General features: G+C 36.3%; 3 protein-coding genes across 5 annotated transcripts; all 3 read left to right on the plus strand.

Annotated features, from left to right (window-relative positions):
- Nucleotides 1-24,235: 24,235 nt before the first annotated feature.
- Nucleotides 24,236-149,992, plus strand: LOC149805769 (uncharacterized). 2 transcript variants are annotated; one of them, XM_089950454.1, is made up of 19 exons: nucleotides 24,236-24,589; nucleotides 32,915-33,049; nucleotides 36,929-37,069; nucleotides 39,434-39,529; nucleotides 65,019-65,039; nucleotides 68,093-68,196; nucleotides 70,224-70,254; nucleotides 85,854-85,927; nucleotides 93,425-93,521; nucleotides 97,745-97,864; nucleotides 109,285-109,404; nucleotides 112,675-112,794; nucleotides 120,128-120,196; nucleotides 122,002-122,112; nucleotides 130,131-130,247; nucleotides 135,511-135,630; nucleotides 138,639-138,758; nucleotides 141,408-141,527; nucleotides 148,178-149,992. In XM_089950454.1, the coding sequence occupies exons 2-19, from the start codon at nucleotides 32,929-32,931 to the stop codon at nucleotides 148,324-148,326; spliced, it is 1,851 nt and encodes a 616-aa protein (XP_089806580.1). In that variant the 5' UTR covers nucleotides 24,236-24,589; nucleotides 32,915-32,928; the 3' UTR covers nucleotides 148,327-149,992. The 2 variants fall into 2 exon arrangements, with proteins under 2 accessions (XP_089806580.1, XP_089806579.1); XM_089950453.1 differs by having other exon boundaries at nucleotides 24,236-24,508.
- Nucleotides 149,993-166,171: 16,179 nt separating this feature from the next.
- On the plus strand, nucleotides 166,172-196,265 carry LOC149805770 (uncharacterized). Its single transcript, XM_089950455.1, has 5 exons — nucleotides 166,172-166,377; nucleotides 175,254-175,335; nucleotides 184,614-184,774; nucleotides 186,626-186,742; nucleotides 195,179-196,265. Exons 1-5 carry the CDS (start codon nucleotides 166,174-166,176, stop codon nucleotides 195,365-195,367), a joined length of 753 nt encoding a protein of 250 aa, XP_089806581.1. The 5' UTR covers nucleotides 166,172-166,173; the 3' UTR covers nucleotides 195,368-196,265.
- Nucleotides 196,266-224,756: 28,491 nt separating this feature from the next.
- LOC149805771 (kelch domain-containing protein 2-like) lies at nucleotides 224,757-273,389 on the plus strand. 2 transcript variants are annotated; one of them, XM_089950456.1, is made up of 11 exons: nucleotides 224,757-224,981; nucleotides 228,031-228,104; nucleotides 229,767-229,988; nucleotides 230,985-231,026; nucleotides 240,302-240,392; nucleotides 252,065-252,148; nucleotides 254,461-254,600; nucleotides 261,003-261,115; nucleotides 264,119-264,276; nucleotides 268,275-268,327; nucleotides 271,648-273,389. In XM_089950456.1, exons 1-11 carry the CDS (start codon nucleotides 224,862-224,864, stop codon nucleotides 271,817-271,819), a joined length of 1,269 nt encoding a protein of 422 aa, XP_089806582.1. In that variant the 5' UTR covers nucleotides 224,757-224,861; the 3' UTR covers nucleotides 271,820-273,389. The 2 variants fall into 2 exon arrangements, with proteins under 2 accessions (XP_089806582.1, XP_089806583.1); XM_089950457.1 differs by lacking the exon at nucleotides 230,985-231,026 and having other exon boundaries at nucleotides 224,759-224,981.
- The last annotated feature ends 14,969 nt before the right edge of the window (nucleotides 273,390-288,358 follow it).

Below are 288,358 nucleotides of genomic sequence, written 5' to 3' on the forward strand. Positions count from 1 at the left end.
GTGCCTACAACGTTGCAGATCTCATTAAAACAATAAAATATCTTCTCACCACTGGCAGCAGCGAATTTCTTCAGATAATTTTGAGCTCATTCCAAACTATAACACACTACAATCAAGAATAACACTAAAACATAACCCGTTCATCGATATCAGTAGCCAAGACACAGTCGGATCTTTAATCGGATTTAATAAACAACAGTATGGATCTGCAACAGTTGCAATAATATCATACGATAGTGAATAAGTTGTCAATGTAACATAAATGAATATATTTCGATAAACTGCTTGACTGCAGCTGGATCGTATTCAGCACGACGTAGCCAAGGACAAACTATTTATAATTTTTTTCCAGATGTCCAACCAGGATCGCGAATGCAAGTAAATCTAACACAGATAATCTACGACCCTGTTAGTTTTGACAATCAAATATCCTCCATCATGATGACGCTGACTGATCAATCAGGTCGACAGATTGATCTCAGCAACGAAATTGTAGCATATTATCTGTACTTGAGGTCCATCAACTAGTTGATGAAGCTAGCTGATCACAGTGAACTAATTCATCACAATTAGTTAACTAATCACAGTCAATTTTATCGGACAGTTTTGTATAACAAAATGAAACACCGAAAATTTATCACAAAAAAATCGTAGGAGGTTTGTTTGGAAAAATATTCTCTAAAATAATTGAATATGTACCTGGAACTGCAAGTAAAACCTATTGCGTTGGACGCATCAAAAGCATTTGCCACATCAACCTCATTTGCAGCAGGTACAGCTGTCGGACAGATGATTGCTGATAAAATTAAGGGCGAAACACCGAGTGCACGTATAGCAAGCGATAGCGATGCAAAAATAAGCAATTTCTAAAATATCAATAAACCAGAACCACTGCGGCGATGATAAAAAGACACAAAAACTGCTATCTCCGCCCGGCGAAGAAATTATTAGAAAATTGTAACTAAAACTAGGCCTCGGAGTGCTAGCACTCGACCAGATATTGTGGAGTTCTAGTGGGTTGCTTTACAACCTCAAACCGCAGCGCGGATTACGAATATGTCTAACAATTACAAATAAAAAAACGTCTATCAAAATTACCTTGACCTGACTGACAAAATACCAACAGATAACTCAACAACACAATTTTAATACGTTGAGTATCTTGACGAAAACTCAAACGAACCTAATAAATCAGGCATACGAACATTTACTACAAGAGATGAGGTTGTGTTTCTGCTACCACATAAAGCCGTACTTGAAGTACGAGGAAGTATAAAAACAGTAGTGGGTGCAGATGTAGATGCTGGTACACAAGTGACACTCATGAATAACGGTTTGAGTTTGTTTAGAAGCACTAGCTATCACCTAGCTAATCAAACCGTAGCAAATATTTATTTGCACCTGCCAATCGCAAGTACTATTCTTAATGTGGTGTCGTTCAGCGTCGACTACTCGAAATCTGTTGTAACAAATATGATTTAGTTTAAATATACTGAACTTGGAACAGCTGCAGTAACTGATTTACTGACAGTTACCACGGCATCAATTGCTGGTGCTGACGACGATGAGACTCGTACTAATATTAACGCATTTTTAGGTCCGCTTCATACTCAATACGGGACAGCACCATCAGCTGATAATGCAGTGGGTAACGTTAGAAACGCGTTAATAGTTCTTTGTAATACGATTGGAATTACTTCACAGGTTGGTGCAGCTGACACAGCTGCAATGCTAGCAAAAGCTCAATCTATCGTTCCAATGATTAGAGCTCAACCTTACAACGAAGGTTACGTTTAACGACAAACATTTACAAATAACTCAAATTAAATAACGATGATGCTTCCGCTTAGCACAAAAATCAGATTTCATAGAGACTACATTAAGGTATTTGGTGGTATAAAACATACACTAATACTTGAACGAGCTGATCCAAGCGATTGTCTGACGAGAACTGCTGAAGCTGCTGATTATCAATTTATCATTTTACGATTAGCGTTGTAGATGCCACGTGTCATTTCGTCGATAGACAAATCATTAGAACTTGTGACGATGTTAAAAGCATTCACAAAATAATGTATTTTATGCAGAACAAAGTTTATCAAATCGCAATACCAAATTCGATCAATAACACATGGCGGATAACAGCAGCATCAAGCTGGCAGTTACCAGGGCTCGTATTTGTTGTGTTTCAACGACAGAAAAGACGTGGAAATCAGCTTCAAAACAATTCTGCATTTGATAGTCCAGACGTAAGACGAATATTTGTCAGAATAAATTCTTAACAGTGTCCAGAACGAGCGATCGAATGCATCCTTGCAGCTAATGTTGCAACAATAGCTGACAGAGATGGATATCGAGCTTACGTGTATTATGGAGGCTATGCAAAACTATCAGGATGCTGGCAGTGGAAGAGTTTAGAACAATTTATCTGATATTCCACTTTGACGTCAGTAAGAATAGCGACCGAGCTATTGGATCAAATTTAGATGGTGAGGTTATATGGACACTTGGGCAGAATCCAGGAGCTGTTAATGCGCTAATTCTGTCTGTTCGATTCTTAACGAAATATTCTACCTTGGTATGAATGCATGTCCAAATTTAAATACGAGCTTAATAATTTTATCAGATAAGCCTAGGAATGTGATTGCAAGGTGTTCTGCATTTGAAATACTCTGCACGTTTACAGCAGACGTGTTTTTATCTTCTAGCAAATGGTGGAATGTATTGATCCCCTAACAGGCAGCGTTCCATCTTCGCTTGCCAAGGTTCTGATAACCCTATCTACACCTTGGCGGATCGAACATCTATATTATTGATTTGTCCTAGCGACATCTATTGGATTTCACGTGTTGCCTCCCTAAGTATATAGTGCATCCTAAACAATAGCTTGGTGCAATGTACATCCACCGAAAACGGTGTTTGCGATTGACCTAAAAAGGATACTTTTGTTCGTTTAACATTGAAAGTATGACTATGTACCAGAGGGAAGTCATTACAAATGTATTTGGGTGAATGATATTTGTGCAAACACGGACCAACACTGGAAAATTGCTTATTTATCAGTTGATTTAAGTTGTATGCTCTCCTTGTCTCGATCACGTAGGAAAAGTGTTCAAATTTGAGCAACTTAGTTTGGATCGGATGCGGTGGCTTGCCGTTCTGCCAGCAAAGCTAATGTTAACACAGAGGCATATCAATAAAATGCGACTGCGTAAGCCATTTATCTTAAATTTATCAGCATCGCAAGTTACTGCAATGACTCGAAATAAAGAAATAAGCGGAGGATTTCTAGGACCTGCACAAAGAATTATTGCAAAAGCAGTACTACTAAAATTACTGCCAGTACTCGGTACATTAGGGAGAGCTGCTGCGTCAGGGGCGATGTCCGATGCAACGAATAAGCTGTTTCCGGTGATGGTATCAAACGGTTAGTGATCTAACGATTTTATCTAACGATTATAAATAAAAAGTGTCACGCAAACGGAAAGCAGCAACGAAACGTAAAACAACTAAAAAAAAGAGAACCTCAAAGACGAACCGCTCTGCATTCCAAGGTGGATTCATAGGTCCGCTCCAAGCAGGAATAGCGGGAAGTCTACTCCCCAATCTGCTGAAGATAGGACGTGGGAGAGAACTAATGCTAGATGGTATCAGACGCTGAAAGCCTCCCTATTGAGCAACTTTGAGATTTTAGATAAACTTAAATACATCAGGGATTTCAAGGAGTATTTTCAAAGACGAGTTATCATCACAACCCAAAATTCAAGACGTTTCACCCACAGATACAACAAGCTAATATTCAGAATTTCAATGATCTGGCATGCATTGGGTAGAACTTTATAAAAACAATTATTTTGATTCGTTTGGGCTGCCAACAAGTGATGTTATCAAATGGTGCGTGCTATCGTCCAAGTAAAAAAAAAATAAACTACTCTTCTAATCAACTTCAGCTTGTGGATATTGTCGTGTTATGTTCATCACACAAATGGCGAAGTCCGATAGAGGACCAGGTGATTTTCTGAAATTTATATTTCCATTTACACCTAAACCAAGCTTGGAAAACGACGAAATTGCAATTTTATCTAACAAGCAAATATAAAAATGACTACGTATTGCATGAAGTGCAGAAGTAAACCATACAATACAGGCGAAACCACGGAAACTACTAGCAATAACAGATTAAGGCTGAAACGTATCTGTGCTGTATGTGGCAAAAAAGAGAGTATTATCTTAAACGTGGCTAATTATTACAGATCAGGGAGTGCCAAAAAGTCCTAATACTATTTTAGTCGATGATTAAATTATAACCAAAATGCCAAGGAAATAGTGTGAATGTAAAGCTGACTACGATCTCTGTATAGACCAAAATAAAATAATAACTTACTATCAGTGTTGTTATCGGCGAGCTGTAATCGGATCCAGCCTATATATTTACAAGTTAACTGGCAAATTACCAAATCCTAGCCATGGATGGACACTGCCTCACCATTGTTATACGGGGCCTTGGAATCCGCTCGATAAACAACTTGATGAAAATGACAATCCAATCCCGGGAGAGCAACCGTACAATCAGTCGATGCAATCGCAATGCGTCATGCCATATGTTACCTAAAATGATAGATCTAGTTGCGACCGTATTATGAGCTAAAAATACGAAACCTAGCGGATACAGAGAGCGAATTCATCGTAAGCTGGTCGAAGGTATCATTGGAGCAAAATAAAAAATTGGGATTGGTAAGGCACATGCATCTCAGCCCTTGCTTGGTAAAAATGTACTTTACAACAATTTAGTGCAGAGCGCTCTAGCACAAGAACTTCACAAACCTAAACAAGTTTCCTCGATGAAAGGTTATCGCAAATTCAGTTGATGACATGTGAGCAATATATCTAGCTGATACGTGAAAAATTTCAAAGTACAATGACAACAAGAGGCACCTGATGAACGTAGTTGATATTTGTGAGAAAATACTCGTTTAGTGTGCCTGTCACAGATAAAACAGGACAAGCTATAACTAACGCGATGCGAAAAATTATAATCAGTACAGAAATAAATCATAATAATGTATGGACCAATCATGGAGCGGAGTTTTTATAATAAGATATTCGATCGGTTACTCAAACAAAATAACATCAGCAAATACATCACCGGAAATGAAGGAAAACGTGTCATCGTTGAGAGATTTAATCGCACGAGAATATAAAAGATCTATAGCTAAAAACACTAACAGACACGTTGATTAACTGGCAATGGTTGAGTTGGATGACAATAACACTAAATATAAAACACTTGGAATGTCGCCCAACGAATCTATTAATAATTCAGTGTTAGTAAACGAGAAAATGTACCGAAGACACAAATTTAAAGTTGGTGATAGAGTTAGAATTTCACTAGTGAAAAATACTTTTTAAAAGGATTCATCCAGACACGTCTGAGGAAGTATTCGTTGTGGATAAAATTTTAACAACAATACCTGTGACGTATAAGCTGAATGATTCAGCAGGAGAAGAAATTATCGGAAGTTTCTACGAACAGGAACTGCAGCAGACAGAGCAGGATATATTCATAATTGAGCGAGTAATAACAAGAAAAGGTAAGAGAAGTTTGGTCAAATGGGGAGGTTACGGTGACAGTTTTAATAGCTGGGTACCAACTAGTGAAATCAAAACTCTTTAATAATAATAATAATAATAATAATAATGATAATAATGAGGACTTTGTATAGCGCCTAATCTTTAGAAGCACTAAGCGCTTTACAACATTAGACAACACCTATAAGATAAAAAAACATATAATGATACGATTACAAAAACAAACACCATGAAATTAGAAAACATAAAAAAACATGCTGAGAATATTTAAGGTAGGAAACATTAGGTCTTTAAGTTTGTTCTTGCAGTCGAAATAAGTGAGTTTTGAGAGCACTCTTGAATGGGATCACTGTGTCTTTTTGTCTGGGTTCAGTGGGCAATTCATTCCACGTTGCTGGGCCTTGGTATGCAAACGAACGGTGTCCATATGACTTTGCTTTCATAGTGGGAATAATGAGTATACGATTGTCGGAAGAGGAGCGTAAGTATCTTGCTGGTGTGTACACATGGGTGAGGTCGGAAAGGTATGTTGGACTAGAGTCCATCAGTGAAACATAGCACAGAGAACAAATTTTGTGTTTGATTCTGGATCGAACGGATAGCCAGTGTAGGTACAGAACAGCGGGGAGGTGTACTCTGATCGTTGGTACTCTAAGTATGATCCGATCAGCTGTGTTTTGAACTTTTTGAAGTTTCTGGAGCAGATATTGAGATGAACCAGACAGAACTGAGTTAAACCAGGCTCTATAAATCTTTTCGCATTTCAAAAGGACAGACTTACATTTCACTGTTCTGCACAATGGTATCATATGTTTTCTTCGCGTTGTTGATAGTGTGCATTCTCCCATCAGGTTAAATATCTTAACAAACAGAAAATCAAATTTTATGTTGCTTTGGCGACCATGAACTTCATGCTGTCCGCGATTCATAAACGGCTTTAACAACTCCCAGAATATCTGATGTTCAGTAAAATTAAGCTTTAGCGATGCGATATTTTAAATTATACCGCGAATTTACTGAGAAATAAACTTGTTCGTCTTGAGTTATTACACCTGGTTCATCAGTAAATTTATCCTCGACGACAGGAAACAGATACATTTCTAGGTCAAACTCTAAGTGTATAACACTGATTCTTGATGTGATTTATGTTTGAATTTGCATTTTGCAGTATCACGATCGATATCAAAGCAAATATCTGATAATCTTTTCGCGCACAACAAATTTGTTTGGGAGATCTTATACATAAGACTTTTATCTAATTTACTGTAATACAATGTCAAATGAAATAAGAAGCATCGTTTGAGGTAAAATCTGAAATATGAACCTGTTATTCGACGCTGTCCAGCTGTTTATGAACAATAAAAAAGAAAACAGAACAAAATTATGCGAATTTTATCTTTAAATACGATCCTTACTCGACGTTTAGCGTGTTACTGAGAAATTCGGAGGTATGAGAGCTTGAGAAATACCTAAATATATTTGTTCGATATGACTGAGACACCGTCATCAAATGGGCCCACTGTTGTCTGACAAAGAAAGATCTAAAAAAAATATTCTGAAAATTGATCTGCGAATGAACTGCTAGCAGTGGAGTGCATGGGGTGCTCTGCACCCTGCACTTTAATTTCATGCTGATTATTAAGATAATATGGTAACGTTATAGCACAAATACTTTATTATATCTTAATCGTCATGCTGTGGTCGATACGGCTAGATCCTAGTAAAATAAAGGTAGGAAACTTTAAACACAAATATTGATTTCTATCAGGCAGCGACGTGACATAGATATTAAACAGCAAGTGATTCATAACGAAAGACGATTTTTTCTAAAGTTATTTTTGAACAGGCAGATTTTCGTGTTTCATCAGCAACATATTTTACTGAACTTGGATTAATGCTAAAATGTCTTCCTGCTGTAGTCGGTAAGGTCACAGGAGTTGATAATTATAAAGCTGCGTTAAATGGGTTTTTATTTATGCAGGGATGATGCCAATAAAATCAAATTGTCATAAAATTGAGACTGATGTAATTACAAAATCTGGTATTTGTAATTTTCAAGATAAAAGATACTGCTCTGATGGGATCAGTACATTTGCGTTAGGATATAAAATGTCTGATTGTGTTGATTTTAGCAAGATGGATTTTTAGATTGGTTATTACAGTAAATTTTTTGTGAATAATAGGTATAGTAAAATTTTGTGTGAATGTTAGGCATACTAAATTTTTTTATGTGAAATATAAATATAAATTCTTAACGATTTCAAGTAAAAACCGCAGTAGATGTGTATAAAGGGATGGTATCTCAGCCATCCCTATTTTGTATGATGACGATGATGATTCAATGACAGGTCCTCACGTCGATATGCCAAGATGTTGATAGTGTTATTGGAACCTTGGCTAGCGAATATGAGGTTTCTTGAACAATCTTTATTAGATGTAAAAGTTGGTTCGATATAGGTCGCTAAGACATGTATTAATCGCAGGGAGCCTTAAAACATTTGTTTCTTTATACTTCATCGTTGCGCGTCGTTTAGGAGAAAGATAATTATCATTTTTACTCGTCGCCAGGGTCTTTTTTGGACAAAGAGAGCATAGAGGGCCAACTCAGCACCTCGCGGCCCAACACATTTGTCACCCATGGCCAGACATTATTCATTCCATGATATTTCCTATATGAATATAAATACTCGTCAAATAAAGCTTGTCAGGAAGAGTATTATTAATATGTAGCATGAAGCTGCGCTCTCAATGATGGGGACTTACCAGGACAAGGACTGGGAGGTTATACAGGATGAGGATTGGAGGGGCTGGTTCACTTGCCACCGTGGGCTTTCCATGTTCTACATTGGAGTAGAGGTGGGGCGGTCGGTATCCTCGCATGGAGTACGGTAGTTGTATGGGGCACTCTGGAGACAATGTCAATGGGACATTAACATTTTCCCATAAGTTACATTATGGGACACCCTGGATTCAATAGGATTCTAGCATTCGATGGGCTAGTCTTGAAGTAAGGTAAATTTAATACAGGGCTGTCTGGTCAGGTGAGACGGGGAATTTAACATAGTTTTTATCTTGTCCCAGACTGCCCTAGAAATTTAGGACCAGACGGGGTTGTTTGGGGACAGAGGAAAATGTAATGTTATAATTTTTATCTACATTCCAAAGAAACCCCCTCCTATCCTAGTAACCGCTTTTTGATTACTATCCATATACAAACTCCTACTATCCTAACAACCGCTTTTTGATTACTATCAACACACACACACACACACACACACACACACACACACAAGAATACTATCCAGCAACTGATTTTTGATTGTTATTCATGCACACACCCGTACTATCCGTCAACCGCGTTTTAGTTACTATACAAACGCACACAACTACCATCAGATGAAAAGGGCAGAATTGTATACATACGCACTTTTACCCAAACATATTGTCTCACATTGGCAGGCAGTGTTTATAGGCGCACTGCTATACAAACACAAGAAAAGGGGTAAGGAGTTTAAACTTTAGTCAACATAGGTATACACAAAACATGCACAAACATAAAACTTGGCAAATGATTAGGATCTCTCTTTTCTAGAAATATGTGTGGGCCTGAAAAGGGTTGCTGATTCTTCCACTCCTTTCCTTTAGTGGTTACAGCTTCCGGGTCTGGCACGGCAGGCCACACATTGTTTATGGCGAGCTGTTTTTGTGAAGACCACCAGCTTAAGAGGGAAGTTCTTTGGCCTCCTTGTCCTCATCAGGAATCCAGTGTTATAACCCCTCAAATGCATATTCTCCTGCATGTTCATCCACTTTACACTGGTGAGCTGAAATTACCGCTCCCTCTTTAGTTTCTCAATTTTCTTTTTTTGTCTTTCGTTGTTTTCAGATAGGGTCAAGTAGTTAACAACATGACAAAAATGTAATTTACAGCGATATATTAGGTAACCCAATCCTACAGCAATCTTAAGACACGAATATTTATTTACATGATCAGGCTATGATGGTGAGGGGAATTTACAAAAAGGGGGTGGGGATGAACGTGTTCTGCCGAAGAGTGAGTTTCATCTTCTAAACATTGATTCTGGAGGAAGTTTGGTATGTAATAAAAAGAAAATTTTCTTTTCCTACGTTAATAACGGTTATATTTCATCTTGTGGTACCAAAAACTAAATGTTTTAACTGCCACACGTTAACATAAAATATCATGCTTTTGGTTTCATCCACCCAGGAAATATATTTAGTATAGTACTAAAAAGCATTTACTAGTATATCCAATGAAAACTACTTGGATTGTAGCGTTACAGAAAGTTCCAGGATACAAATTACACAAATGTCATGGCGATTATGAAAATTACCGGGCGATTATTCCGAATGTGTACGCGCCAAGCAAAAAATGCTAGAAAGCGTTTAGGAATCTTACCCACTCTACAACGCTCCGGCATCTCCGGAGTTAAAGCAGATATTGTTCTTGGTATACAGTTGACTATGCCGCTTAACCGCAAGTCCTCATACAAAAATGGGATTTTATAAAACGAAACCCTGGGATTCATGTTGGTCACTTATGTTCTTGAACCGTGAAGACACCTATGCTATCAATTATAAAATTAACAAAGGCTTTGAAAAGATTCATGACATGTTGGAAAACAACACCAACGCAAGACCGTGATGGACTCTTGATAGATGTGTTCATTTTCAACTGCAAACTTAACCAATCATGCCATTCCGAGGGTCTAGTTATACACCAGCGCCAAAGTATGTCCCTCCGATCCAATTCATTCGTGAAGAAAGGATAAGAAAGTAAGAGACAGAAACGTGATCTATCGCCTCGTACCATTGCTGAAGTTTTGGCACAAATTCATGTCAGTGATTTTGAAGAGGACATGAGTGAACCAGAATCCAAACCCAGAGAGTCTACACCTAGTCAAAGTTCACCAGTCAACCCTGAAAAGTACTATCACATTCTAGAGACGGAAAAGCGCTCCTCTAGAAGATTTAGAACCACGGCTTACACTTACAGGGTGAAGTTTAAAGATTTCAAGGCCGACGTACCCTTAGAGAAAGCAGAAAGTTTCATCACGGAGATGTGGGATTATTTGCTCACCACACTCAAGCGACAATGTCAACCCAAAGAATACGATCGCTTGAGACTTTGCATACAACACGACGGTTTGAAATCCCCTGTTTGGATCGAGTTTAGCAGTCCCACAGAATTGACCCCTTCCAAAGTCATGGACAAGATTCAACACGTGCAACAATCCAATGACCAGTTTGACATCACCGATGGAAAAGCAACACTGTTCATGACCCACGTCTCTCCTCCTCAAGGGACTGGACAACTCAAAAAGGTGTTATTGGTGAACTGCCTTCGCAGCATTAAGCGTAACCTCGTTCAAATTCATAATTCTCAAGACCAGATGTGTTTAGCCAGGGCTATCGTGGAGGGACGAACCTATGCCAACAAGAACGACACGGTAGAATGGAAAAGAGCCTGGAAAATTATTCGACAATCGGGCCGAGCCAAACAACGAAATGAGGCAGAACTCCTGTTACAACAAGCCGGTCTGTCCAAAGACACACCCTGTGGCATTCCTGAGATGCAAAAATTGCAAGATGTCCTAGCTCCACGATACACTTTGAAAGTGCACCCTCAAGAAGTGCGAGGACCTCTGTTGTTTCGAGGCCAAGATTTTAAAGATGGAAAATACATACATCTCTATCATCACGATGAACATTTCGATACCATTACCAGTATTACCGCATTCCTGGGATATGGTTATGACTGTGAGAAATGTGACTATGGCTATAACAATGGAGAGCAACACAAGCATTGTGGATCGAAATGCTCAGGATGTTTGGCCTCTCAACCCTGTCTGGACGAAGGACAAGAAAGAGTGCATTGTCCTACTTGTCTGCGCACGTTTGTCAGCCCTGCCTGTTATCAACAACATCTGAAAACACACGGTTCAGAGCAGAAATGTACTTGTCAACTCCTGAGATTGTGCCCCACGTGTGGACAAGGCATATGTACCAATACTGCCAAGGAACACGTATGTCGAGGAAAGAAAAAATGTCACATTTGTCACCATATTGTGGACTTGGAACACCAATGCTACATGCAAAAATACCAACACCAACAAGAAAAAGATGATGGTCACAAGACGAAGAAAGGCAATTTCATCTTTTTCGATTTCGAATGCATGCAAGAGACCGGCATTCACATTCCTTATTTCTGCGTGGCTCATCGAGCGTGTGAGAAGTGCTTTCAAGAACCTATCTTCAGTTATTGCCCTCACTGCAGCAAGATTCCTGGAAGACGTGAAAAAAATCTTTCGGGGACCGAACAAGCTAGCCGATTTCGCCCGATGGGTCTTAGACCCCATCGACAAGACGTGGAGCCAAGAGGACATCGAACGTTACCGAGATTGTCATCGTCATGCCACGGTGATGGCTCACAATTTCTCGGGATACGATGGACAGCTTCTTCTCAGATACTATACGGAACATGGTACCGAGCGTCCCAAAGTCACTTTGAACGGAGCCAAAATCATTTTCATGCAAGTGGGACAAGTACAGTTTAAAGATTCGAAAAGCTATTTGGCCATGCCTTTGAGTCGAATGCCTAAAACGTTTGGAATGACAGAAATGGCTAAAGGGTACTTTCCACACTTTTTCAATTCGGAAGCCAATCAACATGCCGTTCTACCCCATTTACCTGAGGCTCACTATTACGACCCCGACAACATGTGTACCGAAAAACGAGAAGCTTTCTACGCTTGGTATCAGGCTCACGCCTCAGACCCTTTTGACTTTCAGAAAGAAATGCTAAAGTATTGTCGTTCCGACGTGGACATTTTACGGCGTTGCTGTGGAAAAATTCGAGAACTGTTCATGGAACACGGAAGGGTCGATCCTTTGAAAGAAGCATGCACCATTACCAAAGCATGTTCCTTAGTCTACTGACAACGATTCATGCCTGAAAACACCGTAGCTGTCATCAGTCCTCAAACAACCAACTATGTCAAACGTCAATACTCGGTCAAAGCCCTACGCTGGTTACATTACTTGTGCGACAAGGAAGACAAATGGATTCAGCATGCCCGCAACGGAGGGGGCGAAAAGACCATCGGAACGTTTTCGGTAGATGGTTGGGACTTAGAAAACCCCAAGATTGTGTACGAGTTTAACGGTTGCTTATTTCACGGATGTCGCGTCTGCTACCCTGTTCGTAGCACTAAAAATCTTTTTACATCGAACTATGGAAGTCTTATACCAGGACACTTGTCAGCGTCGCTTGAAGTTAGAACAGCAGGGATACCAAGTGGTGGAAATGTGGGAACACGAGTACGATCACCGTTTGAAAATCGATCCCGAGTTTAAACGCATCGTGGAAAGTTACCAGTTCATGGACCCCCTGAACCCGAGGGATAGTTTGTACGGAGGAAGAACCAATTCCACCTGTTTGCTGTACCAAGCCGACGAAGAGAAAGGAGAAGAAATCAAATACTTGGACGTGTGTTCGCTGTATCCCTACGTGTGCAAATATTGTCGCTTTCCTGCAGGGCACCCGCGATTGCTAACGGAACACATCGACCTGAAAAACATTCGACAATACAAAGGTCTGATCAAGTGCAAAGTCTTGCCTCCCACGGACTTGTACCATCCCGTGTTACCTCACCATTGCCAAGGCAGACTGATGTTTCCCTTGCGCCGTACTTGTGCCGAAACGTGCAACCAAGATCAGCCTTGTCAGCATACCCAGGAAAAACGTGCCTTGACGGGGACGTGGGTTAGCGTGGAATTGTTCAAAGCTCTGGACACGGGATACGAACTGTTAGAAGTGTACGAAATTTGTCACTTTCCCAAGACACAACAATACCACAAGGGTGACCAAACTCAGAAAAGCATTTTCGCAGACTATGTGGATGCTTTTTTGAAACTGAAACAAGAAGCCAGTGGCTATCCTTCCTGGTGTCACACTCCCGAAGACCAAAAGAAATTCAAAGAGAAATACTGGGCACAAGTATGCATTACTTTAGATCACATCAAGAAAAACGAAGGCAGGCGATCGTTTGCCAAAGTGTTGTTAAATTGCTTGTGGGGCAAAATGGCACAACGAGCGTGTTTACCCAAGACGGAATATTTGACAGAACCTTCTCGCCACTTTCAGATGATTCACGACAAAACCAAATACATCAAACACGTGGACGTCGTTCGTGAGGATTTCATCTTAGTCAATTACGAAGAAGATCTAGACTTTGTAGAAGCCGACGAAATTGGAAATGTCATCATTGCGGCTTACGTGAACGCTCATGCTCGCTTAAAATTGTACGAAGCTTTAGAACTGTTAGGGAACGTGTCCTGTACTTTGACACGGACAGTTGTATCTACATCGAGCGCACGGGTCAACTTCACCCTGACATCGAAGGAGACCGTTTAGGAGCCTGGACAGACGAGCACCTCGACGAGAAAATTTTAAGTTTCGCGAGTGGCGGTCCTAAAAATTACGGCTGCGAATACCGGGACAAACAAGGAGAAGTGCACACGGAGTGTAAACTGAAAGGATTGACTCTGAATTATCGTACCAGTCGAGTGGTGAACTTTGGGGTATTGAAAGAAGCCTTACAGTCTAGAGAAGATGAAAACTTTAAAGTGACTACCTACCAGCCAGACAAGATTGTACGTTTACCCACTCACCAAATTGTCAGTCGTCCCTTGGAAAGAGTCTATTAAGTGCTTCTTCCTAATCACTTTACTTTGCCTTATGGACATGTTGGTATAAAACATTGGTTGTAAGAGGATAGCCACTCACCAGAAGAATGACTTCGCCACAGCAAGAATCGAGTGAGAAACCCAATGAGAACTCCAAGTTTAAACCCTACCATTTTCCGGTCTTCTTGCCTGACTACTGTGATTGTGCCCGTCGATTGGAAACGTTTCAAAAATGGCCCACGGATAGGGAAGGATTAACTACTTCGAATGTTTTAGGTAGAACAGGATTTGTCTACTTGGGACCTGAGACTGGATTGGGATACGAAGTACAGTGTTTCAGTTGTGGCCTGAAGTTACGAATGGATCTATGCATCTATAAAGATGCAGCTATTCTGGAACATACTCGATGGTCTCCGCATTGTCCTTACCTTTCTATGGCCTTTCCACCCATTACACTACGGTACAATTATGACGGCACCTTAGAGACGGTACCTTCCAAAACAAGACATAAGAAAGGAACGATGTACAAGCTTGAGACTTCATTGCGACTAATATAAAAAGGAACCATAGGCAAGATCGATATTTCATTGTGACTACCAAGACCAAGCGAACAAGATGAATACTTTCAGAGAAACACAAAACAAGTTCAGACAGGCACAATTCAAGTTTGGGGCCTCTGAAGTGGAATGCGATTGTGAGCCTTGCGATGTGAGCGATGCTGTACGCTGTGACCTTAGCGATGCCGTAAAGCATTATGGGAACTTTGTTTTCACTACCCCTATCATGGAAAGTGATGTTGTACATGTCAAACCTGATGGATGCATAAGCGATGCCACTCGTCCTCTTGGACACTTTACTGGGTTTCATTTTAAATGTGGATGTCAACCTTCACGTCTACCACCCTACGGATGTCATCCAGCCCTGAGCAAACTCCTATCGATGTCACCCTGCCCTCATCGAAACGAACCTGTGAAAGACGAATATTCTTTCCCTGTGCGTTTTTCTGAATACTGCAACTTTGAAAATCGTTTTCAATCGTTTAAAGGAAAATGGCCTAAGTATCTGGGAGGAGCAACCCCCGAAGAATTAGCCAGAGCCGGATTTTTCTACTTGGGCGAAAGGGATAAAGTCAAGTGCTTCAGTTGCGGTGTGTCACTTCACCACTGGGAACATACTCGATGGTCTCCCAGTTGTCACTATTTACCTTTAGTAGGACAATATCAGTAATCCCTGAATGGATGCTTTACAAGAGAACATTCGTGCTTTGCCTGTGGAATTGAGAGGACACATTTACCGAGAAGTGGTCAAAATATAAGTCACACGTAAAGAACAGTTGCATCCGTTACGTCACCGATTTTTAAATCACTGGTACCTGAATGCTATAAAAGGACTGATTCATGCGAAAGTGTTTCATTGCTTAGACCTTCATCAACTACCCCATGGTTTTAAAACGGATTGGTTTGTTATTGATGATTCTATTTCTTACAATGTAAACTTACTGCATCGAATTCCAGAGGAAGAGTTAACGAATTACCAAAATCTTTTACAGAATGTCAACTTAGTGAAAGAAGAAACTTCTGAACGAACTGTGATGTGCAAATTAGTGACTAAACGATTTAGATTCGACACTGAAGTAAAACCATGTCTGTGCAAACAGTATATTTCTTGTGTCAGACAAAAGAGGATTTAGTGTGACCTATTCATGGATAATTTACAAGAGAATATTCGTGGTTTGCCTATGGAATTGAGAGAACGCATTTACCGAGAACTGGTCGAAATACAAGTCAAACGTAAAGAACAATTACATCCATTTCGTCACCGGTGGTTAAACCACTGGTACCTGAATGCTATAAGAGGACTGATTGAGTTGAAAATGTTCCAATGGAAAGATATTGTTGAACTGGACAAGGACAGTAAGACTTTGGTGTCTACTCATCCTACTACTTACATGTTAACTATTCTACAACGAGTACCTGAGGAAGAGTTAGTGGATTACCATAATCTTTTACCTGATCGAATTTTGTCTCTAGATGAAAATTATCTGCGATGTGTAGTGGGTGAACTGAAGACTAGAACAGCTACTGGAGTACAGTCAGATTTGTACAGAAAATTCAATTATTACCTCCGACAAAAGAGGGTATAAAAACAGGTTGCCATGCCAAGGCTTTTATCACATGTGATTGAACAGATTCTGTGGAAGGAACTCAATGACCATATTCAAACCGTGGATCATTACCATTAATTATTACAAGAACTGTTTCCGTTCAATTTGGGTCGACAAGTGGTGTGTGTCTTAGTGACTTGTTTTCTGGGATTTCGTTTACCAGCCGATTCCTTGTGGACTCCTTACAAACAGTACTTACCACCCGAATGACCTTAAATGTTCACGAAAGAATCATTTTGCTCAAGGCCTTGCGTTTTCATCTGGATACTTCTCGTCCTTTACGGGAAAAAAGATTCGTCAACTTTTAGCTACCGAAGACGTGTATGACGATGTGTGTGTAGCTTGTGACTTACACCCCCACTGGACAGATGTACGTGCCTGGAAAAAATGGGGTTTTGAGGCTTGGACCCAAGAAGTGGCCCAGTATGCTCGAGAGTTGTGATCCTTCCTTTCAACGTCCAAAGAGAAAAGTCACTTTTCAACCTGTGTTAGTGACAGTACCAGAAGAAGAACTCGTCACCCAGGACAGAACTGTCATGGACATTCCTGAAAGACCCTTTCGTGAGGACACTTGTGTGACCTTACCCCCCGTTGTACTGGTCAGAACATTACCCAAAACATGTTTTACAGAAACTTGTTTCTATTTCACTTTGATCGTTTTTATGTGCATTTTATCATTATACTTAAGCCTTTGGCTTTCATGTATTTTAGTCTTTCGTGTTCATTTTTAAAATATCAATAAACGTGTCCTGAAAAAAGTATAAAAACTCTTGTCTTGTCTGTTTTCGTGTCACAAGTGACATTGCTGACACTATGGCTACCTCTGCTGTCTCTACTCCCTCTTCCTCCACTTTCAAAGTCATCGACAAACACTTAGATCGTGCCAGCTGGGAGGCTTTGTATCTTCGCCATCCCTTTAACATGCTTATTGCTGGAAATAACCGTTCAGGCAAAACCGAATTTGTCAAACGTTTAATCGAACATAAACATCATTTGATTGATCGTCCACCTCAACGCATCGTGTGGTGTTACAAAGAGTGGCAATCGGCGTACAGCCTCTTGCGAGAAAGCCAAGGCGATTCCATCGTGTTTGTGGAAGACATTCCTAAAGAAGACGACGGAATCGTGTCTGACTCCTGTCAAACCCATTTGGTCATTTTCAACGACATGTTAGGAGAAGACGAAGAAGAAATTAAACTTTGGTTTACGCGCAAAGGGCATCATCGTAATGCCAGTGTCATTTACACTCAAAATTTGTTTCAACAAAATAAAGCCCATCGCACCATCAGTCTCAATGCTCATTACGTGGTCTTGTTTAAAAGCCATCGAGATAAATCGCAAGTGCAAGTCTTAGCCAAACAGTTAGGAACGCCTTGGCTCACTCAGGCTTACGACGATGCCACTCAAACTCCACAAGCCTATTTACTTGTCGATTTGAAATCTACTATCCCCGATTATTTGCGATTTCGTACCAATTTGTTTCACCACTGGTGTCAAGACGGAGGACCTGTCCTGTACACGTCTCCGTCCTCGACTTAACCCCACAAAAAATCTATAAAAACCTCGGACACTTTTCGTCTGTCTCACACAGTCTCAACATGACGTCCCTTCAGTCTCATCTTCCCGTCAAATTGATTCGTGCCTTGAATACAAAATGTTGTGTTTTAAAAAAAATGCCTTTGTCTTTTGTTTGGCTATAAGAATGTTGATTCATGCTCCTTGACTTCTTACTATCCCTCTCATGACACTCATTGAAAGTTCCGTCTCGAAAACCGTGAAGGATGTTTTCCTTCACGTCCGCGCTTTGACTTTAAAGCCGGGGTAGCCTCCAGTCTAACCATCCATTGTCGACTCATCCTCCTACGAAGATGTGCTCCAAACTAGCTAAGCTAAACGAAGCCTACGTGAATTTGCATAGGGTCAGACACAGTCTGATACCGAAGCCAGAAGAGATAGAGAATGTGAGAATGATAAAAGTCACTGAAGACCTGATAGAAGAGCTCTTAGAGAAGAAGTGAACAGGGAGAAAGAAGAATGGACAGAGAAGTACAGACTTCAGAAACAGCAGAGAGAGCAGCAACAGCAGCAGCAGCAACCTGAACCTGACAGAGGCTTTGTCGACTGTCGTATCGACACCAAAGAGTTTTTCTTCTCTTTCCGAAGAAGCAGACCTATCGTCAGAAAGTCTATCCTCAGAGGACGTCGCATTCTTAGAAACTAAAAGATTGCCATAGCAAACAAAAAAAAAACAAAACAGCCCTTTTCAGGGCTACCCCAATACTCTAGAAAAGAAATAGTAATCCATTTGCCAATGTGTGTAGGTAGAGTAGTGTGAATATAAACACTGACTCTTTTTTTACAGTGTGAGTGTAATTGTTTGTGTATATGATTGTGTGTTTGTAAGTGCTCACGTACGTTTGTGTGGATAGTAGGTTATGATGATGTTTTTTTGCTGTTTGACGTGTGGGGAGAGTAGATTTGGGGTTTGATTAGATTGTTTTGCGTATGTGGATAGTATATTATTTGTTTAATAAAATTTTTTAGAACAGTGATGGGTAGAATAAAAAAGTGAGTGAGTGTTTCTTTTAAGTCCGCGCGTTGTTTGGTCATGATCTAGGTAAGATCAGTTTTGTTTTAGGGGATGTGTTCCTTCACGTCCGCGCTTTCACTATAAATTAAAAATCGTTCGGCAGACTAGCTACCCTTGTTGATTGATCAAGAGAATGAACACCAGAAATGTAAAGCTTCTAGAACTCCAGATGCACCTGGAATATGCCAGGCGCATACTAAATGAACTGGCCGCGGAGGCCATTGTCGAAGAGGGAAGGCTGAAAGAGGAGGAGGAAAGAAGAAAAAAAGAAGAGGAGGAAAAGGAGAGAGGAAATTTCAGAATCCCAGAGACAGAAAACTGGGATTCTGAAGCCACTTATCCCGCCTCTGCTCTCCCCAAAAAAAGAGTGAAAAGAGACTGGGGAAGAAGATGTGTGTGTGGTGCCAGGCCACGAAGGTGCCAGCATTAGATAGGTGCATCTGGAGTTAAAAACAAACAGCCCTTTTCAGGGCTACCCAAACCTTTAGAAAAGAAATAGTAATCGATTTGTCAATGTGTGTATGTAGAGTAGTGTCAATATAAACACTGACTCTTTTTTTCTGTGTGTGTGTGTGTGTGTGTGTGTGTGTTTGTAAGCGCTCATGTACGTTTGTGTGGATAGTAGATTTGGGTTTCATTTTAATGCTTTGCTTGTGTGAATAGTAGATTAGGGGTTTGTTTATTGATGCTTCACGTATGTGGATAGTAGATCATATGAAATGAGAAAAGTAGGGGATGTTTTCCTTTACGTCCGCACGTTTTAAGTGATGATCTAGGTAATATAACTTTTGGGCTTTAGGGGGATGTTTTCCATCACGTCCGCGCTTTTCGTATAACAACCCACAGTATTCGTCGTTCAAACCATTCTACAGAGAATAAAAAAGAAGATGGCTTCAAACCAACTTGATAAAATGAAAACATTGCAAGACGTCATGGACAATTTGGGTATGATGGAGCAAATGTTAGTGAGGCTAAACGAGGATCACTATTCTTATAGTCCCCATCGAGTGAAGATGGAGATCAACAATTTAAGAAAAGTAAAGGACATGATCAGTGCTCTGATGAAAGAAATAAAGGAGGAGAAGGAGGATGAAGAGGAAAGGATAAGGATGAGAGAATGGAACGAAAAAATTGAAAAAGAAGAAGAAAATGAGAAGAGGAAGAAAAAAGAGGAGGAGAAGCAGAAAGAAGAGAAAAAGGAGGAAGAAAAGAAGAGAAAAAGTGTAGGACAGAAAATAAGAAGCTGGTGGAGAAATAGAAGAAATTAGAAGAAGAAGAAACCCAAAGGCCCTTTTCAGGGCCACCCACATCTCTCGGAAAGAGATCGACGTTTAATTGCCTACCCCTTTTTTATTTAATATATGTGTGTGTGTGTGTGTGTGTGTGTGTGTGTGTGTGTGTGTGTGTTCTATCCCTCTCCCCTGTTCCCTTTCCATAGACCCCTCAGGTCGGGACCTTATTAAAATAGGGTCCCGACCCTGTTCCATTTTGTCGCTCAACAGACCCACGATTTATTCCCCATGTTAATTTCCCTTGTCGCTCAACAGACCCAAAATATATTCCCATGTTAAATTTCCCTTGACGCCAAAGTGACCCATGGGTTTTCGTAATGTTAAATTTCCCATTGACGCCAAAGTGACCCAGGGTGTTTTTTAATGCTAATTCCCCTTGACGCTAAAGTGACCCCATTTACTACTGAGAAGTACAGACTTCAGAAACAGCAGAGAAAACAGAGAGAAGCAACAAGAGCAGCAGCAGCAAACTGAACCTGAAGAGGTTTTGTCGACTGTCGTATCGACACCAAAGAGTTCTTCTTCTCTTTCCGAAGAAGCAGACCTTATCCTGTGAAAAAGCCTGTCGTCAGAGGAGGCCGCAATCTTAGATCCTAAAAGATTGCCATAGCTTCAAGTTCACACAACAAAACAAAAAAAAAAAAAACAAGCCCTTTTCAGGGCTACCCCATACTCTAGAAAAGAAATAACAATCCATTGCCTATGATAAGTTAAAAAAAGAATTAAGCATTAGAGTATTTTACTCTACTAATTCCAGTGCTATGGGTACATTCTTTGTTCTGTACTCCTCATGCACGTGTTTATTGCTTTTCCCGCTCATTCACCGCTGCTGGTTTGCCGGTCCCGCTTCGTCGCTGTCCACTGCCTGAATGTGAATGAATGATTGCCATAGCTTCAAGCTCACACACACACACAAAAAAACATCCCTTTTCAAGGCTACCCCATACTCTAGAAAAGAAATAATAATCGATTGCCTATGATAAGATAGAAAAAATTAGAAGTGCGTGTATAAGCACATGAATTATTTATCTTGGTTAAAAAGTGTGTGTGTGTGTGTGTGTGTGTGTGTATAAGTATTTTCTTTAAGTGGTGAGTGAAAATTTTTAGAATAGTGATGGGTAATATAAAAAAGTGTCACTCACTCCGAGCGTTTTTAGGTCATGATCGAGGTAATATAAGTTATGTGTCTTAGGGGATGTTTTCTTCACGTCCGTGCTTTTCATATAAATACAAAACTAGTCGGCAGTCTGGCTACCCATCGTTGACCTGTTAACAGGAAGACAATGAACACAAGAATTACAAAACTTCTACTTGAACTCAGGATGCACCTGGAATACGCCAGGCGCATACTGAATGAGCTGGCAGCGGAGGCCATTGTTGAAGAAGGCAGAATGAAAGAGGAGGAGGAACAGAGAACCCATCGTATTGAATAATATATTCCACGTCAATTTGTTCTGTAAATATTTCAGGGTGACTGGTAGGAACACACATCGATGTATGCATGATGTATGATCTCCTTGAGATTCGCTCACGTTGTATAGCAACGGTGTTATATTGGTTCATCCTCCAAACTAAAACTGTCCCGTATAATTTAAAGGTTCAATACATGGGTGTTTATCCACGATCGTTACACAAGCTGAGACTATAAATAGTTACTAGGTTTACCCATTTTAATGTAAACTAATGTAACCTAATGTTCGGGGATATGTTTAGTCTCCTTTAAATTCTGGAACGATTTCGTCATTTTAGCGTTACTTTTAGTCACATCCATTTTGGCGTTGGTCTTTTCCTTGAATATAGCTATTTATAGCATTATTACAATTATGCAAATTTATGAACACCGCCAAAATAATTTCAGGTCTAGGTAAAGCTTTATATATAAATCTAGGGGCTGTAGCAGCATATGTATGTATCTGTCCCAGTTGTAATTGGCCCTCTACCATCCTTGTCCCTAGACAGGCCCTATACAACTTCCCCATTGTTCCTTTACAGTCCAAACCAATATTAAACTTTCTCCTCTTCCGCTGTAGTCCCAACCATGTTATAATTTCCCATGTTAAATAACCCTTGTCCCTATACGTTCCCAGGGTGTTTTTCCTTATATGTTCTCATTTGCTCTACGGTATCTGTGTATGTGTTGTCAGTGGCGTCACTCGTGTTGGTGTCACCCAGTGCGGTAGCTCATGGTGTCACCCCCATGGTCCTCCTTCCGTAACAGACCATACAGAATCCTTAGTAATGTCATTTTGGTGTCACCCGGTGCAGTCCGCACCCCCCGCATCCCCCTAGCGACGCCACTGCTGTGCCTGATAGTCATGTATTTAACTATCATCGGTTATCCGCTTATGAAATCCGACTAGACCGAGCAGTGTGTGCTCTGTAAAATTTGCAATTTTTCATTTTGGTGTCACCCCTCTGAGATGGTGTCACCCAGTGCGGTCCGCACCCCCCGCACCCACCCCCCCCCAGCGACGCCACTGTGTGTTGTATATGTCTATGTCTAAATCTTTCCCGGGAGTAGCGCGTATTCAGGTCAGCCCCTTGATACGTTGTTACCAATGTTCAGTACCGTGACGTCACCTAACCTGTTCCATTCCCGTTATTCCCCATGTTCATTTCCCCTTGTCGCTATATCGTCCCATGGTGATCAGAAAAGTCCTGTCGCTATATCGTCCGGCGGGGGGGGGGGGGGGGGGGCGGGGGTATTGTATTTTCCCATTGTCGCTATATCGTCCCTTATCACTACTATGGCGTCCAAAAGCACCAAAAGCGTACCCTCTGCGCCTTTTGTTTTCAGTAACAATGGAGCGGTAATCGTTTACTATCTCGTCGGCTTGGCCCCGCCGCTCTACGAAAGCCGATTGGCCATTTTCTTTAGCCAGCGTCCCTGGTAGCTCTCACAACAGATTGCAGATCAAGGGATCAAGGTCGTCTTGCGTGGCGAGTTTCTGTTTGGGACTGTATGCTTTATTCTGCATTGCGGCAATATCATGCCCGGGAGGGGGCGGGTGCCGAAACTGCGCACTGGTCTGGTGGGTCTAGCAATGCATCAAGCGAATCATCATATTTTCTTCGGGTGATTATTCCTCCTCGAAGGAGCTCATTCATGCATGCGATAGTGTACATCCTAGCTGTATGTGAATGTTTACATATTTGTAAAAAAAAAAATGCGTAAATAATGTCATGCAAAACTGCAAATTACATTTGTCGACGCTTACACAGACCATGAAGAACCTTATGAGACTGCCACCTGCTTTGCTTTCAATCCGTTACAGTTCTTACTCAGGCGCACTCGCCCACCGCATCACTGGCAGATCCATTGTTTGGTACCAACTCCAACACTGCATTTCCAGCACGAAAAGGCCGCACACCCCTCATCGTTCTGTAGAACATGCATGTCGCAGTATACACATATATGCAATGTTTTTCGCACACCTAATTGCTCAACCGTTTCACCCAAAAATGTTTATTGTTATACAAAAGCAACCATATTTCTTCTAGAGAAAAAATTGTGTATATCTTGTTTATGCAACCCGGCCTGTGTGACCCTCTGGCTGGCCCGAATCACTTCCCTTCGGTACGTACTTTTCATAGCGCCTGAATCAATTTACGGATGAATACAAGTTTTGACGACATTTGTGCGAGAAACAAGCGTACCTCCTGCCCTCCCCCCCCCCCCCAGCACTTGGGTATGCGATTAAAGGCAATAACATCCATCTTTTAATTTAAAAGAAAGATGGGATAGGTCCGAACTGAAATACACTGTGCCGCAATATGTGTACACAACTTGTATGATTTTATAATATAGGTAAGTGCATCCTGTAGTCGAATAGAAGCAAGTTGAATTGTTAGAGTTTTTCCCCCTATCCTAAGGACTCTTCACATAGGAGGTCTTCAGCACGGTGTTCAATAAAGTAAAACTTCCTTCAATGAATTCCCTTGCTCGATTTGCATGTTATTGTGTTTCATTTTCGTTGCGCTATCGACAAGGATACAGGGTATTTCCGATTGTATCTTCGTATTTAATCGGACAGCAGCTACGCATTGTCACTGGAATTAAAATGCAGAGCAGAGGGCAAGCCAATGGTTCGGATGAGGAACAAGGCGACTCCGTCAAAAGAGCCACAAGAAGTGAAGTCAGACAAAAGGAAAAAGAAAACCGAGGTTTACATTGTACTTTATAATACACAGTACATCAGATAAAGAATGACTGTTAGTCAGAAAACTGGATTATGTCCTAGCAGGGTAATAAATAACATTTTTAAAGAAATGAAATATAACGTTATATTTTTTTAAAATATGAATTGATTTCAACTGTATAATTGGCCATGATGTCGGCTTATTCAACTTACAGTTATGTTGTAACTGTTATGTTAGAGAAAATGTTCAGAAATGTCAGTAGTGAGAGGCCATACTTGCAGGGTCTTCTGTTTCTAGTTCTGGCCACTTCGTTAGTCCTACATTGTAAGATATCAACCCTGATGTTTATGTTTTGTGGTTGAGGTTTTACTGCCTAAATAACGGCGCTTGTATTGATGCAACTAAATCATATTGAGAAGTAAAATTTTCAGAAATAACTCACTTGACAGCCCATATCAGCACTTTACTACATATTAAATTCATGTTTAGCCCAACTTTACTTAATAATAATAATAATAATAATAATAATAATAATGAGGATTAGCACCTAAGCTTTAGAAGCTCTAAGTGCTTTACAACATTTACTTACTCTGATGTCTCTTTTTCTAATAAATATAAATTCTCACACAAGCAAATGGACCAGTTTTCAGGTTCAGATGGCCAGCATTTCATTTGCCTAGAATGTGATGGGAGCTGGGAATGCCGAAATTCTATTAAGTTGAATTATGTTTCCTTAACAAAATAAATAAAAATATGTTAATAATGAAGAAAGTGTTTAGATAGCTTCATTTCATTAAAGTTTCTTATCATTATTTTAACTGATACAGATTTTCAAAGGGACAAAGAAATATACTAGATACTTATTGCACTTGTAGTGGTAACATAAAATACAAAAATGAGATAATCTTATTTGCTTTGAAAATTTTGTTACTTTACTTTTACTGTTTGCACACAGAGAACTCGGTATATTGCTCTTATTAAACTTTAGTGTTCACTCATTATCTACCAGCATTTATTATACTAATTCTGTATTTTTTTCATTTTATTATTATCTTTCTTTTGAAACTTACGCTTTGTTGGATGCATCACATCATCATACATGGCAAGATTATTGTATTGTGGGTCAAGGTCATCAATCATGGGCTTCATCAGTTGTTGAAAAGAACTGAATGGTGGATAATGCAAATTTTTTTTATGAAATCTATGATTACATCATAACACAGTTGATTGCTGATTATACAATCACTTTTAGCCATTCACATGTTAACCATTGCATGGTCATATTCAACAATATTCTAGGTTTTCCCAGATCCAGTGGGGCCAGTGATTCACGTGAAAAAAAAGTTTGAAAACATGCAACTGGTTTCATCAGAACCATACTTGGGTGCTCTAGGTTTTACTGATACAGAAAAGTCAGTGATGGAAATATCTTTTATCTTTCGGAATGCCATGCTGAATACTGAATGTCACTTGTTTAACTTATTATATTGCCTTCATATTATGTGCACTGCATTGCACTGCTGCATAAAAGCACATACCACAAATCCAACATGGGTTCAGATGTGTAATGACCCTGCATTCACTGGAACTTATTTCGCAGTGTGGAGCAAAGAAGTTTACAAATGTCAAAACCTCTGGTTCTATCATTGGATCTTAAAGCTCCAGGTTTAAATAAAACTTGGTAGAGATATCAGTGCTGTATCAGTGAAGTTAACAGTATCATACAGTAAATATCCTGGTGAAAAGCTTATCCCTGGATGTAATTACTGCAGGCCTGGAATATGGTTTAATGTATGACTGGACTCCAAAAACTGACTAAAGAAGGGCCTCTGCTAGGCTTCACATTTGTCGCCAAATGCAAAAGAATTTTGAAAGTGGCACTATTTTTTTACTGACAGTGAATGTTGCTGGCGACAAATTTTTACAAAGTAAAGTTTTTAGTTTTCATTGATGTAAGTAACTCAGGCCACTTTATAGTATCTTTGGTAAGTCAGAAGATCATGTCAGTAGATGATGAATTTGATGTTCTTCGAACATGATTGCAGCTAACTGCAAACTGTCAGTCAGTTTTGAGAAGCAGTTAAATATGATTAGTAGGAAATAAGGAGTGACCGGGGGGATGAAATCTATTGTTAAACGGGTTGGCAAAAAGATTCTGCATCATTTCCACATGTTGTTAATTTAAATTTATTGCAAATTAAGTGTCCCTTGGGACTGCTTAGTGTTTTAGGGATTATTTACTTAGATAACATGTTTTTGTGGTCTGAACTTAACTGAGTAACACGGGATGCTACTACAAGGATGCCAGTCATTGAATATAAAGGGCCCAAGTCTCTTATACAGTAGAACCTGTCTTGAAAGACTACCTCTTCTGCCAAAAAAGTATGGTCTCTCAAAACAGGTGGTCTCTTATAACAGGTCATAATATTATATAATCAGTAAATCTATGTATTGAGAATAAGGTCTCTCAAGACAGGTGGTCTCACATAACAGTGGTCTTTCAAGACAGGTTTTACTGTATCAGTGAAAAATTAAAAATTTACTTTAACAAATCTGTATCAAGCACAAAGAATAGTGGCTAATCTAGCTCTGAAAAACAAAGATCTGTATACAGCTGCATCAGAGGCAGCTACCAGTTTACTTGTTGCCCCTATTTCCACTGCAAAGGGGGGGGGGTCAGTTGCCAGAATCTGTCATCAAAACAAACTTAAGAAATTCTACAGGTATATCTACTCTGAAAATTTTTATGAGAATTTCTGTTGATGTGCCCAGTGTTGATAATGTTCCTTTCAGGAAGGCATTTAAGAAATGGCCTGGGAAAAAAATGAGGCTGATATTGATAAGTGTCAGGGACATTGTTCATAAAGACTAAGCAGTACATTGTTTTAGCAGCTATAAAGAAATATTCTTATTCATTCTTGCGTTTCATATGCTATACATTTAACTTTATGTGAATATAATGGTATTGTTATATTTATTAATAATTATTCTTGTTCTTTGAAATGTAATAAAAACATGACAAAACTGTTTTATTGTCATGCTTATACAGATTACAAATAGGGCCAATATAATATTACACATATATTTAAGTCCCTGCATCATGGCATAAAATGGCTCCTATGGCTGAAAAGTGGCTCCAGATTTTAAATTTGGCAAATTTCATGGCACAAAGAAAAATATTTCCAAGGGAGGCCTTACTAAAGCCTGAAGAAGAACCTGTAAACTACATCAATGCTGCATGTTACCAACATGACATTGCTTATAAAGCGTCAGATGATATATGTAAGTGTCAGTGCACCTACATGGATCTCATCCTTGACATGAATGCGATCTTGCTATTGTTAAACGGGACATGAAGGCCAAGATTGCATTGGGAGGTGAAGCCTCTCATGGACAAATTCTCTCATTGGAGACTAAACCTTGATATAAGAAACACTGCTATGAAACTGGGCACAATATACTACAGTTCCTGATGTTATTGGTAGGGTGACATAGCCATTAACGAGCACTGCAAAAGTTACCTTGAACATTGCAAGAACATGACTTGCCAAACAAGCATTTTGGCAGATGTATTTACCCACACAATAAAATTTCCCAGGGATAGTTTGATGTGAGGACCATCAACACATTCACCAAGTTGGTATTTTGTTTCTCTCAAATGATTGGGTACATAGACACATACAAAAAATGCACTAGCCATAATAGATGATGCCTGCACATACGAGGAACCTTTGCCATTATCATCCCAAGATGCAACAACTCTCGCAGATGTGCTCAGACGTGTCTACTCATTTGGTCTGCCAACATGACTGTGGCTTCTTGAGGTGGATCCAGGTAAAGAATTTTTTGGAACTGTTGCTGTGTTGTTGTTGAGACATAATGTGCTAATGTACCTTCAGAATTGTTGGCATACATTACAACCAAGCCATTGTGGAATGATTCAAATGTAAACATGCAGAACGATTATTTGGGCATCAGTATACACACAAATTGTTACTGAATGATGAAGCCCACACCCACTCTCTGTCATAACAAAACTGCAAATACGATTAGTTTAAAGCCAGGGATGGTCCTGGCTTTTAAAGAGCTGTTGCCAAAAAAAATCGCCAACCTCAATATTTTGTCACCAATTTTCAAAAAGTGTCTCCAGAACAAGTAGTGTACATTTTTCCAAGTGTTAATTTAGTCTATTAATGTAACAGGCAATGAAAATTACAAAAGATGGGTTAGTTAATACTTTAATTACAACAAGCATTAACAAAATGTTACAGAGTGTTACATGAAGATCCGTCGCGATTTTAGGGCTGCCCACTTGTTGAATGCAGTTTCAAAGTTTCACCGTTTGTGCACATGTATGACTGTTGTTATCTGAAAAAAAAATGCATTATCAACTTTAGTTGACATTTTAACAATAATAAAACCCTATGATCGTACATTGCAATGTAAGATAAGTTACATATAATGCGACTGTCTATTGCATGCATTCAGTAATTAAATGACACCCCCCACCCCCCATGGCTAGCTTCACAAAGCTTATAGTGAATTGCTTCATAAATCCCAAGAATGATCACTGAATGCTGTATAAATTTTCTCGACAAGCAAAATAGGATCTCCATTCCCACGAATGAAACTTACACGAGTCAACAACTGGCAATATTGGACCATATATATAAGCATAAATTTACACCCAATTTAGGGATTCTTTCACTCCTGTATTTTGAGAAATAAATAATTATTTTTAATTATGCAAAACTTGTTTTTTTTGTTTTTTTCCTATTTCTTGTTGTGGAGTTTAAGTCTCTGCAGCGGTAACACGGGATTAATGGCAAAAGGAAAAGATCAATGAGTAAAATGCACAAATATTACTTACCCCGCCTGGATTCATGTTTGGTGACACTCCTTCTTCAAAATATCACAGCCAGTTGTAAATGAATTGACGATCTTTGCCTTGATACATACATCACAGAACATCTGTTTTAACTTTTTATCATATCTCAGCCACGGACTCCCAAGTTTCCAACTGTCTAGAAATTTTCTGGAACTTTTGCCCCGTTCATCATAATGTGGTGTTGCACTTGAAGCACTACATGTAGATGATACTGGACTGCAAGGTTTATCATCGGGTTCAGTGACTGTATTGTCTGATGAATTTGCACTAAATCCAAATGCTGTTAATTTTTGTAACTTAGGATGAGATGATGAACACGCAACGTTTAACTTCCGTTTGCTCATGATAATGTTGCACTGGCGACAGATATAATTGTGATTGAGATTTTTTCCATTTGCTTTGTATTTATACACAGTAGTCGGTACTTCAAAGGTTATCAGTTGTCTATGAAGGTTCAGCAAAACTATTGTATTGGTATATGAAAAAAAGAAAAAAACAACAGAAGGATTAGCCATTCAATTAATTGTATCTGTTCTATTCGCGTCTTCAGAAGTTGGTCAGTTGTAGTTATAGTTCGGTAGCATGATTGACTGTATCACAGCATACAGTACTCGGCCCAGATGTCAGCATAAGCAGATTATGATGTAACAATGCACTGTAAAGATGGGGTTGTCAATACAAACAAGGATCGTTTGTGTAACAGATTGATTCCAATGCATTGCTTAGTCAAGTTTGTGGCTTCCTTTCGTTCTCCCTTTTAATTTATCCAGTCCAAATCCATGATTGTATGTACAAGTTAAATAACCAAAAAGTCTGTCGCCAAAAAAATTGCCAGATGGGATATTTTTGTTGCCAATAAGGAAAACAAATCATAATTTGCGACATTGGTGGAGCCCAGGACGATCCCTGTTAAAGCTGACTGAAGCCTCCAACTATAAATTGATTTCAAAGCCACCTGTGTTTAACTCACTCTGAAACAATTTGGTTCAGTTCTTATATTCCCCTAAGGCATTAGTAGCAGACAGCATCATGCTACTGATGGCACTTTGGTTTATCAATATGTTTACTATCTCAGAATGAATTGACATTTTGGGGGCAACCAACATCCTACATTTGGTTCCATTTGACAAACAGATGGTGTGTCCACTGTGTAGGGCATGTGTGAGAGGAATTACAAATCATTCCCACAAGTACACATTTACCACCAAGATTTATTGTTGCAAACATCCTGGGATGTCAAGCTATGCATGCCCGTACATGTTAGTAGTGCTTCCATCAGGGAAAAATCCATCATTTAACATCCAGTGGGGCCAAACTTACCTTGGAGCAACAATACACATACACACCTGTGTTGGTATAATTTTCCAAAGTCTTGAGAATGTTTGCAGTAGCTTTGTGAATTGCATTTTTGATGGCTGCAGTTACTTCATGGTTCAGGAATAATCACTCCAAAGCCATATATTTTTAAAACATTGTTGCCTGGTGATTTGAGACCTTCTTTGGGGTTTTGTGGCATAATCAAGATAACAGTTTCTGGAGGAAGTCGTAATAGCAGATGTATGCCTATGTTTTGCTGTTCCTCTTTGTATTGTTATTCCACATTTTTGCAAAGCTTGTTTGAATCACAGTTTGCCTCACAAGTTGATTCACAATTTGCCTCACAACCAGCTTTGGTTTATGTGGGGGAAATTGTATCACAGCCAGCTGTAACTCATCTGCAAGTCTGAATAGTGCAAATACACCTGCCATCTAGTGCCTTGCACAAATTGCTTAAGTTGATTTGCATTTGGCATGCCCATATTTAAGGGAAAGCATTGTCTACTTTTTTTTAATCAATAATCCTTTTTATAAACAGCAATTGCTTTGATCCTTGACAACATCATTGACTTTTTCCTTGATGACATTATTGGCTTTTTCAGTGATTGTGCAACTTGGCTGCAATACCACATTTAAGATATGGTGAAAAATCCAGGCCAACATGTAATGTGATCGTGATTTATAATATCCACAATGACATGTTCAGTTTGAAACATTTACTTTGACATTGATTGGTTCCAAATGCCATTGAACTTCATATATATAAAAGAGGATTGTATTCTTTAACATGAAATACTCTTCATCAGTCCTCTCAACTCAGCATGTGTTGACCCTGAAACTATGCTTCTTAAGATTATACTGCACTGGATATCATTATTATTATCATTACAAATGAATGTATTAATGTGGATATGTGTAAGTGCTGCTGGTGTTTCCCTATATTATACACCAAAAGCTCCTCTCTCATTGATTTACCCATGATGGTGATCATGACAATCTTGGCTCCCTTCCCCATATGTCATCTTTATTGTCCTCACTATCTTGAATATTTAATTGCTTTCACTGTGTGTTTCACTATCTTCAAGATAATTAACAATTAAACTCAGTCACACTGGTGAGTAAGTTAATATTGGTGTCTTAAAGTTTGCTTGTGCATAATCATTAGGGCAAACAAAAAAATATTTGTGTTTCTGGTTGGCTTACCATCCTTGTTTCTCATTGCCTACCCTAGCACTTTTTTCCCCCATGGTAGAAAACAATCACGTATTTATATATATATATATATATATATATATATATATATATATATATATATATATATATATATATATATATAATGTTTAAAAAAAAGATGATTTGCCTTCCCTAATTTTAAAACCACTGCAGTAGGAAACATATTTTTTCCTTTGGCCTTAGCTATTTTATTATAATTTTCATTGCTCAAATACAATCACAAACCTATTTAATTGTCAAGATGATATGAATACATCTTTGAAATATTATATATCTTTTTTTGGGTCTCTTTGATTCATTAATATGATGCATTCAAACAAAATAGTTATTAAATCTTTTTTGTGTCAGATGTTTGGCTTCTAATGGCATTTTATATTAGCTATTTGCAAGTGTCATTTAGTGAATCACTTATGTGTTGAAGGTGTATGTAGATCTAAGTGAGTAGTGTCATAACAGGTTTTTGTACAAGGCCACACTTACCTATTACAGCCCACCAGTTTGTGAGCCTCTGATGCAGGCTTCCATGCCGGCTTGTACAGGTTTGAGAGCTGAAGCTTCAGTGTAGATGCATGCATATCCAAAAGATCCCAGGTGGGGGAAATGTCACGAGGAATATAGAAATTGTTATGGGTTGTGAAAACAAGAATTTTTCATACTGTCTCAATGCCCCATTATGACACTACTGCTCTGTCACTAGCATCACTGTATCTTGCCACAGTAGGTTATGGACAAATATATTCACTTAGTTGTTTGCTTTTGTTTTTTTTGTTTTTTTAACCATACTTTGTCCATGTTAGCCACATATTAAAAGGGCATTCTGCATGCATACTAGGTCAGTGTTAGATCTGTTACTCAGGTTCACTGCAACACCTTTCTCTCTCTCTTTCTCTCTACTTTGTCTTTCATTCAGGTTTAATAAAAGCCATATAAAATATTGTAAGTATCTAACTGTATATCAGACCTTTCTTTTTAATTTTTGTTCATATTTACAGATTTGTACCTTGAAATGAGCATAGGAGAGAAACGAAAATTGTACAAATGCAGGAAAAATTTCAACATACTGGCGGATATTCCAACTTGGAATGAGTACTACCATAAAAACAAAGCAAATTTATTGAAAAAACTTGGTAAGTTTTTTTTGTTCTACAAGCCAGATTCATAACTTTAAAGAATAATGGTAATTGCTTCATCAGTGCTTAATAAAGTGAGACCTTCATTATATATAGTACAGCTGTATTTTGCTCACCTCTTGGAAGTAGAGGTAAGTTATTAAACTACTCCAGGCATCAGCATCTGTACAGGTAAAGTACACTGATCTTGCTATAACATGATGGTTCAGGTCCATAAAATATGTCCATGTTATGTACCAAACCGTGCTATAACCATGTTACTTTTCTGACAAAAATGATGCGTGCACTAAAAAAATGGTGTGGAGGGTAATAAAAGTGGATGCAAAAGTATGTGCTTCATAAACAGTTACCATCTTAAATCAATGCATATTAATCGAGTACTTAAAACAGTTGTTAATTCTTTAATATTTATTTTTATGTATATGAAATTTGCAACATATTGTGTAAATAGTTGTTTATATGTACTCACCTGTTGAATCTGTTTTTACCCATAATATTAATCCTGTCAAAATTGTACACAAAGAAGCATAATTTCTATAATAAAAATCTTCTGCTTTGTCCAACTGAATCCATATAATTTCTTCCTAATAAATTAAAACAAATTTACGAAACCGGTGTTTTTTTCATGCAACATTCATATTTCCATGACTTGTCCAAAGTCTGACAGACAATAAAATGCTCAGAGACTTTCTAAAAAGAAACCTATTTAGGTTTCAATGGTTCATGTGCTTCAGCTGAAGAAGGTCACTAGTAATACTCTTGGGAGGAGAATTTAACAGGTATGTTTAATCTGCTTATACCCAATTTGGGAGTAAACCATTCAATTGTATAGGCTCAGAGACAATTCATGTTCATGCTAGAATCATCAAAATAGATGATTGTATGCCTATCTTTTAGTACCTTACCTTTACCACAAAAGAATGTCACTGTGACATACATTTCAGATTTTACTGGCTTTGGTTAAGTTGTGAATTTGGTTGAGCCCTTTCCAGCCTCAGGTTATTTATAAGTTGGTGTGGTGATGCATCCTGATATGTACAACACCATGATCAAATATATGTCACCCTGACCAATATTTCTTTCTGACTTTGGTTGCATTGCATGTTGTATTTAAAATTTATTTCTCAAGCTCTGTTTTAGCTAGAATCATTCAGAACAGATTATTGCATGTTTATCTATTAACACCACTGACAGATGTCACACAAACGACAAAACCATGCTACATCGCTATTGACACCAGACCAATAAAATTCTCTTAACACCCTATCAGTTGTTTTTTTCATACCTAAATGGCCTGCCAAAGTCAACTTGTGCGCCACCCTGAGTACATGTGACCTAAATTTCTGAGGAACAACTAGTTGCAAGAACTTCCCAGCATCAGGCGTATTATATTTCCTATACATGAAACCTTTATGACATAGAAATCTAGATGACCCCCTGTTCTTACAATTCTTCACGGTACTGGATAAGACTTTCTCTGCGGTTGCACCTAAAAACACATCATGTTCCTGCTCATTCAAAAATTCTTTGCGGGAGATATCAGTAATGGCTTCCAGTACTTTTAATTTATGCACAGGCTGATTATCCTTCTTCACCTGCGATCTAGTCTGCACTACTTGGATGATGGGGAATTGAAAGTCTGAAATGTTTGGGAGTCTAGAGCCCTGAAGATTACCAATCATGAGCCCATAGATAGGGTTATCTATGCACAACGCTTTGACAGTTCTGGTCACGTAAGGCATCTTGATTCCTGTCCTTGCGACAGACACTTGGTTGATTGTTTGGTCTAGCTGCATACAGGGTGATTTAAACCAAGCAATTGGTCATCCATTTCTCGACCACACTAGTACACCCTTTGTATCGTAAAATGGTGACTTCTTGTCCATTGTGGTACCACTGGCCATCGGTATCCTTGCCTCTGGGAAAATACATGTGCTGATCAGTTGGATAGCATCACAACCAATCTCTGCATGCACCCCCAGCTCGTATACTGTATCCAAGTTCCTATGCTGGGAAACAGCATATTTTTTGCCTATTGACCATCTGCCTTCAGTGGCAACCATGACTCTCTGGATTAACCCCTTTCGCTTAGGAAAATCATGGGAAATGTGACCCCACTTCTTGCAAGTGAAACATTGCTTGTCCTTGTGAGTTCCCTTGTTATCCTTACCAAGTTTTTCATGGACCCTAAGTTTTTGGTGTTTAGCATGATTCTTGCCTTTGTCTCGTGAGATGATATTCTGAGGATCCTCATGCTTAATCGAATAAATCCACCTGTGGCCATGTGATATATATATTCATGAAGGACTTTTCCCTCTAGAACAGATATGACTCCTTGCCACAAAGTTGTCAATAGCTGGTCTTGAAGCAAGAAATCAATAAGACCCTCAGATGTCTTAATGACTCTACCACATTCCACCCATCACTGAAAATAATTGCTCGTCCTACTGACAACCTGGGTGAATGTCTCGCCTCTCTTGGGTTTGTTATACTTGAACTTCTTGCAAAATCTTTGCTCAGTTAGCTTCCATCTCTAATTTCTCCCTATCTATTTCTGTCTCCTTTAACCTCTGATCCCTTTCCCAAGCCTGTTCTTCCTGAGAATTTTCTAAGGGACTCCCCCTCATAAAAAAACTGTAAATTAAATGTGAATTGATATGTAAGAAAAGAAATTTAAATAGTACAGAGATTTACAATTTAAAGTGATTTCAAGGAATGAAATAAAATGATTCCCCTAAACATCAACACTTTTCACACAAATAACAATAAATGATATGGTTCAGTGAAAATAGGATCTGCTTTACTCAGATAGTAAAATGTTGCGTTTCACACAAACAGTGAAATATATGATATGCTTTATTAAAATAGGGTGTGTGTGTGTGATTTGGATTTTTAATGTAGCTTTAACAATTTTTCAGTCATATCGCTACAATGTCTGCAGTGTGGAAGTTCATAGTGATGTCTAGCACTGGGACATCATGCCGCAGACATGTGGCACGATGTCCTACCCAGTCACATTTATCCTGACACTGGGCCAACCAGTCCTAACACTAACCTCTTAATGCTGAGTGCCTAGTGAGGCAGCTGTTAGTACCATTTTTGTAAGTCTTTGGTATGATTCGGCCAGGATCGAACCCACAACATCCCGCATCCGAGGCAGATGCTCTAACCACTAGGCCACCAGAGCAGAATCCATATTAGCCCATGCCTAAACAACACCTACAATCTGGTGCATATATTCAGACACAGCATATCACTCTGTCACTCTCCCAGTCAATCAACCATCAATCAGTCACCCACCAGTCAATCAATGGTCAAACATTCCTCCAGTCAATCAGCCAATCAACCAGACAATCAGTCAGTTCTAGAGCTCAATCAATCACTCAATCAGCTCTACAGCTGGAGATCGTGAGTTATTAAAGTAGACTGCTCACTGACAAGACTTCTCATACTGTACCATTTTGCGATGCGGTGAGGTAATTTATACACCGACTATGTAGCCCTAGATCATCTGGGCTCTTGAGGAATATCAGTTTTCCCATCATAAGCACTTCTGTCATGGAGCATAGGATGAACTAAACTCACTGTTTTGAAATAATATGCCATATACATAATTCACCCTTGGGTGACACTACACCAAAAGAATGAAACCCAAGTGCTGTACATGTATTCTAAATAAAATGATAGATTTATACCATTCCGTGACATTGTAGACACAGAAATATGGCTTGTAAACTTTTTATTGATAATAGCGCATGTCACAATCATTCGACTTTGGGGGAGTTTAATATTAAGCAAAATGTAAGATTTATTTGTTCATAATAGAAAGTGCACACAGACAAACAGAAGTATTCATACAGCCTTTCTTCTCTTTAGGAAAAAAGAAAACAAAGCCTCTGTATGAAGTGAATGACGTGATTAACCATAAAGTTTCTATTTGGAAGGGAGACATAACAACCCTGGAAATTGATGCCATAGTTAATGCTGCCAATAGCAGTCTGCTTGGAGGAGGTGGAGGTAGTATTCTTTCGATCAAGCATGGATGCATTGTATTTATAATTGCCTTAAAGAGAATCAGTGCTTGATGGAGGTTGAGGTGACAATCTTTCCATTGGCATGGATGCATTGTATCGATAATATTTATAATTGCCATAAAGAGAGTCACTGCTTGGTGGAGGTTGAGATAGTATTTATTCCATCAGGCTTGGATGCATTGTATAGATAATATTTATAATTGCCATAAAGAGAGTCACGGCTTTGTGGAGGTAGTATTCTTTCCATGGGGCATTAATACATTGTATTTTTTTGGAGGATATTTTCTTGAAAAAAGTTAATAAGAGATATATTTCATTGACTGGTGAAAATAATTAAGGTTTTTGCCAATGAAATGAAATATATGTTATTCACTCATAGCAGCAAAAATTTTTTTAATGCTAAGATGTATTGATTAGCAAAATGTAACGGTGCCCCAACTTGATTGTTACAATAAATGTTAGTCCTATGTACCTGTGTACATGGAGAATAACCAACAACTGCACACAAGCAAATGTTATTAAGAAGAACATTTAATCTTCAGCAAATTATATACAAATTCACATTGCTAACACTTCATTCAATAAACAAGTATTACATTAATCCACCACATTATTCAAACTAAAATCAAAAGAAACATGTCAAGCTGTGTGTGTTTATACAGTTTTATTATGCACTGAGTTCTAGTACTCATGCACACCAGGAACATAACATGTCTACATGGGAAGATCTTGTAATAGTTCTCTACACAGGATGTATGCTCTCACACAGGAAGCAATGCTGGTCCACATAGGACTAAATTACACAAGCCCACACAGTTTAGATATGTGCACCCACACAGGGATATGTCCAGAGAGGACTTGAGTATGCATGCCCACAGGATAGACATCTGCATCCACACAGAGCAATTAACATGTCCACTCAGGACTGAATTATGTCTCTTGTTTGTCCAGTTCAGCATTATGTAGTACAACAGAGAGATTGTCTGGGTTTACACAGGCTACATCTGTGTATCCTCATAAGTAAGACAGCAAGCCACATATGAATAAACTATTTTAACTAGATACTAATCATTGATGATTCTGAAATTAATTAATAACATTAATATAATTGATACGTGAATCATTTCTTACAATTATGTTGTGGTTCAGCATTTGACCAACAATACTAGGATATCAACAATAAAAATAGGTGACATTTGTTATATAAATGAATGACCCCAACTTACTAGAGGTATTAGTGATGCTTACAGAATTATCTTGCAATCTATTGGAGCTACAGGTGTAAAATATTCCACATGATACATGTTCTACTGTTGCAGATGCAACAGTGCCTCTTAACATTCCAACTCTCATAATTAAGACCTTTATATTTGTTATATCAATCTATTAAAATTGAAAGAAATAAAAATACAGTAAATGTGAAGGTATACTTACAGCTCATTGTTCATCTCTACATGATTCATAACTTTGTAAATGCAGTCTGTACCTCTTCTGTCCCACAGCAAGAAAACTTACTTGTACAGTTCAACTCTTTATATGCAAAGTTCTTGCTAACGCTTGTATATACAACTCTTGTATCACAACATACTACATATTTTGCACTTTGAGTAACTTAAACGTGCAAAACTAGTTGCCAGATATTAGATATAATGCATAAATTAAGTAAGGTATACAAACAGTTGCACAAATGCTTTTGAGTTTGTGAAATCAAGTGTGTACTATTTTTTTGTAGTATATGTCAGCTTGATTCATTGTCTGACAAGTTTTCTCATAAAATTGTTTCTTTCTGGGTAAATAAATTGCACATGAATTATAAACATCATATATATGAGTTAATGTTACTCTTTTTTTTCCTTTTTAGGGATTTCAGAACTTTACTGTTACTTTCATGGTATCCATTCCTTTTTACCAAATGTAATCGATATTACTAATAGTAATAAGAAATTGTATGGTCTTACTAAAGTTATTAACAAAGTACAGAACCTTGACCTTTCCGTAAGTTCTTTTTGTGTGTGTATATGTCAAGGGAGGCAAATTAGACCATATAGTAGTTAGCTCCTTGGATATTGTTCATTTTGTAATCTTTGAAATAATAGTACAAGATATTTTAAAAAGAAAATCCACAATAACTTCAAATAATGTTTCAAATGTTAAAATAAATTCTCATGTCACTTATAAAGAAAAGAAAATTTTGAATAATATTGTGAAGATCATTTGGAGCAGTATGTTTATGATACTTAAAACGACTGTCAATAATAATATCATTGGAGTTATGTTCTTCAGCACGATCTTACACCACTTCGACTGTACAAGCAATCATATTCACAGTACTCTGGTTCTAATGTAGTGGACGGTGCAATTCATGAAGCAGCTGGTAAGAAGCTTTTGGAAGAGTGTCTCACTTTGCATGGCTGTAACACAGGTGAAGCAAAGATAACTGGAGGTAAGAAGGACCCCATTCTGAAATTTGTACATTCTTTTTTCCAGATATTGAGTTTGGATATAAATAATTGTGCAGGATATTACACATAATTATCGTGAGCTTGTAAACATGTTAGCTGACCAAATAACTGGTCCTGTAATGAAATGTGTCTCAAAAGCTTTTAAGGACTTTGTGATATATATATACGTTTGAGTGTGTGTGTCTGTATGTATGTATGTATGTATGTATGTATGTATATGTATGTATGTATGTATGTATGTATGTATGTATGTATGTGTGTGTGTATGTTTGTATGTATGTATGCATGTATGTATGTATGTATATATGTAAAGGATGGAGCATTTCATGATGAAAATTATCTTTTGATGTACAGTATGTAACCCCACTATACCATGCTTCATTATAGCACAAATTCAGATATAACATGATTGTGACATGGTTGCCAAAAATTTTTATATTTGTTCATGCATGGAAAAATAAAATATATATATTTTTTTCAGAGTATAAAAACCAGTGTGTAAAAAGTTGATAATCATTTTGGGAAGAGATTGTGTATGAATTCAGATATAACATGATTGTATTGTGACTCATGAGATTTAACAATAATTATCATTAATTTCCTGGAGAAGTGAAAAGTTTTCTGCCAAAAAGAGTTGGATTTAATAATTTATTGGATTGGATTTAATAATTTAATAATTTGACAAGATGTGACACATTCTTGAAGAAAAAATTGTCGTATGATTACATCTTTCTTGATATGAAAAGTTCAGAGTTTCTGTAAATTGTTAACATTCATTTCAGATGTGTCAGGTTGATCACTACCCTTTCATCTTAGTTTAGTTCTGAATGAAGTTAGCTAATTAGAGATCTGATGTGTTAATATTATCATTATTATTGAACTATGAACAATATAAGCCAGTAAGTCATTTTCATTTTTATTCAGTACATTCTGTGTACAGTTTTTTGCTGATAGGAAAGAAAAGATTCTCATTTGAATTTATTATCAGATATTTTCGGTAATTGCTAATCATCAATGTTAATCTCACTACTAAAGGTTATTACAATTATGGGGCAATAATATATAAAACAATACCCACCACCCAATGAGAAAGCCACTAAAATGCTCATGTGTTTTTAAGGTGTTATGAATTGCCATGCAATCCATTGACCAAACTATTCTGCATTTCCTATAAAAATGACCTGATTGGTTCTTACCAATTATTCTTACTGTGGTTGTTCAAACAGTGTTAATTAGTGAGTATTTACAGCGGATAACAAGATACATAAATGAGCAGCTTGAATCGTTAGGCAGTTTTAAGTCCAGTGTTAAACAAATGCAGCTAGCTTTGCAATTTATTGTTCCCAAGTCAAACAAACAATGTGGTGGTCTATAGAAGATTCTTAATCAAGTTTATAAATTAATTTAATTGTCATTTTATAGGAAAACAATAGATTATCAATGCCTTCTCAATCAGCCATCATAATTACCTGCTGAAACAAGTTTATGGATTTATTATCATCTGTTTTGGTAATTGCCACACACATGTAAATCAACCCTCACCCCTATTATCTTAATCCTTTTCATTTTCTGGCTTTAAACCATTCACATATACACAGAAAACTGTCCTTCCAGTGTCATAACGCTGGTTGGAACAAAACCATTTAAATTATATGGGTGGAGAGATTGGCTAACATAATCTGACTTTGTACTCCCAACTGCTCTTCAGTGAAGCAAAGTCAAAGTTATAAAATAAATGTGTCGGTGAATACTGATTATTTTCTCTCTCTATCCTTTAGAAAATGACTCAATATTTTTTTAAGGAACTTACTCTGAACCCACACTTTTGAACAGTTTACTCCCAAACTGGGTTCAGGCAATTTTCAAGTACACACATCTGTTGAATTCACATCACAAGAACATTACTTGGTCATACCTTTGACCTTTCTTGGCTGAAATACATGTACTGTACTATTAAAGCCTAAATATGTTTTTTTTAAATAGAAATTTTGTGATGAATTGATCATTTTAATGTCAGTCAGAAATCAGACCCTTAGCTTGGTTCAGTACAGTACACTGTCATGTTTTGTGGACCCAAACCATTGTGTTATAATGGGGTCACAGTGAGTGTGTGTGTGTGTGTGTGTGTGTGTGCAGTAGATTGTTGTGCACATCAGAAACATAATATATTCATGTAATTGCTTGCCATTCAAACTATATTAGCTAAGAACAGTATGACAGAAACAGCATTCCCATAGTTTTTCATTTTGTTCTTGTTAGTTGAAACTTGGTAGTTTATGTTGATATAAACTAGTGTAAATAGTCAGATGAGGTCATAGAAGGCACTGAAAATCAGATTTTATGCTAACAATATGACAAGCTTGGAATTTTTTGTTTGCTTTTTGCCACATATTATAAAACAGCCACTTGTCAGTTGAGATAGTTGTGCATGTATGCAGATTTTATTTGAACTTACCTGGTCAGCTCTATTGACCATTGTCTACTGATTGCTGACCTCAGGAGTATCAATCATGTACCTTATATTGTACAGTGTGATCCCATTAAACATGATTGTCTTGGTCCACATACATTATCATGCTAAGTACCAAATCTTGCTATAACCAACTGAGTCAGCTAGTTGTAGAAAATAATGAATTAATGAACTAAATGGTGTGGAGGGGGTGGGTAATAAATTAGGGGTGCAAAACTAAGTGCTTCATAGCCACAATTACCATCTTAAATAAATGCTTATTAAATGATATATATATACACAATGTTTTGAAAACAGAGAGATTGCTTATATTTTATTTTACTTTATTCAAAGAACTACATATTGGTACATATATATGCATGTATAATGTATAGCATGAATAGCTATCAGCACCATGTACTCTCCAGCTGATCTAGTGGCATTCATGAGTGAATCCATAATAATTCCATTGAAAATATGCACACAAGTATAAAATATTAAGTAATGTTGTCACAGATTATTAGATGTCTGAATTCAATTCAGAATAATATAAAAGCAAAATAAAATAAGGAAAGATGAAGCACATTTGTGATTCAGTATGTATGCACCAGTATGTCCCATAGTCAGTAAATGGTTTCTATATCAATTTCAGTCTGATAGAACATCTGCTGTGAAACGGAATACCTTTTTTTTTTATAACTCATTTTCATCTACTCTTCCATCCTCAGATGGTCAACTCATGAGTACCTAAATCTCAAGCCAATTGTGTTTTTTTAACACTGGACTTAACCCTGTCCCAGGGTTGTCGCTGTTTTTAAAAATGTTGACAAAAAAATTACCAACCTCAATATTTTACTGCCAGTTTTTTTAAAATGTTGCCATTCTCATAATACAGTACTATCCATTTATCTCGACATCCTTGGGACTAAGGTAATATTGTCAAAATAAGTGGATGTCTAGATAAGAAAAGGGGAGACTGAAACTAAATTGAAATTTTGCATACAAGTGAAATTTTTAAGAAGTGACCTGTCATCAGTGACTAGTATTTACACAGGGAGAGAGAAGAAAAGGCAATGGAAATTTTGATTAAATGAAGACAACTAGTCTGAAATACACTTGTATATTGACAACTTAATTTGTGTAGTACACTCCACAATGTTAAATAATATACATGTATGTGGAAAAAAATCCATGAATTTGAGTATTAGATCTTATGTTAGAAAACTCATGTATCAGTCAAATCCCATTAGAAAACACAATATGTACGTGTACAAAAATGGTAGTCCTTATTTTGATCTATATCCTGTTAACAAAAGCGTTTCATGAAACAATTCACCCTGATATTCATAATCTGAGCAACTCTTTCAGAATAGTTGTTTATATGCTATATGTACATGTACTTGAATTGGCTTAGATTTTAGTATGCCAGAGACAGCTACCATCCTGAAGAGGCTACAGAGAGGATGAGGCTGTTCATAGGGAAATGAAAACATGTGAACAAATTAAAAAGTTTAACAAACATTCTTGCTAGATGTGCCATCTAGCAGCAGGGGGGGCGAATCGGACATTTTGTCCAATCGTTATTTTGCTTAATTATTACTTTCTGCAACTCAACGATCTAGTGTCGTCAGCGCCTGGTAAAAAAAAACGACGACGTCGTTGGGGGATCGTCCAAACGTCATTTGGTTTAATTAACACCTTCTGCGCGCCGATCCCCAGCGTCGTCAGCGTCCGGTAAGCACATCGACGACCGCGTCGATGTCATCGCCCCCCCTGCTGCTAAGGAGTTATTTACAATGAAAATTATTTACAACTAACCGAATATTTGGTCAAGTCCGATACGATATCGTGTGCGAGGATCATGTAAATTTATCGTTACGATTCCATGTGGGGTCGACTGAGCATGACTAAAAAAGTTTCGAAAAACATTAAAGTCCATGTCACCGCCGCACCATGTCTGCCAAATATTTCGTAGCGTGTGTGTATCAACGCCGTTGAACACAGCAAGAATATTACAGTTGTCTCTAATTACTTTTGGAATCTGAGTGTATCGTTGAGTGACATATATCACGTCAGTGTTTTTATGCCTGCCTCTGGAAAATATCCTAGCTGGGTTTTTTTGATTATCTAACATAACATCATCGTACACGACTAGATTGTTAACGTCGCCATCAATATCATCAATACCCGGTGCATCATTGATATCCGTAATAAACTCAATAACATTTTTTTTAGCGATCGCTGATGCATTCTCGTTGAAATCTTTCAACACCTCGTAGCATCGTTGATCATCCACGCTAGGAGCAACCAAATACAACTTATCCCACTTCATCCATCTCATTATTAAATTGAGTAACAATTGCGTCTTGCCGGATCCAGATGGTCCGATGATAATCATCCGGATCGAGTTTGGTAACGCTGCAACATGCTTAACTGGTTCTCTTGTTTTAGTCGCCGAAAAATCAATTATATTCATATCTCTATACATAAATTATGGATCTATATTGTGTGAAGTGTAGAGTACGTACTGGCACAAATGATATGACAACCGCTACAACAAGAAATAACAGATCGGCGCTTACTGGCAAGTGTGTACAATGCGGTACAAAGAAATTTAGATTTATTTCTATTAGACCCGGAGATGTTTTAAAAAAAAGCGAGGAGGTGACATCGCAGCCAAATTGGCAAAACTCCCCGGAACACCGTGGGCAAAGTATCCAGGAGAAAAACACCTCCCAGGATATAACTACTGTGGCCCCGGAACACGATTAGATATTAGACTCGATGATCAAAATCAGCCCAAACCCGGTGAGTATCCAATAAACGCTATCGATAAGGCGTGTCATGCTCATGATGTTGCTTACAAAAGTAGCGATCTGCAACAGCGTCATATCGCGGATGTAAAATTAATTCACGCATTAAATGCTATTCCTGATAAATCCGTCAAAGAAAAATTGGCCTCATGGTTGGTAAAATCGGCTATGAAAGGTAAATTAATGATTGGAAGCGGAGCTTCTCGCGCTGGTAATTGAAAACGATAGCGTTTATAATAACAACATGGAATCCATCTATTATTCTTCGAGAGGATACTGGAAGGGGAAGGCCGCAATTGGTAAGCTTGCAAGCGCTGCAAAGGTAACAAAGACCACTGCGGCTAATTGGTTATCCAAACAGGCTATATGGCAAATTTATTTACCACCGCCTAAACAAATCAACTTCTCTCGCTTTGATGTCGGCGTGCCTAATGAAGTTCATCAGGCTGATATACTATTTCTGCCGCATGACAACGGTTACAAATACGCGCTAACCGTAGTTGATGTTGCGAGTCGATACAAACAAGCGGAGCCGTTAAAAACAAAGTCGGCAACTGAAGTAGCCGCTGCGTTTGAAAGAATTTATCAAAGAGGTCCTCTGCGCTGGCCAAATCTATTACAAGTTGATCCCGGTAGTGAATTTCGCGGCGCTGTTTTATCAACGCTGAAACATCATAGCGTCGCGATACGACGAGGTCATACTGCGCTACATCGTGATCAGGCAATTGTTGAACGATTCAATCGGACTCTCGCTGAACGGTTATTTGGATATCAGTACGCGAAGGAATTCATCCAAGAAAAACGATCTCGTGAATGGGTTAAAAGGTTGCCAGGTGTAATTGCAGCGTTAAATAACGAGATTACCCGAGCAATCAACATGAAGCCCAGCGACGCGATTAAATACGAGTATATACCCGGAAAATCAAAAATAAATAGCGTTTCCAAGCCGATTCTCGGCAATGTCACCGTGAGATATCTATATGAACCAGGAGAGCTTGAAGGCGGTAAAAAAAGGGCTACCGATCCTATTTGGAGTGTTACCACACATAACATATCAACGATAACACGATCAACTGGTAGACCACCGATCTACAGACTGGATTCAACTGCTCCTCAGCGCGGATTTACACGCGAGCAACTACAAGTGATACCTAACGATACTCAATTACCCCCACGTGGTCTTAACTAGCGCCGTTGCGTCTATTGCACTCAAGACAGGTCAACCTCACATTGTTTTTGACATGACCGAGACTGTTATCGATCCTATCCACGGTAAATTGGCGAGTGTCTTTATCCGAATAACGCCAACTCATTATACAATTGCAACTCGCGCAGTGATTATTCTGTTGTTGTCGTAGCGAGATTATTAATTCGGCATCAATATCAAAACGCCGCTGTTTTTTTTTATCCTGTTGGCGGTAACCCGAGAGTTTTCTATCAATGACGCTTGTATCGATGGTGACCTTGTCGCCGGCTTCGTCACCGGCTCCGTCAACAACAATTCTTCGAAGCTGATTCATTCTCCGTACTCGGGACACTGCAAGATAGACTAGATTTGACCATTCGATGCGATTATCAACTATCCAAACAATTGTATCCGTGATGGTTAATCCCTGCGAGGAGTGTATTGTCGTTGCGTATCCTAGCGTCCACGGGGATTTATCAGCACGTAGCGCGTCCTCGACGACACCGATATCAACGAGCACGATATCATTCAGCACGAGAATTTGTTTTTTTGTCCCCGACGCTGTCGGGGCTGGAATTTCAACTTCAATGTTCTGCCGCCGTGTGTCCGCGGGTCTATAACATAACGGCACTGGACGCGTTGGAAACTTTTCCTTATGCAACGTAAACAACTTCCGCTGAAGTGTGTCTCTGACTATCTTTCTACTCGCTACAATTAAATCGTTTGGTCTCCATGTTTCCCAGAATTCATTCAACGGCGTTTCCGGAATTACCTCGCGGATTATTTCACACTGAACTCTATCCGGCTGTAATCTGATTAGTTTTTTAACCTCGCGCAGTTGTTCATCAAGTGCTCGGTAATCAGTATCGGTTTCTTCATAATAGTCCACAAAACCCCTTAACCAATCATGTGGACCCTCGCCGACAAATGGTGGTGGTTGGCCATGGTCGCCACACATGATTACCGCTGTATTCGCGCGCAGCAACCACTCAAGAAACATTTGTAAAGTATCTAACGAAACAGTACATATCTCATCCCAGATGATAATATCGGGAATAAATTTTTCACCCATTCGATCAGGGGTCCACTCACCGCCGCTGTATCGAAAAAAGCTGTGATAAGTAACGGCGTCAACATTTCGTTGTTTTATCTCTCGTGCTAGTCTATGGGTCGGTGTAAGCACGATTATACTTGCCTGCGTTCGAAATAATTCAATTGCCCGAGTCGTCTTTCCTGACCCGCCACAGCCGCTTAAATAAACCGTCTTGTGTCTACAAATTGGATCAGAACACGATGGTGCATTAGACCATTCTGACAATTTATCACCGCGTAAGTAGTTGTTCTCAACGGTGACATCTGCTGACGGGGAATAATCGCGTCGTATTTCATTTTTAATTCTCCATGTACCCCAACTCTCGTCCGGACTAGTAAACTCGGCTACGTTTCCCTTATACGCTACGTCAATATAAAATGAATCAACGGCTACTCTAACCGCGGTATCGGGAAATCTATTTATCATCGAGAATAAATTGATAGCGGCATAACCCAGCATAGACGCCCTCAAATGTGGATACGCCGGGCTGTCTCCATCGCTGTAGGTAACAACTGTACCCAACCTCGTTCCATTGGACAAGAAAGCTGTTTTGCAGTTCACGTATCTATTTTTTGCCACTGCGTCCTTGATTACGAAATCATATTCTGCGTCATCTATAATCAGCCGTGAGCAATATCGTTTGTAGTCGCAGTTTCTTCCACCTTGTGTGAACTTACCAATTATTCTTCTACCGAGATCTTTTGCCTCACGGTTTCGTTGGTTAAATATCCTCCTGGACCATTCGATGATATATTCCTCGTCGGCATCGATGTGTTTTCTGGATTCGTCAATTATGCTATCTAGACGCTCCGGTTCTGGTAACCAGACTTCAGTCTGCGCTCGGTATGATATAATCGCGTCACTGACAATCAACGAAACTAGCATTTTACAATCAATCATATACCGTAGCAGCGCTATTGGCAGCCACTTCTTTTTCGCCATGTGTCTACCGATCCAAATATAGCAACAGCGATGAAGTCCTGCCGCGAACTCAAATGATACTACGCGAGCGAATCCGGTTAAATCAAAATCAGGCAGTGGTCCATTAATAGCAACACGAGTCATTTCATGTCTGGGGTGTCCAAATCGTTTGAAATACTCAGCGGCGGATCCATACCCGAGAAAACTCGCTGGATAACAGGCAACCATATCAACGGAAATCATAGCGTCGCGGCTGTATTCAGTGTTCCATAGTCCACCGTGATAGTATTCCAAACAACTGGATTGTACATCCGGTAGAAATTCCTTGCGCGTTGGTCTCCACGCATTTTTCCTTGCTGCAACATGAGCCGCAACCGATGGAATCGTAAAACAATTTGTTAGCAGTTGTTCATCATGCTCCTCAAATTCTATGGCGGTTTTTTTCATCCTGTTGTGAAATGCTTCAGTGCGATATAATTCACCGTTTGGCCTTACAAACTGATCAAAGGTATCCGCATCGTTTTCAGCGCTGCGAAGTAACCACACTGATACAGGGTCGTTTTTACACAAACAAGCAATAGCATCAAATAGTTTCCTCTCCGCGAGAAAACCGTCCTTGGAGAATTGTTCTCCCAGGAATTCTTCGGGTATATACTTTACTGTTCTATTCCGTGGAAATATTGTGATCACGGGCGTCCATGTGTGTTCGTTATGATCGATAATTTTGATTGGGGCTCCCTTTGATTTGTACTTTGATTCGTGTAATACTTCACCGGTTATCGTTGTAACGGTTATTGGAAATCTCAGCGATGTTTCTAATCTCGCTATGTCGCTGATGGTCGCTCCACGCTCTTTTACGGTTAGTTCCCACTGGTTGATTTTGCTACGTCGTAAATCAGTCAATTTGTTTCCTCGACATGCATTTGTAAAATGCTCTATTATTCGTTCTGCTACACAATTTATCCCCGTTGACTGTTTCATCGGTTTCAGTTTTCCGATATCAGGTTTCTTATTTAACGGGTATATTCCATAAACAACTGCTGTTTCAGGATACGCTCGTTCATAGTATGGTCTGTCAATTCCGGTTAACAACCCCGGCTTGGAGTCGCGGCTGACAGTGACTGTTTTCTTGTCGCTGAAAACTGGTTCAAATTTATCACGTATGATCCAATCGCCTGATTCCACCCGGACAATGAATTTTACTCTGAAGAAATACCTTTTACTGTCAAGTTGTGATATTATCATTGCTGCGCGGTTGTCGTTCATGGTAGCATCAACAACACCATCAATTCGAAATGTTGACCAACTATGAGATGCACCATCACGTTTGAATTCATTGATACAATCGCGTATTTTATTCAACAGGGTTTTATCGTTTATTAACGCTTTTGGTGTGTCCTTGAGGACTCTATCGAGATTGAACTTAATATTTTTCCAGGGCTTAATTACTGCTAATCTCTCAAACTCATCCATATAATTAAAACAAGTATTTAAATGAAAGAATATAGTATAATGAATCACTGCAAATGGTTGATGATTGGGTCGACAACCCCGTGCAATAAATCATGTAGAGGTGAATTCTGCGGGTATCATTTACAAAGCGTTCGTAATGGTTCTCTTGGCCCCCTCCCGTGCTTGGTTTGTCACGTCGGTGTAAGAGGAAAATCGCAGTTGTGTATTAATTGTGGCGGAAAGCGATACAGGGAACTAAAACGCTATTATGACAAGCGAATTAAAAACGCCGTCATTGACCCCACCGCCGATTTCGTCATTAAAACCCCCCAAGACTACGTTGAAAGATTCATAATTAAACCAAATAATAAATTAGACAAGTAGTATTATTATACAAATGGACCAAGAATTTCAGCCGCATCCCCTGGTCGTCAATTACGAGGCATCTCGCGACGGCATTGTTAGAAATCGTAGACTGAAGAAGCCGGTTGGATGGAAAAATAATCAGGGGTATTTGATGTTTGGTGCCGGAAAAAAGAAGTATTATGTTCACAGGATTGTATTTGAAGCATTCAACAGATTAATCGAAAATGGGCTTGTGATTGATCATATTAATAATAATAAGACTGATAATTCTCTTACAAACTTGCAAGCTATCTCGCAAAGTCAGAATACCAAAAAAGGCCAAACCGGTAAATACCCAAAGAAAGCAAAACCCGTAAAGTCATTTGATACAACAACTCACGAGGAAAAAATATTTCAGTCGATGAATGAGGCAGGAAAATATTTTGACATTTATATCGCCTCAATACGATTTGTTGCAGAAGGAATACAGAATTCAGCGATCTCAAAAAAGACCGGGCATAGAATTCGATTTTCATATATAACAGAAATCAGCGAGTGATGAAGTCACCGGCGCCTATGGCGCTGACGAGGTCACGTCTAACGAATTATTAAACACCTTCGGAATTGATACACGGGGTTTCATTTTTCTTTTTATTTAAAAACAAGATGTTTTATAAGAATAATGAATATCGAAGACATCAATAATATATTAGCCGAGATTTCAAAATTAAAAAATCAAGGAATTGAATTATCTGATGGTCTCGACAGTGAAAAAATATTATCCGATTATGAGATTATTAACGAACAGTCGAAACGGGGGCGTTTTACCCTGGCCCGCGAGTATTTTTTTATAAAACGATTACAACATACGATTAATGAGAACCTGTACCACAATGACGCAAATGCATTCATTGGACTATTCACTGCCGTTGAAATAATACGAAAAAAACTCGGACGTGTTTATGAACGACGCCGGGAGATTTCTAGTAAGATCAAAAACATTAGAAGGATTATAGACGAAAACTCCGTGGAGCCCCCGATGGTACACTCGGCGGAAAATTAGAAAATTGCGGATCAATTTACAATAATGGTAGGTGAATCACTTACTACTCGGCTAGCCAGAGAGCGGCTAGCAGCGCTTAGAAAGTTTATATCGTTACGAGACAGAGTGAGAGAGAAACTTCAAACGCGACAACAAATGCAAACTGATTTTGCTGTTGGAAGTGAACAGTTATTTGCCCCGGTAACTAAAGCGACTAAGGATGTTACGGCGGTAACTGTACCCGTTCTTGGTGCGCTTGAAAAGATAGCGGCAGAGACAAAACAAACAAAAAGGTCTTTAGAAACACTCCCTGCAAAAATAGCGGCTGCTACAACACGGAGGCCACCACCACTCGCTATAACCGAACCACAAGAACCTTATGTTACAATGGCCGACGAGGAAGAATTAGGTGCTACTGCGAAAGAACCAGAAGAAGAAATACCCGAAGAAACACCAGAAGAAGAAATACCGGAAGAAAAAGAGGGGAATATACCCCGTATTGTACTCAAGAAGAGCACAATAGATGAAATTAGAGGCTTCAGCAACAGGGAAGAATTAATTAATTTTGCTGCCAACAATTTTGCTAAGAGCATACGAGATAAGAAGCATATCAATAGCGGTTACGAGAAAAATATAAAGTCGTTAAAGGACTGGGCAAGAATAGTGTATTTAGCGAGTAAACATAAAGATGCATTACCACATCGTAGTAAATCCGATTACGACGCATTCCACAAGGAAGTTAAGAGTATAACACCAAAAAAAGGAAAAGGATACTCTGTTGGTAAAGAATCCTACGGCGTTACCTGTCCTAATAGTGTTCTCAGTGATATATCACGGCTGGAAGTACTAATCGGAGGAAAACGAGCCGGAAATAACTCTCCGGAAATAATCAATGAGGCCGCTGATATTTGCAAGCGGTTATTTGCAGGCGGTATTATGGACATTAATGCATATCGAACGCTCATAGACGAGCTCGTGGATGATTAATTGGAAAACTGGTGTTTTTAATAAGGATGATCATACACTACAACCACGATAAACCAGTACTCGTCTACGTGGTAAACTCGCGATTGCCTGTTTACCGCGCGTACTATGGAGATGGTCTCGGTAGCACCATTGCGGGGTTATTTACAAGAATGGCTCCAAAAGTAGCGCCGTTAGCCAAACAATTAGGAATGAAGGCTATTGATGTTATTCGTGATAAGGGAATCAGCGCTATTGGAGATGTTGCCGGAAAGGCGCTTTCAGCCGCGCGGGACAAACTAATGTCGTTGGTGAAATCCAAGAGATTTTCAAAAAGAAAACAGAAACCACCGGTAATGCCATCAACGACAGTGATGCCTGCAAATGTCAGTAAAGTAATAAATAACGCCGTGGAAGAAAAACTAGAGTCGTTGGCGACGACTCAGTCGTTGGCGACTTCGCCATCCGCCGATGCGGCAACCAACGCGCTCATGAACGCGATAGCGGGGAGTGGTTTAAATTCAAAGAATTTACGACGAAAAAATCGCAATTGAAAACATCAACATGATAAATAATAGAATGTTTGCGCGAACCGCTGATCCCGCGTTTGATATGGACGCCCCAGTGCGCAGGGATGATTCTGTCCGTGATTATCAATTTTATTCTTATTATGCAGCGCAACCCGACCTACGATCGCGAATTGAACTTCAAGTCCAAGATACCAGTAAATATTTTTTGCCGTGTGAAGCGTTTATCGAAATCGAGGGAGAACTCGTGACAAATGCCGCCGATAATGCACCATACGCAGATGACCATCGTGTTCGAGTTGGCTTCGTCAACAACGGTATCATGGCGTTATTTGAGAGCGCCAGATATCTTATTGACGGGCGAGAAATTGAATCAATAGAACGCGAGGTTGATGTTGCAACGACGATAATTGGGTTAGCGAGATACTCGGATGATTATACAAGATCGGCGGGCCCATCTATGATGTTTGCGAAGGACACCACCAATAACGCTGACCATATTCAGTACATCAACGTGCTGGCGGAAAGAAATACCGCAACTGACCCACAGGCTGAAGCAGCCAATCCAGACCGCAGAGCAAGACCAGGCGCTAATTTCAATATTATAAAAAGCACCAACAATGATTACAATCTAGGATTCGCAGCACGAGTAGGAATGTTGCAAGGACCACGCCGACAGTTTTCATGCGCGATTCCACTCCATCACATATTTGGATTCTGCAGAAATGTCAGAAAAGTTGTCTATGGGGCTAAGCATACAATCGCGCTGACGCGAAGGGGCGATGATAACAATGCAATATGGCGTGCTGCTGGCGTCGCTGCCGGTAAAGTCATTTTAACTAAAATGGCATTGTGGATGCCGGTGCTGACTCCATCAGTTACCACGGAAGCACGATTGTTAGCATTTATGGAACAGGGAGGGAAATCGTTGTTGAGTTGGCTAGCGGTAACAACTGATGCTAAAGAGGATAACGTCGCCGATACGTTTACATGGCACCTGGCATCAAAACAAGGTGTTTCAGCCCCGCGTCATATATTCATAGCGCTGCAGAATAGGGAACGATTGGGCAGTCAAGAACACAGCCATATGATATTTGATCAATTAGGAGTCAGGGATGTTTCGCTGAGAATAAACGGACAACAGGAACCATCCGAGGATATACAGCTTAATTACGGCGACAACCATATCGCACGTGTGTATCATCGATTGCTGTCGTATATGGGTCGTGATCAAAACGTCGACACTGGTTTGCAAATATCACAACTTGATTTTAAAAACCTGTATCCGATTTATTATTTTTCGCTGGAACATCTTGATTTAACGAGACAATCCGTCGTTGATATACACTTCCGAGCTCGTATAGCCCCGGGTGGTGTTAATTATAGAGCGGTTGCTGTCATTCTCAGCGATAAATCAATGCTGCTAGAAGGCGTTGGTGGACGAATGAGAATCGTTGATGCGCCAGTGGAAAACATGTAATTGAAAGCACAAAACGCGTTTACAATAAATGTCGTATAGTGTCGTCAGTGTAGAGTTGACTGATGGTCAAGTCAAGAAATTACGATCAAAGTCGGCTAAACAATGCGGAACCACAATAACGCTGAAGCCGTCACAGATGGCAGGTGGTAATCATAAGATATCGTTGACGGCGCGTCAAATAAAACATTTCAATGATGCGATGAAGAATAAAAAGGGTGTTCAAATAGATTTTTCAGCCGCAGCAATTAAAAACATGGAAAGGACCGGTGGGATATTTCCACTGTTAGCTGCGATTCCAGCGTTGATTGCCGCGGCCGCACCAGCAGTGGCTAAGGCGGCGGCGTTAGGAGCCGTTGGTACCGCGGCGGGGATGGCATTGAAGAAGGCAACCGGGAAAGGCTACAAAAAAAAACGACCCGTGGCCGGAAAGGGTCTAAGACTACCGGGAACCCCGTATTCATGGTACTCGGGAAAGGGTCTAAGACTACCAGGAACCGTTTATTGACTCGGGAGTCAATGACTCCCATGTCTAATTTTGATTTAATAGGCGCCGCAAACGCGCTAGCGATAAAAAACTTCAGAGGTGTTTTTATGAGGGATCAATTACCGGCGGCCCCAAGGAATACTGAAACAGGCATAATTAACCTCGATGGGTCCTCCGGAGCGGGAACTCATTGGGTTGCGTACGCGATTGATCCGCGTGCAATCGTCTATTTTGATTCATACGGGTTAGCCCCGCCGAAAGAGTTCATGCGGTATGTCCGGGCGTGTTCAGCCCGGGCGTGTTCAGCCCAGGCGTGTTCAGCCCGGGTTTTTTATTCCACGCTGCCAACACAGCGATTAAGTGACCCACCGATATGTGGCCGTGAGGTATTGAACGTACTCGCGGCGATTTCATCATCGCGGAAACCACCTCATGTGGTTGTAAACGAATACACTAGTGGGGTTGTAGAAGCTCAACGGATTTTAGAGAATAACATTTACAATAATAATGATTGATATCTGGGGGCGACCGGTTTCGGCGCTGAAACAATCCGCGGAAACGACCGCCGCCGACATAAAAAAACTAATTGAGGATGAAATCGCTGATATGTTGTATTTCAAGACCGCCAGGGTAAATTGAAATCCGGTAATGTGTCACTGAATGACGTTTTAATACGACAGCGTGATGCCGCCGAGAACGCTATCGCGCTGTATACCAGCGACGGACGACTCAGACCAGGTAAACATATAGTGGAGATAGAGAGAATAATAGAATTAATCCGAGACGGTACTATAAGGTTGAATGAATCCGTGATCGAACTTGACGCGCATGTGAAAAAATCTGCCACCGAGGTGAAAAAATCTGTCACCGATATACAACTCACTACCGCTAGTTTTTTTGGAACCCCGACGGTAACCGAACCGAATCTTGCAACAATAAAAAATACTATTTTGGAGTTTACGACGCTGTCGGGCCAATTTACCTCGTTACGAAAAAATGTTAACAGGATCGATGACAACTTTGATAAATTCCTTGGTAAAAAAAATGCCAAACCGGATGAAATCACAATAACTATAAATGATATCACTGCGTATGGACAGGAAATAGAAACAATCAAAACTGATGTTGCAACGAACAAAAGGAGTGTAGACGCGCATGAACGGGAAATAGAAATAATCGGCGCTAATGTTGCAACGATCATAAATAATGTAGACTCGCATGGACGGAAAATAGAAACAATCAAAACTGATGTTACAACGATCATAAATAATATGGACACGCATACACAGGAAATAGAAACAATCAAAACTGATATTGAAGCGAACAAAAAAAATGTAGACGCATATTGGCGGGGAATAGGATTAATTAAAACTGATGTTGCAGCGAACAAAAAAGGCATAGACGTGCATACATATGAAATAGAAACAATCAAACTTGATGTTGCAGCGAACAAAAAAAGTATAACCGAGAATACACGGGAAATAGAAACAATCAAAACTAATGTTGCAGCGAACAAAAAAGATGTGGACACGCATATACAGGAAATAGGAACGATTAAAACTGATGTTGAAGCGATTAAAGACGGACTACCGAGAGTAGCAGAGCAATTCGAAAAAATAAAAATCCCTCATGAGAACATCATCAACACAGTATACACAATTCGGCATGGATCATTCGATTGGACTCCTACACAGAATACAGTAAATATCACCGCAACTGTTAAGGGCATTTATCGATTGACACTGGTTTCAATGATGCAGTTTAATATATTATCGTCGAGTTCATCCGGGTTTAACAATACAATATCAACAATTATAGACAAGAACGCAACTGAACAGTTTACAATTTATGCCGTTGATAGAAATCTAGCCCGGGCAAACATTACATGGTATGTGGAATTTGCAGCGAATCTAAGTAATTAAAAACACTAGCTCTTTTAAAATAAAAATGACCACCAAGGAAGTTGAATCAGAGGTATCACCGACGTCACATCAATATCGATTCGATACCGCAAAAGAATTTTCCGCGAACTTGAAAACGCTTTCCGAACAATACCGTGTAAAAATAAAAAAATACCGTCGTAAAATAACCGCCATCGACGCGGTCGTGTACTCGGTGTCGGGTATAGTAGCTGGCGCCGGTGTTATTTTATCCACGGTGACCACGATAACCCCGATCGCTGTTCCAATCGCTGTCTCCGCAATGACAACAGTTGCTGGAGTTGCCAACGCAATCACTAGGAAGATATCATCGTGTTTTCAGAAAAAACTCAACGAGTATACAGTAAAACATCAAATAGTATCCGACGCATACTCGAAATTATCCGGGTTGATCTCGTTATCGATTGATAATTTGTTCGTATCCGATGTTGAATTCTCCACGATGGTCCAGTTATATAGCTCCGCGATGTCAAAAATCGAGGATTTTCAACTGGAAGCCGAAACCACCTGGTTGTTAAAATTAGACACTAAAAACAACGAATAATAATAATGTCGCTGAACCCCGAAGGGTCTCAATTACTTCAGCGGATCGCGGAGAACACCACTCCGGTACAAACAAGTATGATATCGATAACATCAACGAAACCCGAATTCAGTGTGAACTTCCCATCACCGGTTCCAGTAAAGGAAATAGCGCTGGCAAAATTGCGAGTATATCACAGTTGGCCTAATATCCGAGCGGACGCATTTAACGGACAACAACCTAATAACTCGCTGGTTTTTGCACGGACAAATAAACCCGATGGGACCCCAAACTGGGAGGAGGTTACAATACCAACTGGGTCATACCAAATAGAGCAAATCAATAAAGAATTTCAACGCAGGATAAAATCGATCACAGGAAAGGAATCAAAAATCGCTATTACGGTTCATGAACCGACGTTATCGTCGACGATTGAAATAAGCACACCGGGGTATATGGTTGATATTTATAACAGTTCAATAAGAACCATACTAGGATGGCCTGAGAATCCACCCGCGGACACCCCCCCATCAACTATCCTCAGACACGATAACGGAGATGGTGGTAGGCATATTGCTCCATACAACGTAAATATCGCATCAGTGATAGCGATCAATCTAGTGTGTGATGTTATCGAAGGGAGTTATCAGGTGGATACCAAGCAATCAAATCAAGCTCAACAGGGGTATATCCTTTATTCGTTTTCACCAACAGCCCCTCCGGGATTTTTGATCATTGAGAGTCCGATTAATCCGGTCTATATGCGATGCCATGATCGGTTTTTAACGAGAATTAATTTCAGACTTACCGATCAGTCAAATAACCTAATTGATCTGCAAGAGGAGGAGTTAGTGATCACTCTGTTTGTAAGATCATAGCAGCAGGGGGGGCGATGACATCGACGCGGTCGTCGATGTGCTTACCGGACGCTGACGACGCTGGGGATCGGCGCGCAGAAGGTGTTAATTAAACCAAATGACGTTTGGACGATCCCCCAACGACGTCGTCGTTTTTTTTTACCAGGCGCTGACGACACTAGATCGTTGAGTTGCAGAAAGTAATAATTAAGCAAAATAACGATTGGACAAAATGTCCGATTCGCCCCCCCTGCTGCTCATCTTCATTTAACATGATGACCAGATATCTATAGAAAATATTTCAAATCTAGTTTGGGCTTTATGCCACCATTGGTAGCAATCACAAGCAAGAAATTTTTTGTTGCCAGCAGGAAACTTTCATGTGACATTAAATATGTTCCAGTCACTATTAAAAATAAAACAGGCTTTTATTATTGTGTTGCTGACTTCCTTTGATCAAACATCTTTGGCTTGCTTTGATTAAGGTGCATCTGTTATTGAAGGTGCTGCTAAAGGCCCTCTTTGAGGTAACAAACAAATGCTTGTTTTGTATTGCTGCAGCGACATCAAATAATTGTAGAATATTGACTGAGACAGATTCTTTCTTTAATTTGCTTAGTATATATACAGAACAATCTGTGCTTCAAGGGTAGTTATCTTTGTAGTTTCCGCAAAACTATTTTTCTGGTACATTTTTAAAAAAAAAAACTATTGCTGTCATGTGGTTGATTGTAGTTGTTCCCATTCCCACTTTCAGAGGTGGTTGATTGTAGCTAGTCAGGTAGAATGATTATTTGAGTTATATTACAGCACAGTACCAAGGCCAGGCATCAGCATAAGCGGATTATAATATAACAATGCATTGTTAGGGTGCTTTGTCAATATGAACAAAGGATTTGTTTATGTAACAATAGATTCCAGTGCATTTTATATCCAAGTTTGCGGCTTTCTGTCATGGTGTCTTTGAATTTCTCCACTCCAAATCCAAGACTGTATATACAAATTGTAACTGCCAAAAATGTTGTAGCCCAAAAAATCACCAGATGTATATTTTTTCACCAATTAGGTAGAAAAAAATCGCAAAATTTGCAACATTGCCAAAGCCCAGCATGGTAACTGCTGTCCAGGGGTTCTAGGGTATCTTTAGCAATGAAAGTTTTAAGTTTCCATGTACCATTATCCATTGTTCATATCCACTAATTAACACTTTGACATCTATTTGTTGAAATGCCTACAGCAAGGATAATTGTTAATCAATAAATATGTCATTTTGATAGGGAATGGACACATTATTCACAGGCAAATATTTGCAGTTGTTGTTTCTTCTGTGTTTTATAAATCATTGCCTTATAATTTTGAACAATGTTTAGCTGTGAGATGACCAGCAATCATTTATTAATTGATTTATAAATTAAAGTGAGAATCTTGAATCAATCACCACATTGTTTGGTGCTTGGTACTGTGTGCTGTTTAAGGAGCAGACATATGTCGACTGTTGTTTGAGCAACAGTTGTACACAAAATGTGTTGAAGACAAATTACAAAGAAGACTTGGTAACTTTCTTGTTCATGGATCAATGATAAGATTAACACTTATAAGCTGACATCTTTTAACAGTCAACAAAGATCACAGTGCAATGGTTGACGACTGACACATTTGAAACGAGCATTCACAAATAAAAATGTTTAGCAATATTCATATAAACAAAATATGCAATCATAAAACACTTTTATCTTCAAGAATACAACACATGTTGCCAAATTATAAAATCAAACTCGTGTTTATTTTGGCAGAAAACTTCCAAAAATTGGTGAAATTGTCATCAACTTTTGGCAGCCATGCCATAATTCTTCAGATTCATACATGATCTCATCCCAAAAATGATAATAGCTTTTTACACGTTACTTTTTATACTTTAAAAAAAATTAGTGTGTGCAAAAAAGCTATGCCATGTTATATCCGAATTTGTGCTATAACAAAGCTCACTATGGCTGGGTTATACTCTGGTAGTCGTATCGGGCAGTGGCTGTTTTGTTATGTGCCTTACAACAGAGATGTTCCCAGAGTGGACAATCGTGTAATTCCTTCAAAATTTGTATGAATTTTGTGTTCTTGGAAAACAGTAATGTGCAAGAACTCCAACAAATTTTTCAAAGTTGCGCATATAAAATTGTATTCTGCACTGCAGTTTACATATTTTATTTCTGTTACAATAAATTGAACAATCTTAAAATAATATAAATATCACTGTATCTCTTCCATTCCAAAGTCTGCAGATATACTTGAATACAAAAGGATACATAAAAATCCCACTAATTATTTATAACAGACATACAATGCTGTTGGGCATTTCTGCACATCTAAGGTTTCCATCTCCAATACTGTAGCAAAATGCATACCAAATTTGACTGATTGATGAAAATAAAATAAAGCAATGCTTACCATTTGAAAAGAGGCAATTGTCACTAGAATATTCTGTTCAAAATAATATTAATTTTGGACACAGGGGATACCACCCACATGTTTTCCTGACTTGTAATATGTCGGCCTATTCTGCGCACAGCTTTGAAAAGATGTAATGTTTATCCATCAGGCTATAGAAATGAAATAAATTACTTTGGACTGTTTCTGTCAGCAGTTCAGTCAAGTAATTAGGTCAGGTTTATAGTTAGTTTTACAAAATTCAACGTTGTTGTTGTTGTAGGGTGTAACACCATTTTTCAGCACATGATAGGTTATACATGGTGGCCAGTATTAATGGTGGAGGAAGAACCTGGGAAAACTTGAATTGGCTTAGATTTTAGTATGCCAGCTACCATCCTGAAGAGGCTACAGAGGGGATGAGGCTATTCATAAGGAAATGAAAACATGTGAACAAATTAAAAAAGTTTAACAAACATTCTTGCTAGATGTGCCATCTTCATTTAACATGATGACCAGATATCTATAGAAAATATTTCAGATCTAGGTTTTATGCCGCCATTGGTGGCAGTTGCAAGCATGAACTTTTTTGTTGCCAGCAGGAAACTTTAATATCACATTAAATATGTTCCAGTCACTATTAAAAATAAAACAGGCTTTTATTATTGTGTTGCTGACTTCTTTGATCAAACATCTTTGGCTTGCTTTGATTAAGGTGCATCTGTTATTGAAGGTGCTGCTAAAGGCCCTCTTTGAGGGAACAAACAAATGCTTGTTTGTTATTGCTGCAGCGACATCAAATAATTGTAGAATATTGACTGAGACACATTCTTTCTTTCATTTGCTTAGTATATATACAGAACAATCTGTGCTTCAAAGGTAGTTATCTTTGTAGTTTCCGCAAAACTATTTTTTCTGGTACATTAAAAAAATAAACTATTGCCGTCATCTGGTTGATTGTAGTTGTTCCCATTCCAATTTTCAGAGGTGGTTGATTGTAGCTAGTCAGGTAGAATGATTATTTGAGTTATATTACAGAACAGTACCAAGGCCAGGCATCAGCATAAGTGGATTATAATATAACAATGCATTGTTAGGGTGCTTTGTCAATATGAACAAAGGATTTGTTTATGTAACAATAGAATCCAGTGCATTTTATATCCAAGTTTGTGGCTTCCTGTCATGGTGCCTTTGAATTTTTTCACTCCAAATCCAAGACTATATACAAATTGTAACTGCCAAAAATGTTGTAGCCCAAAAAATCACCAGATGGTATATTTTTTCACCAATTAGGTAGAAAAAAATCGCAAAATTTGCAACATTGCCAAAGCCCAGCATGGTAACTGCTGTCCAGGGGTTCTAGGGTATCTTTAGCAATGAAAGTTTTATGTTTCCATGTACCATTATCCGTTGTTCATATCCACTAATTAACACTTTGACATCTATTTGTTGAAATGCCTACAGCAAAGATAATTGTTAATCAATAAATATGTCATTTTGATAGGGAATGGACACATTATTCACTGGCAAATGTTTGCAGCTGTTGTTTCTTCTGTGTTTTATAAATTATTGCCTTATAATTTTGAACAATGTTTAGCTGTGAGATGACCAGCAATCATTTATTAATTGATTTATAAATTAAAGTGAGAATCTTGAATCAACCACCACATTGTTTGGTGCTTGGTACTGTGTGCTGTTTAAGGAGCAAACATATGTCGACTGTTGTTTGAGCAACAGTTGTACGCAAAATGTATTGAAGACAAATTACAAAGAAGACTTGGTAACTTTCTTGTTCATGGATGAATGATAAGATTAACACTTATAAGCTGACATCTTTTAACAATAAACTAAGATCACAGTGCAATGGTTGATGACTGACACGTTTGAAATGAACATTCACAAATAAAAATGTTTAGCAATATTCATATAAACAAAATATGCAATCATAAAACACTTTTATCTTCAAGAATACAACACATGTTGCCAAATTATAAAATCAAACTCATGTTTATTTTGGCAGAAAACTTCCAAAAATTGGTGAAATTGTCATCAACTTTTGGCAGCCATGCCATAATTCTTCAGATTCATACATGATCTCATCCCAAAAATGATAATAGCTTTTTACACGTTACTTTTTATACTTTAAAAAAAAATTAGTGTGTGCAAAAAAGTAATGCCATGTTATATCCGAATTTGTGCTATAACAAAGCTCACTATGGCTGGGTTATACTATATAAACATTGATAACTACTGGTAGTCATATCAGGCAGTGGCTGTTTTGTTATGTGCCTTACAGCAGAGATGTTCCCAGAGTGGACAATCGTGTAATTCCTTCAAAATTTGTATGAATTTGTGTTCTTGGAAAACAGTAATGTGCAAGAACTCCAACAAATTTTTCAAAGTTGCGCATATAAAATTGTATTCTGCACTGCAGTTTACATATTTTATTTCTGTTACAATAAATTGAACAATCTTAAAATAATATAAATATCACTGTATCTCTTCCATTCCAAAGTCTGCAGATATACTTGAATACAAAAGGATACATAAAAATCCCGCTAATTATTTATAACAGACATACAATGCTGTTGGGCACTTCTGCACATCTAAGGTTTCCATCTCCAATACTGAAGCAAAATGCATACCAAATTTGACTGATTGATGAAAATAAAATAAAGCAATGCTTACCATTTGAAAAGAGGCAATTGTCACTAGAATATTCTGTTCAAAATAATATTAATTTTGGACACAGGGGATACCACCCACATGTTTTCCTGACTTGTAATATGTCGGCCTATTCTGCACACAGCTTTGAAAAGATGTAATGTTTATCCATCAGGCTATAGAAATGAAATAAATTACTTTGGACTGTTTCTGTCAGCAGTTCAGTCAAGTAATTAGGTCAGGTTTATAGTTAGTTTTACAAAATTCAACGTTGTTGTTGTTGTAGGGTGTAACGCCATTTTTCAGCACATGATAGGCTATACATGGTGGCCAGTATTAATGGTGGAGGAAGAACCCGGGAAAACCGAGAAAGAACCACCGACCCATGAGAAGCTATTGGCAAGCTTTCTCACATACCCACATTAGCTGAATCCGAGACTCGAACCCACACAGACAGAGGTGAGATGGCAGTGATCCGTAACAGAGAGCGCTCTAGACCACTTGGCCACTTGGGGCCCCTCAAAATTCAACGTAAAAATGCCAATAAATGGCAAGCGATATTAAACAAACTAAACTGATCTTGTAAAAAAGTTTGTAAAGTTCAACATTTTATATTAAAAAAAATAAGCTATTATGTGGAAGAAAAACAACAGTGAATAGAATGCAGTGTGTTTACAATGTCTTGTTGATGGGGAAAAATTACTGCAGAATTTAGAAACAGACTATACGCTGGGGAATTTCTTGAGAATTCATGTTCTAGCGGCAAGTTGACACGTTGGGTAGCATACGATTTTGTACACGTGAGACAACTTCTGGCAAAATAGGAAACATGGATTAAAATGCAATATTGTTTTAAGGTACACATTTCCATCTTTTATATAATGTATTTATTTGTTTGATTCTAAAAGATGCATAGTAAATTGGATTTTGTGGGTTACAGGTTCAAGAAGGTATGGAGTGGGTCTGGATGTTGCCATTTAGAAATCACATTTTCTTGTGCATTTTGAGTCTAAATGTGGGTATTTTCGTACACTTTATGAATATCACTTTTCTTAATTAAAGTATGATCATCCTTTCAAGTCACATTGATAAAGCCTGTTTCAATTGATAATATTGGTGCCATGTTTTTTTCGATATAGACTGGTTCTCTACATAAGTGGTTATCAAACAATATTTAATCTGTGACAAAAGGTTTAAAATTTAAGAAACCTTTATGTTGTCTTCGAGTTATAGTACATAGCCAAATGGTCACACACATCGACAGTATGAAGATCAGTAGGCGGAGGTGTACAATGGATCAGTGTCACATGACATGAGCCTCAACCTGTACTTGTTATTTTGTGCCTCACTTGTTCCTGATAGCACCAGATATTGTACTTGATTTGAATCGTGAAACTGTTTTTTTCGGAGGGGGGTAAATATTTTTTAAAACATGAATTGGTGCCCTACAGCTAATTTTATTACCCAGTAATTATGAACGGGCAGATACCTGAGTACCCAGATACCCATTGACCCCTTTATTTTTTATATTTACAGAAGTTGTGGGAAGGTAACCCTTTTGCATTGGAAGTTGGCTGTTTAAATTTTAGGATGCCAGCTCTTACACTGAATGCTTAATGAAATGATCATATGTAGGCATTAAAGGCTAATGCAGTCAAGTCCAACTTGGAAGCTGGTTACCTTGAATGTTTTATAGATAGAGTGTGAAAAGCTAGCTATGCATATGCCCCTTCAGACAGCAGACTGAGAAAGCTGGTTCTATGCACAGAACAGTATAATTCACACATTAGAGGGGACATCGTTTCAAGATTTTAAGTTTGATAGAGCTGTAACAGAGTGGAGCAGGAAGAAAGAGAGATGGATATTTAGGTGTTAGGTATCTAATAAACTATGTCCATCCCCCCCTTTTTTTTTTCTACTCCCACCTTGTTTTGGTGAAAAGTTGGGAAATCTCCCTTTATGATATAAATCCTGGGAGCATCTCTGGTTCCATTGTATAAACATTCATAACCATTGGCCATCATATCAGGCCTTGAATGGTTTTTAATAATACCTTTAGACCCTTGAAAGTATCAGCGATGGATTTGTTAGTGATATTGGTAGTAAGAATTGTCATTACTTGTTGTGTTATCAGTGACAGTGTAAATATTGAAAACAGACTTGCCATTAGTTGTTGTGTTGTCAGTGACAGTGTAATAATTGAAAAAGTCTTGTCATTACTACTGTTGTCAGTGATAGGAAATAATCAGAAATATTTAATTTCATGTGCTGCATGCAAAACAAAATGTCAATATTCTTTTCCATTTTTAGGGTACAAACTTCCAGCTAAATGTGAGTATATATATTTATTTTTAATTTTTGCATCATTGAAATCAACTTATGCAAGGTACTAATATGAATCTGCATGACTATTACTGTAATTGAAATCAACTCATGCACAATACCAATACTTATCTGCTTGACTAACACCATAATTGAAATCAACTAATAAGCAATACCAGTATGTATCGGCTTGACTAACACTGTCATTGAAATCTACTAATAAACAATACCAATATGTATTTGCTTGACTAACAGCCATTGAAATTGACTAATAACCAATACCAGTATGTATCTGCATGACTAATACTGTCATTGAAATCAAATAATGTTCTACATCACTCAATAACTTGCTCCCCCGTAACTCACAAACCCACTTATAATGTGAGGTCAGGTGTAGATCAGATTTTTATTACTAGAACAGGGCCTGAAAATAGCAGTGGTTTAAGATCTGGGATCTGCAGTTTTCCCAGTTGGACCCAAGAGATTAACATGTTAGAAATCCATTGGACCTCCCACTTTTCCTAAAAATGGAAATTAAAAGTATACCTCTTCAGTCTCAGAATTGTTCCTTAAACAAAATGTAAGATGTCAAGAAATGTATATGCAAAATGACTTATAAGTAATGTTGCTTGAAGACTAATAACACTTTTGATGTATACATGAGAGTCAGACTAGAACATAGTGTGTAGAAAAGGGTGTGAGCCAGAGCTATTTTACCTCTAAATTCAAGTACCCTTCCACATAAGTATCAAAGTCTCAAGACCTAAAGTCTAATCTCATTCAAAGGTGCTTCACCTTTTTAATTGGAAAGAGACAGTTCCAAAGTTGTCTGCTTGAAGCCTCATTCAACAAGTCTCAAGATGTCCGATATAATGGCTGGCTAAAACAATGTGTTTCATGCATATTATATGACTGATCCTATGCCATAAGGTTGAATTAGCCACTGACAACAATGCTATAACACGAACTGACCTTCAACACCTGGTTCTGCTCCAGTGAACATATCAGACAATCAGTATGAGTCATGAATTTATTTTAAATTTTGTTTCTCATCCATATGCAAATCTGAAAAGCTGCAAGAACCCCAAAATGAAGAAAAATGTACCCAAGCAAAAAAAGGAATAAGCCAAGCAAGGATGCAAAGCATGACAAACACAGTGTACACACATTTGAAGATCACTAGTAAACAAATAGGATGTAAATAAAAAGTGATTGGGATACAGGAAAAATGTTGTGTTCAACCTGGTTAAAGTTACCCAATATAGCTGACAAGTCCAGCACGTTATACCATGGTACAACAAATTTAAAGGTTGATTTGAATTCATTTGGATTTATCTAGAGTCCTGTGACTGTAAAAAAAAGATCATTTAAGACCACTGAACATTTTATTCAGATCAGTAAAGATAGGAAACTGCATTGTTTAAAAACAACTATTTTTTTTGTTGAATTTGATGTTCCTTACAAACAGCTCAGCAACTTGGACCTGTTTATATACATGTCAGACCTAGTTCCCTCAGAAGCTGACAAGTCTTGGACATGACACCCTTCAAAACTATTTTCAAACCCTGTAGCTCAGCAACTTGGACCTGTTTTTATGCATGTCAGACCTAGTTCCCTCAGAAGCTGACAGGTCTTGGACATGACACCTTTCAAAACTATTTCCAAACCCTGTAGAAAATTTTAAAAGATTGGCCCCTATGAACACGAAAAAACTTGTCAAAATAGGTAAATGAAATTTTTATATATTTCTAGTATTAGTGTCAAAAACAGTGATTTGTACCTGGAAACTTGAATCAACATCTTGAAATTCTCATGCTTCAATAAAAGAAAGTCATTATTTTCCAAGCAACATTCTTAGTACACTGTAAATAACAATATTCAATGAAATTTTGATAAATTAAAATGTCACTGATGCCTTCTGGAGGCAACACTTTGATAAATAAATACCACATAAGTTTTGTAAGGTGTAATTCATGTTTAAGGTGTATCATTGAATTCTGTTTCAGTGTAATTATCATAAATGCAATATGCAAAACATGATAAATGTCAGTCTACCATCAAGCTATGTCCACAAGTGTTTCTGTCAGAACCTGAATAGGTGGCAGCATGTTTTGATATCCGACTTGCAGAAGTAATTTCTGTATTGTTGCACCTAATTAAATGCAGACCTTACATTATTTTATCAAATCAAAAAAAGGGGAGAGAATAAAAGGAAAGTTAAAGTGCCTGCATATTATGTTTGCATCAGCTAGTGGTCATGTTTGTGTGTCAGATCAAGACATTACAATTGATTGATCAAACACTGTTATAAATATTAGTATTCAAGTAATACAGTTAAACTTCCAAAACTTAGCCTACTTATTCACAAATGTGATGAAAGATAGCAAGGCAACAAGGTGAAATGAATTCTTGTTTCACAGATATGGTTCATTATGAAGAAGTGAGTACCAGAGTTTGTAGTGAACTAAAAATTCTGGAGTTGGCACTCAGATATTTCCTCAAAGATAGAAGAAGTTATAATATTACTTGTAATGAAATCACAGCATCAACATTTTATAGAATCATTTTAAAAATTTTAGTTTCAAGATTGACAGTTGTTTTCACAAAAGGCCCCTCAGTAACTCTGAGGAAGAAATGTATACTGATATGTGTGTGTATGACAAATATTGCATTGCTTACTGTGTGTAACAGATTTATGATATGCTAGCATTATTCTGTTTCTAAAAAATAAACCAAAGGAAGTTTATATCATGATAAATTATTTAAGATCATTGCAGCATGTTCAGTACCCATCCAGGCAAGCCTGGGTTGACTGCCTTGGTGTGTTCTTGGGAAAGGCACTTGCTGCTAGCACACTATAGCCAACAAGTTTAAAGTGCAAATGAAACCAACAACATACATCATTAAGGTATACCTGATACATGCAGATGTGGTTTCCTTTTCATGTTCTATGCAGTTTATAAAATAAATATAACAATATTAGTCACTTTTCTCAATGTTACTAGCATGCAGTGGAGATAGTATCATTTTACAATAATGACCTTTGATCCAATTATTTTTAGACATCATCCACACTGTTGGCCCAATCGGTGAAAAAGAATTGTTGCTAACAAATGCCTACGAGAATAGCCTGAAGGTTATGATGGAAAATAAACTTCGATCAGTGGTGAGTACATTATGTTGAAGTTGTATCAGAGTGTTAGGTAAGCAGTGTATTTGCAGATCAGATGCCAAGCATCTTCTCCAGGACATCAGAATTCTACTAGATGACCCAAGGACTTCCCATTGATGTTCCTTTATGCCCAGCACTTTTCCAGGACATTAGAATTCTACTAGATGGCCTGAGGACTTCCCACTGATGTTCCTGTATGCCCAGCACTTGTCCAGGACATCCGAATTCTACTAGATGGCCTAAGGACTTCCCATTGATGTTCCTGTATGCCCAGCACTTGAACTGGACATTAGAATTCTACTGTTAAATTTACTAAGGACTTCCTGTTGATGTTCCTTTATGCCCAGCACTTGTCCAGCACATAAGAATTCTACTACTAAATTTTACTAAGGACATCCCATTGATGTCCCTTTATGCCCAGCACTTATCTAGGACATCAGAATTCTACTACTAAATGTACTAAGGACTTCCCATTGATGTTCCTGTATGCCCAGCACTTGTCCAGGACATTAGAATTCTACTACTAAATGTACTAAGGACTTCCCATTGATGTTCCTATATGCCCAGCACTTGTCCAGGACATCAGAATTCTACTACTAAATGTACTAAGGACTTCCCATTGATGTTCCTATATGCTCAACATCTTCAGGACATCAGAATTCTGCTACTAGATGGCCCCTTAGGACTTCCATTGATGTTCCTATATGCCCAACATCTTCTTCAGGACATCAGAATTCTACTACTAGATGGCCCCTTAGGACTTCCATTGATGTTCCTATATGCCCAACATCTTCTTCAAGACATCAGAATTCTACTACTAGATGGCCCCTTAGGACTTCCATTGATGTTCCTATATGCCCAACATGTTCTTCAGGACATCAGAATTCTACTACTAGATGGCCCCTTAGGACTTCCATTGATGTTCCTATATGCCCAACATCTTCTTCAGGACATCAGAATTCTGCTACTAGATGGCCCCTTAGGACTTCCATTGATGTTCCTATATGCCCAACATCTTCAAGACATCAGAATTCTACTACTAGATGGCCCCTTAGGACTTCCATTGATATTCCCTTATGTCCAGATAATAATGCCTGTTATTGATATTCCTATATGCCCAGATAATAATGCCTGTCATACCAGCTGTTCAGAATAAAACCCCGGAAAGAACCACCGACCCACAAGAAGCCACTGTATTGGTACAATAATGGACTTTCATAACATAGTGTACAGAGCCTGTTGTGAATGTTTCTATCCATTTTTGTTTGCTTTTTGTTTAGCCTCATACTGTGAAGGGTATTTAACAGTTGTAAGTCTTGCAAATGTTTATTTGTACACAAATGTTATATATAGACTTAAAGAAATTTTTCATATCTTGCCTTATTAATGATGATGTAATTGACACAACAATGATGTCAAATTATTTATTTACAAGTATACTTATAAAGTATAATATACCTAGCAAAGACCCTGAAGGAATAAAGTATGAATATATGACTGATTTCCTGTCTTATGTGTATTTAGTTTTTGGGGCTTGACATGTGTCCATGATTGACGATTGAGTTTTGATATGTACCTGCTAAGTGTCGTGTTTGTAAGTTATAGATAGATGTTTACTTGGGTTATAGTTCAAGTCCTAGCCTTGTTTATGACATTACGAGGTTCTAGAAATGAATCAGTTTACAGAATGACAGCTTCTGCTCAGCCACTGCCTGCAACATCATTGGGAGAGTGTAGTTGTTTTTTTTCCACAGATGATTCAGGTCCAGGGCACCATAAAGTCTGACATGACAGTTCAAAATTATTAGCATTTTTATTTAGAGCTAGTTGCTCAATGCAAAATGTTCACAGTAAAATAAAATTTCTTTGCTTATGGCATGTAATATGCTTATGTCCATATATTATACTTGAAGTACATCTTTTCATTAGATCAAAGACAATTTATATGTACAATTATGTTTTAAACTATATTGATATATGATATTGAAATATTTACTGTTTTCTTTTTTAATCATTTTTAGGCACTTCCATGCATTTCAACAGGAATATATGGTAAGTTTAAGATGGGAGGATTTGCCATATTTGTGATAATGGTGGTGGGTACCACTCCGCCAAGAGAGGAGAGTCCTGATCAGAGGTCACCTTGCTTGACAACACAGTAGTCAAGTTTTAGCTCACCTCGTCTGTGTTTACAGTATGGCAATGTACCTGTGATCTGTCAGTCAACACTTGCTTGTGAACTCTCTAGAGGCTTCATTTTTGAAGAGAATGTAATCAGGTTTGGTCTGTAAACTTTTATAATAAAGATCTTGGATGAGTTCAGCTTTGTGCTGTCAGCATCTCTGCATGTTAATGAGGCATTCTTGCAGGTGATTGGCTCAGCCTGTAAATGCTGTAGGAACTTCATATTTGAATAGATTGTGATCAAAAAGGTACATAAGTTTATCTGTTAGAGATCTTGAATGAATTTAATTATGAGCTACAACATATTAATGAGGCATTCTTTTATGTGATTGGTTGAGCTTGTGAAAACACTGTAGAGGCTTTTTCCAACAGATTGTGATCATATTTGGTTGATATGCTTTATATGCCATATATACTCATGTATAAACCCGTTTGCATATAAGCCGACTCCCCAAACTGAATAGGTATAAACACTAAAAGTTCATGACCCACATATAATCCAACTCAAAACTCCGAGACATCACAAGATGCATGTGGTAAGTTCTAAATGCATTTATTTAGGCAAACTTATATTAACAAAAATTACATGTATACTTCTGTTGGAGTTGGCATGCTTGATTATTAAAAAGAAATGGTATAATCTTGTTTGAAAAGTAATTTATTTAATTTTCTGTTTTCTTATTGTTTCTGCCTAATTCAGATTTTTTTATAACTTGATTGAATGATGACAAAAATTGAGCATCCGCTGGTAGCTGTGACACTACATATCTCTTTTGACTCAATTATTGTTTTTACATTATTGCATTAGACACTTTATATCAGTGCACCAGTAATTATGATTTTATTTTACCTTGAAATTTAACTCATTAAAATGTGATCCCAGTATGACAACACAATGAACAACAACACGTTTGATTGTTTGCAATCAGGCTATTGAGCGTATCTACATAATGGCGCCACCACCTGTGCATTGTAGGTTTGAACACACACTGAATGAAGTACATTCCGCTAAATGAAGTACATTCCTTGGAGTTGAATCATGGGCACCACTGCACTAAACTTTAATGATATCTCCAATTACAATAATGAAGTTTCAGAATTAATGCTTCAAAAATGATGCTAATATCATAAAAGCTAAGTCATGGTTTCCTTTATGTAAGCGACCTTACACCTTAACTGTCAATTCTCACACCAGGAGGGAGGAAAACAAAAAGAATTAATCCCAATTTTTGAAGTCGTTCCACCTCTATCTCCCAATTTCATAATATCCCCCCGATTTTTGCAGTGAACTCCTGATTATTACATTATGTCTTTGACTTTCATTTCTCCTAAACAAAAAAATGTCTTGCATAAATAGATATATTGTATGCAGTCTATGGAAGCCATGTTCTGTTGTATCACCTGTGCATATTGTTGTGACGAAATAGTTACTTTACTAGAAAGAATTCACTTCTTCACTAATTAGACTGTTTAAACATTATTCACGTAAATTTATGATTTTTTTTATACCTCTAAAACAATACAAAAATCAGAAAATAAACCAGAACAAAAAATAAACCACAACAATAAAATTGTTGACAATTAATTTCATTCCCAAGTATGATCACTATGAATGCTGTAACTCCATATGCTAAAGTGCCATTCCCACCAAAAATCTTACAAGAGTGAACACCTGGCATTTTATACCATATAATACGAATAATAACATCATTAAACTAAAAGAAGGAATTAAAATACATAACATGCCGCATACGTGTCCTCAAAAAACTAATTCAGAATACATATGTTTTACAGTAAACAATACTTAATACTAAATGCCTTAAGAGTTGACAGTATGGAAATAAGTTTGGATATACAATGAGGGGGAAATGGTTGCCACATGTTCAATACCATGAGGCTACCTATTTATGCACCTTTAGTTAACAAAATTGGGCATCCTTTATTTGCCAATCAATTGCTGGTGGTTGCATAACACACAGTAGTGTGGAACATGGTTTCTTTGAATTAGGACAGAGGGCCAGTCGTTTTCACAAAATAGTTGCATCGATAAGGATTAACTTTTACTTAGTCACACTGGCATTCTTGCTTGTTTATTTAAGACTAACCTTTAGCTGTTGTGCAGTTTGGCCACAGCTGACCAGAACATGAAAACAGGGTAATTTCTGGAGGAAAATAAGGCACGTCACAGGGAGAAAAGGCACATCCTTTGTGAATTTCATGCATATTGGAGTCGGAAGATCGGTCAATATTTATTGACAACAAGGCTTAAAAAATGCCACAAAAAGCCCCCCCTGATGTTAGGTTCCAGTTTCCCAATTTTTATAAATTCAGTCTCCCTACAAGGCTTTTGAAAAGTTGACAGGTTCCCTTTACACCCCATTTTACAAATCTATGGTAATTGTGCTAATATTATGGAATGAAAGACAATTATACATCAATATACTGGTATAGTTGCCGGTCAAAATTCCTTCTTAACACAATCCATTTTCATGGTCTTAATAATTAACTGGCCTATATTACTGTTGGAAAACAAAAGACAAATCTGCCAACAAAGGAGATGTGGAAACAAAGTTTTCCAAGGTGTGGAAAGTTATGTTGTCCAGCCAAAACACAAAACTAGAATAGACTGATGATCTCAGTTGATCTTTGAGAATTTTAGCCTTTATTATTACCACTCTTTGTGAACATGTAACAGTTATGCTGGTTATGTGCCTTGTACAATTAAATGTGTGTACCTTTTCATAAATATTACTTCAGTTTGTAGGATTGCTTATATCATTGAAAATTAGTAACTCATGAGCACCTGATTCAACATAAATGAAACAGTTATTAAGGACTAGCTGAAATGTTATCTGGAAGAATGCAATTTAGTCAAAACAGTGAATAAAGCAAAATGGGCATCTAATATGTTTGAGAATAAATGAGGATTTAAGTGATGCAATGCACAATTTGCACTGTGTAAGTAATGTACGTTCAGCCTGGTCTCCCGGGTGAACTCAACCGGCTAGTGAATTATGAAGTCTGTATTTACCTTTATTTAAATTTGTGTTGGAGAAATCAGAAAATATGCACATGCAAAATAATAATAAAATCAATCATAGTACTTTATAACAGTTTAATAAGTGTCGGGACACCGAAAATGATTTTTTTTTACATGCATATCAGTTATAGAACACTGAACAAATGATTTTTTCGTGTCCCAAGATTTACAGCCATTACAGTAATCAACAAAAAGACTTAAAAACTGTCAAGTTTAGACACTGCTTAGCAGGTAAGCTGACCCCCCCCCCACCTCTTCCAGGCCTTTATTTTTTCCTAAGTTATTTGGCTTATAAGTGAGTACATATTGTAATTAAGATCTTGATTGAGTTTGATTATGACTTTGAGAACAGGAATAACTTCCTGGACAGAGGCAATTTACCTAACATTTTACACGATTATAGTCCTTTCAATATGGTACCTGTTTGCCTATTTAATGAAAGTAAGGAAAGTAACCTACTGTAATTTATGTTATTTTTTGGTACTGGTATATTTTTTTGCACATCGAATTAGGTATTCTTAATCAGTCCTTTAATTTTTGGGCAGGAAATTTGAAGGAAAGATTTACAAGTGCAAAAGAGATTGAAATATTAGTTAAGTTTGTAACGAGAAAGAACATTGATAGCATGTACAGTTCAGGAATTGTTTTGTCATTCACAGTTTACAAATATTTCAGAGATACCTAACTATGATTTAGATAGGTCAAACAACCAGTACTTTTTTTGTTGCTAAGTATATGTTTGATATAATAGCATCTGAAAAGCATACTTATTTCTTAACTTCGGGTAAGTATTTAATTGAGACATCAATGAAAAGATAGCAAATATATTTGTATTGCTGCTAATATTGGCAATAAGTTATTATTTGCATTGCCTTGTTATATTTTTGCATTCTGTCATTATCATCCTGTCATTATTGATGTTATTATCGTGGATGAAACAATATTTTTGCCTTATTCATGTTTGAGACATTCTCTTTATTTACATTCACCTATTATTTTTAAAAACAAATTTATGTTGACAACAGGTAAAATAAACTTTAATTTATCTGTGTCCAGTGAACTGTATTATGCTTTTTATTTATTATTATTTAGAACTTAAAATTTCTTGCAGAATAATTGAACAGGAGATTAAGAAATTAAAAAAAAAATAATCAGTTTGTAAAAATGCTGAAAGGCATTAAGTCATCTCATTTTAAAAGGGTAATTGATTTCTCAATTGAGAATCTAAGCATATTCTTTGATTTACCGTTCTGCTGTTATCTTTGTTGGCTACAACTCAGTCACTGTCACAAAGCACCATTGCATATTGTCACCTGTTTTAAAACAAGAGTTCATAGGCAGTTTCTTGTGTTTTTTTTATTTTTTAGTGAAATACAAATTTTGTTATTCTTATTCTTCAAGCTACCCTTCTTTGCCTGTTTTTATCAGTGAGAACAAAGAAGGAGTCGTGTACATACAAGTGTCTTCCTTTTTTATTATAATGGTCATAGAGCACAAGAGCTTATGGATTTTTTTTGGCCATCATCCATCCATCTGTTGGCACAAGTTTATTATCACCACTCCTAAACTGCTTGGAGTATAGACATGAAATTTGCACACCATACACATTCATCTCATGGTCTAGTTGGTCCTAGATGAAAATGGCACTGCTCAGACAACCAATCTGACCACAACAGCAGCCATCTTGAAAATCTTGTAGCTGCTGTTTTACAAGAATGGATGGTCATATCAACATGGGGTTTTCACTAAAAGACCTCTTATGATGTTTCCTTTGTCCTAAATGGAAAGGGTGCTGATTTGACATCTAATATGGCTACCATGGCAGCTATCTTCAAAATCTTGTTTTTGCTGCTTCTCCTGAATGGAAAAGTCATATGGACCCGAGGTTTTAACTGGTAGACTTTGTATGATATTTAGGTGGTCCTGAGTGAAAATGGTGTCACTTTGATATCTGATGTGGCCATTACAGTGGTGATCTTGGAATACTTGTTATGACTTCTTCCCTGAATGGCTGGTAATATCAACATGGAGTTTTCACTAAATGGTTTCTATGATATCTTGTTGGACCTAAATGCTAATGGTGCCAATCTAAATTTCAATATGGTTGCCACAGTATTCATTTGGAAATTCTTATTATTGTTACTACTCCTGAACAGTCATATTGATATGGGTTTGTTTCACCAGAAGAGTTCTGACATTGTCTAATCAGTCCTAAGTAGCCATCTTGAAAATCCTGTTATTGCTACTTGTTCTGTATGGTTGGTTATATAAAGATGAAGTTTTCACTGCATTACTTAGTATCGTGTCTTGTTGATACCAAATAAAAATGGTGTTAACCTGATATCCAGTATGGTCTCTAGAGCAGCCATCTTAAAAATCACTATGTCTTCTGAACAGAAAGTCATATTGACATGGGGTTTTCACTATTAGACTATTTATAATGTCTGGTTGGTCCTAAATAAAAATGATGACTCTTGCCCATCCAGTATGGACTGCTGCAGCTGCCATCTTAAATATCTTGTTATTGCTACTTCTCTGGAATGGATGGTCATATCAACTTAGAGCTTTTACTAAAAGACTTCTTTTGATGTCAAATTGATCCTAAATGAAAATGATGCAAATTAACCTTCATTAGGTGGCCATATGGAAAATAGTACTAGTACTCATCCCTAATGGATGGTATATCAACGTGGGATTTTAACCACTGGACTTATTATGATACCTACTTGGTAATAAATGAAAATGGTGCAAGACGTACATTGAATATGGCTGCCATGGTGGCTGTCTTGAAATCTTGTCACTACTCTCCCTTGAATGGATGGTCATATTTGCATTTTCACTGAAAAGATTTTAATTTATCTGTTTGGAAATTGAAAATTGTGCCAAGTGACACCCAATGTCTACCACTGCAGCTAATACGAAAATCTTGTTTTCACTGAAAAATATCGAGATCGTTTTAACACTCAGCAATTAAAAGGAAGAAATATTCTTATTGAAAATTCATTTTGCCCAGAAGAGCATCAGTCCCTTCAAGGGACTCTTGTTTGTTATAGGTATCAGCTTTTAAATTTATTTACCATTCATATTTATTCTGAATGGCAAATATTCTTATTACCACCAACAGCTGATATTTTCTTTTCCTTACTGGTAGCTTCATTTCTGTACTGACAGCTTCATTTCCCTACTGGTAACTTAATTTCCTTACTGATAGGTTCATTTCCTTACTGATAGCTTCATTCCCCTACTGATAACTTCATTTCCATACTGATAGCTTAATTTCCCTACTGGAGGCTTAATTTCCTTACTGGTAGCTTACTTTCCTTACTGATAGCTTCATTTCCTTACTGTTAGCTTAATTTCCATACTGATAACTTAATTTCCTTACTGATAGCTTTATTTCCCTACTGGTAACTTCACTTCTGTACTGATAGCTTCATTTCCTTACTGTTTTGGACTCATCTGTAGACCCTCATTCAGGCATCGATTAGAATTACATGTACAGTAAATTTGGTGTCTCTGGGCATTTGTTAAGTAGCATGTATCAACTCTTCCTAGCCATTTTGTGTTTTTTTAAAATGATGTATCATTGGCTGTCATCATTCAAGCAGGAATGAACTATTTAGAGGTGTTAACTGACAGTGAAATATGACTTGGCACTGAAATGGCAACAGCCTTGTACATGAGGATGATACAGTGACAATGTAACTGCAGTTTTGTACATGAGGATGATAGTCAAAATGTAACTGAACCCTTTACATAATGATGATACAGTCACAATGTAACTGTGCAGCCTGGTACATGAGGATGATACAGTCAAAATGTATCTGCAGCCTTGTACATGAAGATGATACAATCACAATGTAACTGTGCAGCCTTGTACATGAGAATGTTACAGTCACAATGTAACTGTGCAGCCTTGTACATGAGGATGATACAGTCACAATGTAACTGTGCAGCCTTGTACCTGAGGATGTTACAGTCACAGTGTAACTGTGCAGCCTTGTACATAAAGATGATACAATCACAATGTAACTGTGCAGCCTTGTACATGAGGATGATACAGTCACAATGTAACTGTGCAGCCTTATACATGAGAATGATAAAATTACAATGTAACTGAAAAAAGAAGAGTATGATCACCTTGTACAATCTCTATCTCTCCATTGTCAACAAAGCACTGTAACAGCTCCAAAAGATACCACTCTGAATACAGTCTTACACCCAGATACATTATTATTTCATCCATATCTCTCTCTCTCTCTCTCTCTCTCACACACACACACACACACACACTTATAACAACAAAAGTCTTTGGTGTTTTTTTGTTTTTGTATTTTTGTTATTAAATTCATGAGGTTAAAGTTACAGTAATAAAAATAGTTTAGCCATCTTGATAACTAGTTTATGACCTGGATGATAGGACGAAGAATCTGTCTGCAATACAAGAGTCTGTTGACCAATCCTGATTTTTTACCATTTGCTCAGAAACATGTTATCAAAAGAAATAGTGACATGTACAAGAAAAATCAGACAACAATTGTTCCTGTTTGTTTTTTATTAGTACATTTATGTCAGAAAGTTTTGGATATCTTTTTTTTTAGTCTAGTTTCGTTATTGTTTCATACACAGTCAACATTCTGAACTAACAAATATGTTTTTAAGTATATTTTTGTGAACTTGAAGAAAGAAAAATTTAGGTACAAAAAAAATTACAGAATTACTTTATGATAAAGACTGTTGGAAATCATTGTTTTGGGGTTATCTTTGAATCCAATGAAAATTGCAAAATTAGGGATAAGCCAGTTTAGAAAGTTAACATGTAAAATGTTCACCACCTCACAGTATAGGTGAATTTCTAACTTAGGTTATCATCCCTGACAACCTGCTGCCCCATTCAGCACCCTCTCGGCAAGTTTCTTCTTCTATCTGCCTAAGTTATTAAAGATTTACAATTACAAACCTTTTTCTCTCTGCTTGATTCTGTGATGTGTTGGGAAGATATCACCTTCCATGCCTTCATAGAGGAAGATTTTTGGCTACTGCCTTCATAGTTCTGTTGTTGTTCTCATGCTTTTTTGATGTCCTGCTTTAACATTCATACATCTGTGAACATTTTAATCAAAAAGTACCAGCCTTCATAAAACAGTGACCTCATTTGGGTCATATCTTCAGCATTTTGCATTGTTATGAGAGGTAACTGCAAGACGCTAGAATCAATAGAATTTTCTTCTCACATTGAAGATTCTTGTTTGGCTTCACTTGGCCTTTTACAGAAATTCAATTGTCAGTTTTGCAAATCTAGCTCCCATCCATTGCCAGATACATTGCAAGTCTGGGCATGTCAAAGTATTCTTTGATATGTATGTTCATTAAGAGCTTCCAAGACATGGAACAACTGGTTCACAACTTTATAGGTGTCATTTCCATGCTCAATAGCTTTGCCAAGATTCAACCAGTGTGCATGACTCAGCTGTCAATCAGGGTAGCTCAGCATTCCCTTACTAATTATATTTACTTCTGGCTTGCAGTGAAAGACAGTTTCCTAGCCACATTTTTGCTCTTAAACGATTACCACAAAGTGGCCCTAACATTCCACCCTGTTTTCCAGTCTCTTTTTTTTTTAATGGAAGGAAGCCACACTCAGACCCAGCAACCTAGTGCCCTACCTTCATTATTCAGAAGGACCAGAGAAATTAGAGGAACCCCATTAAGATGCATAGATGGGGAACCACTGCTTACTGTTTGTCAACACCAGTTTTTAGAGCAACACATGTCAGGGCACAGAGAAAGAGAAAGATGGGTTTCAGACCAGTTTCTCTCCATGCCAGCTTTCTTTCAACAGAAAATGATGTTATGCATGATCATGCTGCCCTTTTCTGATATATCTATGGGAGAAAGCTTAAAGATCTCAAAATGGACTATCACCTCCAGAAGTTAGTGCAAGAAATACCATGCTGAAAGTTCAAAAGTTAGAATAGGTCTGTAATTTATTTAGGCTCTCTGAGTCAGTGCATATGTGCACCCAAGTTTAGGGTGGAAACCAATCCTCAGTGCCATCCAAGAGGAAGTTTTTGCAGACAGCACAGACCTTCAGGATGCTTACTTTAATATTCCTTTTAACAGGTCTTTAAGGAATTAATGAGGTTAACTTACAGGGACTGTGTGTACCATTTCAGGGCTTTACTATTCAGTTCAACACAGTCCCTCGCCATGGTAATATCACACTACATGACCATCTTCATGTCACTGACATCAAAGTCTTTGGGTGACATCCTCCATTAGCACAATTTAAGTAATCTTCATGCACAAATCTAGTCTTATCCCAATCTTATTGATCTTATTCATTAATCTGAGCTTAGAGTTCTAGACCTGTCTAAATCAAGTTTGTAAATGTACCAAGTAGATCATTTTTGGGTACCTACTGTCCTCTTGGAGAGTAGAATCTCAGCCCCAGGAATTGTTTGCATTGGGTCATATCAGTCATGGATTTTTTGCATATGAGACTTTGCAGATGAGTCTTCTATTTTAGCAGCAGCCAGAAGTTTGCAGTAATGATAATACTATATCAGAGTTTTGGATTAAAGGTCAGCCTTAGTATCAGCAAATGGGAATTACCTCTCTTGGCTTACTTCACATATCCCACATTGTAATAAGTGCTCAGAAATTACAGTTTGTTCAGTTCAGCCAACTGTACACATCTTCTGCCTTCATTCTTAGAAGTGGCATTCAGCCGATTCAGAATAGTCCCCTCACATCAGCCACATGGCAATGATAACCAAAGTGAATACCTTTTGATACAATGCAAGAGAAACCATCTGGAATGCTTATTTTTATTCTTGCTAACAATTCCACTTTCACCAGTTACATCTGAAGGCATTGGGGAACCAATTTCCTGAACCTGTGCCTTCTCGCTTGGGATTTGCCTTAGAAAGGTTTATTTCTTTAAATACCTTTGCATAACTGTGATCTTATTTAAACAGTAATTTTTTAACTTGCAGTGCCCATGTTTTGCATCCACTTTTGTAAAGTGATTGAAGCATTAAATAGCATTGTTTTGGATTGCCATTATTTGGCATTTGCACAAGTTTGCAAAAGATTTTACTTGTGTAATAATAATTAAAACAAAGCATCTGTCTTCCACACTTAACTAATGCTACATTGCTGTTGACCAATCTATTGATACCCAGGAAATAAGTAAATAGTTTTTCATTAGTATCAGAATATTTGTAAGCACAGATTCTGGATCAATAACAATGCTGGGGCTCACCAATTTGAACTCTTTATTTTGTAGGAAAAAATCAAGTTGCTTTTGGTAATTTTGAATCACAATTAATGAATTTTAGTTTTTGTGACCGGAGTTTAAATTAGCTGGCACCCATAGTTTTATTGCAGTGTTGACATAGTTTGCAACATTGTCAGCAAACAATAAATATAATATGTATGGTATTTCATAAAAGATTAAGATATCTGACACACAACGATATCATAATACTTGAATCATCAGCAGAGAAAGAGAAGCATTAAACTGATTTTGTCTTGTCTCGGTCTGATAAAGTCAATTAGGCCCTTGTGTATTCATCCATGTCATTTCAATTTGTCATACATTGCCTTAAAAAAATGCTAAATATTTTCAATGTACAACTTCATTGACTAAGTTCTGGTGAATGCTGTCATGTTAAACTTTATTAAAGATCTTAGAAAGTCGGTATTTAGACAGTAGAAATGTAGAAGGGACTTTCTTTTTTGTGTTGTTTTTGTACCTCTGCTTGTAGTGACAGAATATTAGCTATGGCCGAATAACCTGATCTAAATTCAGGGGGTTTATCTAACTATTGGTAATAAAAGTATATAGTGTGGGCTTCACTTCTTGTAATTATCAATAATAAAAGTATATTTTGTGGGTTTCATCTAATTACTGGTCATAAAAGTATATAGTGTGGGTTTCATGTAATTATCAGTAAAAAAAAGTGTATAGTGTGGGTTTCATGTAATTTATCAGTGTTACAAGTCTTTGTTCTTAAAATAAGTAACAGAAAAGAGTGAAGACAACAAGCTTTGTAAAATTTAACAAATAATTTATTTCCCTAGAATACTAAGTGAAAAATAAGAAATTTAAAGAACTTATGGTATTGCGAATTAAATCCCCCCAAAATAATCCAAGAATTAAAACATAAGTCCTATCATTGAAAAGTTCTAAGTGAATCTCAGTTCAAATCCCGATGAAATTGAAGATGGAAGGCAGTGACGTCTGTAATAACCTACAAAGTGCAGACATGTCAACAGTCTCTTGTTGAATCACAGAAAGTATTATTCCGGTTTTGAATTCAGTATAAATTCCAATGAATGTATTTATCCAAGAATTTTGTCAGAGCAATTTTGTATTTCCAGGGAATACAACCAATTGAATTCAGTAATTTGAAGAAAAATAAAATTCAGCCCAAACTGGTCACAACATAATATAACTTAACGTTTCAAATGTTTTAAGCTCAACTAACTATCCTTTATCAAAACATTAGTCATACAACTAACTACGACACAAAACAGATTCCCAAATGAGGGTCAAAAGTTCATTTTTCTGGAAAAAATAGAAGTTTGTTACGAATTTACACATGATACTTGTCACATAGTCCAGGTAAGACCTTGACTCAACTTAATAATTCTTACTCTGAGAATGGTAAAAAAAAATTAAAAAGTTGTTTACCAAAACTATCACTGATTTTGTAACAAGGTCAAGTCCAGTAAACAATGTTATACAATAGTGACCGCTCCAGTGGCCTGGTGGTTAGAGCATCCACCTCTGAAGCAGGTGGTCTAAGTTTGAACCCCGGCTGAGCCATACCAAAGACTTACAAAAATGGTACGAACAGCTGCCTCTCTAGGTGCTCAGCATTAAGAGGTTAGTGTTAGGACTGGTCGGACTGATGTCAGGATAATGTGACTGGGTAGGACATCATGCTACATACCTGCGGCATGATGCCCCAGTGCTAGACATCAGTATAAACTGCCACACTGCAGACTGAAAATTGTTAAAGCTACTTTAAAAACCTAATCACACACACACACACATACATTACAATAGCATGTAATGGAATAAAAAAGAAATTTAAAACTAACAAACAAACAATTTAAATTTAATATACATTACATCAGTAATAAAAGTATATAGTGTGGGCTTCATGTAATTATCAATAATAAAAGTGTATTGTGTGGGTTTCATGTAATTTGTCAGTAATAAAATGTATAGTGTGGGTTTTATGTAATTATCAGTAATAAAAGTGTATAGTGTAGGTTTCATGTAATTATCAGTAATTAAAGTATATAGTGTGGGTTTCATGTAATTATCAGTAATTAAAGTATATAATGTGGGTTTCATGTAATTATCATTAGTAAAAGTGTATTGTGTGGGTTTCATGTAATTATCAAATTTTCAGTAATAAAAATATATAGCGTGGGGTTTCATGTAATTATCTGTGATAATGTTTAGTGTGGGTTTCATGTAATTATCAGTAATAAAAGTATATACTGGTAGTATGGACTTAATGTAATTATTGGTAATAAAAATATATAGTGTTGGCTTCATCTAATTATCAGTAATAAAATTATACAGTTTGGGCTTCATTTAATTATTGGTTATGAAAATGTATAGTGTGGGCTCAAGTCTATAGTTTTTGCAATTATGAAGTCTTTCAGTTACAATTTAAACAAATATTTCATTAATTGTATTAATTAAGAGATACTTCTAATGGAATCATTCCTCACTCCATTATTATAAATTGAACAGATATTATTTTCCTTCCACATGATACGGGGAAAATACCAGAGTTCAATATATTATTAAAGATCTATGTTAAAATTGATGTAATCTGAGTGAACATCTTTAAAAAAATTTAAAATCTTATATTACCAAGTACACAAGCTTACCCAAAATATTTGTACCAGTCATGATTTGTTATACCTGTGTGTGGTATACAGAAACAAGATAATATTACTGTAGATAACTTTGCAATTCATATGCAAAATCATGTGTATGTGATATTTAATATAAATGTGAATGCATACATATATTTTAAGAGAAATAATACATCAAAAATGCTATACATGTACAGTGATTGTGGGTATTTTTCCTTCTTAAGCAGTGTTGAATTTTGACCTTGGAACTGGTCCTTTGCTCAAACATGTTATGAGCTACCAGCCATCTTGAGAGACTGCTTGGAAACTGGTCCATTGCTCAAACCTGTTCTGTGCTACCAGCCATCTTGAGAGGCTGCATTGAAACTGGTCCTTTGCTCAAACCTGTTATGGAATAGCAGCTGTCTTGAGAGACTGCTTGGAAACTGGTCCTTTGCTCAAACATGTTATGAGCTACCAGCTATCTTGAGAGACTGCTTGGAAACTAGTCCATTCCTCAGATCTGCATTGAAACTGGTCCTTTGCTCAAACCTGTTATGGAATAGCAGCTGTCTTGAGAGACTGCTTGGAAACTGGTCCTTTGCTCAAACATGTTACGAGCTACCAGCTGTCTTGAGAGACTGCTTGGAAACTAGTCCATTCCTCAGATCTGTTATGAGATGCCAGCTATCTTGAGAGACTGCTTGGAAACTAGTCCATTCCTCAGATCTGTTATGAGATGCCAGCTGTCTTGAGAGACTGCTTGGAAACTGGTCCATTGCTCAAACCTGTTATGAGATACCAGCTGTCTTGAGAGACTGCTTGGAAACTGGTCCTTTGCTCAAACCTGTTATGAGATACCAGCAGTCTTGAGAGACTGCTTGGAAACTAGTCCATTGCTCAAACCTGTTAGGAGATACCAGCTGTCTTGAGAGACTGCTTGAAAACTGGTCCATTGCTCAAACCTGTTATGAGATACCAGCTGTCTTGAGAGACTGCTTGCAAACTGGTCCTTTGCTGAAGCCTATTATGGGACTGCTTATGGCAGGCAGAAGGCATGATATCTCAGGATGTGTTTTACTATAGTAACAATGATAACAGCAGCATTGATGATGATAGTGATGAGGAAAATTCTGGCTGACTCTTGAGGAGTCCTGGATCTAGTAACAATGTCATCTCCTTAGTATGATGGGGACTGTAACAGGTATTATCCAGTCAGTGATCTGAAAATCTAAAGTTGCTTATGGTACATAGAAGAAGATACTGAATGGCAACAAGATACTGTGAAAGGGCTGATTTGATGAGATGATGTGTATATTTTAATATTAACAAAATTGAATTTTTTTTCAACAATTGTAATTTTGTCCGTTTGCATTAACAAAAATTTAGTCATTAAAAATCCCCCCTCTATTAAGTACAGATTATTGACCAAATTATATACATCCTTTGATCTTTCCTAAGCTGACTTGTAAGTCTTGTCACATGTGTGAACATAGGTGTCACTTTTTGGCAATAGCACCAGCATCCTGTTTGCATTTTCTCTCATGTGAAAGCATGGTGAGACATAGGTGTCACCTTTGTCATGAGCATTACAATTCTATTTTAAAGTTTGGTATTACAACTTTTGCCTTTTAACAGAAGAATATTGTGAATTCAATACTCCTTATGGGGGTAACAGTTTTCATCGATTTTGTGATGCTATGAACTATGATTTGAAGGACCCAAGAAATAACTTCCTTCTATGTGAACCATGTGATAGAGTCCCCAATTCATGAATCAGATCAAGACTAAAGTGTCACTTTTTGCAAGGCCATGAAAATTGATACTACTCAAATTAAGTTTAATTCACGGTAAATTATTGCATGTGTTTTTAGGTCAGACATTTTAATCTGCAGAACCTTGTCTTATAAAGCATAAAACATCTGTACTCAATGTAAGTGGAGTCTAGCTGCAAACAACATGGACCCTGATCTGAAATTACGTGATGCACTGGCAGAGAAGGCTTACATTGTTTGTTTTACTGATTACAACTAAAAATCTGCAGATTTTGATCTGTGCAGTTTGCAGTTGGACTCGAATTATGAGTATATATAGGAGTTTGATATTCATTAGGCATATGTAGCTATGATTTCTTAAGCATTATTTACTTTCAGTGTACATGTGCCTTTGCCACGTTTTCTTTGGATGCTTGATTTGGTGAATAGTTAAGAAAAACAGTCCCTATGGTCTTAAATGTTTCTATGCAAAAGTATAAATGTTTATGTCTATAAAGTAGAATTAGCCTTCACTGTATTCACTTGATTAAAATTTCCTATCATTTTTGTGCTTGGCCGAGGGTGTCAGGGGGAGAATAATTGCAAATCCTAATGGGTTACCCTCTTGAAATAAAGAATTATTTGTTATTATTATTATTATTATTGTTATTATTATTATTATTATACCCATTTTCACCTCCAGTTGGTAATTAAAAACTGTACTTAAATGCATTGCTGTTTACAGCTTCATAATGAATTTTATGTAAATCTTGTCATATTTGCAGGTTATGATAACCAAAAAGCATGCCATGTGGCCTTGAAAGTAGTCCGAAAGTTCTTGACCGAGAATGCAGATTCAGTGAGTTACCTAAATCTTTCAAGTTTGTCAGCTTTTTAATGTCCTACATGCACAAGCATGGGCAAGATATGAGAGTTATTCTCGTTGCTTCAACAGAAGGAAAGGTAGCCATTTTTTGTAGATTTTATTTTAATGATTTTATCATGCAAAAAATATTTGTTTAGATACTGTTTAAATTATGTTTAGTTTGAATACTGAAATATTAAATTTTAATACGCTGCAACTTTTATAGATGGACAGGGCATATTTTTTAATCCAGATCAATGGCTTGGTTGGTCAATTGGTTTTTAATGGCATTTTTAACTCATTATTACCTATATCATATCAAGGGAATGGGAGCATATTGCCTTCCCAATTACACACGGGGGTAGCCTACCCTGGCTGGCCTGGGTGGGTGGGTATTGAACCAGTAACCCTTGGATTACATGTCTGAAGCTCTACCACCTGAGCTACTACTTGCCAAATGTAATTGGACACCAGAAGAATTGGAACACACTAAATTATACAGAGCAATTTTTGATGATCTACAAGCTTTGGGACACTTAAATTTAAATATTTATTCAGTTATTTAAACTATGAGACACGTTCTTCAGATATCCTTTTAAATATGAAACACCAATTTTCCTTTTTTACTTGTTTTTTTCTAATCAAATGGCACGACTTTTCTCAGTTATTCCCTTATGGCTAGTAGTACAGAGTCTGGTAAACAATCAAAGAATGTTTTCTAACAGCGTATGGTAAACAATCCAAGAATGTTTTCTAACAGAATCTGCTAAACAATCCAAGAATGGTTTGCTAAGCAGGTTCTCACATTTTGGCTGGGTGTATATCTGTCATTTTCAAATATCAGATGGTTAGTAATTAGGTTACTAAATAAAAGTAGGCTTGAGATCAGCCATTAAGCAGAATTTTTCTGTATTAATTTCATTGATTTAGTTTAATGTGAGTAATAAACTAGATGTAAAGGTCTTGTAGACTACCTTAGGTTAGGGTGGGGTGCTCCCAGTATTATCTTTAATTATTACAGAAGACCTACCCTGGCTCGTTTTTGTTAGAAATTGAAGTAGTGATAGAGATGCAAAGCTTCAAGCCCCAGTCAGCGATGCCGAGAGTTAAATTACTGATTACACAAAAGGTGAAATTCAAATAAACAATAAATTTAATGCCATTCAATAACAGGTAGTCCTTCCTCAAATGAAATTCAATATTCAAAACCCTATCAATTGTCTTTCACTCAACCAAGTGACAGCCTACTTCATCATCTGACTTAGTGTGATAGATTTTCCTCCTGTCCTGTGTTTCTACTCATCTGTAGTATTTCTTGACTGGTACCCAGTACCCCTTCAGTCCAATAACCATGTCCTTCACCCTTCCACTTCCTCCACTTCCGTTCTCTCCTTGTCTCCCAGAGACTCTGGACCAACTGTACCAGGGTATTTCCCTTCTCTGTCTCCTACAGCTCCTCCGGTCCCTAAAAGCTTCCTGTCCGAACACACACAAGGACATTAGTATATTCCTCTAGCTATTTAGTCTCACACTAAACAACAATCTATCATCAGATAAGCCATTACCTTCTTTGGTCACGCATTCGTGCACATTGAAATACCCATACTTTCAGGTAATGGTATACACGGTATCAACTGCTTATCATGCATATATCAATAGATTTCATCACATCAGTATATATAGATTCTCAATCTTATTATGCAGAACAATATCACATAATCAGATGCATTTCTGTACATTACACTTCTACAAAATGTACACAGATATCCACATATCCATGCGCTGATATATCCTTACACATTATACTCCTACAAAGTATACACAAATAGTCAAATACCCCTATTAACTAATGTTGCGCACTGCAACCATTATACAAAGTTATAATTCAATTCAGCATTTGCAGATCTAGAATATCACATGAATAAATGCACGAGGCTACTACGAATTAACCAAATAGTGAATTACAGTATTAATTCTTTACATAAACGTTGCTCATATCTCAAAATATGCATGTAGATCAAACACTACAAATGAATCAAACCCTACAAATGGTAATTCTATGTACTAACAATTCTAGTAATGAAGTATACATACTGCACATAATTAAAGTACAATTACCTTGCTGTAATAGATTCCAACAATTGAGCAAATGAGTCACTGACCTGTCCGAAGCTTTTGTAATTTCCAGAATAACAATGTTTCCCGCCAATTTCGAATGACGTCTTTTGTAATTTCCAGAATAACAATGTTTCCTGCCAATTTTGAATGACGTTGGAGTAGCTTATAACTTCCTTATGTAATTCCTGCAAGATGGTTTAGCGACTACTGACATTTAGTTTCAAGACATTTGATTTAAACTTGCGATTCCAATGGTGGCCACGCCTTGCTCCATTCCGAGTGGATGTCGATTCACCCATGGTCTACTTAATTAGCAGACATTGCCCCCTCCTTGGCAGTCTGTCAAGGTTGGATCTACGACCCCCATTTGATGTTCCCTTGAGCCCAACACCGGCAATTCATGCCACTTACCTGTGAATCGCACGCATCCAAATAAGGCGCCAGTAACAAGTTCACATGGCCATGTTATATACAACTGGCTTCCCAACCGTCCTTTTGATGTCGGCTTACACTCATAATATAAGCTGGCCGGCCAGCTGTGTACACATTGCTTTGACACTCATTGTTCGCAAGGGTGACACTCGCAACATTTATGAAGCGAATAATTAGCCTCAGGGTCTAGCATATACATGTTGCAATCTGGCTATTGTTCCTTACTTATAATATGACACTTGACATTAAGTACTTATTTTCTCATAAAGTAATACCTTCTAGATGCTTGATTTAGTATAACTATACAGCATTGACAGTCTCTGAGGCTTACCATAGGAATGAGCAGTTATTTTTGCTGTGTCACAGTCTCCGAGGCTTACCATAGCAATGAGCAGTTATTTTTGCTGTGTCACAGTCTCCGAGGCTTACCATAGCAATGAGCAGTTATTTTTGCTGTGTCACAGTCTCCAAGGCTTACCATAGCAATGAGCAGTTATTTTTGCTGTGTCACAGTCTCTGAGGCTTACCATAGCAATGAGCAGTTATTTTTGCTGCGTCACAGTCTTGTTCGTCATTTCTTATTCACTTAATACATGAAAAAAAATTTTTAAAATAATGGTTTCAGCCTAACAGTAGGGCCCAAATCCATCTAAGAAGAATGATACTGTGAAAATGGTCATTTATTTGCTGTTGTAAAACTTCATTGATATCCAGTAAAGCTTTATTAGCAAAAAATTGTGCATTTACAACAGGGGTTAAACAAATCTGAAAATTAATGGTTGACCCCGGGCAGCCAGGCTTGAAAATCTGGTTGACATTAAATTACTACAGTTTTCCCTAAGAATGCTATAATTAAAACTGTTCAGTGACTTTTGATTTGTGGTATTTGTATTTTTTTTATGCATATATGTGTTCTCTGAATATGTCTGTATTCATTTGTGTGTGACTATACAAGTATGAATCAGAAGAGAAAACCCAAGTAGAAATCTGCATAAAAACAATTCCGATTTATTTCTTCACAGCATTGTGTTTTGCTATTGAAATTTGATTAGATTTAAAAAAAAATAGTTCTAAACTAAATTCTAGTAAATCCTAATAAATAAAAGTCCAACACATGCTTCCATAAGAATTGTGACCCTAAAAAAATCCACAGGAACAATACAAAATTTCTATCATACATAATGCTATTACTTTAAAATTATCCTTAGTCCTGTAAATTGGACATGTGTTACGAGTCTTATGTTTTATGATAATCAACAGGAATGACAGTCTTCAATGGCTGCAGTACATGTAACTTATAGGGCACTGATGGAAAGGGTCACACAAGTCTACCCATTTGTTTGAACTATTTGTGAATAAGATAAAAGATAATCAAAGAATTCCTTATTTTCTTTTTCACAGTGTCTTGTTTTCCATCAACTCTCTGGTAATTGGGCCACCCCTGACCAGAACTTGAGCTTATACAATTACAGTTCACATTATTGTTAATCTGATACTGTTAATCCAGTGTCTTCACTCTCAGATGTTGTAAACTGTTTTTGTGGGATTATGATTTTTGGTTTTACAGTAGTTTTGTCCCCACAAACTAATATAGTGTGCACAAGAAGATGTGATTGGTTCATTGTTTAAATTTGCCATATTCCTTTAGTTAAAATCAGCCACTAGATAAAGTGTTACTTGGTCAACAGAAGCTGAAACCTGTGGATTATTATGGTCTCATAATGATAACAATCACCCAACATTCAACTAAGGGCCAATGTTTGTCACCGAAACTATATACTATGTAACTATATATTACATTTTGAACATTATCTTTTTGGGGTTTCTTGACTGAGCTTTCACATTGTGAAAAATACTTGCCCAGTATTAATTTTTAATTGTCCCGGTCTCTTAGGCAATGGCTTAAGTAAAACTTGGGGCAAGAACAAACAAGTAACTAAGTATAAGAGCAAAAATGATTTCAGTTGGCTCCACTTAAATGCATATCGCTTAATTGCATAGATTGCTTAAGTGCGTAGCGAAAGTATGGTCCCGTTTTTCCTTCATTACTATGCATAGTAATCAATATCGGACATATGCATGAATCGTTTAATTGCATACAATTTGCTGGTCTCAACCATTGACTTTATATGTTTTTGACCCCACTTAATGGTCAGTGGTTCTTTCCGGGGATTTCCTGTGTTCTTCCTCCACCATTAATACTGGCTGCCATGTATAGCCTATCTTGTGCTGAAAAATGGCGTTAAACCCTACAACAACAACAACAACAACACCACTTAATTGCATAAATATGGTCCAGACATCTAAAGTAGAGGTCAGTGCTGTATACGTTCAGACTTCTATCCCAAAGATCGTAGAAAATTGTAGACTGGTGCCTCAGCCAACCTATGTGCTCATCAGCTAAGGCATTATTAATGCCAGTGCACTGGCTCTAGAGCTAGAAATTATTGCCAGCAGGCAGTGGCCAGATGACTACCTGATGAGTCATTAGTCACAGTAATCTCAGTGGTTAGCACAAATTCCTAGTTGGCTGGCAGCCTAGTCCTAACCCCACATCGGATCAAGTTTCTTGTACAACTCCTGAAGAAAGCAATGTAAATTCAACCCATTGAGCAAATCTAAAATGGCTAAGCGCACATGTAAGACGTTATCATTGGTGGATCGTGTGGAAGTGATAAAGAAGTTAGATCAAAAAGAAAGTCAGTCATCGATTGCACAGTTGTTTGGTGTTAACCAAAGTGCGATATCGAGAATTCAGAAAAATAAGGAAAAGATTCTTGAAGAGTGGCAGATTAAAGAAAAAACAGATGCTGATATCTGTTCAAATGTCCAGCAAGAAGAAAAGGATTCCGATCCAGAGGATGTGGAGGAGTCTACCAACAATTTGTCTGTCCTGCCACCAAACCTTGCTACTGCCATTAAAAGTCTGGAGACTATTAGAGCGTTTCTGGAAGCAAATGGGTGCAAATCGTATGACAGATTTTATAACTTGCAGACTATTGTCCACCAGCTTGGCTGCCCCAACTGTGTTCAAAAATCAAATACGGACTTTTTTAACAAGTAACTTGCAAACTTTTTGCAATGACTTTAATGTCTTTCTTTTTACGTAAACTTATTACTTTACTGGGAACTAATTTTAGTAGCAACCTGTATACTATTTTGTTCCAAAGAGCTATACACATGGTCAATAATAATTTCGGCAATAACAGTTTATAATGTTTGTCTGAATTTACATTTATTGTGGAATTAAATGTATACATAGATGTTCAATACACTGAAACACATTTATATAGCATATGACCTTTGTTTGTATGATTTTCCATTTTACAAGTACATGTACATTGTAAATATGCATGAATTCCACTTAAATGCATACTCCATTTTGTATGCATAGCTTGGGTCTGGTCCCAAGGTTATGCATATAAGCAGAGTTGACTGTATTAGCATTTGAGTCTGCCATGGCTAAGAGATGATTTTTTTGTTTCCCTTTAAATCAGTTAGCTTGCATATACATAAAGTTTTAGGTCATGACACACCATGGCAGCAGTTGCTATAACAGAAGCACTAGTTGTACCTACAGTGCTCTTTGTGAGTGTGTGCCAGTCTGGGTGGGTGTGTAATTTCCTTACAGATGGACAGCCAGTCAAAACAGAACAAGGAAAGTTTTATATTTATAATTTTTGGTCAGTAAGGATATTTATATAATTTCCTTATTAATTGAGCTTTGTTGCATATGGGTGGGGCAGAAGATTTAGGGCTTGAGTTAGTAAATTCTAGATTTCATCATTTATTTATTAGGAAAAGAGCACAAATGTTATTTTCTGTTGCAGTGCATATGAAATAATGTTATTTTACCAGTAACATTATTTAAAATTAGCCTGGCTTATTAGGTCTTGGTAGAACTAAAGACTTTTTGGGCTATGGTAAGAATTGAGGGTGTATCCTCTCACTGTTGAAGCCACCTGCTATCAAAAAGTGGGCAGCCACATGCACCTTGTTGGCCAAAAACCTGATTCCAACATGGAGATGAGTTTCTCTGCTAGTATCATAACCTTCAGCATACAACATGAAATCTTACATTCTTCACACTACTGTAAAGAATAAGGAAGAAACACAGATATCTTTATAATCTTTTACCTTACTTGTCTAAGACACAAGTTGTTTGATGGTCTGTCATCCAGCATATGTTGTGCCAGTTCATTAAGTTAACTAATTTTTCTAAAATTATTAATTTTGTATTTAACCAAACTTAGCATGTGGGTAAGTCTTGATATCCATGATATCAGGGTCAAGGTCAAACACCATGTTAAAGGCTTTTGTATTGCAGTTATCACGTGAATGTACTGACTAAAGCAATTAAGAAAATGTTTTGGTTACCGAAGTGTGATAGACTTTCTCAAGACTTTCTCAAGAATATCTTAGATGATTTCATTACTCTGCAGTTAAAAAAACAAATGGACAAATGAAATGGACTTATTGTGGATCCCCAGTAATTCCTTTGGCCAATTGAGTGTCAGTACCTTCAAAGGACTCTTGTTAAATCTTGCATGGGTAAAAATAGTATGAGACCAAATTACTATCCACTTGGGTTACTGCCATATGCACTTTAAAATAGTGAATCTAGCTCTGAGTTGATTTGCATTCGCTCTCATCTTCAGTAGCATGGTGCCTATATTTTCAAAATTAAACACAATGTGACCATATCAGGAAGAAATTTAGAATCTTGAAAATTTCACAATTTGTGTAACATTAGTGTCTTTGCTTGCTTTTTGAATTTCAGTAACATTTATATCTTCCAAGTGACAAATCTGATTTTGAGTTTTGAGCTTGATGCTAAAAGATCACTTGAAAAGTAGCCAGGCACTCTAGTGGTTTTTGTTGGATGCTAAAGATCACTAGAAAATGTTGCCAGACATATATTTTTTTTTTATCTATTTTCAGGTTGATAGAGTTATATTCTGCTTGTTCATGAAAAAAGATGTTGACTTGTATGAAGAAAATATGCAAATCTACTTCCCAGTTGAAACTACCGAGACCAGTAAGTTAGAAACTAATTGGTGTTTTAAAAAAATTTGGATTTGTGTGTGTGAGTATGATTTGGATTTTTAACTTAGCAGTTTATAGTGATGTTTAGCACTGGGTCATCATGCTGCAGACATTTTAATATTTGTCTTGATGTCACAGATATGTGTGTCAACTGTCTATCGATCTGAAGGATAAGATGCTTATAACTAAAATAATATTTTACTATAGTATTCACACACTTTTCTGTTGGTTAGTACCCCATTATGTAGTTTAAAAAGGAAAAGCATCAAGGATATAAAAAATGCACAAGACTTAGTCATTACATTCATCAATATATAATTTCTAATTCAATTGACGCCAGAGGTTCCCTAACACTGTCAGCTTAATGTCCTTACAAACCAAACAGAACATGTCAAGGTAAATAAGCAGACAGGCAGCTTGCTGTCCTTTCCTGATTTGTAGAACAGTCCATTTCCACACAAACTGCAGTGTCTAGTTTTAATATTTCTACAAAGTTGAATAAGTTCAATAAATAAAAAGAAATGATTGAGATTGTCAAAGACTATGAACAACTTCACATCATTTGCTTGAAAACATAGACACAGCCATGCAAATATGGTGACTGTGTTATTAAAGAAACTCAAGTTTAATTAGAAAAGCCAACAATTTGACAGTGTTTGGGACTCCCTGGAGACAGCCAGCTTAGAAATTATAAATTGTTCAATGAAATGTCTAAGTTTTGTCCATTTGTTTAAATATATTAGCTGCCTTTGGTTTTTAAAATCAATAACGTGTTAGAAACAAATGGGAGTGTGAATACTACAACTAGTTGCATTTATATTGTACACTTAAGTGGAAGATTTTTTAAAGTAACTATATATATATATATATATATATATATATACACGCAAACAGATTAAAATACATCTAATGCAACCACCAGCAGACTTTTAAAAAGTGTATGAGATATGTATAGATTGACTGATGGATGGCTGTTTTTGGTATAGATAAGTTGATTGGATATCATTGTATTAGATAGCCATGCATGCCAACAGATGAAGAGATGGATTAATTGGTCAAGAGAAATATTGATAAAAAGCTCAACTATTAAGTTAAATTTGTTTATTTGTAACAGCAATGAATATATTTCATACATTGTGTTTAATACTTGCTGTTGCATTGACAATTGATATTAGGGTTGATTTCTTATTGCATACAAGATTCACTAACTTGGCTCATTGCATTGACAATAGATATTTGGGTTGATTTCTGATTGCATACAAGATTCGCTAACTTGGCTTATTGCATTGACAATTGATATTTGGGTTGATTTCTGATTCCTACAAGATTCAATAACTTGTCTGTTGCATTGATAATAGACATTTCCGTTGATTTCTGATTGCATACAGGATTCACTAACTTGGCTCATTGCATTGACAATTGATATTTTGGTTGATTTCTGATTCCTACAAGATTCAATAACTTGTCTGTTGCATTGATAATAGACATTTCCGTTGATTTCTGATTGCATACAAGATTCACTAACTTGGCTCATTGAATATTAAAAGACCCAAATGAGACATTAACCATGGGCACATGTTGAATGATATGAGTGATTGCTTTCATTTACTTTTTCACAAGTGATCATGTGGTATTGTTAATTTAATAATACATTTACGATCAATCGACTGTCTTTAATGGTCAGTTTTGCAGGGTAGAAAAGCACTGACGTCTTCAAAACATATGGAAATTAAAGCTCATAGTCTATAATGGAAGGTTGGTCCTAGTTCTAGGATTGCAAAACACAGGAATAGTGAAGGAAAGAGTCAGTTCATTTAATTTTTTTTATTATAGGAGTGTGGTCATCAGGTGGGGTTTAACTATATATATGTGCAAGCTTGTTCGCTTTATTAATTCTTACCATTTGAAAATGTCTCATACTGATGGGTCTGTAAATATATGGTAGGCAAATAGCAGATGTGAGATTGAATTAAAAAATATACAGAATTGCTGCTTTTGCCCAGGATACAATTTTGAACAGAATATTTTCTATGCTAAATTTGATTAAAAATTAAATTAAATTTGGTGTACAGCAAGTGTTGCAGAAAATGCAGGACACTGTGGTGATCTTATCAGCTATTACATTTATTTGTACTGTATCAAGTAGACCTCTCACTCGATATCGTGCACAACTGTGTTGAAAAACATAGACTACACTATAAGCTAGGGTGTATTAGTTACTGAGTGACCTCAAAAAAAGGTGGTACCATCCCCACAGGATGTCACGAAAACTGGCTGGGTGATTGGGTGGGTGGGTAAATAAGCTTTTAATGGCTGAATACTTCTTTTATAATTGCATTGGGATTAATTGTCAATAAAGACCTTTTCTAATGAAGTTTTTAAAAAAATGTAAATAACCATTACTTTCAAGATAGCCAACATCTGAAAGATCATTAACAGCATTATTCCAGCTGTTTCAACAACCACCACACATATACATTTATGATGATTACAATGTAACCAAATTAAAGGATAGAACTAAAACACGAATGTCACTTGAAAAAATCTTATTTCATTGGTATTTGTTTATCAAAGTGTTGCCACCAGTAGGCAGTAGTGACAATTTCATTGATCATAATTTCATTGAATGTTGCAAAGGTTGTTTGGAAAGAAAATTTAACACATTATGTGACTTTTTATTAAAATTAGAGAATTTCATAACATTGATTCAGATTTACAGGTACTAAGCATTGTTTTCACTGATAAAACAAGCGATACATGGAGGTTTGATTTACAAATTTTGAAAGTGATTTTCTTCATGTCATGAAATGGAGGCCAATATGGGGGATATTATCTGGTTAAAATAATGGGAACTACACCTGGCCACTTGTTATACACAGGTTCACAAGTTATCCAGATGAGAGTTATCTAGGAAGTGGTGTATGAGGTAATGTTTCATGGATAGACAGTTGCTTATTGTATTTACTTAATAACTGAACATTATATTCACTTACAATGCTGTCAGGCATTTCTGTGCACCTAAGGTTTCCATCTCCAATATTGAAGCAAAGCGCTTACCGAATTCGACCGATTGATGAAAATAAAATACTGCAGTGCTTACCATTTGAAAGAGGCAATTGTCACCAGAATATTCTGTTCAAAATAATATTAATTTTGGACACACGGGATACCACCCCTGTGTTTTCATGACTTGCGATATGTCAACCTAATCTGCGCACAGCTTTGAAAAGATGTAATGTTTATGCATTGGGCTATAGAAATGAAATACATTACTTTGGACTGTTTCTGTCAGCAATTCAGTCGAGTAGTTAGGTCAGGTTTAAAGCTAGTTTTACAAAATTTAACATAACAATGCCAATAAATGGCAAGAGATATTATGCAAACTAAACCGATCTTGTAACAAAATTAGTAAAGTTCAACATTTTATAAAAAATAAGCTATTATGTGGAAGAAACAATAATGAATAGGATGTAATGTGTTTTCAATGTCTTGTTTATGGGGAAGAATTACTAAAGAATTTAGGAACAGACTATACTCCGGGGAATTTCTTGAGAATGCTGTTCTAGTGGCAAGTTGACACATTGGGTAGCGGACCAAATTGTACATGTGGGACAACTTCTTGCAAAATTGGAAACTTGAATTAAGATGCAGAATTTTTTAAGGTATACATTTCCATCTTTTATATAATGTATTTATTTGTATAATTCTAAAAGATACATATTAAATAGGATTTTCTGGGTTACAGGTTCAAGGTCATGGAGTGGGTCTTCATGTTGACATTTAGAAATCACATTTTCTTATGCATTTCGAGTGGAAATGTGGGATATTTTTACACAGTTTACGAATACCACTTTTCTTAATTAAAGTATGATTGTTCTTTCTTGATACAAAATTGATTTTGACCCAAAATAACACGTGATCCAATGTTTACAGAAATGACGTATTGTTGCATAGAATTACCCAATGCACAGAATTGGCCGACATGATGGTATATATAACCTGTGGAAAGGTGTAAAGATTGTATACCTAAATGTGCCATCACACTGTGCCCCTGCAGTTGTTTCTACTTACAAATTTGTTTCTATATTATTCATCATGATCTGCAGGCACATTATATGACAGCAGGTCAGGGTCTCTCTGCTTGACACATTTATGTATATGTTATCATGAGAGAATAAATTGGTTTTACATAATGGCACTATTGCTTTTTATCAGATAAAGAAGAGATTAGCAGTGATGTGGAGATGAAGGAAACAAAATCAGGAATTGAATCCAAACTCAAGACTAAAGGTGCTTTTGCAGGGAAAGAAAGAGTCAAAGCTTCTGAATCAGAAGGTATGATCATGTAGAAAATACTGCCAAGTCAGTGTATAAAGACCACTTAAAAGATCATTTGGAATTGGTATGAAGGTAACATTATCTTATTATGAATGGGACCTTTGAAATTTGGTCTGTATACATAGTTTCTACATACAGGTAAAAAGTGCTTTTGTCTGAAAGGGACCATTGGAACTTGCTTTTCATACACTGGTGGTCTTGATATGATATGGAGATGATCACTAGAGCAGATATGACTATATATCTTTAATCTAGTTTGGAACTTCAGGACTCATCCCAACAGGGTTTTGAGGAGATAGATTTGAATAGATCTAAGGAAACATTGTCATAAGTGAGGTGTTATGAATGAAATACTTATTGATATCTACTCAGAAAAATATATTCTTTTATTATATGTATTTGAAGGCCGGAAATGTCGATTTGCTTGAATTTTAACCTATCTTCTTTGAATACATTCCCCAATTGCATTAACATTAAGAATATAAGCCAGATACCTCCCAAATGCAGTCCTGGTAAAAGACAAACATTCATTTTTTCTGTCCTTATCATATAGGCACAGGGCAGTAACTGTTGTCTGTTTTTAAGCTTCACTTCCAATTACAAAGAATGTATGGAATAAGCTTACCATTAATTAAAGCCTTTGTGTCTGAAATTCAGGCCATCCATTAAAACTTTGGATACATTTAGGCCCATATTAATTCATAAACAGTTAGTATACATTATCTGTCTTTAGTTCACTCACTCTGTTTATAATGGAAGTTAATTAGGAGATTATTTAATGAATTATTAACACATTGCTAATATATCTATTGTGTCAGTATGTTATCATTTTAGAATCATGTCTACTAAATTGCAGTAAATTCAGGAAATACAAACAAGGGAAGACAAGCAAGATTTGTGACTGGCATGTACAAAATATACCTCCTCTCCCTGTTGCAGCATGTACAATTTGTGGTCCAAGGACACCTGTCAGCCATTCTGCAAAATCTAGCAAAATCCAAAAGAGAAGAGGGGAAAACCATGCAAGACAAGTATTGATGTACTAATTATACATCTGATTATAGAATCACTTGTGAGTCTGGTGAGGGATGTTACAGGGTATCCACCATCACCACATAAAATCAGAAGGATGCCACCTTCCACAACTTTGACATCAGCAGATTTTGGGTAGATAATGCAGATATACTGCACTTGCAGTTAGATATGCCTGCCATTGAGCAACATATGCATTTACTAGTACAGGGAAAGGCAGTGCAGTTCCTGACTTAAGGCCAAATTTTACCTCTTGTTCCATTTTTTGCAGATAATTTGTATTCAATGGAGGATTGTTCCTCTATTTGGGGGGCAGCCCAATTTGTTTAAGTCCATCTGCAAGTCTGAGCCTGGCCTTTGGGACTGTAAGCAGGCTACATGTTATCTTTTTTTGATTCATTGGATCCAGTATGAAGTACCATCTGTCTTAGTGATAGATCCAACTATTTAACCAGACATGAAGGTGGTCAATCTTAGTGTGATATTTGTTCACATAGCCAAGCTGACAGTTACACACGCAGATTGGGATTGGGACAGTAGTGGAAAATCCTTCCATCCTGCTCTGTTTCTGGCATGACCAATACTGAAGCCAACCAGGCCAGCTTCTGCATGTCCAACAGCTTTGCTGACCATTCTCCTGGCTAACCAGTCATCTGACCAGGTGTGACAAAATAATCCCAGCAGAGCCAGCTTTTTCATATTTTCAGTACCTAACAGAGGGGCATTAACAGTGGGTTTTTTATTGGAACAATGGCTTTTCATCAGTGTTACTTCAGGGTTCCAGAGTGGCTGAGTGGTCTAAAGCACTCACGATTATGGATCAATACCATCTCACCTCTGTCTGCATGGGTTCGAGTCATAGGCTCGGCTAACATGGGTACATGAGAAAGCTTGCCAGTAGCTTCTTGTGGGTCGGTGGTTCTTCCCGGGGTTTTCCAAGGTTCTTCCTCCACCAGTTATACTGGCTGCCATGTATAGCCTATCATGTGGTGAAAAAGGGCGTTAAACCCTACAACAACAACAACAACTTCAGGTTATGGTTTATCCTGAAATGGAAGCAGATGAAGACCAAGAGGAACACACAGCGTTACTTCAGGGTATTGTTTAAGAGTGTGAAGATACTTTGATCAACAACCCATTTCTGATCCAACCATGGAGAGGATGGAGTTAGTTTTAAGGCTGTCATTAAAGAGATGTACTGGGTCTTGTGGCTTTATATCAGTTAACATCGACAGTGAAGAAGAATCTTCTTCTTTCCATCTGCTTCCTTGGACAGCTAAACTCAAGGAGATAAATTACTGGTTGTCCAAACATGTCCATGACACTGGGAATGCTGAAGCCTTCTTGTTGGAAAAGGCAAGATACCAGCCACTTTCTCATCCTGCTGGTACAATACACATTCCACGACTTACAATACTGAATTCTAGGCACTGGATAACAATACCATGGCAGTTAATATGTATGCCCGACCATTTTATTAGGTGGATAAGAATGTATTTCTTGCCACATTAAAGCTGGTTCAAAACATTGTCAACACATGTTTGATGCTGGATTTGGCCTCATTAGCAGTATTCCAAGCAGTGGAAAAATCAGCCTATAAACATGCTTGGAAGTCAGTGACCCAGATTGCTCTGGTCCTTATGTTGACTGCCTCTGTCACATCTTGGATTCATAATTTGTGATAAATATTTGCATGCCACATCACTAAAAGCACATCATACCCTGGCTTTCAGAATGACTCCATTTGGCTAACCATTGCAGTTTGGGGGAAAAATTAAAGAATTTCAGAGGCAGGCAGCTCAGGAATTGCTCCTCCAAATGGCCACTCCACCTGTATCCACATTTATGAACCCACCTACCATGCTACAATGTAGAGACAACAGGTAAGCCAGGGTAAAGGAATCTTTTACACTTCAAGGGTCATTAAGATGTTGACATGCCAACAGACAACAGCTGGAACAGTCTGGGAGGTAATCTTACAGGAGAGGTAAGAAACCAAGTTTCTCTACCCCAAGCCTACTGCTTTCCAATGCTGACTTACTTCCGCTACCTCCAGTAGACAGCCTTTTAATGGGCGCCAGACTTCTGCAGTTCTGATTATGTTGGATCAACGTATTAAGCCTAACTGAGAGATGACCCAAGTCAGTTTGGAGCAACACTGAATTTTGTTATTTTGTTTATCAAACCCCGTCTTGTTTCCTTCTCTCCCCTTGTAACAGATGTGCCATCAGATTGAGATAAGGTGTACTTACCACAACAGAGTTGGCCAATTCAGGTCCTTACCTGCAATCTAAATGTCAGCCACTGAGTCTTCACCAAAATTATGGATTGCATTGTCACACTGTTCCGATGGACATCCTCTATGACACCGGTGGCATAAATGGACAGTCTTCTTCAAAAACATGTGGTAAGTGATATCCTCCTCACAGGTCGAAAAAGACCCATCTCATTTAAATCGTCTCAGTTAAATATCTGGGGAAAATATGATTGCCACCTAACCCAGTGTTTTGTCCACCTCGGTATGTAGTTTATAACTAATATCAATCTCATGTCTTCCTCATGTCCACTTTCTACAGATTGTTGAACTCGTACAGTCCGTTTACAACAGAATATGGATTTCAGTGAGCGAGTTTTTGCAGCTCCTCAGGTTACTTAGTGCAGAAGTGGATCTGATTACATTGGGTTGCCTTTAAATGTGTCCACATAGGTGACCTTGCTGTCCCACTTTTTTGAGTTGACTTGACCAGAAGGTCAGTTTCACTAAATATGATCATTCCTGTGTCAGAGGCACAGCTATGGTTATCACATGAGAAAAATTTCCCATGAGAAACCACAACTGGACATAATGATATGGTTGGGGAGACCGCTTGCTGCCTGGCTTTGAGATGGCAAATGGCAACCAGGTGAATGGTTTCTTCACATCAACCTTCTAGAAAATCTTTCAGCAATGATGGACCGACCTGTGGAAGTCAGTTCTGTTTATGACAGACAACTCTGTAATATTGACTTACCTCCTCAAACATGGGCACCAAATCACTAGTCCTGTACATGCTGATTCGGCAGTTTCTTCATAGTGTTACCAGCTTCAGACTGACATGTGAATCAGACAGATTCCCAACAGACTCAATGTTCTGTCCAGGTAGGATCAGGTTATTCATATGGAATGATCCCCTTAGTTGTTGGGTTTTCATCAGATTTGTGTGGATTGGGGGCATAGAGAGGATGATTGACCTGTTTGCCATAAGGTGGAACCACAAGCTGCCAACTTCTTTCTTACTGGTCCTGGTCCCAGAAGCTTGGGCAGTGCATGTTATGTCAGTCAGTTGGGATGGGTTATGGACCTTTGCTTACCCCCCTCCCCCCCATCTTAGTACTGAAATAAATACAGAAAATACACAGAATTGCAAGATAATTCTGATAGCCCCTCTGAAATGGGCCAATTCCTGGGTCAGTGAACTACTTGAGCTAGTGATAGACTACCTAGGAAGATTACAGCCAAGTGGAATCTTCTCAAACCACCAAGGTCAGAGGTATATCATCCCTGCCCAGAACATCTCCTCCTTCACATTTGACTCTTGTCAGGACAGCCTTTCAAGAAAAAGAATTCAGATTGATTGTGTATTTTTGCCTACATGATGTTAACAGAGAAGACGAATTTTCATCTTTTAGTCTGGCTGGATTCGGAAGATGGCAGGTTTTTATTCCAAATGTGATCAGATAAGTATTCTCAGAGAAACATAATTTGCTTTTTATCAGTATCAATGCTGTTGTTGTTGTTGTTGTTGTAGGGTTTAACGCCATTTTTCAGCACACGATAGGCTATACATGGCGGCCAGTATTAATGGTGGAGGAAGAACCCGGGAAATCCCCGGAAAGAACCACGGACCCTCGAGAAGCTACTGGCAAGCTTTCTCACATATCCACATTGGCCGAATCCGAGACTCGAACCCATGCAGACAGAGGTGAGATGGCAGTGATCCGTAACGGAGAGCGCTTTAGACCACTCGGCCACTCGGGGCCCCAGTATCAATGCAGTTACCATGGTAGTTACAGAAGCTGAATTACTACTACTATCAATGAAAAGAAGTTCAGAAATATTTTAATATTTTAGGGCAGTAACTGTGTATGAAAGTTTCTCCTACATCTAATTCTTTAAACAGTGTATTTTATTTAATTAGTTGCTATTTTCATTAAAAAACTAAAAAAAAGTAATTTATGTTAACTCATTTCATGGATATCATGTACATTGTTGGGGTGGGTGTAGCATCACAGAATGGTTGGTTCCAACAACCTTCAGTGTGTTAAACCAGAGATTTTAGTCATTGTAAGTTTACATGTTATGACTTGCATTTTTAACTCACCTGACCATAAGGCCAACTGAGTTTATGGAAAGGTCCTTCATAAACTGTCATCCCTTTGCAGTTGTTATTTACAACTTCTTGAAAGTGCATGACCAGTCCACAAATTATTTTACAGAGAGCAAGGACATATTTCTGATCCAGTTTTAATCAGATTATGTATAGATTTACGTCATCAAGATCTCAGATGAGTTTACTAATTAGGATTTAATGCATATTAATGGGGTGCTCTTGCATCTGATCAGTTTTACCCCTCAGGAAGCCATATTTTTTGTCCAATTCTGATCAAACTTGGAATATATAAAAGCCTTGTACCTTCAGGATCTTGGACAAGGTCAGTAATGATTGAGATCTTTACAGATTATGGATATGATTTTATATCTGATTGGCTGGGCTTGTTACAACTGCAAGATCTATTTTGGAAATAGTTTTGATCAGACTGAATTTATTTGGATGAGTGCAGTAACTTATTAAATAGCTTGATATCTTCAAGATGCTGGATGATTTTTATTATGAGCAAGAACCAATGAATATTGATGAAGTTATCTTGCATCTGATCAGCTGAGTGTTTTTTACCACTCTTGCGACTACTTTTTAAAATTCAACTTGGTATATAGGCCTATATGATCAAGATCTTGGTTAAATGTGATTAGGAGCAAAATACATATGCTAATGATGTGATCTTGCATCTGATTGTCTGAGCTTGTTAACACTAGAGCACCTACATTTCTGAACAGATTTTGATCAAACTTGTTAAAGAGTCTATATTATCAACATGTTGGATGAGTTTGATTATAAATTCTTATACTGTATGGTTTATATTGCTTAAACAAGAACTGCTCCAGTGGCCTAGTGGTTAGTGCGTCTGTCTTTGATGCGGGAGGTCATGGGTTCAATCCCCAGCCGAGTCATGACAAAGACATAAAAATGGTACTAACAGCTGTCTCGCTTGGCACTCAGCATTAAGAGGTTAGTGTTAGGACTGGTCAGCCTGGTGTCAGGATAATGTGACAGGGTGGGATATCATGCTTCATGTCTGCAGCATGATGCCCCAGTGCTAGACATCACTATAAACTGCCACACTGCAGGCATCGTACTGATATGACTGAAAAATTGTTAAAGCTACGTTAAAAATCCAAATCACACACATACGCATGCTTAAACAAGATCTATGTATATTAATGAAGAAATCTGTTACTTGATTGACTGAGCTTGTTACTCTTCTGGAGACTAAATTCCAATCAGATTTCACTCCAACTTGGTGGTAAATAGGTTTATGTCATTTTTGTCATAGAGAGTTTCTTTAAAAAGTGAGTTGTGTTCATAATATCTGGTGCATAATTGATTGAGCTTGTTACTTCTCAGTATGTAGAGGCTATACAGTGTGACCCTACTATAACATGGTGGTTAGTTTTCATAAAACCCGACCATGTTATAGACTGAACTGTGTTATATCCAAGTCAGTTAGCTGAAGAAAATGATGCATGTACTGAAAAAATGGCCAGAAAGGGGTGTGTGTTTATATGTATAACGAAATCGGGTGTGCTTTGATTAAATAAAGACATACTAGCTGGAATACACTTATATATTGACAGCTTACATTTGTGCAGTACAGTCCATAATCTGTTAAGAACTGTACATGCATGTGACAACCCCTGAGTTTGAGTGTAGAGCACATGTTAAAAAATTCATGTATCAGACACATCCTGTTAGAAACACAAATAACACATATAATTAATGTGGTACTGAACAATTCACTATTATATTGTCACCAGTAGCAAGTGGCCATAGTTATTTACATGCTACATGTTCGTGTACTTAAACTGGCCTAGATTTTGGTCAGCTGGAGAAAGCTATCACCTTCCCGAGGCTACCCATTGGGAAATGAAAATGTGAACAAATTAAAATGTTTAATAAACATCTTTGCGAGTTGCTCCATCTTTAATTAACTTGATGGACAGATATCTGTGGTTTCAAATGATTGAACATTTAATTTGCATTTATGTGGCCAGTGGTAGTGATTGTAAGCATAAACTTATTTCCTGCAAAAAGGAAACTTTCACAGCAGAATTGTTGTTGTTGTTGTTGTGGGGTTTAACGCCATTTTTCAGCACATGATAGGCTATACATGGTGGCCAGTATTAATGGTGGAGGAAGAACCCGGGCAAACCCCGGAAAGAACCACCGACCCTCGAGAAGCTACTGGCAAGCTTTCTCACATACCACATTTGCCGAATCCTAGACTCGAACCCACGTGGACAGAGGTGAGATGTCAGTGATCCATAACGGAGAGCGCTTTAGACCATCGGCCACTCAGGGCCCCTCACAGCAGAATAAACATGTTACAGACACATTGGAAAATGCAACAATCCATTTCTTTCATTTAAATTGGTGCTGAATTCCTGTGATGAATGGTTCTATCTTTTAATGAAGATTGTAGTTGGCTTTCTTTGATGAAGGGAGCATGTGTTATTGAAGTCACTACTAATGGATAGCTTTGGAGGACCAAACAAATGCCCATTTCTTATCGCAGTGGCAACATCAAATAATTGTAGAACTTTGATACAGATTTTTTTACATTTCATTTGCTTAGTATTTTGAAGGTAATCAGTTTTCTTTGAAGTTTCAGCAAAACTGTTTTTCCTTCATACATTAAAAAATGGAATTAGTCATCATTTGGACAATTGTAGCAGTTACTGTTCCTGCCTTCAAAGGTTGGTTGATTGTAACTAGTCCCTGTAGCATAACTGTTGGAGTGTATCATGGCATACAGGACTGAAGCCAGATGTTTTCATAAGTAGATTATGATATAACAATGCACTGTTTGTCAATATGAACAAAGAATTTGTTTATGTAACAATAGATAAATTCCAGTACATTTTCTGTCAAGTTTACCGCTTCTTTTCATGGTGCCTCTGAATTTCTCAACTCCCAACCCAAGACACAAGTTTAAACAGCCAACAATATCACACAAAAATATTGATAGATGGTATGTTTTGTTGCCAGTAAGGAAAACATATTACAATTTGCAGCATTGGTCAAGTCCAGCACGATCCCTTGAAACTTTTTACAAGTTATTTTTTTGTACTTTTAGAAAGAAATAAATCTTTTTTGTGTACGGGAAAAATACATGTTTATGAAATTTCAGGATCAATGTCATGATTATCTTATATTAGAATTCATACTTGACCTCACTCCCAAAACTCTATACATGTTATTTTTCATACTTTTAAGAAAGAAGATAAACTTTCGTGTATGAGAAAAATACATGTATATAAAATTTCAGGAGTCATACCATGATTGTGTTATATCTGAATTCATGTTTTAATGGAGCATGCTATAGTGTTGTCACTGTTCTTCTCATCCAGTTTCTGTTAAACTTGATCAATGTGTTTATATTATCAGTATCTTGGATGACTTAGTTATGAGCTAGAACAATACATATTAATTATGCCTTTATGATGAGTAAGAATTTTTATCAGGAAATAGGTGAAATGGATGAGGCAACTTAATACACTGTATCAACTTTGGGAGGTAGTTTATATAGGTTGTGTTCTTACAATACTCCATAAGCATGCTTAGTATAATGGTAAGTTGTTTAGTTCTGTAAGTCAGGTGAGTAGTATGAGACACACTTTGGCCTCTTGTTTCAAAGGATGCTAATCCATCATCACTAAAAAAGACAAAAAATCTGCAAGTAACTTCTCAAAAACCACTATGCTGGTTTTGTAGACATTTTATATTTCGGACAGTATTATCTTTGTGACATATTCAAGTCATAATAAAGTTTTTAGTAAAGATTAATATAAGATTTACCAATAAAATAAATTTTTCATTTAAAGAAATCACAGATTTACCACTATTCTACCATAAAACAAGGGCAAATTTGTGATATATGTGTTTAGGTATCAACTTCCAAACATATACATGGCTTGAAAATATATTTTCAAATGTGTTTTGGTGAACATTTTAAAATATCTCATACTTGTTGTTCTGCAGGAGTATGGTATGTGTATGTGAGAAAGAATAAAATTACAACTGTCTAAATAATTGTTGTCATTCCTTTAAAAAGAAAACCTGATAGAAAAGAAACTTTTGTTCTTATATGTGCAGTAACTTGTGTAAGTTTGTATTCTTGGTAGAATTGAAAGAATGGTTCGCTTGCGTATATTACCAGTGGTGTCATGTAAGTTTGTATTCTTGGTAGAATTGAAAGAAGGGTTCACTTGTGTATATTACCAGTGGTGTCATATGAGTTTGTATTCTTTGTAGAATTGAATAAAGGGTTTGCTTTTGTATATTACCAGTGGCGTCATTAGGTGCCAGGGTCCAGAGATTTACCCCATCAACTTTGCCACTAGCACTCACCTATATTCAGTTAATCAATAAATGTTTCAGAGGTTTAAAAAAATTTAAAACCCCTCCTAGTTTTGTTGAAAACCCTTGTACTTGTAAAATTTATGAACATTCTGTATAAACCAAGATCTGCCATCACATAGTGCCACAATTTGCTTATGATTTTAAGTGAACCTGCCATCACATAGTGCTATGCTGGTCTTTTGATTTTAAGTGAACCAAGATCTGCCATCACGTAGTGCTATGTTGTTCTTAGGATTTTAAGTGAACCTGCGATCACATAGTGCCATGATTTTCTTAGGATTTTAAGTGAACCTGCCATCACATAGTGCCATGCTGTTCTTTTGATTTTAAGTGAACCTGCCATCACATGTGGCCATGCTGTTCATATGATTTTAAGTGAACCTGCCATGACACGTGGCCATGCTGTTCTTTTGATTTTAAGTGTACCTGCCATGACATGTGGCCATGCTGTTCTTCTGATTTTAAGTGAACCTGCCATCACATGTGGTCATGCTGTTCTTTTGATTTTAAGTGAACCTGCCATCACATGTGGTCATGCTGTTCTTTTGATTTTAAGTGAACCTGCCATCACATAGTGCCATGCTGTTCTTATGATTTTAAGTGAACCTGCCATCACATGTGGCCATGCTGTTCTTTTGATTTTAAGTGAACCTGCCATGACATGTGGCCATGCTGTTCTTTTGATTTTAAGTGAACCTGCCATCACACAGTGTCATGCTGTTCTTATGATTTTAAGTGAATCAAGATCTGCCTTTACATATTACCTTGCTGTTCTTATAGTTATGATTTTAAGTGAACCACACATCTGCTGATTTGCCACTAGATCGTACAACATAAGGGCTGTGTCTGTGGTCTGGGTAGATTATACAACAGTAGATGATTTGTGTCAGTGGTGTAGGTAGATTGTACAACAGCGGATCTGTGTCTATGGTTTAGGTAGATTGTACAATAGCAGATCTGTGCCGATGCTGTAGGTAGATTCTACAGCAGCAGATTGTGTCTGTGGTGTAGGTAGATTGTACAACAGCAGATTGTGTCTATGCTATAGGTAGATTGTACAACAGCAGATTGTGTCTGTGATGTAGATAGATTTTACAACAGCAGATTGTGTCTGTGATGTAGGTAGATTTTACAACAGACTGTCTGTGGTGTAGGTAGGTTGTACAACAGCAGATTTTGTCTTTGCTGTAGTTATATTGTACAACAGCAGATCTGTGTCTGTGGTGTGTGTAGATTGTACAACAGCAGATATCTGTATGGTGTGTGTAGATTGTACAACAGCAAATCTGTGTCTATGGTAGTAGTAGTTAGATCGGCGTGTATTATAATGTGTGGGTAAATGCAGTACTAGTTGTTTTACAAAATGACTCGTACCATATATAAAAGTCATTATTGATAAAAGTATCAACGTTTTCATTCTTTTTGTTTATGACAGATTTATCAAAATCATTGCTTGACATATGATATTTAGATTTATTTTCATTTATATTGCTTGTAGCTGCTTTGATTATTTGAATTATTACAAGAAATTTATACATGAACACAGTCATGATATCATATTTGCATCATCATCCAAGCTATTATATCACAGCCTGAGGTGACCTTTATGCTTGGAAGTACTCAAATAAAAACATTTCTTTTTATCAGGTAAAGAAAAAGCCAGTAGTGATGCTGAGAATGAGAAATCCGCAGAAACAACAAAGTCTAAAGCCAAGGGTAAAGACAGTTCACTGACAAAAGAAAACACAGAATCTGTGAAAGCAGAAAGTATGATCTCATAGAAACTATATTTTGTATTGTAGTTCTAATGTTCATGAGACAATGAGTTACATTATGTAACAAGATTATAATATTAAGATTAGTCCTTATGTCACAGATGTGTATATCAGCTGTCATTGACCTGACTATTAAGGATAGTCTTTATGTCACGGGATATATTTTTCAGCTGTCCAGTTAAAAACAATATTTGAATAAGTGGTTGCATTTATCTTGTACAGTTTAGTGCACACACACACACACACACACACACTAAAAGACCTCTGATGCAACCACCAACAGACTTTTAAAAAGTGTGTGTATTTCTGGGATTCAGCATTTAGAATGTAGAGATATGTGTAGATTGATAGATGGATGTTTTTGGTGTTGGATAACATCATATTAGATAGCCATGCATGCCAACAGCTGGAGAGATAGATTAATTGGTCAAGAGAAATATTGATAAAATATCTCTACTGTAAGTTACATTTGTCTAATTGTAACAGCAATGAATATATTTCGTACATTTTGTTTTATACTTGCTGTTGCATTGACAATTGATATTGGGTTGATTTCTGATTGCATACAAGATTCACTAACTTGGCTCATTGCATATTAAAAGACCCAAATGAGACATAAACCATGGGCACATGTTGAATGATATGAGTGATTGCTTTCATTTGCTTTCTCACAAGTGATCATGTGGTATTGTTCATTTAATAATACGTTCACGATCAATTGAATGCCTTTAATGGACAGTTTTGCAGGGTAGAAAAGCACTGACATCTTCAAAACACATGGAAATTAATGCTTATAATCTATAATGGAAGGCTGGTCCTAGTTCTAGGGTTGCAAAACACAGGAACACTGAAGGAAACAGTCAGTTCATTTAATTTTTTTTTATTATAGGAGTGTGGTCATCAGGTGGGGTTTAACTGTATATATATGTGCACGTGTGTGTGTTTTATTAATTCTTATCATTTGAAAATGTCTCATACTGATAGGTCTGTAAATATATGGTATGCAAATAGCAGATGTGAGATTGAATTAAAAATTATATAGAATTATTGTTTTTGCCCAGGATACAATTTTGAACAGAATATTTTCTGTGCTAAATTTGATTAAAAATTAAATTAAATTTGGTGTACAGCAAGTGTTGCAGAAAATGCAGGACACTGTGGTGATCTTATGAGCTATTACATTTACTTGTACTGTATCAAGTAGACCTTTCACTCGACATCGTGCACAACCGTGTTGAAAAACAGACTACACTATAAGCTAGGGTGTGTTAGTTACTGAGTGACCTCAAAAAAAGGTGGTACCATCCCCACAGGATGTCAAGAAAACTGGGTGGGTGGGTAAATAAGCTTTTAATGGCTGAATACTTCTTTTATAATTGCATTGGGATTAATTGTCAATAAAGACCTTTTCTAATGAAGTTTTAAAAAAAATGTAAATAACCATTACTTTCAAGATAGCCAACCTCTGAAAGATCATTAACAGCATTATTCCAGCTGTTCCAACAAGCATCACACATATACATTTATGATGATTACACTGTAACCAAATTAAAGGATAGACTAAAACACGAATATCACTTGACAGAATCTTATTTCATTGGTATTTGTTTATCAAAGTGTTGCCACCAGTAGGCAGTAGTGACAATTTCATTGATCATAATTTCATTGAATACTGCAAAGGTTGTTTGGAAAGAAAATTTAACACATTATGTGACTTTTTATTAAAATTAGAGAATTTCATAACATTGATTCAGATTTACAGGTACTAAGCATTGTTTTCACTGATAAAACAAGCGATACATGGAGGTTTGATTTACAAATTTTGAAAGTGATTTTCTTCATGTCATGAAATGGAGGCCAATATGGGGGATATTATCTGGTTAAAATAATGGGAACTACACCTGGCCACTTGTTATACACAGGTTCACAAGCTATCCAGATGAGAGTTATCTAGGGAGTGGTGTATGAGGTAATGTTTCATGGATGGACAGTTGCTTATTGTATTTATTTAATAACTGAACACCATATTCACTTACAATGCTGTCAGGCATTTCTGTGCACCTAAGGTTTCCGTCTCCAATATTGAAGCAAAGCGCTTACCGAATTCGACCGATTGATGAAAATAAAATACTGCTGTGCTTACCATTTGAAAAGAGGCAATTGTCACCAGAATATTCTGTTCAAAATAATATTAATTTTGAACACACGGGATACCACCCCTGTGTTTTCATGACTTGCGATATGTCAGCCTAATCTGTGCACAGCTTTGAAAAGATGTAATGTTTATCCATCAGGCTAGAGAATTGAAATATATTACATTGGACTGTTTCTGTCAACAGTTCAGTCAAGTAATTAGGTCAGGTTTATAGCTAGTTTTACAAAATTTAACATAACAATGCCAATAAATGGCAAGAGATATTAAGCAAACTAAACCGATCTTGTAACAAAATTAGTAAAGTTCAACATTTTATAAAAAATAAGCTATTATGTGGAAGAGAAACAATAATGAATAGGATGTAATGTGTTTTCAACGTCTTGTTTATGGGGAAGAATTACTAAAGAATTTAGGAACAGACTATACTCCGGGGAATTTCTTGAGAATGCTGTTCTAGTGGCAAGTTGACACATTGGGTAGCGGACCAAATTGTACATGTGGGACAACTTCTTGCAAAATTGGAAACTTGAATTAAGATGCAGAATTTTTTAAGGTATACATTTCCATCTTTTATATAATGTATTTATTTGTATAATTCTAAAAGATACATATTAAATAGGATTTTCTGGGTTACAGGTTCAAGGTCATGGAGTGGGTCTTCATGTTGACATTTAGAAATCACATTTTCTTATGCATTTCAAGTGAAAATGTGGGATACTTCTATACAGTTTGCGAATACCACTTTTCTTAATTAAAGTATGATTGTTCTTTCTTGATACAAAATGGATTTTTGACCCAAAATAACACATGATCCAGTGTTTACAGAAATGACATATTGTTGCGCAGAATTACCTGATGCGCAGAATTGGCCGACATGGTGGTATATATAACCTGTGGAAAGGTGTAAAGATTGTATACCTAAATGTGCCATCACACTGTGCCCCAGCAGTTGTTTCTACTTACAGATTTGTTTCTATATTATTCATCATGATCTGCAGGCACATTATATGACAGCAGGTCAGGGTCTCTCTGCTTGACACATTTATGTATATGTTATCATGAGAGAATAAATTGGTTTTACTTAATGGCACTATTGCCTTTTATCAGATAAAGAAGAGATTAGCAGTGATGTGGAGATGAAGGAAACAAAATCAGGAATTGAATCCAAACTCAAGACTAAAGGTGCTTTTGCAGGGAAAGAAAAAGTCAAAGCTTCTGAATCAGAAGGTATGATCATGTAGAAAATACTGTCAAGTCTGTGTATAAAGACCACTTAAAGGATTATTTGGAATTGGTAACATTATCTTATTATGAATGGGACCTTTGAAATTTGGTCTGTATACATAGTTTCTACATACAGGTAAAAAGTGCTTTTGTCTGAAAGGGACCATTGGAACTTGCTTTTCATACACTGGTGGTCTTGATATGATATGGAGATGATCACTAGAGCAGATATGACTATATATTTTTAATCTAGTTTGGAACTTCAGGACTCATCCCAACAGGGTTTTGAGGAGATAGATTTGAATAGATCTAAGGAAACATTGTCATAAGTGAGGTGTTATGAATGAAATACTTACTGATATCTACTCAGAAAAATATATTCTTTTATTATATGTATTTGAAGGCTGGAAATGTCAATTTGCTTGAATTTTAACCTATCTTCTTTGAATGCATTCCCAATCACGTTAACATTAGGAATATAAGCCAGATACCTCCCAAATACAGTCCTGGTAAAAGACAAACATTCATTTTTTCTGTCCTTATCATATAGGCACAGGTCAGTAACTGTTGTCTGTTTTTAAGCTTCACTTCCAAGCACAAAGAATGTATGGAATAAGCTTACCATTAATCAAAGCCTTTATGTCTGAAATTCAGGCCATCCATTAATACTTTGGATACATTTAGGCCCATATTAATTCATAAACAGTTAGTATACATTTTCTGTCTTTAGTTCACTCACTCTGTTTATAATGGAAGTTAATTAGGAGATTATTTAATGAATTATTAACACATTGCTAATATATCTATTGTGTCAGTATGTTATCATTTTAGAATCATGTCTTCTAAACTGCAGTAAATGCAGGAAATACAAACAAGGGAAGACAAGCATGTTTTGTGACTGGCATGTACAAAATATACCTCCTCTGTACAATTTGTGGTCCAAGGACACCTGTCAGCCATTCTGCAAAATCTAGCAAAATCCAAAAGAGAAGAGGGGAAAACCATGCAAGACAAGTATTGATGTACTAATTATACATCTGATTACAGAATCACTTGTGAGTCTGGTGAGGGATGTTACAGGGTATCCACCATCACCACCTAAAATCAGAAGGATGCCACCTTCCACAACTTTGACATCAGCAGATTTTGGGCAAACAAATGCAGATATCCTGCACTTGCAGTTAGATATGCCTGCCATTGAGCAACATATGCATTTACTAGTACAGGGAAAGGCAGTGCAGTTCCTGACTTAAGGCCAAATTTTACCTCTTGTTCCATTTTTTGCAGATAATTTGTATTCAATGGAGGATTGTTCCTCTATATGGGGGGCAACCTAATTTGTGTAAGTCCCTCTGCAGGTCTGAGCCTGGCCTTTGGGACTGTAAGCAGGCTGCATGTTATCTTTTTTTGATTCACTGGACCCAGTATGAAGTACCATCTGTCTTAATGATAGATCCGACTATTTAGCCAGACATGAAGGTGGGCAGTCTTAGTGTGATATTTGTTCACATAGCCAAGCTGACAGTTACACACACAGATTGGGATTGGGACAGTAGTGGAAAATCCTTCCATCCTGCTCTGTTTCTGGCATGACCAATACTGAAGCCAACCAGGCCAGCTTCTGCATGTCCAACAACTTTGCTGACCATTCTCCCGGCTAACCTGTCATCTGACCAGGTGTGACAAAATAATCCCAGCAGAGCCAGCTTTTTCATATTTTCAGTACCAAACAGAGGGGCGTTAACAGTGGTTTTTTTAATAGGAACAATGGCTTTTCATCAGTGTTACTTCAGGGTATCCCAGAGTGGCTTAGTGGTCTAAAGCACTCATGATTATGGATCAGTGCCATCTCACATCTGTCTGCATGGGTTCGAGTCGTAGGCTCGGCTAACATGGGTTCACGAGAAAGCTTGCCAGTAGCTTCTTGTGGGTCGCTGGTTCTTCCTCCACCAGTTATACTGTTGTTGAACTCATACAGTCTGTTTACAACAGAATATGGATTTCAGTGGGAGAGTTTTTGCAACTCCTCAGATTACTTAGTGCAGAAGTGGATCTGATTACATTGGGTTGCCGTTAAATATGCCCTCATAGGTGACATTGCTGTCCCACTTTTTGAGTCCACTTGACCAGAAGGTCAGTATCACTAAGTATGGTCATTCCTGTGTCAGAGGCACAGCTATGGTTATCACATGAGAGAAATTTCCCATGAGAAACCACAACTGGACATAATGATATGGTTGGGGAGACCACATGCTGCCTGGCTTTGAGATGGGAATGTCAACCAGGTGAATGGCTTCCTCACATCAACCTTCTAGAAACCTTTCAGCAATGAAGGACAGACCTGTGGAAGTCAGTTCTGTTTATGACAGACAACTCTGTACTATTGACTTACCTCCTCAAACATGGGCACCAAATCGCTAGTCCTGTGCATGCTGGTTTGGCAGTTTCTTCATAGTGTTACCAACTTCAGACTGACATGTGAAGACAGTTTCCCAACAGACTCAATGTTCTGTCCTGGTAGGATCAGGTTATTCATACAGAATGATCCCCTTAGTTGTTGGGTTTTCATCAGATTTGTGTGGATTGGGGGCATAGAGAGGATGATCGACCTGTTTGCCACAAGGTGGAACTACATGCTGCCAACTTTTATCTTACTGATCCTGGTCCCAGAAGCTTGGGCAGTGCATGTTATGTCAGTCAGTTGCGATGGGTTATGGACCTTTGCTTACCCCCTTCCCCCGTCTTAGTACTGAAATAAATACAGAAAATACACAGAATTACAAGATTATTCTGATAACCCCTCTGAAATGGGCCAATTCCTGGGTCAGTGAACTACTTGAGCTAGTGATAGACTACCTAGGAAGATTACAGCCAAGTGGAATCTTCTCTAACCACCAAGATCAGAGGTATATCATCCCTGCCCAGAACATCTCCTCCTTCACATCTGACTCTTGTCAGGACAGTCTTTCAAGAAAAAGAATTCAGATTGATTGTGTATTTTTGCCTACGTGATGTTAACAGAGAAGACGAATTTTCATCTTTTAGTCTGGCTGGATTCAGGAGATGGCAGGTTTATATTCCAGATGTGATCAGATAAGTATTCTCAGAGAAACATAATTTGCTTTTTATCGGTATCAATGCAGTTACCATGGTAGTTACAGAAGCTGAATTACTACTACTATCAATGAAAAGAAGTTCAGAAATATTTTAATATTTTAGGGCAGTAACTGTGTATGAAAGTTTCTCCTACATCTAATTCTTTAAACAGTGTATTTTATTTAATTAGTTGCTGTTTTAATTCAAAAACTAAAAAGAGTAATTTATGTTAACTCATTTCATGGATATCATGTACATTGTTGGTGTGAGTGTAGCATCACAGAATGGTTGGTTCCAACAACCTTCAGTGTGTTAAACCAGAGATTTTAGTCATTGTAAGTTTACATGTTATGACTAGCATTTTTCACTCACCTGGCCATAAGACCAACTGAGTTTATGGAAAGGTCCTTCATAAACTGTCATCCCTTTGCAGTTGTTATTTACAGCTTCTTGAAAGTGCATGACCAGTCCACAAATTATTTTACAGAGAGCAAGGCCTTTTGAATTTTAACTCACCTGGCCAGTATGCCATTATTGTGTTGTGTTGATTGCCTGTCATCCATCAGCATTTGCTTGGTATAACAATGGTAGCCACATTTTCTGGTTTTGATCTTATTTTGGCCACACTTGGAATAGAGGTTTATATCATCAAGATCTAAGTCAGACAAGTTCAGAAAGAAATCACAGATTTACCATTATTCTACCATAAATTTGTGATATATGTGTTTAGATATCAACTTCCAAACATATACACGGCTTGAAAATATATTTTCAAATGTGTTTGGGTGAACATTTTAAAATATCTCATACTTGTTGTTCTGCATGAGTATGGTATGTGAGAAAGAATAAAATTACAACTGTCTAAACAATTGTTGTCATTCCTTAAAAAAGAAAACCTGGTAGAAAAGAAACTTTCATTATTATATGTGCAGTAACTTGTGTAAGTTTGTATCCTTGGTAGAATTGAAAGAAGGGTTCGCTTGTGTATATTACCAGTGGTGTCATGTAAGTTTGTATTCTTTGTAGAATTGAATAAAGGGTTTGCTTTTGTATATTACCAGTGGCGTCATTAGGTGCCAGGGTCCAGAGATTTACCCCAGCAACTTTGCCACTAGCACTCACCTATATTCAATTAATCAATAAATGTTTCTGAAGTTTAAAAAAAAATTAAAACCCCTCCTAATTTTGTTGAAAACCCTTGTACTTGTAAAATTTATGAACATTCTGTATAAACCAAGATCTGCCATCACATAGTGCCATGCTGTGCTTATGACTTTAAGTGAACCTGCCATCACATAGTGCCATGATTTTCTTATGATTTTGAAGTGAACCTGCCATCACATAGTGCTATGCTGTTCTTAGGATATTAAGTGAACCAAGATCTGCCATCACATAGTGCCATGATTTTCTTATGATTTTAATTGAACCTGCTATCACATACAGTAGTCCCCCTCTTATAAGGCCACCCCTAATGCAGCAGGGAAGTGGCCTTATAATGTGGATGGCCTTTCTAGAGGGGGATGACAAATGCGAATAGTAAATACATATGAAAAAAGTCACAAGTACATTTAATTTTAAATATTTAATATTTTAATTAAAAAATCACATGCATGATGTGAAATAAATGTGAAACAAACTTTGTCATCATTTGCAAAAGAATGCTATGAATAACCATTGATACAGTTTTAAAACTGTCTTCTTCATTATGTTACACTTCACTTCACGTCACTTTGTTGGTAACAGTCTAAAAAACAAACCAGTCTCATCACATTAAAAATATCCTTGCTGTCATATCCCCTGCATATATCGTTTAGTCTTTTGTTCCAATCTTCGACAACTTCATTAATAACATCAGCTGATTCGCTGCTAATGACAGAACACTTGATATTGTGTCGCACTTGAAATCTGTGCAACCATCCGTTACTTGCGGTAAAGTCGTCAGCTTCGATATGTACAATTAACATCAAGCAGATTTGACCTCACGGCCACTAGGATTCGTAATTTTGACAACTATTGTCAGTAGTAATAGCCACTGATTACCAAAGTGAACAAGCTCAACATCTTACTAAGGGAAGCCATAAAGGCTATTAAACCATTTTCCTGCTGACTTGGGTATTGTACATCGATACTGCCACTTCTCAGCTGTTACTACTGTTCGATAATTGTAATCTTAACAATTATCAGAGTGACTAAACCGGACATCTTATGATAGCACAGCAGTAAGGCTAATTGGATTACATGTACGTACCCTTTTGTATGGATTAAAATTTGAGTCTTTCTCGGTTTTTATGTAATAAATTTGGCTTCTTGTGAGGCGTAAATGATATAATATTAATCTTAGTGGTAAATGTACTTTACTCAACACTTCTTTCAGTAACGAAAACCTGACATCAGGAAACAGAAATCGGATTACTTAACACACAGTATGAATACAATACTGGTTCTGGATACATATTCAAATAAAATGTGGCCGCTTGTGAGGGGTAAATTTTATGATTTTGCACTAATATGCTGGCCACTGGTCGCGTTAGCTGGGTGGCCTTTCGTGAGGGGTACTTTTGAACACAAACTCGTCGGTGCCAACGGATTCTGGCCGTACGGAGTGGGTGGCCGCTGGTCAGGGGGGCCGTTCAAGAGGGGGATTACTGTAGTGCCATGATGTTCTTATGATTTTAAGTGAACCTGCCATCACATAGTGCCATATTTTCTTATGATTTTAAGTGAACCTGCCATCACATAGTGCCATGATTTTCTTCTGATTTTAATTGAACCTGCTATCACATAATGCCATGCTGTTCTTATGGTTTTAAGTGAACCTGCCATCACATAGTGCCATGATTTTCTTATGATTTTAAGTGAACCTGCCATCACATAGTGTCATGATTTTCTTCTGATTTTAATTGAACCTGCTATCACATAGTGCCATGCTGTTCTTATGGTTTTAAGTGAACCTGCCATCACATAGTGCCATGATTTTCTTATGATTTTAATTGAACCTGCCATCACATAGTGCCATGATTTTCTTCTGATTTTAATTGAACCTGCTATCACATAGTGCCATGCTGTTCTTATGGTTTTAAGTGAACCTGCCATCACATAGTGCCATGATTTTCTTATGATTTTAAGTGAACCTGCCATCACATAGTACTATGCTGTTCTTAGGATTTTAAGTGAACCAAGATCTGCCATCACATAGTGCCATGATTTTCTTATGATTTTAATTGAACCTGCCATCACATAGTGCCATGATTTTCTTATGATTTTAAGTGAACTTGCCATCACATAGTGCCATGCTGTTCTTATGATTTTAAGTGAACCTGCTATCACATAGTGCCATGATTTTCTTATGATTTTAAGTGAACCTGCCATCACATAGTGCCATGTTGTTCTTATGATTTTAAGTGAACCTGCCATCACATAGTGCCATGCTGTTCTTATGATTTTAATTGAACCTGCCATCAAATAGTGCCATGATGTTCTTAGGATTTTAATTGAACCTGCCATCAAATAGTGCCATGATGTTCTTAGGATTTTAAGTGAACCTGCCATCACATAGTGCCATGCTGTTCTTATGATTTTAAGTGAATCAAGATCTGCCATCACATAGTGCTATGCTGTTCTTAGGATTTTAAGTGAACCTGCCATCACATGTGGATATGCTGTTCTTTTGATTTTAAATGAACCTGCCATCAAATAGTGCCATGATGTTCTTATGATTTTAAGTCAACCTCCTATCACACAGTGTCATGCTGTTCTTTTGATTTTAAGTGAACCAAGATCTGCCTTTACATATTACCATGCTGTTCGTATAGATATGATTTTAAGTGAACCACACAGCTGCTGATTGTGTCAATGGTGTGGGTAGATTGTACAACAGCAGATCTGTGTCTATGGTAGTAGTAGTTAGATCGGTGTGTATTATAATGTGTGGGTAAATGCAGTACAATTCGTTTTACAAAATGACTTGTACCATATATAAAAGTCATTATTGATAAAAGTATCAACGTTTTCATTCTTTTTGTTTGTGACAGATTTATCAAAATCATTGCTTGATGTATATTTTGATTTATTTTCATTTATATTGCTTGTAGCAGCTTTGATTATTTGAATTTTTACAAGAAATTTATAAATGAATACAATTATGATATCATATTTGCATCATCATCTAAGTTATTATATCACAGCCTGAGGTGACCTTTATGCTTGGAAGTACTCAAATAAAAACATTTCTTTTTATCAGGTAAAGAAAAGACTAGTAGTGATGCCGATAATGAGAAATCCGCAGAAACAACAAAGTCTAAAACCAAAGGTAAAGACAGTTCCCTGACAAAAGAAAACACAGAATCTCTGAAAGCAGAAAGTATGATCACATAGGAACTATATTTTGTATTGTAGTTCTGATGTTCATGAGACAATGAGTTACATTATGTAACAAGATTATAATATTAAGATTAGTCCTTATGTCACAGATGTGTGTATCAGTTGTCATAGAGCTGAATATTAAGGATAGTCTTTATGTCATGGATATATTTTTCAGCTGTCCAGTTAAAAACAATATTTGAATAAGTGGTTGCATTTATCTTGTACAGTTTAGTGCACACACACACACACACACACACACACACACATTAAAAGACCTCTGATGCAACCATCAACAGACTTTCAAAAAGTGTGTGTATTTCTGGAATTCAGCATTTAGAATGTAGAGATATGTATAGGTTGATGGATGGATGTTTTTGGTGTTGGATAACATCATATTAGTTAGCCATGCATGCCAACAGTTGGAGAGATAGATTGGTCAAGAGAATATTGATAAAATAGCTCTACTGTAAGTTAAATTTGTCTAATCAAAACAGGAATGAATATATTTCATACATTGTGTTTAATACTTACTGTTGCATTGACAATAGACATTTGGGTTGATTTCTAATTGCATACAAGATTCGATAACTTGTCTGTTGCATTGACATTTGATATTTGGGTTGATTTCTGATTGCATACAAGATTCACTAACTTGGCTCATTGCATTGACAGTTTATATTTCGGTTGATTTCTGATTGCATACAAGATTCACTAACTTGGCTCATTGCGTTGACAATTGATATTTGGGTTGATTTCTGATTGCATACAAGATTCACTAACTTGGCTTATTGCATTGACAATAGACATTTGGGTTGATTTCTGATTGCATACAAGATTCACTAACTTGGCTCATTGCATTGACAATTGATATTTTGGTTGATTTCTGATTGCATACAAGTTTCAATAACTTGTCTGTTGCATTGACAATTGATATTTGGGTTATTTCTGATTGCATACAAGATTCACTAACTTGGCTCATTGCATTGACAGTTTATATTTGGGTTGATTTCTGATTGCATACAAGATTCAATAATTTGTCTGTTGCATTAACAGTTGCTATTTGGGTTGATTTCTGGTTGCATACAAGATTCAATAACTTGTCTGTTGCATTGACAATTGATATTTGGGTTGATTTCTGATTGCATACAAGATTCACTAACTTGGCTCATTGCATTGACAATTGATATTTGGGTTGATTTCTGATTGCGTACAAAATTCACTAGCTTGGCTCATTGCATTGACAATTGATATTTTGGTTGATTTCTGATTGCATACAAGATTCAATAACTTGTCTGTTGCATTGACAATTGATACTTGGGTTGATTTCTGATTGCATACAAGATTCATTAACTTGGCTCATTGCATATTAAAAGACCCAAATGAGACATTAACCATGGGTACATGTTGAATGATATGAGTGATTGCTTTCATATGCTTTCTCACAGGTGATCATGTGGTATTGTTAATTTAATAATATGTTCATGATCAATTGATAAAATTATATACACTGAATAGATTAGGATGCACTTGTGTCAGTGAGGTGAAATAATATTTATATACACCCAGCTGATTAGGATGCACTTGTGTCCATGGGGAGAAATAATATTTATATACTCCCAATAGATCAGGATGCACTTGTGTCAGTGAGGTGAAATAATATATATATACTCCCAATAGATTAGGATGCATTTGTGTCAAGATTAAATAGATGTTTCAAGAAATGATCATTCACGCACATATTTACTACTTCAGAATCATCTGGCAGTTCAGAAGAAAAAGCAAACACTGACCCAAATAAAGAAAAAAGTCTAAAGGTTAAACAGAAGGAAACAGGAAGATCAGGGATGAAGGCAAAAAATTTAGGTTTGTTCACAATGATAACAATTTTATCCAAAAGGTTTGGGTACCAATCTAAGAAATATGTGTTATAGCTGAAAAAAATGACCTGTCTTTTTGACACTGCATTAGAGCAGATATTTGAGCCTAGTCCACAGAGAAAAAGATTCTGGGGTATGCATGCATTGTGCATGCAGGATGCACACAAGATAATTCCTTCAGTCCATGCAAACAGAATAATTCATACCGTTTTTATTTGGCTGAAAGAATGGTTAATCCACTGAGAGGTGAAATGGACAAGTCATTCTAGTGGTCCTATTTATTGAAGGTCAGAGTTTCAGTTTAGATCAAAATTGGGCTAGTTAGGAAAAAAATAATTCTTGCATCCATGTGCCCATTTGTTCATCCATCTGTTATATTTTCATTTCTCCATCAAATACATTCCATGGTCATTACTGTTAGTAACTAAACTCTGCTACCTCTCTCGAATCCAGCCCTCCCAGGAAGATGACAATTTTGTCTTTCCTGTTTGTATAGACAAAAGGAAGAACCTTTCTAGCAGTTTAAGCTTTCACTGCATTACTGTCAACATTGCATTGATTCTTCATACCCAAGGAAATACGTTTGAAGTCTACCCATCCATCTAGAAGTGGGTACAGTATAAATTAATAATATTTTTGCTACATATTGGCATCTTTTTTTCATGTTACGAACAATAACTGTTAATGGGCATTTTTTTCCTTCATTACATTTTTTTTACTAGATTAATAAAGGAGATAAGAACAAGGTGTTTTCTTAAATACTGTATATATTTGATTCTAAGTTGACTCGACTATCAGTCCCCCCCCCACAATTTTAGGGCTACAAACAGCCAATTTCTTCTGGATGCATGGATAGATGGATAAGACAAATGAAGACAAAATCAGTGCACATACTGTTATACTATTGAGTGGAATATTTCACAAATCAACAACTTTTTTTTCTCCTAATTAAATCCACTATACTTAACATGATCCATTATACTTGACATTTTAAATCCATTTATATGATGAAACCATAAATTCAATTATAGGTTACATACTGGTGTAAAATAGTAGTTCAGAATGATCCAATTCACAATATCATGTAATATGTTAATTCCATGCATCTTACAAATAAATAGTGAAAGTTAAGTCCACATTTTTGTGATTTACTATCAAATGTCATCTGGTGCAAAGTCTGAGAATTCCTCACTTTTGAAATCCTCCATCATTATCAAGTCATTATAAATTATTATTATGTATTCATCTTGAATATCATCCACTTCATAGGTAATAAAAGGGTTGCTTCAATGATTTTGCCTGAGTAGGCAGCCTATTCAGGCTTTCTTACTGGTATGTTTATGCCATATATTTTATATAATAACATCCACCTCATAGTCTTTGAAAGCAGGGCTTCTTTCATTATCTGTATAGCTGCCATATGGGCCTATTATTCCTGATAACACAGTGTAGTGTACTACTCCAGTAACATCCACTCCTTGGGTTCATGCAGGACATGTGACTGGCGACACCTGTATAACAATGTCTGCTCTAATTCTCAATACAGATTTTGACCATGGGCAGGACAATGTGCAAACAATATAAACAGTGGAAAGGTGTTTATGAAAACAAATGTACATATCTTACATGTGTTGGTTGTCGTATGTTACGTGTTTAGGCTCAAATAAACAGTAAAAAAAGAATGAGTGAATAAAAACAAGCTTTGAAAAATTTAACAAATAATTTATTTCCCTCGAAAAACACTGTAAAAATTGAAAAACTAAGAACTTACGGTTTTAAGAATCAAATCCAAAAATAATCCAAGAATAATCCACAAATTAAATTTTAGAAGTTCTAGTAATGAAATGTTCTAATGAATTCAAGTTCGAGTCCCAATGAAAAAATCCAAAATGGAAGGTGATGAGATATACTGTAGTCAGTATAGAGCTGATGTGTATAGTCCTTCGTGAACCAAAGAAAATATTCCGGAGTTTGAATTCTGAATAAAGTTTAAATAAAGTCTTCGTCCAAGAATTCTGTATGAGCACTCAAATATTTCCAGGAAAAAGAATTATCCATTAGAATCCAAATAATCTGAATATAAATTAAATTGTAACTCCAGCTGACACAACAGACACTTTCCATTGTAAAGAAAAAACCCAGACTGACCAAATATCTCCATAAACAAAGATTATACAGTAACTTGAAACACAAAACAGATTGCCAGATGAGGGTCAACTCTCCAGACTTTTCGAGAAGTATTTACATCTTAAAGCATGTAGTCCCAGTATGACCTTGACAAAATTCAATCAATTTTTACTCTAAGAATAAGATAAAAATAAAAAGTTGTTTACTTCTCTCACTGATTTGTAAATCAAGGTCGGGCACTAGGTCAGCTTTAGGTGTTTACAACCGAAGAGTCATGGTCAGACTTTTTTCTGAAAAAATATCATGTTCCTAGTAAACAAAACTAAATTATTTTGACATGTAATAAAATTAAAAATAAAAAGATTTTAAAACTTACAGACAATTAAATCAAATATAAATTAAATCAAATATATGTAGAAGTTGCCACTCTGGGAACACGTCATATATATAAGGGCTTGTCTAAAAGTCAGTGGGCCTTAGTACTTGGAGCACGATCAAAACAGAAATTGAAAATGCAGAAGTGCACTTTTCAAGATAAGGATGCCATTAATATTCACCTCCATAAGTGAGTTCCTGTTAGATGAGTATCACAATTCATAGGGTCAAAAGAAGAGTTGCAGGAAATCCCTTTCATCAATATCTTCATTCCCAGGTCCACCTTTACAGCCTGAACCTGACAAACCATTTTTTCAGAACCTATAGGTCTGATACCACATGGGTTCAACAGTCAGTTGTCTGTACCAGCTGCATGTAAGTGAGATATGTTTTCTTTGATTGTTTTTGTGGGTCATGATTGCCACTGGATTTGCATGGGAGCCTGTCTCTTGGGTGGCATGGGTACTTAACAATGCTGCACAGCACCTGCTGGTTAGTGTGTAAAAAGCAGTAATAAATCTTGGCAGAAAGAGATGCTTGTGCTGTCCACTTCCAGCTTATTAAAGCAAAGCTAAGATTGGAGCCATTCTCTTCTAACCTCCTTTTCAATGGCCAGGTGGAAGAAAGACATAAAGAAGCCACTAAGAAAACAATTTTACAGTCTTAGAGACTATGGAGATAATTTCATGGGAAATAATCAAAAGAATAGGACACAGATACAAGCAGAATGGTTGCTTCATCCATCAGTTTTAAGTCACATATATATACCCATTGAGTCTATTTACGACAAGGTGGAATGAAAACCTCTCAATAGATTTGGACAGCTTGGATGCATGTGCTTACAAAAAGCAAGGAAACTGGAGTGTTGCCTCATCTTGATTGCTCCCTTAAGGTTTCAAACATTCATGGATAAATGACTTGATAAATTCTAGCAGTGGCAATTTCAGAATTTTTTTCCCTCATCTGCTCAAGCAGCCACAATGGCAGGCTTTTCACCATCAAGAGTTGTTGAACCTGGATATCTGGATCCTATTAAACGAGCTCTCATAAACATTCTCACAACAAGTGTTGGAGAGAATCGCTCAAGCAAGAAGGCCTTCCACATTGAAAGCATATGAGAGGAAATGAAGACTTTTCTCATATTGGTGTGGATGTGAATACAGTTATCCCATTAAGGCATAAGTACCTCAAATAACTGACTTCATATTTTGTCTCATTGAAGAGATTTGGAGCAGTCGTGATAAAGTGCTACCATTCCACAATCTATGACATGCTGCATCATCACAGAAGAGAATATATAAGACAAAACAAAGACCTCTTTGATCTTTTTTCAAAATTTGATTTCACATGCCCAAAGGTGCTGGTTATGTGGAATTTATCATGGGTAACAGGCAAAACTCCATTCACATGCCTCAATCACAATCATGACAAAAATCAGGCATACAAAAACTATACACAATCCTTAATCACAGACAAACATCAAGCACACAAAATAAATTAAATATACATAAACAGTTGAACCAAAACTAGTTCCGATTTGATGGGTCAGTGTCATTGATGGTGGCCACTGCTTTCATAGCCAAGCACCAGTTCCTGCTCTTGAGCAATCAGTCTTTCTGGGTGAAACCTCATTCTAGCCTAGGTCATTAAACTCTAGGTCATCTGGACCTGGTGAGAGCTTTGAAAAGACACCTGAAAAGAACAGAGTTGAAGCATAAAGGGAGATTATGTCTGTTGTAACCACAGAAGAGGGAAGGATGCTATTGTCTTAGAAAAGATGGTTTTTCTGTTTAGCATAAGGAGAATTAACCTGAAATTAAATTAACTTATTATGCATTTCAGCTCATGAAGTCCCAACAAGTCTTGCACTGGAGTGGAACTGTTTCCTAGCTGACATTTTACAAGCCATGGAAGGGAGGTCAGGGTACACTTTCTCTAGCTTCTACTTAGAGATCTTTCATCCCAGAGGGCTCAGTTAGACTAGGTGAAACCTATTGCAGCAGCACAATAAGAATGCAGCATGAAGATTTCTGCTAAATTTGCAGGATTTAAATTTTCCCATTTTCCAAAAAGCTACATCATGGCATCTGTAGTCTATTGTCCAGCTGAGTTCTTAATCTAGATGTCTAGGGGACTGGAGATGGTATATGTCGGATACTAGGAGTGAATGCTCCAGTATTAAATGAGGTCAAATGGGATTTGGCACAGTCCCTATATCAAGAGGAGATCTGTCTGATTGCCTCATGTGGCCAGACAACACTGAGCTTCCATAGCTGAAAAACTTGATCTGGAGGGCTAGATTTCTGATGTAGTGGTTGTAATCCTAAGGTATTATGATCAGGTAAGGATTATTGAATAGAAGAAAACTTGATTGTTCATCCCCTAAGGCTCCCACTGATTGACAATGACTTTCCATCACAACCACTGACCAGCAACCTGCCTGTAGATGCCAGACTCCATTTTCAGCAGGTTTAGATTGACCTTTTCCTACAAAATGAATGGGCAATCTAAGTCGTTTCCTAGGGTATCAGATTTTATTTATCCAGCTCCTGCCTGTTTGTATTCCTGTTCCATGACAGAGGTCCTGTCCAATCCAGAGAAGGCAGAAATTTACTTGCCAAACAAATCGTGGAGCGAGTTTGCAAGGCGCATTCTCCTGTATGCTATTGCAGGCTTTTCTAGTACCCAAAACCAAGGAAAACTCAGGCTGGTCCAACACATCAGATGGTTCAATAGTTAATTAGCCATCCAAAGTTCACAGGACAAGTTTGTGATCAGTCTAGATCTAACCGATGTATATTATTTTGTCCATTTCCACCTGGCTTCATGCAAATTCCTTTTGTTTGGGTTCCAAAGAATTGTTTATCAGTTTTGTTTGCTCCCATTTCATCTCAGCATCAGCCCATGAACATTTATGAAGATCATCAACTGCATCTTCACCCTGTTCTAATAGACCTCATCCACACTAAATGACATCCTTCAAAAACATGTAGGACAGGACCAGCCTTCTGTCTCTTTCTCAGGGGGGTTTTCTATTGAATTGAATTGAATTCTATTGATTTCACCACCTGCCAGCATTTTGTCCATCTCATTATAGAATTTTTGATCAACTTTAACTTTATTCATCTCTTACCCATGAGCACTGACCTTTATGCTTTTAAGTACTCAAATAAAAACATTTCTTTTTATCAGGTAAAGAAAAGACCAGTAGTGATGCCAATAATGAGAAATCTGCAGAAACAATAAAGTCTAAAACCAAAAAAAAAGAAAACACAGAATCTCTGAAAGCAGAAAGTATGATCACATAGAAACTATATTTTGTATTGTAGTTCTGATGTTGATGAGACAATGAGTTACATTATGTAACAAGATTATAATATTAAGATTAGTCCTTATGTCACAGATATGTGTATCAGCTGTCATAGAGCTGAATATTAAGGATAGTCTTTATGTCATGGATATATTTTTCAGCTGTCCAGTTAAAAACAATATTTGAATAAGTGGTTGTATTTATCTTTTACAGTTCAATGCACACAGACACACACACACACACACACACACACACACATTAAAAGACCTCTGATGCAACCACAAACAGACTTTTAAAAAGTGTGTATTTCTGGGATTCAGCTTTCAGCATCTAGAATGTAGAGATATGTATAGTTTGATTGATGGATGGCTGTTTTTGGTATAGATCAGTCGAATGATATCATCATATTAGATAGCCATGCATGCCAACAGCTGGAGAGATAGATTAATTGGTCAAGAGAAATATTGATAAAATAGCTCTACTGTAAGATACATTTGTCTAATTGTAACAGCAATGAATATATTTCGTACATTTTTTTAAATACTTGCTGTTGCATTGACAATAGACATTTGGGTTGACTTCTGATTCATTAACTTGGCTCATTGCATATTAAAAGACCCAAATGAGACATTAACCATGGGTACATGTTGAATGATATGAGTGATTGCTTTCATATGCTTTCTCACAGGTGATCATGTGGTATTGTTAATTTAATAATATATTCACGATCAATCGACTGTCTTTAATGGTCAGTTTTGCAGGGTAGAAAAGCACTGACATGTTCAAAACACATGGAAATTAATGCTTTTAATGTATAATGGAAGGTTGGCCCTAGTTCTTGGGTTGCAAAACACAGGAATAGTGAAGGAAAACATTTCATTTAATTTTTATTATAGGAGTGTGGTCATCAGGTGGGGTTTGACTATATATATGTGTGTGTGCTTTATTAATTCTCAACATTTGAAAATGTCTCATACTGATAGGTCTGTAAATATATGGTAGGCAAATAGCAGATGTGAGATTGAATTAAAAAATATGCAGAATTATTGCTTTTGCCCAGGATACAATTTTGAACAGAATATTTTCTATGCTTAATTTGATTAAAAATTAAATTTGGTGTACAGCAAGTGTTGCAGAAAATGCAGGACACTGTGGTGATCTTGTGAGCTATTACAATTATTTGTATCATGCACAACTGGGTAGAAAAACATTGCACTATAAGCTAGGGTGTGTTAGTTACTGAGTGACCTAAAAAGAAGGTGATGCCATCCCCACAGGATGTCAAGAAAACTGGGTGGGTGGGTAAATAAGCTTTTAATGGCTGAATACTTCTTTTATAATTGCATTGGGATTAATTGTCAATAAAGACCTTTTCTAATGAAGTTTTTAAAAAAATGTAAATAACCATTACTTTCAAGATAGACAACCTCTGGAAGATAATTAACAGCATGATTCCAGCTGTTCCAACAACCATCACACATATACATTTATGATGATTACAATGTAACTAAATTAAAGGATAGACTAAAACATGAATCTCACCTGACAAAATCTTATTTCATTGGTATTTGTTTACCAAAGTGTTGCCACCAGTAGGCAGTAGTGACATTTTCATTGATCATAATTTTGTCGAATTCTGCAAAGGTTGTTTGGAAAGAAAATTTAACAAAGAATACGGCGTTTTATTAAAAGTTGAGAATTTCATTACATTGATTTAGATTTCCAGGTACAAAACATTATTTTCACTGATAAAATGAGTGGTACATGGAGGTTTCATTTACAAATTTTGATAATGATTTTCTTCATGTTCATCAAATGGAGGCCAGTTTGGGGGATATTATCTGGTTAAAATAATGGGAACTACACCTGACCACTTGTTATACACAGGTTCACAAGTTATCCAGATGAGAGTTATCTAGGGAGTGGTGTATGAGGTAATGTTTCATGGATAGACAGTTGCTTATTGTATTTATTTAATAACAGAACACCATATTCACTTATATATAACCTTTGCAAAGGTGTAAAGATTGTATACCTAGATGTGCCATCGTGCTGTGCCCCTTCAGTTGTTTCTACTTACGATTTCCATTCTACATTATTGACCGTGACCTGCAAGCATGTCACATTTATGTATATCTTACTCATGGGTGAATAATTTGGTTTTACAAAATAACACTTTTGCCTATTGTCAGATAAAGAAGGGACCAGCAGTGATGTGGAGATGGAAACAGAATCAGAAACCATTTCCAAAATGAAGACTAAAGGAGGTTCCCCAGGGAAAGCTAACGTCAAAGCTTCTGCGTCAGAAGGTATGATCATGTAGGAAATACAGTCAAACCTGTGTATAAAGACCACTTAAAGGATCATCAGGAAGTGGTCCTTTTATACAGGTAACAATATCTTATTTATGACTGGGACCTTTGGGAATTTGGTCTGTATACATAGTTCCTACATACAGGTAAAAAGTGCTTTTGTCTGAAAGGGACCATTGGAACTTGCTTTTCATACACTGGTGGTCTTGATATGATATGGAGATGATCACTAGAGCAGATATGACTATATATTTTTAATCTAGTTTGGAACTTCAGGACTCATCCCAACAGGGTTTTGAGGAGATAGATTTGAATAGATCTAAGGAAACATTGTCATAAGTGAGGTGTTATGAATGAAATACTTATTGATATCTACTCAGAAAAATATATTCTTTTATTATATGTATTTGAAGGCTGGAAATGTCAATTTGCTTGAATTTTAACCTATCTTCTTTGAATGCATTCCCAATCACGTTAACATTAGGAATATAAGCCAGATACCTCCCAAATACAGTCCTGGTAAAAGACAAACATTCATTTTTTCTGTCCTTATCATATAGGCACAGGTCAGTAACTGTTGTCTGTTTTTAAGCTTCACTTCCAAGCACAAAGAATGTATGGAATAAGCTTACCATTAATCAAAGCCTTTATGTCTGAAATTCAGGCCATCCATTAATACTTTGGATACATTTAGGCCCATATTAATTCATAAACAGTTAGTATACATTTTCTGTCTTTAGTTCACTCACTCTGTTTATAATGGAAGTTAATTAGGAGATTATTTAATGAATTATTAACACATTGCTAATATATCTATTGTGTCAGTATGTTATCATTTTAGAATCATGTCTTCTAAACTGCAGTAAATGCAGGAAATACAAACAAGGGAAGACAAGCATGTTTTGTGACTGGCATGTACAAAATATACCTCCTCTGTGCAATTTGTGGTCCAAGGACACCTGTCAGCCATTCTGCAAAATCTAGCAAAATCCAAAAGAGAAGAGGGGAAAACCATGCAAGACAAGTACTGATGTACTAATTATATATTCGAGTACAGAATCAGTTGTGAGTTTTGTGCTACTGGGTATCCATGACCACCACCTAAAATCAGAAGGACGCTGCCTTCCACAACTTTGACATCAGCAGATTTTGGGTAAACAAATGCAGATATCCTGCACTTGCAGTTAGATATGCCTGCCATTGAGCAACATATGCATTTACTAGTACAGGGAAAGGCAGTGCAGTTCCTGACTTAAGGCCAAATTTTACCTCTTATTCCATTTTTTGCAGATAATTTGTATTCAATGGAGGATTGTTCCTCTATTTGGGGGGCAACCCCGCCTGTGTAAGTCTCCTTGCAAGTCTGAGCATGGCCTTTTGGACTGTAAGCAGACTGCATGTTATATGTTTCTGATTCATTGGATCCAGTATGAAGTACTGTCTGGATCCATACTGGCCATCCGTCCAGCCCAACCAGCCCAGTGTGGACTTCATTACAAGGATCTTAATGATAGATCCAACCATTTAGCCAGACATGATGGTGCGGAATCTTAGTGTGATATTTGTCCACATAGCCAAGTTGACAGTTACACATGCAGATCGCGATGGGGAGAGTACTGGAAAATCCTTCCATCCTGCCATTTTTCTGGACCAGTACCGAAGCCAACCACTCCGTCTTATTCATGTCCAATAAATGGGCTGACCATTCTCCCAGCTAACCAGCCACCTACCCAGGTTCGACAAAATGATCCTAGCAGAGCCAGCGTTCATATTTTCAGTACCTAACTGCAGGGCATTAGCAGTGGTTTATTTAGGAACAATGGCTTTTCATCAGTGTTACTTCAGGGTATTGTTTAAGAGTGTGAAGATACTTTGATCAACAACCCATCTCTGATCGAACCATGGAGATGATGTAGTTTTGTTTTAAGGCTGTCATCAAAGAGACATACTGGGTGTTGCTGGTTTTTGGTCAGTTGACATTGAGAATGAAGAAGAATCTCCTTCTTTCCATCTGCTTCCCTGGTCAGCTAAATTCAAAGAGATTAATTATTCGTTGTCCAAGCATATCTGTGACACAAGGAATGCTGAAGCCTTCTTGTTGGAATGGGCAAGATACCAGCCACTTTCTCATCCAGCTGGTACAATACACATTCTACTACTTGCCATCCTGAATTCCAAGCATTGGATAACAATGTTAACATGTGTGTCCCACCATTGTATAGGTAGATAAGAATGTATTTCTTACCACATCAAAGCTGGTTCAGAACATTGTTGACACATCTTTGATGCTGGATTTGGCCTCATTAGCAATTTTCCAAGCAGTGGAAAAATCAGCCCTCAACATGCCTGGAAGTCATTGACCCACTCTGATCTGGTCCTTAACAGAGCAGCTCACCATACAATGGGCATTGTGTTGACTGCCTCTGCCAATCTTGGATTCGTCATTTGTGATCCATATTTGCATGGCACATTTCTAACAGCACATCATACCCTGGCTTTAAGAATGACTCCAGTTGGCTAACCATTGTAGTTTGGGGAAAAAATTGAAGAATTTCAGAGGCAGGCAGCTCAGGAATTGCTCCTCCAACTGGCCATTCCACCTGTATCCACATTTAGGAACCCACCTACCATGCTACAATGTAGGGACCACAGGTGAGCCAGGGTAAAGGGATCTTTTACACCTCAAGGGTCATTAAGATGTCAACCTTATACCAACAGACAACAGCTGAAACAGTCTGCGAGGTAATCTTACAAGGGAGGTAAGAAACCAAGTTTCTCTACCCCAAGCATTCTGCTTTCTGATGATGATTTAACCCCTCCCCCCCCCCCAGTGGACAGCCTACCAGTGGGTGCCAGATTCCTGCTCTTCTGATCATGTTAGATGAAGCTATTCCTGCCAAACTGAGGGCTGACCCAAGTCATCTTGTAGCAACTTTGAATTTTGTTTATCCAACCCCCTCCTGTTTCCTTCTCTCACCTTGTTACAGATACGATGTTGAAAACAACAGTCACTGGGTTTCTGTTCATGGCTATTCCAGAAAAAAATCCAGCAGCAAGTAGAGGCTGATCATACAACTTAGTTGCCTCAGTGAATTCATTCATTTAGAAAAGTTCAAGATGGAGACATCAAGGTCTGTCCAACTCTCTATCGGAAGGGATGAATATATAATCAGTCTTGATCTCACAGATACCCTCATTCATGTCTCTAATCACCTGACATTGTGAAAGTTTCTTTGGTGTGCTTGCCATGACGGAGAATCTTCTCCAAAAACATATGGTAAGTGGTATCCTCCTCACAAGCAGAAAAAGATCTGTCTCATTTGAATCATCTCAGTTATCTAGTGTACTGGGAAATATCTGATTGTCACCCAACCCAGTGTTTTGTCCACCTGGGTATATAGTTTATAACTAATTTCAATCTCATGTCTTCCTCATGTCCGCTTTCTATAGATTGTTGAACTCATAGAGTCCATTTACAATAGAATATGGATTTCATTGAAAGTTTTTGAAACTCCTCAGGTTCCTTAGTGCAGCAGTGGATCTGATTACATTGGTTTGCCTTTATATGTGCCAATACAGATGACTTTGCTGACTCAGTGGCACCATTTTTTAGTCCCATTGACCAGAAGGTCAGTATCACAAAGTATGATTATTCCTGTGTCAAAGGCACAGTTACGGTTGTTGCATGAGAGAAGTTTCCCTCGAGAAACCATAACTGGACATGATGACATGTCCAGGCATTAGTACATATGGATGGAGAGACCACTTGCTGCCTGACTTTGAGAACGGCAAATGGCAACCAGGTGAATGGCTTCCTCACATCAGCCTTCTAGAAACCTTTCAGCAATGAAGGACAGACCTGTGGAAGTCAGTTCTGTTTATGACAGACAACTCTGTACTATTGACTTACCTCCTCAAACATGGGCACCAAATCGCTAGTCCTGTGCATGCTGGATGGGCAGTTTCTTCATAGCTGTTACCAACTTAAGATTGACATGTGAATCAGACATATTTCCAACAGATTCATTGCTCTGTCCTGGTAGGATCAGGTTATTCATATGGAATGATCCCCTTAGTTGTCGGGTTTTCATCAGAATTGTGTTGATTAGGATACAGACAGGATGATTAACCTGTTTGCCTGGAAGATGCTAACCTTTATCTTAACCATTCATAGTCCCAGAAGCATGGGCAGTGCATGTTATGTCAGTCAGTTGGGATGGGTTATGGGCCTTTGCTTACCCACCCCACCCCCGTCTTTGTACTGAAATTAATACATTAATTCAGGCTGTTATAATTGTGTTCTTGATAGAAATGATGATAATATGTAATTTTGAAATTACTTAATATCAGTATATGATATTTAATTGTTGTGTAGTGACAAAATAATACTTTACATAGCGTGTAGGGTAAGATGATAGAAATCAGAGAATTAGTTTGAACAGGTTATAAAGAAAGTTGACAGAGAAAAGTGTTTGAGAAATTTATTGTGTAGGTAAGAAAAAGTTGAAGGAGTAAATGGATTTTTAAGAAATGAAAAATTAAAGGTTACAAAGACAATGAATTATACATATGCAGAAGTTGTAAATCACAAGAAAAGTGTGGTTTGCCTTGCATATTGAGGGTGAAGTTTAGGGAATAAACTGTTTCACCATTTTAATACCCAATTGAATCTTCACTTGTCCTTTTATTAGATATGGTTAACAAGTAAAAGGGACTGTCTCTTCTGGTGATCTGACTGAATTATATCCTACCAGATATGCTCCTATATATCTCTTCATTGTAATAAATTCAGTAGAATTTTGAGATATCTTTGCCATTGCTTGCCTTCACCATTGTTACTGAAGTCATGGAATGTTAATCCCTTTTAAAACACATCACCCAGTTAATAGTTCCCTTGTCTATTCATTCACTCCTCCTTCATGTCTTTCATCCATTCATCCTGACCTGACAAATATTGCATGTGGTATATAGGGTAATGCTTCATGAATAGACAGTTGCTGATTGTATTTTTTTTAAACTGAAGACCATATTCATTTGTATAAAACCTGTTTGAAGGTGTAAAAATTGCATACCTAGTTGTGCCATCATAATGTGCCCCCACTTTTTCTACTGTCATGATTTCCAGTCCACAATATAGACCATAACCTGCTGGCACATTATACAACAGCAAGTCAGGGTCTCTGCTTGTAACATTTGTGTATATGTTACACATAATGAATAAATTGGTTTTACAAAATTACACTATATTGTCTTTTATCAGATAAAGAAATGACCAGCAGTGATGTGGAGATGAAGGAAATAGAATCAACAAGCAAATCCAAAATCAAAAGTAAGGTTGGTTCCCTGGGGAAAGAAAAAGTCAAAGCTTCTGAATCAGAAGGTATGATTATGTAGAAAACACAGTCAAGCCTGTGTATATAGACCACTTAAAAGATCACCAGGAAGTGGTCTTTATATACAGGTAACAATATTTTATTTATGAATGGGACCTTTGGAATTTGGTCTTTTATACATAGGCAGTCTCTATAGACAGGTTAAAGTGCTTTATGAGTGAATGGGGCCATTGGAATTTATTCTTTTATACATAGGCAGTCTCTATATACAGGTTAAAGTGCTTTATGAGTGAATGGGACCATTGGAATTTGGTCTTTTATACATAGGCAGTCTCTATAGACAGGTTAAAGTGCTTTATGAGTGAATGGGACCATTGGAATTTGGTCTTTTATACATAGGCAGTCTCTATTGACAGGTTAAAGTGCTTTATGAGTGAATGGGATCATTGGAATTTGGTCTTTTATACATAGGGAGTCTCTGTAGACAGGTTAAAGTGCTTTATGAGTGAATGGGACCATTGGAATTTGGTCTTTTATACATAAGCAGTCTCTATAGACAGGATAAAGTGCTTTATGAGTGAATGGGACCATTGGAATTTGGTCTTTGTGCACAGATGATCTTGATATGCAGAAGATCACTAGAGCAGATTTGATGTACTATTATTATACATTTATGGAATGCCAAGCCATTTTCCCATGCTATAGCTCAACATGGCCATGATCACACCCACTTAATATAGCAACCCCAGTCAAAATTACATCTCATATTTGCATTTTAATAATTGATTCTTGTAGAGACTATTCAGACCTTTTCAGAACAGTTTTAATTTTTGAAATATTTTGATTAGTTCAGAAGTTATGACTATTTGAATATTGGCAAAAATTGTCTTTTCAGTGAATTTTTGCCTTCTTTAAATGTTTGTTTAATTCATTTAAGTCGCGGACCCGACACGTTTAATAAAATAAGTATTTCCATCATAACTTTTGATCTAAAAAGATATCTCCATGAAACTTGGCAGTCTTATTGCATTTTTCCTGTAGAATTCAAATATATACAGTAAATTAAACTATGTCCACTAGATTTCAATGTAGGGAAGAAAATAAAGGGTTAAAATCTTTATTTTTCTTTTACCAGATAATTCGGATACTGGACAACATATTTCATAACAAGTCATTTAATTCAGAAGAAAACATTGGCATGCATTGTAAACAGTTCATCAAATTTTCTATGCTCTGAGAATGCCCACTGACATCCAGAATTTAGACATTCTGGAAGCATTCCAGTCGCTATGACGAATTCAGGCTTAACTTCCTGAACATCGTCTCTACTGGGCCATATAAAAACTCCCACTTTCCTACATGGTGCCATGAATTTAACTATCATATTATTATTACTGTCGACTTGATTCCTGGAATAACATTTGTATCTTTAAATAAAAAATTAACTGAAGGCAAAAAATGAAAGATTTAAAAGCAGTTATACCAATTATTCCCAGCATGTCAATTTTCGATGTTGCATTTCCCCAAAAATTGCAAAATATATAATAGTCACCATTCAAATGACTGAATTAGAAAAAAAAAGTTAAAATGCACTGCAACTCCAAGTTTTTTGGTACCATTAAGCATAATATGGTCACAGTAGACTGTGGATTGTAGTTTCAAATGAAAACTTTTCTCCAACTCTGATCAGTAAACAATATACCTTTTTCAGTACAGTAGGCTTCCCATCAATTGCGCAGTCCAAGGTGGTCGCCAGCTGGCCCAGCAGACCACATAACTTTATTGTAGTTCTGAAATTAAGGACTCATCCCAATGGAGTATAATTATGTTGGCAGTGAGACCTGAGTAGCAGGATTTGTTTTTGTGCTCATAGATCAAAATATGAAACATAAAAGTACACACACACACAGACACATTTGATTTACCACCTAATTTTGTGTTTTGCACCTTAAGGAAGAACTTAGTAGCTAGCAATTTGTTTTGAAGGAAACACTACCATAAGTGAGGTGTTGTGAATGAAATATTACTCACAAAAATATAGCTTCTTTTATTATATGTATTTGAAGGCTGGAAATGTCAATTTGCATGAATTTTAACCTTTCTTCTTTGAATACATTCCCCAATCACATTAACATAAGGAATATAAGCCAGCTACTTCCCAAATCTAGTTGTAGTAAAAGACAAAATTTCATAATTTCTGTCAGTATCATAAAGGCATGGGCAGTGACTCTTGCCCATTACCTTCACTTTCAACCACTAAATGTTGCTGTTTTTAAGTTTCACTTCCAAGTACAAACAATGTATGGAATAAGCCTCCCATTAATCGAAGCCTTTGTGTCTGAAATTCAAGCCATCAATTCAGAATTTTGATTCATTTAGACCAATATTGATTCATAAACAGTTGGTATAAAGTATATTTCACTTTGGCAGATATTTTATGAAATTTTTTCACTTTCTCTGACTTCTTGATGCATATTGACTTTGAAGTGTTGGGGCCCCGAGTGGCCGAGTGTCTAAAGCGCTCTCCATCACAGATCACTGCCATCTTTATAGAATTGGATAAAGGGTTTGCTTGTGTATATTACCTGTGGTGTCATTAGATGTTGGAGTCCAGGGATTTACCTCATCAACTTTGCCAATAGCACCTGCCTATATTCATTTAATCAATAAATGTTTTTTGGGTGGGTAGATTGTACAATGGCATATCTATGTCAATGCTGTTGGTGGTTAGATTGGTGTGTATTATAATGCATGAGTGAATGTTTTACAAAATGACTTGTATTATATATAAAGGTCATTATGAATAAAAGTATCAATGTTTTCATTCCTTTTGTTTATGACAGATTTATCAAAATCATTGCTTGATGTATGATATTTAGATTTATTTTCATTTATATTGCTTGTAGCTGCTTTGATTATTTGAATTGTTACAAGAAATTTATACATGAACACAGTTATGATATCATATTTGCATCATCATCTAAGTTATTATATAACAGCCTGAGGTGACCTTTATGCTTGGAAGTACTCAAATAAAAACATTTCTTTTTATCAGGTAAAGAAAAGACTAGTAGTGATGCTGATAATGAGAAATCTGCAGAAACAAGAAAGTCTAAAACCAAGGGTAAAGACAGTTCCCTGACAAAAGAAAACAGAGAATCTGTGAAAGCAAAAGGTATGATCACATATAAACTATATTTTGTATTGTAGTTCTGATGTTCATGAGACAGTGAGTTACATTATGTAACAAAATTATAATATTAAGATTAGTCCTTATGTCACAGATATGTGTATCAGCTGTCATTGAGCTGACTATTAAATATAGTCTTTATGTCACGGGATATATTTTTCAGCTGTCCAGTTAAAAACAATATTTGAATAAGTGGTTGTATTTATCTTTTACAGTTCAGTGCACACAGACACACACACACACACACACACACATTAAAAGACCTCTGATGCAACCATCAACAGACTTTAAAAAAGTGTGTGCATTTCTGGGATTCAGCTCTCAGCATTTAGAATGTAGAGATATGTATAGATTGATGGATGGATGTTTTTGGTATAGATAAGTTGGTGGATATCATTGTATTTGATAGCCATGCATGCCAACAGCTGGAGAGATAAGATTAATTGTTTTAATAATACGTTCATGATCAATTGACTTAATGGTCACTTTTGCAGGGTAGAAAAACAATGACATCGTCAAAACATATGGGAATTCATGCTCATAACTCATAATAGAAAGTTGATCCTAGTTCTAGAGTTGTAAAATACAGGAATACTGTAGGAAATATCCAGTTTATAATCTTTTAATTGTTGTACGTGTGGTCATTAGGTAGGTTTTTTCTGTATATATGTGCATGTTTGTGTGCATTTTTAATTCTGATTATTTGAAAATGTCTAATACTGATAGTTCTGTATGTGTGGTAAGCAAATAGCAAAGTGAGACTGAATTAGAAAATATGCAGAATTTATGCTTTTGCCTGGAAAAAATATTATGGAAAGAAGTAATATTTCTATGCTAAATTTGATTCAGAGTAAAATTTGGCATACATTGCTGTGAACACAACAAGTGCTGCAGAAAATGCAAAACTCTCTAGTGGTGGTATCAACCATTTTATATTCTGTACAAGTTACAAAGTAAAGTTTAATTGATAGACAGCTGCTTATTATGTTGCAGAAAATGCAATACTAAGTGGTGATCGTAACAGTCATTATTTGTACTGTATCAGGTAAACCTTTTGTTTGATAACTCATTCACAATGAGTTTCAAAAACATAGACCACACTGTAAGTGAAGGTGCAAGTTACTGAGGGACCTCATAAAAGGGGATGCTATCCCTTTTGGATGTCAAGAAAACTGCTCCTTTTAAAATCACATTGAGAATATGTCAACAAAGATCATTAATTTAGTTGTCTGCTTTTTTGTATAAATAACCTTTATTTTCAAGATGCCTAACCTCTGAAAGATTGATTACAACATTGCTCCCCAAGATATCAACAACTATCACATGTATACAAAACGTAGTACATCACTGCTTAATGTTGCTGTGGATTCAGAACAAAAAAAGATTCCCCATTTTCAAAAACTATGGAAATTTATTTCGCAGAACAAACACCAACATCCAAACTTTAAATGTTTTAGTGCTCTGTTAAAAAATATTGATGCCACATTTTCACTGTAAGTAATGGTGAAGCTTCACAACCATGAGAAAATCTCTGAATACCAGTTCAGAAATTTTAAGTTGACTACAAACTCTGAAATTGGCTTCTCTTTAATGAACCGTATCTGTGAAACAGATTGGTAGCCTGCTGTCTTTGATTGCATCTGTGAATGAATAATATAATTTGAGGTAGTTTAATTATATTACATGCATAAAGAATATTTATCAATATTCAATTGAGCAGTGTAAATGAGTTGAGCTGATACACGACTGTGACCAGTAAAACTTACACAGGTAGGATTTACATGCCTGTAAATTTTCTTTTATTCCACTCCCATTATTTGATTTGGTACAAAAGATGTAGTTATTGTGAGAATACAAATCAGGTCGGCTTTCTATCGAGTGCAGCAGTACAACAATGATACCAAAATACAGTCTGCACTTAATTAGGTTTTCACAAAAACACTCTCAGCTGTGATGGTAGATTGACATTTTTCAAGTTGGAATACAAGATGGCATGTTGCATTTATGATGAAACTGAATTTAAAATTAGAACTATAACATGAATTTCACTTTTTTTTCTAATGTGTTGACACCAATAGGCATTAATGACATTTTCATTCATCAAATATTTTTACATTTATATTTACAGTGTATTTCAGATGTAGTTTGGAAACAAAATTTAACAAAATATACGACTTCTTATTAAAAGTTGAGAATTTCATGAGGTTGATTCAAATGTTCAGTTACTAAAAATTGTTTTCGATGTTGAAACAGACAATACATTTAGGTTTCACTTACTAATTTTGGTCATGATTTTCTTTATGTCAACAAAAAGAGACTAATCCACATTATAAACGGGTTAGTGAGTTATCCAGAGGCAATGGTTCAGGGATAGACAGTTGCTTATTGTATTTTTTTCCATATATTTACTTATACATAACCTGTTTGAAGGCGTAAACATTGCATACCTAGATGTGCCATTTGTTTGCCTCTGCTTTTTCTTTCTAGTTAGGATTTCCAGTCTACAGTATAAACAATGACCTGCTGGCACATTATACAACAGCAAGTTAGGGTCTCTGCTTGTCACATTTGTGTATATGTTACACATGGTGAATAAAACTGGTTTTTCAAAAAGACATTATTACCTTTTATCAGATAAAGAAGAGATTAGCAGTGATGTGGAGATGAAGGAAACAAAATCAGGAATCGAATCCAAACTCAAGACTAAAGGTGCTTTTGCAGGGAAAGAAAAAGTCAAAGCTTCTGAATCAGAAGGTATGATTATGTAAAAAGTATAGTCGAACCTGTGTATAAAGACCACTTAAAGGATCATCTGGAATTGGTCTTTATGAAGAAGTGGTCTTTATACAGGTAAAATTATTTTATTTATGAATTAGACCTTTGGAATTTGGTCTTTATTCACAGTTAGTCTTTACATACAGGTAAAAATACTTTGTCTGATTGGGACAATGGAATTTGGTCTTTATGCACAGGTGGTCTTAATGTACAGGTAAAATGCTTTTTTGTGAATGGGACCATTGGAATATTGGTCTTCAAGTTAAAAATGCTTTATGTCTGAATGGGAACAATGGAATTTGGTCTTTATACACAGGTTGTCTTTATATGCAGGTAAACATGCTTTATGTGTGAATGGAACCATTGTAATTTGGTCTTTATGCACCGGCAGTCTTTATATACAAGCAAAACTACTTTATGCATGAATGTTACCTTTGGAATTTGGTCTTTATGCACAGGTGATCTCAATGTACAGGTAAAATGCTTTTTTTGTGAATGGGAACATTGGAATTTTGTTCTTCAAGATAAAAATGCTTTATGTCTGAATGGGACCAATGGAATTTGGTCCTTATACACAGGTTGTCTTTATATGCAGGTAAACATGCTTTATGTGTGAATGGAACCATTGGAATTTGGTCTTTATGTACTGGCTGTCTTTATATACAAGCAAAACTACTTTATGCATGAATGTTACCTTTGGAATTTGGTCTTTATGCACAGGTGATCTTAATGTTCAGGTAAAATGCTTTTTTTGTGAATGGGAACATTGGAATTTTGTTCTTCAAGATAAAAATGCTTTATGTCTGAATGGGACCAATGGAATTTGGTCTTTATACACAGGAAGTCTTTAAATGCAGGTCAGCATGCTTTATGTGTGAATGGAACCATTGGACTTTGGTCTTTATCGACTGGCAGTCTTTATATGCAAGCAAAACTACTTTATGCATGAATGTTACCTTTGGAATTTGGTCTTTATGCACAGTGGTCTTGATATGCAGATGATCATTAGAGCAGATTGAACCATATATCTTAGATTCAGAACTTATCCCAACCAAGTAAAATTATGTAGTGATTGAGACCTGACTATCGGGATTTGTTTTTGTCTCATAGATCAAAAGCTGAAAAACAAACGTACAGACACACATTTTACTTCTGGCTAATTTTGTGTTTTGCATCATATGGAAGAAATTAGTAACTTGAAATTTTTTAAGGAACATAGAGGGAGATACATTTTTTAGTAGATTTAAGGAAACATTGTCATAAGTGAAGTGGAATCATTGTTAGGAGTGAGAGATTTGTTTATATCTACTCATAAAAATGGAGATGTTCTTTTATTATGTTTGTTTTTAATGCTGGCAATGTCAGTTTACATGAATTTTTCCCTTTCTCTGTTAAATACATTCTCCAATCACAGTAACATTTGGAATATAAGCCCACTATCTCTGAATGCATCCCTAGCGACAAAATTTAATTTTTCTGCATGTATCATAAAGATAGGGCAGTAACTTTTGCCCATTATCTCCCTTTATCACCACAAGGTGTTGCCAATTATTAAGCTTTGCTTCCATATACAGCAATGTATAGAATAAGCCTCCCATTAATCCAAGTCATTGTGTGTCAAATTAAAGCCGTCCATTCAAAATTTAGGATTTATTTGAATATTGATTGATAAACAAGTGTCAGATATTTTATGCAATTATCTCTTCTTGTCTTTTTTTCTACATGGTACAGTATGCTATCATTGACACATGTTGACCTTCAAGTGTTTACATATACTGTCTTAAGCTCTTGCACTCTGTTTATAATGGGTGTTATTTGGTGAATTAGTTAATGAATTTCTAACACTATGACATGTTAATTTATCTATATTTTATGATTCAGAAACATGTCTTTTAAATGCAAGAAATTCAAAAAGGGAGGACATGCACAAGTTCTGCTTTGTGTGTACAAAATGTATCTGTTCTTTCCTTTGCAAGATGTGTGCAGTTTGTGGTCCAAGGACACCTGGTTGACTGTTCTGCAAAAATCAGCAAAAAGGCAAAGAGAAGAGGGGAACAGCATGCAAGACCTATACATATGTACAAAGTATACATCTGAGAACAGAATCAGTTGTAAGCCTTGTGGCTGAAGCTACAAGATTCCCCCCCCCCCCATCAAAAAGACAACATCTTCCACTATGACATCAGCAGATTTTTGTTAAAGAAATGCAGATATGTTGCAGTTGTAGTTAGATACACCAGTCTTTCAGGAACATATGCATCAATTTGTGCAGGAGATGGTGACACTATTCCTTACTTTAGGCCAAATTTTACCTCTCTATCAATCTTTCACAGATAATTTGGATACAGTGTGAGATTGTTCCCCTACCTTTAAGCAGTTCACTGTGCATCAGGCTGCCATCATAGAGATACAATGGTTGTTGCTGGTTTTATAATGCCCTCCACTCCCTACCACCATGCTTAACCATTAAGTCAACACTGATGATGAAGAATAGTCTCCATTCTGTCTGCTTTCCCAGGCAGTCAAACTCAAGGAGAATAATGATCTGCTGTCCAAATCTATCTGATGTGGGAAATGCAAAGTCTTTTTGTCAGATAGCCAGGTACCAGCCATGTTTTGTCAGGGCCTCAAGTGGCCAAGTGGTCTAAAGCGCTCTCCGTTACGGATCACTGCCATCTCACCTCTGTCTGTGTGGGTTTGAGTCTCAGATTTGGCTGATATGGGTATGTGAGAAAGCTTGCCAGTAGCTTCTCGTGGGTCGGTGGTTCTTTCCGGGGTTTTCCCGGGTTCTTCCTCCACCATTAATACTGGCCGCCATGTATAGTCTATCGTGTGCTGAAAAATGGCGTTAAACCCTACAACAACAACAACAACAACCAGCCATGTTTTCATCATGCTGGTACAGGACACATTCCCAAGTCTATCTGTTTGAACTCCTGGCATTGGATAATATTGTAATGGCAGTTAACATATCTGTCCTACCATAAGATAAGAACATATTTCTTGCCACATCAAAGCTGGTTTCAAACACTGGCACATTTTTGATGCTGGATCTGGCCTCATTAGCGATTTTCTGGCTGGCAGAAAAACTGGTCCATCAACAGTGCAGCTCATCATATGGTGGCTAATGCATTGACCCTGCCTGCCAATCTTGATTTGATATGTCGTAATGTGCATTTGCACTCCACATCACCAAAACTACATCACACTGTGGCTTTAAGAATAACTCTATTTGGTCCACCTTTGCTGTTTAGGGGCAAAATTATAGCTGTTCAGAGGCAGGCAGCTCAGGAACTTCCCCTCCAACTAGCTGCTCCACCTTTATCTTCATTTAGGAACCTGACACACCAGTCACATTGGATGGACAACAGGCGAGCCAGGAAAAAGGGCTGTATTACACTCCAATGCCAGGCACAAGGGATCTTTTGCATCCCAAGGGTCATTCAGATCTCAACCTTGTGCCAGCAGACAACAGCCAAATCAGTCTAATGAGGCAATCTTACAGGGGAGGTAAGAAACCAAGTTTCTCTACCCCTGATCCTCCAGCTTCCCAATGCTGACTTAACACTTCTACCTTCCACAGACAGTGGCACCAGACTCCTGCAGTTCTGATTATGTTTGATCAGCATATTCCCACAAAATGGACAGGTGACCCAAGTCATTTCATTGGGGCTCTGGACTTTGTGTAGTCAACAGCTGCCTTTTCTCTCTCCCCTGATTATGGATATATCATCAGATAGAGAGAAGGACCATATTTTGCAGGAGGATACACACTCATTCACTGACAAGTGGGCAGTGGAAATTGTACAAATGCAAGAATCTCTGGGATTCTATTCACGTTTGTTTGTTATCAAAAAGGCCAACAGTAAGTTGAGGCCAGTCATAGACCCGAGTTGCATGAGCAAAATTCATTCTTCTGCTAAGTTCAAGATGGAGATGGTTATCCACCTTGCCATCAGAAGGGATGAATATGCAGTCAGCCTTGGTCTCACACATGTCAACAATCATATCCTTAATTGCCTGTTGTTGCTAATCTCAATCTCTTATATTTCCCTCATGTCCACGTCTTGCAGATCATCAATCTTGTTGGGTCGTTTTCCAACAGGACATGGATTTCAGTGAGAGAGCAGGAAAGTAGGATATCACCCTTCAAAGTGGGTTATACACTTGGCAAATTTTGATCTCTCAAAGTTGCCACATGAGGATTTCAGTTTATGTAATTAGAGTGATCCCTGTTAGCATTAGAGCACAACATTTTGATCTGACACATTACAGAAGCTATTGGCTGGCATGCAGAGTGTACCTTCTAGAGTTTTTTGTCGGGGGATTTAGCTTTGCAACGACAAAATCTGTATCTGGTGAGTCCTGTGGCTGCAGCCCAGATGACCCAATTAAACCAACACAGCCTCCTAGATTTTATGCATTTGACAGTAAAATGATATCAGAAATCATCTACTTAATCTGATTGAGTAGTCACAGATCATATGACCATAGGCTGTGATGCTTTAAGCAAGAGAATGGATTATCATTCGCATGGTGAATCCAACATTTCTTCCCTGGAAGAATACCTGTGGTTTAGGTAGAATACTCAGCATTTCCTCCACGTGTTACCTATTCTCCTAATATTAATGTGGTTGGGGAATGTAAGAAGAAAGCAAATTTTATTGTAAATTATATTTCTCCAAGAATACCCAATCATGCAGGGTTCTTACAGTCTTTGAAGGTTTTTTGGGAAAAATGAGGTAACATTTTCAAGGCCTTGAAAGTTTGGGAAAATCAAGCAAATTACCCTGAGGTCTTTAAACGTCTTTGAAAATTGTTGTTAGATTCGGATGTAGTTGAGTTTTCCTGGTTTCTTTCTTTTGATGACCTGTACAGTTTCATTGCCACTGCAATAACAAATAAGCATTTAAATTTCATCATTAAACGATATTGTAGTATTTTGCATTTGTTGTTTTCTCGTATAACATAACTTGTATACAAAATGTTAGCGAAAATAGGTCTTGGAAATCTATGTTTGTGGTCTTTGAAAGTTTTGGAAAAGTCTTTGCATTTATCATTCAGAATTCTATATGAACCCTGTCACCTTACTTGAAGACCCTCCCAACCAGCCCGCTATGCATGGATCCTTTATGGAAGATCACTCAGTTTAAAACTCTCAGTGATGGCAAGGGGAGGTAATTGACAAGAGTAACTGCCATTTATCTATCTGATATAGGTAGAAAAGACGACTTTGTCTTTTAGTAGGGCTGGATTGTGGAGGCAGCAGACTTGTATTCCTGATGTTAATGTGATTGGGTAAGTATTCTTGTTGAAGTGGCTGAGTAGTCTAAAGCATGACACCATTCCAGATCACTGCCATCTTACCTCTTTCTGTGGGTTCAAGTCTCAGGCTCGGCTAATATGGGTATGTGGTTCTTCCCGTGTTTTTCCTCCAGTATTTATACTGTCTGCCTGTATAGCTTATCATGTGCTGAAAATTGCATTAAAACCCAAAACAACAACAATTATTGGAGAAACATAATTTTGCTATGAAATTTGCGTTCCCCCCATAAATGCAAGTTAAGTTTTGAGTTTTTAATGCCAGATTCATTGGTGGAGTGAAACATAATATGTTCTTCATCTAAGAATAACCAGAGTCTGCATTGTGTTACTAATACTGGCTGATTAAAGCGTCACACTTGCTTCTAATGACCTATCAGAGAAACAGGCTCACTCACTGGAAACAACATTCCTTTCAGAGGCGTTGATCTTTCTTGCATGACTGGGCAGCAAGTATGTCCCTGGCATCTATATATATATATATATATATATATATATATATACTTCTTGAAAAGTTTTTTCCCATTACATTGTATTTCTGATCAGTACAATACAAAAACTATTTAATATCATGTAATTAAAAAACAATGACTTTTTGATCATGCTCAGGCTATGTGTGAAACAAGCACAAAAGCTACTGAAGCTAACTATTGCTTTGAAGCAAAAATCAATTCATGTTTGTGTATATATATATATATATATATATATATATATATATATATATATATATATATATATATATATAATACATGATACATTGTAGTACAGCTAATCCCAACTTATGTGATAATTGCATTTGGTTTCACTGCCATAAATTTTCTTAAAAAATATGTCACTCAGTTAACTTAATACCATTCATTTTAGTCACTTATGAATCTGAATCTTTTTCTTTTAGACAAATAATGTCATTATTTTTTAGTATTCACTAAGGAAAATTATATTTTAAAAAATTCATATGAAATTGCATTCATGTAAAAACTGTCTTCAGTTTTTTTGGGGAAAATATTTTTTCTTCAAAATTCAGGAGGTACTGACTCCAATTTGGGGATGTAAGAGAAAGACCTAACATGTGATTCCTGTATAAATGGGAAAATAATATGTACACATGATCATGATGATAATAGTAATCAGAACTTATAATAATAACAGTACAGTACTATAACCAACAGCATCACAAATACTATCACTTCTGCTGCCTCTGTTATGCCACTCCATTAACCACATCCTCCACTACCACCACCATATTATTTTAGTATTAACACTTACAAATCTGCATTGAAGTAAATCTTGTACCAAATGCATTTCAGGTCATGACATGGAAACAGAATCAAATAACAAGAGTTCAGATGATGCACAAGCAGGGAGAACGAATGTTTCAAAGAATGAAAATGGTGATAAAGAGACTGATGGTAAACAATTGGAGAAATATGACCCAGTACAGACATCAAAAATGTGACATTTAAATAAATGATCTTGAGTCTGGAACAGCTTTAAAAGAGATGTTGGACTACCCTTATGACTATCATAGTGACTGTTATTATTGTTCAACTTCGTCTTTTGTGTGTATGTGTCTTTTAAAAAGATTTCATATAATTATGTAAGTTTTTGTGTGTATTTGTTTGTATAAATTAAAAGCAATGTCCCTCATGAATTCCATGGAATGATAATTGATGGTATATTGGTATTCAGAATAAGCAGACATTTTAGAGGACTGTTTAAATGCAATAGCTAGGATTTCTAGGAAAAGGCTTCTTGTGCTGTCTAATTATGGTACCCCTCAGGCATTCAGTGTAGCTTCCATGTTGGTCATCTTAAAAATCTTATCGCTGCTCTTCCACAGATAAAAGATAGTTAGGGCCTTTGGTGGCTGAATGGTCTTAGGGGCACTTGTTTTAAAGAGCTCACTCACACCTCACCTCTCTTGGGTTAAAGTCTCACTTTGTGAGAAACTGGAGTGTATAGTTGTGAGTATGGTGTCTCAGTTAAACCACATTTCTTCACATCAAATCTTTCCTCTAAGATTTCTTTTTATAACTTGGAATACAGTAAATGATATTTGCTATGTAGTTTCAAGTGCCTCAAGTCCAGTGTAGATGTATTAGTAGTGCATAGTTATTTATAGGCTATACTTTTAGCATTATGTTTAGTGTCTGATAGACAATACATGGAGAATATTGCTTGAGGCAGTCGATTTTCTGATGGTGAATCAGTCTAACATTAAGATATATTTATCAACATACAGTCTCCAACACAAACATAGTGAATTAATGATGAAATTGCTGATAAGCAACTCAGTTTTCATTGTAAGTGTTGTTATGACTCTATGGTGTTAAACTAAGTAACATAAAAAAGTGAAATCAACAAGTTCAGTAAAATGAAGAAATAAATTCATTTCTCAAAGTTACAAGTAAAAACCTAAGAGGAACTTACAACATTCTGAATTAAATCCCAGATAATGCTAAAGATTCTTTCACAAGTCCAGAAATATAGAGTGTTCCAAATGAATTCCAATACTGATTGTGCTGGTGTTGTACCAATAATTTTGAATAGGTTGATGTGAAAAGAGTCTTGGATTATCTCAGTGAATTCACAATAATCCCAAAATAGTGATTCTTTTGAAAATATTAATGTAATTACAAATAAATAATTTTTAAATAAATGACTCCTCTCAAATTATATATGAACACAACTGAAAATGATTCCAGAGACTGATCTTTAAAAAGAAATTAATAAATTTGTTTATTAGAACCTTATAAAATAAACTGACCAGGATGTGGGTCAGAATTTCACTTCCAGAAGATTCTGAATTTTGTAAACAGGCTAGACCTTGAACTCAAATATCAGTAAACAGCTGTTTAAAAAACGATAAATGTCGGGTACACCACAACTACTTTGCCCTCAATAACACACAAAGGTCTAGCATACAAAATAAGTATCCATAACAGTGTATACAGTTTTTTCAATTGGTCTGTATTATGTGTGATGCAAGTCATATGACCTGAGAAATCTTGACTTGTGTATTTTGACTGTTGAGAAAACAATCTTGGAAATCAGTTTTCGTCTAAGAATGATTTTTACATTGTGATAGATTGCATTATGTGAAATAAAGATATGTTTCTGAATTGCAACTTTAATTGTATTTTACTCAAGTTAGAAAATAATTTCATATTAATGTATATTCAGGGAATGTATTCAGACACGATTTTGGTCTTTTATCAACTGTGCACAAATAATCCCATATATTCACTTGTCTTTTTCTCCAGTGGACACAACCTGTTGATATGCAAGTCGAGCTCTTTTTGCAGCTTTGGCAAAGATTTCTGTAGCCTTCCTTTTTATCACCACTGATTTATATTCTCAAAGTGCAATCGTTTCTTTTCCTTCTCAATGATAGCCTTTTTCCTTTCAAGCTGGTGCTTGTATTGGCGACATGCAGTGTGCATATTCTGAGAGAGGGCTACATCTGTTCTCTCATGCAAGAAATCTTTCTTATAGTAATTAATAGAACTTTTTCCAGATGCCCTCTGAGCTTCAATTTTTCTGTAAGCAGCTTCTTTTGTAGGTGCTGTTCCAAACTCTTTCAACCGTGATTACCATAATTCAGATCTTATTGCAGAGGTCACAAAATGCCAGTCCTCTGGCATTCAGTTTTCTTATAAACTTTTTGCTCCAGCCATTCCCATTTCCATACGTTTTTAACCTTTGAACTTTTCGTGTCGTAGTCTCTCTCAATAACTCGGGACACCATGTTTTGTTTTTCTTTCCATTGCCATCAGTTTCCATTACATGAAGATTCATTGGACAAATTTAAACCTTTGACTAATCAGAATGCTCTTTACAAGAGTCGTGTGCTAACTAATATATGAAACAAATAATTTACAAGGGTCGTTGCTAAATGGGAGCAAACAGACATTTTTTTACAAATCGGATCGGAGATAATATAAAAAATGGACTATATCATTCTAGAAAAATCTGATTCAAGTCAGGAGAAAAGCAGAATTCCGCTTTAAAACAGAGTAAATCATGTCTGTATATTACCACTAGGTACAAATAAAGTAAATTTTGAATTTGTATTATATGCTGCCTCCCGTCCCACTTACCACCCCCACCCCCAGTGGATTGTATTGTGTTTTTATGCTCTCTATCCATACATTCATCCATCTGTCTGTTGTGAATTTTGTTTCTGCAAAACAACTTGAGTTGTCCAGTTTATAAATTTACCAAACTTGGTGGATCTCTTGCTCTTGGGATAATGAAGAACTCGGTCTTTGTCAGGGTCAGAAACAAAAAGATTAAGGTCACTGTCTGAAAAAGGGAAAACTGGTTTCCTCACAGTAATATTAGTTCTGCATCACAGACCTTAACCTAACTTTGTTGATAGTTCACACTTAATGTAATGAAGAAGTATATTGATTTTGGGATGAAACGGTCAAAGTTCAAAGTCACTGTGACTGACAGAGAAAAAAAAGGTTTCTGCACCAAAATTTCAGTTGCTTAAGTGAAGAACTATTAAACATGGTGTGTGCATTTTATGTGCCATTCACAGATGCTTTTTTGGACGTGAACTGTTTTGCATGCTTTTTTGGATGTGAACTGTTTTGCATGAACTATACTGTTAAACTTTAGATATAGTAAGTTACAGCTGGTCATCAATTATAGTTCTTAGTCATAATACAAATATCTGCATAGTTCTGTGTATCTCGAAATTATGAGTGTACTTCAGTGATCTCCCTATTGTCAATAGTTGCTGTCTTTTCTAAACTAATTAGAGAAGCTAGGTGTAATAAATGGAAATTATGAATTTATGATTGATACTTTACCACTGTGCTTCTGTGTGGAAAATGAATTTGAATATGTCCTAACACTGTTGAGTGTAATGGAATTCAGAACAGGTAGACAAATCTTTATGCACAATTCATTTTCTTCCACAAATGAGATTTATGGTATATTTCTTTGGCAAAGCATTTCGTTGATTTAACTTAAGTTATAAATCATCAGATATCTTGATTCAAATAACAGTGATATTTGATTTCCTCTGGGAACAAAATTTGATAGCTATATATATTGTGTGAAATTACAATTAGCTACATTTTTCATTTATTCTTGACAGACTCTCTGAATAGTACTTTGAATCCTTTCAGTTGACATGACCATGTAGACTGCTAGGAAATAATTTTGTATCTTTCAGCTGACATGACAGTGTAGACTGCTAGAAAATAATTTTGTATCTTTCAGCTGACATTATGTAGGTTTGATTTAATTTATATTTGATTTAATTTAATTGTTTGTTTGTTAATTTTAATTTTTTTATTCTTTTACATGCTATTGTAATGTAATTTTATTTACTGGATTTGATATTTTCCAGAAATTCAGTTCAGTTTTTCGAAAACCTAATATTAGAACTTTGTATCAAATGTTGACCTAGTTCCTGACCTTGATTCAGAATCAGTAAACAACTTTTTTTCTTTTTCTTTTTATTCATTCTTAGTGTGGGATTTATAGAGTGAAATCAAGGTCATACTGGGAGTATGTGATGTTAAGCATGTAAAGCTTCTATCTTGTTCTAGAAAGTAATGACGTGACCCTCATACAGGAATCTGTTTTGCATCTTAAGTTAGTGTATAACCTTTTTCTATAGAGAAATTAGTCCGTTGGGCTTTTAAACACTATGATGTCAAGGTGGGTTTTTTTTTTGTTGTGACCAGTTTGAGATGAAATTCTATTTTATGGAATTATTCTTTTACCTGGGAATATTTAAGTGCTCATACAGAATTTCTTGTAACTGACAAGCCTTGTTTAGATCTTAGAAAGTCGATCCACTTGAAAGAGGATACCCTGATTTATACCCAGCTTGTGCAGTTACCAGCGCTATGGCAAAGAAAGCTCTTGAGAAAGATGTTGACAAGGAAAGTATTCCTTTAGCTGACACATGTATTGGTCAGGCTTTTGATGAGGTCATTTTCACTTCTTGTTTGGATCAATCAAAATGTATGGATCACAGTGATCCTCTTTTAATTACTCATTCTCTTTATTCTAATCAGGGTGACAATCGACAATCACTTGTTGTCGAACAGGAAAGAGATCCTGAGATCTCCTGTTTGTTTCAAAGGGCCATTAGTGAAACTGAAGCCACTGAAGTGCTTGTCTGTTATTTCATTAAAATATAATTCTTATGAGAAAATGGAAACCTCCCAAGGTACCTGCTGGTGATGAGTAGTCAGTGAACTATACAATTGTAGTTACAAAATTGAACAGACAGGAAATACTTAATCTGGTTCATGAAACTCCTTTGGCTGGTCATTTGAGGATTAATAAGACTTATCACAAGATCCTGACTCACTTCTCTTGGTCAAATATCAAATGGGATGTTTGTAAATACTGTAGATCTTGTCAAACTTGTCAAATGGAAAGAAAACCCAATTAGAAGGTACCTGAGGCCCATATGCAACATATTCCTGCATTTTACGAACCATTTAGCAAAATTATGGTAGATTGTGTTGGTCCCTTACTTAAGACCAAGTCAGGTAACCAATACTTGTTGACCATAATGTGGGCGTCCACAAGGTTCCCAAAGGCAATTCCTTTGAGGAATATTAAATCTAAAATAACAGTAAAATCTCTGATAAAGTTTTTTTTACTCAATTTGGCCTTCCCAAATCTGTCCAATCAGGTCAAGGATCAAATTTATGTCTGGAACTTTATAGCCGATTATGCTTGAATTTGGCATCCAGCAGTTCAAGTCAAAAGTGAAATTATGGTTCGTACGAACTACAGTGGAGAGAACTTTTGAGTCTGGTAATAGAGTTCTGTCTCTCTTGCTCATGCATCAAAATTTTCTTCAGATTAGGTATTACGGCCCTTACAAAGTGAAGAAAAAAATGAATGAGTTAAATTATAATGATAGTACTCCTGGGATGTAAATAAATTATAGGAGCACCAGTATATTGAAAGAGATGGCCAGGTTAAACATGCAATTAATTTAGTTGTACCTGTCCTACTCATTGAAGATTTAAGTGAAGGAATATCTACTGATATTGGAGTGACAAATCTTCGGAATTCAGATATTATGAAAGATCTGGATCAAAACTCACACATTTGCAACAGCAAGAAAGAAATGAATTTAAACAGTTATTATTTGAATATGAGCACTTATTTCCAGATGTTCCTGCAAGAACAAATTTTCCATAACGAAATCGTAAATTCCAAACCTGTGAAACAACACCTGTACAGGATCAACCCTCTCAAACAGGATTACTTGAAAATAAAAAAAATTCAGTATTTGCTGGAGAATGATTTCATAGAGCCAGTAAAAGTGACTAGAATTCACCATATATGCTTGTTCAGAAACCAAATAAAACTTTCCTTATGTGCACTGATTATAGGAAGGTGAATAGTGTGACAAAAGCAGATTCATTTCCATTACCAAGAATCGATGAATGTATTGATAAGATCGAAAATGCCAAGTATGTCACCAAATTTGACCACCGGCAAATTCCACTAACAGAAAGAGCAAAGGAAATTTTGGCATTCCTGACTCCAGATGGACTTTATCAATATAAAGTGATGCCATTTGGGATGAAAGAACCACCAAGTACTTTTCAACATCTAATGAATATGATCACTTCTGGTCTAGATAATTGTGATGCTTACATCGATGATGTCATCATCTACAATGACATCCGGAAAGAACATTTAGCAACAATTCGGAAATTCTTTGACAGACTCATTGATGCACATTTGACAATTAATTTATCCAAAAGTGAGTTCTGCCATGCTAGTGTAACTTTTCTAGGACATATTGTGGGATATGGACAAGTTAAACCTATACATGGTAAGGTCAAGGCTATCTCAGAATTCCCTGTGCCTGTTAGTTACAAGCAATTGATGCAACTTTTAGGTATGGCTGGATACTATTGGAAATTTTGTTCCAATTTTTCCATAATTGCTGAACCCCTGACAAATTTATTGAGTAAAAAAACACGTTCCTTTGGACTGAAAAATGTCAGGAGGCTTTTGACAAGTTAAAAGCTATACTTAAAAGCATGCCAGTTCTTACAGCTCCAAATTTCAGCCAGTCATTTAAACTGTCTGTTGATGCAAGTGATGTTGCAGTTGGAGGAGTTTTGATTCAAGACGACGAAAATGGTGTTGATCATCCAGTGTGCTATTTTTCTAAGAAATTAAGTAAGCACCAAAGAAATTATTCAGCACTCGAGAAGGAATGTATAGCTTTAATACTGGCATTACAACATTTTGAAGTTTACATTACTTCAGCTCCTTCTTTGATTATTGTGTTTAGTGATCACAACCCCCTTACTTTCATTGGCAAGATGAAAGATAAAAATCAAAGACTACTAAAGTGAAGTTTGTTGTTACAGAAATATATTCTTAACATCAGGCACATCAAGGGAAAAGATAATTTAATAGGAGATGCACTTTCCATTGTATAGAAATGTATTATTTCATGTACATTGTGTATAATTCATAAGAGTTCTTATGTTTTTTAACCTCATGTATAATTAATCTGTGGTAAAAAGAAAGCTTTACTATATAAATCTTTCTCTTTATGGGGGAAGTGTTATGTATATTTGATTTAATTTATATTTCATTTAATTTAATTGTTTCTCTGTTTTAATTTTTTTATATTCCATTACATGCTACTGTAATGTAATTTTATTTACTGATTTGATATTTTCCAGAAATTCAGTTGTTTTTGGAAAACTGAATATTATAATTAGAACTTTGCATCAAATGCTGACCTAGTTCCTGACCTTGATTCTGAATGAGTAAACAACTTTTTTCTATATTTTTTAAAAATTCATTCATAGTGTTAAATTTAGAGTGAAATCGAGGCTGTACTGGATGTGACTTTAAACATGTAGAAATTCTGGTTTCACCAGAGGGTTGACCGTTATGTGGGCATCTGTTTTGCACAGTAGCCAGATTTAATAGTGATGTTTTAAGAAATAATTTTAGTCTGGCCTTTAAACACTTAGACGTCAAGGTGTTTGTTTTGTTGTGACCAGTTTGAGTTGAAATTGTATTTTATGGAATTATTAATTCTTTTCCCTGGGAATATATAAGTGCTCATATAGAATTTCTTGGACAAAGACATTTATTTTAAAATTTTATTTGGAATTAAAAACTGGAATATTATTTTTTGTGGTTCAACAAGGAACTGTTGACTCGTCATTACTATACTGACTACATCATACATTATCGCCTACCATTTTGGATTTTTGTCAGGACTCGAACTCAAATTCATTAGAAGATCTTATTACTATGACTTCTAATTTTTAATTCTTGTTTTATTCTTGGATTATTTTTGGATTTGATTCTTAAAACCATAAGATTTTTTCTTCCTTTTTACCTTGTTTTTCGAAGGAAATAAAATTATTTGTTCAATTATACAAAGCTTGTTGTCTTCACTGTTTTCTTGTTAGTGTTTATGAGAGCCTAAACATGTAACAAACAGGTATAGATTTATTATGAGTCCAACAAGTATAGGTATATTAAGTAGTCCATCAGGTATATGTATATTATGGAGTCCAACAGATATAGGTATATTATGGAGTCCAACAAGTAAAGGTATATTAAGGAGTCCAACAGGTATAGGTATAGTAAGGAGTCCAACAGGTATAGGTATATTATGGAGTCCAACAGGTATAGATATAGTAAGGTGTCCAACAGGTATAATTATAATAAGGAGTCCAACAGGAGTCTAACAAGTATAGGTATTTTAAGGAGTCTAGAGTATTTCAAGTCAAGGACAGTTTAGTTGATTGTGAAGAAAGGTGATATCCAGAGTAGGTCCAGTTATTGTTTCAGAGCCTAATTGAGATCATGGGCAGTTGGTATGAATTAGTATCATCAGACAAGTAGCTTTGATAGGTTGGAACCTAAAGGATCAGGGACAGAAGTTTTAGGCAGAGATTCTGACCCTGCAGGAAGGTCTGATTGTTAATCATGGATCCTTTGGATACAGACATATGGACTGCATTTAGACCGAATGATTACATGGATTAAGTCCATGCAAGGTTCTGGAACCAGGTGATACAGAAAAAGGTGGGAGCTCAGATAAATGAACCCTTAGTAAATATTGCACTTATGATAGGTAAGATTAGATTATATGGTGTTTGAAAAGATAATGGTGGTTTTTTTGGCATGTTTCCATTCAGGTGGTATCAGAGAATAGAAAACAAATACAAAACTGGAAATTCACCTCATCTTCCTTTTTTTTCTTCATCTTTATTACTTCCTTTCTCTTTCTTCCCTCTTCATGAAATAAAACATGCATATTTTCTGAGTTTTAAATTAAATGTTTAATGTTGTCTCACCTGCTTAGCTTAGTGTAGTATAACCACAATCTATAATATACGCTTGACTGAAAACTTAACTATGCAAGTGTTGATGCAAATCATAATTATAATAAACAGTCATGTCTACCATAGTTGTAATGAAATACAGCAGTTTTAGTCAGTTGCTGATATAGATGATGACCTTTTGCCCCTCTCCTTCCATGAATATCCTCTTCCATTTGATGCCAAGTGTTGGTTACTTTCACAGACTATAAAATCCAGATGTTTATGTGCATACACAATAACATGGGCACAAAGTCATGGGGAGATAGAAGGCTGTGACCTACATCAGTAACCAAATTCAAACCCCCCACTTAACTACTACTCTTCTTTTAATCATGCCTATTATAAATAAATCTCGTTTTACCACAAGCTCAACTTAAGGTTATCAGGGTAGCAAGGTGCTTTCTATTAAATGTTACCCATTTTTAATACTTACTTCTTCTAATCTAATCTAAAGATAAGATTTATTTTTTGTCTGCATGATTTAAAACAACAATTCAACACAAGCTTTTATAAGCTTTTTACCAACTTTGCATAGAACAAATAAGTCATAAGAACAGCATGATTTGCAAGACGGACAAACACAGCATATATAGATACAATTAGACAAAACACACAGTGCAATATCTGCAAGTAAAGCATTTTAAAGGGATTGATTAAAAGTGAATTTAGTATCTGGATAAATTAAGACCACAATTTAGGATAATTTCAACAAAAATAATAATTGGTACAAATTAAAATTTTTATTAAATTAAGCAGCACCAAATTAGGAGTAAAGGCATGTTGCAATACAGCTTATATCTAATTTAAAAAGAATGGTGCCAACAATAAGATTGTACATAAGGACAGATAATACAATAACAATGAAGAGCACACACACACACTCTTAAAAATGGTAACATAAACATTAGCTGTCATCATCATGTGTATATGGTTTTCTGATGATGTAACACAACTACCTAGAATTCCACAGTCCATCATGATGTACAGTGAGCTTTTGAAGTGAAAAGACGAAATCTTGTTAACAACGGTGAACTCGTGTTTTGTTGGGGTTGCACAAACCGTGCTGATAAAAAGGCGTTCAGTGGCACTTCTTTGACATCCCAAGAGTCATTTATAATCAGGGACCAAAAACAGAGCAGTTATCAACTGAGAGATATGTACTTTGGCTTGCCCAGATAAATTGCGAAGGATATGACCCATCTAAACAATATCATAAGGTGTGCTTGGATCGTTGTATAACTGGTATGTATTGGAAAATATATCATGCTTGCAAATTATTATTGAACAAAAAATGATTTTTGTTTTATCCTAGGTTAACACAGCCCTGGCTTTGGACACGGCTAATCGATTGATTGAACGATCGAGAAAGATGTTGTGGTGAGAGAACAAAAACAATTAATGTTTACAATCAGTACTATATATGTTTTTATTGCACTAACTTGTAACAGTTCGTACATATTTGATGTAAGCACATCTGTGATTGATCAAAATGATGCAATGACAAAGTTAATGGGGGCCCCGAGTGGCTGAGTGGTCTAAAGCACTCTCCGTTCCGGATCATTGCCATCTCACCTCTGTCTGCGTGGGTTCAAGTCCAAGGCTCGGCTAGCATGGGTACGTGGGAAAGCCTGCCAGTAGCTTCTCGTGGGTCGGTGGTTCTGCCCTGGGTTTTCCAGGGTTCTTCCTCCACCAGTTATACTGGCCGCCATGTATAGCCTATCTTGTGCTGAAAAATGGCGTTAAACCCTAGAACAACAACAACAACAACAAAGTTAATGCACATGTTAATCAGTCATATTTGTTCCTTGAAATTCCCTAAAAATTGTCTTGATTAATCAGCTAGTAATGAGCATGTGGCAGAACCAGATAAATAGCCAAGCCGGCCAAAGCTTTTCAGTGTATTTGTTTAAGATCCAATACACCAATTTTGTTAACAAAATGTACATGTACTGTATGCACCATATTACTGTTTCAGGTAAGAAGGCTGACCTGTACGATTGTACAAATCCAGATTGGGCATCCTCCTTAAGACTGGGACCAGTAACAGCAGACACAGAAGCCTCTCAAGTGGTACGCAAGAGTTTAATTGAGAAAAGAATGAAAGGCTCAGCACACAGTTGCTGAAGCATTAATAGATTTGCAAAACCAATTGCAATTAAATGAATTACATCGTATACCAGGTTCAGACAAAGAAACATAATGCTCCTCGGTGTTCAATTCTCCTGAAAGGCCATTTAGAGAACAGGTGCAGAATGACTGACATCACAAGTCAGATGTGTGACGAGCTGAATTTTTGCATTTTGAGAATATGGCATTGAAAGAGAAGCAGAATAAAATTAGAATTTCACCCGAGTTATTACAACATGATCCAGAGAAAGTCAAACACTTTACAGGACAAAATTACACTGTATTGATGGCACTTTTCTAGTTTCTGGCTCCAAGTATTCCCGAGACTTCTAAAAGTGCTCTAAATAAGTTTGAAAAGTTCATGCTGCTACCACTGAAGCTAAGACTAAATTTCAGTTTGCAGGACCTTGGGTACAGACTTCACATTTCTCCCAGCAGTGCAAGCACAGCATTTTCAGACATTCTTATAATGTGTATTAAGATGAAATCTTTGATTCTGATGAGTTACAGATGTCAATGCCAATTGTATTCAGAAGACATTTTGGTGTCTGAGTATCAATAGTGATTGACTGCTTTCAGGTATTTATTGAGAGACCATCCAATTTATTAGCAAGAGCAGAAAACTGGTCAAATTACAAACACCACAACACAGTGAAATTTCTGATTGGAATCAGTGGCATCACTCGGGTTGGTGTCACCCAGTGCGGTAGCTCATGGTGTCACCCCCATGGTCCTCCTTCCGTAACAAACCATACAGAATCCTTAGTAGTGTCATTTTGGTGTCACCCCCTCTGATGGTGTCACCCGGTGCAGTCCGCACCCCCCCCGCATCCCCCTAGCGACACCACTGCTGTGCCTGCTAGTCATGTATTTAACTATGATCGGTTATCCGCTTATGAAATCCGACTAGACCGAGCAGTGTGTGCTCTGTAAAATTTGCAATTTTTCATTTTGGTGTCACCTCTCTGATTGGAATTAGACCACAGGGTGCAGTTTCTTTTCTCGTTAGTGGATGGGGTGGAAGAGTATCAGACAAATATATAACTGTGGTCTTTAAAAAACAAACACTTGTGCCAGGAGATTTAGTACTTGCTGATAGGGGATTCAACATTCAAGTAAGTGTGGAATTAATGTGTGCAGAAGTGAAAATACCTGCATTCACAAAAGGAAAAACTTAGCTCTCACCAGTCAAGTTAGAGGCAACAAGGAAAATTGCACACAACAGATCACATGTGGAAAGAGTAATTGGTCTTGTCAGAAACAAGTATACCATTTCACAAAGCACAATACCAGTTGACTATCTCCATTGCAGAAGTGACACAACACAACACAAAAAGGTAGCACGGTCCTACTCACCTACTTGTGATTGTAACAGATATTGACACATGTTAATGGAATACAGTTGCACTTCACTACCATAGCAGTAAGTTTTATATCAACAGTAAATAATTTCCAGCATTGTAAGTTTAAAACGTTTCTATCCTTGTAATGAGATAAATAGATAATAATAAAAAAAAATAATGATCATAGACAAAGCAAACATTTTCTAATCCTGTTATGTTTATTTATATAAATTTTGTATCAACATTATATATTTTCCAATATTGTAAGTAATTGCCATGTATTTGCCTGTCGTGATCCTGTCATTTTTTTCTCTCTCAACACTTAACGTAATTAAATATTTTTATAAATTGACATGAGGATGTTTCACTGTCAAACAAAAGGAGAAAGAGTAGAATTAATAAGAAAATTAATCTCCATTTGGGAAGATATTTGTATAAACTTACTCTAACCGTAATTAAATATTTTTAGAATGTTATAATATTGTACAAATAATGATAAGAAGAAAATGTTTGAGAAAATGCATGATTTAATACTTAACGTAATTCACAATAGTTACATCTGTCTTTGCACATTTTGCTGTGTTTAGTAGGAACGATACATCTTGGTGATGAAGCTTATTGGGCACGACATTGCCCATAGCCAAAGGAACTACGCAATAATAACTTGAGCTGGTAACTGCTAAAACTTTTGTAAAGGGGTATACCAAAACAAAATATTATATCCTTGCTATTATTTGGAGAAAAAAATAGCTATCTTGAGAAAAAGAAAAGAAAATATATCATCTACAAAGACGACCATGGCCCGAAGAGAGAAAAAAAAATTGGGCTGGATAAAAGACACTGAAATTGTACCAAGTAACCGACAAAATATTCATCATAACGGTATGTGTACACTTCCTTGGGACCTATCTAAAGTGTTTATATAATCAATGATACAGAGTTGCAATTGCTAGTTGACACAGTAAGGTAAATATCTTGGTTATGGGGCACACATATATAATGTATTTAAGGTTTTGTTGATGTTGTTGTATCATAAACCTATTATATGGTTACAAAAATCGATTATTATTAATTATATTTTAAAATATCCAAAGGCCTCTCTCTCTCTCAGTTGACCAAAAATATCAAGGGTGAAAATGCATGAAAAATGAGAATAGAGGATTTTTGATTGTGAAATACCACAATGTCTCTGGAATTATGAAAGGATGATGGCAAATGTTAAGTCAAACCAACCAAAGCAAAAGAAAGAGAATTTTATGGCCAGTATTAATGTTAATCAAGGCAGAATAATGAACTTTAAACATATTAAAATGTTTTAATTATCTATTGTTGGCTCGTCATTTTGCTTAGATTCTATTCCACCTTAATATCCGTGGGCCTGCAAACTAATGCATTGATGAGCATTCATTATTCAAGAATCTGTCTTTGTAGTGCCCTACGTTCTTCATAAAAAACCATCTTTCATGTATAAATCATAAGTGTGACTTATATTGATTTAATCAATGTGAATAAAATTAGAAACTCAAAAATGTAAACAATCAATTTATCAATATGCAGAGATGATTGTGAATAGGCACAAAAGAACATTACATTTTGTAGTGGACACACTCGGCTTGGATGTGAGTTCATTGACTCGGTGAATACACAGTTGCCTGTAATCAGTCTAAACTCCATTCAAACGGCCAATATGTGTATGCACAGTGCAAGCCTTGTTTCCTTTTAATGAAAAATGTATACATTTCATGGTATATCATTGACACAGCGTACATATTATACATAGATTCCTCTGATACACCATTATTCTAGTCAGAAATATGTCTTTAAATCGTTTATAAATAATCAAAATAAAATATGTGATAAAACACAACATTGCCTTACCTCAGCTGGGCAGTTAAATATTTATATCAAAGTTATTTTGGCATTTTCACAGAGTCTTTCACATTTGCATATATTGGTTTTGGTATAATAAGCATAACTCTTTTCATTTACTAATTTATGACAAGTGAGTTTGTCATGTCGATATGCACAAATGCTTTTTGATAATCAACATAATAATAATAGTAATAATAACCGTATTTGGACTGTTCATTGAGTTTTCATAGTTGTACACTCCACTGTTGGCTATACGAATGCACCCATGAAACTCATAAGGGTATTGTCCAGAAATAGTTTTTAAATCATCAGATGTCAACCCATCACACTCTGCATGTATCAAACACTTGCACTTATCACAAATAAAGGAAACAACAGCACAATTAAGTAAACATACAGCACAATGCCAGTTCATTTTTTGTCTTTTTTTAGCAGAAGCACTAAGCATTTTGGAATTTAAACCTAAATAAGATGTTTGTTGTTGTTGTTGTATGGTTTAACGCCATTTTTCAGCACACGATAGGCTATACATGGCAGCCAGTATTAATGGTGGAGGAAGAACCCGGGAAATCCCCATAAAGAATCACCGACCCTCGAGAAGCTACTGGCAAGCTTTCTCACATACACACATTGGCCAAATCTGAGACTCGAACCTACACAGATGGCAGTGATCCGTAACGGAAAGCGCTTTAAACCACTCGGCCACTCGGGGCCCCAAGATGTTTGTTAAATATAAACAAGAAATATAATTTAGAGAGATGTAGAATATATATGATGAAGCTAACATGGAGTAATTTTTTTTTATTGCTATACTAATATTTACGTGTCCCCTAGTATAAATAGGCATCATTTGGCATGTTGCATGCTTTTAATTGGTTAGTTATTCAAAGATATACAGGTATTACATTTTGGGGGTTTACTTTTCAAGTTAGGAATGATAACATTATGTTCTGTGATGACTTTGCATGATTTTGTCTGCCATTTTATGACATTGTGTGCCTGTGTGAAAAATAGCCATTTTTGTCGATAATTTATGGAATATATATTTTTTTTAAAAAACATTTCAGTTACAATTTTGTCAAGATTTGTTTGCTTTTGTTATGCTTTGTCAAACATTGACACGCTTGTTGAGTTTGCCAACATGTTTGATTATTCAATAATATGTACTTAAAGATACAGCATTTCATTTCCATAGTTTATCAAAGTAACTCATAAAAATACAAAACATTTCAAATATGATTTTGTCTGACTTTGTTATTATCCAAATTAATTAATCTCGCAATTTGCAGTCTATTAATGGGGTACGTGTTAGTCCTATGTGTAAGACCTCAATGCTGATATTTATGTTGTAGGCGTAAAAAAAAAACAAAAAAAAGAAATTGTCGTATGTCTTACATTGTAGGACTAGGGTACGTGTATAACCCTAGTCTTTCGGTTTGCTTGATTTATTCAACAATCAGATATTGCAACATAAATACACCTTTTTAGTATACTTTTCTGGCTTTGTGTACCTTTGTTGTGTCGAAGACCGACAAAAGTAGAAATAAAAATTGATAACTCATAACAACATATATTGGAAAATTGCATTTTCTCTCCATAATCAGTCAAAAGAACAAGTTATAAAATAATAACAAACATTTCAAATATGATTGTGTCAAGACTTTATCAATACTTAATCATGTTCAAATTTGAACTGTCGCCAAATTTTCAGTAATTATTTTAGCATAATTATGTTGAAAACTAGTCTTTTGGTTTGGTTAATTTATTCATCAATATATATAACAATATAAATACACTTTTTTTAAAATTTGACTTTGCATGGCTTTGTCAGGCTTAACAGTATTTAGTAGGCCCGCCTGCCATTGATAGTGACTTGTCCAATATCCACAACTTAGCCAAAAACAAAATAATTATATGCTTCCAAAGATTTATAAGCTCTAAGTTCTTGTAATATCAACAAGCTGATGACTGTTAACTACAGGGTTTCCACCATACAATATGGCAACTGTCGCCTGGAATGCTGGGAAATTTTACTCCGGGCAGTTTTTATGTACAAATTTAATGCTGCAATCAGCGACCTAGTAAAAAAGAATCATAAAAAAATCAAATACATAAGTGAGGTGAAAAAGGTCCATATTTTTAGATACCTATATTAAAACAAAGCATAAGAATATTATCCACTTGACCAGAGAAGTCAATGGCAGTTCATAGCAGAAGAAGATTATGCACCCAAACCCCTATTTTATACATGCATTTTTAACATCCAAAGGCCATTTTTGACAGCATGTGGTGCTCACAGTGCAAACGCAAGCCCTTTCCCTGGATGAAAATTTTGAAAAACATTGTCTACTAAATAGCTTGATGCAATTCAGAATAGTTGTCATCCAAGCCGTTTTTGAGATATTCTACTTGCCTTGAATCCACGTGTCTAATGCTATGGGAGGCTAGCTCTTCTTCCTTGCCGACTATTGGTATTTCACTATCAACATACTGCAGAGCAACTATAGAAGGTGTACATGCCTGACATCAATTTCAAGAACAACACAAACCCATAACACCTAGTTCACAAATATATTCATGTCTATAAAGAGTAAACAATAATAGCTGAAAAGGTCACACCATAGCCTTAAGTTAAGAAATTTGCCAGGGGCCATATTACGAAACTGTACCCTGCCACCTTAAGAATTTTGCTGAAAATGGTTTGTCAAAAGTTGTGTACATATCACATGTTTAGACATTGTCTAGTACAATAAGAATAAAGGAAAACTTTTTGTGCACAAAACTAAAAATGGTATTACGCTTTTAGAAAAGTGACTACTTTGCGGCAAAAAGCACTGCATTATTTACAGAGTTATGACTGACTGCATTTCTTTAAAGATTTCAAATTGTTTGCAACCTACAATGCTTTTCGTCCTTGTTTACCACCATAACAGTACAGAATCAAAATTCCTTTACAATGTTTCAATGAATGTAAAGAAGAGATCTGGAAGTTAAAAATTTTAGGAGGGAATGACAGAAATGCTATGTTAGTTGTCAGTGACAGAAGTGAAAAGTTTATAGAACTCTTCTCGAAAACTTAAAGAAATCACACATTTTAGTAAATCATGTGCTTTAGAAGTACTTTTAGACTGATATAAATGAAGCAGTTCCTAACTTTTCATTATTATTCTGGAGATGCTAATATCAGCATCAGTGTTGTGTCTGTGTCGGTTGGGGGGGGGTAATCGCAACACAAGTATAGCTAGTCTGGGAAAGTCAAATTTTAATGAATTAACATCAGACAATGCTGGAATATCATCAACGGAAAATCATCTGTTGGTCGTCATCAGGGTCGAAGACTAGGTTGGGGTGGGTGTATTATTTGCAAGCATTACATTTAAGATAGTCCTTACCATTCCAGGATAGAATTAAGGATCTAAATGAATTAAAATTTGATTGCTCTCTAAAGTTATATACTTAATATCATTTCGTGTTAAGTACAGAAAGTAGAGGAACGTATATTTTGCTTTTAGATCCCTGTACAAGTTGTTAGTTTTGGTTCCACTCGGTTGAGTTCATATGTTATTGCACAAAAGTTGAATTTGCGCATGCGTGCACATGAGCGGGCTTTTCAAAATGGCCGACTCTCAAGGCAGTTCATCGTTGGAAACCGACCATTCAAAGCCGCTAATACAATGTAAAAGTGAACGGTCTATTAGATCATTGCTGGAAATAATTGAAAAAGAAGTTGACAAAGTTGTTGGAAACAATAGCAACTCATCCACTGAGGATAAAGCGCGGTGCAAGGAGCGTTTTATTGAGGTAATGATGTGGGATTTACAGTAGTACAAGTCACAAGGGTAATGTAGGAATTCAACACCCGTCTGTTTCAGTAATGGGTGTAATAAGTACAAAAAACACGGACTTGTATCGTTGCTTAGAACTTATCGATAAATGATATAGGTAATATATATTAGCTCCAAAGTATTATTATATATAGTGCAAACATGATAAAATAGTTAGATCCACAGGACTCGTATCGTTGTTTAAATTTGATGTGTCATAGCCTGGAACGCTGTACTTAATGTTCTTATCGGTACATAATAAAACTGTTTTGCTATAGAGCCCGCGACAATACAGCGTTGGAGTATATATCACGTTGAAATTTAGCAAACTACTTGTGGAAAAATGCAAACTAGGTCCACACAAAACTGCATTGCTATTGCTGCTTACTTATTTATAAATTTTCAATGACTTTCCCTCTTTCTATTCCTATAAGAATGCTTTGTCAATCGAAGCTCGTAAATGTAAATATATCAGCATATGGCGATGAAAGCCTGGAATGCAGAAATCAGGTTAAGTTGAAATATTATTCTTTAACGAAACGAATAAAAATATATTATGCCTATTGGAATTGTAAGCAACGGTTCATTTCATTCAAGAATCATATCCCTAACTTGTACCTACTTGAACTTACTTTAGCATACCTCGACTACCGTTGCATTGCAACAAATTAAAATGTATGTCAACAGAACGTGAAAATGCGTTCATTTGCAAGTATCATATTTTCATTCTGCCAGGATAAAGACAGCACAGTAAGTATATTAATTACACATAAATTAGTGAAAGAGTGTCGATATAGGCTGCTAAGTATGTGATGTTCCTAAAACTTTGATTACTCATTCCAATGTAAACGACATCAGAACACGCTATTCAAGGCCATTATTTGGATAGTAAGACATAGCACTAAAACAAAAACACCATGTACTATGTCTTACATTGTAGGACTACAGTTATATACTTTTGAGAGAGTGACACATGTAAGGTGAAGTTGTTCGCATTTAAAACATGCACAATAGAGAGAATGTTTGGCATACCTGTATGCTACATTAATGTAATGTGAATGAGATTTCTTTGGATATTGTACTTTTGGAAATTGTACATGATCTAAGCACACTGCTAACTAAAATGACTGCTCCCGTGTGCTAAAAAAATCAGCCTGAGTAGTCTAAAGTACACAATCCACAGCAGCTATTAAAATATGGAAAATGAATTTTGTCAGAATAGACAGTACCAGCTTCTGAAAGTGCAATGAATGAATTACCAAACATATAAAATGCAAAAAAAGTTATTGGCTCTTTTTTTATACAATTTACCTCTGAAGTTCAGGAAGTGAAAATGACCAAGTGTAGATAGCACTTTTTTGAAAGGTGCACATCTTGAGTAAGGCCACGTTGTATACTCTATAACCCATATTACACCCATCAATCATACACCAAAATAAAGGGAATTAAAGGTTCTTCAAACTTTATCTTAAATATACAGGGTCTTTTTTTAAATAGCCAGTATAACCAGTGAGGAAAGTCAGGGAAATTCTTTTTCTTTAAAACTCGAACCTTATGCAAAATATGAAATTGTAGAGCGCCACCTTAAAACAAATATAAAAATGTATGTAATTATTTTTTGAATTTTCATATCATTATGTATGATGTTCTGAATAAAATGGTACATTAATATTGATGTTAAGCATGAAAATAAGCTAATTATGCTCATTTTGCTCTTGCTTACATAATTTGCCATGAGGCATGTTTGTGTGAGTAGTGACCTTAATTATGGGGAAATTAGAAGTCTTATAATATAGGTATAGAGTCAACTTAAATTTAAAACTGTGGCAATAACTAAAAGAAATATATAGTGAAAATGTTTCTTTTGATTTATTTGCAATGAAATAAAATAAAAAAAATGATGAAAAAGCAAATTTCGCTTCTTCGATATTAAACAATAGGCAAATATTTGACACTTTGACCATTATGAACCTGATATGTTCCATCCCTTTTCAAACTGTAAAATTTATTGTTGGTATCTCAGAAATAATTCTGGCTAGTTTCATGTTCCTGTCATTCAGCATAACATTGGTTGCTATGTTGACAAAATGTAATGTGCATTTTTAATATAGCTCACTTTTTATCATGGGGGTGGGCTGGACTTGTTAGTGACTCTGACACTCACAAATACTGTTCTGTGGGGGAAATACAGAATTATTCAAAAGGACTGTTTTGATGCTTGCAACTTAAATGTTTCAGCCATACAATCAAAATTAAATCATACAATATTAATACCTATGTTCTTTTTAAGGGGCGCTCACCAGTTATTATGTACTTATTATATCAAGACATTGCAAATATTGTATACAGACGACATTGTTTTTACTGAAATAGACTGTTGTAGAAACCAGAAATGGACAGCCAGTAGTCTGCTTGTTTACACTTTGAGCTTCTGTTTGCATTGAAAAGCCAGTAATTCGACAATATTGGGGATTGGGGATTTGGTTAGAAATTATAAATCATTGAATGAAATGATTTAGTTTTATCCACTTTTTTTATATCCTTGATGCTTTTCATTTTTAAAATCAGTAAGGGGATACAAACATCAAGCACTGCGAATACTAGTCGTGCTATAAGAGCTATTAAAGTCTTTCATAAGTCGACAGGTATACAATATCCTGGTCTCTTTGGGTTCTGACACATTTAAGGACTATTACTAATACATAATTCAGTACAGGTGGGTGGGAGAGTGTGAAGAAATGGCTAAAAGTCATGGTAATAGTGATGTCTCATTTCCTTCAATTAAGTATATTGCAACATTTATAGCAGAAATCGTGAAGGTCATATAGGTACATTTGCTCAAATTCAATTCAGTTTTAATTGTTGTTCTATAATTTATGACTAAAAATAGACTGACCAAAGCCTATTAAATCCTAAATGTTGAATGCTCTGCACCTGAAATGTCATCCAGAATCTTCCAGACTAAAATTATTGATTGCTATGGAGTTTTACCAAGGGAATCAGGTACTAAACTTGGTCAGGGGTCTTGCTAGGATTTTAAAACTAGGAGTCTAGGACTCCCATTCTGGTAAAAATAGGAGTCCCACCATCTAAAGTTGCAGTCCCTCCTTTTCTACAGAATCATCAATACAGACATCAGTGCATCTGTTTTTAGATGGAGAGGTTTTCATAATGTAATCATTCACTATAATATAGCTTCATTACAACAGTCCATTGACAGGATCGCAAATTTACGGTTTATTTATTTGTATACATACTTGTAATAATTTTAGGCAAATAAATAGTATCTGATTTGCTGTTTTGTCCCATATTTTCGCAAATACATGACAAGTCAGAAAACAGCCCAGACCTTAAAGCGCATCTCATGAATTCCACAACAAAGCTTTGTCCCATATGTTTCTGGCCTACATAATTTGCATTTTAATGTTAAATCTTTAATAAAATAATACATAGGCTTTGGTTTCAGTGATTTGTATATTTTTTCTGAATATATTTGCCCGATGGTTTAAGAAAACAATCTAATAAACTGGTACATCCCAGACTTAGTGAAGTCCGCCATTATTTCCCATTTGGCCTATTCAGTATTGGTTCACTTACAGTTTCAAACTAATTTTATGACAAAATAGTGTATAAGAGGCAGTTAATATATATCCAGATCACCGATTCTGATCTTAAAACACAAGTTTGTATGTTTTATCATCAAAGGATATCATACAGGAAATTGATAGTTGCTGCCTTACTCGGAAAAGGGTTAGTGGTCAATTAGCTATCAAAACATAATGCTTGTGAATGGGTAAGAGTTTGTTTGTCAACGTAATTGATATAAAAACTAGATCTAGCTACTGATGCCTTGATGAATACATTTCACTACAACACTAGAACTAACCAGGCTAAGGCAAGGGGCATTTAAAAAAAATATGGTATGGTCAGTCAATGTACCACTTAAATAATCATAGGGCGAAGTCGTTTTTGCTTTCCTGACAGAAGAAGACGAAGTTTACATTTTTGGCGACATGTCACCCACTTATGGATGGCATTTTGTCTAAGTCTCAACATGTCTTGATTCTGAGGTCACGTGCACTGCTTATTCCGCTACATTCGGAAATGAGCTAAAGTTGTTTATTTGATGTACTTTTATAAATGACCACATGTACATCTCTGGGTCTTTCTGCCTCTTGACTTCAATCACTGTAAATATCAGTACATTTTCCCACCAGGCTGCCAGTCGAAGAGTTTGAACTTTCCGCCCAGCTATTGCATCATGTTCTTTTTTTTAATGTACTCTTATAAAATGGCAACATGTATGTACATCAAGGGGTCTTTCAGTCACTGAATTCTGTCATTGTAAATATCACCACAGCTAATTGATCAACACATTTTCCCACAAAGCAGGTGGCTGAAGCAGGACTGGCAAATCTTTGAATTTTGCTGCACACCTATTAAATGCATATGGAGGACTCCTGCCTCAGTGATTTTCTGTGTTCCAGATCAAAAATTGGCGTCCAAATATGCGTAATTAAGTGTGTCCGAGATCTCTGTTGGTGAATAAAAGATCACCTCAGGTGGACTTGTTTAAAGGTTAAACAACAAGATCACATTTTTCGTTTCCTGCCATCTAGAGGATGTGAGCATTATACCTTCTCATCCTTCAGGATCATCCCTCTGGTCCTTCACAAGTAATGAACTCCACTGCTCAGTTAATTTTGTTAGCCCCTCTGTGGACCCAGTGATTATGGTTCCATGATCTTGTCTGGTGGACCATCCCAGGACATAAGCCCCAGAGGAGGGACCGCCTGTTCAGGCATGGATTATCTCTCCTTCACAACAGCCTACAATTACCACCTTTTTCTTTTTGCTTTGGATCATCTCAATCACAGGTTGCCAGGCAGAGAATCTTTGGACATTGATGCATTAGGAAACATGTAATTCCCAGCTTTCCTTTTTTGAGCACAGTGGCTGATTTACTTCCTTTTACTTTGGAAGAGAAATATTGCTTAAGACCAGTGTCACGCTAGCTAATGCCTAGATAAGAGTCTCTCTTACATCATGCAGCCTCTAACTAAAACTCCCTTTGAATCATTGGGTGAAGCTTCCTTAAAGAACCTGACCCTCAAGCCAGTTTTGTTTCTTCCCTTTGCATCTAAGCAATAAAGATGCGAGTTTCATGGACTTAAAAAAATGAGGCTTTTTGAGGTTTAGTAGAACTGAGTCTGCTTCTCTAGTTTGCCAACCAGTGTTTTTTTTAGCAAACACCATCTTCCATCAGTTCTTCTTCTGATTAAGCTCCCCGTTCTCAGTCATGTCAGCACTGGTGATGATCCAGACTAATGTTTAGCTTTATGTTTTTATTTGGCAGCTTCTAACGGGAGGAGAAATTGTTAGGAAATCACTTTTCCTTCCCATTAAGGGTTTGCCATATCTTTCATCTTCTGCCTTTTGAGGTGGATTGCCTTTCCTATCGGAAGAGTTTATCCTTTATTACATGTGTCTGCATGTGCTAAGATTTTGTTTCTCATGCATAAACATAAATTTGTTATCAACACATTATAATAGTCTCCTACACATAAGGACTGAGCCCATTTGATCAACCAACAAGTGACTTTGGCTCCTTCAGACAGTGTGAGATGTCATGTTGGATCACAGTGGCAAGAAAAGTTTGCTTGCACTTGCAATGATTATTTAAGCATCATCGGGGTTTGCATGCTTTATTATTGCATATATTTAGGCTAAAATGGGGGAGATGCCATTGAATGATACCCATTTTAATAAGGCAGTAGAGAAAATCATTCATTCGAAAATTACCATAGTAAACATTTTATATTCAGTGCTCACAATTTTCGCATGAGCAAAATGAGTTGCCTTCCTCTCAGCATCAACCACATGTATTGTCTTACTTAAATGATGTAAACCTCTTCGCTCATGCACTGCTGGATCCAAACAATTCAATATGTTTGCACTAGTTAATTCATCAAGACAGCCATTTTAAACATCACAACTTGTTCATTCATCACACATGTAAATCACTGAATACAGTGCAATCCATGATATTGATTGTACTAATAATGCTGAGTATGTTGAACTGTTGTGGAACACAACATCCAGATTTTGAAAGTATGGACCAAAATGAAAGCTGACGAAATCTAGAAATATGTTTGTTTTATTAGAACTTGCAAGTTATTTTAAAATGTATCACTGCCTTGCTAAGAACAATCCACAGACAAATCAAAGGCAAACAGTTTGGTATTTTACATATACATTTCAAAATTTACAAAAATGTTAACATATTGTAAATATATACATTTCCTTCTGTTGTGTCTGAAATAGCAGATTATGTTGATCTGTGATTATTCAAGTTATGGAACACTAGAATACAAGCATAAATTGAATGATTTACACACAATCATATTTTTGTTCATATCTGCATTGCCTGCTAATATTTCAACCACCAAAGAGACCCAATTAGCGATATAAGAGGCATAATAACTATTGTGATAGGATAAGATCTTTTCTTTATAATTATAGGCATTATCATACATAACGTTTCAATGTTCATTCCATAAATGGATTCAGTGCAGCCCAAGGGACCCAACCATGTATTAAAAAAAGAGGTCATTTAGAAAATTCCGGGGTTGCAAACCCTTTTCTATATCCTGTTTATTCAAGTCAATTCGAACTGCTCCTGTGGCCTCGGATGTGGAAGGTCGTGGGTTCGATCCTCGGCCGAGTCATACCAAAGACTTACAGAAATGGTACTAACAGCTGCCTTGCTTGGTGCTCAGCATTAAGAGGCTAGTGTTAGGACTGGTTGACCTGGTGTCAGGATAATGTGACTGGGTGGGACATCATGTTACATGTCTGTGGCATGATGCCCCAGTGCTAGACATCACTGGAATAAACTGCCACACTGCAGACATCATAGTGATAAGACTGAAAAAGTTTTAAGCTTCATTAAAAATCCAAGACAAACACACACACACATTCAAGGCAATTCAACCACATATCATAATCAGCTCCTGCTACTTGCCTTCTGTACCAGGATTTGAATATGCTATGCTCATGAAACCTCTCATCAAAAACTGATTTTGGATGCTTTAGTCTAGGATTATTTTATGCATCTTTGACAATTGGCACACTATATTTTTCAGTAATTAAGTCATTATTTTCTGTGGTCATTCATATGTGTCCTATGGTCACCAGAGAGGCAGCTTTCTTGTTGTGTTGGGTTTAACTACATTTCTCAGTGCAAAATATAACTAGTGGAAGAATAACCTGGGAAAACTCTGCTAAGAACCACTGACCCAAGAAAAGCTACTGGCAAGCTTTATCACATAACCACATTTGCTGAGCCCAACACTTGAACCCACATGGGCAGAGGTGAGATTGCAGTGATCGTTAAAGGTTAATGCTTTAAACCATTATGCCACCAGGGGCCAATCAACTTTTTTTTGCACTTGAGATGAAAAATAATGGTCAGTTGTGCAGCTTAAAAATATCTGTACTTTGACAAAAGGTTGAAGACATTGAGACACATTGGTTTGCAATCTCCAGAGTCTATGATTCCCTCCTAATCTGAGAACCATTAAATACAGGGTACTTGTGGTAAGAAGTTTAACACAGGGTCTGTTCTTGGACTCGTGGTTGTGGGATTGGTGCTGATTTCTGAAGTATCGTGCTGAAAAGTCAACTGAATATGTTAAAGTAACATATTATTTTTGCATGTAGAAAAAAAAACTACCTTGAAATTGAAAGGGGGGTTGGTAATTTTCAGCTTTACAATAGAGCAAATTTTCCTCCTTACCTTTTACATTTGTCTGAATGGAGTAAATGTTTTCTTCAAAAGGTTTTATTTTCCTAACAGTTTCTGCCATTTGACCAATTTTTATATATATATTTTCTCATGTTGAATTGGCTACAATTTTGTCAATGTGTCATTAAGCCCTATACATATACTATCTAGGCTTAGTAAGAACAGAGTTGAGCATAATTTGGGGTAGACTGAACCAACATTAAGGAACCCAGTCTAGCTTGGGGCTTTGACACTCATTTTGGGCAATCAGTATTCAGATATTCACCTAAATGGCATGAATTTACCAGAGAAGTCATCTGCAAACTTGTTGTGTTCTGCTTGTTCTTCCTTCATTGTTTTTATCACATCAGAGATAGTACGAGAATTTCACCCCCACCCCACCCCCATTAACAATATTCTCGAATAGTGCTCTTCTCACTAGTGCAAAGAAATAACTGAGAATATTTTTCAGTCAAAACCATTCTTGCCCAGAAATGTTCTGAGACAAATGGTTGTAAACCAGGCAGTTCAGGCAATGAACTTGGACTGAGGGGACAAGATCTTTTTGACAAGCAGATGTTTCCATGGTCCAAGTCAGCTAAATTTTTGGTCCTATTGAAATATTACTTGGATTTGGGCTAAGAGATTTTTAAATGAGTGGACTAACATATTTTGTAGACAATAGCACAAGACCCTACTTATTAAATTTTGAATTTTTAATAAAATAAATTACCATCTCAAAATTTGAATGAGCAAAGTGATTTTGGCAATCACTTGTGTCACTGTAGAAAAAGAAAAAGATAAATGAAGGTGACATGTACAGTAAGTGAATGAAGGAGGCACATGTAGCAAATAAATTTAGGAGGCATGTACAGTAAATAAATGAAGGAGGCATGTACAGTAAATAAATGTAGGAGGCATGTACAGTAAGGCAGTACAGTATTTGAAAAGTATCCGGGTTTGCAGAGATGAGCCACCAAAGTTGTATTTTATGACAGTTATATTGTGAATACATAAAATATATATTTTGCATCAGAGCATGAAGATTTTGTATTATACTTTTTCAGATTTACAGAACTGTATTTATCCATAATCTGCAAGTGAATGGCAGGACAGTTGAAGATCTGGATTTAGAGGATACCACTACAGGTTTTTGGTTTATAATAATTGTCACAGATAGCACATGTTGACTTAGGGTAAGGGTTTCATTTCATTAAAACAAAGGTGCGGGAAATAGTTGTGCATTGCAGAATACTCTCTAGCTACAGTCCATGCTGGTTGTACCAGCCCTGTTAGTGGCTTGAAAAAGAGCATCGGCTTAGTGTTCAAGCTAAAGGGACAGCACCCCAAATGAGAAGTTCACTTCACCTTACCTTTTATTTCATGATATTTCTCCCACCCACATTTGTTTCACTACACTGCATTAATAATCTAAGTAAAATGTCCATTTGTATCTGTTTTCTCTACAAAGACGAAGGCTGAAAGTAAGAAGTTTTTTGCTATATAATCAGTTTTGGTGCTACTTTGATGCTCAGTCGATTTCAGTAATATTTACTGTAGCACGGATTGCGCAGGGTTTCATCAGTGTTGCAAATGGTGATCTTTTTCTTTATTTGTGGCAAAATATACTGTCTGCAGGGTTCCCACACTACAGAGAAATTGGGAAAAAGTTGTGAGAAATGATTTAAAAAATTCCCCGACAGTGAAAAGTCCTTGAATTTCGCAAATATTGATGAAAGGAAAAGCTCTGGAATTTTCCGCCACCACATGACACCCGAAACAATCACGTAACTGAGTCATAACTAAACATATCGTTAGTTAAATTTATCAAGCTCCAACCAGAATATTTGGAGAGTGCAGTATGGATCATTTGGGTGCATGCAATAAACATATATGCTGAGTCAATCCAAATGCTCATTGGATTAGATTCGTATAGTAGACTTTTATTTTCAAACTCAGCTCGATATCCATATCTTTCGTTACATAGAAAGTATGAAAACCAGTCTAGCATCACAAGAGGCCAACATGATTGTGGCAAAGTGTAGCCACTTACCAGATGGCCAAGGAAATTTAAACATTAGATTGAGTGATACATGCATGAAATCGATATGAAAATTACTTATTTTCTCAGAAATTGTATTAAAATTGTTATGTCTTTAATCTGCTGAAAGACAAGATAAAACTGGCATTGATGAAATGTTACCCGGTACTCATGATTTGCATTGCTAGTCACATGAGTACACATAAGTTTAAATTTGCTAGGCCCACTGGTAAGCGACTACCATGTCACTACGCGCGGTGGCAGCAAATTCCAAATTTTTGATGTGCAATTGCAATGACCCAACACCCCAACATAAATATCCAAATATGACAAATGTGGTGGGAATATTTGGAGGAAACCTGGATTAGAAAATAGACTGCTATTCGTTTTAAGCCAAATTTGTAGTTCAAATTGTTGAATCTTAGAGCTGAAATAAGAAATTGTCATATTTAAATAACCTGTTTCAAATGCTTTTGAAAGGATGGATGTTTAACCAGATCGTCTTAAGGAGATTAGGTTGTTTGAAAAATCCTGTTTGGTATTTTATTGGCACAGATAAATTTAGGGTCAAACTCTTTTCGTTACAAGACAACATTTTAATTATTTGCATTTATTGTTTTTTTATACTGTAATTGGAGTTTACTTCCTACAAGATGCATATATCTTCCAAAGATGGCTTTTACTTGCATCTTCATCAAAGCAAGCTGACTGTCATCTTAAGGAAAACAGTTAAATACAAAAGACTTTTCAAGGGTGTCAACACCAAGCTTAAATAAAAGCGGTGGAATCCAAATGATTTTCCAGTGATTGGAACGCATTTATTGTGCTGTAAAAGTTTCCTGTTTGCAAGAAAAAAGTTTCTGTTTACAGTTACCACCAGTGGTGGCATAAAACACAAATTAAATTTCCAATCTTTTGAAACTTGATATCTGGCTGTCCACTTACTTCCAGGTTGGACATCTTGCAAGGATGATTTTTAAACTTTTTAATTTGTTTACGTTTTCTTTTCCCTATGATTAGCCTTATCCCCTTTGTAACCTCAGCAAGGTGATAGTTGTCTTTGGCTGACCAAAATCAAGGCCAATTTAAGTACATGTACTTGTAGCATGTAAACAACTATACAGTCGTGAACTACTGGGAACAATGAATACCTGAGTGAATTGTTTAGTGATGAACAATGATTACCATTTATATGACGGGATTTGACTATATGTGAATTTTCAGACATGGGATCTAATATTTGAATTCATGGATTTTTCACATACATGTACATTACTTAAGAGTTGTGGAGTGTACTACACAAATGTAAGTTGTCAATATACAAGTATATTTCCAACTAATTTTGTCTTCATTTCATTAAGATTTCCTTTGGGTTTTTAAAAATATTTTCTATCAGTAAATCCTAGTCACTAATGATTGGTCACCTATTAAAAATGTTACTTGCATGCGAAAACGATTTTTTTTTTTGTGCCTTCCCCCATCAAAACATCTACTCATGGCAACAATGTTACCTTGGGTCCTAAAGATGTCAAGATAAATGGGTAGTACTGTGTTTGTAACATTGGCAACAAAATGTTGAGGTTGGCAATATTTTGGGTGACAACTTTTTTTAAAGCCAGTGTTGTTGTTGTTCTAGGGTTTAACGCCATTTTTCAGCACAAGATAGGCCATATATGGCGGCCAATATAACTGGTGGAGGAAGAACCCTGGAAAACCCAGGAAAGAACCACCGACCCACGAGAAGCTACTGGCAGGCTTTCCCATGTACCCACGCTAGCCGAGCCTTGGACTCAAACATACACAGACAGAGGTGAGATGGCAGTGATCCGGAACAGTGAGTGCTTTAGACCACTCGGCCACTCTGGGCCCCCAAAAGCCAGTGTCAAGCCCGTTGTAGTATATGTTTTTATTCACTTAGTACACATGTATATTTATGCAAGGTATGCAAATATGAAAATAACACTTCATTTTCCTTTAAATTCTTGAATAGGAATAGGGGTTCTGTTGTTTTCACAAAAAAATCATTCTTGTTTGGGTCTGTAAATTTGTGTTTTTTAGCTGCCACAAAATCTCAAAACATTGGTTCACACAAAAAATAGATAATTAAGTGTAATATAAAGAATTCTGATGAGAATAAAAATGAATCAACAGCTCCTTGTTAAGTGTCTGCACAAGGAGAATGTATTGTGATTTATATACAACTTTTAATTCTTATATATTTCTCTTTACTTACTGCACACTATGTACGGCACTCCGGTTATAAGGCAGTAGTTGCAGTCCATAACTGCAGACCGTGTTATGTACCGCATAGCAGTACAGTGAAACTGATAAAAATGTGTAGTAATACTGTTAGCTTCTGTAAATTATGTTGTTTTTTTTTTTCTCTTCACTGCAGGGTATTTATACATTTTATTGTGTCTGGTAATAGCATTTTAGAAAGTAAATAAAAATATACCAAGCTTTAGATTGTTTTCTTTGAAATCATATTGTTATTCATATGATAGAGCAGGTTGAGAGTAACATTGAAAAACAGATAAACACCTCATTTCAATAAATCTACTTGCCAGTTACAATTTTCATCTACAGCTACAAAAAAGTTTAAGGTGATTAAGTGTGTGATTTGGATTTTTAACGTAGCTTTACCAATTTTTCAGTCATGTTGCTACGATATCTACCCAATGTGGGCATGTGAGAAAGCTTGCCGTTAGCTTCTTGTGGGTCGGTGGTTCTTCCCAGGAATTTCCCAGTTTCTTCCTCCACCAATAATACTGGCCGCCATGCATAGCTATCGTGTGCTGGAAAATGGTGTTAAACCCCACAACAACAACAACATCTACAGTGTGCAGTTTATAGTGGTTTCTAGCACTTGGGTATCCTACACAGACATTTAGCATCATGTCCCATCCAGTCACATTATCCTAACACCAGGCTGACAAGTCCTAGCACAAACCTCTTTATGCTGAGTGCCAAGTATAGTTTTTATAAGTCTTCTGTATGACTCAGCTGAGGTTCGAACCTGCATCTGAGGCGGACGCTCTAACCACTTAGGCCACTAGAGTGGTCAAATACATTGTAGTCACTTGCAAAATATGATTAAATTTAGTTTGCTTTTAAAATCATTGCAGCCTGATGTTAAAAGCTTCATTCATTTTTAATTAGGAGGTCACAATCACATATTTACCACTTCTATACCCATTTTCCAATTAAATAAAGGAACATCTATCTGTAATAAGTGCACTGGATAACATGCCCTTTTGGGCGCACATGACATAAATCCAAGTAATCACAATCAACTGGGTAATGTCATGTCATTTCTTCTTTCAATATCTCGTTTTCAGTTCAGAATATCAGTTAAATGTGATTATTAGTAACTGAGTGACATCACATTATGTGTAGCATGCTTTTAGCAATTCCAGAGCATGGGATAACAAGAAAATGACAAACTTACATACACACATGTAATACATTTAAAATCCATTGATGTCTGAAACACATTTGTTAACAAAAAATACTAATCCAAATTGAATAAACACAATTCACCTGCGTTTCCTATTATATTTGTTTTGTGATTTTAGGTTGTTTGAGACAGGATCGTTCTTTTTATTTTATTTTTTGTTTTGTTTTCCTTAGCAAAGTCTGTGATATTTCTCAGCTTCATAATTTTCAAGTGATGAATGTCCTGGCTGTTGTAGTCACTTCCGTCTTTACTCTAATGCAAATATGGTTTTGGTATTTCAGGCGGGTCCTACTGGTCACTATCAATAGTAGATCCTACTTCTTGTTGATCAGGATCTACATTTTCTCTATTGATGCCTGGGAAGCACAGGCACTTGATTCAGGGGGAAACTAATGATAACACAATCCCAATGAACACAGTTCTTGGAAGAATTTGACAATGTTGGCATCATTCTTACATTCAGCAGTGGGACAGTGCTGTAAATTGTTATCCAATGCTGAATATCATCAAACAAATTAAAAGCTCACTGTAGCACAGCCCTAGTGTTTTAAACATCCTCCTCCATGAATCCCTTAAAACCACAATCCTTCTTACAAAATAAGTGTTCCTTTTCCTGGATGTATCCACTGCAAGATTAAATCTTTATTCAATCATAAATACTTATGCAACTAAACTTACTTTAGCTAAATACAGTAGTTGATATAGACCAGTGACAGTTATGGTTTATTAGAGACATGGATAGTTTCAGGTGTTAGGAATACAATCAAGAACTTTCCTAGCCTGAATTCAACGATGGCTAATTTGAGTTCAACTGTGACTAAAAACACATACTGATCTTTGTGCAGTGTATATGGGATGCAAATCTGACTAAAAAGAAATTTGTTTACGTCTTCTGTGCAGTCTATTGTTCCAGTCAAATACTGCAAATATCCGGTTACAAATGCACTGCAGTAAATTTGGGAATTTCTGCATCCAGTAATCCAATTTCACATGCAAATCGCAACAATGTTATGTTTTGTTCTGAAATGGACATTCTAGGGTAAACATGTACTCTAGACCAGGGGTCGGCAGCCTTTTGATAATAGTGTGCCAAAGTAGGATTTCTAATTCATTCAGCGTGTCAACAACCTATATTCATATAAGTCTACCTGCTCTACCATATTTTTTATATATTATATAAGTACTCGTACATATGAAACTACTATTAAAACAAATAAATTTGATCTTGAATTTATTATATTAATGTTTAATTAAAGAAATTGAACATAAAAACTTCAATTGAATGTAATTAATCTGTATCTCAATTAATGTGAGCCACGTCCTTGCATGCTCTTGGTTAATTGTTCAATATCAGTTACATATTTGGTCACTTTCAGCTTCACACAGGCTTCTGAGTGTTCAGGTGTTAGGCGACTTCTTTGTGGACTTAAAACAGCTTTCATGTGAGAGAAAATCTGTTCACAAGTATAAGCTGAACCAAAAGCTGAAAGTAGAGCAAATGCAGCTTTCTTCAAACAGATGAATGCTTCGGGGAGGGATGTCCAGCAGTTGAGAATAGCAGCTGACTTTTCTAAGCAGTTTCCTTCCAGAGATTTCCGCAATTCGGCAACTTTTTATGTCCATAATTCTGATGTCTTAAATTCAACATGCTGCATTTCAAAATCGTCAATATCCATCCACCTAAAAAGATCCAGATCTAATTGGGTAGTAGTCAGATCAAGCAAGTCAGGCCTGATGAGGTATGAAAATATGGGTCCATGAATTTGAAAGTCTTGACTTCGTTTAGCAAACTGCACTTTGAGTGTTTCAGTGTACTTCTGAAGCTCATCAATATTTACTGTAAATCAATCTGAATGAGCCTTCACATTTGGGAAGTACTTGAATGTTTTGGCATTGATATCATGGCAAAATATGTCCATTTCCAACGCAAACCCTTTCCAGTAGCCAAAATGTTCAAGTACTGTTTGACCCTGTCCTTGTAAATGCAAGTTCAACTCATTTAAATGTGTCTTTATGTCTGTCAGAAACATCAGCTTCAACAGCCAGTCCCCATCATTCAATTCTGGAAAATGTTGTTCTTTTTCATCAAGAAACACCTTAATTGCTTCCTGACAAGAAACGAATCTATTCAAGACTTTACCTCAACTAAGCCAGCGAACATTGCTGTACAACAGAAGATCTGCATATTCACTCTCAATTTCTTGTAGAAGAGACTTGAATTGCCAGTGAATCAATGAAGAGCGGGAAACTGTAAAGTTGACTATCTTAACAACAGTTGCCATCACAGAGTGCAAGTCCAATGATGAGATCTTTGCACACAAACTCTCCTGGTGTATAATGCAATGGAAGTTTAATAGTCGACGTCCAACGTGATTCCCAAGAAGTGTGACAAATCCTTTCGTTTTGCCAACCATTGCAGCAGCACCATCAGTTGTTACACAGAATAATTTATTCAACTCGTTCTGATTTTTGAAATAGCTTACGAATGCAGTCAGAATGTCCTCTGCTTTGGTTATATCATGAAGAGTTAACAAGCAACACAACTCTTCATAAATACGATTATTTTCGCAATATCGTGCGACTACAGCTAGGCGTGACAAGTCATTCAAGTCAACGCTTTCATCAAGAGCGACACCGAATACAGTAGCTTGATTTAATCCAGTCGTTTGTTTAACTGTTAAATTTTCAGCCAAATCAGTTATGCGCCTCACAATTGATGTTGCAGAAGCTGGTATTTCTCGAATCCGAGACAGTATAGTTTCTTTATTTGCTAAATCACTGAACAGAATTTCAGCACTGCTCAAAAAAGTTTCTTTGATGTACTCTCCATCTGTAAAAGGTTTGCCTTTTGAAGCCACACACTGAGCAATTTTGTAACTACATTCAGTAGCTTTATTCTTCATTCCAACTGCTTCACTCAAAATACCAGTTTGTTTCTTGAAACCATAAATAGCCCTTTTGATGGCTTCACTTTTCTTTTCAGAGGTTTTAAACTTGGATTGATGTTTGGTTTCATAGTGTCTTTGTACACTAGACGTACGACACACAACACTTTCACAACAGAAAGCACAAACAGCACAATCCTTTTGTTGTATAAATCCATATTCTTTTGTCCAATTTTCTTGAAATGGGCGTTGATCAAGTTTTTGCCTTTTTTCGGCCATTTTAGGGGTACTGTATATAATACAAGAACATAAGAAATAGCAATAAAACTATAAATGTTTAACACATTGGCTGCGTCCCTCAGTAGCGGCAGCATGCAGTGACTGGTGTAGCGCCTTCGGCGCCACACTAATATAGCCTGCTGCTGTCCAGTGAAAGTGGACATGTGGCGACACCTAGCTAATGCAAGAAATATTAAGAAAATGATATGGCGCTGTCCAGAGCACGCAGCAGCCATTATGCTGACGTACGTTGTTTTGACTTGCATTGAAAAAAAATCTTCTTTTCCACTTATTACCTTTTTGGGGGGTCTTCTGCGTGCCATTGAAAATCGTTCTGCGTGCCAAGTCTGGCACGCATGCCGTAGGTTGCCGACCCCTGCTCTAGACCTACTGTGTACCGTATTTAACAATGTAGCATCACATCTCATTGATCATTCTGTTTAAAAAATGATTTTGCCTCTATACACTGTTCTGTTTATTTGGATGGAAGCTTTTTCTTACAATCTACTTTTACTAGTTCAACTTTGTTTGGGACTATATTTTATGCACAACAAATGAAAGGTGCACTATATGTCATTCTTCTTTCTATCTAAAAATTTCCACTGAAATAAAAACTGTAATAAAAAGAATCTCAAATGGGTAATGATATAATATTAAATTTATGAAACTCATTGATTAATGTCTAGCTTTTGCTCACTAAGGCTCAAAAAAGTTGGACATTATTCAACTCATTTCATAAATTCAATATTATATCATTACCCATTTGAGATCCTCTCTGTAGACACCTGAAGTGGAAGTCGGACATCTGATGTAGGCACATTCACTCAAACTAATAAATTTTAATTGTTGCTCAAAAATATAATACTAAAATAGTTAACCAAAGCTTATTTAATCCTGAATCTTGAATGCTCTGCACCCTACATGTCATCAAAAATTCCAGGTGAAATTATTGATCAGTGATAGGCAGGTACTGAACCAGGTCAAGAAAAGAGAAGGTCAGGTCTATCATAACAAATAACAGGGTGGTGTGCATTTTTTTCCATGAGTGCTGCTTTCTTTGTGACATCATAGCACATGACATTAAGTTTGGTTTATACAGGATCACACCTTTAGGTTAATCTCGTCCAAAAATGTTAACATGATTTACCATTGATTTTGCTGAAAGTATTCATTGGGACATAAATAGTGACCTTCTATAAGAATACGGAAGTATGAGGATCCAAATAAAGTGAATAATTGCCATTTAAATGTATGTACAATCAAATTCTAACAAATGACACCCATTAATGAAATAGTCGGTTCGTAATGCCTACATAACATGTATGACTTGTACTTTAAAAGGACATAGTTTACCCACACAAGTCTGTTCAGACATCTAGGTAATCGGGTTTTGGTCAGTGCTCAAAGGGTCATTGTTTGCAGGCATGATCTCTACAATATCAGAGAGTTATCGGATTAAGGATGTATTCAAAGGCCAATCAGAATTGACGTTGCTGAATAATTTACTCTAATGAGAACCGATCAAAATGACTTCATTGAATAAATAGTCCAATTATTTATTAATGTATTTATGATAACAACACACTGCACTTGTGCCGACTGTAAGTTCACTGTTAACCAATCAAAACTGAGTTAAGTCAACTAAACCCGCCAAATCCAGAGACGCCACCTTAAAATGCTTGGATCAGCTTTGTACTTACAAGTTTTGATTATACTATTTTCATGTTAGTATTATTTTAATATTTTCATGTTGCTGTCATTACAGAATTTGAACCTTTGGATGTAGAGAAGAAAGACTACATCAACAATGTGTTACTGGACAAAGTAGATGCCTGTATGGTAGAGACAAGCAGAAAGCGTAAATGGTGCCCCAAGTCAGTACAGTCAAGTCTTAAGAAAAGAATAAAACATGATTTTTCCCACTTAGTAAGTCAAAACTATTAAGCTTCTGTTGTCACTTTGTATTTGCCTGTGGAAATTTGATTATTACTTTTTCCTTTACCAAGTATTCATAATTATGATTTCTATTATTTATTAAATTTTGGCACTTTGAAGTTTTTTTTATTTAGCCAGCATGAAAAAATTGGAATGCAATGTCACTACTTTCCTGTTTTACCTTTTTGACATTATCACCAATGTCTTTGTCTTCAAATCCATAATTAGTTTTAAAGTAATAATTATGCTGCAGTTAGAACCACATTTATGTTAAAGCCAAGTCAGGACTAAATATAGGTATCCCAGGAGATCTGTTCCCCATTCGTATGTCACAAGCCTCAGTGTGTACATAAAATTTACAGCTTGCGACAGAAGTTTGATAAGTGGACAGGACAATCTTCATAAGAGTAAGGGGCATACATGTGTAAACTAATCTTTAAAAAACTTAAAATCCTGCATTTCATCAGCATGATCAGTTTTCTTGGGCAAATTAGACTTTTATTTTGACAAGTGTGTTATGCACCTCACTTAGAATACTGGAAGAGCCTGATTTGACATTAGAGGGACATTGAGCTATGGAATATTTATAGCACTGACCGCCATTGTTTATCTGGCTTTGGCACCTTAGTTGATAAAAATGTTATAATTGAGCTAATTTTCAGCTCACACGACAATGAGTGAAAGATCGGACCTAATTATCAGTGGTTTTGAGAAAGCTGGACTTGTTTAATTCAGCGATTTGGGGATTATTTACCTGAGAAGCATTTGTGAGTAGCTTGATACTTGACTGACACGATGTTGATACATTGGCTTTGTCCAAAAATCTGTGATGTGTGAGCTTTAATACTCTGCTGTAATTAATGTATATGCTTAGTATTTCATTAGAAATATTGTTTCAAGAAATAATTTACTGTTTTACAGGATTATTGTTCTTTTGTATAAAAAATGCATGGATAAAATGAAATGTGCTTTCAGAAGGATTTAAATGTTTCAACAGCAGTTGTACTTGAAGGATCGATTTGAATAAATATTAAATTTAATTTTGATATAGTTATTTTGTATTATTTTTACTTTCGTTTTCAGTAATACTATTGTTAGAATAACTTATGCTTTTTCCCTCTTTCCTTACCTCACATATCGATTTAAGGCAGTGAGTGTAAAATTACAGCTATCGGATACCATATCGAATATGTGCATTGAAACAATATAAAATGATTTGTAATTCTTGTTTCAAAAGGTTAAAATAAAAAATAAACTGAAACATATGTAAAAACTAATATTTAATTACCAGATTACGGTATTGACCTTGATTTATTAAATATTAGTGGCTGTGTTAATCTCTAGAAATGAAACACTGTAAGAAAATGGGCGGGGGTGGGGGGGGGCATCATCCTATGTGGTAGTCCCAGTTTCCACTGACCCTTGCCACCCCATTTTTGATATTTGGATATTTATGTTGGGGCATAGGGTCAGAGTCCATTCTCTATCAAAACCAAAACCACACTGAGAAAATTTAAACTAGAGTAAACAAAATTGTGACATGTTCTTGAAGCCTTTAATAAAATGAAAAATAACAAAAGTAATAATTGTTTATCTGTACTCATCCATAAGGGTGAATTGAAAATAGCAAATCAGTACACCCCGCCAGAAGGGTGTAATGAAAATAACAACCAGGACGAGCAAGGGTTTTGAAACATAGATAGTATAAATAAACGTGTACATTACTCATGGGATACTTCCAGGTTACTAATTAGGTTTCAAGATAATGAGTATTTGACTCATTTGACTGAAACATTAACCAGAACTTTGGAAATATAAATAAAGATTTCTATCTTATTACAGTTGCATCTGAAAGTAAGAACAGAGAGCATAAACAACCAAGAGGAAATGTCTGTGAGTTTACAGAGTACTGAGAAAACATCACAGAGTATGGCAGCCACCCTGTCAAAAATTACCAAGGTAATTTACTATTTCCATAACAATGCAGAATTGATTCTAGAGAAGGTGTTAGTTTTTCTTCAGCAGTTATGTTTATCGGAAGAAGCAGATTTGATCGTCTTTACTTTGTTGCCTCATATATAGCATGGAAGAAGCATGTATTTCATTTTTAACTATTGGTTTTGGCGCCATAAGTGCAACACTTTTGCAATGAGATGAATTTTATGACACTATCAGGGAGAAAGCTACAGCAGAAATTTGGAGTATCTCCTTTGAATACATTCCCCATTCACATTAACATTAGGGTTATAAGCATGCTAACTCCCAAACCCAGCCCTATTAAAAGATGGCTTTTTTTGTTTTGTTTGTATCTATCAGAAAGGGCAATAACTCTTGCCCATTGTCTCTGCATGCCACCACTAGGTGATGCCAGTTTGTAAGCTTCGCTGTCATACAGTAAACATTGTAAAAACAAAAGTCTCCTGTCCATCCATACCAATATCAATGTGATTTTTAATCATCCATCCAGGAATAAGTATTTATATTATGTACTGATCATTCCTGTACAGAGTGTATATATTAATTTTTACATTTGTCTATTTTGTTTTGAATTTGTCACTGTCTCTGATGTGTCTGTTTAGATTGCATGATACAACCAGAAATGCCCATTGTCCCAAATTTGACATGAGTGTCCCAAGTTGCAGAAGCCTGTTCATGAATCATGCTGCCATATAAAACAAAATCATGATTTTTCATTAACAAATTACATTTTTTAAAAACTTTGGCGGAAGTTGGAGCCATATGCAATTATTTTCAGTCCTTTCAAGTCTTTTCTGGTAATTTGTAAGATATCATCATTTTCTGGCATACAATTATAGTGTTTCTGGTCCTTTCCTGTCTTTATGGCAATTTATGACAAGATTAGTTCCCGGCATATAATGTACCAATATAATCAGAACAGTTTATTTTGTTTCTTCTCAGTCTTTTCCAGTAGATCATATCATATGAAAAGTTTCTGACCATTATTCAGAATGCTTCTATTTGCTTGTCTGTGTTGTCTTCGTGATGTAGTGTTGTTTGGGTGTTTTAAAAATTAGATCTCTTCAGCATTTGTGTTACCCTGCGAACTATAATTGGCAGTGTTTCTATAAACCTTGCATGTGTACCTTGACTTTAAAATCTTTGACAGTGATTTTAAGCCCATCCTGAAGACTATATGAAATCAAATTTAATTAAATTCACCAACTTAAAAAGAGAAAAATTCCTTCCTGCTTTAAAGATACAAAAATCTGTCCAAAAAAATTGAGAGAGCTAAGATCTGAGCAATGCAGTGTGATAAATTGGGATCTGACCTTTGCCGTGTGGAATTGATTTTGGAAAAGGCTCTTTTGGCAAAGCTGAAAAGAGCCAGTAGCAGTTTGGAGGTCAATTCATAGAATACACTGAGATGCGTACTATAAATAGTGTCCTACAACTGCAACATGTTTTGTAATGGTTTTAAATGTTTTACCATTCTTCTGGTTTCCACATGGAACTTTTATTTGCTGCGGTAAGTGTCACAGATTTTTCAGTAGAAACACAAATTTTTACCCTCATGTACCTAATTTCCCCGGGGGGGAGGGGGGTAGTGGCCAAGTGGTTTAAAGCACTCACCATTATGGATCACTGCCATCTCACCTCTGTCTGCATGGGTTTGCGTCTCGGGTTCGGCCAATGTGGAGACATGAGAAAGCTTGCCAATAGCTTCTCTTGGGTTGGTGGTTCTTTCGGGTTTTCCAGAGTTCTTCCTCCACCATTTATACTGGCCGCCATGTATAGCCTATCTTGTGCTGAAAAATGGCATTAAACCCTACAACAAAAATAACAACTAATTTCCCAGGTTGGCAGTGGGAATCTCTGTACAACATTCAATAGTCGATGCATTTTGTGATTCGCTGTTTCACGCAGACTACCTATTGTTGCTCGCCCATTTAACAACAACTGCTGTTGAGCTACTTATTAACATGCTACATTGTCAATTTAAACATTTTATTTGGTGTTTTATTTTGTTTCAGTGAAACTGTTGACGAAATGTAATAAATGCAACAAGGTCAAAGCTAAGGAAGATATGCCTAAGTTGTGCCTTGTGTGTACAAAATGTCAGTACCATGCAATGTGTGCGGCATATCATCCAGGAATGTCACTGAAATATTAGTCTGTCTTACTGGGCTTCATCTTTCTACAATTACAGAGATCTTAATGATAGATCTGTACTTCCTGCCATGAGACAGCTAAATACTATTACAGTTATGGGGATCTTAGTGAGATCTATCCATCTTGCCAGGCCTGTGGCTTCATCTCTGTGCAGTTATGGAGATCTTTGATCCGTTTATTCTACAATAGATCTGGCTTCTTATAGATCCATTATAGGGATCTTACACAGCCATATTATGATTGGGATTTTAGTGATAGATCTGTCTGTCCTGCCAACTCCACAACACAACTGAACCACCCTCCACACAGCTGGTAGCCATGCCAACCATACCAGCTGTCCATTTTGGTACAAGACATTCATCTGACAGAGTCAGCTTACTGTATGCTAACGTCTTACTCACAGGGAAGTTGCCGTGACTTATACAGCGATGACAGCATTACATCATCTGTGCCACATCAGATAGTCTGTTCATATATGGAAGCAGTACCAGAATAGGACACAAAAGTGTGAAGCCCTGAAAAACAACCTTACTCAGATCCAGCCTTGGAAAGCTTTATGACTGTTATCAATGAGTTGTACATGGTGTAGTTGGAGAGATATACTGGATGTTGTTGGTTTGAAAAGGTCTTCCATTACGCATGACTGTAAAGTCATGGCTTGGATAGATATCTATGATAACTAATAAACTCATGCTTTCAGCTGCTCACCAGCCATAAAAAATCAGGGAAATTAAGAACCATCCATCTGGACAAGTTTATGATCTGGGGAAGGCTAAGCCATTCTTTTGTGAAAGCCATGTACCATCGACATTATCATCATACTGGTACAAAACACACTCAAATTCCTTCCACACTGACTACCTGGCTCTTGATAAGAATTTAGATGCTGTTCACATATCTGTCCCACTGTTTATAAAATGGACAAGAATGTGTTTCATGCATCAGAGTTTGTTCTGAACATTGTTGCCAAGTCTTCAGTGTTAGGAATTGGCCTCATTAGTGATTTTCTGACTGGCAGAAGCATCTGCCAACCAACACCCCTGGAAATCAATATCCAAAATTGCTAAGGTCATTAATAGAGCAGCTCTCCATTTATTAATAAATGCATTTACTGTCTCTGCCAATCTTGACTTGATACGCTAGGGCACAAGTTTACACTCCATGTCACTAAAGTCACATCATGGTCTGGCCTTGGAATGACTCTGTTCAGCTTACCATTGCTGTTTGGGGGCAAAAATTAAAGAAGTTGAGAGGCAGACAGCTCAAGAAATACCTCATATCTTAGTTTAAAACCAAGCCATCCCAAACACAAGAGATGGATATTTTAAATTCCAAATGGTGTTCAGATATCAACCTTATGCTGGCAGACAACAGCCAAACCAGTCTAGGGGGCACCATTACAGGTGATGTATGAAACCAAGTTTCTCCACCCCTAAACCTCATCTCTCTTTCCACTGACTTACCCATTTTCCCATGTTACGTGTTTAGGTTCTCATAAACAGTAACAAGTTAAAAGTGAAGACAACAAGCTTTGTAAAATTTAACAAATAATTTATTTCCCTAGAAAAACAAGATAAAAGTGTAAAAGTTGAACTTAAGGTTTTTAAGAATCAGATCCAAAATTAATCCAAGAATTAAAAATTAAATGTCTTATTAATACAATGTTCTAATGAATTTGAGTTCAAGTCCCGATGAAAATCCAGAATGGAAGGTAATGACATATACTGTAGTCAGTATAGCAGTGAAATGTCTTGGTTGAGCCACAGAAAATAATATTCTGGTTTTTGAATTCCGAATAAAATTTCAGTAAATGTCTTTGTCCAAGAATTCTGTTTGAGCACTTAAATATTCCAGGGAAAAGAATTAATCTCTTAGAATCCAAATAATTCAAAGAAAAATTAAAATTGAACTCCAACTGGTCACAACAGAAAAAAAAGCCATCTTGATATCTAAGTGTTTAAAAGCCCAACTGAAATTATATCTTAATACATCACTATTTAATCTGGTTACTTTGCAACACAGACACCCGGATGAGGGTCAACCTACCGGTAAAACCAGAATTTCAAAATAATTACTATGTTTGTAGAAGAACATAGAAGCTATTTACATGTCTAAGGTCACGTACTCACAGTACAGCCTCGATTTCACTCTCTGAATCCCGCAGTAAGAAAAAATGTTTAAAAAAATATTTTAAAAAGTTGTTTACTTCAACTCTTACTAATTCTGTATCAAGGTCAAGAACTAGGTCAGCATTAAGATACAAAGTTCTAATATTAGGTTTTCGAAAAACTGTACTAAATTTCTGGAAAATATCAAATCCAATAAATAAAATTACAATAACATGTAATGGAATAACTTTTTTTTATAAAGCAAACAAATCAAATGTAAATTAAATCAAATATACATAACACCCACCCCCAATGCCCACAGACAGTCTACCAGTCTGTTCTTGAATCCTGCAATTCCACAAAATAAATAGGTGATCCAGGTCGTTTTAGAAGGGCTACTGATTTTGTATATCCTTCCACCTCTTATTCTTCCTCTCCCCCTCTGGTTGATCTGATCAGGAGAAAGGCAGTAGTCTTCAGCAGAAGATACATTTGCTAATCAACAAATGGTCAGGGAGATTGTGTGCAAGTCTCTGTCTCCATGGTTCCATTTACAGCTGTTCCTTATCAAAAAGCCAATGGTAAGTTGATCATAGACCTGATTAGCGTCAATGAATTCATTCTTCTACTGAGGTTCAAAATGGAGATGTCAGATCGATATGAATCACCATCTCAAAGGAAAAGTATGCCATCTGTCTCAGACTCACAGATGCCTACTTTCATGTCGCTATTCACTTGGCATTGTGAAAGTTTCTCTGGTGTGCTACAAAGTTTACCATTTTCAATTTCTTTTGTTTGGTCATAAGATTAACCCCTGGGGTTTTACCAAATTATCAATTGCATCTCACCCTGTTCCAGTCTATTTCCTTTACAGCAACAGTGGTGTATCTGGACAGTCATCTCCAAGAACATACCATATATACTTGCGTATGAGCCGAATAATTTAGGAAAAATTAAAGTCCTGGAAGAAGGGGAGGTCGGCTTATCCGTGGGCCAGTGTCTAAATTTGAGCTTTTAGTTTTTTTTTATTGACTACTGTAATGGCTGTAATTCTTGAGACAAGAAACATTAATTATTACATGTCCTAAGACATAGGCATGTCCAAAAAATAACTTTCGGTAACCTGAGTATTCGTGAGTATATACGCGAGTATACACTGTATGGTAAATGTTCATATCCTTTTTTCTTCTGAACTGGGAAAAATCCAGCCATAACAGTCATATTGTTTTGTCTGCCTGGGTAAGGAGTCGATCTCAATTCCTGATGTCCACATCATACTGATCATTGAAATTTAAGAGTTATTCAACGTGGCAGCAGAATTGATCTTGCTGGACTGCCTGGATATGCACTCATTATAAATGGCTTTGCTTGCTCAATGGTACCCCATTACCAGTCCACTCAAACAAAAAGTCAGTACCCTGAATGAGGTATGATCATACCTGTGTCAGTGGAGCAAATATATCTGTTGGTTCATGACAGGAATTCCTTTAGAGAAACTCTAACCAGAAGTGGTTGGCGAGCCCACATGTTGCCATAATTCCATATGTAAAATGAGGCAAAGGGAACTACCCCTTCATATCCACCTCCTTAAAATGAAAACCATCATAAATGCCTTTCAGTTCCGGAAGGACCAACTCTGCATGAAGTCAGTCTTGAATATGTTGGACATCTCTCTGTTGATGACTTACCTCCTCTAATGGAAACATGAAATTGCCTGACTTGTGTGTGCTGGTTAGTCAGTTTGTTCATTTGTGCTACCAACTTGAGATGAGCATACAAATCAGACACATTCCTGGTAGACTCAATGTCCTGACCAATGTTCTTTCCAGAGAGGGTCAGGTTATTAGTATATAGAATTATTCAGCACAACTGCACAGACAAATTATACTTGGTAGGTGTTTTCCTGGATATATACATAACATGATTAGATTTTCAGGCCATTAAATAATTTTAAAATATTTTTAGTTTTTGAAAGTTGACTTTTTGGTTTGTAACATTTCACAGACACAAATCTAGTTGGCATTTAACATCATTCCTCAGATATATAGTCATGAACTTGATTGGCACATTGATCTTGACATGATGACCTATGTTTAACAGTCCATTGATCATGTTGATTTTTTTCTTGTTAAGTACAATCCCTCCAATACTTTGGCATATACAGTAATGAAACTTAATAATGACATTCACTTTAAGGTCTCACTGGACAGTTTATCTGATGAATTTTCATCCGACAATGACCAATTACAGAAAAATGAGAATAATTTTACACTGAAGATACAAATAAAAACAAACTAATGATTTTTGTAGAAAGCATACATGTGAGATTTTGACTGCAGTAATCAGGTTAATTCTTAATGCAACTGGTGGTTTTTATACTGAACCAACACTGCCACCATACCCTAAATTTTACATTCATTTTTGACAAGAAATAGCTATTTTGAATATTTTTCTGTGACAAGGCAGCTAAAAGAATCAGTATGTGCCTTATGCATGAATAAAGTTCACTAGTACTATAACAAATTAGCATATTTTCATCACCCCTCAGCCATCTAGATTTTTAGATATTTACCTCTGTAGCAGACGCACATAAATACGTAAGCCAAATCGGCAGCTCATTTGCAGCCCAAGTTACGCATTTGATCTCCAACGTTCATCTAACTGTGACAGGCAGTCACCAACAAGCCAACCTGTTTCCAAGCCTAAGTCAAAGTAAATCTAAACCACATTATAGATTTAGCTTATGTGTGAATTTATAAATGCTAGGCTTGTGATAATTAGGTCACTATGACCTACTTTTCTTTCTCAAGTGACTTTTATTAGGGATTTAGGTTATGCCATGGCAGAACAGGCAAAATATAGCATTTTGTCAAATCCTTATAAATGGGCAGTCAAGGCATCATGCTCTGTCAGATTCTTAATGAAATCATATATAATTGCATTAGTGAATTAAATGCTCATTAAAAATTGAAATGTAATCCTTAGTTTCTCTCCTCCTAAAGTTTTCTTTGCCCATTAAGAACATTCACAGCACATAAACTTGAATGCATGCCTAGATTATGCCACAATAAAGTATTGCATTATTTCAGCTAGAATGGCCTGTTAGTCTGACCATTCATATAAACATTCATTAGCGTCTTGTCCACTTGCAGAGTGGAAAATGCACCCTGTGTTGATATGAATCATGTGCAATGCAAGTACATCGCTTTTGGCCTATTCAGGATGGACTGTGTCCTATTGAAAATTTTAATGAATGGTCACACTGCCAGGTGAAGATCCGTTTAATCGAGCTGTATGATAATGATAAATTCTCGTGTCATTGCAGCTCTCGATTTATTTAATTTGCATTATGATTGTGTTTTATAATCTGTTGTCTATCACCAGTTGTATGTTCTTAAAAAAATTATTGGCTTAACTGGTTCACATTCCCATGATTAAGATTTGTTAAGATGATTCATTTAACTTTTTGTGAGCTGTTCATGCCACAAAGCCCATTTATATTAAAATATTGATTATCGTTATAAAGCCCTGTTAGACTAAGCATTTTACTGACCAGGAAGATGCAGATGATAACTAAAAAAGTACAGAAAGTATTGAGTTTTTGCACTAACCTGATTTATTTTATTTTTTTACCTGATTTATTACTTGCAAAGACTGAAATTATTTCTACAGGCAAATTGGACTTTCACTGCAAGTTTCATATTTGTGCTTGAGAAATAATGTTGATTCAGATATCAATATTTGGTTAAAAGATTTGTTCTTTATTTCATTATTTTGGGGCTTAGAACGGATTTATGCAGTTATGTTGATGTTATTAGTATTAACAAAACCAAAGTTACATTAAGGCTGTTAGGTGTAGTTATTTAACTTGGAAGTAGTTGACATGATAAACTGTATGTGGAAGTAATATTAGGATAGTTACATATATGTGGCAACCTAATGAGTTATTTGTTCATTACAGTCTTCATATCCAGTATGTTTCTCATACTGAACACAAAACCACGCTATCTCACCAGGTTGGCCTCCTTTTTTCTAGTGGTATAAAACCCCAACTTAAATGCAACCCTGTTGTGTTAAATAGATGCATGTTTAACAAATGAATCTTGCTCAATAATACATAGAGTAATATGCTCATCATATTTTGTTTAATATTTAGGAGTCAGAGAAGAGTGTAGCCAGAGCAAAAGATGTTGTCAAGTCCCTGAGGATCTTTAGTAAATGTCAGAAAAATGAAATTGGTAGATTTCTGTACAAGACTTCTCCCAGGAAGAGCAAGCCATATCCACAGATCCGTGCATGTATCTGGAGGAATGCAAGCGAAATCAACAAGAATCTAAAAATCTGAAAATGTCAGTTGGAAATATCAAATCTAAATTTTAAATATTGTTCTCCATCCTTTTCAAGGAAAGGTGGGCCTGCTTGTTTGTACATGCAGCCATTATTGGGGTCATAAAACCTTACTATTTTTTACATTAATATAAGCTTTTTGATCTTAAATCCATTCTGTCAAAACTGAATGAGCTTTTCCAAATGAATTACTAGGTAATTTTGTGCAATATTAAATATATATCCTGTTAAATATCCATGTTTTGCATTGACTTATTTTCTGTCTTAATTTGATATCTAAACATCAAACATTCAGTTATGGAATTCATATCACCTGTTTTCAATATACTTAGAGAGAAGATTGTAGTAAAACATTTCTATACTTTGTTTACCTTCTTTTCAGTGTGTCATTTCCTAAATTTGATCATTAAGTCTTATTGTATGTTCAGTCAAATCGCCCGATTTGTATAATGATCTTTTCATATGGTTCGGTGCCATTTAAAGATTGGTACAAATCCTGATTGATGGTTTCATTAAATCAGACATTTTAAATTTATCAGCTGTAAATCTAGGGTTTAAAAAAAAATTATGTTTAAAGTTACTTCTGATATCTCAGTAACTTTTTTTTGGCAGACATGTCAAAGGGGTTTGTACTTTTCTCATTGATTTTAGTATTGATTTGTCAAATTAGAAGTCTTCAGTTTTATTTTTTTTTTTTAAGTAAACCTTTTTAAAAAATATAGTTAACTTTTATATTTTTTATTTAAGTAGAAATATTCCCTTAACTTTCATGATTTTTAACATTTAACAAATTGACAGAAGAGAAAACGATGTCATTAGTATTTTGTTGTGGGAAGATATCAAAGAGGAAAAATAAATTTCTCTATATTTTTATTAAAGCATATTTTGCTGTTGAACAGTTCATTTATATTTTCAAAAGAAGCAGATGTTGTCTGTCCTTGATTTATTATCAGTATCCATTTATTGGTCTCTTCCAACATTTTTGGTTTTTTAACCTTTTTTTTGTGGTCAGCTTCTTCTTTGGTATTCTACCTTCTGTGAACACATCCATCATAGGGGCATCTAAAATTGCATATTCGCCTGCCTCCATGTTATGAAATGTTTAACATAATTGTGCCATCTGCTTGGTAGCTTATGTAGTGAATTTATCTTACATCACAGGAAAAATTACATGTAACTTTGCAACATATATATAGTGCTCACCACCTGACCTATACAGCAAACTTTTTGTGGTGCAGAAAATTACTTTACATCTTGTGCCATTCGTAACTGTTTTTAGTATTGTTCATTGTATAGAATTCTTGTTGCAAGAAAACAAATGACTTTTAATCTTATGAGATATAGGGCAACTGCTGTATTTATTGCCTATGATTTAGTATATACAGTGATATTTTCTCGTAATGCAACAAGAATTACCTTTATCCTGATGATATATTTATCATTTCCATTTTAGTTTAATGCAGTGATAATGTATTAACTTAGGAGTGTCTGTACATCAGTAACAACTCATCTGCTTAAACACACATTAAGAGTTTGTTCTTTTGTGTGATATTTGTTGATTTTTTTTATTGCTTCCCTCAAAGCTCAGCATCAGTGATAGCAGGCTTTACATTTTTACTTTTATTTGTGATGAAAAAATATTGGAGTTTCATTGATTTTCAAAACACTCCTAAATCCACTTTTGGTATTACTGCTTTGCTTGTCTAATTTTCTTTAATTGGATTGTTAATGTTCTCATTCCTCTTTACAAGACTTAATTTGCTGATATTTGCATGGCAAATTAAAATCATTGATGAAAAGGAAATACTTGTAGGTGGCATTCACAGTGGCACATACAGAATAGAAGCCATCAACTAAGAATTTCAACAATGGATCAAGAATATCACTGGGAAATAATCCAAATTATAGATCACTGTGCATGAATCGTCACTCAGCGGGGAAATCAGAGTATCAGCACCAGATTATTATGTAGATATTGACACATATTTGATCTGAACCTTGCTAGGATGCCCCAAGGGTTACCTCCCCAAGAATCCTATCCAGAGCATTCTGGTGTGCTGGAATGGTTCATGGAGGTGATATCCCTGCTACTACAACACAATACTTCTAAAAACAACATTGGGTTTCATTGTGCCTTGGAGATGGTCAATATTACCTCTATGTTCATGGTGAATCTAACATGTGATAATGTTTATGGTTGTTATGAATCATAGGACAGACATAAAACCACACAAAGAAACCTATTTTACAGCTTTGCCCCTATTGTATGTTTTTTTAACAGTGATCTTATTTCTGCTATGCCAACCAACCCAGTTTATTTGCTGTACAACAACAACACAATATCCCAGCTGAGGTTTTCATTGATGTATCAATCAAGATGTACATCTGCTTGATTTATGTGGCGAGACTTACAGAGACCTTATACATACGTGACTCTGCATATGTGTGACTGGGTTGCTAGTGCAGTCACAATCAACAAAATCTATCATTTTTTCCCTGTGCAATGAACAACAAACAGATCTACAAAATGACTAGTATATTTAACATGTGGCATTAGTTCAATAGCAATGGCCTTAGTGACCTTCCTGTGGGTCTTTTCAGAAGAATGGCCCCAAAAAGAACTAAATTGTAAAAACAACTTGGCATGAAAGCTATCAACGTGGTGAAAGATATAGAGCTTGTTGCTATTGGTGATTTGACAGAAAGTGTATTTTGATCAATTCAAGAACAATTGGTAAGATTAACACGACCATGACAGACCTTCAACACACTTGTACCTTTGAACAAAATTAAATTACCATCCACAGCAGACATGCCAGCACAGATAAAAAAAATAGCAGTGACTTAGGGTGCTTTGTTAGCAATCCAGTCATGGTGGAAAAAGATGTGATGGATAACATAACCACGAATCTGCAGGCAGCGGATTAGTTGGACAAGCATGGATGTAAATATAAATATAATAATGTTCAAACTTGTATCTGATCCCACAATGGACATCAGTGAGTCAGTGCTAAAAGCAGCCTGTACATGATTACCAATATTTTTTTTTTATAAAGCACAAGTTGCAAACAACCATGGGCAAATAGAACTGTAGATCTGTAGATGCAAGACACAAGCTGATACTTTCTCTCTGTCATAGCTTTCATTGAAGTCAGGGAATCCCTGGTGAAAACTGATGGTAATCCAAACATGGCCAAAGAACAACGTGGCTCTGTCAACAACTGAATAATAGCCTATTTCAACAGGTCATGATAACCCTTGAAAAGAAATTTAAGGTGTGCCTAAATAATGTCAATTTGGCCTTGGACTGGCATGATACAACGATGATTATTACAGCAGTGCAGATCCTTCAGTGATGTTCAGAATAGGACATTATGAATTGTCCCAATCATAGCCAAACATGGATTACAATCTGGGATTTGCCACACATCGATTACAACTTACCCCCCCCCCCCCATTCCACTGTTTCTGATTTTTGAAGGGGCACCAGAAAACTATTTTCGATACCAATCACACGGGTGTGCTAACACGGCATGATACTAACATTGAAGCAATTTTGCATGCTGAAGGCTCATATGAAGGTTTGACTTTAGCATTGCACTCAGTTAAACTGATGATGTTGTCATTGTGGATGTCCATGCACACCATCACTAACAAAAGAACAATTACTGTCATAAGGTGTTCAGTCTTTGCTAGTATGGCTCACTGTGACCAATGATGCGGTTCAAGGGGATGCGACAGGTATGTTTACCTGGCAGATCAGTGCTGTTCAAGGAGTTTCTGTGCCACGACATGTTCACAGCATTTCAGAATACATGACAGCTGAATGAATAGCCAGTATATTGAATGACGTTAGACAAACTTAACATCACTGGAGTATTGCTTTCAGAACATGTTTTATGAGCATGGCATAGATTGTTTTTGTTCATGGGTGGAGGTTAAAATGTAGACAAAGAACTGCAGATTTCTTGAGATGTTGCATCGAATTACCATATTTGTTAATTTCACTGGAATATTTGGATTAATTTTTTCAGTTTGGGATATGCATTTCCAAGCCTGCACTGGCGCACTGCCTGCCAGTGTTATTCACAGATGTATTGCAGTGACATTATCTAACAAAACACTGATGCTACAAGGTGTTGGTGGACAACTGAAGGTCACTGACGTCCATGTAATGTGAAGGTATAATATTTTCCAAATATAATTGTCTAAACATGGAATGGGTTACTAGAAACCTGTTATTCACACTGCGTGATTACACAGACACATAGATAAAACGTCATGGATGTGACAGTAGTGTTGGAAAATTATGACCTGCTGCAAAAAAAAATGGGATATAGCTTTGAAAGTATTACATGGTGCACTCTAGGGCGGACCATTTAAGTTGCTGTTGACACCATTTCAAGTGAATCAGGTCAGAACGACATAGTGATTTGGTTGTGGAGTCATAATAACGCTATCCACTATACTGGGTGAAATAATAAAATAAAAGAATACAACCAGAAAAAAAATTACATTTGAATGTGTAAAAGAATGAAAAGAAGACGTCCAATGTACTGTTAGGGCTGTTCCAGTTTAAACATAAATCTCCCCCCACGTCACTTGAAAAAAACGTCTGTAGGAGGTTGTGTTTCAAACTGTTTTGATTCTGACAGTGGAAGTTTGGTTAGAAAAATCACTTCTGTTGTGGGTTGTGTTAACAAAATGAGAAATTGCTGGTGGGGTTGTCAGAAATATATATATATATATATATATATATATATAATCGCATCTAACCCCCTCCGAGTGGTCTAATGTGCATGAAACATTGGGTCAGAAAATGATGCCAGTACACGAGAATGCATGTAATTTGTACGAATTCGCGTACTTTTAAAGAAGTGATATGCGTTCTGCAAATTACGTCAACATTGCAAATATAAAACCTGTGCTTTGCGCAGTATGCAATTTTGATTAAACTTGTAACTTTAAAAGTGCATTTTGCGACGTAATTCATGTTGTCAGTAGCGGTCTCACAGCACTTGATAGCTGGATACTTTGGTTCAACTAAATTTGATTGGTTCATTGGGCCCTGGAGCAAGCATTTTATGGTAGTTTTAACCTCATTTTCATGGAAGTTTTACAAATGCTTATTTCAAATAAGGGCCACACATGAAACCGAAATGGCTGAATTACAGCAGGGTTTTGTCTTCAGACGACGTTTTTAGTTGGCAAATACTAGCTGGTGATAGCTATGATGACAATGAATTTTATGTATATTGGTCTGTTGGACATGGAAAAATGTCACTGGAAATACTTTGTGTGATTTTGAGCCCAAAATTGATGTTGAGTGCGAGTCCGATGTACATGTTGGATGGACAATATGCCAGTTATATTTATTCAAGATACCCATGTCTGAACAAGCAGACTATGGGTATGTTGGGCCTAAAACCGTCATACAGCATTATGGAAGAGAAAAAAACCTGGCATAAGAGGCAGCAAAGCACTGATTCAAGGAAGTGAATCTTTGGCAGAGTTCATGTTAGTGAAAACTCAGAGGTCTCAGAAATGCTTAATCACGCATATTTGGATGTCAATTTTTTTTTTACTGGGGACACAGAAAATCACTTAGTCCTCCGTATGAATGTAATAGGTGGGCAGCAAAATTCAAAGACTTGCCAGTCCTGCTTTAACCACCTGCTTAGTGGGAAAATGTGCAGATCAAGTTAGCTGTGCTGATATTTACAGTGACAGAATCTAGTGGCTGAAAGCCCCCTCCCCCATTTGTACATGCTTTATTATAAGAGTACATCAAAAGAACGTGCTGCAGTAGGTGGCAAGATCAAAGGCTTTGACTGTCAGCTGGGTTGGAAAATCTACTGATATTTACAGTGCTTGAATTCAGATGCAGAAAGACCCAGATATGTATATGTGGTCATTTATAACAGTACACCAAATAAACAACTTTAGCTTTCATTATTGTATTCATTTCCGAGTGTAGCAGAGTAAGTAGTGCACGTGACCTCAGAATCATGTCATGTTGAGACTTAGACTTGAATGATTATGTTGGGTTCAACAGCAAACTGATGAAGATTGTAATGAGATTCAGGAGAGTGCTAAAGTTGTTAGAACTGATAGTTTGGATGGGATAGTAGCCAAGTGTAAGAAAGTGTGTGATGCCTAGCTTAGTGCATTGAATAATACCCTTTTTGGATTGACAAAATTCAGACTCACTGATGGACATACAAAAGCAATGTCAGTGTTACAAAGAATGTAAAAATTAGACTCAATGGCAACCAATAGTTCTTATAATTTGCCTCGTTTTCTGGGAGGGGACTGCAAATTTTGCTGGTGGGACTCTTATTTCTATCAAAATGGGACTCCTGTACTATTTAAAATCCTAGTAAGACCTCTGGAAAACTTTTCTTTTCGGAAAAGAGATATACAAGAGAGAATACCAATGGGGCCATACCTTTGAAATGTTGAAAATTGCACAACCATAAAGAACAGTAACTTGTTCAAGCTAGTTATGCATATGCGTTTCAGACAGTAGGCAATGAAAGGAGTTCTCAGCACAGAATAATATTCACACATAGAGGAGGAGAATCATATTAAATTCAGAAACAGTTAATAGATTAATGATCGTATGGAACATCAGAGAATCCCCATCCAACATAATTACATGTGTGTAGATCTTTAGTTGGCAGAACCACTATGGCAACAAAGGAATAACGAGACAAACTTTCATATCATGCAGATGTATTACCAAATGAAATACATGCTCAATATGTGCAAAAATTAAATGACATTAAACATGAGACTGACTGTTCTGTGTAAACTCAAAGCAAGATGGATAAAATTTGTCCTGTTTGTGTTCGGTTCTTCCACCGTCATCTGTTCCATTATGTATGTGATGCATATCTTTCCTCTCTATGTATGTCATCATCCCGCTCTTGCTGTATGTTCAAGGCCCATAGTTTGATTCTTCTCATTCAGATACCTCCAATCTGGATGTGTTGGAATATTAATTTTATTACAGATACTGTTGACACTGTTAGTAGTTTTATATTTGTACAGTTGGTTGATTTTCCATGGACAACTAGTGCATTAAACATAGTAACTGGAGAGAAAAAGAGTTCACTGCTTGATAGGTTTTAAATCTGAAGTCCATGATTTTTTTTGTGAAATACAAGATATAATCCTATACTTTTTGCTAGAAATATTTTAGTTCTTAAGCTGCTAGGGATCCAATTATATGATATAAATTATTTACCTTTAGCTACAACTAGCAGTCAAAGATTAGTGCTGTCGAGACGCCAGGTATAGAGGAAAACACAAGACAGTAGTGTGGCGTGACGGAGTTGTTATGCCATCACTATGGTAGGTGTTGGGTGGGGTGCTTCCAATTTTTTTAATTTAATTTATTATAGAAGTCCCACCTACGCTCGAGTTTGGTTGGAAGTTAAATTAGTCAGCAATGCCGACGGTTAAATGATTTAAATTTCCCAACTACTCTCCTTTCGCTCGACCCTGTGATATCCTATTTCATCATTTGATTTGTAGTGTGAGAGCTTTCCACCTGTCCTTGTATTCTACTCATATGTGTATTCTTCTCTCCTATTTTTCCAATGTTTCCTCCCGACTTTCTCCAAATTCCTTCCCCTCCTCTACTTCTCTATACTCCTCCTTTTCCACGTTCTCCTCCTCGACTCCTTTTCTTCCTCCTCCTCAACTCTATTCCTGAGTAGACTTGTCGACTCCGACTGCTCTGCTAGTCTTACTTCCGTCTCCCCTCTTAGAGACTCTGGACTCACTTAACTGGAAGTTCTGTCCCCCAGAAGCATCCTATGATAACACAAGGAATGTACAATCTTATCCTAAGCAATCTCATCTCACACTACACCCAGCCTATCATCAGATAACGGCTATTAAATTTCTTACGTCAAGTATTAATTCACATCGAAATACTCGTACGTCCTTGTATGGTAAAACAACATCGTAATAAAAGCACGGTATCAATTACTTCTCATACATCAATAAATTGCGTCACATCAGTATATATTCCTAATCCCATTATACTAAACAATATCACAACAATCAGACATTTCTTTACATTACAACTCATACAAAGTACACAAATATTCAAATATCCATGCTATGATGTATCCATGCAGCCGTATTAACTAATCTTACAAACTTAAACCATTTTCCAAAATCACAATTCAAGGATGTGTAAATTCTAACATACTACGAAGTAACCTATTAGCGAATGACAAAATTAATTCTGACCACAAGCTAACGATCTATATATTTCTCTGCATTATACTCAAACTCATTTCTCAAATACGCATGTAATTACAAAGGTAATTCTACGTAATAAACAATCACAGTAATTAAGTATACAAACTACAGATAATTAGAATTACAATGCCGTAATATTCTGCAAAATCGAGCAAATAACTCACTGACCTTTACGAAGCTTTGTTTTTCTTTAGAATCTCTAAGTTTTACCGCCAAATTACGAGTGGCTCTCTCGGAGTAACCCTATATTGCTCATCAATCTTCCTAAGCGAGAATAAATTTTCGCTTGCTAGTTAGAAGCTATAATTTGGAACGAAATTGTTATCACACCCTCCGTCTCAATTCCGATTGGATGTCTCTTTGATTCGATCCAATCAAACTTGTCCTTCTCGCTATCTGTCCACGTGGAGACGGATTTAGAACACTCTGATCTTCTCTCTGGTCACGTTAACCTTGCTTAAGAGATTGACTCTATTCTGCTGATATGTTCAGACATCAAATATGGCTTGTACTAAGGCCTTAATTTTTACACGACTTAAAAACTGGGCTGAGCAAACGTGACAAGTAGTTATGTGTAAATAATTTTATATATATATATATATATATATATATATATATATATATATATATATATATATATATATATACGGAACCAACGAACTACTTGGTGGACGGACATTTCAAAGACTTAAGAAGTGCATTAATGAGATTGTATAATACTGACTCTTTGACAGGCAGAGACAATTTCAAATTTCAAAACGGAATGGGTGGCTCAAACTACAGGACAAAGACAAAACACTACAAAAAATTCAGAAGCTTTATTCTTACAGACAGTAAATACATGACATCATCAGATGGACAGTCAGAAATCGTGGCTCTGAGGACACACAGAAAGAAACCAGGACAAAGAAAACGGAAAATAAGCGGTGACAAATAGAAAGGTTAAGTCAAACAAATATCATAATTTTAGATATGGTATATTGCAACGAACGCACTTCTTGTCGCATGATAACTTCTGTAATTCCGTGTATAAACCTATATCTACTATTATTTTGTTTGAATCAGCTCGCTAATTTCAAACAAAAGATTCCCGCGGGCCACATCTGACCCAGGGAACTGCAGTTGGACCACCCTGTCCTAGAAAAATGTCCTTTGGAATAAATAGTAAGGCAACGGGCTAATTACTAAGTTTATTTTAAAGAACGAATTATATATTATAAGAACATGTTTTGTTCATGAGGTCGTTTGCTGATGCCACATGCTTATCATTTTAATTGATATAACATGGGATGTGTTTGTTTCTGTTGCTGCTATATTTAATCTTATTTACTCTCCGAATGAGCACGCCAGCTTTGCCTTATTGGTATAATAACTTTAAACATTCGAATGTTATATGAAACAAATACATTTTGAAATATCTTCCAAAAACTGTATTTGTGTATTAAACCCATTTCTGCAACTATCCATTATCCCACACTCTTCCTCCTATAGCAGAATAAGTTTAAAACGCGGTTAAAGAAAGAATGTCGATCTCCTTGAAAGTATTCATTAGTCAGCCAGTAGTATACTATGTACTAGGCTATAAGCTACTGTATTAGTTGTATATCCCATTAACGGAAATCAGTATGGAAAATGTAATTTCTCTAAATTTTGCGCGAACAACTTTTGTTGTGATCTAAATAATTTTGTATTATTGCATTAAAACATAAGATGAGACGCCATGTTCTATATGGAGTGGGATTATCGCCATAATTATATGCATGCATTTTCTAATCTTCCTTGATGCATTATTGTAAATAGCTGCTTGCAAGTGCTACTTTCATAATTCTATGTATATTGTATTCTTCATTGATGCAAATTGTAAGTGGAAGTTTACAAGTGCTACTTTCCTTCGGCATTATTGTAAATGGCTGCTTGCAAGTGCTACATTCCTAATTCCAGTCATGAATATTCTATTATTCATTGATGCAAGCTGTAAATGGCTGCTTGCAAGTTCTTAGAGCTACTTTCCTTCTGCGTCATTGTATCTTTCAATTTTTTAACTATTAAATTTTGATTCTTTAGTTTGTCGTATGGCAAATGCTATATCAGTTATTACAAGTTTTAATATTCTATTTATAAACTTGCTATATCACAAGTTACACAGATTGCACCTTCTAAAATTGGTGATTATAATGTAGCATCAAGCACGTTACAAGATAGCATCACGGAAGTTAGCATAAAATAATGCCTCATTATGACAACAGATGGCGCTGTGACACGTCAGTTTCTTATTATACGACAGCTCCCTTGATCCTAGCAACAAGAGGTTATACGTACCGCTTTACGGCATATTTGAGCGTCTTATTTAAAATATCATTGAATTATATTACTACATTACAATCAGCTGATTTCTCAAAGTATTAACATTCGAAAAAGAGCTGACCTGCAAGAAGCACAAAACAAATTAAATGTATCAAATTGTACACAATTATCTGTATTTACACAATGTTTTATTTCCGCAGACCCTTCCCACCCCAATTTTATTTTGGACATTTTGTGGGTGTCATTTACCGCTACCGCACAGTGGCAGAAAATGTAGCCGCTTACAAGCAAGGTTTAAGGTCCTAATTTGTTTATATATTCTCATTCACAATATTATAAATTTAGAGCATGTTTAATATTTTAGAGTGCAGTGCAAATTCTGCTTTTTGTACCCAGTAAAGACATCATAAGGTTGGAGCAAATTGCAGTTAATTGCACATCAATGACTAGACCAGCAAGTTGTTCTCCACCTGTTTTTTTTTTTGTTTGACTGGCGGCGGAGACCAACGTTGTTCTGCACCACTCGTGCTGAGACGTCCGAGCTATGTCACCTCGGATGTCAAATTTTTATTCCTACGTCGTATAGACAAGAAATTCATAGTCTAGCCCATGAAACTCCCGAAGCTGGTCATTTTGGTGTCAGTAAGACTTATTACAAGATCCTGAATTATTTTTATTTGCCGAAAATTAAAAATGATGCTTATAAGTACCAAAGATTTTGTCACACTTGTCAAATGGTAGGAAATCCCAGCCAGAAGATACCTATTGTTGACACATCTTAGCTCCATCCCAGCATATATAGCTGGTTAGAACTTAGAAGTGACACCCTGATTATATCTAAAAGTGTATTTTATTGTGGGTTGACCCTGTCCTCCCATACGTTATCTGTGTATGTTCATTGTATAAAAACAATAATGTTGATTTTGAATTTTGCAGGGTTAATTTCTTTTTTATCATCATATTTGTAAGTTTTTTTAAATCCCATGAAGTCAAAATTGTATGTACTTTCCGACCCCCATAGGACTTTTTAGGGGGTCCGAGTTCCATAAGTTTTGACTTCCGATTTAGGGTCGTACTATTGTCCCAGTGACACATTAATGGCATGGACCAAATTCCTCCCCCTTGTTTTCCTTATATTGTTTTCTTATGTAGTTGACTTTGCCAGAGTCATTTAATCCCTTTTATTCATGTATTTATTTTGTGCAGATACCTAAGGCTCATCTGCAACCTATTCCTGCATTTGACCATTTGACAAGCCATTTAGCAGAAATAAGGTAGACTGTTGGTTCCTTACCTAATACCAAGTCAAGCAACCAATACTTGTTGACCATAATGTGTGCATCCTCAAGATCTTCTTAGACTATTCCTTTGAAGAATATTAAAGCAAAAACAGTTATAAAAGTTTAGGCAGTGTTTTTTTAACACTTTTTTGCCTCCCCAAATCTGTCCAGCAATTTTATGTTTGATTATTACCAACAACTTATGCATGAATTAGACATCCAACAATTTGATTGTTCTGCCTATCACCCTGAAAGTCATGGGGCTAGCACAAGACTGTCCGGAAACACTATCACCTACCCAGGATACAGGTATACAATTATATTGAATCAAGCCTTAAAAAACCCCACAGTAATCAGTAAAATCCTGCATTGCATAATTATCGAGTAAGATCAGGAAAGTTTTTCACATGTTTGTAATTATCACAAAGTGAAAGACCCCATGATTACCATAAAACAGCACAAAAAACTGCCAAAACACCCTCAACTACCCGGTATACATGTAGGTAATTAAATAAAATCAAACCAAATAAAAAGACAGTGATCAGTAACAATTCTACCCTGTATAATTATCAAGTAGGATCAATAGTTTTTTTTTCTTTTCTGTTATTAACACATGCTTAAGGAAATACCCTTAGACTGTCCCAAAACACGCTCATCGACCCAGGATTCATGTATACAATTACAATAACTTAATGAAATATGCAGTTTTGGTGCTCTCTCTCTCTCTCTCGTTGATCATATATAATTCACTCAACTACTTTTATATTGCAAAGAGCAGTACACTTAATAAGTCGGAATCATGCGTCACTACATTCATAATTAAAAAATTCTTTAAAGATTTTTTTTTTAATCTTTAAAGTGACAAAGAGCAGCTGAATAATTAGAACCTAACGGGACCACTCAGGTGGCCTAGTGGATAGAGCGTCCGCCTAGGATGCGGGAGGTCGTGCGTTCGATCCCCGGCCGAGTCAACCTAAAGACTTACAAAAATGATACTAACAGCTACTTTGCTTGGCGCTCAGCATTAAGCGGTTACTGTTAGGAATGGTCGGCTTGGTGTCAGGATAATGTGCCTGGGTGGGACATAAGCTACATGTCTGCGACGTGATTCCCCACTGCTAGGCATCACTATAAACGGCCACACTGCAGACATCGTAGCGATATGACTGAACAATTGTTAAAGCCAAGTAAAAAATCCAAATATCACACACACGCACGCACACGCACACACACAGAACCTAACGGTGCCTTATTTACATTTTTAAAATTCTTGAACCAATCTATTATCTTTAATTGGTTTGATAATGGTAAGAATTACAATAAATAAAAGTAAAACCGTCTGTAGCATTATGTCTTTTGCCTCACTTTTTGAGAAAACAGTTTTAAAGGATGCAAACCAGTTTGAAGTCTGTTTTAAAAAATATATATATTTAAAGATTTAGGTTCTGTACATCAACAATGCAAATTAAGTATTGGAAAACAATCGTACACTAAATCTGATACTTCTAATTGCAAGCAAACAATTTTATCATGATACGAACATGATTTTCTTTCGTAACAAAATATGTTCCAAAATGAAGATTGTGATAAGAATAAGAAATCCTTTAGGAATGCTTACTTTTTTAATGTGATTTTACCTATAAACTTTTTTATGTGCTGTTGATGTTGCTCTGAAATATATCATTTTCACAGGATCTTATGTACAACAGTATCACAGGAAAATATCTATGACGTCTGTGAAGTACGTCAAAAGGGGGGACGTACAATACGATCCTCACAACCAGGGGTCGTCGGATAAAAGCTCGTTCAAAAGAAAACGAGGGAATGTATCATTGTCATTTCTGATTCTAACTTTGCTAAAATAAATGTTTCCAAACTAATGAGAGATATCACAAAGAAGGAGATTGCTTAAACTGGGAAAGTAAATACTTAAGTGCGTCAAAACTGGTGTTGAAGAAGATGGACCACTCTGCTGTAGCGTATGCGTTTTTGTTTTCGTAAGGTGCTTCTTAATCGCTTAGATCTTCGAGAAAGCACATGGTTTTAGAGAACGATTAAAACTTTGTTGCTAACCGACACATTAAAAAAAGGGGAACTGAAAAAGAGTTACAATGTTTATCGACACAAAATGAATGCCGTAAAGCTGCGCGGGGAGCATTAATTATTTCAGGTAAAGAAAAAAAACTTTAGAAATTTACAGCGCCATCTGTTGTCATAATCCCATGCTAATTTCTGGTACGCCATTATGACAACAGATGGCGACACGAGTTGAACAACAAAGACGATACTGATAAAACTTTGTATTTACATTGTTGCAAGGCCAAACCTGCATGAAAATAGCAGCTGGGATGATGTAATTGTAATATGGCAAGTTTATAAACAGAATACACAAAACTTGTACGTAATAACTGACAAAGCGTTTGCCATACGACAAAGTGCAGAATCAGTTTAGTAGTTGGATAACTGCAAGATACAATGACGCAGAAGGAAACTAGATCTAAGCACTTGCAAGCAGCCATTTTCAGCTTGCATCAATGAAGAACAGAAAATTCATGACTATAATTAGGAATGTAGCACCTGCAAGCAGCCATTTACAATAATGCAGAAGGAATGTAGCACTTGCAAACATCCACGTACAATTTGCATCCGTGAAGAATACAATATACATGGATAGAATTATGAAAGTAGCACTTGCAAGCAGCCATTTACAATAATGCATCAAGGAAGATTATGAAAATACACGCATAGAATTATGGCGGTAATCCCCTTCCAGAGTTCTAACTATCAATAACTTTAATATATACAAACGACAACTTTGAGGTCTTAACACAGGGTGGTATCAAAGAGGCAGACGCCTGTAGATAGTACCAGTGGAACTATGACTCGTGCACAGAGAGTTTTTATTGGTCAGTTACACATGTATAATATTAAATTTCTCTTTTTACAAAGAAAAGGTTTTAATAAACTTTTAATAAACTGTATGAATTAATCATGAGCCATTATAACTAATATATCAAAATCAAGCGCGTCTTTGATAGCAATGATTACAATGATCAACGAATAAATCTCTGAGACAGACTGAGAATGCATTGTACATTTTTTAAAGATCCTGTTGCTTGTTTGATTGCTATTTAATATACACTGCTGGTCCTTGTCTTGAATCACCGTCTGTGTTTATCAACAAAACCATACATTGTGCTACACTAATGACTGTTCTATTATCTGATTCTCTCTTATCCCTGAGGACATGATTTCACAACGGTTTCTTAACCAGGATATGTACAAGTTTTAGGAACTGATATTACACTGACTCTATTATCTTTGGTTTTACTAGCCTACCAAACGTGTGTAGTATCCGCTTTGCTGACACTTTTGTGGGATTGTTGCGTCAGGCTCAGGAGTACTTTGGCTGAAACATTAGAGATTCCACTGATTGTGAAATTGATTTACTGGCATTTGCGGGAAATGATACAGCTGTGCACAGTGTGATTTCAATCTGAGAGAAGGGCGCATTTATATTACATTGCATGGGGTGTGTTTCATTAGTCTTCATGAGCTGACGTCTATTGCGACGATAAATGGTACCATCTTTGGTGCGAACTGAGTATGCCCTTTCGTTGCGTTTTCTTATTATAACGACATGTTCCCAGTTTTGACCTTTGAATTGAACTCTGGCCGATTCCCCTTCCTTAAGTGGTTTCAGTGGTTTTGCACTTTTATCATAATAATTCTTTGCTTTCTTCTTGCGAAGTGTAATTTTCTTTTTGACCTCAGCGGTGATGGGTGTTTTGGGAATTAATTTTTCGCATGTTATTGGTAGAATTGATCTGAGTTGTCTCCCCATCAACACATGTGCTGGTGAGAACCGATATCAAGAGCAGTGACTCGATACTCTAATATGCCTTATTGGTAGAACTGATCTGAGTTGTCTCCCCATCAACACGTGCTGGTGAGAACCCGATATCAAGAGCAGTGGCTCGATACTCTAATATGCCTATAAGCGGTTCTCTGCCGTTGGCTTTTGTTTTTGAGAGAATTCTCTTTACTGTTTGAACTGTTTTCTCCGCTAGCCCGTTCGACTGAGGGTATGTGGGACTCACTGTAACATGTTTAAAGTCCCATTCTTTCACGAAGCTTGCGAACTCGCTGACAACGACTTCCGGTATTCCGAAGCGCGCGAATATGCAAAATTATGTGATTGATAACAGTGCAACTTTTTGTGCTTGCGAGTGCCTTAACTTCAAAGTAGCGGCCGAAATAATCTACCACAACAATGTACTCTTTATTATCCCATGTAAATAGGTCTGTGGCTGCTTTATGCCATGGGTATTCAGGGACGTCATGGGGGATGAGCGGTTCCTTTTGTTTAGAGCTTCTGCGCTCCAAGCAGATATAGCATTTTGACGCTAAATCGGATGTGATGTGATGTGATTTGGAATTTTAACGTAGCTTTAACAATTTTCCAGTCATATCGCTACGATGTCTGCAATGTGGCAGTTTATAGTGATGCCTAGCACTGGGGCATCATGCCGCAGACATGTAGCATGATGTCCCACCCAGTCACATTATCCTGACACCGGGCCGACCAGTCCTAACACTAACCTCTTAATGCTGGCGCCAAGCGAAGCAGCTGTTAGTACCATTTTTGTAAGTCTTTGGTATGACTCGGCCGGGGATCGAACCCACGACCTCCCGCATCCGAGGCGGACGCTCTAACCACTAGGCCACCGGAGCGGTTCGCTAAATCGGAAATGTCAGCTGAGATTCTTTGCTAAAACAAGACATCTCTGGCTCTTTTCAGACACTTCTCAATGCCTAAATGTCCTGAATGTACATTTTCTAGCATTATCTGCCTGAGGACATGTGGTATGACTATTTTTTGGCCTTTGAAGATTAACCCATCTATAACAGAAAGCGTATCTCAATTATTCCAATGGACAATTATCTCTGACAGCTTGACCTGTTTTCAGGCCAACCTTCAATTATGACCTGTTTTAGTATGACCAGGTTGGGATCTTGTTCAGTAAGAGATTGAATTTCTTCCTTCTTGCGATCAGATACAGGTAATGCTGATAACACCATATGCACATGGATATCTATACCTTCAGATAGGGTGGGGTGTGTAACAGATAAGAACATATGGGAGAGTGTGTCTGCTACGGGTATGTTCTTACCTTGGTAACGCTCTACCTCTAGGACAGAACGCTGAAGTGGCAAAAGCATGCGTTGTAGTCGTGGTGGCGCTGCACAGAAGGGCTTTTTCATTATAGAGACAAGTCGACGGTGGTCAGTTTGAACGTGTACCTTTCTCGCGTATACATATCGATGGAACCGTTTGCATCTGAACAGTACAGCGAACATTTATTTCTCTATCTGAGCATAATTAATTTCAGATCTAGTCAAGGATTTTGATGCATGAGCCACGGGCTTATCATCTTGCATTAGCGAGGCAACGAGCCCATATTTTGACGCGTCAACTTGCAAAGTCAGTGGTTTCTTAGGGTCAAAATAGGACAAAACAGGTCCCAGGCTTATAGTAATTATGTCTATGACCTTTTGAAATGCGTCAATTTGCAGTGAGTCCCATGAAAACTCTACGTCTTTCGCTTACAGTTGTCTTAACGGACTGGTGACCTCTGCGAAATTTGTGGCAAATTTGCACAAGTAGTTAACCATGCCAAGAACGGTTTCTAACTCCGCGAGGTAACGAGGTGGTTCCATTTCTCCGACCGCTGCTACGTTGGCAGTGTCGGGTTTTGCTGACATAATGTGCCCGAAGTACTCTATTTCTGTGACAACTACTTCTTATTTTTTCCTTATTTAGCCGGATTCCTTTTTCGAGGGAACGTTTGAGAACATTTATCAAATTTGTATCATGTTCGTCGCGTGTGCGTCCGAAAACTAGCATATCGTCGCAAAAAGAAACGATACCACTACCTTGAAAACTCTCATCGATCTGCCTTTGATTCTGAAAACTCTTTTACTACAACTGATGGTAAAAAAATGTTTAAAAAAATTTGGTAGAACAATATATTATGCAAATAGAGAAACCGGACGTCATTATATTGATGATGATTATTTTCTTAATCAGTATCCTAGGCTAACCAAACTTGAACATGCACGCGTACTTAATAATCTACAAAATTTATTTTCCAGTATCATGCAATATTATATTGACGATGTAAAACAACAGATTATTGAAACAATACAACATTTCAATCAAATTGTAACAGATCTTGAATATAGCAACTATCGTATTGTTGCAGAAGCTTATCATAATGAAGATAATATTGACGGATATATTTCTATAATAAAAAAAACAATATATACTAGATTAAGAAAACTATTTGCTGATCGTCATAAAATAACCGAAGAAGAAATACCAAAATTTGTAATGCCTGAATTTAGAACTGGCGAACGTTTTGAAAAATATCAGTCAACGATCTTATCAATGAAAATTTTTCAAACGTTGTTAATTCATGGAGAAAAAGAGTCCCTTCAGCATGTATTCTCAAACATAACAATGAACCGTACGGTGGCGGCAGACATATTTCACCAGGAATTGTAAATATAACTTCAACAATCACAGTCAAGCTTGTGTGTGGTGTAATAGACGGCAGCTATCAAATAGTTCTTGAAAATCTAATCAGGCTCAGCAAGGATATATTTTGTATACATTTACACCGCAAGTACCTCCTGGATATTTGATCATACAAGAACCCATTATTCCGGTCGATTTGCAATGTCATAATCCACTAACATCAAGAATAAATTTCAAACTTACTGACCAGACCGGACATTTATTTGATTTAAGAAATGTAAATCTGAATATTAATCTCTAAGTAAAATCTTAACGGTATATTCAGATCATCGAGAAAAAAACTGGGCACATGTCAAATTATTTTTTATATCTTCCTCAGGTATAATAAAGTCAAAGGATAATTAACCACGGACCCAATTGCCATAACTTTCATTTTCATCTGTAACATTTTCACAACTTTCACTTTCAAAATCCTCTTTACTATTTTCATTAATAACTTTGTCATTGTTATCTGACATAAACTTTTTCAACTGTCTCAAGCGCGTGTAAATAATTTTTTTATTTCGTAGTCCTGAGCTAATTCTGATCTAATTTTCTCACTTACGCTTGAGAGAGATACGAAATTTTTTACTTCTGCATCATTCACAGTAGCCAAAGATTGGAACATACACTGTTGGATCTGCTTTATAAATCTATATTCCGCTGGTAGTGTATACCTATCTTAAATTTTACGTGCCTGTAGTAAATCAAAATTACAAATAAATTTTTCTGCATCAAGCTGAATTTTTATGCCGTCAGTTTTAATTGCAAAAATAATATCTTTTATATTTTGGTAATTCATTATATATATATATTATTCCTCAGCCAAGACGATATAATACAGTTATGTAATATAACGCAAACACAACCTTTAAATTAGTAAATAAATATTTAACTTACCTCTCTTCACTCCCGAATATACTTCCAGACTGACTGAGATATAGCGATTCTGTGCCTTTTATAGTCTACGCAAAATATTCTAGAAATTCCCAACAGAAATACGCAGTAATAAAGTTATTTTTGGAAATTCCAAGCCATTCTAGAAAATACGCTTGGAAGTCCCCAAGGCATTCTAGAAAATACGTTTGGAAATTCCCCAACACAATTACTTAGTAAATGAACTATTTTTGGAAATCATCATCATTTTCAGAAAATACCAAAATCCCGAACAGAAATACGAAGTAACGAGTTATTTTGGAAAATCCCGAAGCCATTCTAGAATATATTTTACCGAGCGCAATGAACTATCAAAATATTTTCCAGCTGCATTCATTGATTGAAATATTATTTCTTCGCCAGTTTCTGTATTTACAGACTTAATAAGTTTTGCAATTTTTGAATTTTTACCAGTACCACCAAATCTGCTGTTACGGCTTTATGTAATGGCTCGTAACTTATCCAAAGTATTGTCTAGTTTTGAAAATTAATATGATCGATCACAAGACCGTCTTCGAGTACCCCGTAAAACATTCGTAGACAACCCTATAACTGAAATAATGTTTATTCCCGTCAGTACTGATCATGAGATACCAGTATTAGTGACATTACCAACTGTTTTTTTTTAGTCGACAGTTCCTGATTACACCACCACGAGATGCCTCTTAATCCTTGATGATAGGATGTTTTACGAATACTTTTTCCTCCATTTATATAATAATATTATCTGTTTAAATGATTATTTGTCTTAAGTAAAAATTCCAAACCAGGAATGATGACTGGTATTGACAAACAGTATAATGAAAGAGCGTATCCTGTAACAGCGGTTATTTATTGAATTTATCCGATAAATGATAAACCCAGCATTCATGATCTAAAACCGGTGAAATTTACGTCCTTGGCTTTGTCAATTCTAAATTGTGTAGCCGAGCGAGTAACGGAACATTTTACAAACGCAATACGTGGAAATGGTTTAACGGATCAGCCACGTTGAAAAAAAAACTGGGCTGCATCAGTCAAGGATGAAGGAGCTACAATAAATGATGTTGCTTAATTTGCAAAGAAAAAAAATTTCCCAATAACAGTAAGAATGATAACTGGAGAGCTTTATAAGAATGAAAGTATAAACCGAATGGATATTCGATTGAAATTATTGATCATAATGCGCATGCGTAGGCTAATGAAGAAACAATATTTCCACGAAATCGAATTGTTTAATTTTACCAAGGAGATATATTTGATTTTATTAACGAAATAAGCAAGAATGATTCTGTATCCGTGTGGCTATTTCAAAGTGTAGATAATGGAAATTATGATCAGCTTATACGACTTAATGGAGAACTTTATAGCACAGAATCTCTCCATGAATAATGAAAAATCTTGCGCTAAAATATACCCATGACTAGGCTGATCAATTATTGAGCAATTGTTTTATTGTTCCGTCAGTTGCTGCTCATTTTTACTAGAGAGAAAAATTCGTGGAAACCAAAACGAATGGATTTTCTTGAAGAAATACAATGCAGTTATATCGAATGCGGATACGGTGGATTATGGAATACTAAATACGATTAATGGGATGTTATTTTGGTTGATATGTTTGCATGATATTCGGGAAGTTTTCTTGATATGGGGGAGTGTTCTAAGTATTTTGAGCGATTTGGACATCCAACACATGAGATGACCAGAGTATCAATAAATTGACCATTACCAGATTTCAATTCGACTGGATTCGCTTGTATCGAGTCATTTAAATGTGCTGAAATCTTCATCCGATATGTAATGCCTGGTTTGGCAAACATTTTTCAGAAACAAATGTGGGCACCAACAGTATTATTAAGATATATGCTCGATGTAAAAATATTATTATTGTTAACAGTAAGTGAAGCAATTATATCGTATCGTCCGTAGAAACGTGTTTGGTTACCACAACAAAAGAAATATTCTGATGATGAAAATCTTGATGTAACTGATTTTGAAAATAAAATAACAAAATATCTTGGCAGAAAATAATTGGTAACTTCGCCCAGTGAGGATCATAGGATCATATACGACATTGTACAAGATTAATTATAGATGATGCTGAACTAGATTTTATAATTGCTGATACAACGAATAGAAACACGTTTATAAGTCGAAGTAACGTTAATTTATCAGACGGAATTTAATTAGGTACAATTGTGAGTTATATTGATGGTGAGTCACCGCAGTTTACTCATGTAAGATTTTCAATGCTCGCGTACGTTTCGATAAATCTATTACCGATGATTTCTCAGTTTGTTGTCAGAGTCGCTACTGATTTATTTTATATCATTAAAAAAATACAGGATTGCTAGAACAACTACATATCGGCACTTAAGTGTCATGGGGTGAATGGAGAATGAAACAAGAAAATATACTAATTATTCTGAATCCGCCGACGTTGAAATTAAGGATATTTATTACCCCCAAAAATCAAGTATCAAAATTTTCATCTGCACCATCTGTATATGATCCTGTTGCTAGACATAAAACAGTTTATCTCAATCGGCCTGGATGTTCTGGCAAAACAACTCGTGTGATCGAATTATTCTTGAACAGTTGTTATAGCATAAGAGGATATTGGAGGGATAGAGCAGCGATTAGTAAACTTGCTGATGCAGCAAATGTTACACGTTCTGTTGTTGCAAAATGGTTAACAAGACAGGCAATATGGCAAAACAGCTACCACCACCTAAAAAATTCATCAAGCAGATACTTTATTTTTTACCACAGGATACCATTAAAATTGGTAGACGTCAATCACGTACATAGAAAACACGTTGACTGTCGTTGACGCTGCAAGTAGATATAAAGAGGCAGAACCACTATCAACTAAAACAGCATCTAAAGTTGTATCTGCTTTTGAACAAATTTATCAACGAGGACCCGTGCGATGGCCACAGTTACTACAGGTTGATCCTGGCAAGGAATTTCTTGGTGCAGTATCATCTATGATAAAAATACATAACGTCAAAATCAGACGAGGACATATTGCAATTCTTCGTGATCAGGCAATTGTTGAACAATTTAATCGAACACTTGCTGAGCGGTTATTTGGATATCAATATGCGAAGGAAACAATTCAGAAAGATATAAGATACCGCGAATGGGTTGCAAGATTACCAAGTGTAATAGCTGCATTATATAATAAAATTACTCAAACAACTGCCATGAAACCCATTAATGCAATTACCAAATAAAACATACCAATACAACGACATGAGTTTTCAAAACAACCAGTACTAGGTAATGTGACTGTAAGATATTAATATGAACCCGGTGAACTTGAAGGCGGTAAAAAATGAGCGACTGATCATAATTTCGAGCGTGGTAAGAACCACGGGTAGACCCGCAATCTACAGACTAGATTCAACCGCTCCTCAACGTGGATTTGTACGTGAACAATTACAGGTAATTCCTGAAGATACAAAATTACCACCGCATTCACTTTTGTAAACTAGCACCTCGACGTCGATTACATTCAAGACAGGTCAGCATCACATTTTCGCGTGTATGACCAAGACTACTATTAATTCTGTCTACGGTAAAATGTCTTGGATTATTATTTGAATACTGCCACAACATTACTGTGTTACAGCTAGCACAATGCCTATCGGATGATTAATTACCGGCTCTTAATACTAGTTTACCTTTCATCGCAGATCTTACCAACCAATTAGCTAATGATTCTTTAAAAGATTTGTCTTTTATGGAATTTAACGAATGAATCAACTTAGGTCTGTAATATGTCGTTGTTGCAGATCTGGATTTTTATAAGCTACATCATGTACACGACATGCTTGATCAATTGCATTTATTGGGTACTCTCCAGGTCTTGGTTGATCTCGTTCGTCACGTTGTATATCAAGTCGAGTTCCAAGACCACAATAATTATATCCAGAAGGATGTTTTTCTTCTGGGCATTTAGCCCATTGAGTTCCTGGTAATTTTCTTAATGAAGTAGCGATATCACCACCAAATTTATTATTAGAAATAAGTTTATTTATTTGTACCACATTTAACACATTTATCTGTAATTGCACGCTTTTTATTTTTTTTGTTATTATTGTTGTTAATCCTCTTGTGGGGGTAGATGCTCTACATCAAACACAATAAAGATCCACATTATTCATTATATTTGTATAACACGGATGTCACTGATTTCTCAGCGACACGATAGCAAGAGCCAGTCAAACATATTTCAGCATTACTGAATTCCATCAGAATGATAATAATAGGTCCATTTGGATCGGGTAAAACACAATTATTACTTAATTTGAAATGAGATGGCTCAAATGGGATAAATTATATTTAGTAGCTTCGTCAGTTGATAATCATAGATGCTACGAAGTACTTAAACATTTTAATGAAAATGCAAGATTGTTGGACGAAGACGGAAATTATATTATTAATTTTATCACCATTATTGATGAAACCCTATCTGTAGATGACCTCGATGGATCTATTAATAATCTCATAGTAAATGCTGATGTAATGCTGGACAAAGCAATCAAATCCAGCAAGAATATTTTCTCGACGCAGACATAAAAATACAGACGTGATTTATCTTACTCAGAGATATACACAAATATCTAAAGTGATCAGATATAACTGTAATATTTTAGTTTTGTTTAATGGAGTCGATACACATACTCTGCGAAATATTCATCAGACTTGGTGTTCAGGGGATATGGATATGATAAAGTTCAAAAACTTCTTTTCAAATGCACCATCTATTCCACGCGGATTATAACAATAAATTTACACGATCCTCGATCGCGATATCGTATATGTCTTGATAAAAGATTTGGCTGTGAGACTGATATAATAATGATTTAATTACTCACACATTACAGCAGCAGAGAGGATGCGACCTCAATGAAGCCTCCGGCGGGTAAACGAACGCACTTACAAATTTAGAAGACCCCCCCCCCCCACTCCACACGAACGACAACGATAAAGTAACACAAAATAAAATCAAACCCCATTAGAGAAACTCTCGGTAAGTTAGAGGGTTCGGTTTGACGTTATTGACCTTATTTTTGTTTTTCGTTTTCGTAGGAAGCTTTATTTTTTCAAAAATGACGTTTCAGCACTAGGTCTGTTCACCCTCTCTGCTGTTCCTGTAGATAGTACCACTGGAACTACGACTCATGCGCAGAGGGTTCTGATAGGTAAGTTACACGTGTATAATGCTACAAATACCAGAATAAGTAAGGAAATGATTTGACACGCCATTCTCGCACGTTTCTTTGCATTTAGACCATTAAAATAATTGTTCGCACATAACTCCTGATAGTTACACTTAAAATATACATCTGTTTCTCTTGCTGGTTGGCTCAAATCTCACACATTCTGGAACTTAAGATAATAAGTAAAATGTAATTATTAATAACCATAATATAATTATCAACTTAATTAATCATTATTAATATGTGTTTATTATTAACAGCATAAACATTAAACTGACGTATACATTACAATGAACGCTGATAATATTAATTTACTTTAAAAACTGTTGCCTAAATGATCATTTTCCAGCTTCTTCTTAATCAGATGTTGCATCACTTGCAGTAAAGAAAGTACATGTTAATTTATTATGAAACTAATATTTTCTTGTTCTTGGCATCCGTCCGTCTACGGGAGACGATCCAAAGTACGCTTTTGCTTATCCTTCTTTTTAGCTCTCTTTTCAGCTTGTTTTATTCTTCTCTTTTCCTCTGCGTTTTGAACTCCCTGCCTGACAGCTAGACGCCAGCTGGAACGGTTGTTTGCACAGCTCTCCCAGTCGTCGACATTGATGTTTGCTGTCTTCATATCCTTCTTGCAAACATCTTTGTAGCGCAGATGTGGTCGTCCAGTTGGTCGTGCACCTTCTGCTAACTCCCCATATAACAGGTCCTTGGGAATGCGACCTGGGTCCATTCTCTTGACATGGTCGAGCCAGCGAAGGCGCCTCTCGCCGAGTATGGAGAACATGCTGTTCATGTTGGCGCGTTCTAGAACCTCTGTGTTGGGTACTTTGTCCTGCCACTGGATGTGCAGAATGCGCCGCAGACATCTCAGGTGGAAGCTGTTGAGTTTCCTCTCGTGTCTTGCATAGGTGGTCCATGTTTCGCTGCTGTAGAGAAGTGAGCTGAGTACGCAGGCTTGGTAGACACGCAGTTTGGTCTTCTTTGTGAGGTTGGGGTTGTTCCAGACCCTCTGGTTAAGTCTGGACATCACTGCTGCTGCCTTGGCAATCCTGACGCCCACCTCAGAATCAATGGAGAGTGAGCTGGAGATGTTAGACCCGAGGTATGTGAAGTTCTCGACAACTTCCAAATTGTACCCATCGATGGAGACAGAGGGAGGGGAGTCTGTGTCCTGTGCCATGACATTCGTTTTCTTCAAACTGATGGTCAGTCCAAATTCCTTACATGCATGGGAGAGGCGGCATACCAGCTGCTGAAGTCCATCTTCCGTGTGTGATGTCAAGGCTGCATCGTCGGCAAAGAGCAATTCACGGATGAGTACCTCTGTGACTTTAGTCTTAGCACGGAGACGGGCGATGTTGAACAGCTTGCCGTCAGCCCTGGTATGGATGTACACTCCCTCGCTGCAGTCCTTGAATGCGTACTGGAGAAGCATGGAGAAGAAGATGGCAAAGAGCGTCAGTGCAAGGACACATCCTTGTTTGACTCCGCTAATGACTGGGAATGTTTCAGATGTTGCGCCATTGAAGCACACTGTGCTGTGCATGTTCTCGTGGAACGACATAATGACAGCAAGCAGACGTGGGGGGCAGCCGATCTTCTGCAGGAGTCTGAAGAGTCCACTAACCATGTCAAACGCCTTCGTCAGGTCTATGAAGGCAATGTAGAGGGGCATCTGCTGCTCGCGATACTTCTCCTGCAGCTGACGTAGTGAGAAGATCATGTCTACAGTTGACCTGCCGGCTCGAAATCCACACTGGGACTCTGGGTAGACGCGGGAGGCTAGGATCTGCAAGCGCGCCAAGGCAACACGGGCGAAAGCCTTTCCGACGATGCTGAGGAGGGAGATGCCCCGATAGTTGTTGCAGTCGCTACGGTCTCCTTTGTTTTTTTAACAAAGTGACGATGTTGGAGTCACGCATGTCCTGTGGGATGTATCCCTTTTCCCAGCAAAGGCAGAGGAGTGTGTGTAGGGGCTGGAGCAGTGCTGGTTTTCCGCTCTTGAGGACTTCAGGCAGAATGCCGTCGCTTCCAGGAGCCTTCCCACAGGCAAGGCAATCGATGGCTTTTCCGAGCTCTTCCAGGGTGGGCTGTGTGTCTAGGTCCTCCATGACAGGCAGGTCTGGAATAGCGTCCAGAGCAGTTCCAGTGACATTGTTTTGGGTTGCATATAGTTCGAGATAGTGCTCAACCCATCGCTGCAGTTGTTTCCCCTGGTCTGTGATGACTTCACCCGTCTTGGACTTGAGGGGGCGGTTTTGTAGCTGGGGGAGCCTGTCGCCTTTTTGATACCCTCATACATTCCTCTTGTATCCCCGGTGTCAGCAGCTGTCTGTATACCGTTGCAAAGGTTCAGCCAGTAGGTGTTTGCACAGCGGCGGGCGGTCTTCTGGGCGTTATTCCTTGTAATCCTGAGGGCTTATAGTGTTCTGGGGCTAGGTGCAGCCTTGTATGCCAGGAGGGCTTTCCTCTTTGCCTCAGTCACGGGCTCCATCTCCTCCCAGTTTGCCTCATACCAGTCGACATTCTTTCGCTCCCTCTTCCCGTAAGCTGTGATGGCTGAATTGTACACAGAGTCACGGATATGGGACCACTTGGAGTCAATGGTGTCACTTTGGTGAGGGCTTCCTTCAGTTTGCTGATGAACTGCTGTGTTTTCTCTGGGTTGCTTGCACAGCAGGTGTTGATGCCTGGGTGACCCTTCTTCTTGGTGTGGTACAGCTTCTTGGGTAATATTCGCACCTTGCTGGCCACGAGGGAATGGTCCGTGTCACAATCGGCACTGTGGTAGCTGCGGGTAAGGAGGACACTGACCAGTTCTGCACGCCTGGTGATGACGAGGTCTAGCTGGTGCCAGTGGCGTGAACGTGGGTGTCTCCACGACACCTGGTGGATCTCCTTGCATTTGAAGAAAGTGTTGGTCACACATAGGCTGTGGGAGCATCACATCTCCAGCAGTCGCTGACCATTCTCGTTGATCTTGCCCCTTCCGTAAAATCCGAGACAGGTGGACCAGGCCTCATGGTCAGCTCCCACTCTAGCATTGAAGTCTCCTAGTAAGTAAAGGCATTCATTGTTGGGGATACTGGATATTGCCTGATCCAGAGTCTCATAAAACTTGTCTTTCTCCTCGTAGGTGGATCAGAGGGTTGGGGCGTACACACTGAAGATGTTGACCGGGCCTAAGGATGTAGACAGCCGGAGGGCAAGGATTCTCTCAGTACCTGATGATGGAGGTTCAATGAAGGCGATTAGCGTGTTCTTGACGGCAAAGCCTACACCATGCTGCCTAGATTCATCCAAGGGCTTCCCCTGCCAAAAGAATGTGTAATTGGCTTCCCTGATGGTGCCGCTGTCAGCCAGTCGGGTCTCCTGAAGGCAGGCAATGTCGATGTTCAGTCGGGAGAGTTCTCTGTCAATGACGCAGTCTTCCGTGCATCGCCGATCTGCTGTAGGTCAGTGGTCAATCCAGGACACATGGTCCTGATGTTCCAGGTTGCAAAACGAAGAGTTGGAGTCTTTTTATTTCTTCTTTTAGTCTTTCCTGGTGCAGAGTTTTGTGGCCCACTTGTCGAGATGGTTCTCTAAGCTCCACGCACCCAGTGAAGCAGGCAGGCAATGGCGGGCAGCACCTTACTGACTGGGGGCTGCCCAGCTTGAGGCGGGCGGTAGCTGTCCAGTGAGACCTGGTGATCTCTCCCACCGTCAGAAGTAACCCCTGGCGCCAAGCTCTACGCCAATCGAGCTTTGACTTAGAACCGGTAAACTGCTACTTCTCGTGTTGTGCCGACGCCGTACGATGACGCTGGAGTGTCCTCTCCAGTGGAGCTATGAAGCCTGGGCAGGGTGGTATGGAGAATCAGCTGTTGCCCATGCAGCAGATCCCCCCTCTCCACACAGCTGGTGTGCCCAAGGGAACGACGAATGCCGATACAGCTTGGCACCAACGGCGTCGCAGGAGTTGCCGGAATGACGTTGAAGTCAATGTCATACCGCCTTAGGGATTCCATCTCCGGAATTTTCTGTCGGGGTTTACTCCCTTAGCCTTTCCCATGAGTGGGTATAGCCACAAGGCAGCAGAGGTTTGGAATCGGAGTTTTCCTTCTCCTAGATGAGCTACTATCCAAGGTTTACGAGTCCCATCTACCCGAAGCAACTGGTTTTAAGGCGCCAGTGGGCCGCCTTCACCCCTTCTCCTGTTAGTAGAAAATATGGTCTGCCGGGCTTCAAATCTAAGCCACTCGCTAAGGCCAGGAGCTGGATTTTAGTTGACAGAGGCAGTAAGAGACGCAGGCTGTATGGGGCATTTTGGAGGATTGGGGCGCTTGTCTCCCACTCCCACCCCGGGCAATGTCAACCTTAGACCACAAATAAACTAATATTAAATTTCAAAAATATGAGTTATACCTACACAACCAACAAACAATATGGTATATTATATACGATATAAATCAAGTGCGTTTCGGTGTTTTGATTATTGAAAATCTATTTAAAATGTATCGTTTTAAAAATTGCTTAAATTCTTGCGAACCCAGTAGATCTCGAACTTGGCAATGTATTGATCTGAGGACCTAGTCATACGCTATCCAACTTGGCCACCAGTCCCGTGCAGACGCTATTTATTTATATCTGTAGACGCTGTAGAAAATGATGTAAAATGTTTACGATGAGTTTTGATATTAAAAAGAAAATACATCAGTCCCGCTAACAAATACGAATTTGTAAAAAAAAAAAACATTAAAGTAGAAGCCGTCGCATGTACAATTTTCCTATTCCAAGAATGGCAAAAGAAACAACAAAATATATTACGACCACGACATCGAATGACGTTTCACACAAAACAATAGCAAGGTGCTCGAATGATCATGAAGTAAAATTGACTTGATTGGCAACTATGTGCATATGGACGAAGCAATGGATGAAAATTCAATATCTGAACCAAAATTTATTGACCCATATCCAAGAAGTGGACATATTGCAGTTGCAAATGGCGAATTTTTATTGATCTGGGGTGGTTACCAGGTTTGTTTCCTGTGTTATCTATTTTCGATGACTGATAAAAACAACTTACAACATGAGCTTATACGGACGGGGGAAGGGTTCTTTGTCATTTTTATATATAAAATTCTTTTTCGAAAACCAAAAATCAACTTTAGGAATTGTAAAAACGTTAATTTTTTTCAGTTCTATTAGAATGGCTCTTAAAACAACTACGCCCAACAGTAAACTACACTATATCAGTACTCGCCAAGATGTACGTTGCACAAACCTTCCCAAACACTTCCGACCACTTCAATGGCATAAGCAGTTAGAGCATCTGCCTTGGTTGCGGGAGGTCGCGGGTTTGAACCACGGCCGCGTAATAACCGAAGAATTACTTTTAAAAATATTACTTGCAAATGCCTCGCTTGATGCTCAGCATTAAGATGTTAGTTTTAGGACTGGTTGGCCTGGTGTCAGCAGGATAATGTGACTGGGTGTGACATGAAGCTACATGTCTGAGGCATGATGCCTCAGTGCTAGACATCACTATAAACTGCCACACTGCAGACATCATAGCAGTATGACTGAATTTTGTTTAAAGCTACGTTCAAAATCCAAATAATCCTCACCCATCCCGATACTTCCTTCCTCTAGACCCCATACAGAGTTGTCAAGGGTCCTTACTGTCATGAGATTAGACCAACAAGTAGATCTCCACCATATTCTTTTCATTCTGACATTACTGGTGGTAGAAACCAGTGTACCTTGGCACAGTTTTTGGTGGTTGTTGTTGTTGAGTTTAACGCCATTTTTCAGCACACAATAGGCTATGCATTGCGGCCAGTATTAATGGTGGAGGAAGAACCCAGGAAAACCCCGGGAAGAACCACCAACCCACGAGAAGCTACTGGCAAGCTTTCTCACATACCCACATTGACCGTATCTAAGACTCGAACCCACGCAGATAGAGGTGAAATGGCAGTGATCCGTAACGGAGAGCGCTTTAGACCACACGGCCACTCGGAGCCCAATTTGTGCTGGAGTTTGCTGCCTAAATAGTTTCAGATTATAGGCCACTTGCTAGTAATTAATATATTTTGACCGGCCTTTGTATGCAGATGGTAAGTAATATCTCTCTTGATCCATGTCTTAAATCTTTCTGAACACTCACCTTTTTAGTATGAAACCCTGTCAGAACATAACACCAGTGCATTCATCAGTTAGTAAGTTGAAAATGCATCAAAGATAGTCTGTTAGAGCCAAATGTTAGTCTCTGCCACCATTAATGGTATAAAAAAAAGAATGTGAAGATATACTTGTTGTTCTAGAGTGAGATCATCTCCACCGAGTGGCAGCTTTGTGATTGAAGACTTGGGTGATGCACTGGTGGAGCGTATGGGGAAGATGGTTACATAACAATCAGTATGTTTTCAGAAACACCATTGTAAAAACGTGGAAATTTATTGGAAGCCATAAAATCGTTATTTGGAAAATACAGTGTTGGACATATTTTAAGAATGTGAAAGATAATTCAGGATGTGCCTGTGAGCATGATTTAAGTACAAAGTATGTGTGTCTCACACTGCACGAGACCCACAGATATATATATATATATATATATATATATATATATATATATATATATATATATATAGAGAGAGAGAGAGAGAGAGAGAGAGAGAGAGAGAGAGAGAAAGAGACATATAATACTGTCATTAACCCAAATATTCAGACCTTACAAAACAATCAAAACAATTTTCTAATTATGAACTATATGAAACTCAGCACTTTTCCTGAATATTGTCAAGAAAATTAATATCTTTATTGTCATATTCTTTGTGTACATGTACTGCCATTGATGATAAATCTTGGCCATTGGTGATAAGTCTTGGAAGAATCTTTGTCTATGAGTAGTACCCAGTTTTAAGGTCAGTATGATGTAAAAATTGTCTTGTCCAACAGAATGTATCACCGCATTAATGTACATATGTTCAGATTATTACAGTGATGCCTGAATAGATTTCACAGAATGTATGATCAAAGTGTCACCTACAAGGCCCCAACTGTTTGTTGTTTCAATTTATTTTCATAATTATTGTGAATGCTGTAAAAAGAAACCAAGTTCTGATTTCTTAGATCAGTCTACTTTATATATTAAAAACATTTAAAAGAATCAAAAGTTGATTTCCTGCATTAGCTTTGCTTATCTATTCAATGACCATTTTTGAGGACAGTGAAAGTAGCCTTTGGGTCAACTATTCAGTGACCTGCTTTTGAGAATAAGTTAAATTTTCCTTAGTTTATGTTCTTGCTTGAATTTTTTTTCTTTTTCATTGGCATTAAAAGAAACCTTTCTTGGTGTCTCGATAATTTTTGTACTAGTTAAAATTGTGACAAATTTAGAAAATATAATGTTATGAAAATCGGAGGGTCTGACTATTTGGGTTAATTATGATAAATGGTTAAATGCAGTAAGGCTTCAAATGCCCATGAGGATATTTCCATGTGTGTTCTTGAACCATTTGTAGGTAATGTAGTAGTCAATTATCATATATTTGTAACATTTTATTGATTGATTTCTTTGTCAGTGAGATTTAGATAGGTTGATAACTCGCTATGTTGTTGTACATCCTTTGAGTTTGAAATTGAAGATGACCTTACATCCCTGACTCACAGAAATAAACCAGTGCAGTTCTATAATTTATATAAAAAAGTAGAATAACTATATGATACAAATCTTAAGTTGTTTTTAAAGAGATTAAACTTTTTCTAATCTGTTTTTCGTACATTAAAATATATATGTACTTACTACTTTATAATATGATTGAAAAGTGCAAATCCACGAAGATGAAAGATAGTATCAATGGATTTATCTCAAACAACTGGCAGTATTTATCTTGTACAAAAAAAATTCTTATCAATCTGTCAGTAAGTTTACATAGGAACTAGGACTGAATGTGAATGCTAGCCAAAAGATCAGAAATTTAAATCCCATGAGAAGGGTTTTTTTTATAATAGAGACAAATCATTTTCAAATATTAAATCAGATCAGTGGTTTGAGTTCTAAATGCATTTTGTTTTGTTTCAGGAAAATCCAGATTTTAATGAAATATATATTCCAACCAGAGAGGTACATGTGTACCATACTGAGTTTAAGTACTGGTAAGTACATAATGTATCAGATTGATATATACCATACAGAGTTTAAGGAAAGGTAATATAACATGTACCTTACTAATGTTTGAGACTGCTCCGGTGGCCTAGTGGTTAGAGCCTCTGCCTCAGAAGCAGAGAATCATGGGTTCGAACCCTGGCCAACTCATACCAAAGATTTAACAAAAATGGTACTAACAGCTGCCTCGTTAGGCTATCAGCATTAAGTGGTCAGTGTTAGGACTGGTCGGCCTGGTGTCAGGGTAATGTGACCGGGTGGGACATCATGCTACATGTCTGCGGCATGATGCCCCAGTGCTAAACATCACTATAAACTGCCACACTGCAGACATTGTAGCGATATGACTGAAAAATTGTTAAAGCTATGTTAAAAATCCTAATCACACACACACGCTAATGTTTACCAAACAGAGTTCAAGATTTGTAAATATATAATGTACCTTATTAACGTGTACCATTTATAGTTCAAGGACTGGTAAGCATTTGTATCTCATTAGTGTGTACCATACAGAATTCAAGGACTGGTAAGAATCTATTTTATTAATATGTACCATACAAAGTTCAGGTACTGGTATGCATATAATATACCTTATTAATGTGTACCATACAGGATTCAGTAATTGGGGTGGGGAGGCTCTGGGTGGGTGAGTTGTCTATATCACTCGCTGTTACAGATCACTAAAATCTCGCCTTTCTCCATTTGGGTTCAAGTCTTAACAATGTGGATATGTAAGAAACTTTATTATAGCTTCCCATGTTTTAGAGGTTTTTTCCTGTTTTTTTGGGGGGTCTTCTGCTGCCCAAAATACTGGCTACCATGTATAGTCCCTCACGTTCTGAAAAATGGTGTTGAACCCCGTGAAACCAAAGTCATCTGAGAATGTTACATAATTAATCTGCTTGCTATATGAGACATTATATTTATAAGAATAAATGAACATAAATTTACTTCTACTTCCTAAAGACATGTTGAAATCAGGACGGTTTCAAGGAATGTCAGAATATTAGGTGGCATAAATTGTGGCAGGTGGCAGCACTGTTTAAAATAAAAGACAAAGAGGGATAGGACAGGAATTCTAGTTTATCAGAACTTTAATTTCATGTGGCAAACAAGACATATGCAGATTTGTTATTCCATACCCAGTCATGCCATTTCAATCCATATATCAGTAACCTGTTTTGTTTAATTCCGAGTAAGTTCTTTAGTATCAGTTCATATTCTGTCACCAGCTGGTATCCGACTTTTATGATGAACAAGGACACCATCGCTAGAATGGGTATACAGTCAATAAGAAGTATTTAGGAAATTCCTTTAGTCAGGGTTGGGCTTCTTTTTTCTAGCTTTTCATAAATAATACATTAGACTTAAAGGTGATGTCTTCATTTCTGACATTCTCTTAGGCTCCAGATGTACACAAACTCATTATGTGCTGTTGTCAACATTCTAGCTGCTTCTATCAGTAAATGAAGAAACTTTTTTAGGATATCAGTCAGATAAGAAAAATTCCATTCTTAGGCATGAACATTGCATAACGAAAGCCTGCCCCATTCCCCCACCCCTTTTACTGTCTCTAAAACTCTTTGATTTATCTATTCATTTTGCAGATTAAAAATATTTTTTATTTCCCAGAGTTTTTGTGTTTTGTACAGGTTGAAGATAAAGACGTCTGGTGTGACACTCCCAGGACTATCAGGAGCTGGAGGGTATCTTGTCAACAGAAAGCTGTATGTGTTTGCTGGTTCTTCAGCCAGTGGAAATGTTAACACCCTGTATCAGTTGGATCTAACAACATGGATGTGGTCCATGGTACCAACCACTGAACCTCTCCCAAGCCCCAGGGACAAGTTTGCTTACTGGTCCTACAATAACAAGTGAGCACGAACTCATATTACATCATTTTACTGATACAAAGTAGGGACAATAAAATGCTTCAGACTTTGATTTAGATGGATTATTTTTTCAACATGTTGTCAGTATGAATGACAGAACATTGATAAAGACTTATTATTCAGTTTGATGCCAGTATAAATGAAATAAAACTATTATTATTCAATTTCATGACAGTGTGAATCACAGTGATGTAGACTTAAAGGTTACTGCATTTGTATGGGAAAATATGAACGAGTTTTGGCAAGGAATACTGCACGAACATGTGAGTGCAGTATATCCTTCCGACAAAACGAGTTCATATTTTCCCATACAAATGCAGTAACCTTTTTATTATATGCTCATTTTTTATTCCACCTAAGGTTTAGTTATATAAACAAAATACACTACAAGAAACAACGTAAATGAATGAATGCTGTATTCTAAACTAAATACACAAGCGCACATTTGACATTACAAAATGACATCATTATTAATGCACACATAGCTCCGCCCAGATAAATTTGAACTTAGTCGCGCGGTTGACATAACGTTCGAAAAGAAAATGGCGTGTCTAGTTAAAATTGAAATTTGCAGTCATATTGTGAATGAATGCGCATTGCAATGACTTTTCCATTTGATCTGGAGTGAATATATTTTGGTATTTTGTTTCGATTCCATGAAAGTTTGTGATTTTGGCCTGGATTCATCTGTGCAAGTTATACACGAAATACATCGGATTGAAGTGGCGCGGGAGAAGCGTGTTTACGTCTGCAAATGTGTTTCTGTTTCTGTCATTGAATGTTTGAAATCATAACGTGGGAAAAATATGAAGTCTTTCAATTGCAATTTTCAAAATGACGCTATGGAATTTAATGTGTATTTCATTTTGAGTGCAGTAGGGAGGATGCAATTGTACTTCTCGAAATTATAGTACACTTTCGAAATGTGTAATCCAGATTGAAAACCTATGACATGGCTCATGTAATTCGGATTTGCAGAATTAAGAAAAAACATTTTGAAGAAATTCAGGATGTAAAACTGTAAGTATATTTTATTTTGCCATTCTTATCACCAGATAAAGAAGACAGTATATACCTTGTCACTTGTATGTTATTTGTAAGGACATAATCGTCTGTCTTTTATATAATGTAGCTAGCCTAAATCCGTAACATTGTATCAACGCGGAATGTGCCAAAACAGCTGGGTTTTTTTTGCAGTCCACGAAACATGTTTTAGTTCATTCAGAAAGAAATTTAAATAACCACAATGTAAAGAGCCTCTTATGCGAGTTTGTATGATTTGTTTACAAATCAAAAGTGCTGGTGTCTGCGTCATTGTTTGTTTACAATAGAAAGTAGTTCCTTTATTCACGTGAATGCTATATGTGTATTGTCGCGTGCGTTCAGTATTGGGGAATATTGAATGATTCTGACAATGTAAAGTTAACGGGGAAAAAAATGAACATATATTAACTAATATTATTCAATTTGATGCCACTATGAATGACAGTGATGTAGACCTAATATTATTCAATTTGATGCCAATAACGACGACAGTGATGTAGACCTATTACTATTCAATTTGATGCCACTATGAATGACAGTGATGTAGACCTATTATTATTCAATTTGATGCCAATAACGACGACAGTGATGTAGACCTAATATTACACTGGACAACAAATTTTTACAAAAGTCATGTTACTGAAATAAAATTAGTCAATTCTTATCAATTTTTATGTGCTGAACACGAATATGACAGTCAAATTGCAAAATTGGCTCTAGTTTTTTTGTAATCTGCAAGAAATTAATGTTTACATAACGAAATGCATTCCAATAGTAAAAGGTCAACTGTAATAGCCTACCTATAAAAAATCAAGTCATTGACTACATCTTAGATTTCTTCGCCTGTCTCTTGTACAGCTGTTCGGGAGCATCTCTGAGGAGTGTCCAGCAGTAGTCAGCCAGCATTGTAGTGGACCATTTTCCCTGGTATCTTTGTTCCATTGTTGCGATATCTTGATGAAAACGTTCGCCGTGTTCATCACTAACAATACCACAGTTGCTAGGAAAGAAATCCAAATGGGAATGAAGGAAGTGAATCTTTAGAGACATATTGCAGCCAAGTTTCTTATACTTCATCAACATGTCTTCTACTAGTTCCTTATAGTTTTCTGCCCTAACATTTCCGAGGAAGTTTGTAGAAACTAGGCGAAAAGCATTCCATGCTTGTTTCGCGTCACCTTCCAGCAAGTTGTTGAACCGGTCATCTTTGAAAAGCTCTCGAATCTGAGGACCCACAAAAACTCCCTCTTTAATCTTTGCTTCGCTGAGTCGAGGGAATTTTTCATGCAGGTATCGGAATGCTGGCAAAGTCCGGTCAATGGCTTTCACGAAGTTCTTCATCAAACCTAGTTTGATGTGAAGGGGTGGTAGCAAGATTTTCTGAGCCTCAACCAGAGCTGGGTGTTGGATATTCTTCTCTCCAATGGCTACATTCTGCCTGTGAGTCCATTCCTTCCTCATGTAGTGCATTTCCCTTGCTCGGCTATCCCACTCGCATAAGAAACACATGTATTTTGTATATCCTTGCTGCAGTCCCATTAAAAGGGCAACTACCTTCAAATCACCACAGAGGTGCCAGCTGTACTTGTTATACTCAATGGAATTCAGTAGCTGCCTTAAGTTATCGTATGTCTCTTTCATGTGGACAGCATACGCTACTGGAATAGATGGAAGAATGTTTCCATTGTGCAAAAGCACAGCCTTGAGACTCAGTTTCGAAGAGTCCACAAATAGTCTCCATTCTTGTGGGTCATGAGTGATTTTTAAAGCATTCATGAGGCCCTCAATATCGGAACAGAATATCAGATTACTTTCCTTTCTGAAGAAAGGCTCCAATTGCTGGTGGCGCTTTCGATATGCAGTAATTGTGACATCTTCTTCTAGAAGATTCCATTGTTGGAGTCTTGATCCTAGCAATTCTGCCTTGTTCTTTGATAAGTCCAAATCACGAATCAGGTCATTTAGTTCTTCCTGTGTTATTCTGTGTGGGGTTGATGATGCACCACAGTGAAAATCTGGATCACTGCATGCTGATGGACCAGGAGAAGAACAGGTCGACTCACCTTTGTCTTCGTCAGATGAATCAAGAGAATATTCTGCTGGAGGTTCTGGAATAGGAAGTCCCTCACCATGTGGAACTGGTCTCAATGCAGACGGAATGTTTGGGTAGACTATTCTCGACTTCTTTCGCTTCGTTATTCCGCCGGAAAGAGGAGGAACCAAGCAGAAGTAACAGTCATTTAGGTGGTTGCTTGGCTCTCTCCACACCATTGGGACTGCAAACGGCATTGATGACCTTTTGCAATTCAACCACTGTGAAAGCTGTGTTGTACATGTAGCACAGCATATATGCGGAGCCCAAGGCTTGTCTTGGTCACCAACCTTGCAGCCGAAGTAAAGATGATATGCCTTCTTCACTTGAGAATTGATACTTTTCTTCTGGTTGGCAAATGTCACTTCCCCACAAATATAGCAAAAATTGTCCGCGGTATTAACACACTTTCGAGGCATTACTGTTCTTTATTGTACGTAAATGGATAAAATAATAAGTTTTATGTAACAGTAGCTTGAACTGTCTCGCACAACGTCTAAAATATTTTAAATGCTGAACCTATCTGATTGGGCTTTATATAGTACACTGCTTACGTCAGCTTCAGCAGCCGCCTGGCATTAGTATAATAGGCCTACACATGTATAGTACACTGCTGACGTCAACTTACTTCAGCAGCCGCATGGCATTAGTATTGCATTGCATCAGAAAATGATGCAATCAACTGTGGATGATGTGAGCATGATGGTATTATGCAATGTTACATCATTATTCCGGATGTTGCTGCAGTCCTACTGGAGAAATTTACACAGTGAAACATAGAAAATGAGGTATATGAATATCTTCAAAACGAGAGCCAATACAAATTTTTCACGGTTATATTCGTGTTCGGCACACCAAAATACTACAGATTAGGGCCTTTTCAAGTCAGTAATGATTTCACTGTTGACCAGTGTTATTCAATTTGATGCCACTATGAATGACAGTGATGTAGACCTATTATTATTCAATTTGATGCCAATAACGACGACAGTGATGTAGACCTATTACTATTCAACTTGATGCTAGTATGAATGAAAAAACATTGATGAAGACCTGTTATTATTCTACTTGATGCTGGTAAAAATGACGCTACATTGATTGAATAATTTCATGACCACACTGTAAATGAAATTCTGATTTTCTGTGAGAGTTCCTTGTTTTCCAAATAATGATCCAAAAGAAGATAGCTATACATACATTCAGGCCTCTCCAACTTTGCATTGTATTCTCTTCATACAGTGACTTGCTCAAAAGGAATGTTGATTTTGTGAAATTGTTTTTAAATTTTTTTTTTAAACTTTACTTTAGGGAAGTAAGATTGTTCACGAGACCAATAATTCTTCAAGGGTTACTTGCTTTAGCCTGTGTGCAGGAAGCATTTTTAAGAGGACTCAAATATTCACCATCTCAAATATTTTAGGAATAAACTTGATAGTATACACAAAAATAAAGAAAAAATTATCCAGTCTTCTTATGAAATAAATTGATACAGCTTTTTTTTAATGTTCATTTATCAAACGTCATAAAGAGGGACAATTTTAAAAGAGAGGATCATGTCATTTTGGGCAATTTGAATTTTAATAATTTATGCTAATCCACCTTCAGATATTAAAGGCTGCTATTAATAAAAATGCACAAAATAAGCATTAAATGACTTTTCAAAATCTGTTCATCTGTTGATTTCAAATTTGAAGGAAATCATCTTAGTTTGAAAGCTTTTAATGTGCATAAATTATGTAGCCCTGCCATCTTTTTTTATCACTGTTACCTAAGTGGAAGAAAAAAATGAGCATTTCTTATAACAAAAAAATTAGTCAACAGAGTTAAATCAAATTTGAGAGGAAGATGTATTTTTATGAAGGCATTTGTATAAATGATCCAGATCTGTCAGCCACTGCGGTGTTATTACAAAAATAGAAAAACATTTAAAAAAGACTTAAAAAATTTTCAAAATAAATAAATAAAGATCCTTAATAGAATTTGAAGAAATTTGTAACAAAGTACCCTGCTAACCCAGATTTCTGCACTTGGGTCTCTTGGATTCAGTTTCAGGTGGATTTCAGCGAGATGAGCGAGATGAGGTGCACTTGGGTCTCTTTTTGCATTGTATCATGACAAATATTGATAAAGATACAGTTAAACCTTTCTCTTCTCAATACTTGTGGCAAAGTGAATATTTTTGGAAATGGCAGTGGATTGGAATTAAAAGGGTTATTTTTAGTTGAAGTAAGATTGAGTCAATACCAGACTAGTTCCTGGCAACTTTCTATGCATTTATAATGCATCTTCCAGTTTCAGATTTTGCCAGAATTCTGTTTTGGTTTTATGGTTCTTATGCCTTTCAAAAATCAAATGAAAATGTAGAAATCAGAATTCAGCTCAGTACTTTTGATGCACACTAATGGAAAAATAATAAATTGCCATTAGTATGAGTACTATCTCCTATTAATATGTCCATTTATTTATTTGTTTTTAATGGATTGATTAGTCTCGTCCGGATAGGCTGAAATGCAGGAAGGTGGTAATCCGACAGTGGAGAAATTATCAATTGTTGCTTTGCATGATCATGAATACTTTTGCAGTGTGAAAAAAGGAGCAAGGAGTTGTCATTACAGCCTCACTTCAAATACATAATTATTTAATCAGTATTGCTTATCTATATGAAAACGTGTATATTGTGAGAAATTTGATGGCATTGGTCACGTTCGTATAATTGAAAGTGGCTTCATTGGCAAATAAAAAGTTGGTTTAGAATAGCCATATGGTTGGATCCATGGAATGTGGTGTTTTGATTTTTTTTTAATTTTTGCTTTGAACTTTCAAAAACCTTTAACACTGAGTTAATGCCAATGCTCACAAATGACATCATGATACATCTTGCATTTTGATGACATCATGGTATATCTTGCACTTTGATGACATCATGCTGTCTTTCATTTTGATGACATCACACTATGTCATGCATTTTGATGAAATCATGCTGTCTTTCATTTTGATGACATACTATATCTTGCATTTTGATGACATCATGCTGTCTTTCATTTTGATGACATCACGCTATGTCTTGCATTTTGATGAAATCATGCTGTCTTTCGTTTTGATGACATGCTATATCTTTCATTTTGATGACATCATGCAATGTCTTGCATTTTGATGACATCATGTTGTGTCTTGCATTTTGATGACATACATGTCTTGCATTTTTATGGCTTACATTTTGATGGGCATACATGTCTTGCATTTTGATGACATACATGTCTTGCATTTTGATGGCATCATGCAATGTCTTGTATTTTGATGACATCATGCTATGTCTTGCATTTTGATGGCATCATGCAATGTCTTGTATTTTGATGACATCATGCTATGTCTTGCATTTTGATGGCATCATGCTATGTCTTGCATTTTGATGACATCATGTTGTGTCTTGCATTTTGATGACATGTCTTGTATTTTGATGGCATCATGCTATGTCTTGTATTTTGATGACATCATGTTGTGTCGTGCATTTTGATGACATACATGTCTTGCATTTTGATGGCATACATGTCTTGCATTTTGATGACATACATGTCTTACATTTTGATGGCATCATGCAGTGTCTTGTATTTTGATGACATCATGCTATGTCTTGTATTTTGATGGCATCATGTTGTGTCTTGTATTTTGATGACATACATGTCTTGCATTTTGATGACATCATGCTGTTCTTGTATTTTGATGACATGATGCTATGTCTTGTATTTTGATGACATCATGCTATGTCTTGTATTTTGATGACATCATGTTGTATCGTGCATTTTGATGACATACATGTCTTGCGTTTTGATGGCATCATGCTATGTCTTGCATTTTGATGGCATCATGCTATGTCTTGCATTTTGATGGCATCATGCTATGTCTTGCATTTTGATGACATCATGTTGCGTCTTGCATTTTGATGACATGTCTTGCATTTTGATGACATCATGTTGTGTCTTGCATTTTGATGTGTCTTGCATTTTGATGACATACATGTCTTGCATTCTGATGACATCATGCTATGTCTTGCATTTTGATGACATCATGTTGTGTCTTGCATTTTGATGACATGTCTTGCATTTTGATGGCATCGTGCTGTCTTGCATTTTGATGACATCATGTTGTGTCTTGCATTTTGATGACATACATGTCTTGCATTTTGATGACATCATGCAATGTCTTGCATTTTGATGACATCATGCTAAATTCTGCTTTTTTTCCAAAATATGGCAAGGCAAGCATTCTAGCTAGCAGAACAGAAAATCTGGTTGAGAATTTGGATTTTTAAGGTTCATAGAATGAACATTTTGAGATTAATGACATTGGGGAATTGAACAGAATGTAATTTTTGTTCAGATTGTACATGAATTCACAGAAATATATATACTAAATCATAAGTAGGAGTCCAACTGCAAGCAACATAGACCCTGATCTGCTGTCACATAATGCACCATTAGATCAGGGTTTGAGTTGTTTGTTTTACTGACCCCTCCTTTCAAATTGCATAGACTCAGATCTGCCAGTGCATTATGTGGTAGCAGTTCTGGGTCTGTGCAATTTTCATTTGAATCTGACTAATATGTGTATGAATGGTAGCTAGTATTCATAGGCAGTGTTTTTTCGTATATTTCTGGGTTTAAAACTATGCTCTTAAAGGATGACTTTCTGTGAATTGAATACTATAAAATTTATATTAATGATTCTTTTTCCTTGGTAAAATAATATTAACACATAAGACACTGTAACCAAGAGCATAATTAGGTAACTTCATGATGCATGCAAACTAACAGGTTCTTCGGATTAGCACACCACCTGCCCTACCCGGACCATAAGGCACCTGGATTGCACATTGTTCATGTGCATTTGTGTGTATCTATATTGCTGATAATCATCATTTATTCTTTTCCACATAGAGTGCAAATGGAGATCTCTACTTTACCCCTATCAAGGCTGGTCCTGGTTTGTAAAAAGTTGTTGGCAAAAAAATTGCCAACCTCAGTATTTTGTTGCCAATTTGTAAAAAGTGTCGCCAGAACAAGTAGTGAATATTTTTCCAAGTCTACTAATGTAATAGGCAATGAAAAGTCTATTAATGTAATAGGCAGTGAAAATTGCAAAAGATGGGATAGTTATTACTTTATTAACAACAAGTAATTCAGCTATAATATTACAAAATAAATCATTACATGACTGTTTTGCACTATTAAAATGTTGTAGAATGTCACATGATGATCAGTCATGATTGTAGTAAGCCGCAAAGAAAGTGTTCCACATGGCACTGATAATGGCATTTTTTTTATACTGATAGCAGCGATCTTCGCTGCTTCCATGGTCTTTGCATCCCAAATCACCATTAATGCATAGGTATGACTGTTGTCATCTGAAAAAAATGCATTATCAAATGTAAAAGATCTACTTTCCTGACATCTACAGTATCTCACTCAGTTTTTAAATAGAAACATTGGATAGTAATCAAATCTATATTATGTATATTAATTTCCAAATAACAGTTTTGTAAGTAACTTTTAGTTAGTGACATGTTAATTGTAAAAACCCATGATCATACTTTGCAATTTAAGATAAATGATGTATAATGCGACCATTGATTTCATGCATTCAGTAATTAAATGCCCCCCCATGTTAGCTTCACAAAGTACATCTCAGTCAACCAGGAGTTTCTGAAGTTTATTTTTGCTGCGCTTTACATGCTTTGCTTGTATTGAATTGCTTCATAAATCCCAAGAATGATCACTGAATGCTGTAGAATGTTTCTCGACTAGCAAAATATGATCTCCATTCCCAATTAAACTTACACGAGTCAACACCTGGTATTAATGTACCGTATATATAATCATAAATTCACACCCATTTTAGGAATTTTTAGATATAACAAAAAAGAACATGGTTTATTTGTCAATCAATTGCAAGTGCTTTCACTCGCTGTAGAACAGGCTAAATCTAAATGCTGTTAATTTTTTAAAACTTTTTGTTACGATGAGATGATAAACATGCACCGTCTAACTTACGTTTACCATGATAATGTTGCACTGTCGACAGTATATAACTGTGATTGAGATTTTTTCCATTTGCTTTGTATTTATACACAGCAATCTGTAATTCAAAGGTAATCAGTCTTCTCTGAAGTTTCAGCAAAACTATTTTATTGGTATATTTAAAAAAAAACCAGAAGGATTAGTCGTCCATTTAATTGTAGCTGTTTCTATTCACGTCTTCAGAGGTCGGTTGATTGTAGCTATAGACCGGTAGCATGATTGAGTTTATCACAGCATACAGTAATTGAGCCAGATGTCAACATAAGCAGATTATGATGTAACAGTGCACTGTAAAGATGGTTTTGTCAATAAGAATAAAGGATTTTTTTATGTAACATATAGTTTCCAGTGCATTGTATAGCCAAGTTTGTGACTTCCTATCATTGTCCCTTTGAATTCTCCACTCCAAATCCATGATTGTATGTACAAATTAAGCAACCAAAAAGGCTGTCACCCAAAAAATTGCCAAATGGTATATTTTGTCGCCAATAAGGAAAAAAAATCGCAATTTGCGACATTGGCAAAGCCCAGGACAATCCCTGCCTTATTCAACCTAGTCAAAATAGATATCTCTACTTTACCCCAGTTCAACCTCATTAAAATATATATCTCTACTTTGCACCTATTCAACCTAGTAAAAATAGATATCTCTACTTTACCCCAATTCAACCTAGTTAAAATAGATATCTCTACTTTACTCCTATTCAACATACAGTATAAATATATATCTCTACTTCACCCCATTTCAACATACAGTGTAAATAGAAATCTCAGCTTTACCCCTATTCAGAATTGTTGTAAATATATATCTCTACTACTTTACCGCTATTCAACATCCATTGTAAACAGATATCTCAACTCTACATTTTTTTCAACATATAATCAAAGTAGATATTTCTATTGTACCTCAACTTAGTCAAAATATCTCTTTAATGCCCCTATTCAGTATGCAATGTAAATAAATATCTCTACCCCATATTTAGTATACAATGTAAATAGATAACACTACTTTGATTCCTTAATTGTTGATGCAGCTGTAAAAGTTATGCCAAATTTAGTTGTACATGTTACTGTTTTCCATTTAGGTTATATTGCTTTGGAGGATTTGGAATTCCACTTTACGACTACCTTAATGGAAGTGGAACATTTGTGCAAGATGACACTGACCCTGCATCGGTACATTATTTCCTTCTAAATTATTTACTGGTATATATCACTAATATGATAAATGATTTACCTTGTTCTATTGGTATCTAGTCAATATTATGATAAATGATTTACCTTGCTATATTGGTATCTAATTAATATTATGATAAATAATATACCTTGTTATACTGCTGTCTAATCACTATTGTAATAAACGATTTACCTTGTTATATTGGTATCTAGTCAGTATTATGATAAATGATTTACCTTGTTATATTGGTATCTAGTCAATATTATGATAAATGATTTACCTTGTTTTATTGGTATATCGTTAATATTATGATAAATGATTTACCTTGTTCTACTGGTATCTAATCAATATTATGATAAATGATATATCTTGTTATACTGCCATCTAGTTAATATTATGATAAATGATTTACCTTGTTATACTGCCATCTAATGAGTATTATGATAAATGATTTACCTTGTTATACTGCCATCTGAGTATTATGATAAATGATTTACCTTGTTATACTGCCATCTAGTTAATATTATGATAAATGATTTACCTTGTTATACTGCCATCTAGTTAATATTATGATAAATGATTTACCATGTTATACTCATAAACTATATTTTAGTCATTGTCGTTCAGTCATTTAATTACTATTTTGTGTTATTGTTATTTCACTAGTATGCAATACTGGAGAATATAGCTGTTGCTATGTCTGTCTGTCTGTCTTTCTATTTTTGTTATTGGAATACAACTCTGAAACCATTCAGTTTTTCTTGTTAAATTTGGTAGACATAAAGACTTAGTGGTCCACATGTTCCTTTTGCCATTTACATTTCTTCAGTGTCATTGGTTAAGTACCAGAGGGATATTGCATATATGTGTTTGTCTGTCTGTCTGCCTTTAAACATTGTCATTCTGGAGTATAACCCATATTATTCACCTTATTTATATTAAATTTGGTACACATATTGAACTAGTGGCCCCCGCTGTGACTGTAGCTGTATTTTGGTTTCAATATTTGACGTGTATTTGTCAATTTGTCTTTCCATCCAAGCGTTTTCCATACTTTACAGGGTCCATAGAGGACCTTGAAAAGCTTTGAAAAATGAATTGTTCCCTCAAGTTCTTGAAAACATCTTGAAAATTCAAAATATTGTCTGTGTACCTTGAAAAGCCTTGATTTTCATGAAACCAAAAGGAATTAATAAATAGTTTTTGTTTTACAGAATTAAGTAAAATGAAAAGGGGAAAAGAAAAAAAAGCAGTTGATAAGTTTGTGCCAGAATGGAAATTTTTCCACAACTGGCCACTGCGCAGTCATACATTTTGAACTTACTGTACGAAGCCCGGATGTAGCAGTGGTTTAAATTTGAATCATTCGCTTTGACATGGCTGGCTGCCAGTTCCAACTTTGGTGGCTAGATGAAGAAAAATATAAAGTTTGGATTATGAGAACTTTCTCAGAGAGTTTACAAAATGCAAATTATGCCAGAATGGGAGAAAGTGCTTCTCGGTCACGTGCAGCTGAAAAAACCCAAGGTCTTTTAATGGCACTTAATAAGGGCAAAACAAGAAGCCTTCAGCATGAAATCATTTTTGATGAAAGAGGTATGTCTGTGCACACAGATTCAAGTTTTAAAATAGAAACTGTGCATAGTCTTAATTTTGGATTGAGTGGATGTTACATATATTTGATTGAATTTATATTTGATTTAAGTTGTGTTTGATTTGATTTGATTGTTTGTGGGTTTTGGAGTCTTTTTATCTTCTTTACATGTCAATGTAATGTAATTTTGTTTACTAGGAATTTGATATTTTCCAGAAAATTCAGTTTGACCCGAGTTTTAACTTAGATGCCTAATAATAGAAACACTTGTTTCTATTTTTGGCTTAGTTCTTGGCCATGATTGAGGGTCAAGTAAACAACTTTTTCTAGGAGTAAAATGATTGGTTCTTATCAAGGACATACAGGAGCTATGTGACTTTTACATATCAACATGATTACGTCATCCTCTATTTCCGAAATTGCAAAATACTTAGTATTAATAGTGATGTTTTGAAAGAGAGATCTGAGAGTCCGGGCTTTTAAACACTTGATGTCAAGTTGTTTTCTTCTGTTCTGACCAGCATTGAAGTTTTGAGTTTTGAGTTATACACCACTCCCTCGATAACTTGCCCCCTGATAACTCACAAACCTGCTTATAACGTGTTGTCAGGCGAGGGTCCCATTTTTTAAACCAAAAATACCCCAAAAAACGTTGCAAAACTTTGATGTATCGCTCGTTTTATCGTTGAAAACGGTAGATAGGACCTGGAAATTTTAATCAACACTATGCAATATCAAATTTAAAAATAGCTCATACAAGTTTTTACATTTTCTTTCCAAACGACATTCCTAGTACACCACAATTAACGATATGTAAAGAAATTTCAATCAATGAAAATGTCACTTACGCTGAGTGGAGACAGTACTTTAATAAATAAATACAAATTAAGAATTTTTTTTTTTATCAATTGAAATTTGTGTTCTAGTTCCATCTTTTAGTTCCTTTTAAGTGTAATCGTCGTAAATGCAATGTGTCCTCTTGTAATTAAACGTAAAATGCATCAAGCTACCATAACAGCTATGTCCGCGAGCGTTTCTCTGAGAACCTAATTAAGTGCCGACCGTGTTTTGATAACTGAATTGCGGAAGTATTATTTGTTGTATTGTTGCACTGAATTAAAAGCTGGCCTCCTTTGTATTATCACATTAATTATGTCTTTTGAATAAAAAAAAGGAGGTGGAATGAAAGAAAAGTTAAAAGGCACAAAAATCGGACTAACTTAAAATCTAGTGGCCTCGGTCGTATGTCGGGTGAACTCACTTCGTTTGATCAATCGAACACTGTAATAAACGTTATTGTGTATGTAACCGAAACTACCTTAATTAACAGACTCTTTCATAACTGTGATTAAAGATAACAAGGCAGCCAAGCGAAATGAATACTTCATAAACTATCGAGCTTGATTTAACAGATATGGACTATTGTGGGCAAGCGAGTTTCTGAGAATTCTTGAACTGGCATTCAGAGATATCCTCAGAAATTTCATTATTACTTCCATTGAAATTACGACATTAACATTGTACTAATTCAACAATAAAAAATTCAGTTTCGACGTAGACGTGTCACGAAATAAATGTCGCGTGTTTTTGGGAAAAAAAAAAGGAATCTTGTTTGGTGGTGTATCAACAGTTAGTCTAGTTCCCAAATTGTGGACTACCGTTTTGGCAAGATACTATTAAACACCAGTACAGGAACGAGACTCATCAAGAAAACAAAAAGCAGTGACGTAATATACAAATTTTTCGCGTACACGTGATGGTTGTTCAAACCAGTTGGAACGATCTTTGATATGTTGGATATTTTGAAAAAAATGTTATTTAAACAGAATAACGAACAACTTCATTAGAAAATGCGCATTATTAAAGATTATTATCGACGTGATTTTAAAATGAGGATTCGGTCATTAAACAGCCCCATTTCCCTAATGCCGGTCCCCCCCCCCCTTCGGTTTTCTCGATGTCAAGCGATTTTTTAAAAAAATTTTGCAGGTCCCTCTGTAACTCACACCTCGCTTATAGTGCGGTCTATATTTGTGGACCCCGTTGTGCGCGAGTTATAGAGGGAGAGGTGTATGTTAATTTTCCTTCAGATTATTTGGACTCTAAAAGATTAATGTTTCTCTGGAAATATTGTATTCATACAGAACTCTTGAACAAGGATTTTTGTTGAAAATTTTATTTGGATTTTCAAAACCAGAGGATTAATTATTATGTTTGTACAAGGAACTGTAGATGTCAACACAGTACAGGCTACATTATACGTTATCACCTTCCATCTTGGATTCTTCGTCGGGACTCGAACTTGGAATCATTAGAACATTTCAATATTAGGACTTCAAAATTTTTTATTCATGGATTATTCTTGTATTATTTTGGGATTTGATTCTGGAAACTGTAAGTTCTCATATTTTTTCATTTTTACAGTATTTTCCCAGGGAAATAAATTATTTGTTATGTTTTTCAAAGCTTGTTGTTTTCACTCTTTCTTGTGTTACTGTTTATTTGAGCCTAAACACCTAACATAAGAGTAGAAATAGGACAGATCATAATTGCAAAGAACATGATAAATCTAAAAATATAGAACACAGTTAAGCTGAGAGAAATATTAATATGATATAGTTTAAAATTATCCATACGCTGTTTTTAAATAAGCGATAATATAAAACAAATATCTTTTTTTTTGTTTCTGGGAATGAGTGAGACAATGACAGCTGCTGCTGATGATTATGCATTGAAAGCAAAGATCCATAGGATAATTTGAGGAAAAGAACTGAAAAATTCACTCTAAAATATTTTGGACTTTGGAAATAGTGTAGTGTAGACAGGGTAAAATGAACTTTGTTCAGTGACTACATTATTCTAATGTCCACATGTAGGATGTTTAATATTAATGGGAAAATATCAATGATGATACTGTTAACTTTATGTTTTATTTTAGTTTTTAAAAAAATAAGTTTGCAAGAAATGTTCCTCATATGGAGTAATAGTAAAAGTATTAAGCTGTGTTTACATACAGTTTCATTTATGTATTCTGTAAAATTAATGTAATAATGCACCTTGAAAAACATGATTTTTAACCTTGAAAAACCTTGAAAATGTTGAAAAAAATATGCTTCTGACCCTGACTTAAATATACAGGGCAAAACTCCAACCATTTAAAATGTCTCAGTGAAATTTATACATAGGTAAGACTAAATGTCCGGGGCCCTGAGTGGCATGGCATAAGCGCTGTCCGTTACGTATCACTGCCATCTCACCTGTCTGCATGGGTTTGAGTCTAGGATTTGGCCAATGTGGGTATGTGAGAAAGCTTGGCAGTAGCTTCTCATGGGTTGGTGGTTCTTCCTGGGGTTTTCCCGGGTTCTTCCTCCACCATTAATACTGGCCGCCATGCATAGCCTATCTTGTGCTGAAAAATGGCATTAAACCCCACAACAACCACAACAGCTAAATGTCCAGATATTGCTATTCACAATTCTTCACATTCATTTTTAAACCTTTTCAGTCATTTGTTTGTTCATTCATTCATTCATTCATTTATTCATTTATTCATTTTTTATTACGAGTCTATGCTCTTAAAATAAGTAACAGAAAAGAGTGAAGACAACAAGCTTGTAAAGTTTAACAAACAGTTTATTTCCCTAGAATAAAAGTAAAAAATATATAAGAAAAATGAACTGTAATCCAAGAATTATGACACAAGTCCTATCATTGAAAAGTTCTAAGTGAACCACTTCAAATCCCGATGAAATTCAAGATGGAGGGCAATGACAACTGTAATAGTCATTGTTGTACTGATGTGTCAGTAGTCTCGTTAAAACACAGAAAATATTATTTCTGTTTTGAATTCTGTATAAATTCTAATGGATATCTTTGTCCAAGAATTTTGTCAGAGCACTTTTGTATTTCCAATGAAAACAATCACTTGAATTCAATAATTTTAAGAAAATAAAATTCAGCTTAAACTTTTCCCAACATAATACAGCCTAACATGTCAGATGTTAAAGCATGACTGATCAATCTTTATCAAAAACATCAGTTATACGACTAAGTAAAACACAAAACAAATTTCCAGATGAGGGTCAAAAGGTTATACTTCTGGAAAAAATAGAAGTTTGTTAACCAATTGACATATGCTTGATGTCACATAGTCCAGGTATGATCTTGACTCAATTTAATGATTCTTACTCTGAGAAAGATAAGTAAAAAAGTAAAAAAACTGTCACTGATTTTGGAACAAGGTTAGCAACTAGATACAATGTTTCTGTTATTAGTTGTTTACATAGAAAATAAAAAAGAATTTTAAAAAAATAGTTTTGGACAATGTTAAATCCAGTTAACAATGTTACATTACAATAGCATGTAATGGAATAAAATTTTTTAAAACTAACATGCAAACAATTAAATAAAATATACATAACAATTCATTTTCATGGCATAACCCTAAACTGTTCAAGATATCTCTTTGCAATTTGGTGCAAATATTAGAGTATTGGCCCATAATTGCCTATTGCACAGTTCTTCAGTTTCAATATTTATAATGTGTTTGTCTAGTCAGTTAGCCAGCCAATATCCACTTTCATTTCCAGGGCACACTTCTTCAGTTTCATTATTTTTAGTGTGTTTGTCCATCCATCCAGCCATTATCCACACTTTCATTTTTAGGTCTAAACTCTAAAACCATTTAAGGTATCGCCATGAAATGTTCATATTGTGCTAGTGGCCCAGATATGCTTTTGCTAATCACAATTCCTCAATTTTGAATACATTACAGTGCAGTCATAAGCATATTTACATTTGTATGCTTGTAAGAGGATGGTGATACCGTGTAAATGAAATATCTGGATGACATATATTTCTTGAGATTATTTTACCTGTTAATTTTCACACCAATCCACAATCCATCATTGAGTGAAAATCAATGAAAGTTGGCGTATTGGACCTGATTACTGAGGAATATCAAATGAAAGCATGGAAATAATGATCGTAAAATTTTATGTAAAAAAATATCATTAGAAAAGTGGACCATGAACAGACTGTTTTATGCAGAATTACTTTCTTGTGTTGGGTCTTGGTTGACGTCTATCCAACACAGCTGTAATCATGAATTTAATCTCGAACCCAGTTTGCGTTTTTTCTGTAGATAGGGGCAACTTTGCCAATCTTATGATTGTAATGGGTGATCATAATGACATAGGGTTTTGCTCTTGGAACAAGTTGTGGTATTCACACTGGATTTTCACTGAATGATTCTTATAAATAGTTTGTCCAAAATAAAAATGGTACTGATCTGACCTCACAAAATGGATTTTTCAGAGGCCATCTGAAAAATCTTTGATTTACCTCTTCCACTGAACAAAAATTTGCATCAACACAGGGTTTTTGCTGTATTCAATATTTGTTTTATTCTATAGTTTATGGTTAGATTTGGTAACAATATTGAAAACGAAAAGTTTGTAAAATAATATATTTAAAGGAGCAGAGACCCTTTGGCTTTGCTTAGGAAGCTTGTTCCCCACTGTGATTACTGCAAAGGTAAATAGTAGATATCATATTATCCTCTCTACAAAAATCATTGCCAGATTTTCTTATACATCTACTCACATGCCACTACCATATATGTACTCAAGTATAAATTGGATGCATTCAGGTACAGGGTCTCATTGTAAGCCCTACTTGGATTCACATAGGTACAGGGTCTCATTGTAAGCCCTGCTTGGATACACACAGTATAGGGTCTCATGGTAAGCCCAACTTGGTTGCACAAAGATACAGGGTCTCATTGTAACCCTGCTTGGATGCATACAGGTACAGGGTCTCATGGTAAGCTGTGCTTGGTTGCATGAAGGTACAGGGTCTCATTGTAACCCTGCTTGGATGCATACAGGTACATAGTCTCATTGTAAGCCCTGCTTTGATACACACAGTATAGGGTCTCATGGTAAGCCCAGCTTGGTTGCACAAAGATACAGGGTCTCATTGTAACCCTGCTTGGATGCATACAGGTACAGGGTCTCATTGTAAGCCCTGCTTTGTACACACAGTATAGGGTCTCATGGTAAGCCCAGCTTGGTTGCACAAAGATACAGGGTCTCATTGTAACCCTGCTTGGATGCATACAGGTACAGGGTCTCATTGTAAGCCCTGCTTTGATACACACAGGTACAAGGTCTCATAGTAAGCCCTGCTTGGATGCATACAGGTACAGGGTCTCATTGTAACCCTGCTTGGATACACACAGTACAGGGTCTCATTGTAAGTCCTGCTTGGATACTCAAATGTACAGGGACTCACTGTAAGCCCTGCTTGGTGGCAGGTATGTAGTTGCAGTGTCTCATTGTACATGCTCTCAGACAGGCAGATCATCTCACTGTAAACATCTGCATCTGCCAGGTTCCATGATGGATACATGGTCTCACTGTAGGCCACTGCTTGGTCCAAGGTAGGTACAGGTTCCCATTGTAAGACTCTGCTTGGTCCCATCCAGGTAGGGTCTTATCATAAACCCATGCTTGGTCCCAGGCAGGTACACTGTTTTATTGTAAATCATAGCTTGATGACAGGCAAGTAGTGGGTCTCATTGTGAACCTTTGCTTGGTCTTAGACAGGTTGAGGTCTCACTGTCTAAAATGTTGTCTATAAAGCTGGTAACAGTGCTGATTATGTACCTACACTAATGATCTCACCTATTGTGAATACCAAATACATGATGGAGATGGTGAAATAATATATCATGATCTGTTGTGTCAAATTCTGCAGACAAGTCAAGGAGCATGAGGACTAATGATTCCAAAGCAGAGAGAAGGTCGTTAACTCAGAAGGGCCGTTTCAGTACTATGGCTAGGATTATATGTAGGCTGTACATTGCTATATGCAGACTGTACATTGCTTTATACAGACTCTAAACTGCTATATGCAGACTGTACATTGCTATATGCAGGCTGCACATTGCTTTTATAAATGAATGAGAAGTTAGAAAGAGATCATTTGTTCTTTAAATCATTTGGGTCAAGTGTTGGTTTCTTCAACTGAGGCATTACAATGGCAGTTTTGAAAAATGATATGAATTCCCTCGATGAGAATGAAGTATAGATAGCATTGGTTAGTGAAGGCAATATTGAATCTAAATACTCAAGAAGCAGTATGTTGGAATCTGATCAAGTTCACATGACTTTGGGGCACTGTTCATCAGAATTGTATGTACCAAATCCATAGAGACAGGTTCAAATGCTGTTAAAGGCTGCTGCATATATTCTGTATCACAACTGTATGGTGATGACGAGTCAATTGAAATTGTGTTGTGAAGCTTATCTCTAACAGATTGAACTTTATCATGCAAGAAATTTGCAAACAGGTAAGGAAATTAGTCCAGAGGGAAGGTAATTGGAAGTGGGGTACATTTATTCCTTGATATATGCTTGTTCTTCATTTCAAAGAGCTCCTGGCTGATGGAAGCTTCTGTGATCTTAGTACTGTAGTGGGCATGAACTGTGTAACATTCTTCTTAGCAGCTTCATAGATCTGCTTACAAATAGCAAGTCTGGTGGAGAACCAAATCCTCTCAGCCTTATGTCATTCTCTTGTAGCAGTGTGAAGCTGGTCCCTAATACTACTGTGCCATGGAGAATATTTGAAAAGATAATCTGCACTTGGTTGGTGGCGCATGTTTGTCAAGCAATAAATGCAAGCACTTGTCAAGTTTTACTGCTCTAGAAGGTAAAAGAATTGCTAGGTTTGCTTGGATGTCATGTATTAGTTTTGTTCTCTTTATCACACAGAGGTTTCTTTTAGTAGCAAACAGATGGAGGGTTAGGGACATACTCTGAGATGGCATAGGACACAGAAGTGATCTGATGCAGGTTCATGGGACACAAATGAAGACTACTGAATCAGGTCTATGAAGAATCCATTCTAAAATATGACCATGTTTATTGGTGGCTTGGCTAACTGACTGTTTGAGGCTGAAAATATGAATAGAATCAAGGATTTCTGATGTGTATGGGTTTCTGGGGCAGTCAGAGTTAAAGTTGAAATCTCCAAGAATAATCGGGATGCCACCTATCAAAAGTCCACCTTCCAGGAGATTAGGAAATTGCTCCAAAAAGAGAGATTCAGTCAGCTTGGTTTTTGGACTAGATGTTTTTCGGGCAGAAGAATGGACTGACCTTGGATCTATTGTTAGTGAGTTTTTGGACCAGTTCAAATGATGTGTGTTTGAAATTTAAAGTTTTACTGTAGTTAGGATGGTGAATTATGGAATTCTGTGTGATGACAGCGATTCCACATCTGTGGTAGTAACATGGGAGTGACGCGATGGAGTAACCTGGGGTATTAGATCCACACTCTTTGGCTCATTGCCTGATTTTTTAAACGATGCTTCAGTTAGGAAATAGATGTCAATATCCTGACAGTTGATAAAGATGTCAGTATCCTGACAGTTGATAGAGACATCAATATCCTGACAGTTGATAAAGATGTCAATATCCTGACAGCTGATGTCAATATCCTGACAATTGATAAAGTTAACTAGTACTGTGCACCTCTCCAGTGGTCCTACTGATTAGATGTTGAATAATGCAATGCACAGTGGTTGATCAGACTTCAAGGTTGATGATTTCAGAGGAATAGAATTAATATTTCCAAATTCATGGTTGAGTTTTCAAATTGCTGTGAAGGAAAGGGTGATAACTGGAATTTTTCTTCCTGTTCTATGTCAGCCAGCTTTGAAACAATTTTTTTTGCTGCCATTTATGTTATTTACATTTAAGTAAAGATGAATGTTATCCAGGTTCTTAATTCTAGTGCACAGTGTAATATCGAGTGCCAAGGAGATATTTGATGCAGTTAATATGGGTCCATTGTAACATGATGACATCATATTCAGAACAAAAGATGGTATTCATAGTGGTATCATGACTCTATGGTTTTAAAATAAGTAATAGAAAAGGGTGAGAAGTACCAAGCTTTGTAAAATTCAACAAATAATTTATTTCCTTGAAAATGTAAAAGAGTACTTACTGCATTCTGAAATAAATCCCAAATATTCCTAGAATGACTCACACAAATCCTAATGAATATAGTTCTGAATAATCTTTAATGGTATTTCAATTAATTTCTAATGTTGAAGGTGTTGATGTGCCTTTAGTGGCTGGTAGTCTCTAATGTACTAATGTACCAATGGTCTGAATTGTATTGATGTGCTGACAATCATTTGTTGAATCACAGTAATTTAATCCAAGGTTTCCTTGTTTGAATTTACTATAATTCCCAGTTAAGGTCTCTTTCAAAGAATATCATAAAACACTTTGTATTTCAGAGAAAATTACAAATAATTTCAACCAAATAAAAGAACTGAATACAACAACATGAATGATTTATACTCAGATCTTAATGCAGGAAATAATTTTTTCCAGTTCACAAGATTATATAAAAAACTAAGGCAGAAAAGAATAAACTAGATGAGAGCCAGAATTTAATTTCTAGGAAAATCTTGGCTATAATTAGAAGGTCTGTTACTAGAATTATAATAAAAAACATGGTGAACATGCTGTCCTTGACTCAGACCAAGATAAATGTTTTCTGTTGATAATAATACTAATATTAAACTGATGCCCAGAGAAAAAATAGCTATGTATTGTTAACAGATTTAAAAAATATCAATGATTCTGGTCAGGTAGACAATGAACTTAATTTTGGACAAGGCCAGCTACAAAATACAATTTTACATAACCCATAGCATATAATAAATATTTTAAAAAAACTAACAAACAATGCAAATTAAATATACATAATAGTGGGGCAAAACAACTGAGAAAAAGTCTAATTGTTCTCTTTTCCAAAAAAAGTAAATGAATAAACACATTTCAACAGAAGAGCCAATGCATGATGAAATCACTACTGTAGATGAATTCTGTCAACACGTATGCCCAAAACTCCAGAGCAGCTGCCCCAAGCCTGTTAAGACATTTGCAGCCATTTTGAATTGCAAAATTCTAAATGACTATGGGCAACTTATTAAGCACACAACTTGTCAGTATACTACTTACTTAAAGTCAGCTGCTTAATTCTTTGTTACAGTTTCATCAGGTAACAAGAGGATGGAATAATCAGCTGTTGATATTTGATCTGGATTCAAACACTTGGGCCAATCCAAAATGTCAGGTAAGTTGTCATGGACCTGATTTATTGTCGTTTTTCTTTGGCTTGTTCTGTTTCATCAAGCTTACAGTTTTGAAATGCAAGGAGTACTAACAAAATCTATAACTTTGCTAATGACAAGATTCTCTTGTGATGTGGTAAAGACATACATTTTTGGATTTACAAAGTGATTCAATATTTCATTGCAACATACTTTACCCAATAATATAACTTTAGCTGTACTGAAATGCATCATACTTCACACATTAATAGTAGCTGTACTGAAATGCAACATGCTTTACATTTTAGTATGACTTTTGTTGTACTGAAATGCATCATAATTTACCTGTACTGAAATGCAACATACTTTACATTTTAATATGACTTTAGCTGTAGTGAAATGCATCATGCTTTACACATTAATTGTAGCTGTACTGAAATGCAACATGCTTTACATTTTAGTATGACTTTTGTTGTACTGAAATGCATCATAATTAACCTGTACTGAAATGCAACATACTTTACATTTTAATATGACTTTAGCTGTAGTGAAATGCATCATGCTTTACACATTAATTGTAGCTGTACTGAAATGCAACATAAATTACATTTGAATATGACTTATGCTGTACTGAAATGCATCATAATTTACCTATAATGAAAAGCAACATACTTTACATTTTAATATGATTTTAGCTGTACTGAAATGCATCATGCTTTACACATTAATTGTAGCTGTACTGAAATGCAACATACTTTAAATTTTAATATGACTTATGCTGTACTGAAATGCATCATAATTTACCTATACTAAAATGCAACATTCTTTACATTTTAATATGACTTTACTACCTTTATCTGTATTGAAATGCATCACACTTTATGCACTAATATAACATAGCTGTCCTGAAATGCAACATGCTTTACATTTTAATACGACTTTAGCTGTACTGAAATGCATCATGCTTTACACATTAATTGTAGCTGTACTGAAATCCAACATACTTTACATTTTAATATAACTTTAGCTGTATTGAAATACATCATACTTTATACATTAATAGGACTCTAGATCCAACCTACTTTACACACTAATATGACTAGCTATATTGCTGTGCAACATACTTTAAACATTAAAATGACTTTGGCTGTATATTTGTTTAGTTTTAAGTTTAAAAAAATACTTTCTGTATTCATTTATTGTCCAATGTAGCCTGCTATTACATAACCATTTTACTAGCTGAGCATGTCAAGTGTTTTTTTGGGTAAACTCATCTTTAAAAAAACAGGGCCTACAATAATTCTTTATTTGAAAATGTATTCTGCACTTTGCACATGTGGCATGCTTGGATACAGGGTTCATGCTTGGAAGAAGCATCGTTTGTAAAGAAGATGGTATACATGCTGCCATTGCTGTTCTCACTTCTAACAAGATGGTATACATGCTGCCATTGCTATTCTCACTTCTAAAAAAGATGGTATACTTGCTGCCATAGCTGTTCTCACTTCTAAACAAGATGGTATACATGCTGCCATTGCTATTCTCACTTCTAATAAAGATGATATACTTGCTGCCATAGCTGTTCTCACTTCTAACAAGATGGTATACTTGCTGCCATTGCTATTCTCACTTCTAAAAAAGATGGTATACTTGCTGCCATAGCTGTTCTCACTTCTAAACAAGATGGTATACATGCTGCCATTGCTATTCTCACTTCTAAAAAAGATGGTATACTTGCTGTCATAGCTGTTCTCACTTCTAACAAGATGGTATACATGCTGCCATTGCTATTCTCACTTCTAAAAAAGATGGTATACTTGTTGCCATAGCTGTTCTTACTTCTAAACAAGATGGTATACATGCTGCCATTGCTATTCTCACTTCTAAAAAAAGATGGTATACATGCTGCCATAGCTGTTCTCACTTCTAAACAAAATTATATACATGTTGCCATAGCTGTTCTTACTTCTAAACAAGATGGTATACATGCTGGTATAGCTGTTCTCACTTCTAAACAAGATAGTATACATGCTGCCAATGCTGTTCTCACTTCTAAACAAGATGGTATACATGCTGCCATAGCTGTTCTCACTTCAAAACAAGATGGTATACATGCTGCCATAGCTGTTCTCACTTCTAAAAAAAATGGTATACATGCTGGTATAGCTGTTCTCACTTCTAAACAAGATGGTATACATGCTGCCATTGCTTTTCTCACTTCTTACATATCTTAAGATCATGTAAATTGTAAACTCTACAAAATTGTCACTTTTTGGTCGCTAATGCATTTGAATTTACATTTTTATCTGATGTTGAATTGGCCATGTTTTCACAGGGTCCAGTTCCATTGCCACGGGCTGCACATGCAGCCTGCAGGTTTGGACACAGGGTGTACATGTTTGGGGGGAGATACAAAGATCAGAGGATGAATGATCTGCACTGTTTGGACCTGGACACTCTCACCTGGAGTGGAGAGTAAGTCTACCATCAAATGTTTCACACAAATTATTATGGGAGAAGAAATGAAAATGCTCTTAACAATTTTGTGTAATGCTCTATTTTTGAAATTTTGTTCTTGTCTTTTGATTTATCTCCCTTGACAATTTTCACATCTAAGTTCAGAATCGCACAATATCTGTGAAAAGAAGAAAATATGAACTTTCTCACTATAATGTCATTCATTATGACATGTTTCATGTTCAATGGTATGTATAGTTATGGATTCCATTTCATTACATAATGCTAAAATTATATGCATTGTGCTCTTCATGATAAGGTGGTCTCACTATAAAGCAGTGTACTTTATGGCTATGATGGAGAGTATTATATTGAGGGAAGTAGTGTTATATTGAGGGATGGCAGTGTTATATTGAGGGAGTACTGCTGGACTCTACATAGCAAGTGCATACAGTACTATTTCTGTCAAGAAAATATTTCTTTAAAATTCTGTAAATTCTTCCAACTTTCCTTCCTGACTTAAATATTAAGTAATATTAAAATGGTTGGTGATACATTCAGAATATAAAGTTCTTTGTGAATAGATGGTGTAAATGATACATTTTTATCATTGTCCACATTATGTTGTTCTAGCCAGTTACCTCTGTTGACAAAATTTCTGTCTCTTAAATGTTCACTTTGTAACTTAGTAAAATAAATTGTTAGTTGATTTTACTTAAATTGTTGCTCTCACTTCTTTCTGTTACTTAATTTAAAACCATGCATCAAAACAGTAGGTTTATCAAAACTACATAATTGAAAATAATTATTGTGATTCACCATATTTTTTTTTCAATGTAGGAGTGCCTTTATAAGTAAATTGTAAAAAAAACTGACATTGGGCACACCAACTTTAGAGTTTTCAGCTTTCTGAGGTCAACAAGTTCCACTGTTGAGGGGCTAAAAATGATAATAAGTAAATGACTACATGTACATATATTCATTTATTCTGAATAGCATGAAGAAGAAAAAACAAGTTATTGATCATTAATCTTTGTGGGTTTCATTTATCCATCAGCTTTTTCCTCTTGTTCAGTATATTCAAAACAGTTCCATCCAGATTTCCTGTCACCACATTATGATGCGCTATTATAACAATACCTGTTTGACTAGTTGGTGACTAACTCAGAAAAAGATTATCTCAGCTTTATCAGAAAGATTATTAAAATCTGTTTTTTTATTGAAGTGTCAAAGGTCGTAATTATCAATTACTCTAAAATTTTAACTTTCTGTGTACATAGCACCTTGGTGGATAGCACATTTCACTAGATTTAAGGTCAGTCTAAATGATGATTAAGGAGTCAATTTCATGCTAAGATGTCCAGTTCTATTCAAGGTATAAAAAAATCCTCTTATCTCATTCTTTTTAAATATGGAATAAAATCAAATGAACTCATGGTGTTTCTCATGTTTTATAAAGTTTAACTATCACTCACGTTGACCCAGTTTCATTGACCATGACTGGCACATAATAGGGTATATTTTATTTGTAGGCTCAGCAATGGTGAGAAACTGTCAGGTGATTTACAAACTTGAAACAATGTTTCTTCAAAATACAATGTTACTCATTGAATGTTCTATTGTCGAACTTCATTTTCTAAATTTTCATTTATATAATTCAAAGAAATTTTGTCCTCATTTACTGGTAAATCATTCTAATACATTGTGTTATGCTCAGTTTTCAACAATGTTCCAAGCATGCTACATTTTGATAGTAAAACCTTCCATACATTTTGAAAGGATTTGACTGGAAATATCACATTAACAGTCCTCTCATGCAGATTTGGAAATATATTACATGGTACATTTTTTAGACTATTCTTTCTGCTTTAGGTAGAAAATGTGTTTAATTTTGGAAGCAACCTCTAAGGAAGGAAAGTTTTAAAAATTTAATTGGAAAGGCAAGAAGTTTTGAGCGGCACCTAAATTAAAATCAGTGTGGTAGCCAGCAGGTAATTATGTCAACAGATTTAATGTATGGTATTGGATTTGGAGTAATGAGTCAGAGTTAAGTTTTTTCAACGTAGAACATGCCCTGCAGATCATAGAAACTCTTCAGCCTGAGTTTTAGCTTCAGATTTTAGTATGACCAATCACAAATCATATTACTTTTGAATGCTCATGGGCTTCAGATTTTAGTATGACCGACAACAAATGATATTACTTTTGAATGCTCATGAGCTTCAGATTTTAGTATGACCAATCACAAATCATACTACTTTTGAATGCTCATGGGCTTCATATTTTAGTATGACCAATCACAAATCATATTACTTTTGAATGCTCATGAGCTTCAGATTTTAGTATGACCAATCACAAATCATATTACTTCTGAATGCTCATGAGCTTCAGATTTTAGTATGACCAATCACAAATCATATTACTTTTGATTGCTCACAGCCTTCAGATTTTAGTATGACCAATCACAAATCATATTACTTTTGAATGCTCATGGGCTTCAGATTTTAGTATGACCAACAACAAATCATATTACTTTTGAATGCTCACAGGCTTCAGATTTTAGTATGACCAATCACAAATTATATTACTTTTGAATGCTCATGAGCTTCAGATTTTAGTATGACCAATCACAAATCATATTACTTTTGATTGCTCACAGGCTTCAGATTTTAGTATGACCAATCACAAATCATATTACTTTTGAATGCTCATAGGCTTCAGATTTTAGTATGACTGATCACAAATCATATTACTTTTGAATGCTCATGGGCTTCAGAATTTAGTATGATTGATCACAAATTATGTTACTTTTGAATGCTCATAGGCTTCAGATTTTAGTATGACTGATCACAAATCATATTACTTTTGAATGCTCATGGGCTTCAGATTTTAGTATGACCAATCACAAATCATATTACTTTTGAATGCTCATAGGCTTCAGATTTTTAGTATGACCGATAACAAATGATATTACTTTTGAATGCTCACAGCCTTCAGATTTTAGTATGACCAATCACAAATGATATTACTTTTGAATGCTCATGGGCTTCAGATTTTAGTATGATCAATCACAAATGATATTACTTTTGAATGCTCATGGGCTTCAGATTTTAGTATGACCAATCACAAATTATATTACTTTTGAATGGTCATGGGCTTCAGATTTTTGTATGACCAATCACAAATCATATTACTTTTGAATGCTGATGGGCTTCAGATTTTACTATGACCAATCACAAATCATATTACTTTTGAATGCTCACAGGCTTGAGATTTTAGTATGACCAATCACAAATCATATTACTTTTGAATGCTCATAAGCTTCAGATTTTAGTATGACCAATCACAAATTATATTACTTTTGAATGGTCATGGGCTTCAGATTTTAGTATGATCAATCACAACTCATATTACTTTTGAATGCTTATGGGTTTCAGATTTTAGTATGACCAATCACAAATCATATTACTTTTGAATGCTCATTGGTTTCAGATTTTGGTATGACCAATCACAAATCATATTACTTTTGATTGCTCACAGGCTTCAGATTTTAGTATGACCGATCACAAATCATATTACTTTTGAATGCTCATAGGCTTCAGATTTTAGTATGACTGATCACAAATCATATTACTTTTGAATGCTCATAGGCTTCAGATTTTAGTATGACCGATAACAAATCACATTACTTTTGAATGCTCATAGGCTTCAGATTTTAGTATGACCGATCACAAATCATATTACTTTTGAATGCTCATAGGCTTCAGATTTTAGTATGATTGATCACAAATCATATTACTTTTGAATGCTCATAGGCTTCAGATTTTAGTATGACTGATCACAAATCATATTACTTTTGAATGCTCATGGGCTTCAGATTTTAGTATGACTGATCACAAATCATATTACTTTTGAATGCTCATAGGCTTCAGATTTTTAGTATGACCAATCACAAATTATATTACTTTTGAATGGTCATGGGCTTCAGATTTTTGTATGACCAATCACAAATCATATTACTTTTGAATGCTGATGGGCTTCAGATTTTACTATGACCAATCACAAATCATATTACTTTTGAATGCTCACAGGCTTCAGATTTTAGTATGACCAATCATAAATCATATTACTTTTGAATGCTCATAAGCTTCAGATTTTAGTATGACCAATCACAAATTATATTACTTTTGAATGGTCATGGGCTTCAGATTTTAATATGATCAATCACAACTCATATTACTTTTGAAGGCTCATGGGTTTCAGATTTTAGTATGACCAATCACAAATCATATTACTTTTGAATGCTCATGGGCTTCAGAATTTTGGTATGACCAATCACAAATCATATTACTTTTGAATGCTCACGGGCTTCAGATTTTGGTATGACCAATCACAAATCATATTACTTTTGATTGCTCACAGGCTTCAGATTTTAGTATGACCGATCACAAATCATATTACTTTTGATTGCTCATAGGCTTCAGATTTTAGTATGACTGATCACAAATGATATTACTTTTGAATGCTCATAGGCTTCAGATTTTAGTATGACCGATAACAAATCACATTACTTTTAAATGCTCATAGGCTTCAGATTTTAGTATGACTGATCACAAATCATATTACTTTTGAATGCTCATGGGCTTCAGATTTTAGTATGACCGATCAAAAATCATATTACTTTTGAATGCTCATGGGCTTCAGATTTTAGTGTGATTGATCACAAATCATATTACTTTTGAATGCTCATAGGCTTCAGATTTTAGTATGACTGATCACAAATCATATTACTTTTGAATGCTCATGGGCTTCAGATTTTAGTATGACCAATCAAAAATCATATTACTTTTGAATGCTCATAGGCTTCAGATTTTTAGTATGACCAATAACAAATGATATTACTTTTGAATGCTCATGGGCTTCAGATTTTAATATGACCAATCACAAATCATATTACTTTTGAATGCTCATGGGCTTCAGATTTTAGTATGATCAATCACAAATCATATTACTTTTGAATGCTGATGGGCTTCAGATTTTAGTATGACCAATCACAAATTATATTACTTTTGAATGGTCATGGGTTTCAGATTTTGGTATGACCAATCACAAATCATATTACTTTTGAATGCTGATGGGCTTCAGATTTTACTATGACCAATCACAAATCATATTACTTTTGAATGCTCACAAGCTTCAGATTTTAGTATGATCGATCACAAATCATATTACTTTTGAATGCTCATAAGCTTCAGATTTTAGTATGACCAATCACAAATTATATTACTTTTGAATGGTCATGGGCTTCAGATTTTAGTATGATCAATCACAACTCATATTACTTTTGAATGCTCATTGGTTTCAGATTTTAGTATGACCAATCACAAATCATATTACTTTTGAATGCTCATGGGCTTCAGATTTTAGTATGACCAATCACAAATCATATTACTTTTGAATGCTCATGAGCTTCAGATTTTAGTATGACCAATCACAAATCATATTACTTTTGAATGCTCACGGGCTTCAGATTTTGGTATGACCAATCACAAATCATATTACTTTTGAATGCTCATGGGCTTCAGATTTTAGTATGACCAGTCACAAATCATATTACTTTTGAATGCTCACGGGCTTCAGATTTTGGTATGACCGATCACATATCATATTACTTTTGAATGCTCATGGGCTTCAGATTTTAGTATGACCGATCACAAATGATATTACTTTTGAATGCTCATAGGCTTCAGATTTTTGTATGACCGATAACAAATCATATTACTTTTGAATGCTCATGGGCTTCAGATTTTGGTATGACCAATTACAAATCATATTACTTCTGAATGCTGATGGGCTTCAGATTTTAGTATGATCAATGACAAATGATGTTACTTTTGAATGCTAATGAGCTTCAGATTGTAAAATCCCTTACATTAAAATTTGTGCTATCTTTTACATTAAAATATGTGCTTTTTGGTTGGCATTTTTGGTGTTTAATGCTATTTCTCAGCACATGATAGGCTATAGATGGTATCCATTATATCTATGGAGGTAGAAATCTGGAAAAATCCCTGGAGCAGCCAACCCAACCCATAAAAACATTATAGGAAGTAGCTCTTGGTATAATGTATCGATGTATGAGCTAAATAACATCAGAAGTGGCTCTGGTATAATGTATTGCTCTTGAGTTCCATTAATTTCATATCTAATGATCATGAGATTTTATTTATCATAGAATTGCAAGGGTCTGTTACTCTGTGATTTTGCTATGTGGCATCAGTGTATAGTGTCACAATATGACATGATGTTTCATGACAGTTAGCATTATGTGGGGTTTATTTTTTTACAAGACAGGTTTATGTGGGGCTTGAGGTTTATTTTCTGACATGACAGAATTATGTGTGGTTTGTTTTATTTCAGTATCTATGGGCAAGGAGAGGTTCCATGTGGGCGGTCTTGGCATTCTTTCACTGCTGTGTCACACAAATGTGCCTTTCTGTATGGAGGATTTACATCAAACAGGGAACCTCTTAGTAAGTATTTTTTAAAAGATTTTATCAATTATTTTATTGTTGCCATTTTTACTGAATATTTTTTTACTTGGCACTGTATAGTCTTGATTGTGCTGTTGAACATACTACCTACCCAGCCATTTACCTTTATTAGCAGATAACAAGACATTGAGTAACACTTTTCTAGCAGCAGAGTCATGCTTTTCAGCAATGGCAATATTATGCATTCAAGTTTCAAAGTCAGGTAAAATACAATGTTAATATTATGTGTTCAAGTTTCAAAATCAGGTAAAATACAGTGTTAATATTATGTGTTCAAGTTTCAAAGTCAGGTAATATACAATGCTAATATTATATGTTCAAGTTTCAAAGTCAGGTAAAATGCAATGTTAATATTATTTGTTCAAGTTTCAAAGTCAGGTAAAACACAATGTTAGTATTATGTGTTCAAGTTTCAAAGTCAGGTAACATACAATGGTAATATTATGTGTTCAAGTTTCAAAGTCAGGTAAAACATGATGTTAATATTATGTGTTCAAGTTTCAAAGTCAGGTAACATATGTCGCAAGACTGTTTGCAGGTTAGCCATGTTTTTGTGAATGTTTGCTTCTTTTACATTCAACTTATATCTCATGTACTGCTTTTAATTGAGGTAGATAAGATGGTAGAATCCATCAGCTGGTTTCCGTCTTGGCAGCCAGCTCGTAAATCTTCTTATCATTACTCCTTCTGTTGCGATAGTTGCATTGTGTTTTTATAAAAACTCTTTTTATGACATGATGTCGGCCCTTAATTACAATTTCATATGTGCCTATCTAAATCTAACTGGGCAGCCATCCAGAAGTTCTCATAAGCCATACTTTTTGGGAAAGAAATCTTGAATGATTCTGATATTGAGCTGGATCCATGAATTCTGATGAGGTGATCTTGCATCTGAATGACTGAGCATGTTACCATTCTGAAGACTATATTTCTGATCCCATTTTGATTTTGATCAGACTTGGAATATATATTTATATCATTATGATCCCGAATGTGTTTGATAATAAATGAGATCCATACATACCATGGAAGTGATTTTGCATCTGATTAGCTGACCTTGTTACTTCTATGGAAGTCATATTTATGATCTAGTTTTGATCAGACTTGAAATGCAGGCTTATTTCATCAAGATTTTTGATGAGTTCAGTAATGTGCAGTCTTGCATCGGATTGGCAGAGCTTGTTACCACTTTGGAAGCCATAATTCTGACCCAGCTTTGATCAAAATTGGAATATGGGCTTATAACATCAATATCAGGAATAATGTCGAAAGTGAGTAGGATCTGTGTATATTAATCGGGTGGTCTTGAATCTGATTGACTGACCTTGTTACCACTCTCGAAGCCTAATTTTTTAATCTAGATTTCATCATACTGCAGATATAGGTTTTATATGATTAAAGTCTTGCATGAAATAAGTAATGCTTGGGATCCACACATGTTAATGAGGTGATCTTCATTGTGATAGGCTGAGCAAGTCACACTTTAGATACTGTGTTCCTGATCCAATTTTAATCAGACCTGGTGAATACAGTAGAACTTTGATTATCTGTCACCCTGTTAACCCATCAGTCTCTGTTAACCATCAGGGCATTGTACGTCAAAATATTAAAATAGGTACATGTACTTATATAGATATTATGATTATTTGATGAGCTGGTCTATGTACATATTATCTGTCTATTCTCATATCCATCATGGTCTTTGTCCTGCACCATGACAGATAATCGAAGTTCTGCTGTAGGCTTAAATTATTAAGTCCTTGGAGGAGTTCAGTTGTGAACAGATTCAAACATATTGAAGGAGTTGATTTCGCATCAATTTAGTTCATCATTTCTTTTATTGACTCTGTTTCTGTCATATTTTTATGAAACTTGGTAAATAGGTTGCTGTCATTGTGATAGTGCAAAATTTTGTAGAATAATTTTGCCACACATTCTTCATGGTCAGCGTGATGCGTAATCATTAAGATTGATGTATTGGCTAGGCTCGAAGTAACTTGGCAGCTTGTAGTCATTAACTTCTCCTGCTTGCAGGCTTGAATTGAATTTTAATTAGAGTCCATTTGTTAGTGGTCTGACAGATACGTTAGTATAAGGTCTTGTAGCTGTAAATGACAATAGTTGAGACAAACCAGAGAAATTTTAGGAAGTCTTGGGCCACTTGAAACAGGTGTCATAAAATGATATTCATGTAATGGACTAGTTTTAGTCTGGTACCCATTCAATCACTAATTTGTAATCCTTTAAAGAGAAGCCACAATGGCTACCATATCATTTGTACTTTCTGAAGCCTGGACTTGAGCTGAACACTATTATGCTTCTCAGTGATTAGTTGATGCCATCTTGGTAATTATTGTTAGTAGTAATAGCCAATAATTATCGACGTGAAAAAACCCAGCTTATAAAGAATACACAACGTTAGGGATAATCATATTCTTTGTAGACTTGAAGTGTTGAAACTAATGTCAGTGTGTTGAATTTATAAATCAGCAATTATTTCTCTGTGTGAACCCATTGTGTGCTACTCATAAGAGATAACTTTTACAGTTTTTGCGCTAATATGCAAGCTGTTAACCAGTGTAAGAAGGGTGGCCATTCTAGAGGGGTACTTCTGAACACAGACTCATCAGCACAGTGTGATGGTCGGGGCCATTTAAGTGGAGATTTTTTAATCAAACATGTCACGTAGGTACATATCAACCTATCTGAGAGAAGTTAGGTATTCTGCTATCCATGACTGCAGGTTTAAGGTGTAAAGTCATGACTAAGACAGCATTTTTTCATCATTCAGTTTTATCACATATTTTGGACAGACATGAAGTGAGTTAATGAGGCTAGAGTGTATTTGTGTACCACTCTGTGAATGCTTTTAGGAGCACAATTATTTGAAAGCACTCAGGTAATATAGATGGTCAGATCATTTAAAGGTTTAAATCATATCAAAAATCATTCATGCTTGCATACATTTCTATTTTTTCTTAGGTGATGCCTGGTTGTTTGACATATCTGTGTTACAGTGGACAAAATTGAATGTTCCAAGCAATCAGCCACGACTTTGGCACACATGCAGCTATAGTAATAGTGAGGTCATCGTATATGGGGGATGTTCAAACAATATTCTTGACTACAGGGAACCTACCGTATGTAAAACTATAATAATAGACAGGTTACTTTTACGGTTATAAATCAGATTTTCCACTCTTAGCAGTCCATTGGGTTAACTTTCCTTAGAATTTTTAATGATAGATATATTACCATATTCAAGATTACATGCACACATGCCTTAATAGGTGCACATGCCTTTCTTTGTTGAAAACATTCATAAAAATATCTGTTATTCACACATGTCTTCCAATGCAAGCATGCCACAGTGCTACATGGGAATTATAAGCAGCTATATAAACTTGCCTGGATCATCATAATGATCTTAAAATTTACTACCGTGCAAGAATGCTTGCCTTTTACATTTTAACTTTGAGTAATAAATGAGGGTCAGAAATGACTCTTATATATATTTTATTCAACTTGATCATGTTTGGAAAAAAAAGAGGATGCACCTTTAAAAAGTGACAATCGCATAACATAGTCAAAGGGAGATAACTATTCTAGTCCGTGTATATATGCATGTGATATAACATCAGTGCTGTGTATGTATTATAATATGCTTTGACCATGCAGAATTTACCTCAAAAAAAACTATTTTAGCACAGAGTGGTTTTTACATGGAATCTGGTAATGTGTCATGTACATGTGGGTTGTATTCATGGTACCTTACATGATTCTACTTTTCTCAAAATCCAGTTGATTTCCATAGTCAGTGAAAAAGTAGTGGAAAGTATATGACATATTATAGATTTAGTTTAATTGTGCATTAAAAATTGAAACTATTTATTTACAAATTTTTTAATTAAGTGCAGATAAAAATGTTATTTACAAATATTTGAATTAAGTGCAGAAAAAAAATGTTTTTAACAATATTTGAATTAAGTACAGAAAAAATGTTATTAAGAATATCAAGACTTGACTGTTTACAGTAAATTATTCAAAGCTGGTCAAAATGGAAGCATGTGGTGATTCAACAGTTCAAAATTTAATTATTTAGATTTTGAAGGACCATCTTAAAATTGATTTTTTTATATCTAAGAACATGTAATATATTTTTTCCTGTAAAATATGAATAAATCAGGGAAAATTATACTCTCAAAAGATCAGATGATGAGCAGTGTTTAAAATGTCAATTCTGGTCAATGAGATATTTCGAAAAGTTGAATCATTGGGACTCTGTGCTTTTGATATATGATGCATCTTCACTATCTGTGTTTACACACACTGCTTATCAGTATTCATTTTTTTCTATGGATTTTGTCATGGAAGGATGACCCCTGCAGTTAATGGATAGTGATTTCAAGGGAGATGGTTTGGAAAATTTTTATCATGGCATATGAAAATTATTTGTAGATCACTCGAGGCTGCTTGATAAATTAGCAAAATGCATTATTTTTTATGCCCCCATTTGTCATAGCAGAAGTGGGTATATTTTTTATTGCTCCAATCCACCTGTATATCCAATTTTGTTTTAGCATAATAGCATAAAATCTAATAAACTTGGAGACCTATTAAATTGTGTGCACTTTACTATGGTCACATAGCATGTTTAGATTTTCAGGCCATTTTAGCAATTTGTAATGCATATTTTAACTTTTCGGACCGGTACTTTTTTTGGACAGAAGCATTATTAGCACAGTTAAGGAAAACCCGCTTGATAGAAAAATTGGGTTTAGCAGACATTTTACATATAAAGTTGACCTGAGTGTAATAGACCTGTTTACACTATGTAGTTGACCTTATAGAAAAATTGAGTTTAGTTGACATGTTTATATATGTAGTTGACTGGATAGAAAAATTGAGTTTAGTAGACATGTTTACATTATGTAGTAGACTTGATAGAAAAATTGAGTTTAGTAGACATGTTTACATATGTAGTTTACCTAAAAGAAAAAAGTTTAATAGACCTGTTTACATATGTAGTTGACCTGAAAGAAAAATTGAGTTTAGCAGACATGCTTACATATGTAGTTGACCTGAAAGAAAAATTGAGTTTATCAGACATGTTTACATATGTTGTTAGCTTGATAGAAAAATGGAGTTTAATAGAAATGTTTACATATGTAGTTGACCTGAAAGAAAAATTGAGTTTAGTAGACATGTTTACATATATAGTTGACCTGGAAGAAAAATTGAGCGTTAAGTTGATAGAAAAATTGAGTTTAATAGACATGTTTACATATGTAGTTGACCTGAGTTTAGTAGACATGTTTACATATGTAGTTGACCTGAGTTTAATAGACATATTGACATATGTAGTTGACCTGAGTTTAATAGACATGTTTACATATGTAATTGACCTGAGTTTTGTAGACATGTTGACATATGTAGTTGACCTGAGTTTAATAGACATGTTTACATATGTAATTGACCTGAGTTTTGTAGACATGTTGACATATGTAGTTGACCTGAGTTTAATAGACATATTGACATATGTAGTTGACCTGAGTTTAATAGACATGTTTACATATGTAACTGACCTGGTTAGACTTTAATGCCTTTGTGGCATTTATTTCCAGAATGTTTTTTTGTTTTTTACTTCTTTTGGTCTACAGTGTGATCATATATATATAAATCTATATGGATCTTAAGTTCATAAAGTCTTCAAAGCTTTTTTTCACAGATCCAGATTTTGAGAATTAGAAAATCAAATTCATTGACTTTGCAGATTTAGATTACATGAATGAGATTTTCAGGATTGTTTCCAGTTGTTCCAACATAAACAAATAAAACCAGCCATGATGAAACTGTAGATTCCACACCAGTAAAACAGGTGAATCCTCTCAAATAAGAATGTTTGAGAAATGTATTCTTGTGCCAAAACCAGAAAAGTAAACAGTGTGACCAAAACAGATTCATTTTCATTGTCAGGAATAAATGACTGCATTGATAAAACTGGAAAAGCAAAATATGTTACTGATTTTGACCTTTTGAAAAGATTCTGGCAAATTCCACAGATGGAAAGGGCACAGGAAATTTTTGGCATTTGTAACTCCAAATGGACTTTATCAATATAAAGTGATGCTGTTTGGGATGAAAGACTCACCTTGTACTTTTCAACATTTAATGACCATGATTACATCTGGTCTAGATAATTGTAATGCTTACATCAATGTTGTCATCATTTACAATGACACCTGTATTGGAAAGATCACTTGCAAACCATTCAAAAATTCTTTGACAGATTCATTGATGCATTTTTGACAATTTAGACAAGAGTGAGATTTGCCATACTTGAGTTCGATTTCTAGGACATATTGTGGGACACCATCAAGTTAAACCTGTAAAATGTATGCTGATGCAGGTGATGTTGGGATTGGTGAAGTATTGATTTAAGAAGACAAAAATGGTGCAGATCATCCAGTATGCTTTTTTCTAAAATATTAAACAAGCACCAGAGAAATTATTCCACAATTGAGAAGGAATGTTTTGCTTTGATATTAGCTTTGAAACAATTTGAAGTGTATGTTAGTTTGGCTCTGTCTCTGATTATTGTATTATGATCACAGCTCCCTTTCTTTCATTGGCAAGATTTAAAAGAATCAGATATTATTAAGGTGGAGTTTGATGTTGCAGGTATAGAATATTGACATCAGATACATCAAGGGAAAAGATTATCTGATTGCAGATGCACTTTCATGTTTGATGAATCCCAAATATTATTTTTAAGCATTCCTTATATTCTTCTCAGAATATGTATTTGCACAAAGTCATTTTCCTTGAAATGGTGATATCCGTCTTTTTGTTAACCTTATTTTACTGAATGTTGATGAACATAAATTTAGAACACAAAGTTGGTCAGTCATATCCACATTGAGAAATCAAGAAAGTACAACTGATGCAGCAAGACTGCAGGTGACACACCACAAATTGTGTGAAAATCTACAGATGTGGTAAACCTTACAGAATAATTATACAACATATAGCACAAGGGCCTTTATATTAAACTGATTTCCTTACCTTTGAATAATATTCCTCTATGACTAAAACAGACAGTATTGTTCACACACATGTTATTTGACATTTCTTTCAGATCCATAGAAAAGATGTTATAGTCTTTCAAGTTCAGCCCCGGTCATTAGTCAGGTAAGTGGATAAAAGATGTTATGGTCTTTCAGGTTCAGCCTCAATTATTAGCTAGGTAAGTGGATAAAAGATGTTATGTCTTTCAAGTGAAGCATCAGTTATTAGCCAGGTAAGTGGATAAAAGATGTTATGGTCTTTCAGGTTCAGCCCCAGTCAGTAGCCAGATAAGTGGATAAAAGATGTTATGTCTTTCAAGTGAAGCACCATTCATTAGCCAGATAAGTGGATAAAAGATGTTATGTCTTTCAAGTGAAGCACCAGTCATTAGCCTGGTAAGTGGATAAAAGATGTTATGTCTTTCAAGTGAAGCACCAGTCATTAGCCTGGTAAGTGGATAAAAGATGTTATGTCTCTCGAGTTCAGCCCCAGTCATTCGCCATGTAAGTGGTTAAAAGATGTTATTACTTGATAGAAATCAAATTTATCAGGATAGAAAAGAAGATGTTTCATTTTTACCTCATTTGTTTGGTCTATTTTCTTTGATATACCTTATGACAAAAATGCCTTGTTGTAATTAGAATTAGGTTAGCAGTAATAAGTATGTACTGCTAATTTTTAGTTCATTATCAAAATTTAGGAGCATCAGTTTCAAACACTTTGACATCCTTTTAGAATAAGGGAAAAACTTTGATTTATTTCATGTGATGCAGAGTTTAGAGACACTATTACAATAAATATTAGGGGGCCCCGAGTGGCCAAGTGGTCTAAAGTGCTCACCATTACAGATCATTGCCATCTCACCTCTATCTGCATGCGTTTGAGTCTCGGGCTTGGCCAGTGTGGGTATGTGAGAAAGCTTGCCAGTAATTTCTCATAAGTCAGTGGTTCTTTCCAGGGTTTTCCCTGGTTCTTCCTTTACCATTTATACAGGCCGCCATGTATAGCCTATCTTGTGCTGAAAAATGGTGTTAAGTTCTACAACAACAACAACAACAATATATATTAGTCAATTGACCTGTTGAAGATTATACTAGTGGTAGCATGAGTATGATATTAACTGCCTGGTATGGTAACCTTTCCTCCCAGAACATGTAAAAAAACCCCACACTTTTTAACTCCTCAACCCTGACATGATTGGGTTTTTAAAAGAACAATTGCCTATAAATCTTTTGAAGAAAAGCAAAGAGAGACTTTTTTTTGACACAGCAATATATGCCCATAACCATATATAAACAGTCAACATTTGTGCTCCACGTTCATGTGAAAATATAAGCATGGTACAGTTCATATGTTTAATTGCCATAGAGGCCATTAAAATATATAAAGATATAAACAACCATCAGTGCACAGATTACTTAATTGACTTTTGGCACTGCTGTGGAAGAGCCCATTTGGCTAATTTGCATCAGTGAAGTACACAGTATGGAACAACCGAATTCATTTGAATTTAGGTAAATCATACGTGTTGAAAAAACAACAATTATTATGCCTAATTGCCTTGAATGAGAATGTTTATGCCATCTTTATTAACCCTTTAGCTACCACTACCACACCTAGGTGTCACTTGTAGATAACTCTTCAACCCCACTGCCATATGCTGTTGATAACATTTGCTGATGTTTGCTCTTTACTGATACATATATGTGCTTAGCCCAGGACATTATTCTTTGCATATACTGCAAACACTTTGCACACACTGCAAACACTGTACACACTGCAAACACCTTGCACATACTGCAAACACTTTGCACACACTGCAAACACTGTACACACTGCAAACACCTTGCACATACTGCAAACACTTTGCACATACTGTGAACACTGCACACACTGCAAACACCTTGCACATACTGCAAACACTTTGCACATACTGCAAACACCTAATCAACATTAATCATTCAGGGAGTGTGCAACATCATTTGATATAATAACAGCACCCATTATCAGGACTATGCGCAAATACAGAACTCAGTAAAAAATTAACTACTTTGTTTAAACAGGTATAATAAGACCATACTTACAAGAACTGTAAGAGTTGATAGCAGCATACAAACTGCCATTACAGTCTTTAGTAATTTTTTGAGACCTGTGTAAGGATATATTCCTGGAGAGCAATATATCCCAAAGAAATTGAGGTGCAGAGGAATAACATGCTGATAAAACTTCAACAAGCTCTTCAGGGACATTTTAACATGTTTATCATCCAATCTCTGATGAATGCAGAATGAAGAAACAATCATTCAGTTTGTCCTGGAGGGGGTCCAGTTGTTTTTCTAAATTTCTGGCCAATGCAGAACTTGAAGAAAGAAAAAAAAACATTTTACTGATCATAAACATGACCAAAACCAATTATCTTGAGATATATAAAAATGTAAAATATCTTTATTGGAAAGAAAATCCCAGCCCCTGTCCCTTTCCCAATAAGATTGAAAGTTAATTCCATTATGACACTTGCATTACCTTCAAACCCTCCAACTGACTATTGGGAGCTTCAAAGTCTGCAACCTGCATAGACTGTATTCCACTGTCCAATGGATATTAAAGACAGATACTTGGTGTATTTAGTGTCTGTGATTTTAATTACTTGATTGTGTGTGTGTGTGTGTGTGTGATATAAAATGATAGGTCTTCTTGCTTGAAAATGTATTAAATTCTTCAGAGAAAGCATGTTTTATTTTATTTTTTTCCAGTTTGAATTTGCACTCATTTTCTATAGGCTTATACAAGTATTTCTATTGGCTTTATATAAGCATTTCTATAGGCTGATACAAGTATTTATATAGGCATCTACAAGTATTTCTATAGGCTTATACAAGTATTTATATAGGCTTATAAAAAGTATTTCTGTAGGCTTATACAAGTATTTCTATAAGCTTATACTGTATTTCTTTAGGCTTATAAAAGTATTTCTATAAGCTTATACAAGTATTTCCAAAGGCTTGTACAAGCATGTAACTGGTTCTCAATTGTATGATGCTACTGTTTTAGTCACATGCAATTCCCCACCCCTCTCATCCCTTGGGACAACAGAACATATGTTTTAGTCACATGCACTGCTGCAACCCTCTCACCCCTTGGGACCACAAAACACACATTTTTTAGTCAGAGAGAAAGCCCAGCACTCTCTCAAAGGCTAGCAGGTAGGATTGTAGCATGTACCAGTATTTTCTAGAAATGCCTTTTCACTGTTAAAAATCATCACTAGTAGGAAAAAAAGTAAAATGAAGATAATGACTAATGGAGGTAATTATTTGAGATTAGTGTTATGGCTTAGTTTGTGAAATTCTGGTTTGATTTTGCTTTTAAGTTCATGCTGTCATCTTTGTTGCTCTCACATCAGAGATATTTAACATTTAAATTAAAAAATTTAATTTTTTCAGACTGTGTTTGGAAGCAGCGTATGACAACAGGGAAAGAACTCAACAAGAATGGATATACCTTCCTTATCCCCTTCACACATGGCTGGAACTGAAACTAAAATCTGTTCAAGTTATACAAAAAATGCACAGCTCTCGCAGACATTCCCAGGTGGCAACATGTTCTATATCCTAGTGTATAAAATTTTGATAAATTTAAAGAAACAATTACAGGCAATCTAGATCACAGTGAAATAAATCCACAAGTCTTTTGCCATATAACAGTCAGTTGATTAAATAATTTTCATGTTGAGAAGTGAATTCAAATGAGAGGAGACAGAGACAGGAATTTATTTCTTCATCTAGTTAATCTGAAGTCATTTGAATGACATTGATGAGCGTATTTCATGATCTGTGAACTATCTTTTCCAAAATTTGATAATTATCATTGGAATTACAAAAACGACATTGTTACTATGATATGTGACCACATGTGTGTTTGTACCAAGTCATCTGAAACATGGTTTGAGTACAAGAGCCATGACTTTTGTGTGTTATTTAGTAGATGATAGAGTACAAGAACCATGACTATCATGATGTGTTATGGAGTAGATGATAGAGTACAAGAACCATGACTATCATGATGTGTTGTGGAGTAGATGATAGAGTACAAGAACTATGACTTGGATGATTTATTATGGAGTAGATGATAGAGGACAAGGACCATGACTCATGATGTGTTATGGAGTAGATGATAGAGTACAAGAACCACGATTTTCATGATGTGTTATGGAGTGGATGATAAAGTACAAGAACTATGACTTGGATGATTTATTATGGAGTAGATGATTCAGGTGACAAGTGCGTGCATATTTTTTATTGTCAGAGGAATATTTTGCGGCCATTAGTAACATAATATGATGAACATAGGATTATTATCTTTCTGAATGGATCTTGAAAGTGCTATGCAATTGTTACACATAATATTTATCCCTTGAATGCCTATGGCATGCTGTCTACTGCCTGTTACTAAGGACAGTCTGTATTTCTAATAATGGGTACTTTTTTATATTTACCTTATTGATCTTTTGGCAGTGAAAAGCAAGTCTGGCTATGTAAAGAAACACAACTCTGTTTTTAATCCTATGACTAAATGATGTGATTCAAAGTAGTTACCTCCCTTCATTTAGTTTTGACAGCTTATATTTAGTACTTCAAAGAGAATCATTTCAATAGAAAATGCTTATGAAGGATAATTGCTTGACTAGTTTAAATCAAAACATTTTGTGGGTTTTTAATCATACCTGTGTTAAAAGATGGAAAGAAGAAAGGCTTAAAACGTTTAAAATTCAGATTACACGTTTTTACAATGATATTGGTATTTGTTTGTAATCATAATAAGAAGCTTGATTACGAGTTTCTCACCATTTATGTTTAACCCATCGATCCTGTATAAGCTGCCATATTACCCGGACAGTGGCATACCAAAGATAAATGGCATCTGGGGCAGCGATGATTGCCCTGCCAATTGTTTTTCTGCAATTCAATTTTTGACAGCTGTTTTGACTTTCGTGACCTCTGGTGCCTTGTCTGCACTGCTGCCTCCCCCCCACACACACATTAGTATGCTACAGTACCCTGACCATGCAAGTCATCAGTGTCCTCAGTATTTTAATTTGTAATTAAGCAGGGCAAATGATTTTCTATACCAGAAACTGTCTTTGTCAAAGAAACTTTCTTTGTAAATAAACAATTTTTAAAAAATGGATTATTATTCTTTGTTTGAAATTTAGATGGCAGGTTAATTGCTTTTCTGTAACTTAATTTAGAATGTTCAGCTACTCTATATAGTGTCATGGTGAGAAAAAATATTAAGGTGACCCAAGGCCAGCTGGTCAGGCCAAAGTCAGACTCAGATTTGGAAGCTGCAGAACGTCTGGTATTATCAGGATAAGACACATGACATGGCCTAGTAACTAGAAACTGAAGAGTGTGTCTTTATCACTACAGTACATCTGTACTTATTTTAACATCTGAAATCAAGACACAGTTAAATCTCCTGAGAAAATGCCTCTAGTAGTCAATAACCTGTTTTAAGCAGCACCATTTTAAGGCTGTATAAAACGTAAATACAGAGATAATAATGTAGTGGTGTTGGTATACGAGGCCACTTACTAACCAGCCTAGCTAGTCAGGACCATTTAGTTGTGTGATATGTGCACTTCACTGTGTCACAGAAGAATTGACTTCGAATTCCAGACAGTGAGAGATTTTGTGTATGGCCTCCTGCTTCATTTTGAGGCTCATCAGTGATCTTAGATGCTGATAGCCCATATGAGAATGGATTTTAACTGCTCTTGGAGTTAATTGGGGTGACATTTGAGGATGAATGTGAATGTACAGGGGAAGGAGAGCAGTAGAATGTGATGCCACTTACCTAGACCAAACTAATGGTATGGCAGGAAGTGATTCCACTTACCTAGTCCAGGCTAGTGATATGTGTGCCTCTGACACAGATGAACTGAGTTCAGTTTGTGGCCATGACAGTTAGACTTTGATTCCAAATAATAAAATGACTTAAACTGACAATTGTTTTATAAGCTTCTTTCTCATGCATACTGGTAGGCTTCTGTTTCATGCATACTGGTAACCTTCTGTCTCATGCAGACTAATAAGCTTCTGTTTCATGTATACTGGTAAGCTTCTGTCTCATGCATACTAGTAAGCTTCTGTCTCATGCATACTGGTAAGCTTCTGTCTCATGCATAGTGGTAAGCTTCTATCTCATGCATACTGGTAAGCTTCTTTCTCATGCATACTAGTACACTTCTGTCTCAGGTATACTAGTAAGCTTCTGTCTCATGTATACTGGTAAGCTTCTGTCTCATGCATACTGGTAAGCTTCTTTCTCATGCATACTAGTACACTTCTGTCTCAGGTATACTAGTAAGCTTCTGTCTCAGGTATACTAGTAAGCTTCTGTCTCATGTATACTAGTAAGCTTCTGTCTCATGTATACTGGTAAGCTTCTGTCTCATGCATACTGGTAAGCTTCTGTCTCGTGTATACTGGTAAGCTTCTGTCTCCTGCATACTGGTAAGCTTCTGTCTCCTGCATACTGGTAAGCTTCTGTCTCATGCATACTGGTAAGCTTCTATCTCATGCATACTGGTAAGCTTTTGTATGAAACGTGAAGGAAAATGTATTTTAGCTGAAGCCATTGTTTATTTTTCTATCAAAGTTCATCATTCTTTACATATGTTACTGAAATATAATTCCAGTTAGTATGAACTGAATGAATGGATATGAATGTGTACATTATCCTGGTCAGAAATGTTTTACACTTCAGTCAATTTTGGGACTATTTTTTGTTTACATTATGGTTTGCTCTGTAAATTATCAATGCAGACACAGCATATTGAAACAGTTTTCTTCTTTTAAATTTGCATCACAGAAATATAAGTTACATTCCTTGTTTCTCTTTCTCCTTTCATCCTTTCATTTGACTGCATAGTTTACAATACACTTTCATCATTTGTCTCAACATCATTGAACAGTATGGTCACTCACAGAGATTTTTCAGTGCATCTTTCTGCTGATTTTGAACAAACAGAATGACAAGGAGTTAGAAGAAATACTAACAGCCCTATGTAGATGGGTGTGATGATATTATAATAGAAATTAAAAGTGCAAAAATAGAACAACAGCAAAACAAGTCAATGCAGCAGTACCCCATGACCTCCATCACCCAAGCCATGCACAACAACAACAATTGTAGCATCGGAACTGCGTCAGCCCATGCTACTGAGAGGCAGATCCAAAGATTCAAGAAATTGTCAGAGGAGGAATGAATAGCTATTTAAATTAACCAATAAGCTGAGGCTACCAAACAGAACACAAAATGGGACATTTCCATTTTCAATGGTAATTATTTTTTCTTTTTCTAAACGTGTGTTTATGTGCGTGTATGATGGGTTGGTGTGAATCTTCCACACAAAAACCCACAGACATGGTTGTGTGCATTACTCAAAGACTGGAAAATAATTAAATGCTACAAGAAGAAGAAGAAGAAAGGCAATTTAATCACATGAAATATCATTGGTGGATGAATCTTGAATATTTGATATGCAATGCTTTTTGTTGCTGCTACAGTACCACGAAACCCATCCACTAATATGACTGCTGTTGAAAAATGTATTTATTTATCCGTATTGCTGATTCATTCTTTAAGATAATTTATTTTTCTGGATGTTTGGTCATTTATATGAAAGAAAAATAAAATACATTTTCAGATGCTGATCTTTTTTTTAATACAGAAATAAATTTTCTCTATCAATTTGAAAAATTGCAGTCTTTAAGGATACAAAATTCTTAATGTTGCCATATCACATAAAAACCAAACAATACATTTATGCATTTTATATGTTTTAATTGTAAACATGTCTAAATTGTAAATATAATTGTAAATATGTCTAAATTGTAAATATAATTGTAAATGTCTAAATTGTAAATGTCTAAATTGTAAATATAATTGTAAATATGTCTAAATTTTATAAATGTCTAAATTGTAAATATAATTGTAAATATGTCTAAATTGTAAATATAATTGTAAATATGTCTAAATTGTAAACATAATTGTAAATACGTCTAACTTGTAAATATAATTGTAAATGTCTAAATTGTAAATATAATTGTCAATATGTCTAAATTGTAAATATAATTGTCAATGTCTAAATTGTAAATATAATTGTAACTATGTCTAAATTGTAAATATAATTGTAAATATGTCTAAATTGTAAACATAATTGTAAAAATGTCTAAATTGTAAATATAATTGTAAATATGTCTAAATTGTAAATATAATTGTAAATATGTCTAACTTGTTAATATAATTGTAAACATGTCTAAATTGTAAATATGTCTAAATTGTAAATATAATTGTAAAAATGTCAAAATTATATCATGCTGGATTTGATGCATAATTTAATAATATTTGTTTTGAGGTAAAAAAAATGTGGCCTATTTTTGTTATTTAAAATGAGCTTACAAAGTGTAAAAACTATTGCTATTACTCTTTTTTTTTTAATTAAAGCTTGGTGCATTGAAAGTATTGGACACAATCTGGATTTAAGCAATCACACCAGATAAACTGAGTGGCCAGAAAGTTCTTCATGAGGCACAACTGAAATTCTTATCCTCCAGGGTCACAAAATGCTGGCTGATGAGGCACATGAATATCATAAAAATTCCTTGAAAAGGTTCATGCAGCCATACACACATGTTTAAATTGTGTTGCAAAAGAAATTAACATTGTCAAAGACAAGGAATTGAAACCTAACTCAATGTTAAATGTAAAATTGAAATTTAATCTAAAATGAGGCATTTCAAAATGAATCTGGCACTTTCAAGTAATTTCACCAGATGAATTAGGGAAAAATCGTAGGCTGATAAATCAGCTCCACATGCTTGTTGATATTGACTGGTGATTTAGGCATATGTTGTCCATTAGTATCAACACAAATTTGGAGGCTTGATTTATCGGACTAGGGAAATAAACGCATATCTTAAAAATCGGACCCTGTTGCCCTTTGAATCAGCATCTGATATACTTTTGTCTTTTCATTTTGTGACCAAATGGTGTAGAATTTCACCATCAGCTGAGCCCAGCTTATTTAAGATTGAAACTGATTAATCTGGCATGGAGTAAATCACTCGAGTTTGTGAAACAGTTTTAAAAAATCACCAAGGTGGCATTGATGATAGAAACGTGAAGAAACACTAGATTGGAGAATGCTTGCAACTGAAACAAGCACATGTCCATTGATAATCTGAACAAGTTTTCCTGGAGAAATATGTCAAAGCAGCAAAGACCTTATTTACAAACTACAGCAAAGATGAACTATAATTTCCTGAATTAGCTGATAAATTGTATACAGTCTCATACCTTGCACTGAACAGAAACAACTTGTCAGTTCAATTTTGGAAAATATGGCTACTGTTCACTAAGATTTGTCTGTATCAACTCCTAAAACCACCACCCTCATGTTTAGTTCAGATCAAAATCTGAAACCCTGGATAAAATCTCCAATATGAAATTCAAACACTCGAATCAATGTCCTTCCTGCACTCAAACACTCAACTCTGTAACCAAGCAAAACATATCGCTGTCTTTGCAAGCAAATACCTTCAACAACTGCACATCACTTCACATTTGAAAACTACATGGACCTTTGTAAGTGTTAACTCTGTTGCACATAAACATAATGTAGTCATAAAATATTTCCTTCAGTCCCATACTGTGTTCTAATTTCTTTCTTCTGGTTTTAGAATTATAGGAAATATGTAGAGGAGATGTATTAAGTATGGAAATATTCATTTAATGTATGCGGATTACTGCATGTATAATGCCAATTTTGATATGTTAAACTGTACATATGAGAATTCTCATTGTAACTATTTTGAATTTTTTTGCAATATACATACAAGTATAGGTACAGCATCTTCCCTGAATATGATGAGAATGTTCATTATATATCTGCCCAAATTCAAACCCATACCGGTTGTAGTCACCTTTATATATCTATATATAAGACAATCGCAGAGGAAGAAGAAGCAGCTTCAACCAACACCTGACACAACCTTCAAGTGCAGCAAGTGCAGCAGGGACTGCCACTCCTGCATTGGACTACTTAGCCACAGCAGACGCTGCACAACCACCAACCGGGACATCTCTCATGGGCACAGTTCCATTGTCTCTCGAGACTAACGGATGCCAACTATATATCTACCTAAATTCAAACACATACCAATTGTAGTCCCATTCATTACATACATGAATTAATACACAGGCAGATCTTTTCTTCACTGTATGAGCACACTTTTGCAAATGTGTCCTATTTTCTTAAGAGTATGAATACACTTTTGCATATATGTCCTATTTTCTTAAGAGTATGAATACACTTTTGCATATATGTCCTATTTTCTGGAGATTATGTCATCTTTGTCACCTCTGGTATGTTACAAATTGTATTCAGAGTAGATTTTCTGTTATTTTTTTAAGTAGAAACTTACTACCAACAAAATGTTTTTGTTTAGGTTTTGTGGAGTTTAAAATATACGTGAAAGCCAGTATATTTGGTGGAGAAAGAAATATTTAGAAGTATTAAAACTTGATATTGCAAATATTGGATGCAGGCAACACAGTTTTTTTAATACTGAAATGGACTGTACTAGAAACCAGAGGACATTTAGTAGTCTGTCTTGTTAAGTACAAGATGAACTTAAGTTTTGCTTGAAAGCCCAATAAATTGATGGTTTTAGGGACCACCTGGTGACACTCAAGTTAGAAAGTACAAATTGATAAATGAAATGACTAAGTATTAAAAAAAGTTCATATCCTTGATGTTTTTAATTGTTAGAACTGGTATGGGGTACAAACAAATATGAGGGTGTGTAATACTATAGATGTTCGAGCCTAAAATGGTATGAATGCTACAGAAGTCTAAGAAATACTCCCTGAAATGAAATACTTAAATGTTTTAGAAATCCTTAATTTCCACTTGTTTTGCAATAATATTTTGCTAAGACTAAATAAATATTAAGGAAATGTGACAAAACTTACTATAACAGTTGAATTCATTATAGATTCAGCATCCAATATCTAATTTAAAAAAAGCATCCAATATCTATTAAAAAAAGTCTATAGTCATTTTGTACTTTGTAAATAAATTAAATATAGGCAAACAAATCATGAGTGTTTTAATGATGCAGAATAGAGAGAATACTGAAAGGGAAATCAGCTGGGGTAAGATTATATGCTCCAAACAAAGCAAAGCGTAAATGCCTGCCAACACTTGCATACATATTCATTCCTACAAATTTTGTAGTGCAGTTATTTTTCATTTTAAAGAAAACTTCCTTTTACGACTAACAACTTTATAATTTGAAAACCTTTGGTTATATTAACTTTTCTATTTTACATTATAAAAATGATATTTACACAGTAATGCATTTTTTCTATGTTGTAATGATAAAAGGACCCAGAAAAATATCTACTAAAACTTGAGCTTTGCATATCTGTTTGTTGGTGTATAGACGTGGGTAATAATCATTTAGACAATTTTTGTCGGTAGGTATAGGTACTGGTTAGTGTAAAAGTACATGCTATTTAGTATGTGTAGATGCTGGTCAGTAAAACTGCATGTTGGTCAGTAGTTGTAGCTGATGGTCAGTAGGTGTATTTGTTAGTAGATGTGGGTGCTGATCAGTAAGATGGTGTGTTGGCCAGTAGCTGTGGGTGCTGATTAAAAAGCCTGCATGTTGGTTGGTAAATGTTGTAGGTTGTCATCGGGTGTATGAACTAGTCAGTAGATGTGGGGTTTGGTCAGTAACACAGTGCGTTGGTTAATAACATGATGTGTTGGTCACTAGGTGCGGGTACTGGTTAGTAGTCGTGTGTGATGATAAGCATGATTTTAGACAGTCGATATGGCTGCTGGCCAGTAAGATGGTGTATTGGTCAGTAGATGGTGGTGGTAGTTAGTATGTTTAGAAACCTATCATTCTGTCTATGCTGAAATTGTTTACCCTATGATTGATTCAGTTGGTGACTTGTTTGACCCCAAGTAAACACTGTACTACTTATACAACCCTGTATTCACATGGTTGCTCTTGTTTGCCTATTGCTATCTGTCAAGTATGGTAGACAATACAATTTTACTGAATTGAAGCCTTCGCATTATCATGGAATGTTTAGATCGTTGATAAGGTAAAAATAAATTTGTGAAATAATACATGTTAATTCGTTACCAAGAAAATTATAATTAATATATTGTGGTCAGTTAAATCTTAAGTTATTCATTTAAAATTGTCATAATCATCATTTGTTGAATACTGGATAAGATAAAGAGATGATTAATTAACAAGGCAACGTTTCGTTAATTAACAAGGCAACTTCTCGATAGCAGGTCAGTGGTTGTCTTGTTTTATCTCGCAGGTTTTTTTCCCCATTGATTTCGAGAGAATACGCCACGCGTGGCTACTTGTATTTACGTAAAAATGCACCATGACGTTTTTACAGAAAAGGGAAAAACAAGAACTCTGCTATGGCGAGTGTTTCTTTATGCAAGTGGTCTTAGCTGTCCTTCCAAACATATGATTTGTGGTGGGATATTGTGGGGGAAGTAGGTTTATGTTGAGACGAAATGTTACATGGAATTATGTTGTGTGTGTGTGTGTGTGTGTGTGTGTGTCTTTATGTCTGTGTTTTTTTTTCAAAGGCCGCGCAATAGCTTCACAAGTTAAAAAGATACTGTTTGATCCTCTTACTAGAAACATACATCAAATATGATCGCCGCACGAGTCAATAAAGCACACATGATTTAAATATCGTGTGTGCTAGGATACATTTTGTATACTATGCACACGACCCACATATCCAGATTTACGTCGTTAGCAACATTCGTGCAAGTTTCTAAGGTGTGTGTGTGTGTTTGTGTGTGTGTATTGTTTAGGAACATCATCATATTTCATTGTCACTTTAGTTTTATATTTTAAAAATATATAAATTCTTTGCTATTACCGTTTATTATGTACCAACCTCTTGTTTTGATTTCTGGCTTTTTCATCAGCTTTTTCATCAGCATCTCTTTTGTCTATTATGTTACATCTCATCTGTGATGTGGGCAGCTGTCATCCTAAACCATCTATCTCGGAGATGTTTTGTTTAATCAGATTATAAGCAAAAATGTTATTGTCAAAAATTATTTTACTGTGTATATGGATTTTGTTTAGAAAGGTATTTGAAATTTCAGTCTTACAAACTGTATTCCTAGGGGTGTCTTTTATATTTCGAATGGTAGAGTTTTAAAATTATTTCTTTTTATCGAATATTGTAATCCCGGTGTATAACATTTTCTTCTCAGGTCAAAAGCCCACTGACAGAATTTGTCTAGGTCAGTCAAGGTAGAACGTTAACGTGTGTAGTTAGATGATTGCACAGTTCTTATCTGTCTTTCCGATTGTATGACAGCTTATCAAAATTTGCTTATGTGAAGGATTTTTAATAGGTCATAAACGGGCACTGACCTTGCAGTAGTTGGCCGATATCTGCTTTGTGTGGGAAATATTAGAATGCGGAATTGTACAGTTTTAAGATCTGCTGAAATATTATTCAATCAAATTATCAATTAATAACATTGACATAATATTCGAAGTCACAGCTTGTTGTGATAATTTGAATACTATTAGATGACTTGAATTTTTTTATATGATACGAAAATCTTGAGGGATTTTTGTGTCCTGCAATGTTCTGTGTTCCCGATGGCAAGTTTAACATCATACTATTAAGGCGTAGAAGTTTCGGTTTCAGTATATAATAGCGCACTTTGGTCATAACCAAAATCACCAGACCGATTATAATCAAGACATTGTTGGGCTTTCTTTCAAACTTCGTTCAAATGGAAACAAATGATATTTGTTACTGAATCAGTAGTTTACATATATCAATTTTTACCTGGCTATATAGACATCAGAATTTGTGATAAGTACATTGCATTATTTATATTATTCTTCTTCGTTCATTGATGTGCTTTGTTGTTGTTGATTATAAGTCGAAACTATTATTGTTATGGTACAATACAACACTCCTTCCTTGTCTTAATGTCAGATAGTTGGAACAATGTCAGATCCTATCAGTGTTTGTAATCTCATTTTCCTTCTAACCTTTCAAGTCAAATCGTCGGTCAAGTTTGTGTTGGCATGAATCACAAGTGGGGAAGTAAATGTGCTGTTTACTTTCCTGGTACAAGAGATACATCTATGAAAACAGAGATTTCAGTAAGAGAGAGAGAGAGAGAGAGAATAATAAACTGCGCAGCTTCGAATCTGTTTCATCAGAAGGGGATAAACGCTTCCAGAGTTCGGGTAGCCCGAGTTTCCTATGACCTTTGCCACCCCCCATTTTTTATATTTGGACACTGATGTTGGGGTGTAGGGTCAGAGTGCACTCCCTATTGAAAAGTTGGAAATTGCAGACCCCATTAGCGCAATATTCCTATTGTTCGGTGACTGAGATTAACGTATATTTATACAGTCTAAGCGAAAATGTTCTGCCTTTTTGGCTTCACGTCATGAACATCAATTGCTAGATAAATGATTTTGCAAGTTCGTCGTCAATCAAGTCAAAGTCTTATATGCATACTTTTTTCTATTTATTCTCATTGACAGAAGTATATTGGGACTTTTTGTCGATTTATTTATGTGTGATTTAAAAGAGCACAATCACGTTTTGTTTAGAATTTCCATAAAGAGAAGATTTCATTCTTCAACAGGCTTTAATAACAACGAACTTTGGTATAGATTTGTCTGGCAAAGGGCAGTTGGAGGTTTGTTCCATCACGAAACTGTCTGTTACTTACCCGCCGGACATTCGGTGGGATCGAAACCCGCATGTATCATGGAACCATGCCATCATACCATTTTGGTTTATATAAAGGATTCATTCTCTGTTTGTAGCTCCTTGTTCAAAGTCTTTTCCATTATGTCTGTTCCAAAATATCTAGACTATGTTGTTGATTTTGTTGCCGCACAAACGATTTTACTTACTTCTGCTTGTATTTATTCTATTTCAATGTTTTCATGCTGGGTGCAGTTGCTCCAGATAATATCCCACACTCCAAAAGAAGCCTCATTAAAGGGAAATTAAGAAGTTCTAATGCTTTTTTCCGTGCAGTTTAAATTTTACATCTTTTTTATTACGTCAAATCTTTTCCATGCTTTTGTAGTTACTTCCTGTGTATGTATATGTCAAGATAAGGATTCATTTAAAGTTAGTCCCCAGTGTTTATGAGAAGTAACATTCTTAATAAACGCGTCTTTAATTAAAAGTTGTGGGTGTTGTTCCCTTTGAGATTTTCTAGCTAATATCATTGATTCGATTTTGCTTCGATTAACGTCAACTAATCATTGATTAGCCAATCAATTGATTTTAAGAAGATCTTCGTTCAAAACACTAACAGTTTGCACGAAACAGTCACAAATGGGGTCGAATGGGAGGGTTTCTTGCGTGCTAGTTTAAGCCAAACACCAAGAGTCATGACAAGTCCAAAACCAGGCGTGAAGAAGAGCCTGTCGAGGACAAAAACTGTAATCGAACTTCTCGATGCGAAAGCAGCGCAATTAATGGAGCAAAAGAAGACGTTGTGCATAGAACACAAAAGAAAGAGAAAAGCAGCGGTGCCAATAACATTTCATATAGCATGATACGAGCGATCAAAAGTCCGTGATGGAATTGTAATGATTGGGGTCATTACTAATATGTATACACCAAACCTTTGAACAAAGATAATAGTTAGTGGAGGAAGAGCGACCAGTGTAAGAATTCCCTAAGAAAAAATATACAGAAAACCCCAACATAGTGAGTCATATTACCGAAAAACTAGGATTTTACACGCAGTGCTTAGTTAAAAGGAGAGAGCTCGCTCTGTTAGGTTTTACGCGTGTTGCTGTTTCGATCATCTGCAAGCGGCTTTATGAAACACTTGGTCGACTAAAGCCAAAGTTCATCACCGTTGATAGCCAACTCATCAGTGCTTTCAGTGACTTGATTGAAACTCGTGGATTCTTCAATTCTTGCAAAGGCGTCAAAAGAGAACAACGTTTTCGTTGTAGCTGACATACGGCCTGATGAAGTTCTTGGGTTAGATATTCTTTCCGTCTGCATAAACGCAACATTAGCACAACAGAATGTACACTAATGATGCAGGGACTGAAGCTCCCATGTAATTTTGCAGGATCTTTGGGCTACCGTCGTATTATTTTGGGAGAGAACATCATGGTACCAACTGCGAGAGAAGTTATCACTTGAGAATGGATGGCGAAAGCTGCATGTGAGAGGCTGCCTGCAGAGTCGTTATTGGTGCCCTTATCAAGGTTTTGTCATGAAACGAAAGTACTCGTCAAACGAACAGCTGTTAAAATGACACCCGGAACAGTGCCAATACGGTTATTGAATCTGGCTAAAGATGTATTAAACTTGCAGACTAGTGTTTCGATGCTCTCAAGCCAGTCAAGCACTGTTGACGCAAGATGTGAGTGTTCCACCAAGTATTCGATGGCATTCTGCTTTCGCATTTTGTATGAACTATTCGAGAGACCAAATAGCCATTTGACACACAATCAAACAGGTACCTTCAGTACCCAGTTAAACGGATTTTGCGAAGTGTTTGCTAAAGATGATGACGGTAGAACAAATTTGATAAAACACTCTGTCAAGACGGGGAATGCTGCACCGATCTTAGTCCCGCCCAGAAGATTACCTCTCCATCACTGGCAGGAGATTTACACACAAGTCGACGATATGTTAAAGAATGGAATCTCATAGTTGAAGAATGGAGTCACATAACCACCAGTAAACCATTAGACTGCTCCGGTAGTATTGGTAGCCAGGAGAGATATGAAGAAGCGATTTTGTGTGGACCATAGAGCTTTGGATTTGGATACAGAGAAAGACTAATATACCCTCTTCCTAGAACCGACAAAAGTCTCTTTTCGTTGTCGGACATGAGCTGGTTATGACATCTGATGTCGGGTGTACTGTCAAGTGGAAATCAAGCAGACTGACTAATCTGTGACGGCGTTTGCAGCAACAAGAGTTTTGTACCAGTTTAAAGTGATGTTGTTTGGTTTTGCAGGAGAACGCGCCCGGAACACTTGAGAGTTTAATGGAAGCTGTCATAGAATGGCTGCAGTTTGCCTGATCTATCTCGACGACGTGGTAGTGTTCGGAAGCACATTCGAGCTGTTGCTTGAGAGACAAGCACAGACTTTACTTGTCTTGAAAGAGTCAGTCTGAAGGTAAAGCCCAGCACACGTGCGCTCTGTATGCGAGAGGTACGGTATCGTGGTCATACCATATCAGCTACAGGAGTTTCCACCGATTCTGAAAAACAAGTGTCATGTGCCGAATTGGTTTGGATTGGTTTGTGTCGTCCGTTGCAATAAGTTTCTTCAGCAGTATCTATCTCGTCATAGCGTAGTCATTTTAGTGGAAAGAAACCATGGTAACAGCGGAAATTAAGAGACCATGGATAGGTCATCACTGTACTCTGGACTCCATTGACATAGAACTTCTGATCAAAAAGGTGTGAAGTCGGTGTGTTAATGCTATACGATTCAGACCGGAATATGTTATCAGAGACCCCTGTCATGTACAAGTGAATGTAATTTGGCTAAGTACCAGACAATTACACTGGACACAAAGGCCAAATTTATTTCTGTCTAGATATTTTTCTTACAATAATTAGATTATACCTAGATGATAGCAAGATCGCAATTCCAAAAGTTCCCAAATTATAAACTGGACTATGTGCCAGGAAATGACTGGGATACAGTGCTCGTCACATGTTTAACTTGCTATTATCAGTGTCATTAATTAATTGTACAAAATATGCATTAATTAGAGGTGTTTTCATCGGTGGTCATTCTTTTCAGGGCGGAATGCACTGCTACAGACCCCTCTGAGTATTAACGAGTTTAGACGCTGCACTGGGTGAATAACACGTTTTGTGATCACTTACTATGATGGAAAGCAGACACTAGGAAATGCGGATACTTTTTCTGTTTCTTGCAGCTGGATATTGAGTACGAACATTACTGAACATAATGAAAATCTGATTAGAATTTGCAAAACTCTTTATATATATTATTGTTATGGTGTTATGTGAATCTATATTTTGTAACTCACTGGTACATGACTATCTGTATTATGTGTAGTTTATGTCCATGACTGTAAATTATAGTGATTATCTCTAAAGAAGATAAAACAGCTAATTTTATGAACGGGTATAGGTTCTATTTTAAGATATTTACAGTGTCTGTAGATTGTATAGGATGTATAAACAGATGTCAACTATCTAATAATAAAACCGTTGACAAGTTTGGGGTAATTTCTCATCGGCTGGTGAGGTAAGGCAGATTCTTAAAATAGTTCAGTTTTTTTCCCCAGTTGATGGGTTAGGTCACGTGAACACGTATTGTAAAATATTAGATTGAGTAGTAAGATATCTCACCTGGGGTATATTGTGACATATAGTCGAAATAAATTCTTAAAGATGTATATAAAGAAAGAACGGATCAATCAAATATATTTCTATTTTGGATTGTTTCCTATTTAGGATTTTTGTTTCATGTGTTGAAATCATTCTGCAAATGTGTTTAATATTGTGTTTAGATAATGTCAGAGGAGACATTTCTTATGATTATTCGCTGGAATTACAAAGTACCCATTGGACTTGACCATTTTTCTGGACCATTGTGAATTATTTTAAGGAGTTCTGGACAATACCATAGTGATACGTCCATTCGAGGATCTGAAATTCATTCGTAACTTTCGATTCTTTTGGATTTGAATATAACTTTTTAGGATTATTTTGGATTCATTTCATAATACTGGAAGTTCATATTATATTTTAATTTTATAACTTTGGTAATAAATTATTTGTCAAGTTTCACAAACTTGCTGGATTTGCTTTTTCTATTACGTGGTTTATGACCATAGAATTGTAATGTAGGAAGACATAATATTTTACAAATTAAATATATGTAACCATCATGCGTTTTGTTTTATTGAATTCTGTATATACCCCATGAGGATCCTCATACATACATGCAACTGCGGAAGTGAAAAAAGCGTATACTTTGTTTTCTCTTCTGATGACGGACGGACACTTTTATTTTCCTAGGTGCTAAGAACTGTTGTTTATTTGCTTTTGAGTGGTAGTTAGAACTTTCATAATCTCTTTTTGTGAATTGTGACCAAACTTTTAGTTCTGAAATGTTGAGTAAGGTAAGTTATTTTCATGTTTTCTCCATTTTATTTCTGAAGAAAGAAAAATTAATTCAGAATAGTATATGCAGTTTGATGTCATCTTTATTTAGGACTTTGACTCTAAACTTGAAGTAATAGTGAATCGTGAAGGCTTTCTGTGTTCACTATTATTTATTTGTTTGTAGAACATGTTATGGAGTAGGCATGGCAGAACTCAGTGAAGAAGACAATAAAGTAATTGAATTTTTTTCTTCTTCAAACTTAAAGTTAAACCAAAGTTTGATCTTCCACAATACTTGGAGAAATGGATGAAGGATTATGTGACAACATTAAGGGGTGTGGGTGACGATTATATGTTTAATCCTACTATTGCAAGAGCCTAGCATGCCATAGCTATTTACCAGCCACGAGTCTCATGTTTTTCAGCAGAGTAGTCTATGGGGAAAATGATATAACAAATGACACGGAAGTTTGAAATAAAATGTCTTTTTAGTGAAAAGACGTACTCTCCTGAGTCTGTTGCTCAGGCTTGTCGCCGGTATTTACTGGGAGACGCGAGCCGAATAGCTGTTACTCTTGGACCATATGAAGACTTGTTACATAAACTCTAGTGTTATGGTAGAAGTCGTCACAAAGTCCGTTTTATCTCAGTTTTATGGCGATCGATACGGGGTAGATGAGGATGTTTCTAGTTCGGGATGCCGACTAGATGACACTCGCTAAAGCAATTGAGTGAGATGAAATTGAAACTAATAATGCAGATGACATGCTTTGGTCAATGTTTTGGACAGGAATGTAATCCTGTTTGAAAGATATATCTATGCATCAATATGACTCAGTAGCGAGCTTTGATGAACTTAGGACAGCGACATAAAGGATTGAACATGATTTACACCAAAGAAAATCCGA

Source organism: Sinohyriopsis cumingii, chromosome 2 (assembly GCF_028554795.1).
Source record: "Sinohyriopsis cumingii isolate HCF-2022 chromosome 2, ASM2855479v2, whole genome shotgun sequence".
Taxonomy (NCBI): domain Eukaryota; kingdom Metazoa; phylum Mollusca; class Bivalvia; order Unionida; family Unionidae; genus Sinohyriopsis; species Sinohyriopsis cumingii.

Bases quoted from the DNA above. Each gene is read 5' to 3' on its own strand.
- LOC149805769 (XM_089950453.1), top strand. From the start codon at position 24,274: ATGAATTCCCTTGCTCGATTTGCATGTTATTGTGTTTCATTTTCGTTG. The intron at 24,509-32,914 runs GTTTACATTGTA...TCATATTTACAG, and splicing joins AAAGGAAAAAGAAAACCGAG to ATTTGTACCTTGAAATGAGC. The intron at 39,530-65,018 runs GTAAGAAGGACC...TTCCATTTTTAG, and splicing joins TGAAGCAAAGATAACTGGAG to GGTACAAACTTCCAGCTAAA.
- LOC149805770 (XM_089950455.1), top strand. From the start codon at position 166,174: ATGAGCGGGCTTTTCAAAATGGCCGACTCTCAAGGCAGTTCATCGTTG. The intron at 184,775-186,625 runs GTAAGTCAAAAC...ATCTTATTACAG, and splicing joins AACATGATTTTTCCCACTTA to TTGCATCTGAAAGTAAGAAC. The intron at 186,743-195,178 runs GTAATTTACTAT...TTTAATATTTAG, and splicing joins CCCTGTCAAAAATTACCAAG to GAGTCAGAGAAGAGTGTAGC.
- LOC149805771 (XM_089950456.1), top strand. From the start codon at position 224,862: ATGGACGAAGCAATGGATGAAAATTCAATATCTGAACCAAAATTTATT. The intron at 254,601-261,002 runs GTAAGTCTACCA...GTTTTATTTCAG, and splicing joins ACTCTCACCTGGAGTGGAGA to TATCTATGGGCAAGGAGAGG. The intron at 268,328-271,647 runs GTAAGTGGATAA...TAATTTTTTCAG, and splicing joins CAGCCCCGGTCATTAGTCAG to ACTGTGTTTGGAAGCAGCGT.